Below are 230,502 nucleotides of genomic sequence, written 5' to 3' on the forward strand. Positions count from 1 at the left end.
AAAATAAATTGAATTTCTTGTAAATAAAAGTGATCAACAGTCAAACATTTTTGCCTATTTTCTATTGAACTGCCGACCAAATCAGCTAAATTTTGTTTGCATTTTTTTTATTGTCAAATTTTTTGATAAAGAAATGGAAACTAGAACTAAAATATCTGATAAAATACATTACTCAATTATTAAAACAATCATCAGTTACAGCCCTAAACTCATTGTACATTTTACTACACCTGAGCAGTCACAACACCTCAACAGTCTGTATAGTAAGGTGTTTTTTTTTCCAGAAATAATGACCATGATATTAAATAACAATATTTTCTTATATTAAAAAAACGACCATGTATTATTTTTTTAACAAAAAAAACAACCTTGCATCGTGCATTTTTTAAAGTCTGTATAGTAAAGTGGAGTTTTATTGTTTTTTTTTTTCTTTCAGAAATAATGACCATATATGCATTTTCTGTCAAAATGAATTGTCAATTGTAACCACACACAGTTAACATCCACCGCAAATTTTGAAATCCGTGACGATTAGACACTTCCTCTCTCCATGTGATGTATCATTAAATCGCTAATTAGCACTGATGTCAATTTACACATAAGCATTGGTTGAATAATATTTGCCAAAGGTTATCAACGATGTCGGCGGCGCAGGCCAAATAGACGCCTCGGGAGGCGCCCCAAAGGGAGCAAATAAGCTCAATGGGCCGTTTGTCGGCATGGGCTCTAGGTTGGGGGCGGGGGGGTCCGAGGGGTGCATCTGTCTCTTTGTTGCCTGGCGAGTTCAAAACTAACCGTTGGCGGTATCCCGGCACATTGATCTGTTGATCATGAGTCTGGTGTGTCTTTGACCTTTGATTTTACTTGCAGTCTTCCAAATGCATCATTTTGTACACTTTTTTTTTTTTTTTAACCAAAACTGAAGTAATGTAGGACAGATGTTATACCTCTTATAGTTTTACTACTACTTTCAATCTTTATACAGTTGAGTGTACTGTATGTCTTATTGCTTATTAATGAGCCGCAGACGAGAATAACATGCATTAAGCATTCATCAATACATTCTTTTTGAAGCTTTCTGCTTCACTATCCAAGAAGGTCATCTCTCATAATGCAGCTTTATGAATATGAAGGCCTACTTTGAATGAATTACTCTTATTTACCCCTCCTTTAAAAAAAAAAAAAAAATCATTAGCGTAAACTCCCCCGTAGCCAAGAACCTTCTGGCTGCAGATTAAAGGCATTATCGGATGAATATTGATATGTTTGACGAACCCCTGCGAGCTGTGGTTTACATGTGTTTTGGTCTTAAAGATGAAAATAGGATTTGCAGTCATGAGCCTGCTGATTAACAAATTATTCAGTGGATTCCATGACAGCATTATTTTCTAGGAATAAAAGATAACACTGTCAAAAATGACTGCTACTTTACAGCAAATTAACATCAATTACTAGGAATTTTTTTTGTTCAATTCCAATTAATGTGACCTTAATTTTTTTGTATTACCTTAAATTACTAACGAATAAGCAAATGATACCTGTGTATCATAGCAAGATTCAGTTTAATGGCCATCGCTCTCTAAACAGCTTTTTAAAAATTTTGCAAAGAAGTGTTGAACTTCCAGAATGTTGCATTGTCATGGTGCTGTTAAGAATTAGAGTGCCCCTTGAATGACTGCAAGCTTGTCTGAACCCTAAACGCTCGTCCACTTCCTGTGAGCACGGCTCAGCAGTGGCAGCGCCACGAACCTTTGATGGTAATTGCATCTCCTCCCGCGGCTTTGTTGCACGCTGAAACGCTTCCTCGTCCGAAGGCGCTTCCTTCCCCAGCCACAAAAACTTGCTTGCATTGTTTTTTGTGTGTGTGGCATGAATGCCCTGCAGTCAAAAACGCTCTTCAGTATCAGCTTCTTGTACTGCAAGGGGTACTTGGTATAAATCCTCCACAGCGACCATTATTTATCAGTGACAGCTATGGCCATTTGAGTTCAGTGTTTCCACTGCAATTGATCCAAAGAGGAAAATCCATTTTTATGTGATAGCCGTAGCTTTTAACCAAACTGACTGCCGTCTCCGTAAGGTCAAGGATTGAGTGAGGGAAGTTATTTTTGTTCTGGGCATTTCTTGATTGTCTATCTATCTTTTTAGCATCATGTGATTGATACTGACTCGTCCTCAGTGGAAGATGAAGCAAGGGCAACAGTAAAATAGTGCCCGATTTCTATGGTACAAGATCTCAGAAAATGAGATTTTGCGAGATTAGAAATGTTTTTTTTTGGAGGGGGGCATGATTGGAAAACTGAGGAGAATGCTCCGTGTTTTGCACTCTGCATGACAGTAAAAGACTTCGCCAAATAAAGAGAGAACCAGCGCTTTGAAATCAACCTTACTTACCAAATACTGTATGTTCACGCTTTCGAGAACTTTTATTTTGAAGTTCCTCCAGGAAGCCTGTCGCATTAACGCCCTTGTTCTTTCGGCTCTTAAGTGCACTTAGAATATGCTGATATTTTATTCTAGGGTGCCTGTCACCAGCTAGCAGCAATTAAGTGCCACCAAATGTGGTCAGATTACATTTTGGAGACAGGTTAATAGCCAAAAATTACTGCACAATTTGATGCTGATATCCTGAAATGTTTGCAGTTGCTACTGATCACTTTTGAACGTACCTGGCAGTGTCAAATCATTCTTATGTAGGTCTGATGTCACTTAGTCTCCATAAAAAAAAAGATTTTTGTCTCATCCCATCACTCCTAACTAACATGACTGCAAGTATTTTCTATTCTTTTATTTGTATCTTTGTCACCATCAGCATATTGTTACTCTTAATTCAGAGTAATGTGCTGACCACTTTAGTAGCGTTCATTCCCTAACTCCTATTTATTAGCATCCAACATGTCAAAATATCCTAATTCACCAGAAATTAACTATTGATGTTTGCAGCACGTGGCAGGATTGGTTTACACTTCCTGTTTTTCAACTGTAGGCATCTCCTAGGGCGTCTAATTGCACACGTGTTGCTCCTTCCACACACGGAGTTACTGCAGATAACACCATCTGTTCAGTGTCCGCGCAAGACCCATCGCGATTTCAAAAAAGAGAAAAATATATGCTGCTCCTTGGCAATCGGTTCAAAGTTTTCCTCTCGCTGTGTCAGACACGCAGACTTTAAATATTTTAGGAGTAGTAGTGATAGTAGCAATGAATGCAAACGTTGATCTTGGCGTTATGTTTGACACACCGTGCTCAAGCAGATGTCTGGGGGAAGCCAAGAGGCAGATGTTTGCTGCTCATTTCAAAGGCCACATTTACAACCTTTTGGCGCTGATCAGGACGTGATTAGCGCTGACACGTGGCAACGGTCGTTAGCTAAGGTAAAAACCTCATCTTGATTCCTACGTCGAAAAATCACACCTTTTGTATTCTATTGAATAATTCACTACCAATAATGTATCTTTGTTTATATATGCCTGCGATGTATTGTGATAGGCAGAACATCAAATGAGGAAAGGCGCTAATTAACTCGTTAACTTGTCTCAATGAAAGTTGAAAAACACTGCTAAAATTGTAACCATCATAAAGCCTTTGTTTATTGTACAGGGAAACATTCATGGTACTTTGTAATAAAGTAAAAATTGTCACTCTTTAAAAAAAAAAGACACCTGCCATGTAATTGAAAGGGATCATAACGATTTCATCAGAATCTCTTCACGCATCTCAGTTTTACAAGAACAGTCACTGAACTTTCGTAGAAGAAAGTAAAATGTTAAATCAGTACAATTAACCGGCTTTAAAAAGAAAACATAGAAACCGAATAGCAGCTGGCATATAGGGTAGCTGAGTAGCAAGTAGTAACTTGGCAATCAAGTTAGCGGCTAGCATTGCTTGCTAATACATGAAAAAAAAAAAAGGCAACTAGTTACGGTACTTAAAATAGTTACATTTTTCACTTGTGCAACCTTTGGGATTTTTGGAAATGTACCATTGTACCTGGCTTGTGCAATCATTAGTCTACATTGTAGATTAGTCTACAAAAGAATGTCTTGCTTTTTAAACTTTGCTTCGTAGTAGAATAATACTAAAAAGCAGGAGCAGGAAGAGGCCCGTCAGTATGCGAGTCTCCATATAGCAAAGAGCTGTCTAAATGTCTCATGAGTGCTTTTTTTGATAAGAAAATCTGGCAGGGTAGACCTCCAGGCTCCACCTTGCATCGAGGTTGTTATAGAGCTGTCACGGTTAGGGTGACAGCACACAATGTAACCTCCCCTCCATTCACCCCCACACTTCCTAGCATGTTAGATGGGATGTATTTGGAGCCCATAAAGACAAAAGGGCACAAGTAAATGAGTTGCTCTCAGGCCTTGCCATCCGCCACCTGACAGGTTTTCACAGCTAAAAGGACCCATTTGATTGTCGTACTCAGAAAACCTGCTTTAAAATCAGCACCGAGGGTGGACATCCTGGGTAGGAAAGGCCCCTTTATGGACTCAGTTGGAGATCAAGCTTTTTTTCATAATTTACCGTAAAACAAGCTTGTTTTAGTCAGAATAGTTCAAATGGTAAATCTCACATTTAACCTGAAGTTGCTCATCAGGAGAGAATTCGCCTGTTTGGTGGGGACAGCTCTCTCTCGTGTAAATGAGCCATTGCCAACCACGCATAACTTCATTTTTATTACAATAACGTCAAGAGCTTCGCAACAAGTCAAGAGGCTAATCGTTCTCAAGAAGACCAGAGTCAGAGTGGAATGAGACTAAGTTAAAGTGTCATTTTGATACATTTACCGGTGGAATCAAAGCCTATTAGCACAAGCTCCCGTTGATATTGTCTGTCGCGCTACCTGCCTTACAACTGTGCTGTACAGTGCTTTCAGGCCATTGCTTGAAAATTCTGGATCTTTACCTATAGAGTAGTTGCCAATTAGCCATTGCTGACCATGCCTACTTAAAAAAAAAAAAAAGGAATTAATCTAAGTCTAAGTATCATTTTGATATTTTCACTAGTGTAGGATAAACGACTAAAAATGATAGAGGGATGGATGAGGAGCCCTCTAGGAGAATCTCCTAATGATGTTGTGTGTCACTCTACTTGCCTTACGATCGTTCTAGATAGTGCTTGCAGGCCATTACTTCATAATTGCAGATCTCCACCTAGCATAGTTGCCAAGTCACAGACAATGAAACTGTACACGCTCAGTGTTATAGTAATTAGAAAAATTGTGATGTCAGCTTCCTTAGAGAACTACTTTTGGAACTACAAACCTAACAAAAGACTTAGTCGGTTGTTTACTTCACACTTTATGGGTTGCCAGACTACTTTAAAAATTAACATTTCTAATCTAAATGTACCGTACAGTCAATGAACTCATGTACACAGTTGCAAAGTTAAACCAAAGTTCAAGGAGGAATCAACGTAAACCCCTTAGAGAAAACTCACTGAAGGATCGGTCCCCGTAAGAAAACAATGTCCGGTCTATTCCGCGACAGCGTGGGATATTTGTCACTTTGCGATATGCTGTTTTGTCTTTCTCTGCGTGGATACTAGAGCTGTCGGGCGAGCCGGTTTTCTGAAAAGTGGACTTAGAGGGGCCATAAAACCTGTCCGCGGTTATATATGAAGCCGAGTCTAATCAGACAGGCTTATTTACAGCGGGACACATGTTTCCTTGAAAACGCCATCTTTCCCGAGCCAAGTGCCGCTGGTCCGCACACAGATCTTTGTGACAAACTAAGAGAGAAAGCCAAGCGGGAGGGGTTAAAGGGAATTCACCCATCATTTCATTAGGATACGCTTTCTTTACGGATAAGTGGATTAGACACTCCAGCTGTTCAATTACCCAAGCGCTCGTAAAAAGCTGAAGTTGCGTCTCCCGAGTGAGATATTGTCACGCCGCCTGTAGCCATAATGATAAGATTTAGGATCCACCGCTCCTCTGTGACAAGAGTCTCAGCTGAGGGAGCCTCTCCGTCACCAGATATTGCGCTCCCCTGCCGCTCATTAAAGATGGGAACCATTACTTTGGGCACGGCTCGCTTCTCGCCGCTGCCGCTTCATCTACCTTCACAGCCCCCTGGAAGTAAATAAACATAAATGAGCTCAAGAATGGGCAGACGACACCTGGGCCGAAACCTGGGAAGGATTTTACTTCCGCCGTTTGCTTCATTACTTTCTTAATCTGTCTCATCAAAACCAGAGTTATGCTACTAAGTAGTAGGGTTAAATTTATTGAAATCTTAATGATGAGTTGAGACTTCGTTTCATTTTCACTTATTGGGCCTCGTCGGGAGAGATTTTAGCTAGAATTCTCAAATGATCTTCACATTTTCTTGGAATAGGACTCGGGGATCCATTTGAATACTAGCTGACAAGTTAACTAAGGTCACTTGTGTCCGATATCTCCGCTGAACTCAAATGAATGAATGATTCATTTGAATGAAGTCTACACGTTGAGGTACTTAATCGTGAAATCTTTTAACTAATGTTCTTCATATTTTCTTGGATTCCGTCTTTGAGTGGTTTATAAATGTTACCTGGCAAAGTGATTGTAGGGTTGTAGTTCTCAAGTTGGGCTTCAAACCGGCCTCAAGACCACTTTTTGAGGGTCGTGGTTTCCTCTCAGAATCAAAGACATTTCACTTGATCTTATCTCTGGCTTTAAGATCAGTTGAGGCCACTACAAGTGCTGCTGTGATCAGTGAGAAATAGCTAAATTTGTATAGGAAACAACAAATTTGATTTGACTTAAGATTTGTTTAATTGTACATTTTCTAAAACGTTTCAGTTAATAAAAAAATTGCCATTTTGTTCTGATTATATTTGACGACGGGTGATTTCTCATTGATATATATACACTTTTGGTCTGGACCTCCATAAGTCTTGCTATTGTCTCGAACTCAAAAAGTGTTAGTTTTGACCCATTCGACCTCCAGTCCAGTCCAAAAGTCTGTGTTGTCCGGGTCTCGATCTTCAAAAGTTTTGGTGTTGTCTTGGGCTTGACCTCCAAAATTCTTGGTCTTGTTTCTGTCTCAAACTCCAAAAGTCTTGGTCTCGACTTCCATAAGTCTTTATCTCTCAATCTCAACCTTAAAAATCTTGGTCTTGTCTCCGTCATGGCCTCCAAAATTCGAGGTTTCATCTGGGTGTCAACCTCCAAAATTCTTCGCCCTTTCTGGGTATGCACTCACCAAAAGTCTTGGTCTCGTCTCTGGCCTGACCTCCAAAGGTCTTGGTCTCGTCTCAGTCTTGATCTCCAAAAGTATTGGTTTTGCCCTTGTCTCAACCCCCAAAAGTTATGGTCTTGTCCTGCTCGACCTCCAACACTCTTGGTCTCGTTTTGGTCTTGACCTCCAGGTTTTCTGTTCCAGCTTGTCGCTTGCTGGGCTTAATGACTCATTGTGCAGATGTGAGATACCAACTTCTATTCAATTGGTCCATTTCCAACTTTGTAACTTATTTCTGAATGTTCATAGCTTTGGACAAAGTCCAAACTGTGATCTTTAAGTCCTTGAGCGATCCCTATGAGGTGGTTTGTAGTTATGGAAAAAAAAGAGTCAAAGTGTGCGTTTCTGGCAATGAAACTCCAAACAATTTTCTTTGCCAGACAAAAGACAGTGGACACCTCTGCTCTTCCATCTGCTGGGCCATCAGCTTTTTAATATAATTGACACAGTCAAGGAACAGACTCTGCTCCGAAATTCACCTGAGTTTCCAGACACCCAAGAGTAGTCGCCGGCAGCTGTTAGCTCACGGGGACCCTCTCTTTTTGTCCCTTGCACGTTTTAAAAACGCCGCCCCGCAGGGACGACAATATGAGGACAAATGTCCTCTCGGGAGCTTGAGCTCTCCTCAGTCAACCCCCCATTCCGAACGCCAACGCTCACTCCCATCCCGCATCAGGAAACGCAGCTCGAACCGAGTCGTATGCACGCCCGCGAACTCGTGCCTTTTTATTTAGCCCGTGACAAGCGTCGCCATTAGCTGCCTGGTGGCGCTTTTCACTTGTCAACCCTGATAAGACGTCCCTTCACAAGCCATGGCCAGCCCATGAATTTTTCGCCGTTATCCGAGACGGTTTCTGTGAGAGGAGCGCAGCACTCCTAATGAGTTCCATCTAACTTTTTCCTCCTCGCTTGTCGTCTCGCATCCACTCATTCCGGCTCCATCGGTTAACGCTTGTTGCTCTGATGCTAAGAGAACGTTTGCGCTACTTTCTTCCGTTGTGCTTTTGTGGATGATTGACTCTAATGTCATAGATGAGCGGCTAGCATAACCGTTTACTTTGTCAGAGCTTTGCTTTGCGACCGACCGACCGATTAAAGTGATACTCACTCCGTCAATAAAAGTGATTACGATGGGAGTGGACTCAACACCGTGGCCGCACTTTTCTTTCAGTTACCGCTTTCCCCGGGGCCTGCTAAATTAGCCCGGGGCTATTTGATAAGACCGCGGGCAAGCCATGACGTGTCGCAGGACCAAGGGGTCATAAATCATTCCCAAGAGCGGAACGTCGCATTCACCGGCCGCAGATTTACGCCGCGCAGCAAAATATGGCCTCTGCAATCTGGATCCTCTTCCAGCGGGTCATCTTAAAATTGGTTATTGATCCACCAATCACAGAATGAATCATTGGGGTGCCAACTAGTTGCTACGTTTACAGTAGCAGGGCTCATCTTAGATCAAAGATGGATTGTTGTTTGGGTGCGAAAAAAGTATACTTTGAGATGAATGGGTGTCATATTGTCATGCGGATGCTCATTAGAAGAAATCAGAACAGCTGCAAATACTGACAGCCAGCTGAAGAGTTTGAAGTTGTCTTCCGTTGCAGGTGTTCTCGACATATTGTGATTGAGTCATTTTAATAGTTTTATTTGCGGATATGGAAAATGTCAACATGATGATGGCGAAATGTATGTTTTTCATTACGCGACATTTCTGCTTCTTCTCACAAAGCACACAATTCTTTCACTACATACATATCATTTAATGGGGTTTCACTTCTTGCCCAATTAGGCTTGAAGATGGTTCGTAAATGCAGCTTGTGCCCTGGGAGGGCTTCCCAGTCCCATAAATGCCAGTGTGGCTATTATCAGAATTCCTTTGTGAGTGAAAAGCGACATCCTAATAATATAAACTCGGCCCTAATTGAATGATTGCAACAATGGCAGCGGCACTTTCTTTGAATTCCCTCTTAAATGTCAATATTGGAGAAACAAGACAAAAAGGACATTTTGAGATGCAAAATGTCAGGTTTTCAAAGGGGGCCGTATCATTGCTCAGTAGCCTCTGGCTTAGCTGCAAATCGTTCTTGTTATTGGCAAATTTCTTTGTTCAGTTTATCGCTTTCCTGTTGTTTTAATTGTTTTCCCCTGTTATAGTATTGTTGAGTTTTTAAAGCACTTTTTTCGTCAAGAGGTTGTTGAGTCCAACAGGTTTCAAATGGGGTATGGAAAGCCCTTCGATTGTGTGAAGGCACCTCAGGGGGTATACAGGGTTTCTGCAGCTTACAATAAATCAAATTTAATGCTTTTTAATGTAATGACAGGAACGATACATCACTTTTCAAATCAAGAACAAATTAATTGAAAAAGAAGGCAACTTATTGCTAAATAGTGTGGTTTTGTTTTTGGCTATTTTTAAAGTAATATATTTATAGTTACCTCTGCAATTTGTGGGGAATGAGTACAAGGCCAGCCTGCAAATTGCGAAAATCCGCATGATAAATTGGGTGTCCATTGAAATGCATTGGGAGGAAACAAATGTTATCTTATTCATTATAATTAGTTTTAATTGTCTGATTAATCAGTAATGAGAAGATATGTCTTGCAAATATCAGCATTAGCCTAAAAAAATTGATATCGGTCGGGGCCTAATGCCGATACCAGGAATCAGTATGGGGGCCATTACAAGCCTTACGACAATGTCTCGTTTTCCAATCAGGGACTAGAAATTAGAAGAATAGAAAACTGACATTCATTTCTTTTTGTTTTAAAATAAAAATGTTATATTGTTATATAAGACTATTTAAAATGATCTCTCAGGTTTTTTTTTTCGCTAAATGTTATGTATCAAAAGTATGGTCGATATGACTGACTACTCAAAAATTGATACTATTTGTGCTGTTATTGGCCAAAAAAAAGACCCTGCTATTATCCTTGACTTGTATTTTCTGATCTAGCCATGAATTTTGGTGTGAATATGTAATGACACAATAAGAATTATTTGTGTTCTCCGTCATAATGGCCCATTGAGTTAAGCCTTAACTCCACTAACTTTAATTATATACCAGTTATGAATTGATGTGCAATGTTTTTATCAATCGGCTGAATAATTGGTATTCAAACCCACATTAGTCACTGAAATTTTAGCTGTCCTCGCTCCAAAAACAGCATAGACCAGCATGTTTTTCTTGTGTTGTGTTCATTTGATATTTCATTGACCCCCCGTCGATGCACTGACTATAAATAAGATTATTATTGATGAAAATTGTTTAAGTATACCTACACATGTATACTTTTTAACATTAACAACAGAAACACGCAATATAAATCAACTTTCAACAACTGTTAATTATTTTTAGCGCTTATATACGGGTTATAGCTTAGTCTAAAACGTAAAAAAAGAAGCAAGTGCATCAAAGTGCCTGAAACTAAAAGAAAAGGATGAAAATGATGACATTATTGTAATTACATTCCACATGACAAAAAGAAAGCCTTTTTCCTGGGATCATCCGCGCCCCCCCCGGCATCACCTTGCGCTCCCCAGGGGGGCCCGCCCCACTATTTGAGAAGCACTGCCGTAGAAGAACCTTTTTAAACGGTTGAAGCTTTTTTTTTTTTCCCCAAGCTGCAAACAAGTCTGAGGGGTGTCTTTCGAGTCAATAGCGGTCAGCATGAAAGACTCCACCTGTGTTTTTTGGCTTTGAGGGTCTCCAGGTGGTCATCCGCCATTGATCCAGATGTCAACCACCACTCGCATGTTGTCGCCGTTAAGATTGGCTATGGATGTCCTGGGTTGACGCTCTTGTCGATAAACTCCAAGGTGCACAGCTGGTGTTTGAACAGTGAGCTTTCTTCAATAATGCCATCCAGAATGGACAAGGCTTTCAATATGCGATTTGTCCATGACTAAATGTGAAAGTAGACCCCAACCAGATATCGACTGCAGAGGTCAGTTGAGCTAAGTATCTGTTTTGATGCTTTCTTTGGAGGTTTTCTGCAAGAACGGACGAGAACATTTGCCATCAAAAAGCTTTCTTTTGTGTCCCCGAGGAAATGAAAGACATTGTAATTACAAAGACGACTCTGGGAACTTCAACCCCAAAGACATATTTTTATGTCTTTAAGAGTCAGATATTCAATTCCAGGTCCTTTTTTTTCCTCCGAAAAGGTCTAAAAATGGCTGGTATTAAATTAATCAAGCTAAATGAATCATATCTCTGGTTACTTAGAAATCAATTACTCTATCTTTTTAATAAATAAAGTAATCCATATAATAACTAAAGTAAGCTATAGTATTGGATTTCTGTAGTATTTACAACTTGAGTAATCAATTATTTTAATACATTAGTGCTGAAAGTAATTGTTTGCACTTTAGCATCAAAATTAATTGATCGGTTTAATATCTTAAGTAATCTATTACTTAGACTTTAGTAATCAAAGTAATTAAGTGCTATGGTAATCACTTTAGTTGTTAAGTTACTGAAGTAATTTACTAAATAAATGGATTATTTTTCAACTTTACTATCTAAAGTAATCGATTAATTTCGTACTTTACCAAAATTAATCAATTCATCTCGTATCTCAAGTAATCAGTTGCTTTACTACCTACTCAAAGTTATTATTTACTTTAGTACAAAAGTAAAACTGCTTTTGTGCTGAAAGCATTCTATTACTAATATAATTTAAATATAAATTACTTTTGTATCATAAGTAAGCAATTACTTTAGGAATTTAATAGTCAATCAATTACTTCAGTGACAAATGTAATCAATTACTTTAGTTACTAAAGCAATCTATTACACTATTAATTTGTTACCAAAATGAATGGATTACTTTACTATCTTCAGTATTCTCTTATTTTTGGGCTTTAGTACTCAAAGTAATTCCTTACTGTGGTAGCATAAGTAATCAATTACTTAAGTGCTTAATGAATCAAAACGTTATTAATTACTTTAACTACTCAAACACTTGAATTTTCTTGAAACATAAATACGTCCACGCAGTCATTTGTCATTTTAAAGTCATTTGTCCTCTGCGAAGTGGATTGCGGTCCAGATCCATCGTCTGAGAATTGGACTGTACCTTGTGTAATGTCTCTCATATGAGCATGCAAATCAGTTTGCTGGATGATGACAGTGCACTGATTAATTGTGTACTTTTATGCAAATCCTGTAGCAAGCAGCTTGGTTTTGTGTGGTTGTTTTATTGGTTGAGCGATGATGCCGTGATAAAACACAACATGAGCTGTGATAACAATTAACATGCTGAGTTGTTTAATTGATTGGATGCGATTATGGATACGATGAATATGAATGATTGGATACGACTCCAAAGATCTCTTATGGACGCTGGCGTCAAGATATTTTGGGAGTCCAACACGCAATTAAATTTGGGATTTTGTCATTTATTTATTTTTTTAATAGGGCTGACAAATTTAACTTTTATAAAGCAGACTAGGATGGATGTTTACGTAGTTTTACTTTATCAAGTAAGAGTATAATTTATTTTTACTTTTACTTTATTTAACTTTTACTATTTTAAAGCATTTTTTAATTTGATTATTTTATGTTTTACATAATTTCCCGAAATAAATGTCTGCTTCGCATAGTTGTGATTAATCATTATTGTTTAACAGTTTGCCTTTAATTAGTTTTAGAAAAATGTAATCACTTGATTGCACTATGTTTTTTGTCTGCCATGTTTTAGCAACGTTGTGAAACATGGCGTCTAACCTTGCAGCATTTGGTGTTGGCTCCCGAATTCGAAGATATAGTACTGTAGAGTGTAGAATAGAACCTTTTTTTTTCTTCTTAATGTCATATGTTTTGCAAAGGACTCATAACACAAGTTCTCAATAAGTTGAATCATGTTCCAATTGATTTGCTCTTTATTTGAAAACAATGCTACTTTTCCTGTCACATGACATTGGATTTGCTGATACCTGCAGAAATCTTAATAAATTTCACGTACCCCTCATTTAAGAACCACTGCAAAACAGTAAGCCTTTATTTTTCTCACAATGGGTAAATTCCATGGATAAAATAACGCACACATCAGACAAGCACACAGATTCAAAACACCTCACTTTAGAGATAATTTTTTTCTATGACTAAAATATTTATCACATTTTAATTCTATAATATTTAAGAAAATAATCTAATTCCTGCTCTAATGCTGCACATTCATCACTTGACTAAGCATAGTGCTTTGTTCTTATGTTGCAATATAATACTTATGGATTATTGTTCCCTCTATATACACAATCCATTATATATCAACACAAACAGTACATTCTTTAGTTTTTATCACTCCCAATAAAGCAACACATGTAAAACTCCAATAGACATATATTAACTGATTGCAACGAGATGATATTGTAAAATAGGTTTTGCATCTCTTAAGGCATAATTACAATAATATATTTGTAGCATAATTTAAGTTTTGGACATATAAAACTACAAGTCCTCTATAGGAATAAAACATGCCTTTGTTTTTCTCATTATTTCTTAATTGGAACAATTGATTGGTATATAAACATTATATATTATACACATATACATATAACATTTCAAGTTATATTCCGTTATATTTGTCAAATAAGTTAACATTTAAATCACATTACATGAAACTCAAGCGGAATTATTTGTCACAATTGTATTGCTCTACTTTAAAAAAAAAAGTGCTCCTGATCTGTGACTGAATAAATTGCACGTTTACCCTCACTGCACATTTAGATTATTACACATTGACCCAACTTGACAACAACTACCTCTACAAAAATATTTTGCTGTACACATGAACACAGTGTTTTGCCTCATTCGCCACATACAGTGTGTCTTACTTTAAAGTATTATTGCTATCGTCGAGAACAATCTAGCTCATCTCTCTACGCTAACACTCATTTATATCTGATTAGCTACATTTATACGAGAGCATTTGTGGTGGCATCGTCTGCACGCAGCATCTTTGGCAACTTTAGTAACAGCAGCATCACATTTACACAGAACTGAATTCTGTCATGGAACAAAACTGCGCTTTCAACACACTCGCTCATTCCGCTATTCCAACTACTGTATTCAATCTACAATATATTAGTGGCTGACCATGTTTGTGCATCAAACATTAAAAATGGCCACCACTGATATATATATATATATATATATATATATATATATATATATATATATATATATATATATATATATATATATATATATATATATATATATATATATATATATAATGTGTATATATATATATATATATATATATATATATATATATATATATATATATATATATTAGAGCTGTCACTATTGTATATTTTTAGAATCGATCATTCATCGATTAATCGAAGAAATTGTATTGTGGAAAATAAACAGCTAAGCAGGCATTGTCACACAAGAGGGGTACAGATGCTAAACTCACCAAACCTTTTGAACTAAGGGAGTTAGTAGTTCGGTCATCGTTTACCAAAGTAAGAGAAGATGCTTTAAAATGTTTTATTTGGATTAAACACAAAAGATAATCAATCTATTTTTAAAAAGGACTACAGATATCGGAATCATTATTGCTGGGAGGTAAAAATCATAATATTTGGACAGTTTTAAGTTAAATATAAGCTCTAAATGATTACTAGATTATTGAAATAGTTCTTCATTCGATTAATCGATGAATTTTGACAGCTCTAATATGTATTTTTTTTTAATTATGACTATGCTAATGCCGTTTATGTACAATACGTCGGAATAACTCAAGTCAGTTAACCTGACAAATGAGAACATGGCTTTGGTTTCCTAAAGGCTGCCACCTGGTTTATCTGCTAAGTCACACACATACACAAAATTAGTACCCTATGAAGTTAAATGAAAGGTCGTCCGAGCTCAAATGTTTTTTTGTTTTGTTTTGTTTTGTTTTTTTGCATTACAGCGCTTTGAAGTTTGGTGCCATGCATACTTTTGGAATTCATGAATTGCACACTAAATTTTGGATCATATTTGGAGGTCCTCGTCTTTTGTTTTCAGGTAGGTCAAATTTCTACATTTATATCCTGGCCATGTCTATCAGAATTTACACTCAGAACTATCATTGGCGTACAAGTTTGAGAAACATTAACCCTTCAAAAGTGGGTTTTTGAACGACAATGCATTTTTTTGGACCAGCCTGAGTTTTAGCTACCCCCCCCCCCAACACTCTGGATTTTTCCTTCATCATAATATTAGTTGAATGGGAGCAGAACTACGTCTCTGATCTGTGAGGCTTGCTACCCCCCTGGCAGTCGTCCGCCATCTTGATGGCAGCGCAAGCGCGGCACAAGTCTCTGATTTCCAGCAGGCCTTCGTTCAGCGCTTTGACAAAAACAGCCGAACTGGTCTGCGTGTCCTCCCAGAAACTGGACACGCAAAAGACAATGTGGTCGGGCTGCGGGTTGTAGCAGGCGCCATAGCCGTTGGGCACCACTGGACCATAGCAACAGAACATTTCCACCGTGGTTGGGACCTGAAGATCACACGAGATGTGATGCACAACCAAAGCAATTTTTTTCATGTGTACTGGATCTTCAAATTCCAGCTAAATTCTTGGATGAGAACAGCTGACTATACCTGACTGGTGGAGAGGATGAATTGATTACTCGCCATATAAGTTTCATCGCAAAAGATCTCTGGACGCTCCATGTTGAGTTCCTTGGCGCTCTTCAGTAGTCCCAGGAGATGGTTGTCGATTGCCATGCCTGTAATAGCCTTAACAGGTTTTGAAGTTTCAAATCATCTAAGAACAATCCGGAAACCAGTACTACCACTGGGGACCACAGTTTTTGAGTCAGGTCTGGCGGATGTTTTTAACTATGGTTGCATACTCGCAGCGGTTCTTCCATGGGGGTACCCCAAGGGGTGCATGAAAAAAATTCAGCGGTATGTAAGATTTGAACAGGTCAATCAAATCAAATGTAATGTTTTTCAATGCTGTTTTTAATGCAACTTAAAAAAATTAATGCCCACATTGGACTTTGATAACAGGAAATATGCATTTTTCTTTTCAAGTTAAGAGCAAATTATTTGGAACATGAATGTGCACTATGCTCAAATTATTTATGCTGTATATTTTTCATATTTATTATTACTAAATTGTCATTTGCTTTGAGAACCACTGAAATTGCAGAAACTGAAATAGAATTTACAATATTAAGCCCATGGTTACTTGACTCAAAGCTAATGCAGTGTTGACCCATCGGGAGCTGCGCAGACCTCTCATTACACCGTTTCAATTATGACTGCACAAACAAGTTGCCACATAGCTGGAGATTAGTGGTTCTCAAGCTTCTTTCACTGATGTACCTAATGTGAAATGTTTTTTCAAGTACCACTTAACCAGAACAAAGCATTTTTTAAAAAAGTGCTGATAAATCCGTATTAAGCAAAATAAAGGCATGCCACTTTTAGTAATGGTGTCACGATAATACCATTCAGCATCGTTGTTTTCATGTTACAATTAATTTGCTCTTAATTTGAAAAGAAAAAATACTGCTTCTCTCATGGCATTACAAAGCACTAAATCAGATTTGATTATGCCTTCAGAAACCCTGTTAAAACTTCACCTCATGCACTTAAGTGCCTTTACAAACACCCCAGGTGTACCCGTGTCCCAATTCAGAACCGCTCGATGAGTGCAGTTCTAATCAGCTGTGCAGAAACACTGCAATTTTTGAACTATCATGCCAATTTTAGTTGTGACCATTATAAAAATCGAACTCAAAAAATGATTTTTATTTCAGACTGTAACCCCAGTGTTATTTTTCGTTCGAATGCTGTCTTCGGCATTGAAACTTAAAATTGTTAGGTGAAGCATAGTCCCACTTACTGCAATTGTATAATTCGTCTGGGCATTTATTGCATCCCTCAGTCGTTTCATTTTTTCAGTGTCCTGAAAAAAAATTGAAAAAGGTCCGTCACAGGTAGGCTATCGTCATTTTTTTCAATGGATGTCTAGAAGGATCATCTGTCTGATGCGTTGCACCTGTTAGGCTCGACCAAACATCTGAAAAGTAACCAGAGGAAAAATGGCTCACTGTGTAAGTGCTCCTTTCATCCGTCATAGACTTGACAAAAGCCAAAGCTTCAACAGTAGCAGAGCGAATGTTATCCACTCTGCCGTCCCGGAATCGCCTGATGGAGGCGCTCTCATACGTGGAAACCAGCTTCCCGCTGCATCTAAGCACATAAATGGGAAGATTCATGGAAACATCGCTGATAAGAGGTCGACACTTCCAAAGTGAATTCATTCTTTACTTGAAAAACGCAAGCTGGAGGGCCACTTGAACAAATGCGTCCGGACTCATTTTTTGCTTCTTGATGAATTCTTTTCCGTAACCTTTGAAAGTGAAAACGTCCATGTCCAGATTATTCACAATTCTGGAGGAAAACGACAAGAAAACTGTATCAAACTCAACTCCCCTTGTAAAAACAAACTCTTAATGGTTTACCTCTGGAGTCGTTCTTTGGATGCCAAGAGGAGTCCCTGGATTTGGGCGTTATATTTCCATATGAGTCTTTTTGGCGCCGGAAGCTTTCGACTACTGGCTGGTTTCACAGCCTCTAATGCGGTCCTGGCTCTGTTCACAACAACAGAACCTTTATATCCATTCAGGATTTGATCTTGCCCTTTCTTTTGCAACTTACATATATTTCGTCAAATATTCGGAGCATTGGACCAGAACCACGCCCTCAAATGCAGAATGCTCGCACACCACTCCGCATATTCCGTCCATTCCTAAAAGAAACTAAGACGAAGAAGTAGTGATGGGGAAAATGAAGCTTCGTGAAGCACCAGTGATTTTTTTTTTTGTTACTCCTCTAGATCAGTTTTTTTTCCATTTTTTGGGGGTCAGGTATGCCTTTATGAAAGCAAATTTTCCAAGGACCCCCATTGCAAATGTTTGCGGAAACAAAACAAAAAAAATAATTTAAGACAAACATTAGTGCCCTTTTTATTTGCCAACATTAAATTTGACAACAAGTACAATATACTGAGGTTTTGAAAGTAAAAAAAAGCATTATAAAACAAAACGCGGCTTTAGCTTTGCCGGCTTCATCACCTCTAGCAAACAATTGTAAATGCATTGGCAAATTTCAAAATTATTACATTCTTAAAAATATATTAAACTGGTTGAATTAATTGCTTTATTGAGTCATGAATATTTTAACAATTTAATTTAAAATGATATTAACAAAAATATACATTTTCATTAATAACCCAAATTATTTCACGGACCCCCTGCAGTCAGGCCATGGACCCCTGGGGGCCCACGGACCCCACTTTGAGAACCACTGCTCTAGAAGGTGCTCTTCATTTAAAAGCATAAACTTTTTCACAGACTCTCTAAACCAAGCATGCCATCTAAAGAAGTAAAAAAAATAACACAAATGCTTCATGAGGCTTCATGACACATTTGAAGCGGGCTTCATGAAGCATAGGTGCTTCATGATTTTTTTTTTTACTCTAGAAGGTGGTCTTGGTTTAAAAATAAATACTAGTGCAGTGGAAATGTATTTAATATCCCCTGCCATTTAGAACCAACAGCTCCATCTAGAGGAGTAAAAAAATATCACAAGTGCTTCATGAAGCTTCATTTATTACAACAAAGGAGAGTCTAGAATTGATTTTCTGAACTGATAGCAGATGTGACAGTGGGCTTACCTGCATCGACTTGTCATACCAGCGATTTGCACCGTTCTTCTCCCAGCCGCCACCGTGGAGCATCAGCAGGGCCCGGTTGGTATCCGTGGGCTTGGTCCCACTGGCCTCATCCAGGCATAATACACACAGGCAGCTCTCGATCAGGGCCAGTGAGTCTATGTTGGTTTGTTCTAGAAAACCGACATCTTTGTTAACCGCTGTTTGAATTTCCGTTCAAAACCTAGGAAATTTGCACCTTTTGTGAGAACGTCTCGGGCTTGCGCCCATTCTGTTCGGCCATCGGATGTCAGGATACCAAACGGAGGAAATCTTTCTTCGGCGTTTCCTGCCATCGACACGACTTTCTCCAGTTGGGATAAGATCTCGGATTCATTGAGCGGCTTACTCTTGGTGACTACATCCAATGCGAAAAACTGGAACGACAATTATAGACACCAGAAAGAAGTCACGCAACCTCAAAGACATGTTTTTACACTTTTTAATAGTCCAGTCATTTTTTTAATTTAGTATTTGGCAAAAAGAGGGCCCGCATATCTGTCTCTTGTGCTATATTTAGGTACTGATCTGACTCAAGGAAGCTCTCAGACAAAGTGGCTGATTTAATCGGTTGTTATTCAATTAACTAATAGGACCTCTTGTGCTGTCAGATGAAAACTCTGACTGTGCTGTACTTCACTTTGTTGATTTAAAAGTCCAAACCTAAACTTAAAGCACCCCAGCTGTAAAAAAAAAAAATATTCAGCTGTAAAAATATAATTTTTTTGTCTATAACGCAATACTCAACATACCGTTAAGAATTAATATTAGCTTACGAACGTCACATGCTCAAACCCAGAATACAACTGAGTTGTGATTAGTAGTTAGTTACCTGAGCCTTAGAGCATATTTTCAGGTGACAGTACCTGGCAAAATGTGTTTTAAAGGTATTGCATGAATTTAGAAATTAATTATAGGCAAAATATTTTACTTTTTACAGCTGAAAATGGCTAAAACTTCAAGTATTGACATATATATATATATATATATATATATATATATATATATATATATATATATATATATATATATATATATATATATATGCTGTCACTTTATAATCGCTTTTTACTGCTGAAAATGGAGGAATAATCTCAACTCTTAATTTTAATACTAAAAGACTCAAGTGTGGAATAATTCCAGTTTAATATATTTATGTTTGAAACCTGAAATGTGGCAACAACAAAAAAAACAGGTCAAAAAGTTCACATGCTGAGCTTTGATTGGTTGTTTCCTGAGCTCATGTCTTTTTTAGCACAACTATTGTGATTAATTCATAGCAATTGGGAAAACGTGCTTTTAAAGGTATTAAATGAAGCAAAATGAAGCTTCATGAAGCACCTGTGATTTTTAAAATTGTATTCACTACTCTGGATGGCACTGGTTTAAATCTGAATACTAGTGCAGTGGAAATGCCTTAAATTGTTTCTCTGAACCAAGTGCGCCATCTAGAGGAGTCAAAAAATACCATCAATGCTTCATGAAGTTTCATTTACCCACTAGTATGAACTCATTCAGTGCCATTGACGGCCATAGGCGCCAAAGATCTATTCTTGGCTACACTGACAGCTATACAAGTCACAGGACAATTTTAACTGGACTGGCAATGAATGAGTTGTACGTGAAAACATTTATGTAGTTATCAAATTAAGTACCGATATACGCAATTTTACTGCTGAAAATGGCGAAATAAGTTTCGCATCCCATTCAGTGTGTGAAAACTGTTCGACTGTACATTTCCTTGTGAATGAAACAAAGATGGCCCTCTTCAATCACCCTCCGGACTCACAAGTGGGAATCGAAACCTGCTTAATAGCTCGCATTTAAAAACAAGGAGCAAGGTCGAGGGTGTCATTAATTCATTAGCGTTTACGCCAACATGCTGTTAGTTTTGAAAGATGATCCTCAATCATTCACGCTCCCAAGGGAGGGGGCGCCGTTGGTCTGATTTCATGTGCGCATGCACATTGATGCATCGGGTAGCCACACGCGAACGTTAGCGCCCTGACCTGGTTCTTGCACGCCACGATGATGTGCTCCGACGCCGCGTTCATGCGGACCTTGAGCGTGTCTGTCTTCAGGCCCGGGTAGCGGTACGAGGTAAACAGGCGCGAGTATTGCTCCATGCACAGAGGGGTCCCGGCCAGCTGGCCTCGGGCAAACTCCACAGGGAGCGCTCGCCTGCGAGAGGAAGAGGAGCAAGCGCTCCTGTTGAGGCTTACTCCAACATTTCGTTTCGCAGGTCGGGTTGAGGAGCTTTGGGCTGACTTACGCATCGATGAGGGCCTTGTACTCCAACACACCTGTGATGAGACGTGCGGCGTATCTGAAAAGCACGGAAGAAGATTAGGGTCGGTGAAGACGATGAAAAATTTGCAAAAATGCATGCAAATTACATTAAGACAATCAGAAAACTGAATTATAAAAGCTATTCATTTCAAGGGAAATACATGTGATGCGAGCTAATGCGAACGAGCTAAATGCATATATGGCAGTACTACATAACATGATGAGAGATAATATTAGTCAACTAACAAACTAATTTTGTATTATCATACATCAACATTCTTACAAAGAAAGAACAATTTATAAACAGCCGTGGGCCAGATTTCACAGAGACACAACAACTGTGCGTCACCGACTGACTGCTTCCAAAACCACACCATCCTTCTCACTACTAATTGTCATATCAACAGCGGCCAGAGGCGGCGCCAAAAAAACAAAGATAAACCCAAACAAAGCACAAATGAATGAACTGTTAAGCTAAATTAGTTCCAAAACATGATTTTGGGTGCCAGTTCATCCACGGACCTGTGGTTGGGAACCACTGGTCAATGGGATATACACTCCCAGTGCTATTTCTTGGTGGAAATGGAAGTGGGAATTTTTGGACAAATTTTTCAAGTATCCTAGATTTATAAACAAGTAATATATGCCATAAGTTTGTTTTTTGGAGGAAAAAAAAAAGAATCGATAGTGAAAGTGTTAATGAATCCTCTGGATTCTGACTTTATTCCCACAATTCTCACTTTAAAGTCAGAAATCTTTTGACTTTGTTCTCAGAATTCTGACCTTATTCTCACCCAGAATTCTCACTTTATGTTCTTAGTTGTGAATTGTTGGTTTAATAATTCTCACTTTAAAGTCAGAATTGTTTTGACTTTACTTTCAGAATTCTGACTTTATTCTGAAAATTCTGACTGGCTTTATCATCAGAACTCAAAATTCAGACCTCAAAATCACAGGAATTCTTTCTTTAAAGTGGGAATCATACTTTTATTCTCAGAATTTTCACCTTATTCAGAGAATTCTTACTTAGTTTGAACCCTGACTTCATCCTCTGAATTCTCACTTTTCATTCAGAATTCTGACTTCTCATAGTTTTATCTTTAAAGCCAATTTCTTTGGTTTGATGATTTCTTGGTCAAAATTCTCAGATAAATAAGAATTCAGACTAAATTGAGATTGAATTTCTCACTTTAAAGTCATTTTTACTCTTTATTTTCAGATTTCCCAGTTCTGGGCTCAGATTTCTAAATGGCATCATTCTCAGAATTCTGACTTTATTCAGAATTCTGTTTTGAAAGTCACAATTGTCAATCCATTCATTTAAAGAATTCTGAGGTAAATTTTGACTTTGAAGTCAGAATTCTTTAAAATGAATATTCTAACTATTTTCAGAGTTCCACATTAATTCAGAGAATTCACGTTCAAATCAGAAATGTTTGGAATTTATTCTCAGAATTCCAACTATTCTCAGAATTTTTCATTCAGTTTAATGAATTATGTCTAAAGTCTGTGAATAATGAGGATTCTGACTGGAAAATGAGAATTATGAGGATAAAGTCAGAATTCTGGCAATAAAGTGATCATTCTTCCTTAATGGTGAAAATTTTAATTCTTTTCTTGCCAGCGGCAAGGACTCTCATGCGAAATACTATTTTGCCAGTGACTACATTTTTTAATATATAAATAGAGTGATGACACTCATGGCCGGCGCTCCTCTTAAAATTAAGCTAATTAAGCATTATAGTAATTAAGTGTGACTATTTGATGGGAGTGTTGCTCTCGATCGCTACAAAAGATGTGATCGGCGGTTTGCCGAAAGAGTCAATGGAGAGAAAAAAAGTAAAAATTCAGACTTAAAATGTGAATTCTGAGAAAAAATGAGAATCCTGCCAAGCTTTTTTTTCTCTTCACCGGCCCGAATCCTCTTCCATCAAAACGCATCCAAATTAGAAAGTTAAGCGTTCTCGCTGAGAGCACGGAACGTCTTCTGGCCGGCAATCATGATGAGGTGCACTCCCGCCTCTTTAAGGACCGGCGCTAATCACATTAGCGGAAATTACCGGGCTACAGAGGGAAAGCTCACATGTGCTCATCTGTGTTTACGTGAGTGGGCGACGTAGGCAACGAGGGGAAACACTGAGGCTTGTCAGCCGTTAGCCCGCTAGTCATTTGTCTTTGGCGTTATTACGTTCCGAAGACAGATCAATGCAAAGGGGGGCGTCCGCCGAGCACCGCGCCCCTAAATGAGGTCTGACCAGCGGCCTCGGTGGGGAGTTTAGCCTTGTCGCCGCCAATTAAATAAGGCTCTGTGGCCGTACCAGCTGCTTGTGCTGCTCTGGAAATATTCAGTCAGTGCATCAAAGCTGTCAAACGCTAATGGCGAGCTGCACACCCGAATAGTTTGTCCATAAAACGCTGCTCTCCATTTGTTTAAATTCTGCGCAATTTGGAACTCATCCTTCAGGTTTTTGTAGCCCGTGTGCTGAATTTTCTTTAGCCTACATTTACGTTGCCCTAGCATTTGATATGCGGCGATATTTATTTTTCTATTTCGTTTTTCCTAGATTTCCCATTGTGCTTTGTTTCTTGATTTACGTTGCCGCTCAGTTGCTAGGCTTCTTTAGTTTGCTAATATGTCATGCAGGATCGATATTCGATGGTATTTAAGCTCTAAATTCTCAGTGAACTTCATGCTAAACAGACAGACAATGTCATGATTTATTATATTGTTTTTACTACGATTTTTGCAACATTTCGTCGAGCGGCGATCAAACTATGTCAGCCAGTAGAAAATTCTTCTTGATTTGAGTTTCTCCTCAATAACAGTAGGGTAGAGACCAATTCATGGTTTGTCTTAATCTTAATCTTAATCTTAATCTGCGAGTCGCAGCAAAATGACCTAAGATGGTCAGGAGTCATGTGTGAATACAAATTTTTCCCCCCAAAAAATCTAGCTATTTTGACAACATAACACGAAAATAACGAGGCTTTACCTGAGAGCGTCCTTCTGATCTTTAAACGTCTGTTTTGGAAACACCATGGCTGGACTGGAGTTGACCGGCAGGGCCAATCTGTTGCTCAGGTACATGTCCTCCAGCCAGTAGTCATACACCTGGTGGATTTCAAAAAATAAAAATGTGATTTTTGACTCATGAGATTACGTCAAGGGTGAAAGTATGAGCGCGGTGGAGTAAAAACGCCGTTTGGGCGAAGGCGAAAGGGGCGTGGGCGCGGCCCAGCCAGAGTGGGCGAAATGATGGATATCGCTGAGCGGTCTGAGTGCATACCACCTACATTGTCACCCTCAATCTCTGAAGAGATATCGAGGCAGCGACAACAAATAGAGCCTCCAATAAATCTTACTTGCTTGTCCTTTTTCAGGCTCATTACGTGGATCTATCATTTTAGGAAATAAATAGAAAATGTTTTCAGGTAATTGATGCAAATTGGCCCCTGGCTAATTTGCTAAATCGATTAGATTCAAAACAGATGACTGCTGCTAACGATTTAAGCAAAGTTGAATGCAACTTAAGGAGATATTAAAATACAAATGGAACAATTAGATAATTCTGTCATAATGCATTTTCAATACCAGAAAGTCTAAAATCAAGGCTACAAATATACCTATATTAACCCCTTGGGGAAATTAACACCCAACTCGGGCTTTTTCGTGTTTTTGATGCGTGATATCAAAGAAAAGCATACATAAAAAAACACATTGAAGCTAAGATAGATTTTCAAAACATGATGACTTTCAATATGGCACGCTGCCGTCCCTTCTAAATGCTTGCAAACGGGAGGTCGAGAGGTACACCCTATAGGGGTCAAATTGAGCCCATGTCGGGCTCATTTACTGCCATTTAAAATTGGAAATATTGTCAATTTTGGATATATTGAAAAGATGATGTTTTATCATGGATTTTCCACGATTTTTGCATTAATCCTTTCAATGGCAACTGGAGAATGGGACACAATAGAAATTTTTGTGTTGACACCGTTTCAATGGCTTCAATGATCGGCTTAGCCTGGACTCCCATAATGCTAAAGTATTCAAAAGTCATAGTATTATAATTATGACAAAATAAATATTCCTATTTTATAAATATATAAATATACAGCATAGTTACTTTTGCTATCATCACATTTTTTTGTACATAATTTTTTTGCTGATAGGGCTGATGCCACAACATTTTGAGGGGTTGCCAAGTAAATATATATTTATGATTGACGAAGTTTTCAAAGTCAGACCAAGTTGGGTGATAACAAGGCCAGGCTATTCAAAAATCCCCGGACACCCAGGGGTTAAGCGTAACATGTCACTGACAAGCCATTGTCGTCCCAAAGGTAAAGTGTTTTCATTTTACTTTTACTGTTACCTGACATCATTCACCTCTTAATATCACTGCTGTCTTGTCGTAATTATAGAAACCGTCACTGTAATACAAAAATAAAATCTCAAGTCAATCAACTGTGCTAGTGCAGCGCCCGTCAAAAGTTTGGGAACAACTTCAGATTCAATGTTTTTATTTTTGTCTCTTACAAACCATGCAACGACACATAAGCGTGGTTATTGTTTCCAACCCAGTAAAATTATTATTTTAGCCAAGTAGACTCTAACAAGCATTTTCATCTAACATCATCTGTTTTAGTTTTGGGTCTGGGAAATGTGTCACTAATGACTATGCGCTTCTATAAAAAAAAATGAACAAAATAAAAGCAAACGAGTGATGCCAACAAAACTTCTGTTTCCTTTTCAAATTAATTTGCTCTTAATTTGGGAAGAAAACTGCTGGTTCTATCACAGCAATAAATTAGATTTGCTAATACCTGCAGAAAACCCTTTTAAAATCTCAGATACCCCCAAACGTTACCCCCACTTGAAAACCACTGATGCTGCAATTCACTAAAGTTAATATTTTATTAAATGAAAACATGTTTTTGATTTAGAGTTTTCAAAGCTTTTTGCACATCTTGGTATTTTCTCAGTCAGCGTTATGAATATGGACCTTCAGTACACAGCTGTGCATTTTCAAGAGTTGGTTGTTTTGTTTTCATTGGCCTCGGAATGTGTTTTGTGAGATGTTTCCAAACTTTTGACAGGTACTGAACATTTTCTATCACAGTTCAGAATAAATATATACTATCATGAAAAAAAAACTAAAAAAAAAATATGAATTCAATGAATGAATGATTAATGTGATTTAGAAAAAAATCTGCACAATATTTATGTCATTTTCTTTAGGGTGTAATGTTTTTGATATTGCTGCTCCTGTGTTAATGTTCCAGATCAATTTACACTTATTATTTATTGTTTCATTTTTTTTTTCAGAACCAAACGTTTCAGTTGGTCGAAAATGTTTCTAATTTGAATAAGACTTGACATGTATTTATTTTTTATAGTTTCACACTAAGCTATAACCTGTACGAAGCCTGTAAAAAGGACAGTTAACATTAGTTGAAAGTTGACTTATTGCTTTTTTTATTATGGTTAAAATGAATACAGTTTGAGGTAAATGACATTTATAGATAATAATATTTTCAAAAGATCAATGTAGCGAGTGGGGTAAGCCCTCAGCAGACTGAATTGACATAGCAACACATTAAAGTTGAACTCTGAGTGGATGAAAAATCCTAACAGCAACAAAGATGTAACAGAAGTACTCATTAGGAGTTTTAACATATAAAAAAAATATTTTTTTTATTGAATAATATCCCTAATAAGTGAACACCCAATGGCATTCATAATATTCTACCACATTGCGAGACCCCAATTCGTCCCGTCCTTCATTTCTACCCAATTATCCGTCTTGTCCCTCCTCTCCAGGAGCTTCTTCTGCAGAACCTCGCCGACGCCGCCGGGCGCTCCGAACTTCTCCACGATGGCCTGGGTTTTGCGGAACTGCTCGTCCTTCACCAGGTGGCGTACGCACTTCAGGTAGGTGTCCAGCGTTTGCTTCAGCGGGGGCACGGGAACCTTGGGCAACCTCTGTTCCAACCGTACGAGAAAGCGCCATCACTTTGATTGCCGAGGAACAGCTGCGAAATGTCATCAGCATTTCGTAACCTTCTTGCGCTTACTGTTCATTAGTGAGATGGATGAAAGAGAGGTGCTTTTTACGCCTTGATTATTAGACGGTTAATAATTCATCGTTAATGCTTCAAGGCCGATTAGGCGATAAATTCTGACACCTCATGGGAATAATGTATAAACTCCTATTAAAAAAAAAAGCAGCTAAATGCAAATGAATGATCTTTCCTTTCTGATGTTTGAGCATTTGCATGCGGTTGCCGTGGGCAACCAGCTGTTAGGCTGACCCGTGCAATGGAATGCTCAAGTTATCATTAGTGATTGCTTTTTTTCCCTTCTTTACTTTCAAACAAAATAATCAGGACAATGTGGGGGAATACAACCACTGGTCAAATTATTAGGTACACCTGCCCCCTTCCAAAATGATCCAACACGAGAATTGTGACTTTTCCAAACATAATAACTAATGCTGTCAAGCCATTAATTGCAGTTAATTGCATTTTTTCAACACTTATTTTGTAAGATTTTTTTTTTTCTAATGGGCTGTCAAAACTTTTTACTGGTGACTCTCAGTTTGCTTCCCACAGGAAGTAAAGAGAACTGAATTCATATTTTTTAACACTATGAAATTTACATGGCTCCAGAGTTAACCCTTTAACTTCCACCCATACTAATAACTTTTAGCAGTGTTTTTTATGTAACATTTATTTTTCTCTGCAAATGTTTGCTTGCTGTATTTAGCTATAAATATATATTTTTTAGACATTTAATACATTCATTGCTCTCATTTTTTTACCCAACTTTATCCTAACAAATCAACAAATAAATAAATAAATACCCCGGTGTTGAAAACACATACGTAGTTATGTAAAAATACATCTTTGGGACTGAATGACTTCTGAATACACAGTAAGGGTCAAAAGTTTGGAAACACCTTCAAATTCTGACGGTCTCATAGTTCTACACAATGCACAGGTGTAAACTGAATGCATTGCAGGTCCATCACACTTTTTTGTTTCCAAATAATATCGATATTTATTCATAATGTTGATTACTTTAAGTTTAATAACTTGGCACAAGACTGACACAGGGTCATATTACTTTTTTTCTTCTTTTTTGAGCCATGGTCCTAATTTTTACAGGAAAAACCTTATGACACACTACTAAAATAAAAACGTCTCAAAAAGTGGATACACTGGGCAATTATGTACCTTATGAATCTGATAAAAAGCACATTTTTGGTTTGGCCATAAAATTTTATGTGATAGGCAGGATCTGTTTGCTGACATTACAGCAGCACTCCACATACGAAACACAAAAGTGTATTCAAAACAAAATGCAAAGAATACAAACGTAAATTATTATTAATAATAATTATACCTCCGGGGCTGCTGTGGCCACGCCTGTCTCCAAACGAGACATCTTCCCGGCGGCCGGGACAAATGATGGAGGCTGCACGGAGCATACAAAAGCAAAAGCAAATAACATTGGATAAAATGCTTGTGATTTATTTTCACAATATAATTCACTAAATACACCATAATAACAAGCTGTAATTTGACTTTTTATTAGCAGTGTGATCTCTTTAAATGCAGCTATCTTCTGTTTTCAATAACAAAGATATACTTAACATTTGCATTACTTTTATAAGCCATCCATTTATTCATTGAGAGCAATGGTGGGAAACATATGGCTCGTGTGCCGTGCGCGGCCCGCGAGAGCATTTGCTCCGGCCAGCCATGCAATCTATAAAGTTATCAAAATAATTGCTGCTTTAAAAAAAACAACAACATTGAAAGGATATGAAAATAAAAAATAAAGTTTCCCTACCTGTTCAAGGGAGACAGATCAGTGAGCACCCCGCGTCCACACCGCCGTAGCCCATATTAAGATAGGTCCCCTGCTTGGAAGAGGAAAAAAATGAGGAGGGGCTAGGGGTGCGGGTGGGGGGCCCGGGCTGCTCCGCTAGCCTCGTCCACATGCACACTGGCCAACCGTGCGACACTCCACGTGGAAAGGCGGCCGTGCAAAAAGATGCCAACGGAAGGTGTTCCCAAGGACTCTACCTATACCCTCCCTCCACCCTCCATCCCGGAGGCATGAAACTCCTCCCATCGAAATCTATTCGTGAGGCAGATTATCTAACCCCCCCGCCATCCCAACTCATCCCCCTCCCCAACATCCAATAGTTAAATTATTATATAAATGATAGCTGCACACTTTTGCTTGCTCCCCGTGATACCATATCCTCCCGAGACCCAGCCTTTGCATTTGCGTCCACTGTTGCGTCCATTTTGTCTCAGCAAGGCAGCAAAGTGAATTGCATCCCACGCAAACGCACGAGGCGTCATTGGAAAAGCAAGGACGTCCTCTAGAGAGGACGCTAGGCTTTAGTAGAGTAGATTAAATGATAGGGACCGAAAACTGATATCCATCACAGTGGACACAAATTATAGGATGACTCTCAATAGGACATTTGAAGCGAAACACGTTTTAAAGAGTGTATCGTTCATTTAGATGAGATGGTGAAAATCTAGGCGCCAAAAAAATGGTCAAAAATAATTCCAACAGGGATCAAAAAGACGGTTTTGTTACGTTTTTATATTACACCCAAAAAAATAGTTGTTTTGCACACAAAAAAAATTCTAACTGGCTCAAGTAGTGGTTGTTCCTTTTTTTATTCTTCACTGATTTATTTTTATTTAACTATATTAAGACTGATGCGCTTGCCATTCTAAAAACCAAAGAACTTGGATTTTTTATTCCAACTAATGAACACTTTGGAACAATCATAGTGCGCAAGATGTCAATTGATGTCAACGTTTTTTTTTCTTTTTTGTTTGTTTACATTTGGACAACTCAGATTTTATCGTGCTGCTGAGACTTTTTTTTTCAATTCTGTTGTCAGTCAAAATGCTTGACATTGGCTGGCATTAAAAGAGTTCGTTTTTAATGTATGGATATGAAATGAAGCCACTTGTCTCACAGATCCAAACAGAGATTTATTAAACTCACAGCCAATAATTGAACACACATTTATTTGTCATAAGGAGATTTGACTTGTCATGACAAAACGCCTCATACTGACACACGCGCTCACCCACGAACCCACACACACACTTCAGCTTATTTTTTTGTACTTTTTTACATTGTGCATCGCGTGTTATCCACATATGTACAAATCCAGTTGTGCTGATACATTGAATTCCCAACGACAAGAATTAAGATTGTGGCAGGCCCTCTTGTTTTATAAAATTAAATATCACCGATGTATTAAAACGTGACGTTTTCAAGTAAAAAGAAAAAGACTACAAAATATAGGTTTATTTTTTTGTGCTAGTGGAGTTGTGCTGTTTGTATTTGGTCCCGCATATATCTATGCTTTTTTTTTTTTTTTAGCTCACAATGAAATGACAACCAAGAAAAGAAAAAAAAGTTTCACTCACACGAGCGTAATTTTGGGGTGTTTTATATTGCACATGACGTGAGATCCACACGGGAGGGTAGGGGGTGCGGCTGGGGGTCGGGGGGCGTCCGATGCAGCCCGGCCGCCTCAAGTGAACTCCGCGCCGGACGACTCCTCGGACTGCGAGCGCTGCGCCTTGAAGGCGTCGAAGCCGTTCTCGTCCACCGGCAGGCAGTTGCCCGCCGAGCTGTAGCCCTTCTTCTTCTTCTTGGCTCGCCTCTCCTCCATGCGGATGGTGTCGTAGAGCCCCTGCGGAGCCTCCTCCAGCAGGGTGTCCCTCTCCGAGTAGGACGGCCTCATCTGGCACACGTTGCGCAGCAGCAGCAGCGCCGGCGCGTACAGGACGTTGACCAGCCCCATGCCCAGGTTGAGCTGCACGAAGCCCAGGTTGTGCACGATCTGACCCGCCACCACCGGGCCCATGGCGTAGGCCACCGAGTAGGAGATGTCCGCGATGGCGTACACGCTGCCGTAGACGGACACGTGGCGCACGTCCACCAGGAAGGCGAGCGTGGGCAGCAGCGCCGTGTCCACCAGCGCGATGCCGAAGCAGATGCCGCACAGCGGGGCGATGAGCTCGCCGAAGCTCTTGCACGCCGGCACCGTGCACGAGCTGGCGCCGATGATGACCATGCCCAGCGCGCCGTAGAACCACTGCAGGTTGGGGTGCCGCGCCGCCAGCTTGACGGTAATGAAGACGCCCAGGACGTGCGGGAAGAAGGCGGGCAGCCAGGTCAGGCCCATCTGCCACTGCGTGGAGTGCATGGTGCTCTCCATCCAGTTGGCGATAGTGGGCTCCAGGAAGGCCAGCGGGATGTTGCATACCGTCAGCGCGCCGGCCACCACCGCGATGTACGGGTCGATCATGAGCCGGTAGATGGGGGTGCCCACCGGCATGTTGTCTCGAGTCCTGCTGGAGAAGGGCCGGATGACGGTGAGGAAGAGGAAGCCGTCCGCCAGGCACACGAAGGCGAGCACCAGGAAGGGCACGCGCTTGCCGGCGAATTCGTAGAGGACCCCGCCGAAGGGAGGCGCCACCAGGCTGCCGAAGGAGATGAAGGCCAGCGCGATGCCGAGCGCCCGGCTGCGCTCGGCCTCCTCCGTGTACTTGTCGGCGATCATGGCCAGGCCCGACGTGTCCGCGAACGCCGAACCCAGACCTTGCAAACTCCTGGCGGCGAACAGCGTGGCGTAGTTCTCCCCGAAGGCGAAGATGCACGTGGAGAGGAACATGACCGTCAGCCCGATGAGCAGCGGGATGTCATAGCCCACCCGGTCGATGAATGTGCCGCTCAGCGGGTTGACCAGCAGCTGCAGGATGGCTTTGGACGCGAACAGAACTCCGATCTGCACGTCCAAGTTGTTGCTGTTGTCCCGGCCGGCGCTCGTGGCGTTGCCGCGCGCGCCCGCGCTGGAGTTGGGGTGCAGCACGACGTGGACGTGCTCCGACTGCTCGCTCTCCAGGTCGGCCAGGTAGTCCGGGATGATGGGCACGATGACCATGTAAAGCATGTTGTCCAGCAGCAGCGCCACGCACACGATGACCAGGATGATGCGCCGCTGCTGGTGCGGGTCCTGCATGGCGGTGCCCAGCTGCTTGGTGCGCGCGCCCATCTCGGACAGCTTGACCGCGGCCGACCTGGCCAGCCCGGACGAGCCCGCGTCGGCGTTCATGATAATGTGCTTCTTCTTCTTCTCCTCGAGTCAAATTGTGCGGGCTTCTCTCATCTGTGCGTAAAAGGAGAGGAGATTTTACGCACAGCCCTCGGCGAGCTCCATGCTTCCCGGTGCTGCTTTTGCCCACTTTTCACGCGGCCGACTTGGCTTGCTGGCGCCGCCGCGGACGCGCGCACTCTTCCATCCTCACCTGTGGCACTTTTGCGTTCGGCTCGCCACTGACAGCATCAGTGCTGCCTCCGTGGCCATTGGTGCACATTAACCCGCTATTTTCGCTGCCTTTTTGCCCCACACCTCCCCTCCCTCCCTCCCTCCCTCCCTCCCTCCCTCCCTCCCTCCCTCCCCTCCTCCTCCTCTCATAGAAATGTGACATCAGCAACAGAAACTTGCGCCTAGTGGATCCCTCCAACACTTTGCCCCCTTTATGCTAATTTGCCTTCCTCGTGGTGATCATTTCAGCCAATGAGCACCATCAACACCAGTGATGGACAAATGAAGCTTCATGAAGCATTTGTGATACATGTGCTACTCCTCTAGATGGCACTCTTGATTTCGGGATGACATTTACATTTCCACTGCACTAGTGCTTATCCTTAAAAGAGCGCCATCTAGAAGTGTAAAAAGTATCACAGCATGCTTCATGAAGCTTCATTTTCAGCTTCAGGCTTACTTCTACTCTGGTGCATTTTTTAGTCCTCTAGATGGTTCTCTTGGTTTAGAAATAAGCATTTGTGCAGTGAAAATTTATTATATATTGTGCATGAGCGCCAGCTAAAGGATTAAACAATATTTCCCAATATTTTGCACTAATATTTTGCACTATATTATTAGCACCTTTGTTTCTGTTTTATTGTTTTATTGCGATTTTTTATTGGTATTTATTTATTTGCTCGATTAGAGAATGTAGTCTGCAGAATAAGAATTTCATTGTGTTGTATAATAATACGATGCACATGGCAATAACACTCTTGAATGTTTAAAGTGGATCATGAAGATTTGTTTTGTCAATCAAAAGCACTGAGAAAAAACGGCAATTAGTTGACTTTATTGTTAGTAGCCACAAGTTGGGTTCCTTTCAAAATTCAGGTCTGTACAAACGTATGAATCCAGCACTGCCGTTAATTTAATGTTTATGCAACTAGCCTATTTTGACAAAATGGTGTATAGCCTGTATATTTCTACCAATCTCGAAATATTACTTATAACATTTATTAATTTTAATATCTCCTAACCAAAAACAAAGTGCAAATTGTACGTATATAAAGGCATGACGTCTCAAATCCTATCATGACGGTCACACTTTGGTGAACGTGACACTGGCAGCATCTTGTGGTGTAAAATGGAAGATGCACACTGGGTTGAAAAAAATCAGATATGCGTTGATTGTCCACGAAAACGTGTTTTTTTTTAAAGATATGTATTTTGTTAAACTTTCATTGCATAAAACATACTTTTAATGTTAAATTGTTGCTTAATTGCTTCATACAGGAGTACATAAATATAAACATTGATTTGAAAAATCAATATGTCAAATTTGATCAATGGCGTTTCTATGGGTAGGATTTTTTTTTAATACAGCGTTTGCAGTCGTAATCAATATTGCAATTGAAGTGTCCATTAAGCAAGAAAAAAAATATTTTTCCCATGTCTATCGATCATCATCGCATTTATACGTAATGTATCATGTAGTTGCTAATTATTTTGAGCCAGTAGAGGGCAGCAAAGACCTGTCATCTATGAACGCTAACGCTCAACGAGTAATGCGCGATTATAATGTTAATATTTAAAGTTTGACAAGTACGTACTTTCCAAAACAAGTCTTAATATAACCAACTTTGATGAGAAAACACAAATCATTAGCTCATTCATTCCCAATGACATATATTTGCGTTTTTACAGGACTCCAAACATTCCTTTTCAGGTACAGTACTTTTTTCCAGTTATTTTTTTCCAATGTTTGGGTAAAGGAGTGAATAAACATGACTGGTAATATACAAATCAAATACTAGATTAGTTAATTTCTTTAGGTAATGAAGTACATACGTAATCAATTAATTTAGGTTACTTTAGTAACTTCGTACCAAAAGTAATCAGTTACTTTGTACTTTATCTTTGAGATACTGTAATACTAAAATAATTGATTACTGGTTGATTACTAAATTATTAAAACGTTTAATTAAATTAATTAATTAATTAAAACGTAAATGATGGATTAATAAAGTGGTTTATTACTTAAGTACTTAATCACCAAAAGTAAGAATGACTTTATTACCTTATTACCTAAACGGATTGATTACTTAAATCATTTAGTACCTTGGTACCAAGAGTTATCATTTTCGTACTTTGGTATTGAGGTATTTTAATATTAAAATAATCGATTACTAAAGTAATTGATTGCTCACTGAAGTAACGGAATACTTAAGTACTTAACTACTTTAAGTCATGAATCGGTTGAAAACTTAAATCTAAACTAATCCATCACTTTATTCATTTAGTACCAGCTAATTTTAGACACTTGTTTAGTAGTACCTATAAAATGTCTGGTCTTTATTTAAAAAAAAACAAAAAATGTAAACATTCGCTTTAGGGGACTGAATGAAAATATGTTTAACAATCAGGATCTCAAAGAAGTCGTATCCTAATTTTTTATTTGTCATGTTATGAATGCCATTTGATTGATTTGATGCATTAGCAAAACAACGGGAGGGATTAGGACAGTCCTAGCGAGGAGGCAAAATATGATCAAACGTGAATAAAAAGCCCTGCACGTGTTATATGAGGCGTGCCGAGGGGACACTAAACGGATCTGCGCAATGTGAGCGCCCCGGGGGAAGGTTTTAATGAATATTCCAGACGACACGCTCCCATCACAAAGCAGTGACGCATGTCAAAGTCTAATCCCGTTGTCGGCGCAATCATTTTCCAAATGCTTTCAAGAAAAGTCCCTCCGGTGACTCCAGCAGTAGCGGTGTTGCGTAATCGCTTTGGTCAGCTCATCCAATCTGTAGACGTTGATGTCATCTGACCTTTGACATCCTCACCTTTGCACTGTAGGATCAAGAAACAAACAGGTTGCTCATTTGGGCTCATTTTGACCCTTTTATTTTATGTTTTTGGTACATTTAAGCTACGTGCTTAAATGAAGTGTGAAGAATGTTTAGTTGTTGCAGTGTTTCGTGTTATATGTTAGCAATAAACTAGCTGACGTTCATTTGATGTCATTTATAGTTGGTTGAATATTTGTTGGTTTATATGTGCAGTTTCGTTCTCCTTTTTCTCTTTTTTTATTAATATATTTTGGTTTCTACTTTATCTGCTTAAGTAGTCATTCTTTGAAGGATTACAATGACCACAACATTTATGCTAATTCATGCTAGCCCAAGTATGGTGTTTTGAATTATATGTTACCAATAAGATAACTTATGTCCATTTGATGAACAGTTTATAATTTGAACATTTTGGGGTTTATGTATGTCATTTAATTCTCTTTCTCAGTTTTTTAAACTAAAATTGGGTTTCTATGACATCTGCTAAAGCAGTTGAGCTTGAAGGATTACAATTACTACATTTATTATATGTCAGCATTAAGCTAGCGGATTTTCAGTTGATGTAATTAAAACGCACTGATACATATTTTTTATTTATATAATAGTAGTTTGGCAGTTTACAATTATAATATTTATGCTAATTACAGCATTTAGTAAGGGGAGTTTTGTTCAAATGTATTTACTTTGGTTTGTTGGTACATTTTTATACTCACATTTACAATTTTTTAATGCATCCGTTTAACAGTGAACTTCAACGGAGACTAACAAACAGCTTGAAACAAGCACACTTAGCATCTTCATGTCTTGTACGGCGTCCATGTTCTGTCTGTGATTGCAGCCTGGCTATATCCATCCATGACAAGGTGTCCTCCTTTGATTCCTATTTTAACTCCGTTTCTAACTCAGGCTCGGAACCGAATGGGATCACTAGTCCAGCCGCTGGATTAGTGAAAGTTTTCTGAGAAGCCCGCATGATAATCTCACCACGCGCTCGGTTAACTCATTATAAGGATTATATTAGTGCTAATTTAACATTCAAAATCAGTTTTGCAACCTTTTCTGAGCATTGCTAATTGAAAGTTTCGACATGAGTATCCTTTAAGCTGCTTTTTATCCGTATCTGTAGGCAACACAGTTGGCCTATTAGGTCGCACGTTTTTAAAAAATGGAGGGATGAGCCATGTCATTTTACATGAGAAAAATCTTATGGAATTGATTACTGAGTTCCACTATCTAGTATTAGCATCTTCGAACTAGCAATCTTCGAACTAGCATCTTCTCCACTCCCGCCACGTTGTGATGTCATTGACGCCGCTACTTTTCGTCTCACGGGTTAGTGTGACGACTGGCTTGCGTTTCTAGACGGCTTATTTCTGTAGTGACTTTTGTTAAGTAGATCAGCGTAGTGCATTCAGGGACCTCTTGCTTGTGAATGAAAAAAAAAAAAAAAAAGAGACTACGCCACCGTGTTAAGTAGTCATGTTTTAATTATTACACTGGCACTTCATTTTATGTATTTAAGGTTTAAAGTGACTGACCATACAGTTTACTGATTCAACCCCAATGTTTTTTGTTTGTTTGTTTTTTGGAGAGTCCAGTCATTCAATTCCACATACTGCATCCTGGGCGATATTAACATTTTAAAAGCTGGCTAACGTACAGGTCAATTCAAGCACTTTGTCATCTTACCACCAGGGGGCATAGTTTCCCACATGTTTGCATGACAAAAGCTTCTGCTTTTCACACCATAATATATTATTGACCAGTGTGGAATGGTGTTGAGTTTCTCACCTAATTCCTAATATATACAAAAAAATGGTTGGTACTAATTAAGTCAATCACGTCAATCGCGTTAGTCAATCACGTTAGCGCATAATTTATTTTGCACCAGTTATTTTTAGAAGTTTCTTAAAAGTTAACATTTTGGAGGGAGAAAAAATAAATTCCTAACTAGGGTTGATTGTCTGGACTCTTCAAAAAATAAAAACGTAAAAATATGTCTTTAGGATTGAATGAGTTAATGAAGCACTGTCAACAACACAGACAAAAGTTTTGGGACACCTAAAGGAATGCCTAGAATTTTTGCGACGGAAAGAACTTACGACTGCTGAAAACCCATCACGTGATTGGTGTCCAAATACTTTTGTCAATAAACCTTGAGGTCTTCTGAGAACCCTTGAGGGAGTTTCACATTTAAAACAGAACTTGCAGCTAAACATAATGAACACTGTTTGAAATAAATGTCATTTCCTCCATCTATTTGGACTTGGGCTTTTTCAGATCCGGCTCGGCTATCTTCTGCCCGGTGAGGAAGTACCACACGCCTCCGCGGTAGAACTCGTTGCCGAAGGAGTAGAGCATAGCATTAAAGATGGGATTGGTTTTGGCCACCACTGGAAGCACCTGGAACGCAAAACGGCACAACTCTGAGGGCGCTCGAAATGTTCACGTGATGTTTTGGCGTTTTCCGCTCACCATTCGTAGCTTGGGAGATATGACCTTGACGTTTTGGAAGCAGGCGTAGATGCACATGAGAACATAAGGGCCCCAACACATGAGCATCACCCTCAATGGCAAATTAGTGTTGAACTGAAAACAAAGCAGTTCAAATTTGAATTTGCTGTCAAAAAAACAACAACCACAAAGTCACTTTAACCCTTGTGTGGTATTTAGACTATTTTGGGCTCATTTTCTTCCACGTTATTCTCAAGACAAGAGACAGCACGCACACTGTGGTGTGGTAACTAAGCACTCGTGCCATGTTGTCACCATCTGAGAGAAATTTCAGCTCCCTAGTGTCATTTTTCAATGTTTTCCCTTTGATGTCAAATGCCTTTGATGTAAAGATCAAAGGATTGGACTGAATACCGCACAAAGGGTTAAATGGGTTTCTAGCTGCACTTACTCGGTGGTGATGGACCTTCTTGAAGTGTTTGTTGATGGCGCTGTAGCATGAGAGCATGGTGAGCGCCGGGAAGGTCAAGTAGAGAAGAACCAGAGTGAGCATGAAGGTGACAAAGTCCCTAAAAAGAAAAGATCAGGATACTCTTATTATTATTGTTTTGTTTTAGCTCCATTTGTGTCTCATGGCCTAGTGATGTGAAAATGAAGCTTCACGAAGTGCCTATGATAGGGCTGCACGATTATGGCCAAAATATTAATCACGATTATTTTAGTCAATATTGAAATCGATTATTCATCATGTTTGCTCAAACATGTCTATTTAATGCCTTTTTTTCATCAAGCAGTATATAAACAAGGCTCCAAGGCTTGATACTTACAAATAATAATAACAAAACTAAAATAAATAAATAAAGAAAAGAATTTTAAAAATTCACTCAGGACATGGCAAAAACTTGGCACAAAGGGCAACACAGCTCATTTACTTGCTGAGTTCAAACCAATGAGAAAAATTCAGCCTAATTAGTACCAAGCGCATTATTTACTTTTAAGCAAATTTTCAAACCAAATGTATTCCCTTTTTTTGCCAAGCGGATTTTTCAAAATGGGTCCCAATTGACAGCTAGCGCTGAGTATATTGGAAATCAGGCGAGAAACACAACGCCATTTCATACTGGTAAATAATATGTTCAGGTGAGAAAAGCAGAGGCTTTTGTCATGCAAACGTGGCAAACATTGCTCCCTGGTGGTAGGATGATAAAGTGTTTGATTTGCCATATAGTGTAGCCCGCTTCTTAAATGTTAATATCAGAGGAATAGCTTATTTAATCTTGGCAGCCAATATCGTTACTGCAATTAAAATTCAATTCATTGTGCAGCCCTAAGCGATCATTTTTTTTCTCCACTAGATGGTGAACTTGTTTTAAAACTAAACACTAGTGCAGTTGAAACTTATTAAATCACTTCTGCCTCTGTGAAACAAGAGTGCCATCTAGAGGAGTAAAAAAATATCACAAGTGCTTCACGAAGCTTCATTTGTCCATCACTGCCCTTACCTGTCTCCTCTGGTGTAGTCCAGCGTGCAGCAGGTCCTCATTGGCTCAAAGTCGTACACGCCCCAGCCCATGAGCGGTACTGCAGCCCAAAAGATGGACAGGACCCAGATGATGGCGCTCATCACCATGGCCGTGCTCCAGAAGAGCTTTTGTCCTGCGTGGAGACAAAGCGGTGCAAAAATGTCCTTCTTTAAACCTAAACACCAAGTAGCGGCACGATTCTTCTATTTGGATATTGATTTTGGACTCACTGGTGCAGTACTGATGATATCTGTCCCAAGCGATCGTCGCCATGAAGCTGATGGACGCCAGGACGGCAATCATACCCTGAAAGCCGTGATAGGCGCAGCCGTTCTGGCCAAAAGGCCAATGTCTACAAGGGGGGAGGAGGACAAACACACATGCAGCCAAAAATATGAGAATGGTATGAAAAAGTTGGGAAATGGACATGACTTTTTGTTCGTTCTAATCTTCTTACAGACTTTTAGATTGATTTTGCTAAGTGCACACTTGAAGTAGTAGAACACTTCATTAGGTCATCGCGTTGTGTGTCTTTCTAATAGGAGGGTTAAAAAAAAAACAATCATAGGAAATAAAATGAAACATGTGACATGATCAAACGTTAACCCTCCTGTCTTGTTACGTTGTGGGCCAAAGTGACCCATTTGAAAGTTAAAAAAAAAGTTGAATGTGTTTGTATGTGTTTTTAGTACAACACTTCTGCTTCTCTTATGTATAATCAACACACCCATTAAAATAACATTTGTATGCCTTTTTTTGTGTTACAGTGCGTATTGCTGATTCTGAGAATAAAAAAAATACAAGATTTGTTCGTGAGCAATATGTTCCTTGCAAACAAACATAACAGGAGGAGAGTTATTTTCAAAAACTCTTCAGTTATGCTTAACGTGCTTTACATTAAAAAACATATTTTGTTTGAAATGTTTATTTTAAAGACCCTCTAAAGGGAATTAAAAGGAACTATGCAGAATAGAATTGAGGAGATATACTGGAGAATGAAATTGTTTTCAACTATTCCATTGTGGTCGGATTTTATTTGTTTACTTATTTTCGATTAAAACGTAATAGAAATGTTGTTTTATTTTACCATTTTGAGTCCTCTTTCTAAACCTTTAAACATTTATTTATATATATATATTTTAACCAAATTTGGCAGAATTCTTTTGACTGTGGATTTTCAAATTTTGGAGCCATTTATTTTTACTTTAGTTTTAAGTAAATATTTTTAGGTATCGTTTCATGACAAAACATTTCGACTGAATGATTATTTAGTACACTTTTTTTTTTCTTTTTACTACTACCAATCACAGCTCACCTGTTTACTGGGCAATGTGACGTTGGCAAGCCGAGCTCTGATTGGTGGTTACCTGAGCTTTGACAACATGTGATGTCATTTTCATGCGACAGCCAGTGGAAATAGTTTTGAAAAAAAACAATACAATAGTCAATTAATTAATATATTAACTTTGTATTTCTGAAAACGGAGTTTCGTATCCCTTCAAAGTGACTCAAGGTACGAAAGAATGGTGGTCGGCCTCTGTTTTTTAATCGTTGTTAGTCAAAGTTTATGTTTTGATGTAGTGCTTTTAGAAGATTAGCACATGCCAAAAAAAAAAAGGTAAGGAAGTCCCCGCGGGTGTTACCGGACCGAAGATAGCTGGCGTAGGCGGCCGTGAGTCCGTTGACGTTCAGGCAAATGTCGGCCAAGGCCAAGTTGAAGACCAGGTAGTTGCTGGGGGTCCTCAGCTCGCGGACGCCCAGGAATGAGGCGACGGTGACGGCGTTGAGGAGGAACCCGAGGACTCCTGTGGGCGGACGAAAGACAGCGCGGGAGCGACAATAACAAGCGGGCTTCTTGTTTCTACTCACCGCCGACGAAGAGCGCTGAACCGAACAAGAACATGTCGAAGTCGGTGAATCCATCAGGTAACGCGTACGCCGCCATGTTGTTGTCTGAAGACAACAACAACAACTTGTGGACTTTCCCCCACTCAAAGTAAATTGAACCTTTCTGGCTACGTCCTCCCCCTCACAAAGTGAAGCTTTGTCTTGCCCCCCTGTCACATGAAGGGGAGGGCTAACAAAAAACTGAACAATGAGCTTAAGATTTGTTACTCAGTGCTGCTGCAATCCCCCCAAGAATGTCCTAACAAGAACCCTTTGCTCCCACTCAGTAGAAAACGTGGGGGTCTTCGTCTCTCGAGTTCAAATGCACCCTCATTAACACCCCTAAAGCTAAAGCACCCCTAAAATAAATCCAAGCTCCACTAAACTTTTGAAAAACAAAACAAACATGTTTTAAAGTCTTGTTTTAAAACAACCCAGAAATAGGGATGTCTCTATCATATTTTTTGCACTCGAGTCTGAGTCACCCAATTCCATACAGCAGCAAGATATTAAATATAGTCAAATAGTGTATAACAATTGTCTTTCTTTGATTCATCCATTTTCTTAGACACGTATGCTCACAAGGGTCATGCTGGAGCCTATCCGAGCTGTCTTCGGGCAGTAGGCGGGGGACAAGCCTGCCAGCCAATTAAAGGGCACGCAGATACAAACAACCATTGACACTCACAAACATACCTAAGGGCAACCTGAAGTGTCTAACATACCTAGCCTGCTTGTTTTCTTTGGGGAATGTTGACGGAAACCGGAGTACCTGGAGAAAAAACATGCAGGCACAGGGTGAACGTGCAAACTCCACACATAAAGGCCGGAGCCAGACTTGATGTGCTAAACAGTCTTCCACCGTGCCACACGTTTTTTTTTTTTTCGATTTTCAACAAATTTACACCCCCAATGGCTGCGTTTACTTGCGCTGCTTACTCCTGGAATGGCAACGTCGAAAAATAAGAAATTGATTTAAAAGGAAATATTACTGTTATTCCACTATGCGACAAATGTTGGCGAGTACCAGAGGAGGTAGCGGCTCTTTTGATATTGTCAAGGTTCAAGGTCACCACCGTTTGCCAAAATGTCATCAAAGGTTGCAAAAGTTTGCCAAACACTTGCCACCAGTTGTAATGTTTTTTTTGTCCTGCTGTTGCATTTTTTTTTCAAAATTATATGAAAATGCATGCAATGGAAAGCGGGGGCCTTTACGCTCTCTGAAGCTGATTTTGAAATTATGTTGCGAGAGTCTGATTGCAGATTGCATTAATCTGTTCACAGATTAGCACCAACTCATCAACAAATGAATTACTGACATTCCCGGTGGATGTCTTGTTGTGTGTTGTGTGGGTGTTAGCGGTGTCACAAGCTGTTGACCTCTAACCTGAAATTTTACCCCAAAAATGGGGCCATTGTAACGGCTGCGTCTCATCATCACTTTAAGCATTAATTTGTGGACTTTAATAATTATAAACATGTTAATTATGCCAGTAGCCTTCTTTTTTTTTTGCACATGTGCTTCCCTTGTGTTTGCAGTGACAAAAATGAAATCAAGAGGTAAACAAAAAATATGAAACAAAATAGGTGACTGGATTAAAGGATTTGTCTTCTTTGTGATTATCAAAATGCTGCACCTGTTTTCCGAAAAGAAAAAATGCACATATTCAAAGTAGGTAGGTGAAACGTTGAGATTGTGTCAAGAATTTTAACATTTATAACTTTATATAAAATAAAGTTTCACAAGAAATACACAGATCATTTACAATATATGATCTAATTATGATAAATGACTGGTAAGGCTTTTAGCGAGTGTTTGGTCTGCACTAAGCAAACAGACTGCTTATTTGAACATCTGAACTTGAAAAAAAAAGCTGCGTAAAATGCCAGTATTCAAAATAAAATGAAAGTGACAATTGTGCAGCCAATCAGCTTCCAGGATGGCCCTGGTGTAATCGTGTGAATGGAAATAACCCCAAAGTAAACTCCTCCTCCTGCAGCTCCTCTAATCCCAGCGCATCCTTTTTATCTGTGGATCGACAGCAGGCGAAGCAGAATGAAGCTGATGGACCACCATGCATCTCACGTCCCCTTAAACAACAACTTTTTTTCTGGTGCTTTTTTATTAGGGAGGTAGTTTGTAGCATTTAGGAGTCAGGTGCGAACCAAAATGCGGCGCCATTTTTCCTATGTTTTTTACGTGGCTTTAGTTGTTCTTCCTCTCATGAGCGCTTCGTGTCCTGCACAGTGTAGCTGCTTCTTCCACAAACTGAGCGATGGATCCAAAGCCAGGTAAAGATGAGTTTTGACATTTTTCATTTTATGGATTCACTTTTTTTTTAATATCTTGCGTGCAAAATTGACCGTCCATTTGTGTTTTCGGCAATTCACTAGCGAAGGATTAACTTGGAGTTGCTCTTTAATCTGCTTTTCTTGTTACAGGACAATAGGCCACTACTTTTGCACAAATGTCTATTTCAAGTAAATGCTATTTTTAATCTGCATCTTTTTATAACGTCGTCATCGTTTACTATCTGAATACAGCGTAATTCATTGAACGTGACAGTTTTTGTAAGGTTAAAATTCGATTAATTTATACCGCTCTACAAAAGTTGCGTAAAGATGTTTTAATGTTATCCTGCTAACGTACAAATTGTAATGAAGACGTGACGGATTTATACGACTTTACAGAGTCCAGGCACTCAATTCCAGTTCCTTTTTCTCAATGTTTTTTTTGACATAATAAGGTACAGTAGGCAATCAGTGAGTTAATCGGGATAAAATAAAACATTTCTAATCTATTCATAAAGATTCCAACGGATGTCCTTTTTTTTCTCACAGGAGCGTCCTCTGCAATGATCCCAAGATCAGTGTCATTCCTACAAATTTCCCCCCGGATACCTCCAAGATCCGCATTGAAAAGACGGCCATCACGAGGATTTCAAGTGGCAACTTTCGCTACCTCAGCAGCATGGAGTTTCTGTGGATGTCTTTCAACTCGCTGAACTCTCTCAGCGCGGACAGTTTCCGGGGTCTCGCGAACCTGGACGAGCTGAGGCTGGACGGGAACGCCCTCACCTCGTTCCCCTGGGAGTCTCTGAGTGACATGCCCAACCTGAAGCTGCTCGATCTGCACAACAACAAAATCTCCAGCATGCCCGCTGAGGCCCTAGCATACATAAAGAACATCACCTATCTGGATTTATCCAGCAACACTCTGACCACCATCCCTGCGGATGTCCTGTCGCTTTGGCTGAGTGTGAAACCGCTTCAGGAGGCCGACTCCTCCAAATTTATTCTTGGTAAGTTCTGTTAATCAGGAGGCTCCTTGTCCCGGTCGCCATATTTGTCTTTCGCCACCACACAGGCGGATTAGTCTTAAGTTTAGTAGTACAAGTGTGTGTGTGCGTGGTTAGAATAGCTCACATGCAACAAGGTCTCAATAACACACTTGGTTTTCAGGTCTCCATGACAACCCTTGGTTGTGCGACTGCCGACTTTATGATCTGGTCCAGTTCCAGAAATCCCCAAGGTCATCAGTGGCCCTCATAGACCCCAGGCTGCGCTGTGCCGATCCAGAGAGTCTGTCTGGGGTTTTTTTCACCGAGGCGGAGCTGCAGAGGTGTCAGGGCCCTCGAGTGCATACGGCTGTTGCGCGTGTCAGGAGCTCGCTGGGCAACAACGTCCTGCTCCGTTGCGGCACCGTCGGCGTTCCCATCCCCGAGCTGTCTTGGAACCGCGCCGATGGCAAGAAAATCAACGGCACAAGTGAGTTCTCCTGAACCAAATTCGGAGGTGCTAAGATTAGAGCGGCATCTATTTCCGCATGAGCGTCAATGGGATTACAGGAATTCTTTTTGTACCGGTCTACTTAACCCTACCAACCTTTTCTTTATTTTCAGTTCAGCAAGAGATCTCAAAGGAGGGCATCATTTGGTCCATTTTGAGCGTGCCCGCAGTCTCTTACAGGGATTCTGGGAAGTACGTGTGCAAAGCCACCAACTTTGTGGGGACAGCCGACGCCATCATATCCTTGGTAATTACGGACACCTTTCGGTCTGAAGAGACGGCAGGTGCGCTCGCCAAGAGACCTAGAGCGAAGAAGCCCGGTGGTATCGGGAGGGCCGCGTATCAGGAAAAGCTTATCGCTCGATACGTCCCTCCTCCGACCACCGCCCCGGGCAAGCCCGTCATCGAACCCCTCAACGGCAAAGGCGTCACCGGAAAGTACGAGGTCGAGAGCTACAGCGTCTCCTCCGGCGCCCGAGGGCGAGGCCGGGGGCCGAACCAGCGAAAGCCGGTACAGGTCGCTTTGGGGAACATGGTGGCCAATGCCTCATCGTTACAGCAAGCCCCCGAGAAAAGGGTCGTGCGTTCGGTGAAGGTGATCGGCGATACCGACCACACCGTCTCCTTGAACTGGCGAGCCCCGACCGCCACAAACGTCACCGAGTTCAGCGTCCTGTACGCCGTGTTCGGCGAGCGCGACATGCGACGGGTCAACGTGGGTGCGGGCAAGAACCGTATCACCATCGATGGCCTGGTGCCAAAAACAAAGTACATCGCTTGCGTTTGCGTCAAAGGCCTGATCCCGAAAAAGGAGCAGTGCGTAATCTTCTCAACGGATGAAGCGGCTAGCGCGAGCGGCACCCAGAAACTCATCAACGTGGTGGTCATCACGGTAGCCTGCGTCATTGCCGTGCCCCTCACTCTGATCGTGTGCTGCGGTGCCATTAAGAAGCGTTGCCAAAAACTCCTGGGCAGGCCGTCCAAGGAAATACAAGACTCCTACGTCACATTTGAGACTCTGGGCCCCGGGGCCAAAACTAAAGGGATGGAAGGCGAGTATCTTACACGGCTAAATCCCGATGAGTCCAACAGGCTGCTATCTGCGAGGTCCAGTGTTGATTCCGAGGCCATAGCGAGGACTGAGGGGCCACCTAACGAGTACTTCTGTTAGAACCCGACATTTGCCTCATCTTCTGGGAGATGCACTTTGAGAATGGAGTAGTGAAGCCTGATCCCTCATGAGGGTTCTTCACAGGACATCGACAGCTCTTTTGCCACTGAATGATACAACTTTACAGCCTTGTGGAAGGAAACTGAATATTCTATATACCAAGAAAGGGAAATTATACACAGTGGAATGGTTATTGACGTGTGTCGTTGATGTATATATGTGTTTCGGGACCTCGCGCTAAAAGGTGACAGATCATCTTTTCAACCTAAGCACCATAGTCTATCCAATGTAACCTCTGCACTGTGTACAAACCTTTGTATATTATCTTAAGAAACACAAACAACAGTTCATGTGCCAGGTTTTCCCCACAAAAACTCAACACAACTTGCACAGTTTCTAATATGTGAATGTGTTCAAGCATCTGTATATGAGTTGTATGTAAATAAATGTTATTTTATATACTGATAAATGCTTGTTTATTATGTTTAAATGAATTAGCATGAGTAATATTTAAAAAAAAACAGCCACATGTTTGGTATCGTAAGCAAAAAAAAAAAAAAAAGACTTTTCATTAGATTTCTGCTGCCTAAGGTACGGTCTGCACTAATGTACCTTCTGGGGCTAATTACTGGATTTATTCAAGGGTACAAACGCTTTCGAGCCCCAGAGTCAATCAGTTCTTCCACCGAAGAACACAAGGATGGATAGCGGCAGAAACAATACTAAGGAGACTTCCAGTGATTGCTGGTAGAACCACCTGGCGAGACGAGAGCTATCGCAGTTTATCGAGGTCAGATTACAAGTCCTCTCCGGACATCTGTCGCCCTCTCTCTTGGCGCCGCTAACCGGTCCATTTATGCAGATGGGCCTCCCGTTGTGGCCTTGTTACACTGGGTGTGGCTGACCAAGTCACATCTGAAAGATCCTGAGATGAGAACGGCCCATTCAGTGTGTGTTGAAGGAGCAGTCCACGAGATAAAAATACACCTGAATGCATCTCATGTCTCCGGTTGCCTTAAGAGTTACGTCAAGGAAGCTTAAGCTAATAGGCTTTGGTCTCATGGACTGTCCATGTCGCGTCCTGCCCTTAACAGGCTTGTTTCCCATGCTCCTCTAGGAACATGGATGGCTTTTGTGTCGCGCTATGCATTGCTTTATTGTTTTATCTCACCACTCCCGGATCGTCAACTTGTCTGAACGGTTGCTCGTGCACCAGTGAGACCTTGGGAAGGTGAGTGGGCTCTTGTTTTTTTGAAAGCCGGGGTTGTGCTTCAAGACTCCTCATTTCCCTTCCTGGTGATAACATCTAGGTCTTTGCTATGCATGGAAATCCCAATGAGACGAATTCCGGAGGACATCCCGCACGATTTTACAAAGATCCGAGTGGAAAACTGCCACCTGACGGAGCTACCTCAAAGGTCTTTCTCCAAAGTGGTTGCTTTGGAGTTTCTGTGGCTGAATTTCAACAATATCACTCTGATGAACATCCAAAGCCTACGAGGTCTAGCCAACCTGACCGAGTTACGTCTGCAAGGCAACAAACTGACTTCGCTTCCGTGGACTGCGTTTCAGGACACGCCGAAACTCAAAATTCTGGATCTAAAACACAACCGTCTCGATGTCCTACCGGAACATTCGTTGAAATACTTAGCTGTGCTGACCTACTTAGATTTATCCTTCAACCAACTTAGAGTTATATCAAAAGATGTCTTCATAAGTTGGCCCCTTTACCAGAAAGCAGAGAAAATGTGGACAAAGGAAGGCCTGGTCTCCAATGTGGTCTTAGCGCTTCACAACAACCCCTGGCTCTGCGACTGCCGCCTCAAAGGCTTCGTGGAGTTCATCCGTGGGGTCGGCCCTCCCATCATTCTCATGAACTCTTATTTGATGTGTTCAGGCCCCGCCTCTAAAGTGGACAAATTTTTCCACAAGATCCAGTTGAAAACATGCACAAAGCCAGTGGCCTCTGCCCCGGAGACCAACATCAACGTGTTTTCCGGAGCAAGCGCAACGCTGTCATGCTTAGTCAAGGCGAGGCCAGGCCCTGCTGTTGATTGGATGTACAGTCAGAAGATGATAAGAGGATTTACTGGTAAGATTTTTTATTTTATGCCGTTGTCCATTAAACAGTTGCGTTTCAACCCTGGGCCTTCAGTGACATCATGTTTATCCCTACCTAAATTCATATCCCTCATAATAACATCAGTATGACAACAGGGCTTGAGAATCCACACATTAAATCGCCCTTAATATAGGGTAACTATTAGTGACATATAAATTCCAGAGCAATTCAATTGTTTGGGAGTATTATTGACATTTAGTTTTATTATAATTGATTTAATAACTAATAAACATGACAAAACTCATTAAAAGTGCAACAAAATGTTTGTGTTCACCAATGTGGATCTGCTCAGTGCCGCGTTATTTGAAAATAAAATCCATCCTTCTTTCTTTCCTTGGGAAGACTTCAATGGCTCTGTTGAGCAATCTGTCTGTGTATTTATGATTCTTTTTCTATTGGAATGGAGGTTAATACCGAAAGCCGGATCAGTCCGGTCTTTGTTGTTGGAATGAGTTTTACGGCGCTTCAATGCTGAAAATGAGCTTTCAGGTGTCCCCAAACGTTTTTAAAAGTACCGAAGCTTTTTAGGGCCCAGCTGATATTTGGCGCCTCGTTGCAAAACAATTTGAAGTTGGGAAACTCAAGTATGGCTCCAAACAGCAAAAACAACAGGCCTTCCCAGCATTATAATTTGTGATATTTATCAGTAGCCATGGGTATAATTCATAATTTCCTTTATGAAAATTACGGACAAAAACCTTTCCCTGCTGGGACAGACTAGCTCGCACATGGATCGGCCAACCTCTGCTCACAATTTCCAGATTTTCTGCTCTGTCATCAAAATGGTGTGCCTTCTGTGTCCACCTTCTCTCGTGGGTTAAAAAAAATCAAGTCGGTAACAAACAAATCCTTTGCTTCAAACTCGATATCTCGCAAAGATTTTGATGAAAAAATGATGCTGTCAGGCTCCCGGAAAAGCTTATCCAATCACGGCTGTGTTGATTTCGATGTAGTCCCACCTAGCTCGGGTCACAGTCTCGCGAAATAATTGGTTCAAGCACCTTAAACTAACAGGTAGGCCCTTTTCATGTACCCTCTGGCAGGAACCTAAGAACACTAACTAGCTGCAAAATGACTTGAGAAAATGTTTTTGTCCAACTTTCTAAATGGAAAAACTCTAGTATAATAAACAGCACTGCAAACGTTGCAAAAAAAGTGGATATAATACGTCATACAGAGAACAGAACAGGAAGAATAATTTTATTTAAAAATATTTTTGAATAAATGTGCTTTTTTATCTATGTTTAGCCCAGCAAAAAACCTTGCTAGCCTTCAGTTCACTCATTTCCCATTACGAGCTTGGTTTATTGCTCAGTTCAGTATTTCCAGTGTGTGACAGATGGGAAGACGATAGCTTTGTTAGCTACAAAACTGTGACGGAATATCAAAAAGTGCAACGTTAATGAGGACATTGATAACAGGAAGTGACCATACTCCGTTTTACTTGTTAATGGACAGCAACTCCTTCTATTAGGAACAATATTTCTGCAGTTGCAGGACCAAAGATTTTATAAATAAACACAATCTTACTGTAAATCGAGAAGCGAAGACACACAATCTACCCCATTTCTCCGTACAGTGACCCCCATCGACGAAGAGACGGTCAACTCTACTCTGGTGATCCCCTCGCTCCATGTAGCCAACGGAGGACTCTATACCTGCCTGGCCAACAATTTCATGGGCAACTCCTCCGTTGGGATCACGGTCAACGTCACTCCCGTGAGGAACCCCGCTCCTCTTCCGCCGCCTTCGCCCATCCTTTCCCCGGACGAAAACACCCGCATTGACATCCGCATCGCCAAGCAGACGGTTTACGGCATCACCCTAGAGTGGCACGCCGCCACCGACAACCCGGCAGAAACGTGGTTCACCGTCCATTTTGGCAAGTATGACTCACCCAAAAGGGAAAGCGTCTACATCGGGCCGGGCATCAACAGCTACTCTGTCAGCGATCTACTTCCTGTAACCAAATACGAGGTGTGTGTGACCCTGAAGAACCATCCGCCGCGGGACGGCCAGTGCGTTGTCTTTGTGACGGGAAGCGACGTCAGCGAAATGGAGCAAAGGGAGCGCCTGATCCACATCGTGGTGGTGGTTTGCGTCATGGTTCTGGCCGTGCCCGTCGGCATGTACGCCTGTACCGCCGAGGCTCCATTCAGCTGTGCGGAGCGCTGCGGGAACTTGTGTAGGAAGCCGCATCTACAGGCTCCGAATAGGAATCGGCGGGAAGCTGATTTTCAAGGAGTGGAGAGTCAAGATCCCGAGAGTCATGGCCCGGAGAGTCTGGGCACCTTCGACAGCCTACAGGTAGCCAGCGATGAAGTCCTGTGCAGGGATTTACAGGAAAAAGACAAAAAGAAACACAAGTCGGGCGACAAATGCAGAGGAGGAAGTGTGGCCTATCTGTACTAAATCTTACAATTCCATCCATCGATTTTCTATGCCGCTTTACCTTTTTGAGGGTCACATGGAACCGGAGCCGATTCCAATTGACTTTGGATAAAACATGGACTAGATATTTAGATGGTCCACGGGTCACACACACATACTGTAAATCCATAACTCTGCCTTCATCTTTTACTGTCTGTGTTTTTGTTGACTTTTTCATGTTTTTATTCCTCTTTTTGTTTTTGATACCAAGTGTATGTAAATGATCATTTGTCCTATGTCCAATATGTATCATTCCTGGATTAAAATGAGAAAGCCAGACAAATGCTGAAGCATTATATTTCTTTTTCTCCACTCAAAGGATTTGTTACATAAGTGCTATATTCCCGTGCATTTATCCATACACTGCTAAGAAGATTAGAGTGATTTTTCTCTCGGAAACCTAGTCAGCAGGACATGATATTTCCATTTAATGACAGGTCCCGTAGCTCATGTTCTGCACATTGATTGGTAAGGCAAAACCATGTAAACGCACGCATGCCTAATTTTTTTCTTTTGTAATTTTTGCAACGCTGAATTTCACAAAAAAAGCACAAATGATGCTCAGTCCCCGCAACAGAAGTTCCGGATTTACGCTTGATTTTTTTTTGTTATTTATATATTATATTAAAAACCGTGATCAAGGTGTTATCAACAATTTTTTTTTTCAACATCCTCCTTATGCAACGTGCTAATTAGTACAGCATGCTAACAGTCCTCTTGCACATTGTTGACGACATCATTGCTGTTCTTAGGTTTGCAATAATGGAAAGAAAATCAATATTTCTCCACCTCACTCCATTTTAATGAGTCCTTTGTAATCCTGTTGTGTCACAGATGACATTTCAGGCTTTTCATTAATCTAATAATCCGATCGACTGTAGCCTCTTGCACACCCGCCCACCAAAATAGAGCAGAGGCCCCATTATGTCGAAATATTTATTCAAAATCAATGAAATACAAAGACAGTACAAATATGTCACATGCAGACCAGGCAGAGTCTTTTATATTTCATGCCAAACATCGCTAAGTACTTTACAATACATTTACTAATACATTATAATACAATAGATCACATGACTTAAGATGCCTACGTTTGAAGGCATTGATGAGAAACACGGCAATGTGTATTGAAGTTGTATATTAAAGTTGATTTTTGTGTTTTAGAGAACCTTAAAAGTAAACACGCATGCGGTTGAAATAAGTGTAGATCAAACGTGTCATTTTGTCCACGTATTTATGAGATTTATATTTGATACATTCAGACACTCGAAACACTTGTACACAATTTGAAAAAAAAAATACAACCATATAAAAGCATGTGTTTTAATATAACTACACTTGCGAGTGAGTTTGTGTTACCGCACGATGCAACCGTGGCACATTAGAATCGTACAAAAAAAGGGGCAAGCTTACGGCGTGTTATCGTGCAAATTTAGCTAAATAACATCTCAGGCATGCTAAATGAACTTTAAATTTCAATTAAAAAACATGGTAAACAAGGACAGAACGTAAATATTGTGAGAAGCAGCACAAGCTTTTAAGCGGTTTTCAATTTTAGCACTTTATCACAAGCATTTTTTTAATGACTATTTCTTTAAAAAGAGAGACCACGAATGTACAGTAATATTAGTTACGGGGTAAGTCCTAATTAAAATATCTGAGTTGAGGTCTGTTTCGTTCCAGTCAACCAGACATACTGTACAGTATCTGTACACGTCTCAGTGGTTAAGATGATGACGTTTTTTTCCTCAAGATGGCAGTGTGGTGATTATCTTCAGCTCTAGTTTTCAATCATCTGTCCTAGTATTTTCCAGAGGACATTTTGCTTTTATTTAGAACATTTAAAAGCACCTAACTGCTCGCTCTAAGCCCCGTGGTAGTCAAAATGGGCTTTTTATTATTTAGAAGATCGATAATGAGCCCACCTTAAAATGTCAATTGCGATAGATGTGGTCAATACGTACATATTAATGCTTCAATGCTTCATTCTTCAGTTGCCACTTGTGGTTAATAGTAACCTTGGTTATTTTCGATAATTTTCTGCTCCAGCCTCATTTTTAACTCCGAAACCAGCGCAGAGCTCATGTTGCCCTCCTTGCGTCGAATCGATTTGCCTTTCTTTGAGCCTTTGGAGACCAAGGCTCCTGATATGGTGGGGACCGCGCGGGACCACTCGGGGGGTCTGTAGATGGCCGGGGCCGGCGGGGGCAGACACGGCGCGCAGGGCGGTGGCGGTGGCCTCGTTCTCGGGCTGCCATTCTCCTGCATGGGTTTACCCTCCTGATCCTCCATGAGGAACTTCTCGGAGGGGTTGCCAAATTTGAACCCGGGCATGTTGAAGGTCCAGGGCTGCTGGTTCCTGGCTCGCCTCTTGATGATGCGGCGTGCGGGCGTTACCCTGTTTTGGGACTTGACGTTGCGCATGTACATGGCCGTGGAGATGAGAACGGTCGCTCCTACCAACAAGCTAATAATCAATGTAAGCATGCCTAGTGCTTTCATGGGGTTGTCCCTACTTTTCATTAAAAAGGCCGCCATAGGCCCCTTGAGGGGAGTCTGCAAAAGAGCACAAATAAAATTGGAATCATCCAAGCGCCATACAATGAGTGCAATAGATAAACAAAGCGCCGGCAGAGGTAACCCAAACAACGCTACCCTACACCCCATTGTATCTTCTACCGGGGCTGTTAAACACACAGCCGAAAGGGCACAAAACCAGCTGCCATCTGCATGCTCTGACACGAGAAGCGATATGTTTGGGAGTGCATCTGGGAGTGCGTTGAGCTCCATGGGTTTGACTTTAGAGCTGCTGAGGGATGAGCCAATCAGAGTACAGGAGCATGTTTGTTTCGGAAAAACTTGATTAAGGCCCAAGGGAAAAGGTTGAAATGACACAGTTTGGCATCAGATTTCACAGATGGAAAAAGCTCTGTCATTTGTGGCAGTTATAGAAACTTTATAAACGTCTGTGAGGAATTTGTCCATCCAACGATGGCGCCCCAAAACCTCTGCCTAGCAGCTGCCACGGGACTTGCTCAGTAAAACGGTGTTATTGTACAAACTAGCGATTATGTTTTGGTTCCCGATTAGAAAAAGTCCTATAGAAACATGGACAAAATATCTAATAACTCTTTCAAACATGCTCTAGTACTCTTTCATTAGGCAAACCGGGAGACAAACACGACATGACATGGCGGTATCCCTTCCCTCACTTGGGTCTGCGAATCACTTTGATATAGTTACTCTCCGGGTCGATTCTGGACTTTTTCACCGCGTTACAGTACAAGATTGTGGATATGCAGACTGTTAACGAAATGAGGGTGATGACAAGGCTGAAACAAATTCCAAAAACGGTCAGCGGACGCTTGCTGAGGCCCAGGAAGTATGAAACAACGCGTCCCTTGACCTGGAAAGCACGATGCACAACACACAAGACCAGAAACAATCGTCAGCATGCCGAGCGACGCGACGAAAAGACAGGTGAACACATGGTTGCGTATAAATGAATGGAAACGTGAGCTCTCGTACAGTGAACCCCCGCCGCGGCGTCGCAACGCAACAATTTCTAAATCGGCAAGCTACAGCAAAGGACAGCGTGAGCCGCCATCGACCATTACAGTCTACGAGGGTCTTACCGCCTCTGTGATGTCGATGTTGACCACGGCGGTGGTGCTGAAGGACGGAGATCCTTGGTCTCGCGCCCGCACCACCAGTGACCACTTGCAGTCCTTCTGCATGGTGATGTTATGCACGATCTCCATGGATGTGATGTACGGCTTCAGCTGAATCTCCCCTGTTTTGGGGTCGATATCGAACGCGTTGTCGGGATCCGCCGTCATGATGGAGTACTCCACCACATTGTTGGGAGACTCGGCGTCCTCATCCACTGCCTGCGAGCGTAGAGCACTTAGATGTCATTCCTCACATTCGGCAACTTTTCCATCTTTTCGCAAGCAGATGTCTGCAGCTGGAAAATTATTTGATTACATATCGACTTCTGCTTTAGTCTACTAAATATCGTAGATTTCTACGCTCGAAAGCCCTGTCGAGCAAAAGTAGGAAACGTGTACAGAGAAGAGGCTTGCCTTGTCTTAGCTTGTGTTCTTTTTTATAGTCTCTCTCATTTATGTATCTCACACACACCTTTCTCCAGCCTTTTGTGATCGGAAGCTTTAATAGCCGTTAACTTTCGGTCGTTTGCACAAACTACTAAATATATCTACGAACCACTAGTATGTACATCACGCACCTCTACTTTGACGGGTGTTCCGATGATCATGGTCTTCTCTAGCAACGGGTCGTCAAATTCAGGAGGGTGGTCGTTCATGTCGAGCACGGTGATAAAGACTTCGGCAAGACTGTACTTTCCCTCCGAGTCCTGCGCCTTCACGTAGAAGTTAAACTTGGAGCGAACTTCGGCGTCCAGCGCCGTCCACGGCTGCGTGGAGATTAAACCCGTCGATGGGTGGATGGAAAACCTGCGCGATATCCCACAGATTTCCATTTCTTGTCATTGGGATTTTATCCGTAATTGCAGTGATTGACAAGTTTTCATAAAATAAGAACATTGATGAGCATTAATATATACGTTCTGCTACCAGCATTGAGATGAATAACAAATATTAGTGGTGAAAATGAAGCACCTGTGATCATTTTTTTCGTCTTATAGTTTAAAAATAAACAGTAGTGCTGTGGGAATGTTTTAAAATAAGTACATTGATGAGCATTAACATGTACAATCTGCTACCAGCATTGAGATGAATAACAAATACTAGTGATGTGAAAATGAAGCTTCATGAAGCACCCGTGATCATTTTTTATTCGTCTTGTAGTTTAAAAATAAACACTAGTGCTGCGGGAATGTATTAAAATAAGAACATTGATGAGCATTATTATGTATGTTCTGTTACCAGCATTGAGATGAATCACAAATACTAGTGATGTGAAAATGAAGCTTCATGAAGCACCTGTGATCATTTTTTTTTTGTCTTGTAGTTTAAAAATAAACAGTAGTGCTGCGGGAATGTATTAAAATAAGAACATTGATGAGCTTTAATATGTACGTTCTGCTACCAGCATTGAGATGAATAACAAATACTAGTGATGTGAGAATGAAGCTTCATGAAGCACCTGTGATCATTTTTTATTTCTCTTGTAGTTTAAAAATAAACACTAGTGCTGTGGGAATGTATGAAATTTACCCTGCTTCTTTGAACCAAAAGCACCATCTAAAGGAGTGCTTCATGAAACTTTGTTTGTACATCACTGTCAAATACATTTGACATTTCTGCATTGCGTAGACTAGACTTGGTTTGTTTTTCACCTTGCAGTACTTTTCCGTCGCTGATGATTTCAAGCTTAAGAGTTTTTAATTTAATGCATGAGTGAGAAAAACTTCAAGCATTCGCTGTACACTGTTCGTCAAACAACAACGATACGGTTGCTTTTGTTGTGTCTGTTTTAGCGCAAGGCTTTTTGCCATTTCTCACTGTGATAACTCACAAGTTACTTGAAAACTGCTAACTTTCACACAATTAACTCAGGTGGCTTCCTGCAGCCGAGCATAAATTTGCACTTTCCCTTCTCTACACACGCGTTCTCACTTCGCTTCACCGCTATGTCTCGGGTTCCAGCTGTCACCCTGTATGTTAATTGGCTCTTCCGACGTGAGATTGTACCCCCGTGGACTATTTTTAACCCTCCGATCCAATTAAGAGATGAGCCTGAATCTGGCAGCCATCTTAAGGGCGAGGCTGTTTGTGTAGTGCGGTATCCAAATAAATCAGTTTTCGGTTCTCTTTATTCTGAATTGTAATTGTGGACAAGGACCTCCTTTTTCCAGATCTCCTCATGAAATAAACAAACCTCGTGTTTACTTACAAATCTGATCCCGATCCATAAATGCTATATTCGACTTCACCCCAGGGTCCTGAATCGGGATCGTTTGCCTTGCGGAAGAAGGAGGAGAAAAATAGTGTTGCCAGTTTCAACATAGTCCCGCCTTTGAAACAAAACAGTCAACATACGTATACGGATTGATTGATGAATCAAAATGACTGTTCGGAGTGGATTAATACTGTTTTAAGAAACAAATATTAGAATTTCAGTTGTGAACCTAAGAGAGAGGATGACTTACTGTAACAGTGGAAACACTGGTGCCCCCGGGTGAGTTCTCTGCGACCCTGGCGATGTAATACTGCGACGTGAATTCGGGAGTGTTGTCATTAGTGTCCAGGAGGTTGATCACAATATCCGCCGTGGCACTGAAGCGCTCAGGGGTGTCGAGCTCCACCGCCAGCAGCTGTAAAAACAATCATTCCAACAACTGTTTGTGAATAATAAGTTTGTGAACTGTTTGTGTATAAGTTTTTTTAGAAAAGATGAAGACTTTGCCTGGTCAGATCAAGACATTCTGACCGGTCTATTTATTTTCCTTCCAATAGCAGAAGGTAGCTGACAACTTTTGTGACTCTTGAATTTGCCTTTTCCCCAACTGGTCAGTAAGTTCCTTCACTGACCTTTGGGACGACAAAGTGTTGCCCGCAGCTGTTCCATACGATCAAGCATTTACCAACCCGTCAGCAAATTGCGATAATTGATCATATATGTTTAATAGCGATAACTTGTATACTTTCCATCCATGACTTTACTGACAAAAGCATGGAGATGAAAACAATTATGCTAATTCTGGATTGATATCATTTCAGTCCTGACCTTAAATGAGAGGGTCGGTCCTTTTTCGTAGTCGATGCCAGATGTGTCCTCAACAATGATGGTCACCTGAGCTTCGTTCAAAACAGTCTGTGGCACCACCCGGAGAACTCGGCTTGGCCCCACCAGCCTCAGTTTGAACTTGGCGTTTGCTCCCTTGGAAATAAAAATGACTAGATGCATATGGACTATATGCAGACCGAATTTTGTTGCGTTAATCCTAATTTAAAGCAATAACAGAGCATAAAGTTTGCCGCAGGGCCAATGTACTTGATCAGAATCGTTGACGGTGATCTTGAATCCACGCAGGATCTCGCCTGAGGGAGGGTGCTCATACATGGTGACCTCGAACTTGCTCTGCGGCCCGTTCTCGCCGTAAAATGTGGGTGGGTGGTTGTTGAGATCCACTACTCGTACCATCACTACGGCGACGTCGTAGTCCTGCAGCAGATCCTCGGCTCCCACCTCAGATGCCTGGTTGGGAATGTTTGACAGTCAGGTTGCATAAACATTTGTTTTGAATTCAATGTAGAGGTACACGTGAAAAACCAAGCCTTCATATTCAAGCATGGGAATATTATGCAAATTGCACAAACGAAGACCAACGCTCACATTCAAACCTCAGGATTGTAAGGCAGAATTGCGAACCGCAAAAGATAAAAGTGCTACCTTGACTTTAATCTCGTAGAGTTCGTTTTTGAGCAGGGAGGGGTGCACGGTCAAGGTGATGCATCCGCTGGTGCTGTTGATGTCGAATACGCCGTCACTTCCTGTAAGAGAAGGTTCGTTATCATGGCCAGATACACTTTGCCCCCGCATGGGTTTAGAACGTTCCAATTGCATGATGGTTTTAAACTGCTCTTACCATCGATGATGGAATAATAAATGGGGTTGGGATTGCCTTGATCACCATCTTTGGCATACACGGTGAAGATCTCTGAGCCCTAAATGATCAAAGTTGGGTCAAACTAGTGCATTTCCTCATATGGGATGGTGCGGAGAATCGGTGGTCAAATTACAGGAACGGAGACTTCGTAGATGTAGCCAAAGTAAGGCGTTCCTACGAAAGATGGAGGCATGTCTTGAGCGTCGAGGACGTTGACCGTTATGGTGGCGGTGGAAGACAAAACCTGATGTTTGCCTTTGTATTTCCCTCCTCCGTCCTGAGCAAAACAGATAAAAGTGTGATAAAGATGAATCATTTCATTCTGAATGAACCCATCATGCAGTTTTGGTTGGGAATGCTGGCGGGAAGCAGAATTGAGAAAAAAACGCTACACAGAGGAAGGCCGTAGCCCAGATTCGAACCCTGACCCTAAAAACTGTAACCCCTTTTATAACTTTTAAAAACATCAACTATGTTTTGTATACAAACAATCAACAAATATGCAAAACTGAGCCTGGATTACTAAAACTGGATCAGGCCTGTTGCTATCTCCGCAATCCTCCTTAAGACCAATTAGAATAAGCTAGAGGTGGTTAACAAAGACAATTCATTAGCTGTCACACAAATAAGATTGAAAGTTGATCCCTGACCGAACTTGCCGATTCAGTTTTCCAGACTGCTTTGACGTGAATCCATTTTATCTCTATGATTTCAGACAGTGTAAGCATAGTTTTCATCTACTTATTAATCTGTGATCGATAACTGATGAATTGCTCCACACAAAGGAGCTGTTTTTTCAAACAACTCCCTAAAAAGGAGACAAACACCAAAGAAGAAGTTAGGCCAACGCCCGGCAGATAAATTTGGGATTGGATAATATGTGAAAAAAGGCGGGGATTGCGGTTTATGCGAGAACCTTCAGGGTGCTAACAACTCGACAACAGAGCATACTTTTTTCATCATAACTAAGTAAACATTCGGTTCGCTCACCTTGGCAACCACTGTCACAAAATGTGTGGGCGTGGTCTCAAAGTCCAGCCACTCGCCCAGTTTTACCCTCAGGATTCCGCTATGGGCGTCGATGGTGAATTTAGAGAATGGCGTGGGCTGATAACAGACAACAGCACAACAGGTTCAAATTCTGGTTCCTCTAATCACTGACAGCATGGACAGACATTTGTCACTCACGTCGTTGGTTTACTGGAACGGAGCAAACATAAGCCCTTATTAAGCTCTCAATACGTTGCTCAAAATGTAATTAAAATTTAATCCCTCCAAGTCACACATTTCCAGACTGCTTGTTCGGCACGGGATTAATCCTTTCCTTCCACACGCTATTCCATTACTTAAATTACCGTTTTTATCAAGGGGTGGGGTGAGGGGTGATTCCCATTCCATCCCGATGTCAGATGCTCATTTTGCGAACTCTTACAGATCATGCTTTGAAAATCAGGAATGTCTTTGGAAATGCGGGGACCACGTTTCACTCCTGGTAGAACACTAGGAGTTGAAGGTCTAAGAAGCTCATTGTGATTATCTATACCCACAGATGTGTTCCTAATTATTCAAAGTATGCAGTGAGAATCACTGATCCCTACATTTTCAACAATGTACTGCATCTAAAGCCATACGGGTCCAGGATGACTTCCTGTCCAGTAATACCACCCCAAGTCCCCCAGGTCTACCCAGTAATATTCCGAGAAGGTTCATTCGTATTTTGGAGCCAAGTCAGGACTCCATACCAACTCGTCAAGAGTCAGGACTGCTCTCCGACCAAATTGCAGTCGTATGATTTGTTTTACATTTCATTTAACAGCAGAGGGTTCTGGAAGAAAGTTCTTGAGCCCATTGCGACTCACTCTGGACCTTCATTCAAGATCCGTTCCTGACCTTTCATTCCTCATCACAACATACAATTGAACAATTCTCCTTGAATAGTCTCATTCTTACCTAACCTAAACAAGAATTTAACAGCAGATGACTTCTGATGGACGGATGCTGCGGAACATCTTGATCCTTGCTTCGAACAACCGCTACCTCCACAAAGGAAGCTCTTAATTTCTGTTGACCCTTTTACGGTCTCACTTATTTTGCTGGGGTCACAGGTCAAAAAATAAAAGAGAACCACTGGTGTTAAAGTTCATCCGTCCATTCAGCTGGGACTGTGCAGGATTATAGTTTATTCATTTAACCTGGTCGGGACAGAAAATCTCTCCCAGTCCCTCCCAGTGGAACTGGAGACTGGCTGTTCTAACTAACTCCGTGCTGCCCCCGCAAAGAAAATCCAAATCCAAAAAGAAGGAAGGAATCCGCAGAAGACAAAATCCTTTCAAAATGGAATTCTACCATTTGGTTCTCGCCTTCTCTTCAAAATAGAGCAGCTTTGGATTTCTTAAAAATCGAATGCAAAATAAATCCCACGTCGCGCCCAATATCATCAAGCGGGGGGGGGGCTTAAATGTAGCAGCTTCGCAAGGGAGCATCATCTGCATAACAGTGAAAGCTGGAGGTTCACCTGCAGGGAATAGGAGACGCTGCCTCCTGAGCCCATATCTTTATCCCGCGCCTGAACTCTGTAGAGGCTGCTGCCTGCCACAACATCCTGCAGAAAAGCAAAGCAAGAACATCAAAGGGCTTCACTATTTCACATTGGTTGTCACAAGATCTTTTTACCATGATGTCACATGTTCCTCTGATTGGTGGAAGACCATTTTGGGTAAATGACCTCAGTGCTGATGCTATCCTTCAAGTTTGCTTTATTCTTTTACAGGGGGCTACTACAACAACGTGGTAGTTGTTTAATCTCTTCTTTACAACATTCTATCTTTTCATTTTGTTTTATTTCAGAAAAAAATATATAAACCTACCCTAACCCCCAAAAAGTGATTTTGCAGTATTTTGTCCAACCCTTTGATCTTTATATCAAAGAATTTCACCTCAAAGGTAACACGTTAGACATTAGGGAGCTGAAATTTCACCCAGATGGTGACAGCATGTCAAAGTTCAACATGGGACCACCACTTAGTGATCACACTACCAGGAGTGTGACATTCAAATACAGTGTGGAAGAAAATGACCCAAAAATGGTCAAAATACTCCAGCGGGGTCAACCTTACCTCGGGGATATCCACGCTATAAGGCAAGTTTTGAAACTCGGGAGGTTCGTCGTTAGCGTCTGTGACAAACACTCTCACGTTTTCAACCACCTGAAAACCAAACACAAGACTACTAGAAACCGACAGCGTGGAAACACTCGTAAACTGCCATCGCTTGCTTACTTTATTACGCCCATCTGTTATGCTGACAAGCGCGGAAATCTCATCTTGTTTCTGAAAAAAGATGAACAAAAATTTGTCAGCTGCGGCAAACTTTCTGAGAACGGAAAACGTCCCCTTACGGGCGCACCTCTCGATCCAGCTCCAGGACGAGGGTCACGTTTCCCGATTTGGGATCGACCCTGAAATACTCCTTGGAGCCCATTTGGAACGTTAGACCGTATCGTATGGGATCGCCCTCGGGATCTGTGCCATTGAGGACATATATCTGCGTTCCTGGATGGGAGTCATTGAAAATAAAAAGCATGTTGAGATAAACGTCTGGAGCCTATTCGATTTGACTTTAGGTGAGAGGCGGGATTCGCTCTGGACTGCTCAGCAGCCAATTGCAGGGCACATATGAATACGGGCCAATAGGAGTGGACCACTTGGTGAGAACGCCGATTTACAGGTGAGTGAGAAAAGAATGAAAAAAACACAAATTGATGTAATAGATAAAGAGGTGGTATCGGTTCATTTTTCACGTCTTGTCTGAAATTCACAGTTTTGAAGCATGAAATGCAAAATAAAACCGAATATCATGCTGCGAAAGTTTTGTTTTGCCTTTTTTTCAATATGAGGGTTCCGGTTATGCTCAAAAATTCATTGGGAATAAAAAAACTTTGAGCTCGAGTTTTCCACACATTGTTTTTCGACCTACAACAAAACAAAAGGGACAATCAAAAATGTCACCAAGTGCTCCCATTCTATTGTTCCGTACCGATAAATTAACCGTACTTTTCTGCGTTGACATTCCTAGCTGGACGTTTACTCGTCTTCTATCACAGATTGTTAGAATCTTGTCTTCCCGTCTTTGTCGCATTATAAAGAATTTTTGAGCATCCTAAAGTCCAGCCAAAAGGGCCTCACAGTTATACATCTTTAGTGAGTGTGAGCGATGCCGTTTATCAATTTGGTTCTTGTTTTGGTTTACGTCTTTGTGGTCTTGTGAAAATTCCTCTTCCAATTGAAAATACGCAGAAACAAATCCCGTGTGCTGCTCGTCTGCTAACTTAAATCAAGGATGCATGACTTCTGCTGCAATTCCTTTTCCTTTTTTATCATTTTGCAGAAATACATCAGTGGAGGGCGGGTTGAACAAGTAAACAGCTTCAAAGAGACAAAGGTTCTTAGGAACTACTTTCTCCTCTATATTAGCAAGAAGATTGCACTTGCCGAGGTCATGAGTTGGTTATTTTTCAATATATGGTGAGTTGTATTTGCTTCTGTGAAGGTCGGACAAAAAAAACGGATTTTACCATGTGGAAAAAATGTCAGTGTCATCACCGATTGAACTTTTGTGCCAACTATTGTGTCGCCAAGTGGCAATCCCTTCGCTATGGTTTTATTGTCGAAAAATATGATAGAAGGAGACATGAGGAAGCAAAAAAATTCAACTCGTACCGACTGGTGTGTCCTCAGAGATGCTGAACAAAGCCATATTCCCATTTGTGCTGCTGGGTCCATTGTCGTAGAAATACGGCGCATAATCCGACTGTCCTTCGCGGGAAAACCAAACGGGTGAAAAATTAGCAACGGATACAAGTTTTCTTTTTGGGTTTCGATGTGATCTTTTATCTAAGAGCAACTTACTCGCTAGAAAAGTGTCAGGAGGCGAAAGCAGCGGTGAGAAGAAACAACGGGGACCATCGGTGAATGTGAAATGATGCTTTTAATTGAATTAGAATGCAACAACAACCCCGTTTAAATATAGTAGAGTAGCGCCACTAAAGATGGAGCATCCCTCCAGGGATTAAGCGCCTAAGAAGTCTTAACAAAGACGGGAAACAAAATCTTACCCCAGCTGAAGTGTAGAAGGAGGACAAACGTCAAAAGCGACCTTTTCTTCTCTTTCATCATCCTGGTGGGGCGACGAGGCCCGGGTGGTTCATGTGGAAGGCTCCTCGGGGGCGCTCGGGGCGGACGGCGAGCCGTGTGACCTTCTTCGGGCGGCTCAAGAAGGGAAGAGGAGGCTGGGACTCAAGGAGCTAATCCGGTGACGCGTCCCTTCCCTCGCCGTATATCTTCTCGCTACGCAGCCGGCGCCTCGCACAACGCCTCGCACCTTTGCATGGGAGCCAAAATGCAATGACACTTCGTTTACGCCGACAGAAATTTGGATACCATGCAGACCATTTATCACCGGTAATGCCGAGGGATCACATTGTTAAAAAAAACAGTTTTACCCCCTCCGTGCATTTTCAAATAGGACTGGAATTTAATTTTGCAATAAAATATATGTATTGTAAAACAGAACAACATTAATGCTTACTTTAAACATTTATTGTTATTTGTTGGTTTTTAAACTAGGCTTGAGGTTTCAAGGAAGGACTTCAAATTAGTGTTAAGATTTCACACTATAGTTTGAAAATGCTCTTCTCCCCAAAATCCAACAATGTATAGCTCAGTATTTTATTTGTAACAAGAAGAATGACTGTGTATAGTGAGAAGTTTTTTCGCAAAAAATATGTATAGTAGTATAAAAAAAGACAAAAACAAACATGTATAGTAAGGCTTTTTTTCCTCACAAAAAGGCATTTAAGGCAAGTAAGGCATTTTTTCACAGATTTTTTATTTTTTTTTTACCAAAACAAAACAACCATGTACTTAAAGTATGTATAGTAAGGCATCATTGTGTCAAAATCAATAATAGATAGCAAGGTCATTTTTTTTCATGGAAAAAAAAACTATCATGTATTTTATAAAAAAAAAAAAATAAAAAAAAAATCCAGATAAATGACTGTTTTTTTTTTTGACCATAGAACTAAGGTGTTTTTTCCACAAAAAGACAACCCTTTTTTCTTCTTTTCTCTTTTTCATTTGTTCCAAAAACAACCATGAGGTGCCCCCCCCCCCAAAAAAAATGGCCATATGTATAGTTTTTTTTTTTTTTTTTTTTTTAGTAACCGTGTACTCTATTGGAAATGGATTACTTTCTCCAAAGTTAAGACTATGTAAGGCGTGCTGTTTTTCACACACACACACACACAAAACTTTATATAAAGTAAGGCCTTTTTATATAGTAAGGCAAAACAACCATTTTTTTCATAAAAACGACCATGTATAGTGATGCATTTTTTTCACAAAAACAACCATGTGTACTAAGGTGTTTTTACACAAAATAAGAGACCAAGGCTTTTTTTTTAATTAATTCTAACAAAAGGCCCAAGGCATTTCTTTACAAAAATGAGCTATGTATGTAGTAATATTTACTAAAAAAAAAAAAAAAAAAAAAACACTTAGTAAGGCAGTGTTTTTTTCCCACAAAAAAATGACCATGTATAGCTTTCAACCAGTCTGATTTGATTGCACTTTAGGAAGTGATCTGATTTTTCCCACTCCTTTTTCTGGGATTTGACCCCGTCTCCTTAAATTCATTGTGCTTAACCACTGGACTGTGTAGTTGCCAATCAGGTATTTTCCCTTTGGGAATAAAAAAGCAAAACTTGTGAGGGTTTTTCAAGAAACGACCATTTTAAGACATTTAAAGAAATGTATATAGCATGGTATAAGGCAGTTTTTTTGCAAATAAGACTATAAAAACTCCCACTTATAGGAAGCTTGCGTGTTTTTCACACCCCATCACAATGTTAACATGTTAAATTGGTGTCATAGGCTTGACAATTCGCGAACACCGAATAAAAATAGCATTTGACACCCAGTGACGTCAGCCAATCACATCGCAGGATCATTCACTATTGTAACCAAGACACTTAGCATTATTCAGGGGCCACAAAATCCATTCGACATCAAACAAAAACCACCAACCAAACTTTGTGCATTACATATCATGTTGTTATACTCTTTGGAAACACGTGGAGAAGTATACGTCCAGATGTGACATCATCACGATGCCCATCCAGATGCAGGCACTTGTTTGCATCTGCTGGGAGTGTCCTGGCTTGCTCGGTAGGCTTTAATTTGAGCGGAGCAACCAGATGGTGGACAAGAAGATTAGAGCCTGCTTTAAGCCTTTGTCATCTGCTCCCGCCCTACACACACACACACATTGCAAAAAAACAAAAAAGACCTCTTCTGGCTCCCATAGGCTGTATCCAAAATTTAAATCCTAAAACAGAAGGTTGAAAAGTGAGTATTTGTTTGTACAGCAATAACTTAGATTTACTCCTAATACAGTAATCTATGAGTATGCATTATTACAAAAAGATTACTAGTCCTAATGTACCACTAGATGGCAGTATTTTACTGCGCTATTTACGGAAGCGTCGAACTGCTAATATGGAGTAAACGTTTGACTGCTGTCAAATTCCTTCAAACCTAATTGCAAATATAATCGAATGTATTGTGTGACCATATTCTAGTCTTATTATACTGTGGCTGAACTCGCTTTGTAATGTTAACAATGTTAAATGTTTACTCCGGGCTAAAGAAAAAAAAATCCGCCCATGTTAAGGAACCTCTCGTCACTAATGTTCAAAAATTACATGGAATTAAAAAAAAATAGCATTTTGTCCAGGATATATGAGTTCCTTTTTGTTTTTAAATGTAGTGCCAACACCCAAAAGCCCTATCTAGACGCAACGTTGTCGCCCTCTTGTGGACAAAAGAAGAAATGGTATCAGTTACGACTTCCGGGAATCGATTCGGTGTCGTTCTAGTGTTTTCTAAATAGTGTTTACACTTCTCCTGACTCGCTCCTGACAACACGAGTATCAATCTGTATTTCAATTCTTGCTTATATTCAAACAAAAATCAAAGGAGACTTTTTTCCCCAAAGTCAGGACCGACCTACATACCTTTGAAGGCTTGACAGATTGATTTTTTTAAAGCGAAATTATATCAAATATTGTGGAATATTTTTATATTTTTAGTATGTTTTTTTTTCCGAAGACTGGAACCTACTCCTTCAGTTGGAAATGAATGTTTATGTAGAGTCATTACACAATGCTCAAGTCTGTTTTTTATTGAAATAAATTAAATATACAAACATTGACACAAGACAGGTGATATTGCACATAAAAAAATGACCTGAAAAGTGCTTGTTTTTCTGTCATTTAAAGACCAAAACTGTCAAAATATGAAAAAAAAATCCCCTCTTGTATCATTGACGTGGTAATTAATACTGTACATAAACGTGTGAATTCCTTAATCAAGAATTGTTAAAGCGTCAGTTTTGATTCTTAGTCTGGTAAATTTCTGAAAGTAAATTATTTTGCTATTAGCTTTTTTTTTAATGAAATTTGTATGCAGTTAATTATGATTCATGTTTCTTAAAATGAATTATACTGATATTTAATGACGCTGTTTGTGATCATTGCGATTTTTGATAAGTTTGGGGGTAAACCGTATGGATATATCATTCGAGTCAACAATTCCTGTTAGCCATTGAAATAAGTGACAAATGGATTTCTCGCCGCCTGTAACTGGAATGTAAACGATCAATATGACCAAAAGTGCGACATATTTGAACGCTGCCCTATTCGTGGCTCACAAATGCAACACAAAGCAAACAGAATACAAAAAAAAAAACGTTCCCTTACACGTTTTTCAACATTTATAAACATCAATAAATAATTAAGATACGATAACATGGGTAACACTTTGGCGTGCATGTGGATGCCCGCTTTTTTTTTTTTAACTTATTGCTAAGTGATTAAAAAAGTGTTTGCATATCACTTCACTGTCCTGTTGTATGTGCTGTGAGGTCTATGTTTGGGGGGGGGGGCAGCATTCAAACTGTGAGGGGCACTGAGGCGGAGGCGGGAGGGACTGTGATGGCTGTGAGAGTCCCTGGATCTAGGCTGCTGGGACTTCTGCTGCACAAACAAAATGAAGAAAATTAGACAAGAAATAAAGCTGCACTGGAAATTTATTAGAAAAAAATCATTGAAAAAGTACAATTTATTAAACAAAGGATTTTTTAAATATAATTTAAGTCTTAAAAAAAAGACAAAGTCATTATTTTTTATTTCCATTCCTTACTTCGAATTACAAGTATGTAATATTTGTGTTGTATGTATGGCAACACTGCCATCCAATGGTCACAGTTATCACTACAGTGCTCAATTGGCTTAACGCATTTGTGCTTAGACAAAACTTTAACCTGTATAAATGCTGTAAAAAATAGTTAACAGTTGTTGAAAGTTGGTTTATATTGCCTTTTTCCTTTGTCAATGTTAAAAAATGATAGTTCATTAACGGTCAGCGTGGCAAGTGGGTGGGGCTGTGCAAATTTTTTCTTGGGCTTTGCACAATATAATTGAGAAGCACTGGCATAATATTAGATAAGCACCAATCAATGGTGTCAGCTACTCTCCATAAGAAAACATATTTGATGTATTTTTATTACTACTTTAAAAGATGAGAATTCTTGTCCATGGCACTGAAAGAGTTAAGCAATGAGTCAATGACAAAAAAAAAAAAAGAAAATACTCACGCTTTGTCCAAATAGGTAATATGCAGTGACTTTGAGTATGCGCTAGTGTTGGCGTTGAGGATGTTGCCGTTGTCCAGAGCGTAGGTCTTCTTGGCCTGCTGCTCCTTGGCCAGGTTCCTGCAAGCGGCCAGCTTGGCCTCCAGAACCTGCCGGGACACGCGGATCAGGAATAGAATTTTTTTCTCAAAACAGAAACTGATTTGAAGGTTTACAGAAGTGCAAAATGGACTCACCCCAACTTTCCTAAGCAGGTCGCTGACGATGTTGAGAGCTGATATCCGCGCTGAGGGAGTCAGCGGTGAGTTGCCGGCGTAGCTTTGGGAAAGACCTGCAGGAAGACCCGCCCTAATACTTTTGTTCATACGGAGCAAAACACGAGGCCGCACCGACCTGCGGCGTTAGCCGAGAGGGCCTTGTCCAAATCTTTGCCGAGAGACGCGGCCGGCGTGGAGACGGACGGCGAGTCCATCTTCACGTCGCCGTGCGTGGGCGAGCCGGGGCCCGACGTCCGGCTCACGTCCGCCTGACGCTCGCGCACGGCCAGCTCCTGACGCAAGTCTGACCGAGAGGAACGACGTCACTTTTTTTTGTAGGAGATGGACGAAGCCATTTTTGTTTGGGTTGTCACCTCTGGCTTCGTCTTTGAGCCTCTGAACGGACTCGAGGAGCGACTCCTTCTCGTCCAGCTCGCTCTCCAGGAAGGCGTTCCTCTCGATGGCCTGGTTCAGACGCTGCTCGAAGTTCTCCAGAGACACGATGGTCGCTCTGAGGGGCGGCCCAAAAAAAACTTAGTCAGAAAAAAGAGGAGCTGCACAAAGAGCATCTTCATACCTCTTGGCCCGTTCCAGGTCGTCGTTGGACTGTTCCAGTTCTCGCACGTATTTGTGGAGCTGCTCCTTGATGCTGCGAGTCTGCACCAGGTCGTCCTCCAGAACCGAGATCTGCTTGTAGCTCTGGGAGTACTGCTGCTCCAGTCTCTCCTGCCGCAGCAGGCAAAAACATTTCAAGTCCTCATGCATTTTTCATCATGCCTTCATTGTGGGTGGGGGTAGTCATTTAAAAAAAATAAATAAATATATATATATATATATATATATATATATATATATATATATATATATATATATATATATATATGTATTTTTTTTTTTTTTTTTTTAATATGGAGCAAGGCAATAAATCTAACTCATTCACTGTCAAAAATGTTTTTATGCGTTGGTTTTTTTTTGTGCCTCTACCTTGAGTGTCTCCACATCGTTCTTCAACCTGACATTGTCCGACTGGAGGTCCTTCAGGCGATGCTCGGCCTGGCCCAACTGAGCTTCCAGCTCGGCCTCCAGCTCCCTGCTGCCTTCCTGGAACTCCAGTAGCTCCTCGTGAGCCTCTTGGTAGCTGCCGGCCATCAATGGAGAAGACACACACGGTGAGAAATGGAAAAAATGTAATGGACGAATGTGCATCTGAAAATGCTTCCAGTGTGTATAATTATGGAGAACCAATAAAAGGAAGGCCTGCTGTCTTCTCCAGCCTGCAAGAACTAACTCACCCTTGAACTCCCTATTTGACAGCTAAAATCTTAGAAATTCAAGAGTCACATACTCTGTCTTGTACTTGACGTAGAGGGCTTTCCAAAAGTTGATTTCCTCATCCTTGGAGGAGAATTTAGGTATCTTGTCCGTTTCCATGGCAATCACATCTAAGTAAGAAGGAAGTTGATTTTGATTACGATGCGCAGACAACTCTTGAAGAGGGCATTACATACACTGCTCTGCATATTTTTCTCAGTTGGTGAGACGACAAAGGTCTCATTAATCTTGGGAAAGGCTTTGAGATGATGCAAGACCTGAAATTTGATCAGCGACGTGAAGATGTTTTGCATTAAACCGACATATCCCCTAGTGGGCTACATACAATCTCTATTACTATTGTTCTGCCATTTCAAATCAAATATGCCTTTAAAAGGTAGTAGCTCCTGTAGCAAATTCGTCAATATAGTCTTTTAGCAGGTCAACGTCAGATTTAAGCTTTAGACTTATTTGTATGGTGGATGCCTCTTGCTGTATATTTAACTCGGACAGACATTTTAAACATAACAAGCAAATATAAAGAGGGGCGAGACGATGATTGTCAACAGGAACTGAGATGAAGACAAAATGTCAAACATGGCTGAGCTCGCTTAAAACCGCGTATTGTTTAGTCAAACACTCGCACATTTACTTCGATGTAAAACAAGAAGAGGAAATTAGAAGGAAAGTTTACCTGCTAAACATCACCTCATAAAAAGAGATATTTGTCATCTAAATGAGATGGTTATCGGCGCATTTAGCTCGAAGGTTGTAGAAATTGGAGACTTGCTCGTCGCGTGACAGCGGCTGACGAGGTGACAGAGCGGTGCACTAGCGCCCTCGGCTGGTCATCCTCTGAAAGTACGCTCCTCACGGAGGCGTGTCAGGAGAAAAAACAACACAGTAATATAAACACCGGATGTATAAAGTGCATCGGCTTGTGTGCTTCATTACAAAATACAGCTAAAAATAATTTTCATGTGAGCTTTGATATATTGCTGTCTGTCAGTCAAATCTACGCGATACGTTGCCGTTACGTAAAAGAACGTCATCACGTCAGAGGACGTTGAAGCGTCATCTGTTGCCAAGCGAAGGGGAAGCAGATTAGCAAAAGAAAGATTTAAGTCATAATTCATGTCGCTTTACGAAATAAATAATCAAGAATATTTAAAAGATCATCAAATGAATTCAGTGCTAGATGATTAAAAATATCGAGCTAGCCAGGAGTCGAACCTAGAATCTTCTGATCCGTAGTCAGACGCGTTATCCATTGCGCCACTAGCCCGCTGGTCAAGCGGCGGCATAGTTGACATATTTGTAAAATTATTTTCTGATGTTCAGGCTCTGGACATTCCTACAATTCCTGATGCGCTAATCATGGTTAGCTAATAAGCTAAAATTGTTTAAAGTCGAATTTAACAAGTACAACACACAACGAGTCATATAAAAATGTTTTAATTGTAGTCACAATTCTGATGATTTCCCCCCCTCCAAACTTTGAGACAAGATGTTCGCTTTTTTTGTTGAAACAAACTTTAACAGCATCAAAACACTTTGTCACACTTTTAACTTGATGGGCTCTCTTCTGTTGCAAAAACGAGCAACAAAGATTTCATTTTAGCCTTCACGCACTGTGTCAAGAAGATACTTTAAGGGGTTAAAAAATGTTTTAAGTAACAATCGCTTGTTTTTTTCTTCATTTGAAACCGCACACAGCACAGATGAGACATTGAAGTGGTTAAAAGCATGCTGGCACTCACGCAGAACACAAACACTTGTCTTTCTCCTCCTTCAACACACACACACACACACACACAAAAGAACACGCAACCTGCCAGGTTTACATTCTAATGAATCGTGTAGAAAATGACGTCACCAGAGTGACGACCAAAAATCAGGACGCTTTTAAAAAAGCACAAGCAAACACAACGAAGATGATTAATTGTTCTACATAAGATTTATTCTAATATTAAGATTGTAAACAGTGGTGATTGAAGTATTTTAAATCGGGCCCTTTAGTGTCTTCTTTTGGACAAGTCCAGTCCCACGTACATCGTCTCTAATAACATGTGTGTCCAGATCTTGTTCAGTCTTTTAAGTACGCCGAGTGGTTTCCTTCATCAAATAAATATTCAAATCACTCCAAGGAATTAATTGTGTAATGTGTAAAATAAGCCTGTTAAGTGTTCTATTAAAAATGGAGACTAACCATGGACGCTATCTTCATGTGTCCACTTTCTCAATCCAGCGAGTATTCCCATACGTCTACATTTATATATTTATATTTAAGTCTGTATATACAGAGCATGTATGTACACGAATGTATTTACACTGTCATTATTTTTGCACGTGACAAGAAAGAGTAATGTCTGGTCCCACGTTTGAAAGCTTGTCTTCGCCAACTTGGGTGTCAAGTAAAAAGCCTTGCAAGAAATAGATCTGTATCATAAATACTCTGCTGAAAAATAAACAGGGTGCTACGCACGTCTATGCCCTCCCCCTCAACACACACACGTGATCATCCTCCATATGGAAAAAAAGTGCAGCCATTTTCTCGGACAAAAATAGTGGGCCGTTTCTTTGTGAAGAGAGCATCTTTGCAATGTTCTTTTCATTTCTCATTTGACCGAAAGGAGTCTCGAGCAGTGATTCTCAAATTATGGTATCCATGCGCCATCTCGTGGTGAAAAAAAAAACACTCAACGCATAGTCAAAGCATGTTAGTACAGTTCAGTTGCTATTATACATTTACAACACATTTTTGTTTAATCTTGCAGAACCACTTTTAAATGCTTATTAAACTAAAATGGCGAGCAAAAGAATTTTTTCAAGCAGTACTTGATGTAAAATATTTGAGAACCACTGTTCTGAACAACGTCCTTGAGTTACCAGCCTCAACTATCAAGTAGTAATGGGAAAATGAAGCTCCATGAAACCTCAGTGATTTATTTAACTCATCTAAATAGTGCTCTTGATCTAAAAATAAACACTAGTGAAGTGGAAATTTATTACATTTCCCATGCATCTTTGAACCAAGTCAAAAACTATCGAGTGCTTCATGAAGCTTCGCCTGTCCACGACTATCAAGCGAGCTATGAAACAGGGATGGGCAAAGAAAGTCTTCAAATAGTCCTTTACACATCCAGAATCTGGTCCTATGAGCAATTACATTACCAAGAGTCTAAAAATAATCTTTTATTGATACCGGGGAATTCAAAAGCCTTATAATATTTGTTGCAGTAATTTAGGTGTTGAATTGAATTGAGGTAAATATAATATACTCAATAATTTTGTATGTTAAAATACATTTATCTAATGAAATGGTTGATAGAATTTGAAATAAGATAAAATATTGCTGTATTAATAGTGAACAAAAATGGATGTATGAAACTATTTTACACAAAGTTTTTTTTAATTAAAATGTTATTCAAAAATGTATTGGCCCATGTGTCAGTTCAAAACCAAGTTTGCCCACCCCTGCTTTATTTTCTATGTATTGTGTTCACCTGTCAATATAAAATATGATGTTTGATTTGAACCATAAACTCTGCAAATGTACAGTAGACACATAAAATATTTTTCAGTAAATGAATGTTAACCATCAGGATGTTTTTTTTTTTTTGTTAGTTAACTGGCTAAGTATCTACAACGTGCATGTTGGTTGATGATACGCACACACTTACACACACATGCACACAGTGCACACTCAGGCTGATGTCCATGCCGAGAAGATGAGGTCGCCCGGAAGAATAGTCGGTATTTCTCGCTTGGCGTGTGGCGTTCAAGGCATCAAATAAGGCAAACGTAAACAAAAAAAGGAACAATCCCAATGCGTGATGACATCAGGGGAGGAGGAGGAAGGAGGGACAGGGTGGGGCGTCAAAGCACCGTGCTCTCCGAGTCCTCCCCCTCCTCCGATTCGGCGGTTCGGAGGCGGCTGGAGTCCAGAAGCGCCAGCGAGTGCCTGAGGTGGGAGATGTGCGCCAAGTCCAGAAGGCCGTCCAGTTCCATGTTGATGACGGGAATGTCCAGGTTGCAGAAGGAGTCTGGAGGAGGAGGACATTGTCATCACTCAGAGATTCTTTAAATTGGTACGTGGACAAGAATCCAGGTGTGGGATGGGGGCCATGCGGGTCCAAATCAGGAATGAGGAAGGAAGGCAATACCACAATATGACCGAAGGATGTTTTACAATGTACTGTAACTCGTGATTGTGAGTACAACCCTAACAATTTTTATGACATTATTTCCATAGTTCCATGAGTGAAATAATTGCACTTGGCTATGATGTCAAGTTGTTTGTGTACAGCTTGCACAATAGTGTAAATTTCCTCTCCCCACAAATTACTCGCAAAGTCTTTCATATAAGAAATACTGGAAACAAATATGTTCAAATTTGGGCCAAAGTATCAATATTTTATTACAATTTAATATTCATCTTCGCTTTAGCTATCAAGCTAGCTTCCTGTCTAGCTATAAAGCTAGCTTCCAATCCATGCATCCATCCATGCATCCATCCATGCATCCATCCATCCATCCATCCAATCAAGCTAGCTTTTGATTTAGCGATCAAGCTAGCTTTCAATCCATCCATCCATCCATCCATCCATCCATCCATCCATCCATCCATCTATCCAATCAAGCTAGCTTTTGATTGAACTATCAAGCTAGCTTTATCTATTCTTTCTATATCCATTCTTTGAACGGGGTGTAAACCTTTTCTATTATTCTATTATCTATTCTCCAATAATTGCATTTTTCAAACCAACAATTTTCTGTATATTCACACATGGAGAAGCGGATAAGGAGGGGAAATTGGCAAAAGGTGGCAGTAGCAGCAAGGCATTATGGGTTTCCAGCTGAAGTGAATTCAACTCATTCACAGGCAGCCCAGCAAAAGTGGATCTTTGACATCCATAACTGTGAAGGGTAGTGAATGAATTAATTTTGCGCATGCCCACAACGAGCCATGCGAAATGGGCGCAACGAGACGTCGGGGTTGGAATCATGGGGTCGGAGGGATGGCGGGGGTCAACGGAAGTCCTGCTTACCCTAAAAGTCCCTCAAATGCAACGAGGGCTCAAACGGCTGCAAGTGATCAATAACAATTACAGATCAGAGCAATTCAACCTGTTTAGTGGTCATATAACACACATTTATGTGTAAAAATCAGGTCCAAATAAAAAGTGAGCTGGACTGACTTTGGATATTCTGGTTCTTGACCTAACAGCTCTTACCTGTGGACATACTCTCTCCAGGAGACAAACCGTCCAGCAGGCCCGACGCGTGCTCCAGCGGCTGCGGGCTGGTGCCGGGGGTGGAGGGGGGCTGCGGGGGAGGCAAGCTGGGCCTCTGCCGGGGCGGCTTGGGCGTGGACCGGGCCTTGGTGAGCGTCCCGGCCAACGAAGGCGGCGAGGACAGGGACGGCGCGCCGGCCATCTGGACGTGTCCCAGGGCGCCGATGGTGGCGTAACCTTGCGGGTAGCCGAAGCCGTACGGAGAAGGGGTGCTGGGGGGCGTGGGCGAAAGGCTGACCGGGGACGGCTGGCCCGTGGACTGCTCCGACACGGCCCCCGTCTGGCTGTAGGGGACTTTAGGCGGGATTGGAGCCAGCTTCTTTGCTGTGGGGCGGTGAAAAGCAGGTTCATGGGCAAAACTGGGGACTGTAGACCCCCGGGTGTCTGCTGGTTATACATAATTTGGGGGGGCCCGCATGATTTGAAACAAATTATATATGTGTATCTTTTTTGCGGGGGTCACACTCACTGAGGATATTTAAAAAAGGAACAAACAGCAGTGCGAATGTCAGGTTTATTTGACATATAAAAATGAGACGGAAAAACTTTATTGACTCCTTTACCATGATTTTGATTTTATAGTTAAATTCTATGATACACATCCCTACTTCTGAGTTGTTCACACTTTTGCAACTGAATTTATCGTTAATTTGGAATTATGCTAAATCCCTAACTAGGATATCAATACTTTTGAGGGTGTGCACACTTATGCAACCTGATCGATTTGGTTTATTATTACTAAAATTTTGGGAGGGAGGAAAATGGTGCCTTTCACTTCAAAAATAACCCCTCATGATTTTTAATCTTTCGTTAATTAGGAAAGCCACATCCTTACTTATGAGGTTGTGCACACTTTTGCAACTCAATCATACACCTAAAAAAAAAAAAAAAATCATTTTCTGAATAAAAGGTGCAATAAGGTATTACATATTTTTGAAAATTGATGATTAAAAAATTCCTATGATTAAAATTTTTGTTTATAAAATTTCATTAAAATTTAATGAAGAATGTAACACCTTTTTCAGACTGAAAACTACCTCTACTTAAAACAATAGCAGATAATTTTAATGAATTACTTAATAGCAAAATCTTCCAATTTGTAATTTCCAAATCATGATCATAAAACTGAGAGCTGCCATCACAAGTACCAAAACTTTGTAACAAGGCTAATACTGACACTTGATTTCAGTATCACCCAGCTAGACTTAATATATTACATATTCATCTTCAACTTTCATGATTACTTTAATGCATAACTCTATGACTTTTCATCCCGCCAAAATAAATCTTTTTGTCAAGATTTGGAATTTTTTCCTTAAAAACAACAAAAAAACATGAATGTTACTTCGTACGACATTACCTTTTTTTTTAAATTGACCAATCTAAAAAAAAATACAAACACAAACGAAAACAAACAAACACAATTTGTTTACCAACAGGAACTGTCCACATTTCATTTGAAGGGCTTCTACTTTAACAAATTTTGTGGCCTCTGATGAAAAATTGTTGATGTGGCTCATGCATGCTTTATGTATGCGGTTAAATTCAACCATGATGAGGTTTTCTTACCTCTCCTGAGCGTGTGCGGGCTGTGCTCAGACTGGCTGCCAGGAGACAATGTCGCCTGGAATCCCTTCTGTCCAATCACTGGAGACAATTCCTTGTTCTTCAGAGTGCTGCGATGAGACAAAAATGCAATTAGCCGCCAAGCTCACTGCACCACACTTAGAACCTTCATTCTTGTAAAAAAAAAAAAAAAAAACAGTGCAGATAATCTTATTGATTTTATAAGGACAGCCACAATTAGGATTGAAGGGTAAAAAAAAAAAAAACGGCGATCTTACAATACAGAAGCTCCCAGCAAATGATGACTGAAGCGTTTCAAGTTGGAGGCGGAGCCATGCAAATGAGCCTTTGACATTCATATGAGATGACATCACCTGCATGTTATCAACCATAGTGTTGTCCTTTTTCCTCACATTCTTGCATGAAAACTGCAGGTGGCAGCATCTTGCGCATGCTGATGTGATTCATCACTACCCACGCCATGACCACAAGTCCAAGCTTTTATTTTGCTGAGATTATAGTTGGGTTCCTGTGACTTTTTTGTGACATTGCATTATTTCATCTTAAATTGCTCGTGACGTGCGTTCTTTGCATATTTATCACTTGCAAAGGTTTCATTTCAATAACAAAATAAATAAATGTATGTATGTATATATATATATATATATATATATATATATATATATATATATATATATATATATATATATATATATATATATATATATATATATATATATATATATATATTTTTTTTTTTTTTTATTATTTTATTTTTTTAAATAATAATAATAATAATAATAATAATCCACCCAAGCGGATTTTGCTTTTTAAGTCATATTTAAAAAACTAAACGTAATCACAGTTTAGACTCATGGTCCAATATTAAACATTAATGTAAAGACAATTTAATTTAGTTGACTTACCCTTTAAGTAAAAGGTCACATAAAAAATAAGAAAAAGTAATTGAGGGAATTTAAAAAACAAAACTTTATTTTTGTAATATTGCCAATTTTATTCTGGACAACTATTCTAAATGATGTTTAACTAAATTCTTAAAAGTAAGACTTTTAGGATTAGGCTAGGATTAAGTAATCCTATACTTAAAAAAAAAACAACACTTTTTTAATACAGGGATCTCAGATATCATTTATATCCCATATTTTAATTGACCCACAGCTGGGGCAGAAAGCAATCGCTTTAATATTTTCGGTTAGTTTGTCCTAGCTGGCCCTTTTCGAAAGAGACAAGACCCCCAAATTGCAGCTGGCGACTCCCCGCTTCCTGCCCACACGTCATCCCCCTTTCATCACCGAAGGCTTTGACTCTTCTTTGTTGCCTAGCAACTGCCTCCTGCATTTCTTGGCAACCAGCGTATCCCCGTTGCATTAAAGATGCATTGGGATAAGTGCAACAAAGATGGCTGCCACTCCCCCATCACCCACCTTTTACGCCGCCCGTGTAAAACAGAAAAACAAAAAAAGAAAAGACCCTTGCATTTACCTAGCGGCTTTGCGTCCTCGCTCTCGGCTACAGGTGGCCCAAGGAGGGAGCACGGATAGTGGGGTGCCGGGGGGTTTGGGGGAGCCCGGGAATAGATCGTGGCGAGTCAGAACGAGCGGGGGTTTGATGTAGAGGGAGGAGCCGTTGGTGTCGGCGGGGGGAGCATGCAAGGGCTCGGATAGGGAGGCCTGCTTGTGCAAAGGCGGGGAGCTTTGGGCTCGGGGGTTGGAGTTGATGTCGAGGGGCTGCGGGGACGGGCACAGGGAGTGAAGGAACGGGGGCGGGCTGAAGCCCGAGCGACGGGGGACCAGCGACGGGCCCGTGGAAACGCATTCGGGACTGCGGGAAAGGGGACGCATACCGGGGGGTGCTCGGGCGTAAAAGTGTTGGGGCGGGAGCGAGAAGGGTGAGGAAGACGGGTAAGGGGGGGGCGGCCTCTCCTCCTCTGGGGAGGGATGGGCGTTACAGGAGTCTGAAGCGTCATCCGAGCTGGAATGATAAAAGAAATGTTTTACGGCGAGCGGGGAAGCTGTCCAAGAGGAGGAAGGGGTGCCAAACGTCTGCTGATGATGGAGAAGTGAAAAAAAGAAGAAGCGTCACCTCATCCACTGCAGAGCCTTGCGACAATTGAAGGTGAAGCTGTGAAACATGCGGGGGCTGACGGCCAAAAGACAACATGAGAGAGCGCCGCACGTGCAGCCGCGGCCCCTTTCACGCCGCTGCCATTGACACATCGCAGGAGTACCTTTCCATCGCCTAGTCGTGGTTCGGCTTCGCTGGAAAACTCACTGATTTTGCGCACTTTAAAAAAGATGCCGAAAGTAGAGATCGATACTGTACTTCGGGGTTGTCAAACATACGGCCCGCGGGCTTGTCCCGGCCCGCAAACCAGTTTAATCCGGCCCGCGAGATGATTAAAGTATAAAAATGAGCTGATTTTTTTTTAAATAGATGAAAAATTTGAATTAGAAAAAAAAAATCATAGTTAACTCTTTCGGTGTTAGGCGTTATTGGAAAAGGAAACCTCTTGCGGGCCAGTATTTTTAGCATTAATCACCTTTCAAAGCCAACAGAATATTGTGTGCTATGTCTATGTAAATATGGGTGCTATCATATGAAAGATTGACTTCCATTCCTTACTTTGAATCACATATAGATAATAGCTGTGTTATAAGTGTGGAAACACTGCCATCCAACGGTCACAATTATCACTACAATGATCAATTGGCTTGTATTAGGTAAGCATTAGTCAAGAGTGACGCCTCCTCTCCATAAAAAAACGTATTTGACCTGAATTTTTTTATTTATTATTGTTCGTACTATTTTAGAGATTTCTCGTCCATGGCATGAATGAGTTAATGTTTCATGATTAATAATAATGTTGTGCTTGTAGTATTTTGGACGGTATTAAAAAAGAAAAATACATTTGAAGTTGTTTTAAAGTTATATAAATATATACCATGATTTTGTTGGTCCGGTCCACTTGGGAATAGATTTTCCTCCATGCGGCCCGCAAGCCAAATTTGGAACCCCTGTCGTAGTTTTTTTCAAGTCCGATACAGAATACAGTCGGCCCCCGGCTTACGAGCACCCTGATTTACGAACAATTCGCCTTACGAGCGTGGATCAGGGAGATTTTTGTCCTCCGCTTACGAACAAACCTCTCGCCTTACGAGCTATTCGACATGCCGGCCATTGAGTATGTAGAAATGTTCTCGTTTAATTGCGTCAATAAAATCAACAGTAGCGACATCATTAATCATCAGTAGAGACTTGTGGCAGTAACGTGAACGCTATTGGTCTTACAACGTCACACTGACTGTCTCACTCACGGTGTCTAAATATATTACCATTTAAGTGTAGTGTTTGTACAGCTAAAGGGAAAAACAGCTGACATGAAATTAAATGTGCCGATTGCAGGACAAAGAATTGTCATTGGTTTAAATGTGTGTTTTTTGTTAAATTAATTGTCAATACATTCCAACCGTTTAAAAAAAAAAGTGCGAATAATTATCAGTCAGTCACGGAGATGCGAATATGCTATTGGTCGATTAAGGTCACCCGGTCTCACTCACGGAGATGCTTTTGGCCGGCGTCACACGTCAATCACAGAAATGCCGATATGCTATTGGCCGAACGCCTTTATCTAGCTTGATGGGACAGGATGGAAGGAAGGAGAGAAAATTAGTGAAAAACGGAATGTTGTGAAGACTTTGCAAACTTTATCTGTTAGACATAGCTTCTAAAATTACTAGCAGCGGTAAAGAAAGAAATAAGAGGATGATGTTTTAGTATCTGCGTGATTTGCACCCTGACTGAAAGAGTTACTGTAACACTGTAAGACCAATAGCATATGTATCGCCGTGTTAACTTTGAGCGTTGGACTCTGCCCCCCTCTGCTTACACCCAGCTCAAGTCTCGTCGTTTCAAAGGTAAAAGCTATTAAACCATTGTATTTAATATATAATGCAAGTGTACAGCAGATTATGTCACTCAATTTTAATATATGTATACAGTGTGTCGTTTTTACCTAAGGCTTCGGCGCGCGTTGCACGCATTCACGAATTAACATGGGTTTGGATTGCCCGCTATACGAGCAATTCGAGATACGAGCGTAGCCACTGAACGGATTAAGTTCGTAACCCGGGGGCCCACTGTACTCAAGAGACCCGATAATCTACTGCTACATTGCAGTTCGGTTATTGCAACTTCACTCTGAATAATAATAATAAGTAAAAAATTATGACTATAACTTTATTGGAGGCTTACCTCGCTATTTTTCTTTAGATTTTTTTTCTAGTTAAACGTCATACAGACAAAAAACAACTGTATTTATTATTATTATTAACAAAAAACGAAAAGGCACACATAGTTGCAATAATTCGTTTTCTAGCAGCTTTGGAAATAATTCTCCGTTATTTGCTTAAAAATGACTAACGGTACCGTTCACGGAAGGCGATAGCTACTTTTTCATAACTTGCTGTCTTCTTTGGAAGATAACAATCAAGCTTCATTCGACAATGTATTTGCATAGCTTCAGAGTCGACAACACACATAATGGAGTTCTGCGTCAAATATCCGGGCGAAGAAATCTTGATATAACTGTTACACCTCCGATGCGCATTTGCCAGGACAGCGTGAAAGGGGCTCAAAAATCAACATATTCAAGCATGTCAGGGATCAAAGGTTAAAAAGTTGAAGGAAGGTCTTTAGAGGGGGGCCATTTGGCGGCACTGGTTTGGGGTCGGCTGTGGGGCAGAAACAGGCGGATGAGCATTTGGGGTACGTAACAGCCTTACCTGGCTCGCTCATTGCTAGTGGGAGGAGGGGTAGGGGAGGGGGACCCCGAAGGGTCCCCGGGTGGCTCATGGACGAGCGCCTCTGTGGGCGGGGTGGACGCCCGCACGTTGGGGGGCGTGGACGAAGTTTTACGGGATGATGATGAGCCCCTGCGGGACACCCAAGAAGTGTCCATCACCCTGACTCCCATGCTGCAGCGGGACACAGACGCATCAGCCAATCACCGCAAAGGAGGGCGGAGCTAGGGGGATTCGGGGAGCGGGGTTCGTTCAAGGGATCGGCTTTCTCCGTCGAGCCATGAAAAGTCTTGCGTCTTGTTCCATGCCAACCATTGAAGGCAACTTTTGCTGCCGTAAAATTTACCTTTAGTTGACTTTTTAACATAGGTGGCAAAGGTACTTTGTCATATTTGTCAAGTAAACTACATTTGGAGATGAGGTCAGAAATGCTAATTATTTTTACAAATTTTGAGAATAACCCTGACCTTATTTCTCAGTTTTCTTACTAACCCATTCACTGCCATTGATGACTTTATACATTGACGATTCATTAGAACTGGACAGGCAGTGAATAAGTTAATAATTTATTTCACTAAATTCATTATCATTTCCTTTCATTCATTATTATTCATTCAACAATATAGTGATGATGGACAAACAAAGCTTCATGAAGCACTTGTGGTAGGTTTTGACTCTTCTAGATGGCACTCTTGGTTCATAGGGACAGGAAAAATGTAATATTTTTTGTACTAGTGTTTAGCTTTAAAACAAGAGCGCCATCTAAAGTAGTAAAATATATATCACAGGTGCTTCATATACACACACACACACACACACACACACACACACACGGCGGTGAGTTACAAATTTTAGTTTTCCATTTTTATTGTATTACTTACTGTAAATCAACTAATTAAGGCCCAGTGACATAAGGTGTCAATGCAATTATCTTCTCCATCAGTGGGCGCAACCAAGAAAGAATTTTCTAAAGTCCCTAAATTGAATAAACTGAAGTTTAGGATATTCTGTTAATTGAATGTTATTCAGGACTCGATCTCATTTAAATGTTTGTTGGCTATATTGAAGAAGCCAGTGGGTCAAATGTAGCTCGGGCTGAAAGGAGATGAAAAGCACCTGCGTTACTTGTGTAAGAGTTTGTTCTGTCAAACGAGTCCATCGGGTGGCAAACATCACAATGATGCAACTTTACACACAAACACACACGCACAAAACAAGGCCGCTTTGTTCAAATCCACCGAACATGAACACAACACACTGTGAGACGTAATGAAAAAGGGGTGAAAGGGTTATGCGGTACCTCTGTATCTTCCTGATGCTGCGTGATTAAAACCGACAGAAAGAAGCACAGTGAGGACAGGGTGAAAGGTCAACTCAATGACACATGTCCATTTAGTCCAAGTTAGGTTTTTTTTTTTTCTTTCTTTTCAGACATACTGGGAATTCTCAAACATTAGTGCCATGCTTCATCTACCAGTGTTGTTATTTATTTATTTTTTTCAAACTTTGCAGGGACCCTGGCCAATTTCCTGTTCAGTTTCCACATTTTCATATCCCGTTATGGTGACCAATTTGGTGTCGAACTGGGTACAGGGGTTATTTTTTTCCAACTTTCTAACTAGGGGCCCTGCTGAATTCATTTCGATATCGCTGTGCATCCACGGCCAGAAAAAAAAAAAAAAAAGGGAGAATTGTCGTTTACTTTAATACATTTTACTCAATTACCTTATTTTAAATTAATTTTGCACTTGATAAATACTCGCTTTGCTTTAAAAATTAAATTGATACCAAAACAAAACTAAATTGGAAAAAAAAAAAATTTAATATGTAAAATTTAAAACTCGGTGAATTTAAAAACAAAAAAACAAAACAAAAGAAAAATTAACGATAATAAAAAATTCCAAATGATAAAAATCCTTGTTGAGACCCCTTAAAAAGCTTAATTATTCTTTAAGTGAATATTAATGAACTCCCCCTTCTCACTCTGGCCAAAATTTGGACATATGCATGTGATTTTTACATGCATGCAGTATTCCTGGACCATTGACACTCTGCTACAAATCATTTAAATTAACTGCAAATTCAAATGTATATAATGATTTTTTTCATAAAACCCTGACTGTACTTGGTATGATAAAGGATGATGCCTGCACACATGCACGACAAATGATCACTGAGTTAGCGAGCATGGCCGCCCCACTGAAACATTTCTTGCTACGCCCCTGTCAAAAACTTCATTTTTGTAAATAGTTTCCTAGCGGTCGAACCATGAAGTATATTAGTGGAACTAAAATATATTCTTCCTATCGAGTTCAGAAGTTTCATGTCAAATCCTCTCTCCTTTACAGCTAAGACGGAAGGCTGCGCTCTACGGATCTGGGTTTAATTAGCCGAGCTGCGCTAAGACGTCCCGCTGGGCCCGATAAGGCAAACGAAGAGTTTTAAGAAAATAGCCGGAGGATCACAAAAAGTAAGAGAGAATGTCTTGACATAATCCTTTGTCACTCTGGACTTGAAGACTTCTTGGCCCAGCCGGTGTTTCCCGACAATGAACATGAGAAAAAACAAAAATACAGTATTGCAAAAACACTTCGTGACGAATCGGTTTAGCCATTATTCTCTGGAATGGATTGGAGAAAAAAATCATTTGTCTGTCACCATCCATCCTAATACCAATTCTTTTTCTGCTATTCGCCAGTGTGGCGTCACCTGTAAGCTATTTTTAGAACAGACCACTTCTCCCACCTTGTCCTTTTACGTATGTGCCAAGGAGAGAAATAAAAGTGATTGTCATCTACCTTCAAAGAGGCAGCTTGTTTACTCAACTCTGTTAGCAGAACATTAGTGCGAAGTAGAATCAAAAGTAGGGCTTAGGACTGGTGACAGACAGTATTAGCATTAATTTATTAAAAAAAAATGTATTAAAAAGCTCAATGATTAAACTTTATACTGTCAATACTTTTTGAATCACATATTTAGGTGTATTTTATACAGGAACTCCAAAAGACATTTCGTGTAACATTATACACCATTTTGTAAAAGGACTCACTATAACAGAATTCGTCAATATGTTGTCATGCTTCAATTAATTTGCTCTTCATTTGAAAAGAAAACAGTCCTGTTCTTCTCACGCCATTGAAAGCATTGAATTGAATTTGCTAATACCTGCAGAAACCCTGTTAAAATCTCATGAATCCCCAGGGGTACTTGTAACATCATTTGAGAATCACTCTTTTCGAACCATGATAAACAGCTAAAGATCTAAAGCACGTTTCCATTTTTGACTGCTGTGTGTTGAAAATTAATTAAAAAAAACAAACAAACAGTGGCTCGATCCGTTTTGATCCAGCGCCGGGTAAGCTGCTTAACCCAATCGGGTTACTTTTAGCCCAGTGGTTTTAGGAGTCAAGATGTTTCTTACCCGTCTTTTTTGTAAAACTCCAGCATCATGTTGTCGGTAGCGACGCTCAGGGGTCTGCGGCTTTGCTCGTTCTGCCGCCGATCCATCTGCTCCATGTCGGGAGACGGCATGGAGCTGTAGTTGGCATTATGGTTGGTGTGCACCGGACTTCCGTAGTTACCCGTCACATTGAACTCGATTTCTAGGGAAAAGCGCAGAAGAAATTTTGACGGAAAACGATTTAAGGGCTCATCTCATTCGGATTTCTAAGACATCTGTTCAGAAACGCTGAGATGATTTGCTTTGGAGGACAGCTGGCCAGGCGTAGGCACCTCACCTCCAGGGAAGAACCAGTCGGCGTGCTGGATGATAGGCTCGATGATGCCGACGATCTGCAGGGACACTGTGGTCATCATTTCCGTGATGTTGCTGCAGAGGGCAGAAGATGCACGACTTGCATTTCAGTAACGGAGTTGACTCAGGGCTTCTACTTTAACAAGTTGTTTATTTCACAAAGTTTTTTGCACTTCTACTTAAGTCCAGACCGCAAATACTTTTGCCAATTTAACATAGGGGACATTAGCGAGGCGATGGCTGCTAAAGGCTAATTAAGCGTTTGATAAATTGATGGCCGACATTCAGAAGGACACCAGGGAGGACGACTTCTTCCCAAATTGCTGCGTCACCATCGTAAACACGCCCCGTCTTGAAAAGGGACGTCTGGAGTTTTTTTATCAGCACATCCGAAAGGACATTGAGAACTCTGAAGGTGGAAGAACTGTCACGTGATGTCACAAGGGAAGTTAACGTTATGTTCTATATTTGAATTTCATAACAGATGGTCTTTCATTGGTGAGGTAAAACATTGTAAAAATATACTTAAAAACTGTTAACAAATTGATCGTTTTTTCAACATGTTAAGTGAAATGTGTGTTATTATAAGTATTAATTGACCAGTTATTTAAAGATAAACAATAGTGATGAGGAAATTAAGCTCTGTGATGCACCTGTGTTTTTTTTTAACTCTTTGAGAAGGTGCTCTCGGTTTAAAAATAAAGACTAGCGCAGAAGAAACATCTAAACTTTCCCCTGCTCTTTGAGCCAAGAGACTTGCTTGTCCATCACCAAGAAAAAAATTGCAAATACTGTATATAAAATCACCAACAATTTTGTTTGTACTCTATATAATAAAAACAAATGCTGCTCAAGGGCCCCATTTGGACCAAGATTGTGTGATTAAGCAGCAAACTCCACCTGTTCCCCCTATCTCAGGGGCGGCCATTTTGTCATTGGCTCTCACCTGAAAATGACATCACAGTTGCTCAGGTGACACCCAAAAAGGGCTCACCCGTTTAGTTGGTTTAGTCATGTGACTTTCACAAGCTGAGTTACGATTGGTCACGGCCTGAGCCTTGACCACCCCCTTGTTTTTTATTCCACAAACACAATATTAATCAAAATAGAGCATTTACATTAGTGGGCCAGATTGAAGAGCAGAGTGAGCCATATGTGGCCCTTAATTCACCCCCCTGGTCTTACCCGTCACTGTGCGTCCACAGCAGGTTGGGCCCCAGCACGATGGCAATGTTCCCGGGAGTCATCTTGTTCACATCCTGGTACTCCGTCAGTTTGGATAGGAATTTAATCAGATATCTGCAAAACGTGTCGCAGAGAAGTGAGCACAAGGTCGTACCACACATTTGCATAACCTACTTCTCCTCGTTTCTTCTTATTCTTTATTTCCCAGTTGACTCATGAGAGGAAAAACAAGAGATTGAGACAAGTTTCCCGACAAGCAAATGAAGCCACGTGTGATAAACTTCCATAAAAGCCTCCCTAAGCGAAACACAACTCCCGCTTGAGAAGACCCTTGAGGACACATAAGTGGGCCAGTGGGCCGACCGTGTGTGTAGGTGTGTGTGTGTTTGGTTATGGTGAGCGACGCTTGCTCGGTCATGTCTGACATCTCCTCTGAGGAGACGCGCTAAAAATAAACTGGATTTGTAAGATGCGACAGATACACTGATGCGTGCAGTTTGCTCTCCATCTCATCACTTTCATCACCGGCTTTCAGCAAAGATCCAACGGAAGTTACTAAGGAACCTTTTGGTAGCATAAACTCAGCCTTCGGGAGATTTATCCAATTTATCCATCTTCATAACAATGCCATTAGATTATCTTTTAGACAAAAACAAAATATCCCAGCATTAAGTGTATTCATTGATGGGATTAATACAAATACAATTACCAAATTTTGCCACCAATGACAATGTTTATTTGGAATAAATGTAACAAAATAAAGGGATACTAGATATTACAAAGGATTCACGCCTTAACCGAATTTAGTAATAAGTGGCTTCAGGTTCCAATTGATTTGTTCTTTATTTGAAAATAAATCTGTAGCGCTCCTGTCACAACTAGGAAATCTATTAACGTCTCTCATAGCTCCAAAAATGCCTTCACATACCCTCTTTTTTGACCTACTTGACTAGATTGCTAAAGACATTTTTTGTGAGGCACATAGCAAGAAGGGACAAACGTTTTACCTGAAGTTGTTGTTGTTGGCCTGCGGAAGTTTGTCACAAGCGCTGCGAAGGGCCTGCAGCCTCTTGTCTTGGTCTGGTATGCTGTGGGAATCAGGATCAGGATGAAAAAAAATATTACACAACTATAGTTGAGTAATATATGGAGGCTACTTACTTTGAGGCTTGGATCCAATCGTTGTAAAGCTCATATGTCATCAGGGGCTCGGGCAGCTCACGAAGGTATGATTTCAAAGCTCCTAAAGGAAATGTAATTAATGTGTGTCAGGGACCATGTAGAGAAAACATTCAACTAGCTACAGTAGCTGAACTGTTTGTGCATAAAGTATAAAAAGTACATACATAAATGATATTATTTTGACTTAGACAGTGACGTGACCTTCACATTAAAGGTCAAGTCACATGAATTTGGGATTTCTGGAGATAACCATTCATACTTAAGCGTCATCTTTTAGTAGCTTTAAATGACCACAGTGTGTACTTTTTAGTTGTACACCTTGGATCTACATCTTGGATCAAGCGTTGGTCCATCATGTCGGGTCAAAATCTCAAACCAAAATCTGGGTATAAATGACCTAGCACATTCTGAAAACAGCTGGCTCAGATATAACCTAATTTGGGTCAGACTTGGGTGAAAATTGGGGGGTCCACTCCTGGCAATTTGACCCTACTTCCTGGGTTGTTTTGTACAAAATAACAGTTCTTTTTTTTTTTACAGAGCTCCCATTTTATTGTTAAAATAATTATAATCCAATTTGGGGGTTTCGTCAATGCAAAACACAGAATGTTGGATTAAACTGACCAGTGTTGTGGATTGGTCAATTTCTAACCCAAACTGTATTAGGTTTGACCTAAATATTTGTAGATTTTTGGGTCTAGTTGATCCAAAAATTATTCTGTCCCTTTTGAACCCAAATTGGGTTGTTTCCTATCCAATTGTTTATGGATTGCTGGGTCTAATTGACCCAGGAAGGTTTTTTTCTTTTTTACACAATTGTTCTTAGATTGTTAGGCCTACTTGACCCAAGAAAGATTATGTTCTTTTTGGACCCATATTATCTTATTTTTGACTCAATTTTTTAAGATTATTGGGGCTGATTGAACCTTGAAGGAGTCTGTTCCTTCTGCAGCCAAATTGTTTTTTTTTTTTTTTTTTTTTTGACAACTGTTTTCAGGGTGTTGGTTCTTCGTTTGACCCATCCTTTCATATAGTATTTGTACCCCAAAGCTTGGGTCACTTCTAATTTTTGCGGGGTTATCTATTTTATCAAATTTGGGTTCGTTTTGACCGAGTTGTGTTGAGAGTGCAAGGCAACAAGTGAGCTTACCCGCGATGGCGTGCGGGTCGGCAGAGTACTCCTGAACGTCCAGCACGCCGCAGTCCAAAGATGCTTTGAGCTTCTTCAGTTTGGATGCAGAGGGAGCCACTCGAAACAAACCCTGAAAACACATCATTGGGTTTAAATTCCTTATTCAAATACATGATAAAATACACAAAATAGAATGAGCATCAACTACCGTAATTCCCCAAATATTGGACGCACCTGTGTATAGGACGCACCCTGAATTTTGGGGTCAAATTCTGGTATTTAATATGTTACTGTGTATAAGACGCGCCAACATTTTGGCAACAATGTAAAATCTATCGCAAAAAAAGAATACATTTCATCTTCCTCATTTTCTAAAAATAGTTTCTTGCATTCATATCCATAAATTATATATTTGTTGCAGGTGAAGTGTATTTCATATTTCCCACATTGTGCCATAAATACCCAAGGTTGCGCAGCATCTGTGTTCTATTAAGTTTATGATAGTGTGCATATGCCAAAAGATCACAATTAATAAACGAGTCAAATGGAATACATTTCAGTGTTTGGAGGACTCAGCTGCATACCTTTCCACTCTTAACTGAATCAGCTGGAGACATCGTAACCTTGATACGATCGTCTCCGTTTTAGAAATATTCCTGTGCATGAACAAGGATGAACTCAAACATTGGTTCAGTCTGCTCGCTTCTTTTATTGAAAGTTACTGTTATAGGACGCACCCATGCTGTTGGCCTTCATTTTTTCAGGAAAAAAAAATTGTCTAATATTTGGAGAATTAGGGTAATCCAAAAGGCCGTTTGTGTATCAAATGAATTGTTTGTGTAGAGACGTGACATCATCTCAGTGAGCGTGCGCACATGTTCAGTATGCGTTTCTGTGAGTCTGACCTCCTCCTGCATGCCGCACTCCAACAGCATGGTGACACAGGCCTCGATGGGGAAAGCAATATCTCTCCCGCTGAGCTCTAAGTGCTCTTCCAGCGGCTTCCCGTAGCAAGGCTTCTCCGCCCACGACTCTGACAAAACAACCACACATAAGATGACCACTCAGTCGTACAAAGTTCCCCGCTATACTCGCATGTCCATACACAACTCTTTCATTTCAGATGCAAAAGCACCTGAAGAAGTGGACTATACTTTTGAGTATACAGTAGTTGTTTTTTTTATCCTGGGTTTAAGAGCAATGTGTTTGTGTTTGTGTGTGTGGTTGCTTGTTTACCCAGATGAGCTTTAATCTGAGGCAGAATGCTCTGTAGCAGCTCCAGTGACTTCCTGTGGTACTCGGCCTGGACTTCAATCAGCTGCAGGACATACCATATATCAGCATGTGCATCTGTGTGTGTTTGTGTGTGAGTGTGTGTGCAGGTTTTACGTACAGTCTGGAAGTAGCTTGCATAGTCGAGTTCTTTGGCCATGGAGCTGTACATGTCTGCAGACAGCTGATCCTGAGGACAACAAACCAAAAATGGAACCGTGTCATCACGACTCCGTTATGATTACACAAATAAAAGGGATTCATTGCACTGGAATCGTTCATGATTTGCAAGCACCTGTTTGCATGGCCAGAGGTCAACATTTAAGATCGATTTAAAAGCTTTGTAAATACTTTGTAACTATGAAACACCATTCCATTCATTTTCTGTATCATAACAATGATAAAATATAATATACAAACAGTAAAATTTTATTTATTCATTTATTGCTCAATTTTGGAATGTAGTCTGCTGCTCAGGGAAGTGAACAGAATAAGTATTTCATTGTGTGGTATAATAATACTACAGTATACATATGACAATAAAATTCTTGAATCTTGAATATATAATGCCGTTGTAAAATATATTATTTGTACAAGAAATATATATATATATATATATATATATATATATATATATATATATATATATATATATATATATATATATATATATATATATATATATATATATATATATATATATATTTCTATTGCTGATTATGAATCTGCCTTTATTTTTTTGCCCCTCTTGCACATCATAATAGTGATGAAATATTAAAATATAAAAACAGAACATTTTAAAATAAACGTATAATTGGAAGAATTCATATATTATTTGTACAACAAATATAAATAAATGTTGATTCATTGTAAATAATAAGCAAATAAACATGTTTTTTATTTTATTAAAGAACACTGGCCAATAATTTTTTCCTGACCTCATATATTTTATATTAATAATAAATTCTCAAAAACCTGATAAGCTCGAGAAAGATTTTTTGAAATAAATAACAAAAATACCTTAGCGACACTTTCTGATTAGACACAATACAATTTAATTTGGAATTTTATTATTTCTTGAATCAGAAATATTAAAATCAAAATTATCAAAGCAGTATGTAAGCTGTAATGTAGGAAACTGTAACGCTCTTAAAAAAAAAGTTGGGTTAAAAATAATTCAATTGTGGGTCAAAAAAGGACTGAATGTTTGTTTGTTCAAAATAACCAATTTATGGTGTTGTTTGGCTTTTGTGACCTATGATTAGGTTATTTTTAGCCAAACTGTTTTTTAAGTACTCTTTTACATAGACTTAATACTTTTTTTTTTTTTTAAAAACATCTCTCCATTTTGAAACACAAGCACTGTGTGCTTGCAAATAAAAATACGTGTTGTAAGTCCTTGAAAAAGTTAGACGACTGACCCGACAGATCTCCATGCGATTGGCGGCCTCCTCCATCTCCTCCCTTAGGTGGTCGGCCTTGGCGCCGCTGGGCTGCAGATTGCTGGACAGACCCGACGACTTGCTGGACTGATAGTACCTGACACCATTTCAATAAGAGGGGTGGACAAAATTAATTTTTTTTGATAATTCATCTTGGGGTGCATGCATACACGTTTTGCTCTAACTAGTAAAACGAGTCAGCACACTAGTACAGTGGATCTCAACCCTTTTTCAGTTATGTGAAATATTTGATATTTTCTAATTTTCATGTTCCATTTAATTTGTTCTCAATTCGAAAATATATCGTACCTGCAGGAATCCTGTTCAATTCCTACATATCCCCTTTTGAGAACCACTATAGCAGTGATCTCAGGTCTGTTTGGATACTGACCGTGTGCGTGCAGAGTCCATGTCCAGGACCAGTTTGGCTAAATGCTTCCTTTGTTTCTGGATGTTCGGGATTTCCACCTGAAGAAAGTAAGCGGAGTTGACTTTTGTTGTCAGCTGTGAACCACTGAGAGCATGCTCTGCTCCCATGCAGATTAATTTACAAGCAAGCAGGTGTCACAGTGAGGTGGAGCAGCAACTACAAGGTCAAAAGCAGCTTTTTTTTACCTGCACCTCGGAAATGACATCATAGATGTATAGTAATTTTTTTTTCATTCATCAAACTTATTTTTGGGGGGCTTTGTTGTTGCTATCCAGCTAGCACGTGCCGATTAGTGATTGGTTTGTACCTCGGAGAGGTCGTACAGCGGGTCCATGACATCTCTCTCGATGGTGACCTCGAACAGGATGAGCTCCTGGGACAGCTTGTCCTGCGTTTCTCCGCACAGCTTCAGCATCTTCCTGCGACACCGCAACAAAGCAAAGCCATATAGGACCGACCGCACGCTAACCGCTATTACCTCCGGGTGCGTGTACTCACCCGAGCATCGACTCGTCCCCGAGCAACGCCGCCCCCTCCACCATACATTGTGCCAGCGTCGCGAGAGGAAGCTTCTTCTACACAAAAACACAAAAGAATCAATATGATGACAAGTCTGCGGCCATGCTTCACATCCTGAGATCTGTATTTTGGACTGTTTTATTGCTGCTTCTCCGCTTTTTTACCCCATTCAATTTGTATTGCTTTCACCAGGAAAAAAAAAGGAAACTTGCTGTCTCTGGCAGCTAGTATCCATTTGTAATGTATGCCATTACCACGCAAAGGACTGGAGTAGAGCTCAGATTGGATTAGGGCGGCGGTCCTCAAATGGGGATATACAGTAGGTATCCCCAGGGGTAAGTGAAGACACTTCAAGGGTGATTTTAACAGGGTTTCTGCAGGTAATGTATCAGCTAATCTAATTTAGCCTTTTTCATGCCGTGATAGGAATGGTAGAGCTTTCTTATCAAATTAAGAGAAAATTAATTGTAACAAGATACAACCTATTGTCTTACAATGACTCTTTTTTTAAAAATATACAAAAAATAATAATCATGTAAATTACATTACATCTTTGAGAACCACTGTGGTAGACAATAATGCTATTAAGTTTGAGATTTTTCTCTTTAATCATTTTCCTTTGCTTCAAACGTATTTATTTCTCTATTCCGTTTTTGTCATCCATTTATTTTGTTTTGTATGTATGTTTATAGGCAGGTGTAACCAAACAGCAACAAATAAGCAGAGGGGCGGCGCTTGTCAGGTAGTCAAAATAGCCTTGTTTTTGTTTTGTTTGTTTTTTTTTTTTAAATAAAGAGTTTTGCCGCCATTTTGCCATGACATGAATTACTCATTAGTGGGAAAGATGACCTTGGCAAAAATATTTCAAGGCACAAACCAAGGATCAAAAGTTTCCAACACGAGGAAAAAGGACTGTTTCAGCAAACGCGACAAAGTAGAAATTAATGGTAAATTACAAGGTCAAAAAACCCACCGACGGTGACCTGACAGACTTCTTGTCCACCTCCACGTTCTGCTGACCCTGAAGACACACCGCCAACTTCTTGTGGGTGCTGTGCGACACCTGCTTGACCAGCTCCAGACGCTTCTCCGCCTAATGCGATAACAAAAATAAGAACAAACCTACGCTTAACAAAAGCACTAACATTCATGAGCTATGAGCGCATGTGTACTTACCTGCAGGAGATCTTCGCTTAACACTTCAGTCTTCTCAGCCCTGTGAGGAAAGAGAGAAAAGAAGCCAGATTGTGAGTCAGAATCAACTTGGAGGGTTATGGTTGCCATAGCAACTGGGAAACACACACACACACACACACACACATTACACGGACGTCACAATGCCGTTTAATGCATTTTCTATGAATATTGCAGGACAAAAGAGGAGCAAATGATTTGTAGTTGATTGCGAAGATGACGGAAAAGATTGTGGGAGGCCTCTCACTGCTCTTCAATCAACAATGTGAGATTTTGAAATAAAAATAAAAGAGGTAAAAGCGCTCAACTTTATGATATCAAAAGGTATTCAGTGCATTCTGGGAGTTGTAGGAAAAGGACACACCATTCATAATGCAATACTGTCAACAACAAAAATATTAATATTTCACCACCGCGCATTTTATGACAATAGACTGCTACTCATTGCAAGTTTGAACTATTTTTGACCATTTGACAACAGCGTCATTCATAATTCACTCATTCAAAATAAAGTACAGTGCCAGTCAAAATTTTGAAAAATAAAACTGCTTTCATACATACAAAAAAAACCTTGCATTTAACTCTTGTACAGCTGTGAAGTGAAGTCAGTTTTGAGCCTTGAAGCTTGATGCACATCATTGAGCAGAAAGAATGTATCAATCTAAAACATATTCTGGTTAGAATAACATATTTACCCTAATAATTGCTTATGTGAAGCTGCATGGACTGAATGACTTTGATATCAGTTTAAAATCTACGCAAAAAATGAAAAATAAACTGTCAAACTTTATGTTATTATTAGTCAACAACAAAAATAAAACAAGTATCGGTATAATTATGTGATACTAGAAACAAAAACTAGCAAGAAAGGAAGCAAGCTAAAAAGAAAGATTAAACAAAAAAAAAAACAACCACAAAGAATGAAAGACAAAGAAAGAAACGCAAAAGAAAAGAGAAAATATAACGGAAGAAAAATGAAGGAAAAAAAGAAAGAAAAAGGAAACAAAAGAAACCAAGAAAAAAGAAAGTAAAAAATGAAAACGAAACAAAGGATTGAAAGAAAAAAAAATGATAAACAGAACAAAACTAGAGCAGGAAAACAAAAGAGCAAAAATGAAAGCAAGGACAGACAAAATAAAAAGAAACATCAAATTATAAAGGAGAGAAAAAGAGCAAAAGAAAGAAAGAAAGAAGTGAAAGAAAAGGGAAAGGCATATTAAATAGACAGAAAGAAAAAAAGAAAAATGAAAAGAAAATAGAATAAAAACTAAATAAAGCAACAATTGAATGAATTGCTTGTCCTGTAAACTTTATCATGGTAACTTTGCCTCAAAAAAAAAAAAAAATCGTTAGATTAGCCATCCAGTTTCCTCCGGATGTGTGTTTTTCCCCATTTGATTGCTAATAAGGTCAAAAACCCAACAGCCCAGAGCGACGAGTGATCAATAAAGTCATCAGCCCGATTCCGTCTCTTACCTCCCTCACTTCCTGTTTGACATATTTCAAGAAAAAAAAAAACACACACATACAAACTCACAGAAGCGCAGCTCGAGCCCTGCTGATCCACAGCTTTCTCTTCCACATCCCCTCGCTAGCAGGCGGGACGGCGCCTGCTTTCGGGCCCGCCGAGGGAGCGAGTGAGGAAGACGACGATGAAGGGGAGGAGGAGGAGGAGAGAATGGGGGGGGGGGTTAGGGATGGAAGAATGAGACCTGACAGTCTGGTCCTTTCACTTCTTTACCTCATCAGCCATCAATCTGCCTGATAATTGTCACCGTGACAACAAGTCCCAACACACACCTGTGTGCGTGTGTTTGTGCTTTTTTTTCACACACTACTGAAAGATCTCACACACTACAGAAATGTAGTCTTGCATGTCCACATGCCGCTATTTGTGCTGTTTAGCGAGCGTAAATCTTTGCGTCCTAATGTCCACTGTAGTGTGTTTGTGTGTCCATGTTATTGTGTGCACCTATGCTAGCGCGCGCTTCCTCTGCCTCGTCGCAGACGCAAAGTGTCAGCCTCAATGTCAGGATTAGCAGCGATGTGACTAATAGGTCTTTCAGTCTGTGCCCATTGTGAAGTGGCCAGTGGTCTCCGTGGCAACCACAGAGCAGGAGGAAATACTTTCTGCGATGATGTCATCCAATGGTGGCATTTTTGATGCTGAATGAGAGCACGATTGCGTAAACAAGCTGTGATGGCGCACGAGGTGCTGATTGACAGCTGCTCTGCAAGGTAGGAATTCCACTTGAGACACACATGCATGCACGCACACACACACACACACACACACACACACACACACATATCATGCAAGCCTGCTTTTTGGTGGGTACTAATTAGTGACTTTATGGCCTGACAATTAAGACGATGTTCTTCGAACATCAGAATGATGACATTTGTAACAGTCATTTTGGAACACGCATGCACAGATGAGGACACACAAATGTCTGTCTTACTGGCTTTGTGAGGACATCCCATTGACATGATGCATTTGTTGGCCCTCGACGCTAATCTTAACCATCGCAATTTATTGCCCAAAGCTAACAAATCTAAGTCAAATGTAAACTCTACAGCCAAGTCTTGACCTTCAAAAAGGGGTCTGGCCAAGTGGGGCCCACTAAAATGGATCCACAAGGACAGAAGGTCAACACAAAGACAGCAAAACCCCAAATATAAGCCACACCATGTTATAAAAACACAGTCACACACAAAGACTCATGCAAATTTGCACATTCAAAGCTACACAAATTATTCACATGCACAGTCACAAATGTACGAAAACATACCTAGAAAAACAAATATTCACACACAAACACACCACGAAACACAAACACACCTACACACATGAGACACACAAACACAAGCATACTGTATATTCAAATACAAACAACAACAAAAACACAGCGACAAACTCGTTCAAACACATAGTCAGCCCCACAAACACGCGGATACATATTCAAACACACACATAATGGCACACACAAACACAAATTCACACTCCAACAAAAACATACACTCACACACAAAGATACATGCATGCACAGGCAACTGTACAGACACACAAACATTGCACTCAGCTACACATGTGTAAGCTACACACATGCATACAATGAAAACACATACTTTTACACAGACAAACACACACATGGATACATATTCACACAGGCAGACAAATATACAGACACAAACAAAACCAAGACACATACACACAAGAAACAGCCCCACAGACACACACAGATGAAAACACGTACACATCAATGTGCTACCGAGCTGTCTTGCATCTTTTCAGAAATTTTTCTTCTGTGCGCTTCAAGAATTTTTTAGCCTTTTTTATTTTTCTACTGTGACTCATGTTCCAGATATTTTGTCCCTGTGTGTAAATGTGTATGTGTTTGTATGGATACAAGTATTTGTACATGTGTGAGTGTGTGTCTATGCGTTTTGTTTGTGTAAGTCTGCGCTTTTGAGAGTAATTTTGTGAATGTATTTGTGTTGTTTGTGTGTGTGTGTGTTTGTGTTTGTGTGTATTCATGTATGTGTGTGGTGTACGCATGTCTTTAGGGCTTCTATTGTGTTTCAAAGTGTCCGTATATTTGGGTGGACCAGGATCCGATTAGCTGGACACCATCGCATCCCCTTCCCAGCCTCGTCGGGACCAATCACACTACACTGGTGCTGCTGGTGTTCTACTGGTGTTGCATGACAAACACGGCGGTCACATGACAGACAAAGCGGGCCCGGAGCTGGAGCTGGCCCAGAAAGAAGAGCTCATCAAAATGCCGCTCACGGCCCAAACTTGCTAAAGTGTCTGGCGGCTTCCCGGGGGGGGGGGACTTGGCCCTCCCAGGCCCCCCCCCCAGCCACCCCTGGCCCCGCTCCTCCGACCTCTCTGCACAAAGACAAAGCGGGCCGCGTTCCAAATTCCACGGCGGTACCTCGACCCACTTCTCCCAACAACGCGGCAAATGTGCCCAGACATTGACGGGCGACCATTTTCTTGTTTGTCCAACTCACCTGCAACTCATGAGGACAAACACTTTAGATAATGGAAAAATGGTAAATCAAGTTTGAATTTCCTGTCATGGATCTAGTGAGTAAGTGCTGGGAGATCTGATGCCAACACCGAACATGCTGCGGCAGCTCCAACTTAAAACTTTAATGTTTCTCTCACCGACAGCATGAATAATTCAGCCCGGCTAAAAATAACAACAACACTTTTATGCCTCTATTGGAATACAGGAAGTCGGAGGCGTTTAAAATGTGCAATACATATTTTTTTATTTTTCGTTTAAGTCCCTTAAGGACCGATTGCTATTCCCGACAGTCAAAGCATTGCGTCCAATCTGTAAAGTAAGAATGAAAGGTTCATTTGTGACAGTTAATGGCACTGTGACATGTGATTGCTTTACAAGCGCAAAGTAAACAAAATGTGGTGGCGGGTGTGTGCGGAATGCGCTATCGCATCAAGGCGGCCATTCATGCGTCAGATGACAAAAAACACAATGTTCCAAGGTGATGCTGGTGACACAAAAGTCAAGTTTTGTTTATTTAAGTGCTCGGGGTTCAGGTCAGCGCAAAGTATGCCTTTAATTCAGGGATGCTCAAACTATGGTCTGTGGGCCACATTAGGCCCGCTTCAATTCGTAATCCGGCCCGACCAGAATTTACATGATCAACAGTCTTGGTATGTAATATTTGTTGCATTCAAATGTCTGATATTAGTCAATTGAAATGTGCTTGTCTTTTTGAAATAAAAATACATAAACATCCATTTTTGTGTGTCTTGTTTTTCACAAATAAATAACACAACTGACTTAACAGTTGAGTTAATTTTTTCTTATAGGGAGTATGTGTAGTTTTTTGCATGTGCCCGTGGGAGCTTTAGAGACATTAAGGCAAATGCAGCAATTCACACTACACCCCTCCCCACATAATATAATTTAATGATAACTAGTCCTATGATTATAGTTAAAACATCGTTAAGACCACATTTATTTGCAAGTTATTTACACTTATAATAATTTAATTTATTCATTTTTAATGAAAAACTGTCTAAATCTTACATTTTGATCCTTTAACACTATAAAGTTTGAATTCATATCCAAATCTCCAACGTTGAAGCTAGAACTTGTTACTGGGCTCCACTGAGAGCCTTAAAGCCAAAAATCCATTTTATCTACGCTAGCAATGAATGAGTTAACGTTGACATCGTTTGTGTGTGTGTGTGTGTGTGTGTGTGTGTGTGTGTATATATATATATATATATATATATATATATTCATATATATATATATATATATACCTACATATATAACACACAGTGCTTATAATATGTTAACATGTATTCATTTTGCTAAATAGCTAGATTTTTTTCATAATTGCAATAAATATGAAAAAATTACCATTTTTAATTAGGTACATAAAAATTATGTTTGTTTTAAGCAAGGCTTGATTGTAATAACATGGATTATAAGTGATGAAAATGTAAAAAAACTGTTATTGTGTTATTGTGTGTGTGTGTTAAAAATGAAATATTTCAAAATCAACATGTCAATGTTTTATTTATTTGAGAAAATAATGTGTTGATAGAGATCCATTACCCTCCATTTCTTTACCTCAATAAATAATTTGTTAATTACGTACACAAAAAACGTATTTGGATGGTTAAACCATGGACGTAACACTTCTTATTAAATAATGTCTTCAATAATTATAATTAAATTAAAAGTACAAAAATGAGTTGCAATTGTTATTTGTGTTTTTAAACTCAACGGAGGGTGAAAGTTAGCTTCTTTAAATGCTTCAACAATGACGGCGCATCGTGATGTTCACCTGCTTTCACCCCGTCACGCATGTGTTGCAGCACCACCGAACATTTCGAAGGATGCCCTTGTCTTTTTTTCGCTCGTTTTCTTCGTCTAAAAGCAGCTCAGCATGTTTGATGAAATAAAGAGAGGCGGAGGATCCTGTGCGTTTTTCAAAGCGTCGACTGGCCCGGGGCTCCTCTCAGTTCCTCTGGGTCCACGTGGACTCGTTACGGCGAGCTCCCAATAAAGCAGCCAGCGCCATTTAAAGCAGCGAGATATTTATGGCGCGCCCCGCAAGGGCTCTCCTCCTCGTTGCGACCCACATTCCTTGTTCTTCGACGTTAGCATGGACGTGACGAGGAATTCGATTCACGTTATTTGACTGGAATTGGAATGAAGCCGCCAATTTTGGGACTTTGGACTCGCTTGGCAAAATCTTAAGGACTAAAAGTTTACGAATGAATAGAATCGAACTCAGTATGCAGTAGCTGAGTACAAATAATTTTGACATTTATGCTAATGAGTGCTATTGTGCGGCCGTGCATTTCAACTGAGCTTAAATTGACCTAGAACTTGATTAACACAAGGAATGACTTTGAAATTCATCGCAGACTCAACTTGACTTTGATTTTTCTCACAGGGTTAGCGTTAGCTTGCTAGGCTAGAGTTAGCTAGAGTTGCTTTCTCGAAACTTGTTTTTTTTTGTTTTATGCTATATAATAAGGTATTTTATTTGTATAAATTTAAAAAAAGTAAAAAAAAAAAAAAAAAAAAAAGGTCTGCTAGGGTAAAATGTGTTGTGACGGAACAGAACAACACAATTATTTTAGTTTAATTTGTTGGAAACAGCCATGTTTGTTTACATTTTCCTGGAATGCTTTGAGGTTAGAACCGGGACAATCTGAGTGGTATCAATCTGATTTCTCGTTTAAATATTGGAAACAAACATTTTTAAATGTAGCGAAGGGAACTTGTCAAATAAATGAATTCTCAAGCAAATTGAAGACCTCTAAAATGTCCTTTTAAATGAGTCTTTGTACTTCGATGCATAGCATTAACGTGGCAAATTGTGATATCATGTTAGCATGCTAGCTCTTTCAAGGGAGAGAGGGGGAGAAGATAATGATTAAGCAGGAGGCATTTTGTGTAAAGCGGGGCGTGCGCTTTCATCAGGCTTGATGTCCAGAGGGACGCCCGAGGTCTTCTGAGGAGAAACATATTCCCGACCACATCCACAAGATGAGCAAGTGCGAATGCGACAAAGCAGAGATGTCTTTGAAATGAATGGAAGATGAAAACGGCCATATTTTGCGCACCTCTGGTTTTGTCCAACCCTTGATTGATTTCCTAAGAGCCATGTCCCACTACTTTGGTCCAATCGGGCGATGAAAGTGCAGCGGCGTGAATCAATGGCAGTAAATATTGTCCCTCTTGAATGTTTAGTGAGTGGATGTTTGGCAAGGGACATAAATAACATCCAGGATCACTGCTGTTCCCAGACAGAACATCCTGAGATGCACTCATTGGTCCCGGGAAGGAAGGAGATGGCCGGTGGGAAAAATTTTTCCACTCAGTGCCGATTTGTCAAGTGACTCACGCAGAGGGTGCTAAGGCGGCATTCCAGGACTTGCGTTTTACTTCATACCGTAATTTACATAATGTAAATCAGTGATTCAAAAGTATGGGTTACCATAACAAAAAATATTATAATAATTTAGCATTTATGTCAGATTTTTTTATGATTGATTTTAATTGTTATTTAACATTTTTTTTATTGCGAAATGAATCCATAACCTGTCCATAATCCAATAATATATTGATTTATCAATACTTTACAAGAGAATAATATTGGTCTTGTGAAATTATTTTTTTAAATAAAAAATGTGCATAGTAAATAACATATTAATTCCACAAAATCCCTTTTTTTATTGTCATATTATGACTTATATATAAAAAAAATCTCTTTACACACACACACACACATATATATATATATATATATATATATATATATATATATATATATATATATATATATATATGAATATATAGCTATAAATAATATACATTATTTATATAGCATAAATAAATGTAAATAAAAATAAGTAAATTTGACCCGAAATGAATATTCATGCAATTTTCTTAGAATGAAGTTCTTAGATAAAAATAAATCATGATATGGAGGGATTAATAATACAGACATTTGGAGCTGAATGGATTAAAGATTTGATAACTGCCCTCGGGGTCAGCCTTGGGCATAAGGTCATAGTGACACATGACATGGGAAATCACTGCAAAAGCCGTTGCCATGATTACAGGAGGCCACAACTGTTGCCGAGGAAACGCCTGAATGAGGTCGCGCGGTGGAGCGTTGCGCGGCGCCCGCTCGTCACTGGCTAAACGCTGCGCCGATTGTTCCAAATTAAAGATGCAGATGTTTCTCAACATTCCCGAATGAAACAAAACGTTCCAGAAGAAATCCTGGCTCTCATCATGCATCTCCGTAGCATTGGTGAAGCTTCTCGCCCTGTTTGTGATCTCACTTCTTGTCCTGTCGGTGCTTTGAGTTCTCGTGGCCCGCAAAAGCGCGCCTACAGCTGGGTGGCTAACGTCACTTAGAGACAGCCGGGCCCCGGTTGCCACGGCAACCTAGGCGTGTTCCACCACAGCTGCATCGGACACAGTCAACAATTTCCAGCTTTTCAGCGGAGACATAAACAAGACACACATGACTCATGATGGTTGTGTGCTTCATGTGGACGTCCGTAATGGGATTAGGACAAAGAGCGGGAGCGTCCCACATTTCTTTGTGATGCGTCCATCTCATCAGAGCAAAAGCTCCTCATCCTCCTCGACAATAACCAAAGTCCGCTAAGCGAGCTTCCGAGGTTCACAGGTCGCCACGGAGCGCAGCTGTTTCTCACCAGCGCTTCACTAGACAAGGACGTTACAGATGTTACAATCAAGTCAATAAATAAGAGTCACGGAAAAATTAAATAAAAAATTTAACATGCACATTAGACGCATCGCACACACTGGAGGGTTTATTTTAAACATTGTCTTAAATTTATTTTTACTTTGAATTTTTCTTATAATTTAAAATTATACAGTATTAACTATATTGTTCATGTACAGTGAATATTTTTAAAACACATGTTAAGTTTGCATTAAAACTGATATAAAATTAGTATACATTATTTTTTGCCTCGAGATTGTCCATAGGATTTTTTAAAAAAAATCAGACCTTCAAATGAATGTTTGTTGGGTTCATTTCTTTGATTTAAAAAATAAATAAATAAATAAATAAATAAATAACTTCATCTTCCAGTTAATTTGTTCTTAACTTGAAAATGTCCTTATCGCTGCATTAAAAAAAAACATTAAATTAGATTTGCTGATACCTGCAAAAACCCTTTTAAAATCTCATTGACCCCTGAAGTGCCTTTACGTACCCCAAAATTTGAAAATCAATGCTAAACAGTTCGAAGAGATGCACCCGGCACATTGACAAATTAACTTTTTATTGTAAGAAAAAAAAATCCATCTAAAATAACGCCGAAAAGCAAGTGGAAAAAAAAAGTAATTTTGTTGATGTCATGATTCCAACCACTGAGTAGATTAAAGTTTGTTGCTGAAGGCTGGGACGCCGTCCGAGAAATGCTGCTGCAAGAGGAGCATCCCATAATACCCAATCCTTTTGGTAGCGTCGCCAAGCCAAATAAAGCCAAAGTAGTCACGACTTGAAGCGAGCACGTAATGTTTGTCATGAAGCTAACATGCTAACATCCATGTTTGAAGGGAGAGTCATAATCTGTCAAAGTCATATGTTGCTTTGATACTTAATATCCTAAAGTAATTTATGATTACTATTTTACTTTAGTACCCAAAGTAATCAAGTTAAGTATTTTAGATTTCTGTAGTACATTGAAACCTAATGTAATTGGTTTCTTTGTTCTTAATGACCTAAAGAAATTGATAACTTTAGTACTTCAGTATCCAAAATAATCCATTTTAATATTTTAGATTACTTTAATACTTTAGAACCTAAGAAATTCAGCATTCATTTTTTTAGTATTATAAATTACTTTAGAGTCTAAAGTAATTCAATACTCTGTAGTTAATCATCTAATTGATTACTTAAATGTTTAAAGTATTGATTAACTTAGTACTTAATTACCTAAAGTAATCGGTTACTTTAGAAATTACCTAATCAGTTACTTTAGAACTTCATTCATATTTTGACCAGACATTTTTAGCCAAACATTGTAAAAAGCTGAAAAAAATACATATACCGTATGCATATACCGTAAAAAAAAAACATGACTCTGGACCCTTAAAAAGCGTAAAAATATGAATTTGCTATCATTGAATATGTATCGGGAAAGAGTATTATCTTTATTTTTACATTTTCTGATTAGCGCCCATCATAGCTAGCTACAACAATTACACAAATTGCTCATTTGCAGCCACAAATTCCGCTTCCTGCACGCACAAAATACAAATGAATAATATGGATATCGTTCATACACAGCCATGTGAGCAAATGGAATGACCCTAATCCGGAAACATAATCATCTTCTCGTAAAGGTGTGCTTCAATTGTTTATCAGTACATGTTCTACCTACTTCATAAGGTGTGCTTAATTTGTTTACCAGGACATGTTCTACCTATTTCATGGACACAAATTCCTCATGTCATGACTGGGCGTCCATATTTTGTCTTCCGCTCAGTGTGGATAAGCACCTCGTCTCCACATGCTCTGCCTTAAAGCTCCTTCTTACTCGTTGAGGCGTCATCGCCATGGAAACGGTGAATGAAGTGGAGGAGGACGCGTCATCCCCCCACTCACCCTCCGCGCTTTGGCTTTACACTTTGTCGCTCAGTCACACAGTTCAGGCGGGATTAACGCTGCACGCTTTCTGTTTTGGAGATGAGCTTGAACTGCGTCTGAACCTCTGGCGACCCACATCTGGACGGGAGCGCCGCCATTGGGGGGGGGGCAAGTTTAGGTGGTCTTATTATAAAATAATGTGGCTTTAAGCTCACAATTGCAGAAAACTGGTAGCTAGCTAGTAAAGCGGGCTCCCAAGGACACAAAGGAGATTGGGCAGCACTTTATAGAATCATTTTTTTTTCCATCAAACCAAAGCTGAGCACTTACGTTGAATAGTTTGACTTTTAACACAAGAATAACAGATGCATTTTTAATGAAATAAATAAAACAATGTTCACTTCATGCATGTAATTTTTCTATCAGTTTTTAAATTTAAAGTGAGTGTGTCAAATGTAAATAAAATTAAGGTTTATGTTATATAACTATGTAATTATTGATATTTAGATTGTCATGTTCACTTTAAATGCATAAATATTTAACTAAATAAATTATTTGGTGATTAAAATCATCAGTTCTCGTTACTTTGAGTTTTTATAATTAATGCCATTATGGATCAATACCAACAATTTGTTTGTTTTTTTTTTTTTTTAATTCTAAGCCACAATAATTTAAAAACGTTTCTATTATTTACAATTAGGGATGGGTGAGTACGAGCTCATACCTGTCCTGATTTTAAGGTTTCACTATTGATGGCAGCCTTAACTCATCAGTCACTCTTTTGGAATAGTTTTAAGATTAGGAACTCGAAATGACAAATGACAAATTACAGTAGAGGAATAGGAAATTGCCAACGATTTCCTCCAATGTTATTGAAAATGCAATGATAGAATATACAAGTCTTTTATAAGATGATCGGTCAATGTTTTAGGGGAAATTTTGTTTACCAAAATAGTACTCGTGGTATCGATACTTGTTATCGGTATCGGAGACCACTCAAGAGTGAGTACTCATACTGGTATAAGTTTGAAAAAAGTTAATTAAATAATTAATGAGACGAAAATACAAAATGAATAGGTTTTCCTATTTTAATATATTTATAATTAAAAATCCTCATTTTTGAAAAAAATCATTTTAAAATGTTCAACATTTACCAATACATTAATAAATTACAAATTAAATCTACACTTAAAGTGTTTATTTACTTTTCTTATTTACAATAAATCAGTTAGCCAACTAATTCATGAACTAAATTAACACAAAAATCAATCTGCACAAACATTATACCAAACCATTTGTCCATTCAATCAAACTGAGCGGAAACAAGGTCTAAATGACTGAAACTACGATAACAGAACCCTTGACAAAGTAAATGCTTGACAGGCTTTATTATTCATGATCATATAGCATTGTGCCATTTATACAGTACACAGCACTTTGTCTGATCGCATTCTAAACGCCGCTAATTGTGTTGCCTATGAGGCAGGTCACAAGCCATTGGTGGCATGTTCCACCTCACTGGGCTCCATCTTCCTCACACTCATAAGCACAAAAACATGACAACATTGCAGCAATGTTGTTAGTCAAGACTAAACATGACAATGATAAGCTTCTGTTGTCTATCTAATATCTTTTTTTTTTTTTCTCAACGGCTAGGAATCAACGCCTCTGTCTGCAGGCCGGCAGTTCCAGCTTCCGTCTGAACAAACACGGAGCTCGTTGGTCGATGAGAGGCGACAAGTCGACCCACTTTCTTGCTATGTGGTTGACGCGCGCGCGAACAAGCAGGCCTCCGCCAAGGCCAAACAGCCACATTTGATAGTGCGACAATATTCCATGAAAGAAAGAAAATACAATTAGTAAGTCATTGTGAATATGGGGCGGTTCGCTGGAGCAGTGGTTAGCACGTCCACCTCACAGTTCAGAGACCCAAGTTCAAATCCACCTCGCTCCGGCCTTCCTGTGTGGAGTTTGCATGTTCTCCCCAAGCCCGCGTGGGTTCTCTCCAGGCACTTTGGCTCCTCCCACACAACATGCATGGCAGGTGTATTGATCATTCTAAATTGTCCTTAGGTGTGATTGGATGTCTGAATGATTGTTCGTCTCTGTGTGCCCTGCAATTGGCTAGCAACAAGTTCAGGGTGCCCCCCCCCCCCCCCCCCCCCGCCTACTGTTTGAAAACAGCTGGGATAAGCACAAGCAAGCCTGCGACCCTTATGAGGAGAAGCAGCGCTAGAAAAGTGATGGATTTTGAATATGATCCAAGGCAACGGTTGATAATGTACCCCTCCAGTCCAGTAGGTGGCAGTGATGCGGATGTCAAAGTGCTACACCGACAAAGATATAGTTAGAGATATAGATCGAGATGGATGGATTATAGTTAGAGATATAGATAGAGATGGATGGATGGATGGATGGATGGATGGATGGATGGATGGATGGATGGATGGATGGATGGATGGATGGATGGATGGATGGATGGATGGATGGATGGATGGATGGATGGATGGATGGATGGATGGATGGCTAGCCAATGCCAGGTATGTGCTGAATTTCAGGTAATAGACCGGTGACTAAATAATGTTGGGTAGCATATATATGGACTAGCAGCCAGTATGTCCTATAGACAAAAAAAAAAAGGATTGTTAATGTTAGGATATTGTAAGTGAAGAATTATACCACCAAATGCCCAATCAAAATGTTTTCAAAGCTCAAACAACTCCAATCGTCCTTTTCCACATCTCTCCACAAAGTGGAACTTGAAAATGTATAACCTCACAATCGGTAAATGTGATCCCAATTTAATACGAGGCAAGACTTCTGAGACAACAACACAAGTCTGTTCCTGATCTTTTTCTTACCACGCACCTGAAGGTTTAACCTTACCAAGAGATGAAAAAAGAAGAGCAGCAGCGCTAACCCAAAAAATGCAAAGTGTTTACATACTTTGTGGATTTAAGCAGGATTAATCACATCTCCCCTCATCAAGCATGACGTGTTACCATGTTTAACCAGTACGGCTGCTAAATACTTGGACGCCCGGTTCCAGTCCTGGATTAAAAAAAAAAAAAAGCTTTTCTGGAATCCAATACCAAACGAAAATATGCATTTAACCTACGGGAACCAAATCTTCAATTAAAACAAACCTACACCGAGAAGACACTTTGATAGCTGGACAGATAGAGTACCTAATAAAGTGGTGAATGTCAAATCAATACGTGACAGCCATGCTAGTGAGATCACCACCCCCACCTCCCGTTTCATCACTGCAGGGTGCCCAAAGGGTGGGGGGCGGCGCCCAGCGCTCCACGAGCATCATGTCCGCGCCTGTGCGTGCGCATCCACGCCATGAATCACACGCCGTGCACGCGAGCGCGACCTCCACTCCCATCCATTCATTCATTCCTTCCTTACCTGCCCACTGTTTGGTTGGCGAGCTGTCTCATTCGGTTGAACTGCTTCTTCATCTTGTCGTCTTCTTCTGCGCCACACGAGCTCCACTGGGTCTCATGGATGACGTCCGCCGCCGTAACATCCACGCCGAGCGACCGCTCCTGACTTCATGGCGGCGGCGGCGGCGACGACGAGGGCGGGCCGCCGGGCGGCGTGTGTCCGTGGGCCACCTCGCTCGCGCACTCGCTGCTCCCGAGGTGACCGCGGTGGTGCTTGTCGACCGAAATTGCTCGTCGGTGCTCAGCCACTGACAGCTCCCTCTCTCCCCCTCCCTCATTCACTCCCGCGCTTGACGCCGGCGCCCCCGCGCATCATGGGAAGTGTAGTTTACAAAACACAGTTACATTGCGTTGATAACAGGAGCACCCGTCTCACAAGAAATATCGAACAGTATTTTCATTTGAACTTGCAGAAATGCGTTTTAAATGTAATTAACTAAATTAAAAGATGTGTTTAACAGGAAGGACTCTTAACTATTTCACCGGTGTAAAAAAAAAAAGTTGTTTTGATAGCTTTCATGTACGATTAATCATATTTTTCCCTTGCTGTCGACTGAAAATGACATCACCTGTGCTCGTGTTTTGGGTAACTTCCAATCACAGCCCAATTGTTGGTCACATGACAATCACAATTTGAGCCGATATTAATAATTACCTGAGCCTTCAGCACTGTAATTTCCAGCGGCATCAAGTGGCGAAATGTGTTTTTAAAAGTAATAATACAAGAAAAATAATTTAGTTATAAAATACAAATATCCATAAGTTTTTACTTTTGAAAATGGCTAAAGAAATGGGCTTCCCTTAAATAGCATGTCAATTAACAATATTTGTGGTTTGCAATTGTATTGCCACTTACTTGCTTTCTTGACTTAACAATTTCTTAATTCCCAAAAGGCCCAGTTATTTTAAAAATAGCGCTGAAGGGAAAGAGTACGACTGTTAAAAATAAGTAATGCAAATATCCAGCAACGTCACTTGAAGCGCTAACGAGTCCAAGGCCCATCTGTGACTAACAGTAGGGGGAGGAGGAAGAAGAATCGAAACCCAACAAGTAAACTTGTTGAATGACAACCAAAGTAAAAACTTTTTTACCTTTTAATCGCGGACGTTTTTCCAGCCTGCAGACAAGTCGACACACTGCGGTGTCTACGGCATTACTCTGCGTGGTTAGGAGCCAACGACAATGCGGGACCGAACGAAAGAATTGGGGAACGTAAGTATGAGCAGTGTTACTGCCCAGCAGTCACGCATAGCTTTAGCACGCTAGCTTGCATTTTAGCACTCAGTCGAGTAACGGTTGCGAATGTCACCTTTCACTAGGTGACAATTTTCAAATCTGGGTAGAACGCAAATGCGTTAAAAATGCACTGAAGGGTGTTTGACCTTTTGTTTTGCTTTCACGCTCGCTTTGGGCGTTGTTTTATTGGCGACTTCCGCTGGAGGATGTAAAACGGTGTCGGCCAACCACACTATACAAATGTCACTAAAAGTGAACAGAAATTTTACTTTTGCTTAAATTTACGTTCGCGTGTTGATACGCCTTTCTACCGGCGTCTTTAAATGACTTTGCTGCACTTCGCTGTCTCGTTGTCTCACTCTTTGTTTTTCTTCTATAATTTGTGCAGAAGGGCGACGCATCGGATGATGAAGATGAGGGCAAATCCCTGATGATCAAACCTGGTAGCTCCTCAGCCAAGGAGGAAAAGGACAACGAGAGCTTCCTTAAAAAGGTGAACACAACTTTTCATGAGTTCACTTAAAACAGTGGCTCGCAAAATAAAACTGTTTGACAATTTGGTACAATTGTGTCTCATTTGGCGTGTGCAGGTGCAAGAAATCCACGAGGGTCTTTACACCCTGAAGAGAATGGTGTGTGACCTTGAGAACAAGCAAAAAACGGTTTTGGGTGTGGCGCTGCCTGAGGAAGGTTAGATGTGCTTCTGTTTTTGTGTGTGCGTGCATGCATTGTTTCTAATGTAAACTCCACGAGGCAGATTTTGTAAACCTAAAACTGTCATCTTTGCAGGCATGAAGAAAGAGCTGCAGACGCTACGAGACGAGATCAAGACTCTAGCTGGTCAAATCCACAAGAAGTTGAAGAGTAACTGTCATAGATCATTTGGATTTTTTTTCTCCCAAAGCAAATCCCTGCTGACACGCATAGATTGCACCAAGATGGCTGCTGGAGCACTTAAAACTTCTTGAGTCATTTTTATTATTCGTTTCTCTATATGCAAAGTGAAGTCATGGTTAAATTCTGGTGATGGACAAACGACGCTTCATGTTTCATTTAATTCATTCTCTTGGTTCAAAGAGACAGAGCAAATTTAATAGGGCAATTTTATAATGATCATAATTCTGAAATCTTTTTTCGTACCCAACACAGGCATCGAGCCCAAGAAGGGAGATGACGACAGCAAATATGTGTCAGTCAACACTCGCATGCAGCGAACTCAGGTACTGCTGCATTTACTTTTGAGATTTTTTTAGTTGAGCTTTTTGACCTGACTGCTGCTGCTCCTCCATATTTTTCTGCATCCACAGCATGCTGTCCTGTCCAGAGAGTTTGTGGAGCTGATGGGCCACTGCAACACCATCCAGGCGCAGTACCGAGATCGTAACGTGGAGAGAATACAGAGGCAACTCAAAATCAGTGAGTCACACATATTGTGCCACATCTTTAGTGCTAGTCAAGGGGAAATGAAGCTTCATGAAGCACCTGTTTTTTTTGGGGTTTTTTTTTTACTCCTCGAGACAGTGCTCTTTGTTTGAATATAAACAAAGAGTGCCAACTAGAGACACCCCCCCAAAATATCACAAGTGCTTCATGAAGCTTCATGAGTTAGTACTCGTGAATGTCACTAAAGAGTTGGATTACGCAAAACAAAAAAACGAGTTTACATGTGGCTGGCATTGAATGAGTTGATAAATGACGTTATTTTGTTTTGTTAGCTGGCACTAAAGTGACAGATGAGGAGCTGGATTCAATGCTGGAAAGCGGACAAACAGACGTTTTCACGCAAAATGTAAGTTTAAGAAGACAAGTGTGGGGGAACTTGTGTTTTATGAAGCACCAGTCTTTGTTTTAACTCCTCTAGATGGTGCTCTTAGTTTAAAAATCAACACTGGTGCTGGGCCAATATAAGACAATTTTGAACCAAGAGTGCTGTCTTGAGGAGTAAAAAGTGTTTTGTTTTCACCAACGTTTTGCTTAATGGGGAGGGATATCTTGTGTTTAGGCAGGCCAGTGGACACAAATGATTTTGTTGGGTCTCAGGAGGGAAAAAAAAAAGAAACATTTATATGGACGTTTTTGAATTTGCGGGGCAGATCTTGAGCGATGCCAAAGCCACCAAACAAGCGCTGAACGAGATTGAGTCACGGCACGACGAGATCCTCAAGCTGGAACGAAGCATCAGAGATCTTCACGACATGTTTCAGTTCTTGGCCATGGAGGTGGAGGCTCAGGTGTGATATTCACTAACACCACAGATTTTTCGTTTGTTTACGCTTGAACCAAGAGTACCATCTTGAGTAAAACCATTGCATACAAGTGACAAAACAATTCAATCGTGTGAGCCTTTCAGTACATCTTGTGTCCCACAGGGGGAGATGGTGAACCAGATTGAGCACAACATCAAGCAGTCGTCCAACTACGTGGAAAGGGCTAAAGAAAACACAGAAAAAGCGGTCACGTATCAACAGAAAGCTCGCAAGGTAAAATTAACAGTTTCCTAGATACAGTACTCTGACGGCAAGCGACTGATTCTTTTCTCCCCTTTCTCGTTCCGGTGCAGAAAAAGATTTGGATCGCAATCTGCTTGGCTGTGGTCATCATCATCCTCGCCATCTCGTTAGCCGCTACTTTCTCCTGACGCAGACCTGTATATCTGACTCCTTTAGGAGCGTTAGCGCCTTACATTTGCATCTCTAACACTTCACCGGGCTTCCCGGTGCTGCTTGTACCTGTAAAAATGTCCCACAGCTATCAAGAAGAGGACTGTTACAGCAGCCCCTGACCTCCCCCCCTTCCATGTCGGACTGGAGCCTTACCGGCACTGATCCATCAGTACTCAGGGCACTTTTGGTTTTATAGGATAAATGGGGCTCTTTTTTTAAATAACTAATTGTACATAATATAAGGTGCTCTTCACGTAAACTTTTCGAAGCAAAATGCCTTGGTGTAAATACAGATATTTGTACCTCCACGCTCTTTCTTTGGATTTTAATAGCATCACGGACCGGTTTTTGTATTTATCACTTGAACTTGGGACATGACATGCTTAAAGCACATTAAATTCTTCTTAAACGAATTTGCACACTGAAATGGTCAAAACTTTTTTTTTTTCCTTCTTCCTCTGCTGAGTCAAACCTAAACTGAAGTTATTCTGTGAATTAGCAACGAAACAAGTTAGTAATTTCACTGGGGGGTATTGACTTGTATTATTATGGCCTTGATCTTAAAATAAAATGCTGCCATTTATACATTTGTGTAATTTCACAAGAACATGAGAAAATTAATACAGTGCAGGTGTCAAACTCAATAACAAACAGGTGCTGTTCATTTTTCTCTTAACACAAAAAAATACTAGTTGCACACTGCTCAAGGACAAAACCAGTTTTATAAAAACCCCATGTGGAAGTTCATGTGTTGCTTGTTTGAATAAGAATAGGAAGAAAGTCTTACGCGGCTAAGTCTTATTTTTGGTCTTTTTATTCAATAGTAATTGTCTTAATCGTTCAAGTAAAACAATGTGGAATTATTACAAGGGATTGAAGGAATGCAACAAAACTGACAACCCCCCCCCCCCCCCCCCCCCCCACCCCAAAAGAAAAAAAAGTCGCCGGAACCAAACCTCCCAACCCCTACCCTCAATCCCATACCCGAAAGGAAATTGGCTGGTCGCCTTCAGTGGACCGCTCCATTCACACTCTGTGTCCACGTTTATATTATATAGAACAATGACATGACAAGCAAAACAATTTGGTAGCACAAATTCAGATGTTGTTCCTTCCACAAGTTTCTCTTACTTAATTTTTTTTTTTTCTTGGGGGAGGGGGTGGGCTTTTCTTCACAAGAGAGAGAAAAACTCAACACTCAAGTGCTCACAAGGCAAACTCAGGTCCGAACCCTTTTCACAAGGCCCAAGAGGCACTGACGCACTAGAAACACTAACAGTAACTTCACCTTGGAGCCGCTGGGACCAACATCACATTTTTACTGTGATGATAAACCAATGATGGAAGAAAGAAAAAGAAGTGAGATGTGCAAATAAGAAGAACCAAGAGAAAGCAAAGAAGCTCCAGCTAATAGCGATCCCTTCGGTCTTCTCTTCAGTCCTGAAATGATGACAGTACACCACATACCTCCACTCGGCCGCCCAGCGTGCTCGCGCGTGGATCCCTTCTACCCAGTCCGGGCTCACCTGAGCCGCCCCCCGGCCAGCTTCCGTGTGTGAAGGAGGGGGAGGGGGCCCAAGACGCCGGGAGGTCCCTGGGCTTGTGCGGTAACCTCGAAGGTCCGGACGCGCTCTGTGACGACACCTCACGCTTCAGGGCTCTGACGCTCATGTCTTGTTGTGGCGTTGCTGGTTGGCCGAGGACCGCGTGCTGGCCGCCGGGGACCGGGCCTGGACAGCCGCCGCCGCCGCCACACTCCTCAGGATGCGGTCGGGGGTGCCTTCCGCGCCCGAAGCGGCCGCCGCCTCTTGCGTCAGCTTCTGAGACTTACGGCCGCCCTTTCGGGAGGCCTGCTGGTCTTTGCCGCCCCGCTCGGAGCTGCGGTCTCGGTCGCTGCACGAGGAGGCGGCGCGAGAGCCGGCCCCTTTGCGGTCCGTGTTCTGGGAGCTTACGCTGTGGGCCCGCCGGCTGCTGTCACTGCTGCTTCGACTCCGGCTACTTTGTAACCGCCCGCCGTCTGCCCTGCCGCTGTTGTTGTTGTCTGACCGCCCCCCATCGGGCCGCTCGCTGTCCACCTCGCCGTCGCTGCTGCAGACGCTTCGGACCTCCTTCGCCTTTGCCACCTTTTGACTTCCGGCATCCTTTTCTTCAACTTTAGACCTCCTGTATTCGGGCCCCTCCAAGGGGGGCACGAGGGATCCTGGGCACTGCCTGGTGGAGCGAGGCACAGGGCGACTCGCCTGATTGGGCGTTGATGGTTTGCTGTCATTTTTATTTTTGCTGACTGAATTGTTCTGAAGAGAAGCTGGGACAGTTTTACTTTTGGATTTTTGGTTCTGTTGGTCAGGAGACACCGAAGCAGAAGCTGCGCTACCGCCGGCTTTAGCAGCAGGGTCCTTGCGGGGAGTGTGACCAGGGGTGTCTACCCTTCCTTTCATAGCAAGAAGCTTGGCGGCTGCGTTGAGTGCCGAGCACCGCTTCCCCAGGACTTCGGGTTCGGGAGGCTGTGGGGGCGCACGGTTGGCTAGGGCTTTCTGGTCTCGAGAAGATTTTGCTATTTTCCTTGTGATCCTCACAGACGACGAGTCGCTGCCGGAGTCGCCGCCAGTGGATGTGTTGGCATTGCTGTCAGAGCTGAGAGGAGCTTTCCTTCCTCTATGTTTGCTGCTCAGTCCTTGGACTTTATCTTGGGTCGGGTCCCTGTCCTGGAACTTGCGAGTCAAGCGGCGTTCCTTCCCCTTCTCATCACTGTCAGAGTCACAGGAGGACAAGGAACCAGCATTCCTTTGGGACGAAGTTCCCGCAAGGTCCTTCTCGCTTTCATCATCTTCCGCTTTGTCTGCTGTCTCCGCGTCCGAAGTAACTTCAACTCGCTGCCTCTTGGTAGGATGTCGGTTTTCGTACGTCCGCTTGTGGTGAGCGTGACGAGTGAGAGTGGATGTAGAGCAGCCGGACGAGGGCGAGGATGAGCGAGCAGACTCCTGGCTGCTCTGACGACTGAATGATTTTTTCTGGCTGAGAGTTTTGAGATCTTCACTGGGTTGCTTGACTTCCTTCTCCTGGTTGGATGCACTTTTGTCCTCCTCCGCCACCTGGTTATCTTTCTCGACGGATTCAACCTCAGCAGATATCTCCAACTTTCTTCGTTTGATGTCCAACTGCGTGTCCTCCTCAGCCTGAACACAATCCACTTCTGTCTGGGTTGTCTGGTCGGAATCCTTTTCGGACGATGGCCGGTTTGACTTTGTACTAAGAGGTTCCTTTGTGGACTTGTTGGAGGAATCAGCAGCATCCAAGGTTTCTGGTTGCGAAGACATGACTGCAGACTTTTGAGTAGTCATCATTGATGTGGTTGGTACTTTTGTGTGGGCCGTGCTTGTTAGTACTTGGGTGGTTGTGCTGCTACTTGGGGTAGACAATGGAGTGACTAGTTTGGAGTTAGGTGAAGTAGCATACGTTTGCTCCTCTCTGAAGACATTAGATGTTGACGGGACTATGTCATTGGGTGTTGCATCTATGGTGGTTGATGTTAATGGAGGATTGAGGGTTGGAGAAGGTGGAGCAAAAGTTGGCGAGACTGTGTTCGGTTCCATGGGCAGCTGTGTGTCAAGTGTGCAGGCTTTGACGGTAATTGCTGACGTCAATTCACTGGTGTTTGACTTCTCCGAAACATGCTCAGTCAGGTCTGGTTCTGTGTCTTTAAAACAAGCTTGGACTTGGCTTGAGTTTGCTGAATCACAGTTGAGGATTTCTGTTATGTTGGTTGGCGGGTCAATAACAGCAGGAAGTTCAGTGGCCACCTCTGGGATCTCCATAGCTGATGGGATGGCGGCATCCGGTTCTGATGTGGGTGCTGCCTCCACCGTCGTCGTTTGAGATTGTGAAGGAGGTGATGCAGCTGCTGTCGTTTCAGTGGTGGTTTTGGCAGATTCCAGTTCTGTGGACGGCTCAGATGGAGCATCAGAAGGTCTAGAACACTCGGTTGCAGGATGAGGTGATAAGACGAGGCTATGAGGTGGTGATAAACTTGTACTTTCAGGGATCGGGACAGTGGAAACCTGGTTTGGTGTTGTCGACTTAGCGTATTGGTCAGAGTATGGGATGGAGATGGAATCAGGAGAAGCTACCTGAGGTTCTAGTGAAGCATCAGCTTGGAATCCTGAAGCTGAGACTGAGGAGGGCACTTCATTTGAGCGTGTTGTCAGCAATGCAGACTCTACTATCTTAGAGTCTGTTTCCTCGGTTTTGGCAGACAAGAAGTCCTGATCCATGTTTTCTGACTTCAATGGATCGGGATTGGATTCAGTGGATACATCCGCACTGGTGCTCACCTTTTTAGACATGTGTCCATCAAAAACAAAGTCCGGACCATCCACAGAGTCTTTGCGGGGTCGACCCCGCCTGCGTTTAGGGGAAAGGCTTCCATCTTCTGACGGTGAGAGGGGCTGAGTGGGAGAAGACGCCATGTTGGGGGAACTCTTTGGGGGCCGGCCCCTCTTTCTTCTAACGGGTGTCTCAAGGGAATTGACACTAGCGTCAGGGGAAGCAGGAGAGGTCTCTTTGCCTAGTGGAGAGTCTGTTTTCTTGTGCTGGTTCCTTCCTCGACCCGCATGCAGCTGCTCTCCAAGCTGAGCCGCCATGCGAGATTCCGTTTCCAACCTGCGGCGGACAGGAAGATTCCTCAGCACGGGCATGTCCGGAGACAAATGGGGAGGAGAATAAGGAGGATAAGCTCTAACGGGCTGAAGGTGGACAGGTGGACTTGGTGTAAAGTCTTGGTCTTGACTTGATTTGGTCAAAGTGTCTTTCGCGCTGCTGTCAGGGACTAAAGATGGAGCGTCTTTATTTGGTTCCTCGCTTGCATTACCCTCCAGCGATACCTCCTCTGAAGACACTCCAGCACCACTTCCTCGACACCTCCTCTTCCTCGGCTCTTTATCCTCCACCACGGTGACGAGCCGACCCGGAAGCTTCCGCAGGACTTTGGCTGAAGGCGAATCGTCCACAAGGCCCTTCAGGACTTCCCCGTCTGCTGACTGGCGCTTGCGGGGTGAACGACAGCTGGTGGAGGGCGGAGACATGGCACCTTGGTCTTTAGCCTCATCATCATTTATTTCATGGTCTGTTGGACCGACGGATTCTAGTGACGGCTCAGAAATCCTGCCTTCCTCTTTGCCTCTCTTGAGGGTCTTGCTCTCAGTCTCAGTCCCACTCTGCTGCTTCCCTCCAGGGGAAAATGTTGATAGTGAGGAAGGCACTGGACCGGCCGAAGGCTTGCTTATGACGGGCTGATGGTCTCTGGCTGGAGACGATGCGGATTTAGAACACTTGGAAGTATCCTGCAAGCGAGTTGTTGGGATTTTTGGAGGGTCTGTGCGAGAGAGGGTACTAGAGTCTTTGGCGGCAGGGCGTCCTCTAAGACCAGGGCGTGCAGGCACTTCCCTATGCATTGTGGGCTCTGGCTCAGTTTCAGGCGATGCCCCACGCAAACGACCACTGGTCCTTGTTGAGGTGACAACCTTGACCTTGTCTTTGTCCTTGGGCTTGCGTCCACGTCGTGCGGGGGCAGGCTGAGTGGGCTCCACGGGCGCTTGAGCCGACAGAACCTCATCTTCATCAGAGGATGCGTGCAGTCTGAGGCCGCCCTCCTTGGCCTGGTCCAGACCCTTTCTGGCAGCTTCCACTTGCTCCTACACATACAAAAGATCACATGTACTCTCACCATCAAGGGTGTCAAATGTCAGTCCTGAGAGCTAAAGACAGCCAGGTTAGTGAAGACCTACCTCAGCTTGTTTCAGTTCCTCTTTGCAGACGTCTTCTAAGGAGGCTTCCAGGAAATTCATAGCATAGCGCTCAATAGGAGTGAGCTGTCAACATGCGGGGAGAATTTTTTTCAGAACTTGTGCTAATTAAACCTAACTAACTCGTAGTCTTTTTTTTTTTTTTCGGGAGACAAAAATTATGTAACCGAAACAAATTCATCAAAATGTGTTTATGCAGAATTTTAAGTGAACAAATGTAAAATGAAAACTCACCTGTTCCACAAGAGCAGCTATTTCCTGTTCTGCCTTTGAGAGCTCCTCCACTTCTTCTTGTTCGCCTGCATCATCCAATGGAATGTTTTCGTTGAACTCTGCCAACTCTGCCACCTGCTCGGCTTTGGCTTGAGAGGCAGCCACGATGTCTTCCTCATCTTCCGCCCGACAGAGCGCCTACAAGAGTGTTGTGCTAATTCAGTGAATGCACTCAACTCAACATTGTGCGATCATCTAAACATGTGGTTCTTAAACTTTAGACCTGCAAAATTAAATTTCTTGTTTACATTGATTCAGATCAATGTATTTACACAGTATCAGTTAAAATGATAGTGAACGCTTGTTTGACTATTATTCCATAATCAAATTGAGCCCACATACAGCTTGGTGTTAAACTGGTGTTTAAACTTCTAGGTGCTCGAATTGTTTTTCTTCCATAGTTTTCAATGGATTGCTGCACAGAATCACTGATCTAACCTGCTCCAAAATGGTGGTGCTTTGCTTGTTGCCAGCTTCCTCGTCCTCAGCGTGAGACATTGACACTTCCACTGTCTGCTCCCGTCTCTCACCATCATTGACATCAAACAGCTCACGAATAGTTTGCTGAGGAACAACAGAGGCAATCGTTAGGAGCGTTTCAGAATGGATTCCATCTGTAACTCAGAAGGAACATATACCTCTTTGAAGAAAGCAGTGGTGAAGTTTCCTCCTTCGATGGCCATGTCTCCCAGCATCCTCTTCTGGTTGGCTTTTTTCAGAATGTTCTCCTCCACAGTGCGTTCACTAATTAGCCTTAAGATGAGCACAAAATCGTCAACTGATGTAGAAAAGCAAGATGGACAACATGAAAACTCCACACAGGACTGGTCATACAGTGAGGGCAGCAGCTCGCCTACCTGTAGATGTGGACGTCTCTGGTCTGACCAATGCGGTGGCACCGGTCTTGGGCCTGAGCATCCATGGTGGGATTCCAATCGCTGTCATAAAACACGACCGTGTCGGCACCCGTTAAATTTACTCCCACGCCTCCGCTGCGAGTTGACAAAATGAAGCAGAAGATTCGGCGATCTGCGTTGAAGCGCTCCATCAAGGCCTGGAAGATAATGAGAACATTGGAAGCATATATCATAGGTGGAAATAAGTCATGAATGTGCAAGTCATAAACAGAAAGTCTCAAATAAGAGTCTGATCAAATCAAGGTCACGTTTCACCTAAGCAAGTAGCCAAGTCCTGAAATTGTCAACTAAAGCCTGACTCAAGACAAGTCAGGTGACTGATGTCCCAACTCTGATGGACATCTGCACTAACCTGTCTTTGCTCCACCCGGGTGCTACCATCAAGCCGCAGGTAAATGTGTCCGTGATAATTGAGGAACTGCTCCAAGACGTCCAACATACGCGTCATTTGCGTAAATATCAGCACTCGGTGGCCATCTGTCTTGAGATTTCTTAACAACAGATGGAGGGTCTGCAGCTTCCCTGTGGAGAGATGAAACAAAGAACAAAGTCAGGACAATGACTGTAGAACAGAAATATTATTAATAATAACTGTCCTGACTCAAACTGAATGTAATTGATTTATCGTAAAGCAAGACCTTGTTAATAGAAATGCCACTTGTCACTAATTATGACTGACACACTACTTTAAAAGTTAAAAGACATTTTGCTTATGGTTTAAATTTCACAATGCACCTAAAATGTACTCTCAACTTTATAGGTGTTTAAATGTGATCTTGTAAATTTGCTGTTAAAGTACCTCAGAGGTATATTAAGGTCATTTATTCTTGTACATTGGAAATATAATTGAATCTGTCATTGTAAAAAATGATTTGTAGGTGTAGAAAATATATTTTGTATTTGTGGCCAAAAACTATATAAATTTGTATAAATCGAAAAAGTAACTTGTACTTTTTAATTCAATAGTTTTGTGCTTGTAGACATTGACGCTGTACTTGTAAATAAGATGGGACTAGGATGCAATACAGGGCCATTTTGACCAATACACTGAGCACATGGGGGGCTGAAGGTCAACCTCATCGGTTCATTTCGACCACCATGAACATGAATGCGCACAAAGGAAGATAACAGAGGAAGTCAACAAATTGATTACATTTCCATCGTACAAAAACAACTTTGCAGTGTACAGGTACAAGTTATTTTTGCTCCAAATTTATCTCCATACAAAACTTGCATTAACCTGACTTAAATCTTTCAGTATTTTTTTTAGATTCACCTCAAAAAGCCAATACTCCCAAACTATGCAAAAAAAAAAAAAAAGGTTTCTTACCACAATCATACTGGATAAGCCTCAGATCTGGGAACTGGGTCCTCATGTTGCACTGGATGCGATGGAGGCTGCGAGTGAGCGGCGCCACTTGGGCTGAGAGTGTCGAGGTGAAAATGGCCTCCTTATTTCTCAAAGATGGAGGAGGATGGCAGCAGTGCATTGTGATGCGAGCAGCCTCCACTGGCGGGATGGCAAATGTGAACCTGACGATGAAGACCACAATGTTACTATTCTGCTGAAGATATGATGGAACAGGTTTTAAAAGTTATGAGTTGTTGATTGGCCAGTTCTAAATGAGCATCAGATAAACCGTTGCGTGTGAAAATGTTCTATCATCTGAGTTGAAACCTACCGGTCCACAATGTCTGACAGCAGAAATAACCTCTCCTTGATGCTGTGGATGGCATTTCCCACCAAGTGACTGTGACTCCACAAGTCGCCCGTGTGTCGCCACTGTGACACCAAACAACTACTATGGCCCGAACGCATCCACTCAGCCTCGGCAGGTCGTAGGGCAGACGGCGAGGGCCTGGACCCCGGCAAAAATGTCAGGAAATCCAGAACCTCCTTGCCGAACACAGGGTTTGCAGCAGTACGCCGCTCGTTGACTCTGAAGATGAAGTCCAATTTGGCGTCACGTTGCTTCTTGAGGGCCTCGGCTAGTGACGGCTGATAAGCGAAGGAGAGAGGTGCAAAAATGTTTTTAAAAAATGTGAATAATTTTTAAAAATACACTGATCCCTCACTACGTCGCACCTCGCTTATCGCCCTCGGTGCATCGCTGATTTTTTGGGAGGGGAGGGGGTGGGAGTCTCAATTAACCGCAAAAAAACGAGGGATCGCTGTACAACTTTTCTTACGACATAATGCTATTTTTCTGCAGAATAGGACTTTAACTAGTAATAGGAATTAAAGCTTCATGAAGCACCTGTGTTACTTTTTAGTCTTCGAGATAAAGCTCCGTTTAAAAATAAACGCTAGTGCAATGGAACTGTAAAATTTACCCTGCCTTTTAGAACCAAAAGTGTCGTTTAGACGAACCAAAAAATATCCCAAGTGCTCCGTGAACCTTTATTGGTCTATCACCACCTTTTAACTATTTTCTTGAAAAAACAAATACAAAAATTGTAAGGCCTTTATGTGTAAACATTTCTAAAGTGGACATATGCCATATCACTACAAACGTGCAATGTTGGTGCTGACCATTTTAAATGAATCTCAACTTACAACGTAAAAAGGAGAGCGAGGAAGTGGCAGAGGCCTTCTCCTGGGTGGAGGGTTGGCTTTCAGAGGCGCACTGGGTTTTGGTTTTATTGCATCTGGAGTTTGACTGGTGCTGGAAACCGCTACAGTGCTAGCAGTGGCAGTGGATGTTATTGTAATGGTGTCAGTGCTGGTGCCATCATGTGCTGCAGGCTTGGGTACAGAACTTGATGTAGATGCCTCTGCTGGAGCTGAAGAAAAAGAAAAACACATCAACAGGATTGGAGACACTCCTAAGTAATCAAATTAAATGGAAGTGGGACAGTTTAGCAGGAAAAAGGACTGAAGATGAGCTACCAAATGGGACTGTGTGCTAGTTAAAGGTCTAAACATTCATGTTCCAAGGAAAACCAAAGTCACCCCCCCCACCCAAAAACACCCAAAAGTAGAACAAAAGAAAAAAGGCCAAATTTCAAAAATTGTTGGCTGACATTTATCAGGTCCTACACTTCCCGTGCTAATCCACTTCTGCTCATGACCACTAAATCGAAAGACAAAAACTCTCACCTGGCTGCTCTGTGCATGTTGGAGGAGGCTGAACTATTTTGAGAATGGGGATTGGGGACTGGGCTTGGTTGAGGGTGGTGCTGGGAGTTCTAGGGGGAGCTAGAGTGTAGTGGGCAGTGGCAGGACCAGGGGTGCGCTGGGCGACCTGCTGTGTGGCCACATTTCGGACAGGGGTTGTGTTGGGTTGGGGGTGCGAAGAAGTCACGCGAGGGGATGGGGCCACGGCTAGGGTAGGCACGGGGCCCCCCTCCTTGCCTGCTGCCTGCCGCACAACGATCTTCACCACACCGGGGCTGCTCGACACAGGAGGAGGAGCTGAGGAAAAATTATATAAATATTTACAATTTGCAGTTGTCAACATATGAACAAATGTGGAAAGGCAGAACTTGTTTTCCTGGAAAAAAAATGAATTGACTTTTGTAATATTACTATTTTCATTTTACTTCGCCTAAATATGAAGATGTTAGAAAACAAGATGAGATGTGATACCTTGAGATGTAGCACCAGGAGTAAGGCGCTGCACAGGGGGGACAGCCGCTGGGCTCTGTACCGTCACCTGGGCAGGCTGGCTGATGAGATGATGCTGACCTCCGCTGGACAACAGGTGCATCACATTTCCTGTAGGGCAACAATTTGGGGGTTATTTCAAATTAGATCCGTAACGTTCTATTCACAGCAAAGCAACCAAAACCACTTGCATAAAGACCAATGGATTCTCATTTACTGCCTTGTACATGTAAGCATGTGCGGTCATGATTATCAGAAATTATTCATTAAGATATTCAAAAACAAACAAACAAACAAACAAAACATTTACCTTGCACAGGACGTGTGGTCGGTGCCTGGTGTATGGGTGCACCTGAGAGGGTCAGCTTGTTACCCTGGAGCTGGAAGGTGACTGGTTTACTGCCCTGACACGAAGACACTGGGCGCCCCGCCAAAGAGGCCAGCTGTGCTATGCTCACTACCTCACCAGCTTGGGACGAACAAAGAAAATGTTCATTTAAACCACACCTGTCACATTTTTCTCAGTATTTTAGTGTATTGTATATTCTTTAAGGAAAAACACTGAAAAAAAACCACTGATGTTGTGGTCTGATTCTTTGTTGTGTAAATATACATTCCTAATTCTCTTGCTATATGCCTCAGATTTACACTATCTTAACACAGGCACATTTAACATGTTATATTTTATACGGCAGAATGAGCATGAGTGAAAATAAAGGACTTACAGGGCAGCCTGGCTTGCATGTCTGGACTGAGCAGAACCCTTTGTGGCATGATGTTGCCAGAGTTGGGAGTCGGGTGAGCGGGAACGCCAGCGGCGAGGGGAGCAGGGGGAGGGCGCACCGTCAGTACCTGCTTGGGAGCACTGGACCTCACGGCCGTTTGAGCACCAGGGGGCAGAGGGGCGCGGGGAGGGGGTGTGGTCGTCACTGAACACATCACTGTAATTGGGTGGAAAAAAAAAAAAAAGTCTCACTGGAAAATGCATTTTTTATAACAGTTTTGTGAGAAGGCTGAATGTATATAGATTAAATTATAATTGTATTGGAAAACATAGAAAAATAAAAATGCAGGAATTTATAGAATGTAACATTTGTAATGTGTTATCGTATGAGGTCATCATAAGCTTGACACGTACCTTGTTGAACAGCAGGCGAAGGTGCCGGCACGGGCAGAGCCGCAGATGCAGTTGGGGCAGAAGTAGGCATGGGTGTGGGTTGAGATGCAGGCATAGACGCTGTGGGTTTTGGGCTCGGAGGTTTGGACGTCTGAGCTGCAGGTGCCACAGAGCATGTAGGTTTGTTCACCGGCGCCGCAGAGCGATTGTCACCTTTGGGAGGAGGCTGATTCACCCTAAAACATTACATGGTCATTTTCAGTCAATCAATCAATCAAATTTTATACGTATAGCCCTGAATCACCGAAGTCTCTAAAGGTTTCACAGGTGAAAAGAGGTCATGTCGAGACTTCTTTTGAAAAAAGAAGTTGTATAGAGACATCTTTGTTATAAGTACACAACAGCTTCCTCTGCTCAAAGCTCCCAGAAGGGGAAGGAAAACCTCAAAAAACCCAATTTGGGGAAAATCAGAAACCTTCAGAAGGGACCACAGGTGGGGGGAGCCCCCTTCCAGGCTCAACAGGTTGAAGTCAATCAACACTAAGTGGCAAAATGTGTTTTGAAATGTATTAATTTACATTAACAATACTTTAGTCATCAAATTATTTACAGACAATCCTTATGTTGAAAATGGCAAAAATAAGCAGACTACCCCTTTAAGATCTGTAAAGCAAGTTCCAATTGTTTTTTTTTTTCAACAAATACAGGAAAATGACCACTCAAGTTGAGCAACATAAAATCTAATTTTCATAGTCAGTCTTTCATTATAAGGTCCCTAAATTTTAAAATGCAGGAAAACTATAGCTCTGTTATTAAAATGATTATGTACCTGTTGACTTTCATGCGGATCGCTCGGGGTCTTGGCAAGGGTTCGTGAGATTCCATGACCTCCTGGATGAGTTGGCGACTGACTTGGTTGCTTGGAACGAAGACTTCTGCCTGGTAGCGAGTTACGCGGCCCTCCAAACCAATGAGATCGAACATAGACATGTCACAGCGCTACATGAGAATAGAGAGGAGGAGGAGGAGAGAAAAAGTCTTCAACACATCGGTAAAAATTGCACATGGACGCAATTCTAAATTATGAATGTTGGGAAACTTTTTATTTTTTTTTTTAGGCATGCCAACCTTCAAAGGAGGCACGTCCAGGGCATCCAGCACCAGGGAGGCGGTGTGGAAAACAATAGGTTTAGTGATGAAGGGGGACTGAATGGGTCTAGGGTCAAACAGGTTGGGATGATTGCACACTTTCCGAAGTTGCATCAGGATGTTGATTACAGACATGAAGTGCCCGCTGGCAAGGGTCTCCTTGGTGCTGAAAACAGAGATATTTGGAGGTGAGACTACAGAGAGGAAAAAAAAATCCGTAAAATGTCCGTTACTCACGAGGCCTGCGCCATGAAGTCGTCATAGAGGAAGCGCTGCCTCTTGGAGAGTCGACAGCGCACCACATGCTCATACTTCTTCGGCATCTGCTTCTCCACGTCGGCCTTGATCCTCCTGAGCAGGAAGGGCCTGAGAACCTTATGGAGCCTCTTGACCAGGCCCTCGTTGTACTCTTGGCTGCCCTCAATCATGCCAGTCAGCGGGTTGGAGAACCACTCCTTGAACTCGCGATGCGATTGAAAAACGTGCGGCATTAGGAAATGCATCAAAGACCACAGTTCCATAAGGCTGTTCTGCAGAGGTGTTCCAGTGAGCAGCAGGCGTCTGTGGCTGAAATTCAAAAGACATGGACAACATTTTGTTCATTTCTTGAAGAGATACTTAGTTAGAAAATATAAGTTGTAAAAAGCTAACATTTTGTCTATCAGTTTGATAACCATTACTTTTTCATGTGTAATTAATCTCTTTAAAAACACTTTTTGCCACACATCACCTGAAAATGACATCACAGTTGCTCAGGGCTCAGGTACAGACCAAACATATTTCTGGGTGTGGTAACATGATGTTTGCGAGCTGAGTGATGGGCTATTTATTTGAGACCAAACCACGTGATGTCATTTTCAGTCCAAAGCAAGTGGCACAATGTATTTTTAAAGGTATCAATTTATCATGAAAGATAATGTAGTTGTCAAATTAATTAAAGGTAAAATATCGCCATTGCATTGCTGAAAAATGGCAAAACACTGCTGAGAACAGATGAATAAGTATCACTGTAACATCAAACGCGAGGTTCTCAAACAGCACAGTCAAAACATAAAAGAAAAACAGTGTAAAGTACATCCTAAATTACTAAACAACAATGTGAGAATGTCCTAAAAATAAGGATGCAAAACATCATAATGTCAAATATAGTCAAAAAAAAACATAAATATGGAATAATACAGACTATAAGCAAAAAGCCTTCATTAATTCAACCGTCACGGATTAAGAGCAACATCTCTCAGTTGTCTCCATATCATCTTCCTGTCCATCAGGATCAATAATTCAATGCGCATTTAACTTTAGTTCTAAAATCTCAGTTGCACAGCTGTAGAGACCTGTTGAAGTTTAGCAGGCTCTGCCATCGTTGCGATTTGAAGTTTTTGATGTTCTGCGCCTCGTCGAGGATCAGGTAGCGCCACAACTTGCGTCGGAAAGCCTGGTGATCCTGCAGCACCAGCTTATAGGAAGTGATGCAAACATGGAACGCGTTTGGCTTAGTCCAACCCTGTCAAGAAAAATATTGTCAGAACAGTTGTTCTTCAACTGCGAGTCCCAGAAGCTCCACGGGGACTAATATCTTTACTCAGACAACTGTTAAAGTCATTACTTGTCTCTTCAGCTTCCTCTCCTTTTGGCTGCCAAAGTAGGTGAGGATTTTAAAGCCAGGACACCAGCGCTTCAGTTCCATCTCCCAGTTCAACATGACACTGGTGGGGACGATGATGAGGTGAGGGCCCCAGTTACCTGCGCCAAGACATGAAGAAAACCTTCAGAATCATTCGGGAAAAAAAAAATAATAAAACAAATGTGAGAAGACATCAGCAATACTTTTTTCACAAGCGAGGTGAGCCAGGAGCGCGATGGTCTGGATGGTCTTGCCCAGACCCATCTCGTCAGCCAGGATTCCATTCAGCTTCTTCTCAAACATGGTGACTAACCAGTCTAGTCCGATATGCTGGTACTCTCTTAGTGTGCCATGAAGCAAGAAAGGGATTGGTGTCTTGACCTTGATAACACAAGAAAGGGATTCTAATGATCATTTTTCACTTTCTCTGTATAGCAGTATCATTTTTGTCGGAAGGTTGGTTCCCACTAGAGTTAAAGTCCACAAACTGGACTACTAGTAGTACAATTTTTAATAATATTTTACTTGTCTGTGTAAATAAGCCCCGGGTGCTATTGCAAATGTAAAACTGCAAATGAATTGGAGCACACGTTCACCTTGGTGGTGGCCAACGTGTAGCCTTTGGGCTGCAAGCTCTCTGCAGTGGCTGCAATATGGCTGATCTCTTTCTTGGGCCTTGAGCCTGATGAAGACGGGCTGTGGTCTCCCTCCTTGAGCAAGACTTCCGTCCCTTCATCTCCGCCATCGTCCTCTTCCTCACTCTCATCTTTCTCACTGTTCTCCTCATCTTCACTTTCCCTGGGAGAGTCTGACAAGACACACTCGTTTAACATCAGAGGCACAATTCTTTTGAAGAATCTTATCAATACCTGAGGGGGAAGTGTTGCTTTCCATATCACTCTCCTCCTCACTCTCCTCCTCGTCATCGCCGGACGCCTCCCATTCCGAGCTGACCTTGGAGCCAGGGGCAGAGGGCTCGTCTACATCAGAGGCATACGCTCCTTTATACTTCTCCAGGAGCTCCTCCATGCTCATGTCTCCTGCAGGGCACCGAAGAAGAGTCAATCATGTAAAAGCAGACATTAAATGATGAATTCCGTGGCTCTAAAAATGGCACTTCAGTGGGGTACACGAGCTTTTTAAAAAGAGAAAGTCAACGCCCCCCAAAGATGTTTTTCCAATAAAACTATCCTACATTAAGATTGTGTTTGTGGAATCAATGTTTGTGGAATGTAAAATCAACCCATTTTTAGTCATCCCGGTGGGCAGCCATGTTTCCATTTGCTGTCAACTGATAACAACTTCACAGTTGCTCAGGTAATGTCCAGTCATGGCTCAGCTTGCAAAAGCCAAACAACCAAACTCAGAAAACAGGTGAGCCGTGATTGGAAGTACCTTAGCTCTGAGCAACTGTTGTGTCATTTTCAGGCAATAGCAACTAATAAAATGCCTGTTCACTAAGATGGATAAAAACAGTTGGACTTTGCTGCTTTATGTATATTTCACACCCACAATATTAATCAGAATACCCTGCTTAGACTGGTGAGGGCACACAGAACATATGATTGTAAAACTAATATTTTGGGTTAACTTCTCATTTAACTGGGATTCAGGAGTGCTCAGCACACCTAACGTAATAATATGTTTTAATGCCATGACAGGAACATTACTTTTTTTTTTTCCAATTAAGAGCAAATGAAGTGGAACATGTATCAATTTATTGCTAAACTACATTCCAGTGACTCGTTTGCAATGTTGTGTGCCTTTATTGTGATACATTTTAAAATTGTTGTCCCTTTTGGCAAGTAGGAAAAAAACTCAACACACCCTCTTTGGCCAAGTCATCCAGTTCTTCTGCATGATCCACATCGCCCTCCACTTTCTCCTGGGCAGCTATGGTGTCTTCTTCATCTTCAGCTATAACGCACACGAAAAACAACAGCCACATTTACCATCAATGAATCAAATGCTGATATTTACATAGTAATAGTAGATATTTGTGACTGCAAAACCCTTTTGAGCAACATATAAAGGTTCAAAAAGCAATCAACAAGACTGATTTACTTTTTAACTTGAGAAGCTTTCATCAGTGTAAAACGAATAAGTAATCGTAAAAAATAATAATTATGAAAACATTGAAAATGAACTTACAATCCTCTTCATTTGCAGCGAACTCTCCATCTTCCTCTTCTTGCTCTGCTGATGAGGACGATTCATGGGAGCATTCTTCATCTGACACAGATTCCTGCACAACCCCATCAGTCAGTGTTTAAGGCTCACAATGTGTCATTTATTCTTCTAAAACCAGTGGTGGGCAAAGCACAAGAAAACATTTTTGCACATTCCTGATCTAAAATGGGCTTGAAAATTTGGACTTGATTTTATTTCATTTTCATAAAATTACAAAAAACAGATTAACAGTTTTTGGGAACTGGGTGTAATACCTGCGTCTTTTGTAGTGTGCTGAGCAGTTGGTCCAGGGGCAGTGTACTCTCCTCCTTCAGAAGTTCGATCTCTCTGCGGTGGCTCTCGGCATCATTACCTTCCTGCTGCTCCTCCACCTCAATGGTCTCCTCGTCGTCTTCCTCCTCACATGGTGGCTCAAAGTCTCGGTCTGCATGAGGGAGGACACACAAGCGATCGTTCGTGGGTTTTAGTGGACAGGCAAGCTTGGATTTACAAGTAGTTGTAAGCCTTTGGCTGACCTGTTTAGCATTTCTTTTCCGTGTCATGAAACAGCAGTTGTTCGGACATCTTTAGTAATTTACTTTAGCCTGTCTATTAAATTCTACACTGTATAATAGCATTAAGTTAGAGGACACTTGAGAGACAAAATACCAGGGTTTGGCTCAGCATTTTGGCATTAAAATCTAAAATACTTACAGGTAATTCTATTTTTTGTGTGTCAATTTTACAACGGCCATTAACTGCAGATACAGACAGCTTGAAGCAAGCACACTTGATATCTCTGCAACACTGTGCAAGGAAGAGCATGAGAACATAACTTTAAATGGACTTTAAGTTTAAAACGTGTTTAAAGACTGTGAAAAATGCATACCAAAAATTTTCTGAGATTTTCATCAGGGCCTGATACACATTTCCTGCGATAAACGGGGGTCAACTATATTCAGAAATACTTTGAGGCCGCATTGAATGAAACCACTGAACTGAGGAAGGTTAGACTTTCAAGGTCAGCCTGAGCTCATGTAGTCATCATCAATCAAGTGTGAGTCACGTGTGGCTGCCTTGGTGGAGCAGGAATGATGCGTGAGTAATAGCGCAGCGGCAGAGCCACCGTCAAACAGGTTGGACCAGTCTTGATGGCCAATACCTCATTCAGAGCCTGTTGTGCTACTTTTGGCTGTCAGCTTAGAACGCATTGAAAGACCTCAGAGCATAAACATAACATAAAAACACTCCTGTAGCTGATGACCCTCACAATGAGGTCATAAACATTGCAAGGCTTTTGTGTACAGCTGAGTGATAAAAATCTTATATTAAAATCGCAGAAATTGTTAACAAAAACGCATTTACTGATTTCAATCTATTTTGACCCCTCCACTTATAGATAGCAAAAGATAATTGTATTAAATTGGAATAACTTCCACACAAATATATGTTTTCTTTTTGTGTTTATGTGAGAAGCAGAGCCCACCGTCTTCATCAGTGTTGGCAGGCACAGACGTCTTGGAAGGTGATGGCACCGGTTCGGGTCGACTGGCAGGCGCGAGAGATTTGCTGAGGAGGTCTGAGTATTTCTCCGTCTGTCCGACAATGAAGTCTAGCTGGAGGTCCAAAGCCTTCTTCCTCTTTTCTTCCAGCCGAGACTGTTGCTTATACTGCACCACCTTCTCCACATTGCTCCAAAAAGCTCGCACTTCCTTTGCAATAGAGGACGCAACTCTCCTGATTTTTGCCTGCTCGTCCCTCTTGGCCTTCTCCTCTTTCTGTCGAACTTCTTCATGGTGTCGCATCACCATTCGGACCACCTTCCGGGCCACGCCCCTCTTCCAGCGCCTCTCCTGGGCAAAGTCTGCAGACAACCACTGCATCTCCTCGCAAAGGTAGTCCCAGTGCACTTTAGGCCGCGGCGGCTCAGTCAGGCGGTTGAGGCGCTTGGTGGACCAGAATCCCTCTCGCTTCAGCGCCTGGCTTCGATGCTCTATGTCGGCCTCCTGCGAGACAACCACAATCATTCAGTCACAAAAAGAGTCAATCTAATAAAAAGTCTACTGCATAGTGATTTGGTCCACTCACGTGTTTGGCCAATTCGGCCATGTCGGAGCGTCGCTCTCCACGAGGCCGCTGCGGGGTAGAATGATCGGGCGAAGACAGCAAGGAAGTGTGGCCACCGAATGAGGTGGGGGACATAAACTTGCCGTGAGGTCCACGCAGTATTGCAGACTTGTCGCGGCGAGAGCCAGTCCAGGAGGAAGAGGTGGAGGGTGAGGTCCCATCTTCTAGCCACTGCCAACACAAAAAGAAGACAAATTAATGTCAATATTCAAAAACATCCATTCTCACTACTCCTTTTTATAATAATTTTGTACTATATGACCGACCAGACCCAAAATTTCAGGAACCCAGAGACTCCTTCCAATGGACACATTTTTCCATGTACCGCTCAATCCCACATGAATTCAAAAAATGCTCATATGAATGAACAGATATTATCTCAGTCAATTTTAAACTGCTTTACTCTAATAGATAACATTTTTTTTCTGTAAAAAAGTACCTTTAGTCTTTAAAAAAAAAAAAAAAAAAAAAAAAAAAAAAAAAAACACCCTTTGCCCAAAAAAAGACTTAAGTCCGATCTTAGGGTTAGGCTGTTGCATTTAAATGACCCTGAAAACATGAAGTTGATGTTAAAATGTCACATGACATGAGGCACACTTTTAAAATAAAACGCTAATGATTAATATTGTATTTTGTAACAAGTTTAATATTGCACTTCAATGTGTTCTCAATGAGATGCTGCCAAGGTAAAACAATTAGTAACATATTTTACAGAGGGTAGCACGATGTACAAACGTTTAGTACATTTGCCTCACAGTTTTGAGTTTTGGGGTTCAAATCTGGGCTCGGTCAGATTTGTATAGTATTGAGCAACCTGAGTGTGCCTGCCCTTGCTATGTTTGCATGTATTTTTCTTTGAAATTTGGTTTCCTCTAAAAAAAGAACATTTTGTTAGGTTCGAGGTTAGATTTTCCATTAATGGCAAACATCCAATTATTAAAAAATAAAATAAAATCATGCATTAGAAGTGGAAGTAAAACCAGGTGGGAAGAAAAAATAAGTGGCTAGATAAAGGCTGTGTTTGGAATCATTCACTCTTTAAAGCTTGTTGATACTGTGACAGGAACAGTATATTTTTTTCCAATTAAGAGCAAACAAAATGAAACATGAAGCAACATATTGGATATCGTGACTCATTTGCAAAACATTGTATGCCTTGATTTAATGAAGTCCTATAGATGGGCTTTGTCATTAGTGACAAATTTTGGGCAAATGCGCCAGAAATAAAAGTGATGATGTTACAAGATCTATATTCTGGAGTTCTTTAACAAAATATACTTAGAGAAACTACGACAAATGAAATTCCAAAGTTCAATAAATTACCCATAGATGGCACAGCACTGTTTCTTATGATCTAAAAATGCTTTGCGCTGATTAGGGTGTACTTGACTGACAAAATATTTCAAAGTGGTCAATGAATTAAATCAATGAAACCATTTTGAGAAACACTGGCATAAAGTATGATTCCCACCACAGTTAAGTTGTTAAATAAATTGTGTTTACCTTGCGCGAGCTTGGAGTGGTCATTTCCCTTTCTGATCCCTCCACATCCTCGTCACTGCCATCTTCTTCGCTGCTGACTTGTCCCAAACCAGCGTCCAAGGCCTCTGCTTCCCCAGTTGGTTCATCATCATCGTCGTCGTCGTCCTCCTCCTCTTCCTCTTCTTCTTCCTCCTCCTCTTCCTCATCATCATCATCATCATCCTCAAAGGGAGAGTCATGCTGTGTCGCAAGATCCTTGGCGCTGGATGAAGATGGAGTAACGGAACTTTGCTCACCAAAAGCGCGAGCCGTCAGTCTTGAAGTCCTTACGACATTTAAGGCCTCTGATTGGCTACAACGCGAAGCAGCTGCGGTCCGCCTGCCGCTTGACTTTGCCCCGCTCTCAGCCGCAGGTGAAGAAGCAACAGCAAGGGACTCATCGGATGCCAAGGTGCTATGATTGTCTTCCGGTTTCGAGTGGAATGATGTTGCCTGCTTCAGGAGTGATGCAGCTCCGGGTTGGATGAGCAGCAATTTAGGATTACTGCATCCTGCTGGCTGAGCGATAAAAGTCTCTGGTTGGATTCCGGAGGACACCGCGTGCAACGGACCCTCAGAGGGATGTTCTTTGGTTCCTGCAGAAGGCGTGGCATTGGAAACCTCTGCCTGCTCGCTCCTAGCAACTTTTACTTCCACTTTCTCTTTGTCCTTGCTCACCTGCAGACAAGGTGTCAAGACTTGTGATGGTGTCTGCTCCATGGGAAAAGAGTCCACTTCCAGCAAACACACGTGGTTGGAGCTGGTGTCCAGAAGTAGGTGTTTTCCTACAGCAGCTACCGAGAGACTGTGGACTGTGTTGTCGGTGCAAGCCTGTGCTTGGTCTGCATCGTGTTCCTGGTGGGATATAATGACCGTGTCACTGTCTGTAATAGTGTGGATAGAAGGTTCTAGATGGGATTCCAGGTCCTCAGAGGGGTCCAACAAAGCATTGAACAGGTTGACCTCATATCCCGGAGAGTGAGGTATCTGCACACTGGTGCTGACGCACACGGTCTCCTCAGCCACTTCTTCCACCAGCCCGCAGAACTGGTAGACTTCCACATTTTGCGCATCTAAGCCCATATCGGCCTGAACGCTCTCTTCGTACAGCTTGGCCTCGGCCGGTGTGTGCTCGGTGACGATGGCGGCCTCGCAAACGCTGCCGTCGGCGCGCTGCAGGAGGTAACTTTGCTTCAGGTGCACGTTGGACCAGCTGCCCCCGAGGTGTGCCGACTCACTGACCACCACAATTTCCTGCGAGTCAGCGGAATGGACCAGTTCGGTAATCAGAGGCGTTTCCGGTAATGGTTGAGAGGGTTCTGCTTCGGCCTGCACGGATACGAGGAGGCCCGAGTCCAACACCGAGCCGACAGAAGAGGGCATGGGGGATCGCCCGTTGGGTTCTTCAGTCACACAGCCTGTCTGGGCGTGTGTGGTACTGTTGAACAACGGCGACGTTCGCGGAGAACCCGATCTTGGAATCTCAACTGTTTCAGCCGAGGATGAATTTGCTTTGTTTGAAGCATGACCCATCTCATTAGCGTGGACAACATCCTGCTGGACCTCTTTGAGGACTCGTGGCAGGTCAACTCGTTCATCACAGTTCGAAGCAGCAGATGAAGGCGACGTGGAATCCAGATGAGCGCCCTCTTGATCTGACCGTTCAGGAGCTCTATGCTCACTGGCGTTTGAAAGGGTTGAGGTGGTGACGCAGATCTGAGCTTGTGGTGCAACAGTTCCACTAGTGTGTTTTCTGTCAAATTCCAAGTGTGTTTTAGTCTCAGAGTTACACTCCAAACGTTCCTGTGAACCAACCATAAGTCCATCACCGGTTTGGTGGGATTCACAATGAGGTGTCTTGCTATTGGAGATGTTTGTTTCTCTAGTAACAATATGTAAGTCACGTTGCAACCCTCGAAGCTCACTGGTGTTTGGTGGATGTGAGGCGAGGGGGGCATAAGGTTTAAAGTCCTCAGCGTTGGATGAGTTGGCGCAGTCGACTTGAGCAACGCGGATGTTAGCAGCACCGGCAATTGGGAGCGAAGAAGGGGTCTCCATAACCGGGAATGTCGAGTGGGCGCTCTCCGGCAAAGGAGGAAGCGGGTGGGGGGCAGCGGCGGCCGGCTGCAGGACATGCCCAGGTGACTCCCCAGACACATTGTGTGCGGCCTGGGGCTTGCCACCCAGCACATCCACAGCCGGAGAGGCTCGCTGCCGCACTGCCGCCTCCCCGCAGCCTTCCTCGCTGCTGCTGCTGCGGACACACGTTGAACCTGGCGGTCCAAAAACAAAATGATTAAGACAGTAAAACATCATTTTTTACATTCTAGATCCTCTAAAACAAAAAAAAGGAATTAAAAAAAGAGAGAAAGAGAGAGGCATTTTGTGCAGTGCTAACGCAAAGTGAGATATTAGAGTTCCTGCAGCTATCAACAAACTTAATGTAAACATTTCTATGCAATGACAAAAACAGTACATTTTTAACCCCTAAAAACTCCCAAAATGACCAAGTTGCTGTGTCGTAAAATCACTTAGCGACACTTCAAAGTTACATGTATCTATTCCAGTCGACCTCAGTGCTGCCTGGTATGTTGCCGAATATCTTTGTACAATATATGCAACACGCGACTTAAAATTCTTGCGTGTTTACCAAAAAACAAATTAAAAACAACCTCTTAAAAATCCGTGACTCGTTGAGGATGCCTACAATGAACTGATGAGAAACCAAGAAGCACTATATGTTCAATCACATATGTGTAAAATATTTGACCACATGCATCTCCTCACCTGTCTGTGGAACAAGTCGCGGATCCTCAGTGCTTTCTACTTCCAGGATGCTGAACTTAGGGTCCCCTCCACATGTTCTTTGAGAAAAAAAAACACAAGAGACAAAAAAACTTTATTCCTGCGAGGTAATAGCTCTGACCCTGTTGTACAGCGATATGAACATAATGTGAGAAGTTACTGAGAGGACAGCGTTGGAAAGTGTCATCTCATCTCAGATGTCACGAGGTGCGAGGTGAGTGACTGGCAGGCTAGCTCGCCGCTGCTGTTGCTCCAGTGTGCTGAGCTGTGTGTGTGGAGTGTGCATCCTGCAGCGGCAGTTTAAAAAAAAAAAAGTGAACTTGTGTTTGCTGCATTCGCCCACAGGAAGACGTCTGCAGCACGCGCTCTCACGCCACAATCCGGCGATTGAGTGTCTTTGCATGCACTCATTCATTTGCGTCTCCTTTTAAAGGATCACTGACCACTAGCCCGACCTTAATTATAACGACATCGTCAATAGAATTTGCATATAGCCAATTCACAACTATGCTCGGTGGCTACACGAGCACTGGTGCTTTATAGGAAAAGCGCAGACATGGAGAGACAGTGGCGAAAACCAATACAGTCAAAGAAAGGCCCCTTTCCCCGTCATAAAAGAAGACTTGAATATGGTGTTTTCGCAATGCCGGTTTGGCTAACGCTGATAGCTAGTTAGCTAGCTAGCGCCGTACAACAACAGTGCTAGGGTGGCACTAGGCAGCTAACTAGCAAGCTACCAGTAGTTGGTCGGGTGCGTCCGTGAGACGAGCGCGCGCCGCATTCCCACCCGGGGTTATGTAATGCTTTCATTTTTGCTTTAAACGTGACAAGTTGCTTTGAAATGGAACACGGCGGCTGAAAATGTGCCATTAAAAGCCGCTTGAGCATGTACTACAGATGGGGGGGGGGGACTACATTCACTCGTGACGTCAGTACGCGGGGGGTCAATTATGTTTTCGCGAAAACAAAACCCGCTCATTTTTTCTTTTGTCACACATGCCAGATACTTGCCCTTAAAGTATAAGTGAAAATAAAAATTATGGCATTAAATTTCATGAGCATTTCACAATTTTGTGCGGGGCGGTTAAGGGGGTTCGCTCGAGCCGACTCTCGGCTCTTTTAAAGCGACCACAAGTATAAAACACTTTAAACGGTGTTTAGTTAAATAACCACCCTTCAAGTAGATCCCCGAGTCAAATCACGACTTAGCAATTTAGTGTCTGGTCGTAGATGCTTTTGAAGTCTGACAACCGTTTAGGGGTACAAAGCGAAACAATGTGCAGTGTGCTACTGTTTGTGTCGTAAGTCCGAGCTTCCCTCAAGTTTCTCATGACTTCCTCTTTGGCCCCCTCCCTTTCAAAAGCCGCCATCTTAAGTTCCCACCTACCTGAATTTTCCGACCGATTTTCTTTTACTAAATTCTCGTTGAAGGAGTCGTCATCCGTGTAAAATCGTACTCAATCCGTGATGCCGGCGATCCAAACTATCTCCCGGTACCCAACGAGGTAGCAGTCGGCCTCGATAAAGAAGGTAAAATACGGACGGGGAGAGAGTGTCTTTCGGCTCAGAATGTAGCGGTCGCGGGGAGGAGACTTAGCGCAGCGAAATGGTGGAGCGGCGCTGCTCCTCGCAAAGTACACAACACACGCAACTCTCGCGATAACTTAAATGGCGCGACGCTTGAAATGTCGAGGTCGCTGTTGAATAAGCGCTTACCAAAACAAAGCTACGAATTGCATGTATCTAATATTTACTGCCATGACGTATTAAAAACATTCTATGTTTAGAATAAATACAATTGAGAGAAAACACCTACGATCCGATCAGCTTACCACTTCGTGGCTGTCATCCATTTAATTTTTTCTTTCAATGTCACAAAATTACTTATACGTTCAACTATGAGCACTTTTTTAAACGGATCCCTTGAGACAACATGTATAAGTAAATATTTGCATGCAAGATTTTACAAAATATTTTAAATTTCTTGCTGATATTTATAATACAGGAGCAAGTGTGCTACATATACTATTTACAGTACAGCTGTAATGGCCTTTTTCATAATGGCTTGCCTTCCTTTAGTTCACAGGTTTCTATGGCCTAAATGTACATGCATTTTAGTCGGCATGGTTTCGACATTTATGCCTCTCATCACCTCTTTGCCCGGATAAACGATTAATATAGCCTGTGATTTACAATACCAGAACAAAAGACCCACACAGGAGAGTAAACAACAGTTCATTTAATAATTAATCTTTGTGGTCTCTAGGGGACGAATTGGAAAGGTATAAAATGGTCATATTAAAATAATCGACCCAGTCTTTCCCCTCTCGGTACGTCCACTGTGGATTTCCTTTGTATGCCTTTTCAGTTCTTCAGCAGATGTCCCACTCATCCATGTATATAACTTATTTGTCAACGACACAAATTGTGTTTCCGAATCTTACTGTACAAGGCTCTACAACATAGTCCCAAATGGATAGAACACACAAAGCAAGGGCGCACAGTCAAATCTCCCTGTGAGCGTAATAAAGGCATAGATGAGATCCTTGAAGAGTCCATTGCTCTTCACCAGCTTTTCAATCTTTAGAGTGAAGCAAGCCTTTTGCATGATGTGCAGTATTACTACCTGGGGGAGAGAGTGAGTACTGGTGCATACCTGAAACAATGACAACAGAACAATGATATATTTATTATTATAGAAGATAATGTTAAGAATAATAATTACAAAGGCATTTTATCTAGACTACTATAATCTGGTCCTGCTCATATAGTCCAGAGAGTGGGAAATGGAGGAAGCTCTAAAACGCTGAGTGAACGCAGCTTTGCACAGTTCATTTCGCCATCCATCCTCGGGGAACAAAACACGCCCAAAAACAAACCGAAAAAGGATGAATCTCATGTTCCACAACGCTGAGGCTTTGGGGTTTTTTGATTTTTGGGTAAAGCGAGAAACTGAGGTACAATACTGACTCATGGATTGGTCTTATCAGTATTCTGTCTTTTCACATCGACAAAATGTACACAAAAACACAACGTGCCACTTGGAACCTTTTCATGTCTACACACCCTCCTCCCCAGCACCATGTTCTACAGATTACAGAATCTGAATTCTGGACACATGTTCAGGTGTTCATGCCTCTGGGTGTTGCTGATCCACACGGAAAAAGGCTTGTTTTAAAGTCAACAAAAAGTGTGTTGCCAGTCCGTCCATGCAGTAACCAACTGCCCACAGAAAATAATAAAACTAGTCAGATGCACACAGTGGAGTATGGAAAGCCATTGGAACATTTGCAATCCCTTATATCAAGCTCCAAGTCCAAGGTACTCTGCTTGTGGTTATTTTATGACCAGGAACTAGAAATGAGAATAGAAAATTAACCTACAGCGATTTTAGGGAAATTTTCTATATTGGGTTGTATAGCGCTGTCTTCAAAATTGTTGGAATCAAACCCCTTCTCGAAATGGCTTTATGTTGAGCATTCATTCCAAATGCTTTTAAAGTCTATGAACTTGTATGCTTTTTGTCCTCTCAACAGCAGGACAACATTGGCACACTAAGACGACAACTATGTTAGTAGTTAGGCAAACTTGTCTACTACTAATAGTAAAAGTGACACTTGATAGTGCGCTTTTTGGACCTTAAAGGGATAGTTCTTTTATTGGTCATTTCTTTTAATTGTACATGTACAATAATTTGTCATTAATTACAAAACCTTATACTGCAAAAAAGGCTAAACACGTGGACTCTCCTTTTAAAGCATCAAATAAATGCTCTAAAAGCTTTAAAGCCTTTTTACTATTTTAATAGAGTGCAATATAATCTTACTAGTGTGGAGAAAAAGTGTAGTACAATATAAACGTGAAGCTGGATATCCAGGAAAATGCTCAAACGGCTGTCCATACTGTAGTCTGCATTGCACTGGTAACACCTCGGCAAGTCTTGCATCTCTACCAGCAGCTCGGCTCCGCAAGCTGGGACCATTTTGTGCGTGCGAGTCTGCGTCAGCAAGCAGCACAGTGATCCTGACATTTCCCTTTATTTCCTTCGACCGATACTATCTGGACTCTCCGTCTTTGTGGGCGCCGAACAGCGTCAGCTCACCGGGGCCCATCAGTCTGGAACCGCGGGGCGGCGTGGACGCCCGGCTGGTAATGGACGGAATGAGAGGCGGCGGCGCCCCCATTGACAGAGCCCCCACCAAACCGGCGGGCGTTTTGGCCAGGATGCCGTTGGGCACGTGGTGTGTGCTCAGTGGGCCCAGACGGGAGTACAGAGATGCGTGGTGCTGGGAGGCAGCGGCCCCTGGAGGCAGGTGGTGGGACAAAAGGCCAGAGTGCAGCTGCTCCAGGTGAGCAGCGGTAGCAGCATGAGAGGGACTGGAGAGGTGGGAGCTGGGCGGGAGGTGAGGGTGCATGCCGAAAAAGCGCGCCCGCTCAAAGTCTTCCCGGAGGATTTGTGCACGCTGCTCCTCGTCCATGAGGCCCCCTCCCGGCGGTCCCAGCTGGTGAGGCCGGTCAAAGTGATGAGCCATAAGGGCGATCTCCTGGCGGACCGCCTGGTTGGAGGCGGATGATGTGGAAGGGTGGTGGGGAGCATTCGCCGCTGCCGCAACGGCCGCCACTCTCTCGGCGTCCAGGAGGCGCTGTTGTTGGAGGAGCCGCGCCAGATGGGGATCAGACCGCAAGGTGAGGTGCGGGTCAGAACGAAGTGCCATAGCCTCCCTTCGATGTTGTTGATGCTGTTGGGCCGCAAGCTCTCTCCAGGGATCCCAGGTAAAACTGTGTGGACCTTGCGGTGGTCCCTGGGGTGTCCCGTGGGTGAAACGCTCCCCACCCGGCCCCACTACCAAAGCGGAACCTGCCGCGTTACCCAAATAGGCTTCGATAGCCCGAGAGCGATCCAGCAGGGAAAGATGGGGGGGAGGGTTGGGGGTGGGCGGAGGGAGCGGGACACCTGGAGTGGGAGTGAGTGAGAGAGAGGACGAGGGTGTACCAGAACTGTGATTGTGTGGGTGGCTGTTGGGGCGGTCAAAAGTGTTGTTGGGTAGCGGGGCAGGCAGCGAGATAGGGATGTGCTCCGGCTCCTCTTTGCGCTCCTCCTTCACTTTAACTGGCGCCAGGATGAGGGGGGGCTTGGACACGGGCGTGGTGGTCCGATCAGACTTCTTGGCCTGAGATAAGGAAGAGACGGAGGCAGAAGCCGCCGAAGATGTGGGTAGGATGCTGTCCCTCAGAGAGTGTTCGCTGTGATGGATGTGAGCTGCTGGGCCGAGCGGGCGTGGGTAAAGGTCCAGTGGCGATTGGGCCGAGCGGCTGGTGGGTGGGGGGGTGTTGAGCACGGAGGATGAGGAAGACCGCGGTCTGTCCCTGTCTGCTACTAAAGTGGAAGAGCTGATCGGAAGCCCCCGCGAAGACACCGCTGGCAGCGGCCTCTTGTCCAAGTCCCGGTCCCGCTCGCGTTCTCGTTCTCTGTTCAGACTTCGAGTAATGTCTTCAACGGGGCCCCCTCCGCCACCCAGCGAGCTGCTGTGGCCATTAATGTGAGAAATGGGGGTGCTACTGCGGGGCTTGAAGGAGGGCGCTACAGGAGACATCCTCACTGGTGGACGGCCATACAGCGTATTGTCCCTGCAAAACACAGTTTAAAGGTTAGGGTGCGAAGACTGAACAGCTTTTCGTGAGACCTCGAGAAATACATACAGCAGTTTGATGACTAAATACAATTCTGAATCTGTCCCCTAGATTTTGAATCACCCGCCTTGCTTTAGCACACTCCTTTGGTGAAGGTTCGAGGCTTCTGTATGCTCCTCTGTGTCAAAAACTCCTCACATTCAAAAACGTTGCTCGCCATTCAGTCATTCGTGTATCACAGGGGGAATTATGCAGTATCTATTTACAAAGTCAATTCTGTAACCCTAGCGGTGGATATATCAACTACATCTGGAATCCTTCCCTAGGTTTGGAAAAATTTGGAATGCATAATTAAATCTTAGTGTTTAACAAAAAACTGACATGACACGGGTGTATTACATTACAATAAACGTAAAAATATTTTTTTTAACAGATCCTGTGAAATATTTGCCCCCTGAACTTAAGTCCAGCTAATATGGAAAATCAGCTAAGAAGTTCAAAAACTCTTTAGGTCAGGAGAATTCTTTTTTATCAATCACCGCACTTATAAGATGTTAAAACGGAGACAGCCAACCTGTCCTTTTCATCTTTAATGTGGGGAATGTCCCTCCGCTCAGCATCCTTGGCGCGATCCCTTTCGTCTCGCTTGTCGCCTCCTTTGGCCCAGCTAGGGCCCGGCGGGAAGCCCGCTGGTGGACCGTGAAGGCGGTTCCATGGGTCATGATGGTTGGAAGCATTGGACAAGCTTCCCACCACACTAACAGGTGAGTCCTTAGGACCGAACATAGAGCCAGCTAAAAGAAAAAAAACCAAAACGTCCATGAGTTTTGAATTTATAATACTTCACACAAGTGATTCTCAAATGGAAGCATGCAAAATTATAATAGTTTTTCTTCAGGTAATCTAATTTAAAGCTTTTTAATGCAGTACAAGCAACTGAATAGTTTTCAAATTAAAAGCTTTTTTTTTTTTCCATTGGAGCAACAATAGAAAAAATTCCAAAACACATGTACAGTTGATTGTCAATAGGACTACGTTGAAGTTCAAAGAACGTATAACTATTCTCCCCCTCATTCTCCAAATAAATGACAAAGCCGTGTTAAGATATACAATTTATCAGCACTGACTTAGAATACTAACAAAAGAATTGTTTACATCACTCATGTTGAATTTACATCTTATATATCATGGTGTGTTCTCGCATCTGGGCCCACTAAGCACACACACTATGTGACCAACGACATCCTGGCCAAAACGCCCGCCGGTTTAGTGGGTGCTCTGTCAATGAATTGGCTAATGAAGCAACCCATTGCTAAACTGTGTTCTAGTGACTCCTTTGCAAAATGTTTGCATTTTTTTTTTTTGTTAAGTTTTACAGGGATGCACGATGTCATTAGTGATGCAATTTGGTTAGGGGATATGTGATTGAAAAAAATATTTCACACTAGGTGCGTAGTTAAATAAAGGTTGACAAACATTTGCTTTAAACTAACACTTTACTTTCATTATTGGTTTTTACGTAATTATGGCAAGTCCAAGTTAATAGTTGGTGCTCCTCCCTGAATGGAAAAGTTTCAGTTGTTTGAAGGTTTATAGGTACCATAAAACCTGTGCTAATTTATGATAGCATATTATGGCAGTTTGATTTTAAAATGTTAGCATGATTACAGTCGACATAGTTTAGTAACATGAAGTTTGATTGGACATTTTGGTGTTTAAATAAGTTCAATACACTTTTGTGATAGGCCATTCGCTTCAATTAGGAGTGACAAATAAACAACTAGTGGAGTAAAGCACAAGCCAACAATTTGTATGAATGCAACTGACCAAGTGTTGGGCTTCCGAGTCCTCCAAAGGCACCAGAACCGAGGGCTCCCAGCGGAGTAAAGGGTGGAGATCGGCCATATGGATCTAAAATATGAACGCATAAGATTTTTGTTTCAAATTACATTCCTCTGGTTTCCAATGCTAAGTTAAGCAGATTGTATTCATTTAGACCACAATGCAAACCCAATGGTTAGTCCGTAAATCTTTCAGATGAGAAAATCAAAGCAGCACTGTAGAGTTACAACACAGCTCTTACCCAAATGTGCAGCTGGCGCGAGGAAAGACGAGTGCGGTGCTGATGGGGCGATGAAAGGCGCCGAGGACGGATTGACTGCACCTGCAGGTAGGTTAGGTACAGCAAAGAGAGCAACGACCAAATCAAACAATGAAAGACTTAGCTCCAAAGTGCACCTGACAGTGAAGAAGCATGTTACATATGAAAATGTGTTCATAAGTTGGGAAATGTCTGTAAATAAATAGTAAAACCGCAGGTCAGCTGGTTTTACCTGTGGCTGAGAAAAGACTTGGAGGTCTAGTCAGATCATGACTTGGAGGCAGGGGTCCCCCGATTGGCCCCATGGGGCCGAGTCCACCGGCTCCTGGAAGACGGGCCAGCAGATCACTGCGGAAATCCAACTTGTGAGGATCAGCCTGCATCAGCTATGGGGAGGAAAAAAAAAATCGTTACGGCGTAAATCAAACATTTGTTATGGGGTGTATGAAGAAATCTTCCTATTAGTAGAACGTACCTTGACTTTCTTTTGATGGCTCAGGATCATCCAGGCCACATATACATGCATAGCACACCACTTTCCAGGTTTCTGCACACCACAAAAACATGTTTGCGTTGTTAATTCCATGATTTCACGCATGATTTCTTGCCTACTACTGCAGGGATGGGCAAACTTGAGTGCTCAAGGGCTACGTTTGATTTTGAAACCAGTGGGCCAGGTCAATCATAGTTGAGGACTATTCATTATTTAATGTGCATGTTATTATTGTGAATTTTACTCAAATTTGTAATACACTCAAAAACTAGAACTGGGCAATAAATTCAATTAATGTGATTAAGTTGTCATTTTAAAAACCAACAAGATAAATGAGGCAAATCCTGAAACAGGTTTTGTTAGTAGTTACTAATTTACTTGCTACTTTATTCTGGCATTAAAGCAAGTTATGCCTAAGTTATTAATGTTGAGTTCACGTTAAAAATTAAAATCAAAATATTTCATTGTCTGAAGATTTTACACAGAATTTATTACTGAATACGTTAAACTTTCTTTAAATGTTTCTTGTGTTTAAAACTCTGATAAAATTGGATTAAAACTGTAATGATCTGGAATGATTTAAAAAATGTAACGATATTTAAAAAAATAAATACAAAATGATAGATCTGTGAGTAAATACTTATTTCTAATGTTTTTTTTAAAATTAGTGCTGACGAAGTTAGAGCTTTAACTTTGGAGATGAATCTAAATTTTGTAAAGTATCTATAAAAAAAAGAAAAAAAGTTAATTCCTATTTCTGTGGCATCTGAACTCTACTAACTTTAATGAGTGTTTATGTAGTTTTTCTTGAAAAACAGTTTGCGGCTCATTGAAAAAATGAAAATATTGTGCCGTTACTTTTGTTTCCAAATTTTAACCAAGTAAACATTTGCATAGTGGAAAATGGTGCTGAAAAAGGTGATTAGTCAAGATTAATTTAGGAGAATTTTGCATTTAAATAGATAAAAGATTTTAAAAGCTTGACATCACCAAAAAATAATTGTTTAGAATGTTAAACTATGACATGTTTTATTTAAAAAAAAAAAAACAATTATAATACAGGATATATACAGTAAATGTATGATGGAATGCATTACATAATAGTGTGGACCATACGTAGCCCCCGCACTCTATTTTGCTCATCCCTGACTCATCATTGGTGATGCACGTTTAGAAGACATCTCAATATTTTATTTTTTTTTACAATTACAAGTGAGAGCGACCATAGTGGAGATAGGAGAGGTCAAAGCATTATGAAATATGAAATACCCAAGTGGTGTGCAAGGCCACTGAACGAGCATTAGCGAGCCAGCATGTTGTGAGGTTAGTGCGGTGTGGATGAAGCAGTGAGAAAGATCAGCTGAACCAGTGCATTCAAAACATCTGTTTGTGCTTACATTACTGATTTTCAACGATGTCCCGAATGGATCAGTTAGCTACGAGAGAGCACAGTTGCAAAACCACTTTTAATCCAAATCTCTCACACTGCAATTCGATTTCCATCGGTTGGAGTACAACCTGACAGGCTACATATCGTAGCGAATAGTGATGTCGCTCTAAAAATGACATGAATGACTTGACAACGAGGCGGTCCTTACCCGGTGATCTTTGGGCTGCAGGTGATGTGGCACAACCCCGAGGCGAGCGCTCAGATCCGGACCTGTTCCCTGAGGGACAAGAGGCTGTGGCAAAAAAAAAAAAGACATCAAGCACAGGCAAAAACACTCATCAACAACTTCTAACAACTACACTTAAAAATACATGTGAGAGACCAGGTAAAACAAATGTCGTCAACGTTATTTAACTCCAACTTAGGTTATTTTACATGTCGAAAATTCTCGTCCATCGTACTGAAAGAGTTACTAGATGTTTTTGGAAAGATAAAATGAATCGAAAATATGTGACAACAATGAAATGAAGAATTATTAGAAGTTACAGATGCAAAAGCAGTAATAGGATCGCTGTATTAATTCAAATTTATGAGTCAATGCTCTTCAAGGTTACCATAGTTCAAAACTAATTTAAAGGGATACTGAACTTATTCAGCCATTTTCAGCAGTAAAAAAAGTTAATTTGTCGAGAACTTACACATTCAAAGTCAGCCATTTAAAATTTATTTTAGTTAAATAGCAGTTATTGACGATGATTAGATTATTCAGGGACAACTCAGTAAAAACAGATTTTCGACAACTACAGCCATCACTGACTGTTAGCAATTTCATTTGAATTTAAAAAGCCAATTTCTAAAAGGCAAATTTTTCCACTTACTGTCGACTGAAAATTACAACAATTGTGCTCAAATCTTGGTTGATAACCAACCACGGTTGACCTCTTTTCTGGCTTTGGTCATTTGACTTTCACGAGCTGAACCTAGATTGGCTGTTACGTGAAGATGGCATTTTCAGTTCACAACATGTAGAAATCCTTGTTTTTAAAATACATTAATTCTGGATGAAAACTAATATAGTTATCATATATTTATAATAAAAACAACTTCAGCCAGCACAGAGTAAAGACAATATTACTGTTGAGACTAAGACATGCCAATATGATTAGCTTGGATCTTTACATTCATACTCCTTCCAAAAATCTGGATGATTCAAAGGGGACACCTGCTTCCCTCTAGCTGGACCTAACTGACAAAAATGTTCAATAGGGTGTCGGTCATGGGTGTTCTCAACATGAGATCGTGACTAAATCCCGCAGGTCCTCACTTGAGCAAGAGGTGAGGCATCAGCCCAATTCCTCGTATGCTTTGTAACCACAAAGAGCCACCGCCCACTTCTGATCTCATCACTCTGGACAGGTTCACAGTAGGTATGAAAGAAAAGTTCTCACCTTTGGCTGGAATGCTCCTTGCAGAGAGCTGAAAGGCCCGGTGGGAGGAATCACAGGTGGGATATTGGGCACAGAGGGCGGTGGCGGGTATTGTGGGAAGAACTGCCATGACAGACACATTAATGATCACTGCAAGATTCACCACACGCATGTTGCATATTTGATTACACTTGATTGTTTCGGATGAGTAAACCAACAGTATTATCTAAGAAAGACAATCTAAGTACATATAATATTGAATAAAAATCTAAACCTATGAATAAAATTCAAAACCTATCATGTCTTCTGGAAATTAAAAAAAAAAAAGCATTTGGCCCCTGTACATAATAGGTTGTTGTGCCACCCTTGGCAGCAATAACTGGAAATCAAACATTTGCAATAATTGTTAAGTCAGCGTCGTTGTGGAGAAATTTTGGCCGACACTCTTCGCCCCATTCTTGTAACTCAGTCGTATTGCGAATTTTAAGATGAAACGTTTCAGACAACACACATCTTAGTTGGAAAAGTCTTAGTTGTAACATCTTAGTTGTACGTAGTACGTCTCTCAAGTTAATAAAGTGTTAGATTTATGGTCAGCAATCAGATTTTTTTTAAAAGGACGATATTAATCAAATGCTTAATCTCAGTGCCGATAATTGGTCCATCCCTATTTTACTTGCGCAATCCGTTTGGAATTTATCTTGATGATTGAAGTGAAACAATTGTGTGATGAATAAAAAGAAAAAAACATTGGCAAAGGGCAAATACTCTCACAAGCAGTCTACAATCAAAAATTTGGAAATCTCTCCCAATTCACCGTTTTTTTCCATCATAAAATCAAAATCTTGACTGCAGATTAATTCTCACTAACCGATCAACTCAAACTGATTTTTTTTAAATAGCAGTTATTGACATTTACTGAGTTAACATATTTACTCCCATACCAGTAAACATGGAACTTTGACATCTTTAGCCATCAATGGAAGTGGACCGAGTTACTGATAATATGTAGAAATATCGATGGATTTATTTTGTAAACAAAAAACAGCTTTTCACATCTTGTTTTTTCAATGATGCGAATGATGCTTTATGACCTGAAATGACATTCAATTCACAGCTGTGCATTTTCAAGAGTTAATAGCTTGGATTTCTTGACCTCTTAATGCAGTTGAGACTATAGGAATTGGACACCCTTTCCAAACTTTTGACTGATACGGTAAGTGATTTTGATACTTACAGGATGCCGGTACAGCCCCTCCATTTTGCCGGGATATTTATCAAACTGAAAAGACAGAAGTGGCAGGAGGGTTAAAAGACACAAATGTGGAATTTGGTCCACATTCCAGACCGACTGGAATGTGACGTCTGACAAGACTACTCCTCACCAGGGGTGGTGCGGTGGCAGTGGGGTGCAGGAAGGGCGTGAAGTGTTGGTGCGTGTGCGTATGTTGGTGCTGGTGGTTGTGCTGATGGAACTGGTAGGCCAGCGGTTGGACGCTCGGCTGGTTCTGGGAAGTCCGACCCGTCGATCCTGGCGTGGAACTGGATGCCGAGGCCCCGCCGGGAGTGGTGCGACCCACTGCGGCGTTACTCCCTTCTGTCCCAGGAGCGCTACGCCTGCCTTCACGCTCTTGTGCGTTCAGGAAATGAGAGTTCAAATTCTGCCGCAGCATTTCCTGGTCTGTGGTGTATGGCGTAGGAAAAGGTTACAATCACCTCGAGAAGTTGAACAATTATGCCATGATGATGTTTCTTTACTGTATGTACCTGCTGCTGATGAATGGGAAGGGCCCTGTAATAGAGGCGGAGGGGGAGGCAGGCCTGGTGAGGAAGTAAACAAGGCCCCGGAGTTGGCCCGAGATGGAGGTCGGAGGGGCCCCGAGGACCCTGCGCCCCGGATGTAGGACATAGAGACACTGGTGGAGGGAGTTGGAGGGCGCATGGAAGATGATGACGATGCGACAGACGTCGGTTTGACTGGAGTGCTGCTCCTAGGAACCAATACCACAGAGTCACTTGCCAATTTTAGGACTTGGCTTACTTTATAGAAGACTAAGTTTGACTGTGACTTAGTACAGCATGACTTCCCAAGTATTAACTGTGTATGTCTGAATATCTGCGCACTGGTATTTTCAGCATGACATTTTGGATAGTGAACATTTTACTCTAATGTAAAAGGCAAGAACAGGAAGTGTACGTCATGTAACAGAAAAATATTTTGTCCAGACCAGCTGTAACTTTATCTATGAATAATATGCCTAAAAACTAAGTGAAGTATGTTTTTAACCATCGTCAAGTCAAAAGAACTTATTTTTATGTATAAGTAGAGAATAACTGAATTGGGTCAACATGATGTCTAGAGGTTATGGTTTACAGTCCAATACATTTTAAAGGCATAATTCACTTATTTAGCCATTTCAGCAGTGAGAAATACACTATTTTGTTTATGATTACTCATTCACTGCCAGCCCAGATAATAGATATTTTTACTTCTATAGATGTTAGTTACAGCAAGAGAGTCAAAATGAATCGTTGATGTTTATGAACAAAATTGTATTTTTACAGCTGAAAATGGCGAAATAAGTTTAGTATCACTTAAAAAAATAAAATGAAGTACATGTCAAAGCAAAAAAATCTGAATCTTTTGACACAATTAACTTAATTTTGTTTCAAATTGTTTCTTTCTATTTTTATGTGGAATAACAAATCACTTTTTAACAATTATCTCTCAATGTAAAAGACACAGCAACTTGAACATCTCACTTTTATCACTATGAATCACACAAGTTTTCGTAAGCTACATCGACGACAAAATTTAACTCATCAATAGATGGTCAAACATTAACTCATTAGTGCCAGCTCAATTAAAATATGTTTCTGAGTTACAAAGATGACAATGGCAGTGCTTTCTCAGTAAAGATACAATTTGCTGTCTTTTGCGGTCTTGGTAGTAAATGAGTTATCTAAATTTTGTCAGTTATGGGTTTGAGACAACAATAAAGTGATCATAAATTATGTATACTTGTTTGGGATTATTTAAAATTAAATTATTCTATTTGCATTAGGAACACAAATACAGATATTGTGTGCAAAGTCATTTAAGTGTGAAAATAATCTGGAACTGCGGCATGAACACTTATGACCTGCTTGAGCACAGGGACTTGCTTGAAACTTAGTTTAGAACTCAAAACTTGCACATGTGACCCACTCAAACATCTACTTTCAGCAAAAAAAGCGAACAAGCCAAACAAACCTGCTGTAAAGGGGGTGAGACCTTCCTGGCATGCTTTGAAAGGGCTTGGGCTTGGACAGCGGAGGGCTTTCGTTGTGGTGGCGGCCGCCATTCCCGTTGATGGTACCGGGCCGGGGGACCGGCCCTGCGGCTGAGGCCGGGGAGCGGGAAGGCAGGCGCGAGAAGGAGGCTGAAGAGGTAGTAGACGAAACGGCCTCTGGGAAATGCGACTCCAGGCTTTTCTCCTGACTCCGCTCCAGGCCAGAAACTCTGGGCGTCACCATCAAGCGCGGGACGTTGCTCCGCGCCGGCATGCCCGGGCAGCTTTTGCCCACGGTTGAAGGCGGAGGCTCAACAACTTCAGGGGAAAAGGAAAACATCAGACAGAAGGTTATTTTGTGATGTTTACTTTATTAATAAACCACATTTAAAATTAGATGAAGCAATTTCTGGAGAAACTGCTAGTGAATGCTAAAAGAAAAATCACGGAGATATGAGGAAATGATGAGGAATGCTTTAAAGTCATGGAATATCATAGAATACTTATATGGAACAATATTGAACGTGAAATCACATGGAGAGATATTGAACTATATTCAATGAAATATCTTCTTTTTTTTTCTTTAGAAATTTGGGTTGAATAATTGTGGTAGGAATAAGATGAAAAGTTTAAAACTGAAAGGGTTGGAATCAGTCAAAAAATGTTGAAATGAGAAGGAAAAAAAAAATCAATAATATTTCAAGTTTGGTGTTTCTTTTGATTTTTTTTAATGTAGTCGTAAATATGAGCTAAACAGTTTAAATTTGGAACATGAGATTTGGTCAAAAATTGGTGAAACCATGAAAATATGATTTTTTTTCTTCTTTTAGAAATTATAGGAAAACAGTGAGAATGAGAATGTACAGAGCAGTAAAAGGTTTGAACAGTTTAGATTGGTCAACAACTGTGGAAATTGGAAGAGACAAAAAAAAGATAAAAATGTTGACTTTTTTAATTTATACAAAAAAAAATCTTGATAAGATTTGAGCGTAGGCATTCCACATTGTAACAGTTTGAATGGGTCAAAAAGTAAAAACGAATTTGATCTGAAATGTTTTGTTACAAGCAATTTTCATATGTGTCACAGAGATTTTCTGTGTATAAAATGTAAAATATTTTGGAAAAGTCAGAATTTTTAGAATAAGAAAAAAAATCCAGAAGATGTGAATTGTTGGAATGTGTTCAAGTTTCTAATTAAATTATTATTCAAACAAATGTTTTGATTTATGGAAAAACATTGGAATGAGGAAAAATAACTACCTTGGCATTTCCAGATATCTGTAACCATATTAATTTTCCCAATTGACTTTTTAACTCATTCACTGCCATTGACAGCTAAAGATGTCAACGATCCATTTGAACCGAGCTGGAAGTGAATGAGTTAATTTTACTTCCCTTGATTTGAAAACAGATGTCTTTACTTTCTATAATTGTGCTGGTAAAAGATCACTTAGGTAGGACACACACGTCACACGTCAACATGAAATATACAAATAAAGGTTATATCGTCTATCGAGTAAATTACATAGTGAACCAGTTTGTCTTATGGTGAGAACCTTTCCATGGAAATAGGCCAGGTTCCTGTTTAAAAACAATAAATGTCCTTCGCTGTGTGACAATCATCTACGCAATCTAAATTTAACCTCATGCATCGCATCAGGTAAAGGTTTCACTGGTGTGGATTCCAGTCAGGTGGGTGCAGCACTTAATGAGACACTAACCTTTTCTGGTGCTGACTGTGAACACTGGATCCATGTCATGGTCCGAGGCCTTAAAAGAATTAAAGAAGCTTATTACAGGAAATATCAAAAATACCAGGATTATACAGTAAAAATAACGCTAAGGTCCAAGCAGAAAACAGAGATTTGTGCCACACAATTATTGAATACAAAAAAATACTAATGAGTGAGCATGAGCAAGGTTAACAAATAACTAGCAAACCAGGACGGCTAACATCAGTTGATTTCTGATCGTTTTTTCATAAAGCAGAGGAATATCGAGAAGTAGCAGCTCATTTTCTGAGAAATAAGTCCTTTTTTGTTGTATCATTATTTTGATTATAGCTCATTCACTGCCAGTCCAGCTGAAACGGAACTGACGTCTATAGTCATAAATGGCACAGAATGAGAGATTTTAAAAGATTTTTTTTTTTTTTTTTGCTTTTTATTTCAAGAATGTTCAACGGACGAAAAACGTGATTTACCCAGACATTTTTGGAGCTTCAATTGCAATACAGGATAATGTGAAAAATCAATATTTTTGCTAAGTTATGTAAAGACAGAAATGACACTGGTCTACTGTTTAAGCTAAAACAAGTGAGTCATTGCAACACATACCTTGTCCCCAGCATCGCTCTCAGTATCACACTAAAAGAAAATGAAGCATTAAAAAAAAAGTCATTGCAATACACAGCTCACATTGTATAACCGGTCTGCAATAATTGATTCTACATGTATATTGCTTGATACTTACAATGTAACCAGTCTCCAAAGGATGTCCCTAGGGCAGAGAAAACATTTTAGAAGTTACAATGGTATAAAAGCACAGTTCTCAAATGGGGTTATGTATACTCCCGGGGGTAAATGAAAGGACTTTACAGGGTATGGTAGATTTTTAAAGACATTTTATAAGTATTAGCAAAATTAATGTCATGCTTTTTAATGCCATGACAGGAACCATTTCCGGATTCTTTTTTTAATTAAAATTGAATTAAATGTAACAATACATTGTATTGTAGTGATTCCTCTGCGGCAGCTCAGTGACAGAGGTTAGCACGTCCGTCTCACAGTACAGGGACCCGAGTTCAAATCCACCTCGCTCCAGCCTTCCTGTGAGGATTTTCCATGTTCTACCCATTTTTGTTCCTATCTTAGGGAACGATACTTTTGTCATTGGCGGTCCCCTTGCCCAAAAATAACTTCACAGTTGCTGAGGGTTCAGGTAACAACCAATCATGGCTCACCTATGAGCTGTGATTGGTTGTTACCTGAGCTCTGAGTAACTGTGATGTCATTTTCAGTCCACATCAAGAGGGGAAATGGCTGCGAATTTAGATGGGTTAAAAGGGGGGAAAAAGAAAAAGAAAGAGTGGATTTTGCAGCCTACTTCATGTTCCACCAACACAGAATTAATCCGAGTGTCATGTAAGACTAGCGGGGCTGCAAAGGACATACAGCTAACAAAAAAACTTCAAAAATCATCAGGACTGGTTAAGCTATACTTGGCTGAAAATATATTTCACAGAGGGGGTACATGGTTGAGAACTACTGATTTCTACTGATTTTAAAGAACACGTTAAAGGTGAACTTACGCCAAGATTTTCCTAAAAACAGTATATTCTGTGTTCCGCCACTTGTATAAATCCTCTAATTTGATTAATATTAAATTGTGGAATAGGTAGAATATTCTACTAATTGTTATCAATGTCAGGCAGCAGCCTGTACTGCCGAAGAGTTTCTGAACATGCACATCATGACCACAGCTGCCAGGACACTAGAGCCCAAAAGATTTGTCTCACCTCGATCTTCCTCCTCTTGTTCCGACTCTTGTTCCAACAGCTGCTGGAGTAGCTGTGCGGAACGCCTTCCTCCGGCTCGGACAGTGGCCCCCCGCCATTCTCCTCCGGACCCCTCTTGCCCTTGTTCCTCCTACCCAGCATGTCATTGTGCTGGCTGGGCTTCATGGAGCAGTCCATCTGATGGGAAAAAAAATTTAATCGGGTGAGCTCAAAGAAGATGCAAAAAGATGTCAAGTAGAAGATGAATTATCGTCAATGTGTGTAACGTTTCTGTCCTGAAAAATCCCCTCAAAAAATAATTGGACACAATCTCTTACTCAACAAACATGAATGATGAAAAACACCTTTAGCTAATAAACATAGGCTTGCTTGTCAGTCATTTTTTCCGTCAACACCAGATTGTCCTATTGAAAGGCGTACTCTTTGTCATATAAATAAAACCGGAATTGAATGACTTGAAACAAGCATGAATCAGAAGTAGTTTTCTTTATTTAAACTCATCTATTAGATATGGATTTAGGTCTGTTAAAAATCATCCCACTGACCAGTTGAACAGCAGCTGATGAAGGCTCAGCAAAGCCCGTTTGTGCCTGTCACCATGGTAATGCTCTGATTGGCTGTAATTAGCATCGAGACTGACAGTAACCCTTTACCGCCTACCAATCTGTTCAAATCAATCAACTTTTTACAGCTGCTCCTCTTATGTGTTAGTCAATATTGCACTCATGATATCAGACTAGTGATGGTGGTCATTAGTTCAATGTATTCAAACATTTTTTTTTTAATCGAAAATCATTTGACATATGAAATTTAAACCCTGTGGCTGGTGTGTCTTGTCAATGACACTCCTATGAGACACACGAATACACAAACTGGTGTGGATCATTTCACAAGCATTTTTTTCTTGCAAAGCCATTTGGCAGCTTATCAACACCTCCCGGAATGAGCACATGAATAATTGAGGCCTCTCCACGAGCCATCAGCTGCCTGACTGAGCGAATTGCACTTTAGAAGCAAGGAATGGTGTCAGGGTTGAGGAGTTCAAAAATAAAGGGTGTGATGGGAAATGATAAATTCAGCACCTCGTTGTGACACGCAAGAATATACTACTTTAAAAACGTTTTGTAAATGGCAACATTCACAACAGGTGTTTGATTTGTGAACATTTCTTTTACTGCTATGCCTTTCGGTGACTCTTCCAGTCTTTTGTATCTCTGTTGCAACCTGATGAATGCAACAGCCTAAGTTCAATAACCACTTCAAAGCATCCTGTTTGAAGCCTTGCTGTTTCAAAGTATTTTTGATCAATTGTTAGGTGTCATTCTGGCTGTATGTCAAAATGTCAACAGCACAACCAAAAAAAGTATAGACACCTTTGTAACGGAACCAGAAAATGTATGTGTACCTTAACTCATTCCCCACCATTGACATACAGATGTCAAAGACCCATTTTAATGGATTAAACTTCTTATCAATTTTCCTATTGAGTTCCTTGTTAGAAACAGCAAATTTTAAAAAATAAATATTCACTTTTTAAAAAAATCTATTAAAAAACAGTCAAGCCAAGCCCAATATTCGTAACTTTTACTGAGTAGCCTAGTGCAGGAATTTCCAATTAGTTAGTGTACCGTGGAAGTCAATTATGCCTAAGAAAAAATGTAAATCTGATGATGGGAAATGGACGGTATTCTTGGTTTAAAGATAAAGCCATCTAGACGGGGGAAAATATCTAAAGTGTTTCATGAAGCTTCATGAACCTTTTGATGTTTTTCTCTCTCCCGGTGGTGTTCTTGGTTTGAAGATAAAAGCTAGGGAAATAGAAATGTATTAAAAATTCCACAGCATTTTAAAACTAAAAGAGGCATTTAAAAGAGTAAAAATGAATGTCTCGTAACTTTTGATGAGGCATTGTTTTCCCATGACAACTTTCAATTATTAGCAATGCGACAAGTGGCTAGCAAATAGACGAGCAGCTATTTGAATAATAAATACTTTTTCACTCACTGTAAAGGCATTTCCAAGCAGATTTTCTACAGGTCCTAGTTTTCCAACACTTAAATATATGTATGTTCATTACATGGTGCATTGAGGTTGAAGTGGTCACTCCAACTAGACTTCTGTATTTTGACAGACTGACAGTTTTGCAAAATCTTGCCATGTTGTTAAAAACGTGTATTTTCATTTAAATTCACTCATTTACCTCCAAAGCCTCCAAGCTGACAAAGCTGGCAATAGCGAAGCCATCGATGATGTCTTCCTCACACGACACGGACTCCCTCTTCCTCCGGCGCGGGGGTCTGTGTCGGCCAAAACCGGGCCGGCCCTCTTTCTCCCCCGGACCGAGGACGTTGTTGTTCCCGCGATCCTCTCGATCGGAACCCGAGGAAAGAGACGTGGCCCGCTCCTCGGCCAGGTTGACTCTTCTCCGCCGCCGCTCCCTGTCGCGCTGGGATCGGGAGCGGCGGCTCTGCCTGGATGCAGTGCTTCGGCTCGGACCCTCCATGTCCTCCAAGCCTTTTGTCCAACTCCAATCACGCCAAAGGCACTTAGTTCAAGTCCCGGTCCGGTGGAAGGTGGCACCTAACCGCAAAGAGATGACACCAGCCCCCCGGGCCCTCTCTTGGAGCCCCAGTTAAAATGGCGTTAATTGAACCAATGGACAGTCCTATTTCCCTTTCTTTGACAACAGTCTATTGGCATCGGGGTCTTTCTTTCGGCGGAATTTGAGTTTCATTTCAATTATTTCCAACGAGCCACAGTAGGAATTAAAGCACAATCACTACGATCGGGACATCTTCTAAGTGGCTATCATAGTTAGCTCGCTAGCGAGAAAAACAAGCGAATAAGCATGTAAACAAAAACGACAACCCAAGCTGGTTCGATGACGCAGCTAGCTAAACGATCTCACATGGGTTTCTTGTTGAAAATCAGGCCATCGCCAACTAACATTTCCATCAACAATTTACTGACAATTTGAGTGCTAACACAAAAAAATACAAGGTTAGCTAGTTAGGAAGGCCCAGAAGCCAAATTCTGGAAACGCCAACACACTAACTGTCGTGACATTGTATTTAACGGGTCAAAACGACACTAACACCGCACAAATCTCGAATTTCAAACAGCAAAATGTGCTTCAACTACCGCTAAAAACGCGACCACTTGCCAAGCACTTAGACTTCAGTCCAGCAAATTAGCATTTGCTAATTCACATAGCACAAACGGGGCTAACTTCAATACATCAAAATATATTCCGACAGCAACCTAAAAATAAATAAGTATTTCCGAAGTAGCAACGAACGTCTAACACCCAGACAGTTAAACGCTGGGTCTAATAACATCCCCCGATCGATGTTTCTCTATTTCAATCGTCGTTGTGTTTGACGGCCGATGGTGATCCTTTGAGTTTGTATCCCATCAAAAGAAAGACGTAACGTTAGCACTACGGCTAGGTTAGCATTAGCCGATCCAGCTGTTAGCTAGCAGGGGTTTATCTTTTTTTTTTCCTCCAAAAGAAACTGAAGGAATGTGAAGCCACTATTGACAATCACTCGCGTAATAACGTTAAAATGCTACTTCCCGCACAAACATGCTTACTGTCCTCTTTCATCATTTGGAACAAAAATTCAAGGCCCGTTCTTGAAAGCCTCGGTGTCGATTTCCATAAACGAGGGTGTCGGCCAACCCCCGTCGGGCTGGGCAGCTCCTCCGTGCAGCCTTCACTGTTGAGATCCAACGTTTAGCACAAGTTCAACCGGCCCCTGGCGTCCTCAGCTCACGATTCCGTTTCCTGACCAAATCCAGTGCGCAAAAACAACATGCAGAGGGACACGCCGCGTCCCCCGTCGCTTCCTTTTCACGCGTTTCTTCGGAATTGTAAATGTATCGTGGACATCGGGGAGACGCAACCCTTGTCAGCCGCTGCTCGCATTGTGTGCGCAAGTCTTCTTCCTCCATACGACTGGTGCCTGATGTCACTTGTGTTTGTTTACACTGCCATCTTGTGGTAGAATAGAGGAGCTATGAGTTCTACTAAGCTATTACGTGCAAATACATAATACTAACAGCTACACTCTTCCGACTTTGAAGTACTCATCAAAGATACTAAATCAGGCACAGGTACCCCATAGAAATGCATGGTGAATTATAACCTAAAAGGGAAGTCAAGCGTAACATTTTCTTAACAATGATGTTATTTAACACCCCTACTGATCTTAAAATTGAATTTTGATCAATATTGTGTAATTATTAATGGTAAACCCACTCGTTGTTTTTTGACTGAAAATGATACCACTGTTGCTCAGAGCTCAGGTAACGGCCAATCACAGCTCACCTGTTTTCTAGTTTAGTCACGTGACATTCACAAGTTGAGCAGTGATTGGGTATTACCTGAGCCCTGAGCAACTGTGATGCAATTTCAATAACATAAAAAGACGGTGAAGTGACCTGCCTTTAGATGGATATAAACAAATGTGTTTTGCTTCACTCCTTACATTGTGTTTAAGCGAAAAGAGTTGCACAGAATACATTACTGTATTGTATTTTTTTTTTAAATGGGTTGATGTTTCATACATTGAATATTGGATACCAATAAAAGTTCTGCTTAAACGTCCGATTCTATTAGCCATATATGCAAAAAATTTACAATAATTTTGTCTCTGGCACGCCATTAACTTTCGGTGGTGGACAATCACATCATCTTCTGTGATATACAAACCTTAAACAGGACAGTGACAAATGAGTTCATGTCTTCCGTCACTTTTTGTCCTCATTTTGATCTTGCTTTATTAGAATAGCTTTGCGCGTGTTAATCGTCTTGAAGGTAGTCTTTATCTTTAAATTAGCATTCGACAGGATCATGTGACTGGACAGTCCATCCACGGCTTTGATTACCATTACTGCTTGTGTGCATCAAGAGGTTTTACCGCGCAGTTGTGTTGGATCCTTTCCTTCAGTTTCCGCAGATATGGCTGGCAATCTATCAGATGATCCGGTAAGCGCTGTCCGGCGGATGAAACGGTCCCGTAACGCGCGAGATAGTTTAGTCTCCGTAGATTCGGTCTTTTATAAAACCTATCCAACCAAACAAACAGGTTCGAATCCATCTCGCTCCGGCCTTCCTGCGCGGAGTTTGCATGTTGTCCCCGAGCGCATGGGTTCTCTCCAAGCACTCCGGCTTCTTCACTCACTTCACAAACATGCATGGCAGGTGAATTGGACATACTAAATTGTCCTTATGTGTGATTGGGTGCGTGAATGGTCCACCCCTCGCGAACCTTGTGAGGATAAGTGCCCCCCCCCCCCCCCCCCCAAATGAATGGATGGGTGGAAGTTTTTGCTCGTTGCCAAGTTTTAGGACCTCTGTAAGATTTAAAAAGATGACAGACATCAGTTATGTTGATAGTAGTTGTCTCCGATCACCTGTCTACGATGTGGAACAAAGAAAATAGAATTGAAAAGAGAATAACGTTTTTTTTTGGTAACATATTCTGTAAATCCTTATTTTGTGTGACACCAATTAGTTTTAAAACAGTTTATTGATCAGTTTACATATATTTACTGTATGTTGATAACCGTTGTTGAATAATTCGTTAGTTTTTCAAATTAGATATAGTGTGTACATTTTCAATTTTAATATTGGGAAAGTTAAACAGTGATATTATAGGGATGTCTGGATCACTAATTTTGTGCATTCAAGTTTGAGTCCAAGTAACATGATTTTGACAATGCGACCTTTGTCGAGAAATGTTTTGTGGAAGGAAAAATACTGCATCTAAACTTTTTTAAACTAAACTATCCCAATAACATGTCTAATGGAAAACTTAATTTTCTTTCCGCAAAATCTGTGTATCTCTTGATTTTATTGCTTTGAAGCCCCCCAAAGAAAGAGTAAAACTTATTTAAACCTGAGCTAAATAAAATTATGTGATCAGATCGAGAATCCTTAGTTATTTAGTAAAGTGAAAAAAGGACAGCCACGATTTGATCTTTGACTACAAAATATTTTTAGAATAGTTTATTATAATAATGAATCAAATAATGTGATTAAATATAACTGCATTAAAGGCCATACAGCTTTATTTGTACAGCACATTTCATGCACAAGACAACTCAATGTGCTTCTTACAGCAGACACAACACCCAAAGGTTTTTAAGGTTTATTGCAAAACTTTCCAAATCTGTTTTTTGGCATTGTTTACCAATTAAAAAAACAACTGAACAACAATAGGGTACTATCACACAACAAGCAGCCAAAAAAACAGACACAAAGAGCATGGAGCAGAACTTCAATACACTGAAATGACAACACCTGCAAGGAGCATGTTCCAGACATTTAAAATGGCCCACTGGAACTGGACAGCAAGTCACTCAGCAGGGCACAAAAGTTTGCCATTCCTTTTGTGCATGAAATTTGCATTGACAAAAACATGAGCATCATGAGGACCTGACAGAGGTCAGCAGGGAGTGCAGCAGGATGCCGGTGGCGACGGACACATTGAGCGATTCCACGCCAGGAAGAAGCTGTCTACCAGCTGGAATGGTGACAAGTGTCTGACACAAATCCAAAAGCTTCTGGGACAACCCCTCACCCTCGCCACCAATCAGCAGCAGCGTAGGTGTCGTCATTCGGAGGTCCGAGCACGGCGTGATGGGAATAACGGATTTTGGCGCCTCGGCTGCCACCGTGCCAACGATCCGCCAGCCTTGAGCCGCCTTGACTCTGACCATGTCCTCAAGGTCATCATACCCATACACACCCATCACCTCCATGATGCCGGCGCTGGCCTTGCTGACCACCGGGGTCAAAGGGCAGCTGTGGCGGATGCTGCTAGCTACTCTGTCCACCCCGAGGAAATACGCAGAGCGCAAGATGGCGCCGAGATTCATCGGGTCCTGAATCCCTTCTAGGATGAGCCAGAGAGGTGTAGATTTTAAACACTGGGCAGAGTCTTCAGTCAGGTAGCCCAGTGGAGTGGCTCGCAGGCAAACCCCTTGATGAACCCGACCCAAAGCCATTCTGTCTAAGTCTTTCTTACTGACTCGCTGGATCGGAACTCTACGCTCGTGAGCCTCCTCACAAATCTTGAGGAGTGAGGCCCTATGAGGGGCCTCACCATCTTTGACAAACAGCTTTAGGGCCTTCCGACGAGACTGCGTGAGAGCTAGGAGACAAGGAGCGATCCCAAAGACAATCTCATGCTGGTCTGAAGAATCCAACGATGGCTTAAGTCGGGAGGTCCTCTCCCACTCTGTCGACAAGTCATCCTGGGCCAGCCTCTGAAGCTCTGATGATATTCGTCTTGGATTTTCAAATTTATTTGGTGATGCTTTCTCATCTGGGTGCCTTCCTCCTGATAATTTGGATTTGCTGGACTTCTTGGTGTTGATCACTCTATTGTTGTCCACATGGTAGGCAATATGGGAGTCCAGAGCCTTGGGAAATCTCCACGCATTGATAAATAGCAACCTGTGCTTACATGCATATATCAATAACCTCATACTGAGGCTTTCAATAAACTCCTTAGAGCCCCAACGAGTCAGTCAATTATCGAAACATTTTAAATGGTCTTTTGTACGAATATAATAAGCTCGCAAACGCTTTCTTGCCTTCTATGACCACATTACCGACAAAACCAGAGAGACGCTAAAAGCACGTTGGTCTCAAGTCCGGGTAGAAATGAGAGTAGGACAGGAAAATAGAGAGGTTTATATTACAAAAATAAAAATTTCAAATATCAGAATAGTGCTCAACAGTACAATGTTTTGTAAATAACATAATGACAACATTTGTTAATAATGTATATACATTAACGTCCTGAACAAAGCATAAATCGTGCTACTCTGATCACTTCCAATATTCAATTCGATATTATTTTGAAATTAAAAAATGTTTGTCAAATATAACTTCCGGTATTTATTCGTTCGTAAACATGACTGATGTATGCTACGTCATTTGTGACGTAAGGATGAAATCACTAACCGGAAGTAAAAGTAGCAACGCGGAAGTAGCTGAAGGAAAACAAAAAAATCGTCGTTTGAGTTGCTCGTTTGTGTAGAAATCGCTTATCAACGTCGTCTGTCGTTTGGATTTTAGTACTGGTTCGACGAGAGCGGATCAAGGTGAGCTGAGAGACTTTGTGACAGCTAACGCTGTTAAATGCAGGTGGAGGGGATGTGTCAACGAGTTAAATGACGGCTTCTGAAAGACGTCACCACAGTAGCCAAGAAATGGACAGGCCTTAAACCAACTTAACTTAGTTAAGGACAGCGCTATACTGGGCTATCATTAAAGTAAGTCTGGTCCAGCTCCAATTTAGCCCAGACTTTCTGTTGAGGCGTAAGTTTTTCTTTTTTTTTATAATTATGGCAATCTCCTCTGCTGTTTGTTGTCAAATGTAAACATAATAATTTATATTCACAGAATATACTTAATTGGGTGTTTTTCACAGCCTTTGTTGAGCTATGGTACACATTTTACATATGAATAAATGTCACAGAAATGTGGATACACAGGTTGGTTGTGTTCATCCTTCTCAGATTTATTTATAGAACACAATAGATGAGATGTATATGTGGCTGACAGCTCATACAGGTAGTGATCGGAAGATGAAGCTTCATGAAGCGCCTGTGTTATTTCTTTATGCCTCTAAATAGTACTCTTGGTTTAAAAATAAACACTAGTGCAATGGAATTATATATATTGGAATAGGCAGTATAGAACATGTTTAGACTTAAATGTCATCCATTTTCCTCCTTGTGTTTCCATACAGATGGACTTCCTGTTCGGGAGGAGAAAGACTCCGGAGGAGATGCTGAAGCAGAACCAGAGGGCTCTCAACCGGGCCATGAGGGAGCTGGACAGAGAGCGGAACAAACTGGAACAGCAGGAGAAGAAGATTATCGCCGACATCAAGAAAATGGCCAAACAGGGTCAAATGGTGTGTAAAATCATTTTTGGAAAGAAAAAAAAAAAAGAAAATAAGAAGAAATCCTGAGCATGTGATTGAAATGTATGCAGGATGCCGTCAAGATCATGGCCAAAGATTTAGTCCGCTCAAGACGCTACATCAAGAAGTTCATCATGATGAGGGCCAACATTCAGGCCGTCAGTCTGAAGATCCAGACACTCAAGTCCAACCACAGCATGGCGCAGGCCATGAAGGGCGTCACCAAAGCAATGGCCACAATGAACAGACAGGTCTGCCTTAGTCACATCAAATGCATTAAAATGTTCCGGGGATGTTGGAATATTCCATTACAATTAAGTTGAAATGACCTAATTTTGCAAAAAAATTTTCCCAGCTCAAACTGCCTCAGATTCAGAAGATCATGATGGACTTTGAACGTCAGAGTGAGATGATGGACATGAAGGAGGAAATGATGAGCGATGCCATCGACGACGCAATGGGGGATGAAGATGACGAGGAGGAGAGGTGAACCGTGTTCCAAGAATGTGTGCGTTCCAAGCCTGTGAGCGGTATAACTTTTTGTCTGGTCTTTTGTCACAGCGACAGCATCGTGTCCCAAGTCCTGGATGAACTGGGTCTTAGTCTCAATGATGAACTCTCAAGTAAGACCAAAAAAAGTGCTATTAAGTATTAACGAGAGCAGTGGTTCTCAACCTTTTTAAAGTGATGTACCCTCTCTTAAATATGTTTTCAGCCAAGTACCCCTTAACCAGTGCAAAGCATTTTTAGTTTAAAAAGAAAAGAAAAAAAATGCCATTAGTGTATGATTTATTAATCAGTAGAACCGTTCAAACTTCATTTGTGTTGGTCCATAAAAAAATAGTCAACATAAAGTGTCCTTTTTGGATCATATAAAAGATCTGTTAGCAAAAAGAAATAACTCAATTAGTATTATATATTTGTCCACAAAAAATAATCAACAAGATGTCTGATCTGTTCTCAAAAATATATAATTATAAATAAATATTTGTCCACAGAAAAAAATTAAACAAAAAGTGTCCTCTTTTGGATCATAGATCTGTTCACAAAAATAAATCAGCAACTTAAATATTAATAAATATTTGTCCACAAAAAATAATCAACCTAAAGTGTCTGACCTGTTCTCAAAAAGAAAAAATAAATATATATTTGTCCACAGAGAAATATTAATATAATGTGTCCTTTTTGGGTATTTCTGTTCCGAAAAATAAATCATTAACTTATTTAAAAATAATCAACATAAAGTGTCAAACCTGTTCTCAGAAAGAAATAATTTTAAATATTTTTTCCACTGAAAAACATTAAAGTGTCCTTTTGGGATCATTGTAAAGATCTGTTCACAAAAATAAATCATTAACTTGGCAGGTAACGAGAGGTGGCAAATTGGGTTGAACCATTCTAGTATGGGGGAGAATCTGGGTTTTTTAAAATAATGAAATTGAATAACCTATTCAGCATAAAAATTGTTTTTTGAACTTACATTTCCCTGAAACATTTAATTAATTCAATAGTTTTTAAATGATTTTTGAATGTTTGCTTTATTTAAAATCTTGAGTACCCCCATTTGAGAATCACTGGTCCAAACAGGCACAAACGGCCTTTATTAGGCGCACGTTTTTGTATTTTGAAGTCCTAAACAGACAATAATTTTCAAGATTTTAGAGAAACGTTTGAATTTAAAGTGATCAATTGATCCTGAGGGTCCAATGTTCCTTCTAGATCTCCCGTCTACCGGTGGAAGCTTGTCGGTGGCGAGCGGCAAGAAAGCTGAGCCCCAAGCCGCCCTGGCTGACGCGGACGCCGACCTGGAGGCCCGGCTTAACAACCTCCGCAAAGACTGAACTCACGCTGACGTTACTCTTTTGTTAAATGTCTTTAAAGCAACGTCAGCCACGATGGTGAATGGCTTTCTTTTTCTGCGGTGTTTCATTTGATGTGGGTATGTTATATCAAAATTATTTTACTTGATAGGACCTGAAAAGTCCTGTCTCATTTGTGACTGCGCCAAAAGATACAAATCCCTGGACTGTATGTCTCATACTCTTTTGTTACCTTTTCAAATTAACACTAATACGCCAAGTTCGAAGATTTTATAAACTGACAGCGCACATCAGACCCATCAGTTGGTAGCTGTATGCATGGTACATGAAAAAGATGGCCCATTTTACTAAAAACTCCTTGGCGCTTTAAGAAATTTGTAGTTTTAACACCAAGAGTTGGATTGGTGTTCATGCTTTTGTTGAATAAATTTTTTTTCCACATTTATCAAAGGTGCTTATTGGTTAATGAATGCAAGATGAAAGGAATTTTTGGGGAAGAATGGCTATTTAAAAAAAAAAAGCTTCATTATGGGCCAAACCACTGCCCTTTAGTAAACACAAAATACATCCTTTCGTGAAAAAATATTGCCAGTCCATAAAGCATAGAGATGGTTGTTTTATTCCAAAAGAAAATGCAACTTTCAAAACTTTCAATTTGTCAACATACAATCATTGATTTTGAATGTACTCAACACGTTCATTAAATAATAAAAAAATAACAGCCATGTTTTATGTACATTTGTTTGTGAAAGCTATGTACAGCCGAAGTTTCCAGACCTAGCCAACATCTATGCACATGTACAGTACTGTATAGCTGTTGAAGCCGTTGCATTGTGTAGACAAAATAAAAAAAAAAAATTACTGCGAGGGAAAAGCATGGGAGCATGTTGTTAGAACGACAAGCTAGCAACTTTTTGCTTCTAAGATGGACCCCTGATGTCCGCTAATTGCTCCAGGAGGAGATCGATGTCTACACATTCACTATTTTGTGTGTGCCATTTCCTTCCTTCAGTCGACACGTGCGGCCAAATGTCCTTTTTGTTTTGCTTCAGAGCAGATGAATTCCACCATCGAGGGGTTAAGCCATGCTTACCGTTGTTTCACAGCTAAATAGAACCCATGCAATTCACATGTAAACTGGCAAAAAGGGATTTGGGGTGAAATTTTTAGGATAAACCACAACCTTTACAGAACTTCATTTTCCAAGTCTTAATGTTTAAACGTATCAAACTGTTTTAATGTTTCAGTACTTTTTTTTCTGCACAGACTGGAAGAATCACAGAACGGCATAGAAGTGGATGAAAATTGCAACCAAACGCCCGCTTTCTCAAACGTTCCCAGTGAGTAGTGTAAAAGAAAAAAACTGAACAGAAAAAAGAAAACACTAACATTGGGTCCCGTTAAGTTTTTTCTTTCCACCTTACAAACGATTAATCCTGTCACCTCCACCCCCCAATCTGCTTTCACTCAGAAGAAGCACATTTTTCACTAGATGTTCAATTGAGCAACAGATGGACAGCACCACAATTAGGTGGGGACATTTCTTAACCAGTCGCAATATTTAAACTTTCCAAAGAGCTCTGATGAGATTTTTTTCCTTTTTTTTTTTAATGTGAATGTGAGGAGCTACCGCTTCACACCACATGACAACAAGTGATATGTGTGAGGTCTTTTTTTCCTCCGCGCAGCGAGCGACAGTAGTTAACAACACGCGTCAAATTTAATGGCCACCTCTCGTGCGACAGTAGTTAACACACGCATCAAACTTAAATGGCCACCTCTCGCGCTCCAAAGCATTCACTTGCGGCAGGTCCGGTGAGGTGTATGTTTCTTGGGAACCTCGATGCGACAGCGGCTGCGCTCGTCCAGCCAGGGCAGCTCAAAATTCCTGAAAGAAAAACCCAAAACCATTTTGTGTTCAAAATTGCGATATTAAATATGCTTAGTTTAAAAATAAACACAAATGCATTCGATTTGTTTTGCTCTTAGAAGCAAGAGTGCCATCTAGAGGAGATTTCACGCTTGTTCGTTAGAAAAACACAGATAAAATATTCACAAACTTACTCTTGTGTGAGTTTGGGCAACGGCCGACCAAACGCAACCACTGGCAAGAAGGGCGTGATCATGATCGCTTCAACTACAAGGAACAACAACAACAAAAGATTTTGAAAAACTTTCTTCTTCCAAGGGTTTGAGAAACATGAGCAATTTAGTACCATCTTCAGTTTCTGGATAGAAAGATGAAAGCTCGGGTTCCGTCTCAGGTATGGTCTTCTTCCTGTTCATGCGCTGCTGCAGGCGCTGAAACATGCGCTGCTCTCGGATCCGCTGAATGTCCCACCTGTGCGCCGGAATCAAAGGAAGCGTGTGAGACTAGCGTTTGATGCTCCTAATGTAAACTTGTTTTCTTCTGGGGGCCACAGAGTAACTTCCAATTTACCTTTAATTTAGTAAAAAGGATTTCTCATCACTTTGGGGAGGCTCTGAGAGCTTGTAGATTCCAGTGCATCCACATTAAGTATCACGACAAAAAAAAACATCTACGGTAACTATCTGACTATACTTTAAAAAAAAAAAAAAAAAAAAACTTCCTTAGGATTATTAATATGATGATTCAGATTGGACTGACACGAGCTATACATTCAGGATCTAGTATTAACTATTTTTTAAAAGGCTTTGTGAACAAGCATTGCTAAACTTTTAATAGTTTATTTGCATCTAGAAAAGCTCTACTGCCATATTAACAGTTCACCATTCACAAATTCACCCAATTTGTTTGTAAATTTCTTTTATATCCTATATTGTGCTTTTAGCAATTTACATTGGCCACAAGATGGCACTAAAGCCCAGCTCATAAGCATATGTATATAGTGCATGTGTTTAAAAAAAAAAAAAAACATTCATTTTTAAAAGGGCAGTTTGTGATTAACTCATTCACTCCTGTCCCAATTAAAATGGACTTTCGACTTTGTATATCAGTCCAGTTAATATTGATCATTGACATCTATAGTCGTCAATGGAAGTGATTGACTTAAACTTCCCTCAATGTTAAAAGCTGAAATATTCATTTTTCAAAATGTGTAAGTCAATCCGACATGAAAATAGTACATCTGAGAAAATTGCTGAAATTGCTTGCTTTGTTTTTTTACCGGACAGAGAAAAATATATCAAACCAACCAGGACACGCTAGATGTAATATCCCCCCAAAAAGCCAAATTGTTCACCTCTTCCTCCTTTTCTCATCCAGTTCCAGCTTGGCGTGACGCTTGAGGAACACACCGTCATCCAGCGGCTAATCGCACAAGACACACAAATTTGAGTAGGCTACTTTTGTGACGGGCACAGGAATCTTTGAGACGTTCTCACCTCTTGCGCGTCGGCGCTTAAATCCTCACCCAGCGGCTCGATGACATTTTCCCGCCACGAGGGAACCGAGAGGCGGCACGAAGACGGGAAAAGGAAGTTCATCGTGGAGTGTGTGCTGGGTGCATCTGAAGCACAGAGGTGGAAGGTTAGGCTTGCAAATAATCAGATCATCAACTACGTGAGGAGTCCACTCACTGGCCGCCGCCTCCTCCTCCTCCTCCTTCTTAGGAGAAGTCTCTCGCAGAGGCGACACGGGAGGTTGATTCCAGCAGCACAGGTACATCTCGGTGGTGGACAGGAAGGGGAGGTCACCCATCTGGCAGCTCAGCTCTGCCTCCTCTTTGAAGGGCAGCCTGACGGGGGCGCTCTTCTCCGGCGTCTCCTTGCTGCGCAGCTCTCGTTGCGACGGAGACGCCGGCTGGCTCTCCAGCTTGTGAGGGCTCAGCTTGGCGCTTTTGCCGCGAGACTTTTGGAGTTTGGACTCCCCGAAACAGGACTTTCTATAGGGGAGAGACAGACATGTGATATTATAAGTGAGTAGTTTTTTTTTTTTTTTTTAATCCTCCTGTGAATACTGGATTTCGTGAAAAAAATTGGGAATTATAGGTTAGTATCCATTCATGAATGAACTATTGTGATGGAAAATGTGAAATGCTAAAGCTGTGGCCATCCCTGATTACAGCAATTCCAGATATAGTACTATTGTAACAGTTTCATTTTCCAATTCTCATCCGGAATTTCAGCTCAATTCTTTACCTCTTTTGACCTTTGCTGCCTCGACTTAAGGGCAGCAAGGAAGATGGATTGGGCTGCGGGCTCTCTTCCACATCTAGGTCCCACATGTCCTCCTTGTCGGGGGTCCAAGGCTCCAGAGGCTGGAAGAGGCGCTTGTCACGCGGCGGGTCCTTTTTGGTGAGCTGCAGGCGGCGCTCCATGCGCTCAATACGCGCCAGAAGCTAAGCAAACGGGGAAAACTGTCAGTACAGGTATGTTACTGCCTAGCTGTGATATAAAACCTCAGGTAAACATTGACATCTTAATGCTCGCAGTCACTGGAAACACTACTGGCAGGCTATTAAGACATAATATTATATATATTAAGATAAAGGGTCATTTTTTTCTCAACTTTTAGTGTGTGCACCTCCATGTGTAGCCTGCACTACACTGCCCCCAAGAGGCCAAAGTGTGCACTGCATGTATTTATGCTAACAATTTGTTTTCTGGGCAATTTAATAAACTTAAATATTTTCTGGTTGAAAAATTCAATACCAGTCACTTATTTGCTGAAATTCTTTCACTAAATATGGGAGTATAGGAATGCCTGAAAAAAAAAGTTTTTCCCATAGCTCAGTCTGATACAAGTCATTTATTGAAAAAAGAAAAATGACAGAAATACAAAAAAAATAATAAAAAATCATGTTCCATACCGTCTCCTTGTCAGCTTTGAGATCATCAATCTCCTTGTCCTTGGACTGCAGCTGCTGCTGCTGTTGCTCGATGAGGTCCAGCTGCAGCAGCAGTATTTGCCGCAAACAGTTTGCCTGCGTGTGAGGGTTTGCCGGGCTCTTCCGGATGTTCTTCCACTTGCCCTCGGAGGAAACCTCTATGGACGCAGCGCCAAGGACGCCGTCCGCATCCTTGGGCGTGTTGTTGTTTGGCACCATCTGAGGGTTTTCCATGTTGTCCACGGAGAGGGGTTTGCCTTTCACCGGGGTTCCCTCACCCCCCATTGGTCCGACAGGGGACAGAACCCCTACGGCTGCAGCGGCGGCCCGGTCTGCTTCGACGACTTCCGAGACGTCGCCGCTCATGTAAGTCTGCTCCAAGCGCTTGGACGGGCTCGGGATCTTTTCGGCCCACCGGAAGTCGCCTGGAGCATCCGAGGGCGAGTCGCGTGTCTCCCTCCTGAGACTCACGGGAAGTAAAGAGAAGGTCCCACCTATGGCGCTAGCGTTTGGCTTGGATCCCAGATGCGGACCCAGGGAGGCTCTCATGCTCATGGCGACTGTTCATTGTGCGACCGTGGCTTGCTGCCCCCTGTTGAGTGCACACAGTTTTAAAATAGGCACAAAAAAAAGTTTTTTGTTACATCACATATTCGCCATTTGCTGAGTGTTTATGAGAGAACCTATCATCCATTCCACTGGAGAACTATTTTACTTGTGCTCATGCGGAAGCAATAAAAATATAGCTTCAAAGGGTGTGCTACTAGTCCAGGGTGGTTGTCACCACTCGTCCAAAGTCAACGATAACACTCCAGCTGAACCGCAGCCCTGGCAAGAATAAGTGGTGTAGAAAATTGATGCATGAATGCCATCTTGGGGCCAATAAACTACGTTGAAGTGAATGGATGAGCTCAAGTTTTACTTGAATAGAAAACCTGTTTTGTTCACTATTTTAGCATCAATAGGAAAGTGCGAACTTTTTCAAAATCTTTTGAAGAAAGGGTAACTACTAGTCCAGCATTGTAAATATATACACCTTGTGGGGTGCGTTTTGAGAAGTATTGTAAAATAAGCAGCATTTTTTTTTACACTAAGTACGCGTCACAGAACTTTTAATTTTGCATACGCACCTGTGCGAATGATCAGATTTATACCACTTCTGCCTCAATCTGAGCCAGGAATAACCCTGCATACACAAACAAAACGTGAAAGACACGGTTTTGATTGTGACACTCGCTCACGGCCCTGTCGTATCTTGTCCGAACAAATACGCTCTCCTTCATATTGTTACTTTACGTCAAGTATGCGTTCTCATCCCTTTTCACACGAATGACACGCCGGGGTTTGAAATTCCAAGCTAAGCTACACAAGAGCGCACACGCCATACGAACACGCAATTAATACAATACTTCGGCGACAAACTCCTCGCGTTAGCAACGATTAAGCCAAAGAATGTTGAGACGTTCAGCGATTCGGGAGTGGCAATGAAGCAACCTCCATTTTAGCGCCTCCATTTTAGCTCGCCGTGAAAAACAATAACAGCTAGCTAGCTTGAGTGGCTAGTCTGCTATGTTAGCCACATACACAAAAACCCGCGACCGAAGCGACTTCGCCGCATTGGTTGCGTCTAAACACTGAAATTACTCAATGACATTGACATTTTTTCGGTATCGTGTGCTTACCAGGGGCTATAAATGTAATCCACCAACAATGCTCGCCATGTTCCCTCCTCAAGTGTAGTTTTAAAACGTTCTCTACAGCGCATGCGCGATATGTTGGCTGGCCATGTCTCGCTTTGAGGTTTTCATGAGGACAAACCACATCAAACCATCAGTCAGCCTGGAGATTGTGGCGCATTAATCAGGAAATTGCTTTCAAATAGGGTTAAATATGTAATAGTTAAAGTCCTAAAGTTCTAAAAAAAATGAATCGTTTGAAGTCTTCATAATTTCTTCTTAAAAATAATTGAAAACAGTTATTCAACTATTCATTTTTCAACAAACGATTTTAAATAGACATTCCGTGTGCTACCCCTTAAAAACGCATTTTTATTGAAATTCTCCTACAATGACGCATGAAGATGAAGTTGCAATATTCGCCGAACCTTTAGGAGGCAGTATTCAGAAAACGACAATTTCCTCCTCCAAAACAGTCAAAATGGAAACGGTCGCACGGAAGTAGCTCAAACCTCTGCCATTCGGGGGATTTTTCGCCTGGAAATATACATATATATTGCACTTTACTTAAAATACACAACTAAGCAGAATCCACGCGAGATTACTGTTTTAAATGGTTACGTACCTCGGTGAAAAGTGCGAAAACTGCTCGGTTACACTGGCGTAAACGTAACTTGTGTAGTTTAGCTTCCTTCCAAAGCATTGAAAGCTTTCATCATTTTGGATACTAGCACACTGTATTATCACCATTTGTTGTTTTTATTATTCCCTATCAAAATGCACCGAAGAGGCGTCGGTGCGGGAGCCATCGCTAAAAAGAAACTAGCAGAGGTAAGAAACCTAACTATTCAGCGAAAACGTGACAGAGCTTTTATTTTTGAAAACCAAACGTCTTATTGTAAGCCACTGTTGCACTGCGCTCAAAAATAGGGAATAAAGAACAACGCAGATAAAAAAAATGTATTGCACATAAAAGTTAAGATAGACCAGAGTTAATGATTCTCTCACATACCACATGAGGGAGCCAATCTGCCACTATTCGTAAACTCAAACCAAACGTTCGAATGAAATAACACAATATTTACATTTTTGTTTCAGGCCAAATATAAAGAGAGAGGAACTGTTCTTGCAGAGGATCAAATAGTTCAGGCAAGTTCATACCTTTTATTCCTAATGATGTGTGTATAGTTGCATTTTTACTTTAAGAGCCACATTTTAACTATTTCCCCTGTCTCTACGTCAGATGTCCAAGCAGCTGGACACATTCAAGTCAAACTTGGAGGAATTTGCCAGCAAGCACAAACAGGAAATCCGCAAGAGTTCCCAGTTTCGTGTCCAATTTCAGGAGATGTGTGCCACAATTGGAGTTGACCCGCTTGCTTGTCAGAGCCACTAAGAAGAATGTACATTAGTCAAGTGTCATTTTCCTTCAAATAAAAGTTTATTTTGTTGACAGCTGGCAAAGGTTTCTGGTCAGAGATGCTGGGCGTAGGCGACTTCTACTACGAGCTCGGCGTGCAAATTATTGAGGTTTGCTTGGCCCTCAAGCACAGAAATGGAGGTTAGTGAAATAATGAATATTGTTTTACCAACGCTACTGCGGGCATAGGACTGATGGGCTTTGCTCTTCGGTTTCTCAGGACTTATCACTTTGGATGAACTCCATGACAGGGTGCTTAAGGGACGCGGTAAATATGCTCAGGATGTCAGCCAGTAAGTTTTTCCAAGACAATCTCATTATAGATGCATTTTTTTTTTTTATTTCATTTATAAACATATAATTCTGACTGTTCAATTCATTCTAGGCCGTTGCGTTCCTTAAACATTTGCTTATGGGAAATTTCACCAGAGAATCATACCTACACATTTAACGTGAGCTTTGCTCATCTACTGCAGCTGTGCAATGTGAAACTGTGCCTGCTAATGTACCTTTTTGCTCCACATACAGTTTATTGTACTGTTTCAATTGTATTGAATCACAAAACGTGGTGGATTGTCAAAGAAGATACTGCTTCTACACATTACATGATTAAAACAGTTAACATGCGACACATTTTCCCAGGGATGACTTGGTTCGAGCCATCAAGAAACTCAAAGTCATGGGCAACGGTTTCGGGATGATTCCTGTAGGTGGCTCCTATTTGGTGCAATCTGTCCCGGCGGAGCTCAACATGGACCACACGGTGGTCCTGCAGCTGGCTGAAGTAAGGCAAAAAAAAACAAAAAACAAAATTGTATCTTCACCTTCAAACCAATTCTCCTTGTCGCTGATTTGTAGAAAAAGGGCTACGTGACAGTGAGTGAAATAAAGGAGAGTCTCAAGTGGGAGAAGGAACGAGCCAATCATGTCTTGGTGAGTTCAAGTCAACAGCCTTAAAGCCACAAGAAGGAAAAGGGAGGAAAAAAAATGCTCAAGAGCACTTTTATCGTAGCAAATGCTCTCCTTGATATCAATCTGACCAATGTTGTCATTGCCAGGATCATCTGCTGAAGGAGGGCCTGGCCTGGCTGGACTCTCAGGCATCAGGTGAGCCACAGTACTGGCTGCCTGCCCTCTTCTCCGAGCTCACCTCCCGTGATGTCACGCCCGAGGAAGCCAATCAGATGAGCCCCTGACATGGATGTCGCTACTAAGCCCCTTCAGAAGTCTTTTTAGCCCCACTTCTGCCATCTTATGATATTCCAAAACAATGGTTCTCAAATGCGGGTAGGTGAAGGGACTTCAGGGGTTATATAGACAGTTTCTGCTGGTATCAGTAACTATTTTTCAAATGAGGAAAAGTGCTTTTTTTTTTCCAATTGAGAGCCAATTAATTGGAATGTGGAACAACGTATTGATAACTTGTATATAGTAAATACTTTGAATAAATACTGTGTGCCTTTTTGTGAAGTATTAACCTGGTACGCATCGTCATTAATGATGTAATTTTCTGGCAAATCAAGAAATAAAACAGAAATGTGACTACCCCCCCAATTGAAAAAAAATGGTTTGAGCTGGTTAGGTGGTACTATATTTCATAACGACAGATGTGACACACAATATAATACATAATAACAATATAAATACATAATATATTTTCCCAGCGCATCCATTTATCGTTCAGGCATTGCTTTAGCTCCAGAGGATAAAATTTTCCAAAATCAATAGGGACTTGTTTGCCCATGTTGTGCCATTGCAAGGGGTCATGTTTAAGGACACACGTGACTGTGCAAAATTTCAGCATGGCGAACCCCCACCCAGACACAACACTGATGAGATGACAATATGTGGCCATCAAAATTTTCAATGTGGAACAAAAGTGTGCTAGTTTTATGCTAACATGCAAAGCAAATCCTCTAAAGGACTTCTACTTGAATCCACATAGAGCGACACCTGTACAGAGCATACAACAATTCCCCTAAGTAAATATTCTCTGCCACTTCTTTTTGCTCTTTATTACACTGCTTGTCTTCAACTAGTCCTCACATTAAAAGAAATGCAAAACTCAATTTGCTATCGCTTGACTACTGTAAAAAAGGATTTAATTTATTCAATGCCAAAGATGTATATGTATTTCTTTACAGTTCAGACATTAAATCCCAGGTGCTAATTTACAGGATTTTTTTTTCCAAATAATATAGTAAAAGGGTCCCAAAGTAGTCTTGTGTATAAATAAAGTGCCTGAAATTGAATGTCTTAAGATTTTTGAAAGCTACAGAAAAATACGTCCTTGAGATTGAATGAGTTAAAAATATCACCTAAAGCAGGAACACTGTAATGTCTCCATATCAATGTGTTGTCAAGAATAGGTGAGTCTGTTTTATTTCAGTGGGAAGTTTATTGTCAAAAAATCAAAATTCATCAATAAAAATACATTCAGATTGTTGCTCCAACCATATTTAGGCTGTAATTATCGTGGCATTATTTTATTTGATAGCAGTAATTCTCAACTGAGGGGTTGACTCCAAAAAGTGAGTCATTGAGATGTAGTCAAAAATCACAAATTTTGAGGTTGCTAACTTGATTTCATATTAATGGCCAAGATGTTGTTTTTTTTTTTAAATTAAAAACGTTTAACTGTATTTATTACTTGTACTAATAGTAAATTCGAATTTGACTTGCTTTATATTTGAGCCACATCCAAACCATGCTTAGTTCTTATTTGAAAGATATCTGACAAAAGTATTTTTTTTTTGTAAAATAATTCTGTTTTCATGGGACGGCACTCAAGTATTGATACTTTGCTACAACGTAAAGTAGTCTATGTACAGCTTGTATAATAGTGTACTTTTTCTGTCCCTCCAAATACCAACAAGTAATGTCTAAACTATTGACAATAAAATTAAGTACACCCATGATTGAAAATGCACAAATAGGACAAATGTGTAGAATTTTGTCTTGGTGCTCTCCCTCTTTTCAAAACAGACGAGCTCATTGCCAAGCTTTAAGTGACATTTGATGGATGTATATATTGTGTTCATCTGTCATTTAATTTGGCTAACTTCATTTTTGTAAACGTAGTTGTCATTTTCATCCTCAGTTTCTTTGAAATGCTCTTGGATGTCTTAACCTGCATAGTTCAAATGAAAATGAAATTTCACACATTTGCTAAATTTTTGGAATATTTCCTACATAGGAGGGTCATGACTTGGCTGCAATCGGGAAATAAACAGTTGAGAAGCACTGCTTCAAAATATCCAAAGGCCACCTTCCTGCTTTTTAACAAACCACTGATTTCTTCATAAGGATCAGGCACTTTACTCGGTCACATCTCGTGACTGTAGACGTGGTCTTCGAACGCGTTCTGCTCCATTTCATCGCAGATGAGCGTGCAGAACGGACACACTTGGTGAGCGAGCTCATGACACTCCACTTCCGCCCGTGTACTTCCCGGGAAGCTCTCCAGACAGTGGCGGCATGTCAAGACCGGCTTTAGGGTGAAAGAGGACACAAGAGTGTTAGACCCTCTATAATGAATGAATAAGTCCCTGAAATTAGGCACTAGCAAGCCAGTGGCCCTAGTGAGGATAAGCTATAGGAAATGGATGGAAGTTAACACAGTTTTTAATTAATTCATCAATTAGATTTTTGAAAACAGCCAATGCCTCATATTTGTCAAAATGCTGACTATTATAGTAGTGACGATTGACTCGACCGATAATTGGTGTATCGCAATATAATTTGCAATCTTAGGCGTGGACTGATAACCGGGTAGACAGTTTTCTGTGCTAATAACCGCCGATACTGCAGGTAATGAGGCAATCTAATTTTGCTTCATCTAAAAAAGGGCATTTATACGGAGCAGAATATGATTGGCGGTTTGCTGAGATGACTCAACAACCAACCTCTAAAACTAATTACATGGCAAAAGCTTTTTTTAACCTTCTTGGCACACATGGGGATAAAATGTTCTTGATACAGTTTCTAATGGGGAAAAAATAACAGGCCACAATTTATGGTATGACAGGCAAGATCTGGTTCCCGGGCTTTGAATTTGACCCCATTCGTCTCGTGCAGGGGTCCCCAACTTTTTTATTATCACAGACTGGTCAACGCTTGTTTGTGGGTGTTTTTATGCTACGAAGTAGCGCTCAAAGTCCTTACCGCGAGAAATTATTATTTCAAGTAAGACCAGTGGTATTGACCTTTAAAGCTTTTGTTTTCTTCGAAGTTGTAGGCTCGTCACCTGTTTCTTGACTGGGCCTTTTCCTCTTCCCAAAGACACCCGTTTCTTACTCATTTATCATCTTTTGAAGTTGTGAGTGAAATTTTGGTGCTGAAGTGACCAAAACAAATCCAAGAGAATCCGGCCAATTTTCAAAATAAAAGGTTTTTCAAACTAAAATAGCTTTCAGACTCGGATAATACATAAAACTGATATAGTTCATTAGTTCGGATGTAGCCCCTACGGCCTGGTACCAGTTGATCCGCAGACTGGTACTGGGCCGCGAACTGGTGGTTGGGGACTTCTCAGCTTGTGAGTTTATGATCACATTCAAAGGATGAGGACATTCAAAATACAAAATATGAGGTTGTTGTTTCGCTACCTGGTCTTCCTCATCATCTTCAATTCTCACTGCAAAAAAACAGGTAAACACCATTGGAAGATGACCAATATCAAAGGACAAATTGCTAATGCTAAACGTTGGGGCAAACTGACCGATAGGTATATCGTCATTCGTCTCTGGTGCGTCCGTCTGTGTTGTACCACATTTGGGTGTTGGGGTGGTATCGGGTTGCACTGAGAGGACACTAGGAGAGGTTTGAAGGTCATCCAAAGTCCTGCGCAGCTCCTCAATGTCAGAGGTTAGCTTCTAGCAAGAAAATTGATGCCAATGTGAGGAATTTGCAGAAAAATGTGCCATCCTAAAAAAAAAAAAAATCGGTGTTTACTTGGTTCTCTTGAGCAAGCTCATGGTTGTGACGTTTCAGCACGGATGTCAAGTTTTTATTCTCCTCAATCACGGCGTCCTTCTCCGCAATCACCAGGTGAGCTTCTCGGACTTGCAGCTAGAAGACCATGACAGAACGTATGTATGTTATGAACTACCATGTACTGTTAAAAGAAATCCAGACTGGGGTGGGGGGGTGGCAAATCTGTGCAACTGGCTTTTTTTTTTTTTTTTTTTTACTTCTGTACCTGAGTTTGTAGCAGCAGACCATTGTTGTCACCTGAATTTGGATCGGATTGGGCATACTCAGCAAAGTTCTGTCCCTGAAGCTCCACTTGATTGGTCATGTGGTTCAACATCTCCTCCTGAGGAAAAAACAGAATCATGTTGACATGGTCACAACCTTCGACGAGTATAAAGGGAAATCAAACCTTCAAGCGCTGGATTTCTTTTTGTTGCTCCTGCAACTTGGATAGAAGATGCTCGTTCTGCTCTCTCTCCCGACGAAGCTCCGAAGCAAGTTCACTTTGTTTGTCCTGTGAGATGTACAGTCAATTCCCACATGACCATAGCCAATATACATGTTACGGTAAGAGACCTTCAAGATGGCAACTTCTCGTCTCTCCTCCTGCAGAGCTTTTTCCAACTCATCGTTTTGCTGTCGGGTGCGATGCGCTTCATCCTTCAGCTCTGCTTTTTCACGATCACTCTGCTCCACTTGTTCCTGGTTCCAGACGAAATCCACATGAGAACTTAAGAAATGAGCACTACCTTGTCACCTGGAGTTTGATGTGCTACCGTTGCAAAACTGGGTCATCTTACACCTTAAAGGAAATCTGAATCAGATGGAATTGGATTCAGGTTTCCTTCGATCCCAATAGTTCTTAAATAAATGTATGCTTGGAGTTTTGATGTCATCAAAAGCTTCATCAAAGAAACTCAGTGAGTGTAGTGGGATTTGACCATTTATCTTATCGTCTTTGGGCAGTAGGTGAGAGACACCCTGAACTGGTTGCCAGCCAATTGCAGGACACACAGAGACGAACACCCATTTACGCACCAAATCACACCTAAGGACAATTTAGAGTGTCCAATACAAATCATCAAGCAAGTTTTTGGAACTTGAGAGGAAGCCGCAGTGGCCAGAGACAACCCACGCAGGCACAGGGAGAACATGCAAACTCCACACAGGGAGGACAGAGCGAGCTGGATTTGAGCTTGGTACTCTGAACTGTGAAGCAGATGTGCTACCTTCTCTTTCATCATGTCACCCTTGAAAGTACATTTTCCACAGAATTCTTAAGCTTCCATCAAGAAAAGAACGACATGGAGGAAGAGTAAGAACATGCATTCTTTCCAACGCAAGATGAAATGTAATAACTCCAATTTGATTCCAATACACCAATGCCTGATTTGGAGTCAGATGCACTCCCATCGTGCCACAAATTCTTTCCAGATTTACGGGAGATCAAATATCTGGAATAAACAGCAGTGTCCCAAGAGGAAGCAAAAGTTCTTGTTGTGAGGAAGCAAAAGTTCTTATTGTTCGATATGGAAAATAGGAAGTAACAGGCAGCATTGAACTTTAGTGACCCTGACGTGATTTGAACACGCAACCTTCTGATCTGGAGTCAGACGCGCTACCGTTGCGCCACAAGGTCTTTACACTATAATCACACAGGATCCAAGTGATTGTTATTCTTCATCAAACGGCTGTCTGTCCGAGAGGAAGCAAAACACACTCAAAATTCTCATCTTGAGTCGGACTTGGTGCCGAATGCAGCACTAATTGTTGAAGGACAGATGTTCACAAAATCAAGACAGAATTAATTAATTGCCACCAGATGCTTGGAGGAATTATGTTTGGTAAACAGAAACTAGAGGTAGTTAAAAGCAAGGTACATGTCTGTAATGACCCTGACGTGATTTGAACACGCAACCTTCTGATCTGGAGTCAGACGCGCTACCATTGCGCCACAAGGTCTTTCAGGCTGCCAAATGCAACCTTCTCATATTTAGTCAGAAATGCTACCGAATGCACCGCTAGATGTCGAAGGACAGATATTCACAACATCAAGACAAAACTAATTAAATTCCATTAAAATTATGCTTGGAGGAATTCTGTGTGGAAAACAGAAACTAAAGGTCACATAGTTCAAAGATGAAGTAAGCTTCTTCAGTGACCCTGACATGATTCAAGAACACGCTACTTTCTGATCTGGTGTAAGACGCGCTACGGTTGGGCCAGAAGGTCTTTCAGAATACCGTCACAAAGGATCTAACTGATTATTATTCATCATCAAACTTCGACAGCAGTCTGTTAGTCTCAAGAGGAAACAAAACAAGCGCAACCTTCTAATCTTGAGTCAGACATCTCCAGCAAATCCACCACCAGTTGTTGAAGGACAGATTTTCACAGAACTGAGACTTAACCTTCTGATCTGGAGTCAGATGCGCTAACATTGTGCCACAAGGACAAGTTTTAGATGTCATTCAGTTCACAGACGAAGCAAGATTCTTTAGCGAACCTGACGTGATTCAAACACGAAACCTTGTGATCCAAAGTCAGACGTGATTGCGCCACAAGGTCTTCAGAACGTAACCACACGGAATCTGTGTCAAATTCGTCATCACATTTCTGGAAGAAACAGCAGTCCTTCTGTCCCGAGAGGAATACAAACTTCTCATCTTGAGTCAGAAAAGCTACCAAATGCACCATTAATGGTTGAAGGAAAGACTTTCACAAAATGAAGACAGAACTCAATAAATTCCATTCAAAGAAGAAGCAAGCTTCTTCAGTGACCCTGACGTGATTTGAACACGCAACCTTCTGATCTGGAGTCAGACGCGCTACCGTTGCGCCACAAGGTCTTGCACAACATCATCACACTGAATCTAACTGATTTTTTTTTCATCATCAAACTTCTTGAAGAAACACCAGTCTATCTGTACTGAGAGGAAGCTAAAGACATGCGACCTTCTCATGTTGAGTCAGACATGCTACCAAATGTACCAATAGGTTGTTGAAAGACAGATAAATGTTTGGTTGGAGGAGTTCTAAGTGGAAAAAAAGGAATAATCACTTAGACAGTCTCTGAGGAAACAGAGACAGTTTATGACCCTGACGTGATTTGAACACGCAACCTTCTGATCTGGAGTCAGACGCGCTACCATTGCGCCACAAGGTCCTTCTTCAACAAAAAGTGAGCTTGGAACTTTGGGAAAATCTGTTTCAGTGTCCAGGAATAATTGGAAGCGGCAGTCTTTCGGTTCCAGAACCAAGCAAACGGGGCTACCGACCACAAAGTGATATGAACACATAACCTTCTGATTTGCAGTCAGATGCACTAGCCTTGTGTCACAAGGTCTTTCAGAAACCAATTGTGCAGGATCTAACAGGAGATTCTTCAGATAAGCTGAGAAGAAAAAAAACTGCAGTCTGTTTGTGCTGGAGGAAGCAAAAGATGGCATTGTACATTATGATATTTATACATCATAGCGATTGCCCAAATTAGTTCTTAGAGGACAGATTTCATAGACTTCCATCAAAGGTATTCTTAGAGGAGTTTCATGTGGTATCGAAGTCTTGCTGTCTACTAGTTGTGTTTGAGCACACAACTTTCTCATCTGGAGTGAGATGCACTACCATTGCACCAAAAGGCTTTCTACAGAATCTAAAAAGTTGGAATTCATCATCAAACTCATGGAGTTTTGTGTGGAAGAGGAAACAGAAGTATATTTGTCCTGAGATGAAGCAAAACGGTCATTGATTTTTTTGAGTTGAACATGCAACTTTCTGATGTCGAGTCAGATACATTATGCTACAAATTACATTATAATTATGCTACGATTTATGCTACAAATGATCAGAGAACAAAGTTACAAAGTATCAGGAAATAATTCAGGTATGCTTTGAGAAGGTTTATGTGGAAGAACTGGAGCCTTAATGTCCCCAGAGGAAGTAAAGACTTTAGTGACCCTGATGTGATTTGAACACACAACCTTCTGATCTGGCATCAGATGTGCTTTCATTCCACCAAAAGGTGGAAGTTCATCTTATCAAGAACCTTTGTAATTGGAGTATCTGAGAGTGGAAGAATAGGGACCCTCACTGACATGTTTTGAACACAAAGCTTCTGATCTGTCAAATGCACAACCAGCTTTCAAGACTTGGGTCTGCATAGAAAAAAAATGGAACAGAACTCTAAGGGCTATGTTTTTCTGGGCATTTACATATTTTCTTTTAGACGTTAATTTTTTTTTCAACAATAGTATTGAGATGTTGTTGTTGTTGTTTTGTTTTTTGTTTTTTTTTTACACTTTTTAATATGGAACTTTTTTGACTGGATTTTGTTCTACTTTACAATGAATTTAAGGAGATACTGTTGTTTTTTTTACACAGATGTATTCAAATTATTATTTTTTTTTACACAGAATTTTTGGGATACAGATTTTTTTTTACGTTGAAATTTTGAAAGCCTGACTATCCAATCAACAATACAATTATTTTACTCTTAGAATGACAAATTCAGACAGTGCAGACACAACAAAATTTATACAACAGTACATTCAGAAGGGTGGAAGCTGATACACCATGTTTGTCCCAACACTTTTGAACCTTTTCCTGTGTGCACGCATGTGTGTGTACCTGTGTAGTAATGACCAGCAGGTCATTGTCCGAGTCATTTGCCGCACTTTGCACGTCGTTGCTATCCTTCTCTTTGAAGCAAAATGGCGTGCTGGCACCGCACACTTGACCCGAGCTGTCCACGTAGCAGAACTGGTAGAAGTCCAACTCGTCCTTGGGCAGGTAGTAATCTAATAAATATTGACATTTTGTTTTTAGGCCATAACCCGCTGTTGTACTTAAAACATTACCTCTAGAATTGTTAAAGGTTTAATGATGGTCACAGTTTTATATATCACTATTTTTTTGCTATGGAAAAAATGTGTTTTCAAATGACAACCACTTGTAATTGTTCGACTTTGGAGAACCTGAAGGACAGCAAATAAGGTGCTCAACAGCAACAAAAGTGGATGACTCAGCAATCATATCTTAAGCAGCGTGTCACACCTTTAAAATGAGCATGTCTCGTCAATGATTGTTCTTGGCTCAAGTCCCCACGTGACTCTACCCACACAAAGGTGTGATAGTCCTTAGTGGTGCTCCATCCCACCTGGAGAAATGTATGTCAATTATTTCTCTATATAAACAAACCATATAACTTTGTTAACATTCGGCGAAAAGACTAAGTCACACAATGCAAAATGCCATAGACAGGCTAAACAAAGAACAGAATAGATGCCTTTATTATATATACAACAAAATTGTGAGCGCTGCTTCAACTGGTGCATCTTAGATGGATGTAAAACACTAGTAGAATAACTATTCTAGAAAGAAAATTGGGATTTCAGAGAAAAATGGGGCAGTAACCCATGGAAATCAACAATATATCTATACTCAGACATTTTTTTATCCTCTGCTAAAAAACAATAACACCACAGCTCACTGAGCAATTGTGACCATCTACTTCGTGATCATCCATATTTCTGTTTCTCCCACCCCCTTGGTGCTAATAAGCAAACACCAGGAGCAGCATAATTAACCAATAATAATAAAACACAATAATTAACAATCATGCTCACCCGGTTTTATTGTAATTCTTTACATTGTTATTACTGTATGTTTTTATACAGCACAATATAGGCTGAACGAGATTTTGTTGGAAAGCATTTCCATTCATATTATTGGATAAGATTATTTAAGATGATTTTTTTTTAATAAATTTTGTAACTACGCTTACAGGCATACGTTCTTTATCTTCGGGGTGGACAAAGGCATCTTGATGAGTCTGTTGTGAAACTGTTGTGGTCAAGACGCGCACACCACAAAGAGCCCAATGTTTGGCTGGAGCGGATTAATGGTTTTTCCATTCATCACAATGGAGAAAAATGATTTGAGATTCGATTGTTTTGAGTCACTATTCAGACCATAATTAACAACATACATTTGCCACTTTTCAAGCAAATAATGTAATTTCCACCTTAAAGATGCCCACCCAGTCGCGCGGACTAGGTTGGAAGTGTGCAGCAAAGGTGTAGCAGCAGCTAACAGAGGTTCCGGGCGAGTAAGTGTGAGGGATGTCCTTGAACGCCACCTGGGAGAAGGCGCTTGTCGATTTGTCCATGCTGGAATAAAAGAATGCACGCTGATATCAGGCGGGGTGAGTGAAAACAGCAGGTGTCACTGAGACGTGACATGACACGTCTTTTAAAACGCTCTTCCCTCTCGTCTTTTTTTTCTTTGCTGTCTACGCAATTATTTACAAAATAAACCTCTTAAAAAGTCCGCACTGAATACGCCACAGTGGTTTAAACAACTTTCACTATCTAGTCAACTGTAAGTGAATGATCTCGTTTGTCATAAAGCGTCACGATGACAAATAAATAATCAATAGAACAACAAGAGCTGAGATGACGACGTAAAGCTTGGGGGAGAGGAAAAAACTTACATGTTTTTGTTGTTGTCACTACGCTCGACGAGTGGAGTCGACTTGAATCTGAAACTAACTTGATGTGTTCATGGACCCTCGGATTAATACATTTTCTGAGGACATTGCGCAAGACGGATAAATCAGACGGTAAACGGTGATAAATTACATCATTACTATTGTACTAAATTTACGGTAATTACCCAGCATCCTAACCCAAAATATTGCAAACAATTACTATTCATTTAATATTTAGATTAGTCTGTTTATGTCACGTTTTTATTTACAAAAGTAAACACAACACAAGAACCTTAAATTTGGTTTTTAGTATTTTTTGTCTTATACAGTTGTAAATTCCTTGGTTTATGTAATTGGTTCCACTACTAATGAGAAATGTCACAACGAAACAGCACCAATACATATCAGTTTACGATCTTGGTGCCTTCACAAAACCTCGGAGGGATATAAACTAAGAGAAAACACGATCATCTTTCATTTACTGCAGTGTGAGAAAAGCAAATTGAAAAGAAACAAAAAACAAACAAAAAACAACCTAAATCCAAACTTTGTCTTGTAGCTGTGCCCAGCTACATTTTTTCATGTTTATTAAAGTGTGATGGGGAAGACGAGTTGTGGCGTAAACCTCAGCAAGAAGTGAACTTCAACAATTACGTTGCGATATCACCTCGCCCGAGGTCCAATTGTGTATTGAATTTACAGCACGAAATAAAAGTCGAGCTAGCCAGGAGTCGAACCTAGAATCTTCTGATCCGTAGTCAGACGCGTTATCCATTGCGCCACTAGCCCGTTGACATCTGCGGAAATCCGGGTTTTACTTATACTGCATGTACAACAGCGTTCCGCCACAAGAGGGTGACAAAGTTATTTAACATTTATCACAACTGCCCTCCGCTCGGTATAGTATTTTTTTGTTTCGTGTTCACGGTAAAAAAATAAATAAAAATAACAGTAAGTAAAATATACTTTGGTTTACTTTTTTTGCCTTGTTATTATAAAAGTAGGTACAACAGTACGTATTTAACTGGATAACAGTTTAATGTAATTAGTGTTTTACCTATCGCATTTTTAGTTTGGCTTTATTATACAATGTGTATTTTTAATTGTTTTTTTACAGGTTTAAAGTGCTCTTTAAAGTCTATAGCAGTCACTAGCAGTGAATTAGATGATCTAATTTAAATGTAAAATGGATCTTTGACGTCTTTAGCTGCCATTAGTAATGACTGAGTTAATCTAAATGCATTTTTTATATGAAGGTCTTCTTGAAAGTAACACGGAGAATACAATTAGTATTTTCATGTCAGTTGCATCTGAAGGTACGTGAAGAAAGGTCCAAATATTTTTTAATCCTGTAGTTCAAGTATTATTGATGCTTTTGATGGTTTTACTTCAGAAATATTATAAAATATCTTAAAAAATACCTATAAATAAAAGTCATAATTTGAGTTTTTATTCCAGCAACCTTGAGGATTTGTATTGACCAGCAACCAATCAACGAGGGACTAGCCAACATCCAATCTGTGTCGAGAGGATCCGCCTCTCAGTGCTTCTGATTGGCTAACCGCAAAAGGGGCTGCTTGAGCGTGAAACTCGAGTTGACTTGTAGGATTTTTGTGCGTTTGACTTCGTGTGAGTGTCAAGAACAGCGACGTCGAAGCCGAATAACTCAGCAAAGCGACAGCTCGTCGTGGAGACACACACCACCCAAGCAGGTCTGTAACGTTTAGTGCCTTTTTCAAGTTAGCGAGCTAAGTGCTTAGCAACAGTGGGTTCCCTAAAGTCAAATCGGGAGGTCTCCACTGGGACATGGCAGCATTTGGTTGCCGTGGCAACATGACAGCATGACCTAATCTCGAAGTTTAGCCCTGTTTTTACTCGTCAAGTGTACAACCCAAATAACCAGGTATAGTGTATGTGAAATTGTAAACCTTGCGGTGTTTCAGGTAACAATTTTTGAGAATAATAATTCGTCAAGTGCAGTTTGCAAGGTATATTCGGTTCGATGGTTTTCACCAGTGTTGATTTTAGAATATCTACAATACAATTTTTAAAAATGCTTTTATGAAAAATTTTCACCGTAATATCAAACTGTTTTTTATGTTTAGTTATGTCATGCTTGCAAATTGAGACGTGATTGATTGTCACCCGAACCCTAAGTAACTGTGATGTCATTTTTAGTCGACAACCAGACAAAAAGACCACCTGAGACTGATAACAGGTATATTTTGCATATTTGCACATTGCACTGTATATTATACGGTAGATGAAGTTAGGATGACTTATTTTTGTTATCATGTTAGCTAAATCAATATTGTTTGTGTTGTTTTCAAGATGTTGGTTGCCATGGCTCATTGCGCTATTTAGTTATTGAAAATTTTATTTGGTGGATCCTCCATCATCTTTCCATCAAGTGTGCAGATATCTGATTTTATTCTGACACTAATTGGCACACCAGATCCCAGTGATGCCCGTCTGGCCCGAACTCACCATGACAACATGACACCTCCTTCCATCTCTCCTGGAGACCGCGGCTCGGGGCTTCATCTTGACGCATTTTGCCATTCCCTCATGCGTCAGATCGGCTATGCAGCCACTTGGATGCTGAAATAAATGAATCAAGTGTGAGTATTGAAGGTGAAGCGACACTAGAATACTTTTTCAAAATCTCTTTGTGTTTGTGTCTTTTTTTTTCTACATAAGTTTAAGACTTTGTTTCATTTAATCGTTTTCATTCTTTTTTTACTTACTTACTTCAACATAACATGTATTTTTCTAGGTGTAAGCATTGAAGGCGAACCAGTAACACAAATCCCACCATGTAACTAAAACCAGCAAATGTCATCACGCAGGCTGACTGGGCCCAGAGTGTCACTAAGGATTATCTACATCATTGGATCCCAACACTGACACCTGGCACCCTGACCTGGCCCAACTGTGTACCTGCAATGCCCCCTAAAGCCTTGTCTAGTCTCCATAAATGATTCACAGTAAGAACACACGTCTGTACGCTCATCCTTAGCATTGATGTGGGATCGTATTGAAGGACAAAATTAGACTTAATTGGTCAAACCACACTCTAAATTACAGTAAATCTAGCCTCCATTATACCGCTGATGATTTTTTTGCAGTTTTAATTTACACAACTATTGTACCCCTAACAAGAACACTGTCAGAGCGCTATTATATTTCCATAACCCAACTGTACTACATAATTGAGAGATTGTTTCACACTGTTAGCTTACTTAGCTAAATGGTGATTCATTAATAGATATTGTTAAATTAATAAGCAATATACCAACATGAATACCTCTCTGGAAGTGTCACATTCAAAACAAGACAAACTGTTGTTCTCCAACTGGCTACTTTAGCGGTTCTCAAATGAAGGTACATGAAGGCGGTTCTGGGGTTATTTGAGATTTTAACAGGGTATTTGCTGGTATCAGCAAACCTAATTTAATGATTTTTAATGCTGTCAAAGGACTGTACATTTTTCCTTTCAAATTAAGAGCAAATTAATTGGAACATGAAACAACTTACTGCTAAATTTTATTATAGTGACTCCTGTACAAAACATGCATTAATTTTTGGTAAGTTTTATACAGAAGGGCATTGTCATTAGTGATACAATTTTCCAATTACATTGGAAATTATTTATTTATTTATTTATTTTGCCGGTTGACTGAACTATTTCTTAGGGGTGCATCATAGGACAAAGGTTAAGAACCACTTGTCTAATTTTCCACATTTGTGTGTTCAGGATGACTCTGCCACATGGCAAGGAACAACAGAAAAAAGGACAAGCAACAAAAATCACCCAAAGAACATCAGATTGCATTTCTGAAAACATCCACAAAAAACGGAGGAGGTCCAAGAGGAGGTACAAGTCCTCCTTGACGCCCTTGCCGATCATTCAGAAACTGTCATTAATATTTTCCACGTTCATCTTGCAATTTGAATACACCCCATCATAAAAAAATTGACATTTTAAGTCGCGAAATTAATTAAATATAAACTAAAAAATTACATGAATTAATCAATTTTGGAAAAAAACTAGAACATACCAAAATGTGGAAAAAGTGGAGCAATTATGTACATAACTTTAACAATACTTTCTTCATATATACAGTACCTTTATACCTTCTGTATTCATGTCATTGTTGCCATGACAATTGAATAGTGGCTATTTTGTTTCCTCTCTTGCAGATGTGTGTGGATTAACTTGACCAACTGCAAGTATGAAAGTGGTAAGCTTTATGATATATATATTTATTATATACACTGAAACAGTGCTTCTCAAATATGGAGGTACGTGTACCCCTTGGGTTAGTGTGAAGCCAATCTCATTTAGTGCTCTTTGAACCCGCGGATGTCCAGCCTTATCACCAAACATGGGCTGACTTTGAAAGGGTCATAACCTTGTCAAATATATACAATAAATATATATTTACTTCCAACCCCTCAAAATGTTCAATGGCATGGGAGTCCAGGCTGAGCCAATCGTTAAAGTCATTGAAAGGCTTCCAAATGTCATAAATTGGCCGCTAGCACCACCCTGTGGTTTTGGGGTGTCAACACAAAAACATTTATTGCACCCAATTCGCAAGTTGCCATTGAAAAGATAAACGCAAAAATTGGGAGAAATGCATGATAAAACCTTTTTAATATGACCAAAATTGACAATATTTCCAATTTTGAATGGCAGTAAATGAGCCTGAAATGGGCTAAATTTGACACCTATATGGTGTACCTCTCGACCTCCCGTTTGACCTCCTGAGAAGGAATGGCAGTGTGGCATATTGAAAGTTGTCATGTTTTGACAATCCATGCAATATTTGAACCTCCTAGTGTTTTTTTGTATGTTTTTCCTTTGATATGACACAAATATATCACGTCAAAAACATCAAATACCTTTGAGTTGATAAAAATTTCCACTAGGGGTTAATGTCGTAACATGAACAGCAGATCCTTTCAAATTTAAGAGCATAATAATTTTAACATAATTTATTGCATAATTATGTTGGTGACTCCTTTGTAAAACATTCTCAAGTTTTATATGGCTTGAGAATATGATATTACGCAGTTTGTCTTCTGGAATTCCTGAATAAAATATCCGAAGAGATATCATTACAAATGTCATTCTAAAAGGTTATTCAAACAGACAGACACTGAAAGTTTTATAACAATATTTCATATTGAAAAGAGGTTGAGAACCACTGTTTTGTATTCCGAATACCAGTACGGCGCGCCGCTCGTCGCTTTGGCCTCAAAGTGGCGGCGGAGGGAGAAGACTGGACGCTGATGTGGTCCGACTGCTCCGTGTCGGTGGAAAGGGTGAAGACCATGAAGCAGTATCAGGTTAGCTCGTCGGCAAAGTTCTTAAGGACAGAAGTCCGCAGTAGGTGTCCTCCATGTTTGTAGTCCAAAGAAAAACTTTAATGACCTGCTTGTCCACGGTTTTGCCGCATTCCAGAAAATCAATCATTTCCCCGGGATGATCGAGATCTGCCGCAAAGACACTCTGGCCAGGAACTTGAACCGCATGTTGAAACTCTTCCCTAAAGACTACAACATCTTTCCCAGGACGTGGTGTCTTCCCGCCGAGTGCGTTTGCCTTCTACTTCTCAAAACAACCATTATTATTTATCCCGCCCTCTCTTTTGTCTTTTCTAGCTATGGCGACTTCCAATCATACGCGCGTGTCAAAAGACACGCCACCTTCATCTGCAAGCCAGACTCAGGCTGTCAGGGACGGGGTATCTTCATCACGAGGTCCGGTAGAGACATTCAGCCTGGAGAACACATGATCTGTCAGCTCTATATCACCAGGGTGGGTGCTCCACACATCAGAGGTGACAGTAAGTTGCATACACTACTCACGTGGAACTTAAAATAATCATTACAAGCGATCCTCATTTTGAAACTTTTGATTGCTGGGGCTACCGTTCAGTATTTCAGCAAATATGTTGTGCGACATGTGCGTTCACGTCACCTAAATGGAAAGAGTGCATTTTTTGTTCATTTTACATTTCACTTCAACCCTTTCACTCCCGTCGGGATCTACAGATCTACAGATTCTAGTGGCATTTAGCATTTTTTCCATAAGCAACAAGGCAGTGCTTGGCCAGTTGTCAACAAGGAATGTTGCGTTGTACAATTTCTCGTGATAACAATCCAGTACTGTGGAAATATATTGATAGTAAGTGCTACATATGTGCGGTACTATAGATTACACTATGTATAATACCATGTATTATTAACCTTTATTATTATTATTATTATTATTATTATTATTATTATTAAAAAATATTGCTGGGACAAAAATCCTAATCTGTGGAATCTATGGAATTTTCCAAGTAACCTAGACTTATAAACAGACTTATATACATACAGTAAATTGTTTTTTTTTTTCAACAACAAAAAAGAAAGGCGGTAGTGAAAGGGTTAAATCCAGATGCCCCTAACTTCTAAGTTCTTTATGGGTACGTCATAAATCTCAAGGATTAACTTGAGCCACACAAGGTAATTAAATTAAAGTGTGTTTTTTTTTTAATATACTCGAGCCACACGAGGTAATCAGATTAAAGTGTTTTTTTTTTAATATAAACTAATTGTTAAAAAAAATAGTATAAGTGACAAGTTTTTATACATGTATTTATTTTACTTTGAAACTTTGGGGGGAATACATATTTCCTTTTAGTTCCATGAAAAAAAGCAGCATAAAACCAAAAAAAAACAAAACTATCTATTGTTAGATCTGATATTAAGAGTATTTGATGTTTTGAGGGCCAAAAAATGTTATTCCATGAATTATTTAAATACTTTAATAATAGGGCACCATTTATGGTCTTTTGTGTTTATAGTGTGCGTTTTTTGAAAAAACTGTCACTGCCCCCCCCCCCTCCAGAAATGCATCAAAAACAGTTATGAATTTTTGTCCTACCAAAGGTCCTATTATAATAATTTAAATTATTCCACTTAGAATTATTTTTTTTTTTTTTTACAAGTTTTAGGTAAGCAAGTCCCGATTCCTAGATTGGGTACCTTAAGTCTGACTTGGGCCAAGTAATCCGATTCAAATCTCTTTCATCACCAACACACACATCTACTTGTACACGTACACATACTCAAACTGTACATGTCTTGAATTCAGCCTCTAATCATGGACGGCTACAAGTTCGACTTGCGTATCTACGTGCTGGTGACGTCATGTGACCCTCTCAGGATCTTCCTGTTCAAGGAGGGGCTGGCCCGCTTCTGCACCACCAAGTACATGGAACCAACAATCAACAACATGGTGAGGACAGAAATTCTCACCTCGAGCCGTAATTCCATCATTATTGTGACAAAGTCATGGTTGACTCCATACATGCCAAAGCTCGAAATCGAACCTCAAACCTTAAAACCATGAGTCAAATGTGTAAACCTAAATATGCTATAGTAACCTTCAATCCCTCCCATTAGGATGAAGTGTGCATGCACCTGACCAATTACTCCATCAACAAGCACAAGGAGAACTTCATCCGTGACGACCACAACGGCAGCAAGCGGTGCGTTGCCCCGGTAACATGGCTGTAACCCCAGCAGGAAACTGTCCTGTTCTGGTTCCTCCAGGAAGCTGACGACACTCATACAGCAGCTGGAGGAGACGTGCGCCGACGCCGAGAAACTGTGGGTCGACATCGAGGACGTGATCATCAAGACGTTGATCGCCGTGCAGCCCGTCCTCAAGCACAATTACCACACGTGCTTCCCCCACCAAACCGCCGCCAGCGCCTGCTTCGAAATCCTCGGCTTTGACGTCCTCCTGGATCAGTGCATGCGACCCTGGGTGCTCGAGGTAATTTTTGAACCAGAGGTACTCTCGCATGAACAAAATACCGTGGGCCCCGTGTTACGACATTAATCCGTTTCGCACTAGGGGTCGTAAGGCGAATGGGTCATATGACGGGCAATCCAAACCTATGTTAGCTAATGCGTGTAGAACCCCAGGTAAAAACATCAGAATTGTACATACATATTAAAAATCCGTACCAAAATAGTATAGTAAGTGCTTACCTTTGAGTGCCGCTTGTTGTGCCCATATTCCCTAATAAGGGTTATCTCCAGTATTGTTTCCATACAAATCATCTTCTTACTTCTCTCTTTTACATCACTAGCAAGCTTGGGACCCATGGCTTACCCTTTCAACTTTGAATTAAGCAAAATGCACTATAAATAAATCTATAAATAAATAAGTTTTGTAACCACTCACAATCGAACAAAGCTTTACCGTTCCGCCATTTTGAAACGAGTGAGGCCGACGAATAGCAGACCACCATCTCCGTGAGGAGACGCCGACCAATAGCAGAATTGTAGTGACGCGTTGCAGGGACGACAACTGAAAATAAGTGTAATTACCTAAAAACGCCCGGAGATGGAGACGAAACAACACAAATACAGCCAAGCCCCTAGGGTCATGACAGTTCAAAAACGGGAAAATGTCATAAAGAGTGAATGAGAAAACTGTATTCCACGTCGCATCATGAACATAACATAAATCAGGGACGTTGTAACACGGGGGTCCACTTTAGTTGCTTGCTACAAGTAGTCACTGTGCCATATGGTCACATGGTGTGGCCTCCTTGACCAAAAAAAATCAGTATCGAAACTATCGGTCCTTCTTTAATTATTACTTTTGTCAAATTCAAGTTATTTCTGTGATCATTGAGTGTTTCCTTCCATAAGCACTCATGTTCTTCTACCACTCGGGTGGATGAGAAGAAATATAAACGAGCCACCGCCAATTAGCAAGAGCTGATTCTGACAGGTGAACCACTCGCCGAGTTTCAACACCGACTCTCCGCTGGACCGTGAGGTGAAAGACGCTCTGCTGCTGGACACGCTTCTTCTCGTCAACCTCAACGCCTGCAACAAGAGCAGGATCACAAAGGAGGAGCGCAGGCGCTCCCAGGAACGTCTGCAGGAAAACCGGTCCACAGCGGCAATGTTAGTCTCACCTCACTTACCCCGATATATACACATACGCCCAAGTAAAATATCAACACGATTGTTACCCTTGGCGTTTGATCTCAAAGGTCCGAGGAGCTGCACCAGTGCCAGGCGGCCTCGGTCCAGCAGACGGAGTCGTACGAGAGCAAACATCTAGGAGGCTTCAGGAGGATCTTCCCCAGGGAGGGAGGAGACAAGTACGACAAGTTCTTCATGCAGGGAAACTCGCTGGTGCAGACCACGGAAGCTTCCAGAGCCCGGCAGGAGTGCGCCAGGTACCTGCTACCTGACACATGGAAAGATGGGTCATATAGTCTCAGAAGAATCTCCAAGTTTTGGTAGAAAATCTGTTTTCTGACTTTAATTCATTTTCCCTCCTTCCGATACCCTCCTGAGATCCAGCCCATTCATTTGTGTCCACTGCTGTGTCCGTCTTCTCTCGGCAAGACAGCAAAGTGAATTGCATCCCGCCCAAACACGAGAATTCCTAGGAAAGGCTAGGATGTCCTCAACTGAGCACATTAGGACTTAAGTCAAAAATCAGTTGGAAAATAGAGCACAAACATATTATTAAAAATGAATGGGCTGCGTCTCAGGAGGATATAAGAAAATCAAATGATGACAGTTTTTACTGTCCTTCATGTTGGGTACTTTCCATCGTTATTGGAATTTTTCTACTTTTTTATTTTCATTTTGAGAATGGTTCTGGGGTACTTTCCATCGTATTGCCATACTTTATGTCATTATGGGAATTTTGCAATTTTTCTTCGACCTTCAGGGGGATTTTCCTTCATTTTTTTGCTGCTTTCCAACATTTTAGGATGCTTTCATTCATTATGGGACTTGTGTTACTTTTGATCCATTTTGGGACCTCCAAGGCGGTACTTTTTTTTTTTTTTAAGGGTGTTACATCATTATGAGATGCTTTCTGTCTTGATGCATTTTCTGCATTTTTTGCTATTTTGCGACCACCAGTTTCCACTTTCCATCATTATGAGGATTTTAGTACATATTTAAAAATTTGGAACCCCAGGAGCTGCTTTTCTTAATTTTGGGGAACTTTACATCAGTAGAGGGGTATTTTTTATAGTTTCACTTTCCGTCATTATAATTTTTGTACTCTGTCATTTTGGGACCTCCAGGGATAAGTTCCTTCATTTTGGGGTACTTTCCATCGTTTTGAAGTACTTTCTGTCATTTTAGTCGTTATAACCATTATAAAAGATTATTTTATTTATACTTCATCATGTATGAGAAAATTAATGACAATTACAATTACTGTATTAAATTATCTGACTCATTAATTAAAATAAATACAACATTTATACACATTATATTATTATAGGAATAGTCTACTCACCTTGTGATTTTCAGAATAAAAAGTTCATATTTTTTCTATAATTATTTTGATAACAAAATGATTTGTCATGTATAATCATCACCTTTAAAAGTCACATTTTCCACATTTGCCATCGACTAAAATGAATGTCGGTCATGTGACATTGGCTTGAGCTGTCACCTTAGCCTTTAGCGCATATGATGTCATTTTCAGTCAACAGCAAGAGGCAAAAGCTGTTAATATTAGCAGTATATGAAAAATAATTGTCAGCAATATAACATATTAATGTTTCGCTGCTGAAAATGGCCCAATAAATAGAGTACCCCTTTTAAAATAAATCACATTCCATTCTTAATTCAATTGTGCCCCTTGAGCAGAGGCCTCCAGCTTACAACATCATCTTATTATTATTGTGTATGTAAAATATGTATATTTAAAAAAATAGATGGGCTTCAAACAAACTGTTTAACTCATCTTTGGGTCATGAGCAACATTTTTCGTATTATTCATGCTACTGTATGACGGTGTAAATATTGTCGGGAATGAGGCAAAATTGTCACTTTGGCATCCATGCATAGGCAACTAATCCAGGAGCTTCGCGAGAGGCAGAGGACCGTGACCTTCACCCGGCCCCGGGAATCTCAAGGCGAAACGGCCGGGGAGCGTCCCAAACCTCGACCTGTGCCACGCAGACCCCCCGCCAGCTACCCGGTGAGGCACCGCAGCCGCCGCGAGATGGCGTCTGCACACTCTTTTGTCCCAGGATGAATTGGTGGCCTCCTCTTTGACCCCAGCGGCAGCATTCAAATGAGCCAGATGATGCTTGCGAGCTTTTAGTGCCGCCGCATGCAAATGTACCCCAGACATGACATGGGGAAGAAAAAAATGTACTTGTCCACACAATATAGAGTTAACATGGGCAAAAGAAATGGTAATGCGAGGCCGTGAAACTACCATTCCTGGAGCGCACCTTAAGAAATGCTAAACTGCAATTTCTAATAAAGGTGCGCTCCATTTGTTTATCTCCCAAGTTCACGGGAATGATATTACATTTTCAAATGAGTGTTTTGTGCTCGTTCTATTTCATGGGCACTTTTTGATATATTGTTTTACACTTTTGTATTTTGTGCGCACGTGACATGAAGTTTCTGGCAGCAAATCTATCCCCCCTGCAAATTAAGACTTTTTTTGTGGCCTCAAATTTGAATTTTCCTGGCTGCATTTTGTGTTTTGTGTACAAATGCTTAGTTAGTGGCCTCAATTTTCAAGCGCACTGCAGGCCTATTTTGCAGCAATAAATTACAATGGTTGCATTAATACATTACATCTGTGGTGTCCAAACTGTGGCCCGAGGGCCATTTCTGGCCCACAAACTATTCCGAAGCAGATCATGGCTTTTTACTATAAATTTTGCTCCTAACGGTTTTATATATCACAAAGCTTACTAAATTTGTTCCTATTTGCAACTATTTAACTGTCAAGTAACTGCTTTATTTATGGTTAGCTTGATCCTTTTTTTCCCCCTGAATGTAGAGCTCGGTTTCGGCTGCTATTCGATGAAAGGGCATGCATTTTCTAGTGCCTTATGGTAGTGATGGACAAATGAAGCTTCATGAAGCACTTGTGATATTTCAGTCATTTTTGATCACAAATAAGTGTTTCATGCAAATCATATACAGTATTACCAACAAAATATATGTATATATATTTAGTACTTGCCCACGTATTCATGATCAAAGTTATTTTATAGTGGCCACTATTTTCTCTACGCATTCCTGTATTTTTCAGGCTATAAACTACTTTTTCTCAAGCGTTGAACCCTGTGACTTATAGTCCAGTGTGTGTGTTGTGCGTGTGTGTGTTTTTTCTCAATAGCCAACAGGGACCAATCCCCTGGTAAACAAATGGAGAAAAAAGAAGACACTATCAAATTCTTTTGATTTTGAATTGCTATTTTACTCGTTACCAGGGGCCTGTCTCCACTAGTAAAAACATTCAGGCATGTTACTGTTATGTTGGTACAGTATTTTAAAAACAATCCATGTTATGTTGGTGCTCCTCTTATTTCTTAACATGCATTCATGTTCAGTCTTGTAGAATATAACCAAGCAGTTTGAAAAAAAAAGTTTTAAATAATGGCAAAAAAAAACTTCTTTGCATAAATATTTGATGTTACAACCTGTGGCTTATTGGTGGTACTGCTTCTACCTGACAAAATTGTTTTCCTTTTAAATGTTTGTTAGTGCAGCTTATAATATATGTATATATTGTCCAAGAATGTTATATCAATTGAAAATACTTAATTGAGGTCATAAAGTAATATTACCAGGATCTGTTTGTGTCCAAGTTGTCACTCGAACTCTATTAACCCTGCATATTTGTATCTGTTGGCAAAAAAATCAAATTTGTGGCCATAATTAAATTTTTTTCCATGTCATGCCCATAATAACAAATGTGTGTGTGTTTTTTTTCTTAATGAAGCCTCCTGCTGCAATTAAAACTTATGAGCTGGACGAGGACAATTATGACGAGGAGGAAGAGGAACGAGTCAAGATGCTGATCCAGAGAAAGAAGCTGCTGCTGGGCCTGGGCCTTGTCCAGCGAATCCGGCCACTGCTGCATCTGGAGGGTCGCCACACCGACGCCCACCGCAAGCCGGTCGCCAAGCAACTTTTAACGGTGTCGTACTTGATTGCGAATGCCTCGCCAAAAATGCAAACGTTGTCTTACCTCGACTTTTGCGTGCAGCTGGATGCTCTGACGCCACTTTGTGAAAAGACCAAGGTGTCGCCTTACACTCTGACATCCAGGCAGGTATGTAACTGAAAAAAAGAAACCAAACAATGACCATGGTTGCTTATTATTATTAAAATACAAGGAACACAAACGACTAAAAGCATGCTATTCTTTGCATGTTCACACTTACACAGACATTTTCAAGTTCCTGAAATATAAACATTATAATACAGCATTCCCTTGTTTAGTACAATGGTTTCATTCTCAAAAATATGCGCTGGGATTGAAATCCGTGGGATAGCAATTGAACTTTTTGAGTATTTTCTTTTAGTTCCTTACTTTTATTTTAGTTTGTAAAATCTTTTTTTCTGACTGGTCTGACTGAAGGAAGAAAAATATCAAGAAAAATAAACCTCAATAGATGAGGTCATTAATAAAATTCCATGTAGTAGAGGTTTAATTTTTTTGAATGATGAAAATTGCTTTTTTTTTTTTTTTACTGGTCTTATTTAAAAAGAAGAAAAATAGTAAAGTAAACCTGCAATAGAATAAGTCATGAATGAAAATTTGCAATAGTCCGGAACCGCAATAACTGAACCGTGATGTAACGGAACATTACACACATTTGTGTGCGCGCACGCGCATACACACACGCACACACACACACGCACACACACATAATCAAATGTTATACAATGATAGACTGTAAAAAAAACTATCACTTATCAGGTTTTATGTGTTTATGAATGTAAGTCAGAAACTGATATTGATACATTATAATTTTAATATTAATTCTCTTTAAAATGATAGAATACATCGGGATGGTTCAAACAGATCAGCAGTTTGAATGTTGCTACGGTGAAATCTCTAATTTTGAGGGAAACGAGTTTAAAGATTTGGCACATTCATCTTTCAGTTGTGCACGTATATAGTCTACCAATCCCTTATTTTCCTTATTTTATTTCGATTAAAATTTGAACCTTTTGGCTGCTGTGAAATAAAAGTCAAGAATTTATGAAGGTTCACTTTGCAGAAATCCCAAAATGGACATCGCTGAGTCTGGTTTTGTGAAAACACACACACACACACACACACACGCTTCAACTCTATATATACATATGTGTATATGCTAATTTAACAAGCATACTCGGTCACTGGCACAAAGACAGACAAAAGGGCGTTTACATAGTTTTAGTTTAAAAAAAAAGTTCAACAGCTCATTGGAAAAATAAAAAAATCTGCACACTTTCCAAAGCCAAGTTCAAACAGCCTTTGGCACAGCATCTCAGTGCTTGCTCAAGTTACCTCCACAGGGCCTCGCAAATGCTGCCAGAGTATGTTGTTGACAGGCAGAACCAAACCAATGAGTGACAAGTATGGAGGATTGTTTCAATGAAAAGATGATAAGAATAAAATGCCTGTACCAGAGTCAGATTTCGTTTTTTTTTTGGTTTTTGTTCTTTTTTTAACAATCGAGTTTTACAAGAAATAAATCGTATTAAAGGACCCGGAAAGATATTCTGGTTCGAAACGTTTTTTTTTTTAAATTGAGGATTTTACATTCATTCCAAGGTTTTACTTAAGTAAATGGTTGTTCCGGTGTTGTACAATGTAATTGTTTAAAAAGGCGATTAATTTCCATTAATTTTGGAAATTTTTGCGATTAGACCTTTAAAAAAATCGTATGACAGCACCAGTATATGCATATATGCCTTTATTAATACAATGAACAGTTATTGATAAAACATTAATGATTAAATATATAAAAGGCGTGTTTTTATCAAATAACTTATACAAGGTTTGTTTTTTTTAAAATTCGCCTGGCAAGGCCGTATGTGGCCCACAGGCCTTATGTTCCTCAACTCCTGCTTTCAAATATGTTCATAAATCTGGTTTATAGCGCCACCTGTGGTTATGGCGTCGCCTTCAGACCTTGCCAATATTTTCCTTTATTTGAACAGAGGCGTTTCTGATCCTGGAGGATATGGAACATTTAAATTTAGGAAAATATCTGTGCAAGATTTATGCGCTCGCTCAAGTGAAACTTGAAATTGATGTTTACTTTGAAATAATAATCTCACAGATGTCTTACCTTGGACAATGTGTGTTTTTATATAACTGATACCCCCACATAAAATGTTCCATTATTCCAGTATTATTTTTACTTTAGCGCTGTTACCAAAAAGAAACTGTTTCTAGAATATCAAATTGTCAACGTTAAATCATTTATTTTATGCTTTTGCTTGAATTTTCCACCCTACAAGACCTCGCTTAGGACTTCGAGCACCATCAGAAATGTTTACACCTCACTCGATACAGAATGCCGCCACAAAGGACAAGACAAAAGATGGCCCAATGCTGCGAGGGTTTCCGTGCCAGGTGAGGACCTGGCCTTGGTTTTTATTGCCCCAGTGACGTCACATATAACCGCATCGACTCATTCCGTGTTGGTAAAAAAAAAAATGCATGGGTGAACTCAAAATATCAAACTTAAAATAATAAAACGATAATTGATTTTAGAGTTCCAACAAAAACGCAACTATTTTTTACGATCATGTGTGTATATTTTTGTGTTCCATATAGGCACACGCTTGCCAAACGTCAGGTTCCACGACGCGCGGAGCTTGTTGAAGGGGATCCCCAAAACACGTTGCGACCCCGTGGACTTGCAGGGCCTCCTCGTCACCTCCACGCGCCCCCCTCTGCTCCCTCGCCTCTCCCGATGGCACCCCCAGCACGGTGAAGGATCCTGACGGGGGTCACCGGACACCCAAAACCCATGCCCATAATTTTACAGCAAAACTGTGACTGTACAAAAAATATTATATTTAAAGGAGATTTATTTATTTACCTAGGCTTATTTATTGTTAATTTATTTTGATTTTTTGTGTGCCATAAACACAAACACATTCTCAGGGCATAAAGGTCTCACGGGGACTATAAGGAAATAAATTTATATTTCATTCGAATGAATGCGGTCGTTATTGCAGGAATTGTGGCCTTTCGCTAATTTGATAAACAACAAACATATATGATACATTGTCGTCATCATGAGGAAGAAATTGAAAAAAATGTTTTATATTCAAAGCAATTTGCAACTCACGTATCGCATTGCATTTTTTTTACCGTGACCTTTTTTTATTGAACGAAAATGCACGTGGTTGCATTTTGTCAAAGGCCATAAAAGTTTACAACGTTTACAGCTGCTTTGGTTGCGCTCTGAAAACAAAAACACCACAAATTGTCCACACCAACAACATTCTTAGACGTATTGGTGGCTCAGATCTATATTTTAAAATGTTGAAAATGATTTGTAGTTTGAAACGAAATCGTTTTATTTTGTGCAAAGCATTAACATTGTATATTTTGACTCAACACTTTAAAAGAAAACAAATAAAAAATGTCTCTGAGAAAATGTGTATTTAATGAATACGGCACGTAAATTTATTAACATTGTTACAAATTTGACATCTTTATTTGCAAACATTTTGATCTTATTTTCTGTCAGTTTGTCGCAGAAGGGAGGGGGGGTGTTCTTAAAAGGTGGAATGTGTGTCAGGAATTTATGGTTTTATTGCGTGTGTAAATTCCGGAAATCCTCTTTCATGCGGACTCACGGCTGGAAAAGACATTTGACGCAAATGGGGAAGTCCAAAATATTAAGAATTATGAGCAGAATGTATTTAAAGGGTGGAATCTAATGCAAATACAAGCAAATTAAAACATTATTTTGACGAAGTGTGGTTTTGAATATATAGTCATTATGAAAAAATATTTAACTATATCATATATTTTTTTTCTTCAACTAAAACCTTCAAGTTAATTTTCTCATCTCCTGTAAAAATGCTAAAATAGAAGCAAAAATAACTTCCATACCTTCATTGCACGTTTGCATATTATTTCCAAGCTTGGAGGAGCCTCAAAATGGCGCACATAAAAGGGCTGCACTTTATGAAAATTTACAACTTTGCCGTTGCAAGTTTTACGACTTGGGCGGCCCCGGGATTGGCTGCTTGGGATCATGTGCGCGGCCAGAATGGCAACTTCTTCCCCAACAGCTCGTCGTGCAGCTGCTGCTTATACAACCCCGCGCTATAGCAGACGCTTTTTGTTTTCATTTTGTTTTTTTGTTTTTTTTTTTGTGGGGGACTAAAATGGACCAAAGCTCGGAAGGATTTGGGCCCGGAAGTGGACCGCTTCGTTTAAACTGTGGATATGGTGTCATGGCGGCCTACACAAGGTGGGATTCTACTGGACCTTATACTGGACCCGAGTGGTGGGGGGTACACGATGGCACCGGCTGATGGATGTGGCACTAAGGTAAAACCGCTGTGCATGTGTGTATGAGGCATTTTGTTTTATTGCTGCAAGGAAGATGCTGCATTGCATGTCAAAAGGCTTGTGGTTAACATGACGTGCACGCGCGGCCCGAGGGGCTGCAGGTGAGACGAGCACGCGCAGGTCCATTATGTTGATGAGGTTCGAGAATTAGTGCTGTTTTTTCTGCTGGGTTAAATAAATTTGCTTTGTGATCTTAAAGAAATCGAGAAATATCTTGTTAAATACAGTATGTGTTGTGGAGACGCGGAGATTGTCCAAATAATTCTATAAGCTTTATTCGCAAAATGTGTTGAATAATTGTTTAAAATATTTGAATGGTTTTACGCTTATTGAATATAGTTGATGAAGGAATATATCAGAGGTCTCTAAGCTTTATTGTCGAGTATGTGTTGTAGAAAATATTTGAATGGTTCACTAAGATTTGCTGTTGAAATGTGCGCTGTAGAACTAGAAATATAGAAGCTGGGTCATTCTCCAAGCTTTACTGTTGAATATGTGTTGTAGAAACGCAGAAAATATGTAAGTTGTACTTTACGTTTTATTGTTGAATATGTACGGCAGGGAAGCGTAGAAAATATCTACATAATTCTCAGGATTTATTATCGAACATGTGTCCTAGAAACTTGTAAAATATCTTCATGGTTGTCTGAACTTTACTGTCGAAAATCTTTTGTAGAAGATGATATTTGTTCTAAGCTTTATTGTCGAATATGCGTTGTGGAAATGCAGCGAATATGTACAGAATGAAATACAAAGGGTAAAAGTGTATCGTTGTAAAGTTAGTCCAATTAAAAACAGACCGAAAATGTATATTACAGCTTCTTGAATCATCAAAGCAAAAAATTAAAATATGAACATGAATATTAAACGATTGTTGTCGTTTTGCAGTCGCCATCTTGGCTGCAGAGGCCTGCACAGTAAATCGACGTGAATTATTGCATTAAAAAATATGTTCTCGTTTTGTTATAGTCGTTTGTGCTGTGTTTTTAAATCTTCCGCATGACTATGGATTTATGGCGGATAAGATTTTCGCATTTGCTTGAAAAATGTCTGCTTGCACGATGGATTGAAATGTGAACATCAAAACGTTCATTGAAGTAAAAGATTGCTGTTCACGGAAGCAGACGTTGTCCAATCTGGACTCGTTGATCATGGTAAGAAAAAATAACATGAAAACAATCACGTTGTCGCTAACGATGTCATTGATCTGCTTGCCATTTTAAAACGCGATTTGGATGATTGTGTCACTGAGCGATGATTTGGACGGAATTTTGGGAGTTGACTGCGCGATGATGACGATGATCGCGCGTTTCGTTGCACGCACTTGATTTGGAGGCGCCCGGGACCCGTGATGCGCGCAACAAGAGCCCCCCCACGGGCGCAGGCGTGCACGCGCGGACGCCGGTGATTGGCCAGAGGTGGATCAGATGGTACGTTTCCCCTCTGTGTTCAGTGGCACCTCACAAGCAAGCCCCCCACCCTTCCTCCTCTCAGCAAAAGGCAAATCTCCGATAAAGTAATGGCAAAAGCACTTGGACTATAAAAGACAACAAATCATTTTCCTCCGGAGTGCGCCCCGTTGTCCATCCAATGAGTTCCTATTTTGTCAACTCAACTTTCCCCGTGTCTCTGCCGGGAGGACAGGACTCCCTCCTCGGCCAGATCCCCCTCTACACGTCGGGATACAGCGACCCGCTGAGGCACTACTCGGGCGCGGCCGCCTATGGAGGCGCCGCGGCCGCCGCCGCCGTGCAGGACAAAGTCTACCCGGCCTCCTACTACCAGCAGACGGCTATCTACGGGCGGGCGGCCGGCGGGGCTCCGTGCGACTTCAACCCGGCGGGGGGGTTCTATAAGGACGCCGAGGGCTCGTGCGCCTTCTCCGGTCGAGACGACGCGCCCCCGCCGCCGCCTCCGCCGCTCTTCGGCGCGCAGGAGCACGCGCCGCGCAAGGGCGAGTGCGTGGTGGGGGAGCAGGGCGCGGGCATGAGCGTGGACGACAAGTCCTCCGCGCTCATCTACCCGTGGATGCAGAGGATGAACGCCTGCTCGGTCGGTGAGTGCACGGCACCCGCGCACACACGCACGCACACGCACACGCGCGTCTTTTGCTTAGCTTTGCGCCTTTGGCTGCACGCGCACACGCACTCGGGCCTCCAAATACCAAACGGATTGTTGTCGTGACTACGGGACTAAAAGTTAAAAAATAAAGTATTAAAAGTAGCTGAAAAAGTGATCGCAAAACGCGCAAAAAGCACTTATTAAGTTTCGACTGCAATTACAGTGAATGTCATTTTCGTACGTGCGTGCAAAATCTTTTGATTTATTTTAGAAAATAGAGAGAAATACAAAGACAGTTGCATGCATCAAAGTGTTTATAAAATGGATGCTCCAGCAGCACCAGGCATGCGCACTAAAACATTCGCCTGATGCTGAAACGTGCACGTAGAAATGTTTACAATCATTTCGACTTAGCATCATGCTTAATGTGATCAACTATGATATGATTATATATTTATTTATTTATTAATCGTTTCGTTTCATTCGTTTTGTAATAATTCGGCATGTCCACGTTAGTGAATATACGTCACCCTTAAAACTGCTAGGCTAAAAAAGGCCCAATTTGGGTGTTTTGTAACCCAATAACTGTAATATTATTTTTTTTCATTCAATTGAATCTATCTATCTATCTATCTATCTATCTATCTATCTATCTATCTATCTATCTATCTATCTATCTATCTATCTATCTATCTATCTATCTATACATCTATACATCTATACATCTATACATCTATACATCTATACATCTATACATCTATCTATACATCTATACATCCTATCTACCTACCTATCTAGCTACCTATCTACCTATCTACCTATCTACCTACCTATACATTTATCTATAGATCTGTCTATCTATACATCCATACATACATCTCTCTATACATTTCTGCATTCTTATATGCATCTATCGAAAATTAGAAGGTCCAATCAACGAAATCGCATATCCGGAATGCAAGACTCTGTTTTGCCGCGTCCAACACCATGAAAAGAGTGACCCAAAGAGTGTGTGTGTGCGTGTGTGTGCGTGCATATGCGTGCGTGTGTCTGCAAGCAGGCCCGTTCGGCACCAGCGGCCGCAGGGGCCGCCAGACGTACACGCGCTACCAGACGCTGGAGCTGGAGAAGGAGTTCCACTTCAACCGCTACCTGACGCGCAGGCGCCGGATAGAAATCTCCCACGCGCTGTGCCTGACCGAGAGACAGATCAAAATCTGGTTCCAGAACCGCAGGATGAAGTGGAAGAAGGAGAACAAGCTCCTCAACCCGCCAAAGACGCCCGAGGAGGAGGAAGAGGAGCAGGCGGAGAAGAAGAGTTAAAAAAAATAACAAACAAAGAAACAAGGACACTGAAGGTGTACAAAATGATGCTGTAGATATTATTCAAGTGTCGCGTGCTATCTCCTAGAGCTGCTTTTAGACCTCCTCTGTGTGCTCGGTCTTGATTTAGGGACTATGCAAACATGTACAGAAATTTGTAGCGCTTTTTGGACCCTGTCGTTTCCCGTATGTACATCGTGTTGTAGGCCTCTGTACGTGCACGTGTTGTACTTGTTCTTCCAGTTTGTACATAAAATGTCAGCATTATTCTTATTATGATGTCATTATTTATTGCTGTAACGTGTCTGATGCAATATTTTGTTCAGGACAAATTGTACATAAATAAAAAGGCTTTTTGATGTACAATGGCAATCCCGCCGGTGTGTTTTTAATTCTAAATATTAAGTATGACAGGGTGGGAACGAGCGCGAGGCTCGAAACAATCGAAAGCGTCAAAGGCGCGCACAAGGATGACGGATGACTCCCGAGGCCCTCGCGACTTCGTGGCCGCTTCCGCATCCGGCCGCCAGATGGCGCCCTCGCCCCGCGCGGCCGCGCCGGCGCGCGCGGCGGGGAGGCACCATTGACTGGAGCCTAACGACCATTATTTCGTCATCATTTGTAAGCGGCGAGCATGAATTACCTCTCCAAGTCATCAGTGAGGATTTACGACTGGTCAACAAAGGCACGTGATTCCCGAGCGCGCTCCCATATTTGGGCGGCATACCTGGCAAAGTACAGTAGGGGCTTCATTGCTTATAATTCATGATTGCGTCCATAAATCGTGCAAGCACACAAGGATTATAGCGACAAAGATCTACAAATCGAGGCTTTAAAAAAGCAAGCAAATGAGCTCGTACTTTGTAAACTCGTTCTCAGGGCGCTACCCAAATGGCTCCGACTATCAGTTACTAAATTATGGGACTAACGGCGCAGTGAGCGGCTCCTTCAGAGACCCTGGCACCATGCATTCCGGGTCCTTCGGCTACAACTACAATGGCATGGACCTAACCGTGAACCGAACCAGCGGCGCCTCGGGAGGAGGAGGCGGCGGAGGCGGCGCGGGCGGCGGCGGCGGCGGCCACTTCGCGGACGCGCGGGGCTTCGGCTACCGCCAGAGCCCAAACTGCTCGCTGTCCTCCCCGGACTCGGTGCAGCAGCCCGCGCCGGCGTCGTGCGCCACCGCCGAGGTCAAGAGCGCCTCCCCGGCGTCCGCCAACAAAAGCGCCGGCTTCACGGACATCGACGACCCCGCCGCCGCCGCCGCCGCCAACGCCGACGCCGAGGAGCGCGGCTCGGCTTCGGGCGCCGCTCAGCGGTCGCAGGAGCCCAACCTGGCCACCTCCTCGTCCGCCGCCCCCGCCGCCAACGAGTGCGGCCACGCGCCGCAGATCTTCCCCTGGATGCGGAAGCTGCACATCAGCCACGGTAAATAAACCCTATAACCGAGCGATCGCACCCCCAAAATCCCCTCGCGCATCTTTATTCGTCCTCGCAGATATGACCGGACCGGACGGCAAGCGGGCCAGAACCGCCTACACCCGCTACCAGACGCTGGAACTGGAGAAGGAGTTCCATTTCAACCGCTACCTGACGCGGCGGAGGCGGATAGAGATCGCGCACGCGCTTTGTCTTTCCGAGAGACAGATCAAAATCTGGTTCCAGAACCGCAGGATGAAATGGAAGAAGGACAATAAGCTGAAGAGCATGAGCCTGGTGACGGGCGCCAGCGCCTTCCACAACTGAGCCGAGACCGCCGCCGACCCGCCACGGCCGACCTTGCTGTCGCTGCTTTGGAGGTGAACGCGTTCTCATAATTATAATAATAATAATAATAATAATTATAATGATAATAATAAGACGAAAACGGTGAAAAAATACTTGTAACGCTCTGAAGCGCAGCACCTTGCAGCATGCTATTGTGATAGAAAAAGTATCCTGTGGTTCTTTTTAGTGGTAGCGTGTAGATGTCATATTGGTGTAAATATTAATATTTGTCTCTTGGACGTGAGCTCTTTCTCGAAGTGGAGTGTTTTAAGAAGAAAAAAATCACGATAAATGAGAAAAAAAATCAAGCTGCTGCCATTTGAATGTAAACATGGGCCCTTGTGCATACTCGGATTGTTTAGTGTGTGTGCGCGTGCGTGCGTGCGTGTGTGTGCGATGTCAACTTTGTTTTCTTCTTGCCAACAAGCTTTTTGTATCGTGAACTCATAGCGCTTGGAAATAAAACTTTCTCTCTCACGCTTGACTTTTTGCGACACTTTTTTGGGGGGGGATATTAAATTCAAAGTTACTTACCTTGTGCTGAAGACGTCTGGTGATGCGAGCGCGCGTGTTTCCCACGTTTCGCGAGAATCTTCCCCAAAAGACAAGCGGAGATTGTCTTATAAGCCGGTACAAGTACGAAAAATCCCTCTTTGCAAAGATTGTAAAGGCCCTATATGACATACAACAGTCGGCGCAAAGTCACGTGAGCTCCATAAAGTTGCTTTTATGGTTTTGGGGAGTAGACAATGTTCAATATAATTCACACGAGCTTGAATGAGAGTGACGGCTTAACTGCGTGCAGGGGACCGAGCGAGCACGGACGCTCGTAGATGTGGACTCGCAATGTTGCAATAAAAGTATCGAGAGGGCCTGCGTTTTGATTGCCTTTTAATCGCGCCTAATTCCATTTCACCCTTTATCCCGCTTGCGTCCATCCTTTTGCGGTTTAATAGCAAACTGACTTTTATTAGACTGACAATGGTTCTTTTGCATTTTAAAAAAATATCACATTTTTTACTGTGATTTTTTTTTTTTTTTGGAGCAGAACTTGAGAAGGTTTTGCTGTGATTAATGCCCACCAGGCAAGTCACCGGGCGGCCAAAGGTGGTGCACGGGCCGCATCAAGGAGACACATGAAGCCTGTTTGGATATTCTTTCATTGAAAAAAAAAAAACGTTAAAAACAGAAGCAGTGGGCTCAACAAGGGACATTTTGCACATATTCATAACTATATTAAGTGGCAATTTTGCCATCCCGTAACGACTATTGCATATTGATAGGGCTAATGTAGAGCCGGATGTCATGCATTATTCATGACGGCGGGATCATCCGGGGGTCAAGAGACGAAGTGGGGGCTGATTTGCTTTGCACTGTCACAGGGCAAAGCAATGTTTGCAATCGTAGACAATCATATTTTGTCAATTGCGTGCATATATATATATATAAGCACTGTTTATCAGCCGACCCTTTAAAATAAAACCGATCTCATCTCCCTGTGCAGATACCTGCGCAGCACTAACTTGAAAAAAATCAGATACTTTATAAGCATGCTGTAAGAGGCTTTTTTCCGGGTGTATTGTTTCGCAGGCTTATAGTTACGTTGCAAGACATGAAAAAAAATGTTTTGCAATGTAACTATAAGATTACAATATTGAATGTGTATGCAGTTTGTTATGAAAACAAGAACTGGGATAGTCAAAAATCGGGATCGAGCATGCTTTTTAAAGATTGTGATTGCCCGGAAAAATGCAATCATACATACGTAGCTATATCTTTTAAAAACACCTCTTTTTTTCCAGGAAAAACAAAACAAAACAATTTCATTTCATTGTAGCGTATCCTTTATAATATCCAGGCGTATTGTCCTCTTCACAGTCTGTCTCGTGTGTGAACCATGTTTGGTATTTTTGGCTTTTGAAATGCAGACCAGAAATATTTACCTCCCCTTTGAAATTTTACTTTTGCCATATCTATCTATCTATCTTTGGCTTTTGAAATGCAGACAAGAAATATTTACCTCCTCTTGCAAATTTTACTTTTGCCATATCTATCTATCTATCTATCTATCTATCTATCTATCTATCTATCTATCTATCTATCTATCTATCTATCTATCTATCTATCTATCTATCTATCTATCTATCTATCTATCTATCTGTCTGTCTGTCTGTCTGTCTGTCTGTCTGTCTGTCTATCTATCTATCTATCTATCTATCTATCTATCTATCTATATATCTATCTATACATCTATACATCTATACATCTACATCTACACAGCTATCTCTTTAAAAATCTATTGTTATAAGTAGACATAGATATAAATGAAAAGAAGAAAAATGAGCTAAAAGCCGTTCAACCAAATATAAGACATTTAAAAAATAGCCTATGCTGACTGTTTAAATGCAATAATCAAACCTAATTTAATCATACCAAAGAGCCACGACTGATTAACTTTTTTCTTTTCATTACGTTGAAGCAAAGTGAAACGTGTGCTTGAGACGGGAACGATGGGGTGTAATAGGGCCATGCTGGCAGCAGAGGGCGCCTCAGACCGGTCTGGAGGATGATGGATGTTTTTTTTTTTCCTTTTTGTTGTTGCTCGGGTTCTTATCTTCGCCAGCAAAAGGGAGAGGAAAGACGCTGTGGGGGTCATGAAGGTTAGAGAAGTCGAGGTTTTCTTTTGTGTTATCAATTTGGATCCATTTGTTTGCCCATGGAGCAGAAATGGGTCAGAAATAACACAATTATGAGTCGAAAAGGGATTGGCTGATACTTGGGTCAATTTGATACTTTTTTATTTCTTTTCTCTCAAAAATGAATTGTTTTGTTCCCGTCCCCTACAAAAAAAGGGGTCAAGTAGCGGTCAGTCACTTTTTGACGGAGAATAGCGTTATTTGTGACGCAACTGTTCGGGTTTAAACTCGAAGCCTAGCCTAACTTTCTGTTTTGTTTTGTAAGTTAAAAAATGTTTTTTTAGTAACAAATTGACCCAAGTAGTGGGTTGGTACTGTTTTTTTTTTAACCTAACAGTTTTAAATTTATATCTTTTTAAATTCATGTGCTATTCATTTAAGCCCTGATAAACAAATCCTAACTTGAACTCGAAAAACAGATGGGTCGAATAATACACAAATTGAGTGAAAAAGTAACAGATCCACTACTTAAATCAAATTTGGTCATTTTATACAAAGTTAAGGATGTTGCAACCACATTGAACCAGATTTAACCGTATTGACTCGAAGAGTGTCAATTTGGTCTTTTTGCTCGAAACAGCCTTAGTACAAGGTCAATTTGACCCAAGTAGGGGGTTAATCTTTTTTTTTTCCAGCAATTAGGGGGGTACCTTCTCAAATTTTTGTCTAATTTTTGCTAACCATAAACTTTCACTCCAAAAACATGTGTGTAAACCCAATTCGGGTCATACAAAAACACATAAATTCATTCCATTCATTTGGACCCAAGTTAGCCCAAATTTTGACTTGGATTTTTTTTTTTTTTGCACAAACGTTGCACCAAATTTTCTCTTGCACCCAAAATAGGTCAATTTGGCCCAATCGTCCCTCAATTTGGTCATTTTTGTGCTCAACAACCCACAATTTTAGGTGAAATGAACCCAAGTAGTTCCCTTTTTGCCGCAAAGTAAATTACTTTTGAGCCACCTGTTTTTAGAGCGACTGAAATCAACTGGGAAGCACCATCAGCTCGCAATCTTTGGCATTGCTTGCTGTTCACTTGTGGCGAACATTTTCACAGCATGCTCCCTGAAGGAACAATTACACGTAATCAACTATTCAAAATTGAACAGTTGAATGCTTCTTAATAAAAAGGAAAAAAATAAATGTCAGTTTTAGTCAGCTGTGAGCCTCAATTTTTCCCCTTATAACTGAATTTGGTTATGTTCAATTCTATTTATAAACCAAAATCTGAATGCTATTTTCAAAGACGTTTTATTTAGTTTCAAATGATAACGAGTGAGGCTTTCGATTGATATGTTTACTAGACTCGTTTCGGATAAGAAAATTCAAACGCTAAAAACCGTTATCAGCGGTTCTCAAAGTGTGATACATGCACCCTCTAGTGGTACGTGAAAGAATTGCTGAATTCAACGTGAGCTCAGTTTATGTTTCAAATTGTTTTACAACAACATTCATTTTCAGACACTTAACTACTGTGCCTATAGGGTTGGTCGTTATGCTACTTGTCATAAAAAGTTGGAGGCGCAATATACTTCTAGCGATCTATTATATTTGAACTTTTGCGAGTTATTTGCGCTTGATTGGCTCTCAGCCTTGCCTTCTGTGTTGCATGAGCGCAAAAAGATGGCGTGCGTGAAAGTTGCCTTGAATGAGGCCATTGTTCTCCGCATCATTTGTCACCTCCTCCATTCACGTCTGCACTCCACACGAGCAGTTGGAGTGTGCAGGGGACACGAAAGAAAGAACTGCCTCTGCACCTTGTAGGGATTACGTACGTGCATGCTTTACGATGTTGTTGGTGGGGAATGATAGGACCTAGACGCACACACACACACACACACACACACACACACGCACACACGCGCACAAAAAAAAAAAAAAAAAAAAAAAAAAATATATATATATATATATATATATATATATATATATATATATATATATATATATATATTAGTGTTGTCAAATAATGTTATTTTAAAACTCCGTTTTCTATATATTTATATACATATATATTAGTGCTGTCAACATTAAAGCATTAAGCATGTCCGTATGTATATGACATAACTATCTTTGGTGCCATATTCTTGTGTATTTTTTGATGTTCCTAACGCCATCTATATTTATTTTTTTCCCATGCGTCACAAGTGTTTTATGGTTTGTTTGTTTACTCATGAGTGTGGTCTCAAATGAGATGACCCGACAGCAATAAATCTCATCACGTGACTCCCGGAGGTCCTTGGGGAGGGCGCATGTTCATTATGTGACGTCATAGCGAAGCGTCTCTTTTGTTCATCACTATTGGAATTAAATTGCTTTTTAAAAAAAAAACACTTGCGTTTTTCTTACATGACAATTGGGTTCTTAATAAATGTTCAGGTCACACTTCAAAGATGAAAGCGACCTGTCAATTAGTTAAAAATTACCTCGACCAGCCGATCGCATGCATTGACACGCACAGCGTGAAGACGAAAGATAAAAGTGTTCAACAATCGATGATTACGTCACCAAAGCGCGTTCAGGCCTCCTTTTTTCGTCCCATCTGTGGATGCAAAGCAGGACAATTATCATTGTGATTTCTAAAAATGTTCAAAAATACTGCAAATTTGGTCGAATTATGACGTCATGTGAAGAAACCTGTGCAGGTTGTGCTAATCTGAAGCCACCTAAATAGCAAACGGTCCATCTCGATGACTCTAGCTGCCGTTTAATTTCCACAACTAGGCCATTGGGCGTTCATAACAATAAGAAAAGGCTCCATCTTATCATCGTTATCACGGGCTACATTAGCGCGCTCGCTTTCATGATGACCACAAACGTTTTCTTTTTTTTTTCCCCCTTCTCCCTTCTCGTCATTCATGCACGCGCAGCACTCACGCGCAGAAAGACTGCGCAGGGTGGCGTGTGATGTGATAAGGCTGCACAAACACTTTGCACTCCGCGTCTGCATGCACAACAAATGCCGCGTGCAGACTCCAGCCGCGGGATATTTCGGTTTAACCTTAAAAATAGTAATAATAATAGTAATAAGGGTAAAGGGTGCAAGAGAGGCTTTCGTTGTTTGATGCGCGCGCACGCACGCGGGGATGAATGGAGCTTCCCGAGGTAAGGCGGCCGCATGCAGACGCGCTGATGTGTCTTTATGATTTACGAGCCTGACTCGAGGCTGCTCGGTTCAAGCAGAGTTCAGAAAGCTGCATGCCTCCACACTTCTTCTTCTTCGCCACTTTTGCTGCTGCTTCGCCTCATTTAGGAAGGCGGTGGCGATGCATGCAAACATGTTTATATTTGTTTTCCTCGTGCTTGGATTTGAACAAAAGAAGCCCCGCACAATGGGCCCTGTTGATGGTTATCATTAACGCGTTAAAGTTCGATTGCTCATATTTTATACAGGCCAATAAAGAACCCAAAGAACGTTCTTTTTTTTCATATTGTCAGCCGTTTTATTTCCTGAACAAAAACTAAAACGCTGTCAGGAACCACCCGATTTTTTAAAAAATAATATAACAATATTGACCATGATCAATCAAGGCATTAATTAAAATGGCTGAAAATGCGTCAAAGGGCGTTTTACCATATTTTTGTTTTCAAATGAAAACTCACCCTAAATCAAATGATCAGGAATACAGAAGGTATTCAACCTTTGTAAACACAACAATAACAAAAAGAAAAGCAAAAGGCGATATAAAAAATGTCAGTCCTTTTTCCAAAAAGCCTGAAATTCTACGTCATAATTGTTGGGTGAGTAATATAATTTGAATTCGTTTTCGAAGTGATATTTCAAAGTATTTAAAAAATAAACATACGTGCATTTTCGTATATTTTAAAAACAAGCATTAAAAAAACCTATGTGCACCCCAAAATATTGATTGAAAAATTAACCCATGTTGGGTAACAATTTTGTTTTTTAATTTCTATTGGGTGACTTGTGTTATATTAAAGCCAATTGGACTTTGAATAGGAAAACAGTACTCATAAAAGACATATGGGTTGGTTTTAATCCACATTTCATAACCCATAATCCATTTTTGTTTATTAACCCATTTGAGAAATTTGTAATGGGTTGTTTAAAATTGTTTGTTGGGGTTATTGTTTTTCTAATTATAGCACTGAATAAACATTTTTTAAAAACGTTTGGTAATTTTTAATCCATATTGCTCATTTTATTTATTTATATCTAATTAGTCCATTTTTACAAATTTATTTAACGAATGGGTTGCTTTTAATTCATATTGGGTAACTCATTTTGTTTCTTTTCTTTAAACTTCCATAACAATTGAGTTTAACTCATATTGGGTTAATTTAAAATGCAATAGAATTTGAGTAAAAAAATGGGGGCACCAGGTATCGTTTTGTTCGCAAATATAGTTATAATTAACTAACTGACATACAAATAAAGATGGAATTGATACATAAAAAAAACAAACTCATGTTGTTTTTAATCCCTATTGGGTTATTTTAACCCAATTGGACTAATTTTGAAATGACGTTGAGTTTTCCATATGAAATGTGCTATAACTGACATTGGGTTGTTATTATTTTATGAACCACAAATTAGGTTAATTTAAATCAGGAATTTCACGGAAGCTTTAGGTCCAGTCTGTATTAATATTGTGCAGCCAGCCTGAGCGCAGCCTATTCATGTCAGCACACTATTGAGTTGATAAGATGGATCATTTGGTCTCCTCCCTGATTCTGCCTTCTTTCAGCCCCTCTGCAAAAGCTGCCATGTGACATTTGGGCTGCCGGAGCCGCGTCACAAGGTCAAAAGGGCCACGCCGTGTGCATGCGTGTCATGGAGAGCAGCCTGCACAAGCACGAGCTGCAGCAGCAGGAGCAGCAGCAGCAGCAGCAGCAGCAGAGCTTCTCGCTACGTGGTGCGTTCACGTGCAGCAAGCAGGCCAAGCAGTCGGCGGAGCACAAGTTTGGCGCCAGTAAAAGCATTTTCCCCTGGATGAAAGAGTCCAGACAAGCCAAGCACAAACTCGACAGGAGACTATCAGGTGTGGAGCGCCAAATGACGTAGTTTTCTCGTCTTTTAACAGTGAACATGGTAATAGAATACAATACAATAAAACGTGTATTTCTTTTATCGTGCACATGCAATGATTTACAACAAATTAAGTCGTTCACAACACTCTTTTGTCACTTCACATTTAGAACTGCTGTCGGGATGTAAAGAAGCTGGAATGTTTTTTTTGTCTTATAGTTTTATCGGTAATGTTATAGCTAAATAATTCTTTAATATGTCGAACCAATGTTAAAAAAAACAACGTTTTGCCACTTGCTTTCGATTGCAAATGACATCCCCTGTGCTCAAAGCTCAGGTATCGACCAATCACAGCTCAGCTTGTGACTACCACGTGACCAACAGGTGAACCCTGATTGGTTATTTTGCCATATCAGGTGATGTATTCCATCGGGAGCAAGTGCAAATGTGTGTGGGACATGTTTTTACAGGTATTAATCGCATGCATGAAAATTTCGTTGTCAAATAAATTGCACTCTAAAAACTAACAATAATTGTTTTTAAATTTTTAGTAAATTACGTTTAAAATATTTTCAAAATATTTTGCTTTTGGTATTGGTCAAAAAAGGACGGATCAGTTTGACACAGCTCTCTGTCTTATTTTGCACAAAAAACAAAAACAAATTGGATCTTTTTTTTCTACAAGACAACTTAAATTATTGACTCATAGTTGGGTTATTTTTGAGCCAACTGTTTTTAGAGTGTAGACAAAATATTAACTTTCACTGCTGAAAACGGCAACATTAGTGGACTATCCCTTTCAGTGCATCATCAATCAACGTAAAAGTTTGTTTAATACAAGTAGTCGCTATTAAGCTCAATATTTACTTTACTAGACATCAAATCAGCAAGGATATCACAATAATACTAATATACATGATAAGTGTAACATCAATCAATGTCGACAATATTTATTACGATATCACAATTAAGGCATATATTTGACGCCTGAAGCCTGCATGAATGTGACGTTACTTATAGTTGTAAGTTAGGCTCATGTTTATTGTTTCACTGTATGAAGTCTAAAATAACATCAGAAAGAAAATAAAGGAAATATATGTCGGAAAGGCATGAAAAAAAATGCATAGAACACTCAGCCATATAATTGCATCCAAAATAAATAAATAAATAAATAGAACGTTAAGTATAAATCTGACATACAAAACTATTTTTAGCATTAAAATAAGGACAATAAATCATTAAAACAATGCCGAGTTTCACCTTAAGTCAAAAGCCAAAGAATAGAAATGTGTTTTCAGACAGAAAGAATTCAAGTCAAGCACATGTTTTCAGTCAGGGTTGAAACGAAAAAAAAAAGTGTGTGTGTGCCTATGGTCACGTTTGCATTGTTGGCCCGGCAGACCTCGGAAGCTCCACCAGCACCGGCGACTCTCCCAGCTCCAGCACGCCGACCTGCAAGCGCACTCGCACGGCCTACACCAGCGCGCAGCTGGTAGAGCTGGAGAAGGAGTTCCACTTCAGCCGCTACCTGTGCAGGCCCCGTCGGCTTGAGATGGCCGGCCTGCTCAACCTGCAGGAGCGCCAGATCAAGATCTGGTTCCAGAACCGCCGCATGAAGCAGAAGAAGGACGAGAGGCTCCAGCAGCAGCTGCAGCAACAATCCGCCTCGCCCTCCTCACCCGGTTCGTCCCCCTCCGTCCCGGGTAGCCCCACTCTGTCCAGCCTGGGCTATGTGGACTACCAGGCCACCTCGCTCGGGCCCCAGGCCCAGCAGCAGTGGTCCGCTTTCCCCTCTCAGAGCAGCGCCAACCACCACACGAGGTTTGACTCGCGCTACGACGCGCGTGCGCAGAATCCAAACCAGGATTTCCATTCGTCTTTTTTGGCATCGAACTCGTGCAGCCCTCAAGAGAGAATCATGCACGCTCCTAAACTCACGCATTTGTAATTTTATTTCAACATGCATGCGCTTTGATTATTACAGTGAGCTCATGCACAGGCAAAAAAAAAAACACATTTTGGACCACAACATTGTGCAATATCTGAAATTATTACAAATTTAAGAGAATTTGCAATTTTACATGAAAAAAACCCTGCAAGAAAAATTAAATAAATACGTGATTATCCGACCACAAATTTAACAATGCAGTGCAGTAATTCTCAATCACCTCTAATACTCGACAAAAATCACCAATTCAGATGTATTTACATTTTTAGTTAATTACGTTTATTTTTTTTTAAATATGTTGCTAATTAATTTAAAGGAACAGTGTATAAGATTTAGACTGTTTCTCATTGAAATCTAATACATTAAATGATTGTAAATTTGAAAAATTAGCAAAGGAATGTGTTCTTAATGACCAATAGTATGTTATCGTTAAATTATATTACATGGGGGGTGGCACTTCTCTGGAGGCGGCCATGTTTGTTATTGCTATGGACAAATGGTAAATGCAGCACCTCCTGCTGTCCGTAATGAAAAACGGTCTACATCCTACACACTGTCCCTTTAAATCACCCACAATACATTTTTATTGAATCATTGATTAGTATAATTTTTATGTTCCTATTTTAGCTAGTGTCATTGTTCAAACAGGCCTATTACTGATGGGAAAATGAAGCTTCGTGAAACACCTGTGATTTTATTTACTTCTGTAAATGGTGCGCTTGGTTTAAAAATAAATGCTTAGTGCAATGGAAATGTGTGACATTTTCCCTGCTGCTTTGAACCAAGAGTGCCATCTAGAGGAGTCAAAAAATATCACAAGTGCTTCATGAAGCTTCGTTTGTCTGTCACTACTTTAGGAGACTTAACACAAACAGCATTTTGGAGCCAAACGCTGATTCCCGAAACATTAAAAACAAACCCTAACCGAAGACCAATTCAATTAGAAAATCAATCAATATATTTGTTTTAACTTTTTATTTACTTTTGCAAAGGATCCAGATGGGCCTAGATAAAAATAATTATTGATGCTTATTGAAATTTATTGGGAAACTTAAGAATACATACATCCTGAAAAAAAAAAAAACTCCCAAAAGGCATAAAATCAAACAAGGAAATAATTGAAAAAAAGTCCGATCATATCAATGATGTCATCAGTCCGATCAGCAACGTTATCCATCACCATTTTTCCATTAGAAAAAAAAACATAAAAAAAAAACATGTTGGACAGATGGTAAACATCATGATTAATTAATAAAAAATAAAGGGCTTAAAAAATCTTTATTTTTTAACGCATTATATAGACGTTACTACAAGGCCCTAAAAAAGAAGTCAGCCTGTGATAAGAATTCGTTTGACATGTGAGAAGAGTGTCATTGTTCTTTCGAGGGTCACAGAAGCTGTCTTTCTTCTTCTTCTTTTTTTTTAAAGAGCACATGATGGATCACTGCGCTCTTCTTGCACAACCCCCCCCCCCCCCCCAAAAAAAAAAAAAAGGAAGGCTCAAAAACACATCCCTCAATGGTTCCGATGTAAAAGTACATTTTAAACATCAAACACGTTTAATGTTGCATTTCTTTGACAGCTTTATGGCAGCAAAGAGATAAACGTTTTGCAAAACATTTATAGAGGCGATTTTTATCATACGCGTTGTTTAAAATTTTTTTTGTCCCGATGGAGAGCTCATTAAGAGTTTTGTAGGGGGGAATTATTTGTCATTTGTGCTGCTCGACGTTTGTTTTATCAGATGGATGAGCACGTTTGATGGAAATGTTTGTCATGCAAATGAAAGCCGCTTGATGGACGGACGTGACAGGAAAAGCCGGCGGGCCTCGCCATTGGTCGCCCGCAGGTCACGTGGCGTGTCAGGAAGGTGATATCAGGGGTGGAGGGCATTTTTTACAGCTTTGACAAACTACCTCTGGGTTTGGGTCGATTAATGACTCCTCTGCTGTGAAGATGAATTCCTACCTCGACTACCCGCTCTGTAACCGCGGGCCCAACATTTTCAAGGCCGGGTACCACGAGCATAACCACGGATACGTGACGCCCAACGCGGATGGCTACAGCCAAGAGGGCCGCTTGGTCCAGAACCAGCAGAATCTTCCCTTGCACCACCACCACCACGTCAATCTGGACCTGCAGTACGCTCCACCGGGAAACTCGCTGTACGGGACCACAGTGGAGTACGGACAACACCAGTACGGTCTGGCCCCCGAGCAGGACCGGGGCTACATGCACTCGCAGGTTTCGCCTCTCGGAACCAACATGCCGCCTTATACTGGGGACAGCTGCAGCGGCACCGGTGCACAATACGCGCATTACGGCCGCGCTGATCAAAGGCAACCGGAGTATCACCCGGAAAGTTTTTACACGACCCAGAACAAGGATAGGGACGCGGAAAACGCGGAGGAAGCGTCCCGAACGTTCGACTGGATGAAAGTAAAGAGGAATCCTCCTAAAACAGGTGAGCTGCTCTCGTTGATCCGTAAAAAAAAGGTTGACTTGCAAAACTAATGTTTCGTCCGCTTTTCATTCATGAAAAAAAGCTCCACAAGTTTCACGTCTTCCATTCCATCCATCTCTTCTTTCTCCACAGCGGTTCTGTCCGAGTTCGGCGTCCCGGGCCAGCAAAACGTGATCCGCACCAACTTCAGCACCAAACAGTTGACGGAACTGGAGAAGGAGTTCCACTTCAACAAGTACCTGACGCGGGCCAGGCGGGTGGAGGTGGCCGCTAGTCTGGACCTCAACGAGACCCAGGTCAAGATCTGGTTCCAGAACCGCCGCATGAAGCAGAAGAAGCGAGACAAGCAAGGCTGCGTGGCGGCCAGCGGCGGGCCCGCGGAGACTCTCTCGGGGCCGGACACCCCCCCAGCAACGCGGCCCCCCAATAAGGCCGGGACGACGGAATGAACTCAAAAAATCGGATTCCAAAATGGAGCGAAAAAAATCGAATGCACGTGGACACAAGGAACTTCAGGGTATACAGCTAATTGTTAAATGTACTATTTTTTTGTTTCTGCTTTTAAAACTGAAAAACAAAAAAATCTTGTGTGTGTTTGGTCCAAGTACTGAGTTGCTCAGTGTCATAGTTTGCACTATTTATTTGACAGGGTATTTTACAACAATTGTCCAGAGCTTTTAGGAAAAATAAACTTTATCAATTTAAAAGAAAACAAGTCAAGCTGGCAAAAGTGTGGTGGTCTATATTTATTCTTCTCTTGCATAATGTGACAAGCGGAATCTTTCACAACACACAGGGTGGTTCCTGGTGACCTATTCACCTCCAAATACCTCCAGGGGATCTAAACATGACAACAAACTGCAGGGTTCGTGCAGGTCCCAATTTTTGTTACCCAAATCCTGCTGGATGCAGGGCCGCATGCATTGCCGTTTTTACAAATTTTCAGGACAAATTCATAAGATTTATGCATTTCAATTAAAAAATAAAATCATAAACAGTATGATTTTAACAGTATGATATATATATATATATATATATATATATATATATATATATATATATATATATATATATATATATACAGTATATTAGAGCTGTTGAAGTTAATGTTACCTTTGGAGATTCATGTAAATTTTATAAAGCATTAAAATAACAAAAACAATGTAATATTGATGACTTTTTGCAATACTCTGATTATTCGTGGACAGTTTTGTGATAAATTGGTTTAAAATTTTAATTGCTTCATAGTACTCATAATATCAATTACAATATGATATAATATATTAACAATAATGATATAATATCAATTACAATTTCAAAAGAGCTTCATGCACTTTACCCTATTTAAATAAGGGGTAAAGCACAAGTGTCAAACTCAAGTCGTGGGGGCACACCATTTTATGTGGCCCCCAAAATCCAAGAAAGTTAACTATATTTTATCCCTGCTATTGTCTGTGCCAAATTTTAAATATAGTTTTCAATAATAATGTTTTGCTACCCATTTTACAGTAACTTGGAAAAAGTTTCAACAAGCTCTTATGGTAGTAAGCCATCACTGAATATAGCTGATACTGCTGGTCAAGCCGGTCTTTTGTGTCATCCAATCAACACCCTCAGCCCCTTGTGCCTTGTCCAGGTGTTCCATGTTGTCTCATCAGTTAGTTTGTTTTTAAACCTTTGCTTCCTTTCAGCCTTTGTCATTGGCTTTGGTTAGTGTCTGAGTCACATTTTTTAAAAGTTCTTAGTGTTGGTATACCTACTCAGAATCTCTTGATATTTTTGATAATTCGAAGTACTTTGTCTTTTTGATATTTCGATATATGTCTATATATATATATATATATATATATATATATATATATATATATATATATATATATATATATATATATATATATATATACTCCCTGCTTCTCTGCATAAACACAACACGATTATGTTAAGGTGCCCCAAATTTCTGCACATGAAGTAAATAAAACAATAGCTAGACCCAAAACTGTTAGTTATATTTGCAAATGCAGCTAAGGGTTCTGGGAAAGTCATTCTTCCTTATCTTTTCTTCAATTTCTTGGCTTTCCTGTTGTCCTGTTGTCATAAATTGGTTATTTTCAACACAACTGTTCTTTGCTCTTTCAGTGTCAAGCGTTATCGAAAAAGGCAACCTCTAGAGGGCCAGTATAATGTATTTAGCATTTTCACTCATGGGTGCTGCCATATAAAAGATTGACTTTCATTCTTCAGTTAGAATTGATGTAGGTAATAGGTGTGTAGTAAGTGTGGAAACACTGCCATCCAACGGTCACAGTTATCACTGCAGAGCTCATTTGGCTTATATTAGGTAAGCATTTGTCAAGGGTGTCAGCTACCCTCCATAAAAAAACATATATTTTTTAAATTAATTATTGTTATTACTGTTTTAAAAGACAAGAGTTCTCGTTCATGGCATCTAAAGCGTTAGTGTGAACAGCAAATGGCCAAATGGTCGGCCATTGAGATGAAAAAAAGGGGTGCATTAATTCATATTCCACAAATCTAAATCCTGTTTTTAGACCAGTGAGGAACACAACAGAACACATTAGTTTTGTTTTTTAGGTTAGTTTAACTGCAAGTTACGCTTGGTTAATTTTCAGTCCATGCGATGAAACCAGTTGGGTTAATTTACTTGATGAGGGATTAATCCACAAAACAGCACAAGCTTTGCAAAACTTTATGGGTTACTAATTTTGAGCCATCTTTTTGGGCTACATGAGGAATTGGGCTAAACCCAAATTGTGTTATTTGACAGAAAAACGGAATTGGGTTTTTTTTTAATCAAATGACCCTTCATTTGCATTTTTTTTTAATTCAAATCGCATTGGGTTAAATATGTGACCCAAAAACCTCAACTGGTCCAATTTTGACGCAACTGTTTTTAGGGTTATTTACACTATATTCAATTGTCTCATTTGGAATTCCGAGTGAATCGGTATGCTGATTTTTAAATTTAAAAATGAGTAAAACTCGAACATTTGTGCCGGACCCGAGCGCTGGCGAATGAGGGGCAGGGAGTTTCAATGTTTGCGCTGGGTGTTGGGTTTTTGCACAAACAGCCACACGCTCATACAGGCCCAACAGCACCGGCCTGTCGGCGGCCTTCTCTCCTAACGCCCGAGGTTCACGCAGAGTTCAGCCGCAAATGAATGCAGAGTCAATCTGTCAGGACACCAGGGTGGCTGCGGGCCCTCTCTCGCGCTTCACAGCTTTTAGCATTTGAGGGATCTCTCATCAAAGTTTCGCATAAACACGGAAATTAGCGACCAGGTGAAATATAACAGCTGGACTTCATTAGATTTCAGGTGGAAATTAGGCAAATAGAGGTAAAAGGTCATCATGTGATGACAAATGTACAAGCAAGGTTCTTGTAATTTATTATTATTATTAAAGGAAGTTTCAATTTTTTTTAGTTCCCCTTTTTGGGATTTTTTTGTATTCCCAATAAGGCTGAACGATTTCACAATGTTTGATATATGATTGTTATTTCAAATTACTCTGTAACTAAGTAGTGAAAAATATCTATTATAATTTAAAATATTATTTTATACACACATTTTTACGAAATGTTTGATATACAATCATTATTTCAAAATACTCTGTAACTAAGTAGTGAAAAACATCTATTAAAATTTACAATATTATTTTTTATACACAAATTAGAATTATGCTAAAATGAATGTGAATGTTTATTTAGGTATTTTTTACATAAAAAAGTTGGTGATTACTAAACATTCCACAAGGGGAAGTCAACCTTGAATGTTTTATTTTATATTTGTACAATAAATTCTATATGCCCCCAACTACATTAATTTTGACGATTATAAACTATGCATCAAAATCCCCTTTATTTATTTCAATAGGCAGTCATTTTTTCACTTGTTTTTAACTTAAAATGAGATTACAATTGCTAGGTATTGACCAATCAATGTTTACCTGTTTGAGTGTGATCATGTGACGTTGACAAACTGAACAGTGATTGGCTTTCACTTGAGCCTGATCAACTATGACATCATCTTCACTTGTCTGGAAGTGGCAAAATGGCCGCCCCCGGAGTTGGATCCCGTGGAAGCGTTAAATAAAAAACAACTTTGCGAAATTAGTCAGAACGTGTCGGAAAGTTACAAATCAGATTACAAGAATAACGCGAACAAATTTGCGATTTTTACACGTCATCTTTCCATGTTTAAAAAAAATGATATGTATTTACTATACTATGTTAATGTCTGCTGTTCAAACTGCAGTAGCCACAAAACTGGCTCAGTTTTTAGATGAATCATGTGCAAGAATTTAAGTTCCGATAACACATTTTTTAGCTTAGAAGCCATTTTGGTCACAAGGCCAAGTTCCATGGTGGTAGGCGATAAGGGCTGAGGAGGGTGGGGTATCATCAATACGGGTCACGGTGGCACATTGGACAAGGAGGAAGTGGCCGGCGCTGAAGACAAGTGTGGGATTTCATTCCGGCGGCGTGATCCCTGCCATCTCGCTGGGTAATACCTCAACGCTCCCAGCGGGCTCTCCATCTGGAGGTGTCAGAGTCGGCGCTGTGGCTGACGCCTCTGAGACAGATGTTCAACCTCGAGAAAGGGGGAGGAAGAACTCGAAAGACTTCTGCTGGACAATGCGGGATGAGGGGAGGAGAACCTACCTGGAAATAAACATTAGCATTAGCATTTAACGAGATCTAGCTAGCAAACTGTCTGTCTTCCTACAGTATCTAGCTACGTATCTTACAGACGAGATAGCAAGCTAGAGCTAGCTAGATAGCACTAGCGATTGTTATGGTCCTTTCTGGCTAGCTAGCTGGAGTTAACTTCAACTTTTGATTTATGAAATATTCAAAGACAACACAATATAACAAAGTTATAACGTGAAGATGACCTTTCAAAAAAAATCCCATGTAAAATCAAAATCATTTTATTTAGTGTTATTTTATTTTGGAAAATAATTTATATGGTGAGCCCCAGTTTGCCAATAGAGATGAAAAAAAAGTAATTTTATCATCTCGTTTCAACTTTTTTAAGTTCATCAAGGCATACTTGAACTTTTTAAAACACATTTTGAACATATCCCTCACAAAGTGTACTTCAAGAAAAGTTTTCTGTAAAACTGTTATGAAACAGAATTAAAAACCTAAACGTCTTCAATCGTATCATTTCTTCAAATGTAAGTTTGCTAGCATATACTGTAATGCAAAATGCTGTGGATCAGCAAACGGAAATTAGCGTACATTACTTAAAATGCTGGTTTTAGGCTGATCAGTATGAGTATTCACTGTTTGAGCACTCCAATCAATACCTCTAGAATTTTGATACACAACATTTAATTTAGCAAAAAGACACTTCTTTTTGACACATACGTCAAGCGGCCGTAGCAAAGTACCATTTACTACAGTGGAGAATTTACTTGGTGTCCTTTATTTTTGGGGCCATAGATATCAGAGGTATAGTATCAGCAGCCTTCGCGAGTACCTGTTACCTCAAAATGTCTCTATCTGTACTCGCCCATTCCTACTTCAAACAGCCGTGATTTTAACGTACAAACAGAACATATAAACCTTAGAATTTCGTCTTAATTGCATATTTTGACAAGAAATGATTGCAGAAATATCTGTGATTTAGTGGGGGTGCAACTGGTGAACCCCCGGCATAGCAGGGGGTCACTGTACAGTAGTCGATATCTGACACATCTCCAGATGACCGTCCCCCTCCCGAGCTGACTTTGAGGTCAAGCCAGTGCTGTTTGTACCCCATGCTGCTCGCAGTTGTCGCCTGCTCTTTTACAAGTCTATTGCCAGGCTCACTTCCTTGGGTTTCGACCAGTTCCTCTGTCGCACGTCACCCGGCAGGGACCCCCAGCATCAAAGGGTCAGCCAGGTCCAGTATTCATGGGAGAACCGGTTGGGTTTCTCATCTGACAGATGCCTCAGAGGGCCTTGTGTTTTTAGGCAAATATGGCCACAGGTATGCTGCATTGTTTACATGTGCTCAATCTACAGTATAGTAAGTACAGTATGTGATCATACATTATAGCGGTTATTTTCAAATGGGGGTGCAAGTTGCCCTGGAGATGCATGAAGCTAATTTAGGGGTATGTGAGATTTTAAAAGTATTTCAGCAGGCATCAACAAATCCAATTTATTACATTAGGAATAGTGTAGGATTTCTTTTCAAAATAATAGCAAACTAATTGGAACATGAAGAAACCTATGGCTATACTGTGTTATAATGACTCCTTTGCAAAACTATGGTTATACTAAGTTTTATATGTTCTTTGTCAGTAGTGAGACATTTTTCCAGCAGGTGAGCCAGAAATAAGATAAATGAAGTTGCTGAGAAAATGTGCTTCAAGATACTACAGCAAATGTCGATCCAAAGTATGTCAGACATAATAGAAAATTGATGGAAAAATAGTGCAGCATGCTGTTTCAATTTTTTCTTTTTACTTTGCACTGCTTAAAGGAAGATCATTTGTTTCATTTCTGGCTCATCTGCTCCACTAATGACAATGGGCTTAGCAAAATAAAGACATAGAGCATTTGTCAAAGGGGGAGCTGAAACACACTTTAGCAAGGAAGTTGATTCATCTTCCAATCAGTTTGCTCTTAATTTGAAAAGAAAAATATACTGTTCCGGTCAAAGCATACAACAAATATAAAATCAGATTTGCTTATACTTGCAGAAGTCCTGTTAAAAATGTACAAATGTCGAAATATATATATATATATATATATATATATATATATATATATATATATATATATATATATATATATATATATATATATATATATATATATATATATATATATATATATATATATATATATATATATATATATATATATATATATATGTGTGTGTGTGTGTGTGTGTGTATGCATGTTTGTTTATATTTTGCATGCTGTTTTTCCACTCCCGATCCCACTTATACATCCGATCTTTCTTATTGAGACAGTCTCACAGCAATTATTTATTCAGCTCGGCCAATTCAGCCCAAAGTGCAGCCGCGCCACGAAGGCAAGGCGCCTCGTTATGATCAGCACGCTCCCTTCTTCCTTTGTTGTGGAACCAAAGCTCCATTTAACTGGATACCCTCCCCCCATCCGTGTCAGGCTCTAATGGATGTGCAAGCCCCAAGGCCCGGCCTCTCGGATCCCCCCAGCGGCCGCATCCTTTCTCCGCCCCGTCAACGCGGTAACTGCGAGAGACAGGTGACTTGGCCATGGTTAACGTCTTAATACTCGATGGGATTGCCTCCAGGATCCGAGCGGCGAGCCCTAATAGTTTTCCTCCTGTCGAGACGGCAAGAAAAACAAGGCTAGAGAGGAGGCGGCGCAGCCAAGTGGCAACACAGAGTACACAGAACTTCTGTTTCCCAGTCTGTTGGAATGCTTGGTTTAGAGTGCCTCGTTGTCCACCGTGAGTGCAACAAATAGATTGATGTATAAAAAGTCATCTTTATCAAATTTTCTACATGACGGCTTATGTTTGTATCTAACCTGGCTAAATTAGAGTAGAAAGCAGGGTGTCAAACGTACAGCCTGTGGGCTGGATCGGACCGCAAGGAAGTTTAATCTGGTTTAATGTGTCAACTGTCCACAAAAAAGACAAAAATATGTATTGTTACAAAAAAGCCAACATGAGCACTGCAACGTACGAGCGGAAGTGACCAGTCGCCATGTTTCATCGACAGAAATTGGCACAATGAACAAGCATTCACGCTAGCAATAACATCTAGCTTAGTCATGCCTCTGCTCAATATTTATTTTTAGTTCATCTCGGTGCTATATAAAATATGTGTTTTATGAATGATTTGAAAAAAAAAAATGGAAATTTTCCATCCATTTCATGCAATTGAAGGAAAATGTTGTATTGGATTATATAAATGAAGTTAGTTTACCTTATTTTTATATATATATATATATATATATATATATATATATATATATATATATATATATATATATATATATATATTGTCTTCTGTTTGAATACGAAAAGGAGAAGTTCGCTGTTTTGTTTTAAACTCAAGCTGACAAGCTGTCTGATGGAAGACCAATGACTAAAAAGAGTGAAGCTTCCCTTTCAAAAATGTAAAAATTAAATTATGTTAAAATGTAGAAAATGGTTACGGTTATCTGCTTGTCTGGGAAATCAGCAACCCCAACTCTAGAATTGCCCCTTAAATGAACCTTGAATTGTAATAAAAAACAGTTCATTGAGTTTACTAACCTGGCTAACTAAAAGAAACCAATTTTCCCTCAAAATTGCAACCGTTGTGATTTGAAACTGGGATTCAAATTCGATTCATTGTTGAGTCCCATATAATTCCCTAAAAACTGACGGGAGACGTGCCACGTGCGGCAGGAGGATGCTTCTTGCGTGGACACGGGTGAAAATTGGAGCGGCTCCTTCCAGAACTCAATCAGTGTCACGTCACATGGTTCAAAGCGGCCAATTCGCCGGCGCCAGCAGGTTGAGAAATGCAAGGTGACAGTTCATTTTACCACTGACAGTGTGTCGGTCTCGCTCGCTGGTTCCCCAGTCAATTCCCGGCGAGGAGTGAAGGTTGCTGGAGACAGACAGTTACCCCCGCCCCCCTAATACTCCCCCATTCTCTCTCCTCCTTCCCCAACGCCGTTCCCTCATCGACCTCGCTCTGCTTTGTATTCCAATTAAGTCGCCGGAGAGGGAGGCGAGCCGGTTGGCAGACACGTTCTGCTGGCGTCCTTCCAGTATCTCAATCCCACTTGTATCAATAGCGTTGGCTCACTTGTTTCAGCCGGGGATAATTCATGGATTCTTCTGGAGCGGACGCCTCCAGGGACAAAGTCTTGGCCGTGAAAAATAGGTCCTTCTCATGCATGCATACATCACGTATAACGGAGGTGTGTCATCACTCAGTGAGCGAGCTGGAACTGCTCTGCTTAACGGACACTTCAAATAACGTTGGATTAATATTTGCGCATGGCTCATATATTCTGCAATCGCACGATCTCCACATCCTTGCTTCCTTTACGGCAAGGCGGCCGCAAGGAACACTGCGCACGTGGCGTTAGTTCTTATTGTTTTTTTTTCTGTCCTCAATCTATCATCGCTTCTTACCTTGCCCCCCCCCCGCCCCGCACTGACGTGTGTGAGCAATGGGTGGGCTGGGAATACAAGTATTGTGAGGAAATCCGAAAAGCAAACTGACTCTTTTTATCTCCTCCGGCAACGCAAACATTTGCCGGTGACCCTCGGCAGTGTCGGACGAATCGCCTCGCCGCTGGGGGTTTGGACTTACAGGGCGATGGTGGGTCAGGGTCAGCGAGGCCTTCTCTGCTCACCTCCAGTTCTTTTTAATCTTGTCATCGTTACAGGAAGTAAGCGCCGTGGCGTCTTGACTTGTAAGCCCACTTGCAAAATCGCTGGGTTGAAAGGAACCCAAATTGGGCGACGCAGTTAACCTAGCGTTGGCTTCGAAGTGACTGTGACGTGTGCGGGCGATTTATATCAATTTTAATGGGTTGAAGAGCGAATTAACAACATTGGATACAGAATTTGATCCAACAAGTTATAAAAACTTCACTTTAAAAACAGTTGGATCAAAAACAATCTAATTATACAAAGTTCAATTCGACACAACTTTTTAGGTTGTTCTTACAGAAAAATACCTGGGTTGTTTCAAACTAAACTTTTGATCTCACAAAGTAATTCAGTCCTGTTTTGACACACATTGGGTGATTTCTTTAACACAACTGTTTTTATAAGAAAGGTTTGCAAAGGTTTGGTTAAAAATGACATATTTATCACCAACAAGTTTTATAATCTTGAAACAGCTTCACAACAACCATATTTTGGTCACAATTTGAAAGACCTGCTACTTGGATCAATTTAACCTAAGTTTCTGAGTTTGACAACACACACAAAAAAACATTTTTTGTCCGGGGTGTCGTGCCAAAAAACAACCCCAATTTAGTTCAAGTGACCCAAGTAATAGTTTGGTCCATTTTGTGACAAATTATTTTAATAATCTAACAGTTTACCATAAGAAGAGGAAGAATTCTCAGTCCCAAATCCAAGTTTAATCCCAATACAACCCAAAACAACCCAATATTTGCTGATATGACAACCGCAAATAATGGGCTGTTTTGATGCAGTATAACCCAAATAGTGGATTGGATCGTTGCTTTTTTTTTTTTTTTAAATTCAGATCCACCTAAAATCAATTCTGAATCCAAACTTCAAGATCAAAATATTATATTAAACCTTGATTTTAAGTAACCTAATCTGCTCAAAATACAAAGCTAGTCACCAAGTAACGTTATTTTTTGTGTGTGTGATTTTCTGCTTTGTACATGTTTTTCTGATAGGGACATATATATATATATATATATATATATATATATATATATATATATATATATTAGTGTACATGAAGTGTACATTAGTGTACATGAAGAAGTTTGGAGTCAACAATGTTGGGAACCCACCTACTTAGAGAATGCACTGTGATGCAGGAGTGTGTGCGCGTAGCTCAGATAGGACACAGACACACACCTCAACACCCAGCGTGCCCCGAGGAACCTCCTGACTGTCTTTCCTGGCGCTATCAGATCAGAGAGACCCGCTGTCCCTCCCCACACCGCAATGCAAATGAAAAGGAATGCGCTGATAAAAGGCCAGATCCCAAAGATGAGAGGGCAGGAGGAGGACAGAGTTGGTCAATCCAAAATGGGGGGTGCGGGCTGCGGGGGAGCCTCTCGGTGAGATGAGAGCTGGCTAAGGAGTCAGCGTTGGTAGTAGTGGGAGATCATAGCCCGGCTCCCCCTCAGCGGCGTTTGATACAGGGCTTTTGTCGCTCTTTCAGCGGCGCATTGTTGCCTGGTGTAATCCCCGTCGGATTACAAAGGGCTTCCCTTTTCATATGGGGCCGACCCAGCAGGCAGGTGGCTGCGGCTCTGTGGAGCTGTCAAGGGGAGGGAACCTTTTTTCCAAGGGAGGGGACCCTAGTTCCTCTCACCTTCACAGGGGCTTTTTGCTGGGAGGCCAAGTCAGGCGCAGGTCAGCGCGGGGACAATCTCCACGCGGGACTCAACTCGGCCTGACCCCGCGGCTTCCTGTGGGGAACGAGGCCGTCATCCTAATGCGCTTAGCATGAAAACCAAAAAGAAATAGATGAATGAATATAATGTACGGTTCTTCATAAACTGCAGGTTACAAGGAATTGTTTATCATCGGGTTTTGAAAATCGGAAAGACTGGACGCAAAATTGCTATTTGTGTGAACAGTTACTTTCGCACAAACATTTTTGCTTCAGCTAGCTCAAAAGACCGGTATCAAATACAACCAATGAAAAAAAAAGATATCGAACAGCATAACTCGTCCTTGGCAGTGAATGCTTTATTCTAATGGACGACATAAGTCCTACTTGGCATTTCATGAGTTAAGAGCAAGGGCAACAAGAAGAATGTATGTCATTCTTCTTTGTGGTAAAGTAACAACTAAGTTTATTATTGCTGAAATGTCAATGCATACTTTTCTGAGCCTGTCTATAACATTCCATATGTTAATATTAAGTTCGTGCAATATTTTTGCAATGTAATAATTGGTTTAGGCCTGCAAATAATTTTTGAATTACTTGAGTCGATTATTTTGTCGGTCAGTCAAGCTGATTTCTTTTTAAAAACTCACTTTAAATTTCTTTATAATTCTTTTTGACAATGCATTTTTTTATGATTTGTTTGCTATGCTTTGCATTTCCACCAGGCGGTATTTCATATTATATTTACATTTTTAAATAAAATGATTTAAGCGTGCAACTAACGATTATTTTAATGGTGAATTATTTAGTCAATCAAATAATCAATCAGACAGCTTGAAGCAAGCACTCTTTGCTTCCAAGTTTTTGAACTGTGCACATGAGTGACAACAGGCATAAGATATCACTTTAAAAAGCATTAATTAATGTTCAAATGGCTTTTTAAAATGTATTATTAAGTTCCAATTCGTTTTAAGGGGAAGTCAAGTCAAAAATATTCTCATTTTTGTCCTACTTAGGGGGCGGCCTTTCAGAAAATTGTTATCGACTTGAAAACACGGCTCAGCTGAAAGCACGAAACAAAATGGCTTCCCATAGATACTAGCTAGCTAGTCGGACAAAAAAACATATTAGCAATGATGCACATCGTCAACTAATCCCACATTTTCATACATTTTGATGACATTTTTAATCTTTTAGCTCCTGCGACATATTGAAGACATATAAAAAATCTTTATCATTTACGTAAACATTTATCTATTCTGACTAATCATTCAAGAGTAGGTCGCGTTTATGAAAAATGTTTTTTATGGTCTCTCTATATTGTGAATTGTTTTTACCTACAGTATTTGTAAATGGCCTGAAAAATACACCCCAGTTCACTGTTTACATTTAATAAAACACTGAGGTGAAGCAAGAAAATCCACTACACGGCATCAACAAAGGCCCGAGGACACACCTTCTCATTAAATAGTCAATAAAGGGGTTGAACTAAAACCCTAATGACCCTCAATCTTCATTGTTCATCTTATTAAGACAATTATATGCTTCCATTGTTGTGGAAATTTCTGGATGATTCTTCACTGCTCCCAGTATCCAAGCAAGGACGTGCAAAGCCAGACGATTAAGTTCCATATTAAAAAAGAAAATGAAAAGCTTAGCCGGGGTTGGCGCAGTGATTGAGCTGCGGTCATTTGACGGCTTCCCTTGCTGTGCGTCACTTGTGTTGCGATCAATAAAAACGATAGGCGAGGCCCACTGTGTGTTCTATTCATTTTACACTCTCCCAACTCGTTCAAACTGTTTGTGTTCTGTCACACATGTACCGCTAGTATAAATCATGGTTCAGATACTGTGAGGGACCAATTTAGAGAAGCTTGTGTTGTCACAAATATCCTAATTAGTTTCTCAGCCCACATTGGAGAGCCATCAAGATGGTCAATACGATGATTTAAACCCAGGGAGAGGGAATTAAATCTATTAAAGCATTTGCTAATATGTGCTCTTCTCGGTGAAGGCAATGTATGGATCCTCTCAAAACCTAATCGGCTAAGACGGAGACCAAACAATAGTCGCTGTAGTGTAATTTCTAAACACACAGTAGTAGCCATTATTTGAAAAAGAGTAGGTTTTGCGTTTTCCACTTGCAGACAAATCAGCTCGCAAATCTGCATGGTAGCTGGTTTTGAACGCCGTTATACCCACTATAAGTGAATAAATGTGCC

At 40.9% G+C, this 230,502-nt stretch overlaps 21 protein-coding genes, 2 long non-coding RNA genes and 6 other non-coding genes across 51 annotated transcripts; 10 read left to right on the forward strand and 19 right to left on the reverse strand.

The window, feature by feature from the left end:
• Nucleotides 1-14,470: 14,470 nt before the first annotated feature.
• On the reverse strand, nucleotides 14,471-29,297 carry chatb (choline O-acetyltransferase b). 2 transcript variants are annotated; one of them, XM_088439692.1, is made up of 15 exons: nucleotides 29,095-29,297; nucleotides 28,645-28,716; nucleotides 27,031-27,222; nucleotides 24,230-24,348; nucleotides 21,220-21,273; nucleotides 20,957-21,128; nucleotides 19,147-19,324; nucleotides 18,912-19,081; nucleotides 17,894-17,994; nucleotides 17,698-17,826; nucleotides 17,504-17,626; nucleotides 17,284-17,425; nucleotides 17,076-17,138; nucleotides 15,821-15,958; nucleotides 14,471-15,716 (listed from the first exon to the last, which is right to left on the reverse strand). In XM_088439692.1, the coding sequence occupies exons 2-15, from the start codon at nucleotides 28,684-28,686 to the stop codon at nucleotides 15,456-15,458; spliced, it is 1,884 nt and encodes a 627-aa protein (XP_088295818.1). In that variant the 5' UTR covers nucleotides 28,687-28,716; nucleotides 29,095-29,297; the 3' UTR covers nucleotides 14,471-15,455. The 2 variants fall into 2 exon arrangements, with proteins under 2 accessions (XP_088295818.1, XP_088295819.1); XM_088439693.1 differs by lacking the exon at nucleotides 27,031-27,222.
• A 950-nt stretch (nucleotides 29,298-30,247) lies between these two features.
• slc18a3b (solute carrier family 18 member 3b) lies at nucleotides 30,248-32,687 on the reverse strand. Its single transcript, XM_088438163.1, has 2 exons — nucleotides 32,598-32,687; nucleotides 30,248-32,458 (listed from the first exon to the last, which is right to left on the reverse strand). The coding sequence occupies exon 2, from the start codon at nucleotides 32,402-32,404 to the stop codon at nucleotides 30,818-30,820; it is 1,587 nt and encodes a 528-aa protein (XP_088294289.1). The 5' UTR covers nucleotides 32,405-32,458; nucleotides 32,598-32,687; the 3' UTR covers nucleotides 30,248-30,817.
• Nucleotides 32,688-36,923: 4,236 nt separating this feature from the next.
• Nucleotides 36,924-41,558, reverse strand: rgrb (retinal G protein coupled receptor b). Its single transcript, XM_088438745.1, has 7 exons — nucleotides 41,301-41,558; nucleotides 41,080-41,236; nucleotides 39,662-39,783; nucleotides 39,411-39,564; nucleotides 38,360-38,477; nucleotides 37,930-38,043; nucleotides 36,924-37,857 (listed from the first exon to the last, which is right to left on the reverse strand). The coding sequence occupies exons 1-7, from the start codon at nucleotides 41,374-41,376 to the stop codon at nucleotides 37,711-37,713; spliced, it is 888 nt and encodes a 295-aa protein (XP_088294871.1). The 5' UTR covers nucleotides 41,377-41,558; the 3' UTR covers nucleotides 36,924-37,710.
• LOC148409435 (leucine-rich repeat, immunoglobulin-like domain and transmembrane domain-containing protein 2) lies at nucleotides 40,844-51,113 on the forward strand. The gene is made up of 4 exons (XM_088438744.1): nucleotides 40,844-41,357; nucleotides 47,396-47,509; nucleotides 47,589-48,370; nucleotides 49,980-51,113. Exons 2-4 carry the CDS (start codon nucleotides 47,400-47,402, stop codon nucleotides 50,810-50,812), a joined length of 1,725 nt encoding a protein of 574 aa, XP_088294870.1. The 5' UTR covers nucleotides 40,844-41,357; nucleotides 47,396-47,399; the 3' UTR covers nucleotides 50,813-51,113.
• On the forward strand, nucleotides 41,514-46,741 carry lrit1b (leucine-rich repeat, immunoglobulin-like and transmembrane domains 1b). The gene is made up of 4 exons (XM_088438743.1): nucleotides 41,514-43,610; nucleotides 44,160-44,620; nucleotides 44,781-45,086; nucleotides 45,221-46,741. Exons 1-4 carry the CDS (start codon nucleotides 43,489-43,491, stop codon nucleotides 46,276-46,278), a joined length of 1,947 nt encoding a protein of 648 aa, XP_088294869.1. The 5' UTR covers nucleotides 41,514-43,488; the 3' UTR covers nucleotides 46,279-46,741.
• Nucleotides 51,114-51,752: 639 nt separating the features above from the next.
• LOC148409437 (cadherin-related family member 1a) lies at nucleotides 51,753-63,780 on the reverse strand. Of its 2 annotated transcripts, none has more exons than XM_088439543.1 (17): nucleotides 63,541-63,766; nucleotides 63,146-63,241; nucleotides 61,833-61,978; nucleotides 61,706-61,756; nucleotides 61,544-61,633; nucleotides 60,943-61,029; nucleotides 59,418-59,534; nucleotides 58,561-58,704; nucleotides 58,407-58,485; nucleotides 58,211-58,311; nucleotides 57,812-58,015; nucleotides 57,545-57,697; nucleotides 56,967-57,131; nucleotides 56,711-56,778; nucleotides 55,080-55,308; nucleotides 54,466-54,720; nucleotides 51,753-53,386 (listed from the first exon to the last, which is right to left on the reverse strand). In XM_088439543.1, exons 1-17 carry the CDS (start codon nucleotides 63,599-63,601, stop codon nucleotides 52,838-52,840), a joined length of 2,595 nt encoding a protein of 864 aa, XP_088295669.1. In that variant the 5' UTR covers nucleotides 63,602-63,766; the 3' UTR covers nucleotides 51,753-52,837. The 2 variants fall into 2 exon arrangements, with proteins under 2 accessions (XP_088295669.1, XP_088295670.1); XM_088439544.1 differs by having other exon boundaries at nucleotides 53,240-54,236; nucleotides 63,541-63,780.
• Nucleotides 63,781-66,644: 2,864 nt separating this feature from the next.
• On the reverse strand, nucleotides 66,645-70,612 carry LOC148409438 (nuclear distribution protein nudE-like 1-B). Of its 3 annotated transcripts, none has more exons than XM_088439869.1 (9): nucleotides 70,412-70,612; nucleotides 69,738-69,834; nucleotides 69,377-69,530; nucleotides 68,970-69,118; nucleotides 68,767-68,903; nucleotides 68,529-68,696; nucleotides 68,372-68,466; nucleotides 68,139-68,284; nucleotides 66,645-67,518 (listed from the first exon to the last, which is right to left on the reverse strand). In XM_088439869.1, exons 2-9 carry the CDS (start codon nucleotides 69,821-69,823, stop codon nucleotides 67,434-67,436), a joined length of 1,020 nt encoding a protein of 339 aa, XP_088295995.1. In that variant the 5' UTR covers nucleotides 69,824-69,834; nucleotides 70,412-70,612; the 3' UTR covers nucleotides 66,645-67,433. The 3 variants fall into 3 exon arrangements, with proteins under 3 accessions (XP_088295995.1, XP_088295996.1, XP_088295994.1); XM_088439870.1 differs by having other exon boundaries at nucleotides 66,645-67,515; nucleotides 70,398-70,612; XM_088439868.1 differs by having other exon boundaries at nucleotides 70,398-70,611.
• Nucleotides 70,613-70,915: 303 nt separating this feature from the next.
• Nucleotides 70,916-70,988, reverse strand: trnar-acg (transfer RNA arginine (anticodon ACG)). The gene has a single exon. It is a non-coding gene; the product is annotated as a tRNA-Arg (tRNA).
• A 154-nt stretch (nucleotides 70,989-71,142) lies between these two features.
• Nucleotides 71,143-107,846, reverse strand: LOC148409440 (rho GTPase-activating protein 44-like). Of its 6 annotated transcripts, XM_088438888.1 has the most exons (24): nucleotides 107,555-107,846; nucleotides 93,479-93,518; nucleotides 93,276-93,395; nucleotides 92,282-92,358; nucleotides 92,091-92,202; nucleotides 91,745-91,821; nucleotides 91,333-91,450; nucleotides 90,033-90,101; nucleotides 89,876-89,957; nucleotides 89,545-89,672; nucleotides 88,658-88,769; nucleotides 87,487-87,568; nucleotides 87,333-87,413; nucleotides 86,326-86,439; nucleotides 85,124-85,215; nucleotides 84,808-84,988; nucleotides 82,687-82,704; nucleotides 81,369-81,560; nucleotides 78,670-78,726; nucleotides 78,070-78,558; nucleotides 76,570-76,676; nucleotides 74,941-75,324; nucleotides 74,755-74,791; nucleotides 73,601-73,749 (listed from the first exon to the last, which is right to left on the reverse strand). In XM_088438888.1, exons 1-23 carry the CDS (start codon nucleotides 107,605-107,607, stop codon nucleotides 74,784-74,786), a joined length of 2,793 nt encoding a protein of 930 aa, XP_088295014.1. In that variant the 5' UTR covers nucleotides 107,608-107,846; the 3' UTR covers nucleotides 73,601-73,749; nucleotides 74,755-74,783. The 6 variants fall into 6 exon arrangements, with proteins under 6 accessions (XP_088295011.1, XP_088295012.1, XP_088295013.1 ...); XM_088438885.1 differs by lacking the exon at nucleotides 74,755-74,791 and having other exon boundaries at nucleotides 71,143-73,749; XM_088438886.1 differs by lacking the exons at nucleotides 74,755-74,791; nucleotides 107,555-107,846 and adding an exon at nucleotides 95,034-95,116 and having other exon boundaries at nucleotides 71,143-73,749.
• A 715-nt stretch (nucleotides 107,847-108,561) lies between these two features.
• On the forward strand, nucleotides 108,562-111,905 carry stx4 (syntaxin 4). Its single transcript, XM_088438505.1, has 10 exons — nucleotides 108,562-108,805; nucleotides 109,218-109,322; nucleotides 109,420-109,519; nucleotides 109,619-109,693; nucleotides 109,979-110,049; nucleotides 110,137-110,245; nucleotides 110,545-110,618; nucleotides 110,923-111,060; nucleotides 111,199-111,309; nucleotides 111,390-111,905. The coding sequence occupies exons 1-10, from the start codon at nucleotides 108,776-108,778 to the stop codon at nucleotides 111,465-111,467; spliced, it is 891 nt and encodes a 296-aa protein (XP_088294631.1). The 5' UTR covers nucleotides 108,562-108,775; the 3' UTR covers nucleotides 111,468-111,905.
• A 517-nt stretch (nucleotides 111,906-112,422) lies between these two features.
• On the reverse strand, nucleotides 112,423-133,889 carry srcap (Snf2-related CREBBP activator protein). Its single transcript, XM_088438504.1, has 29 exons — nucleotides 131,780-133,889; nucleotides 130,238-130,447; nucleotides 129,636-130,155; nucleotides 128,425-128,594; nucleotides 128,132-128,225; nucleotides 127,808-127,897; nucleotides 126,850-127,020; nucleotides 126,577-126,788; nucleotides 126,184-126,361; nucleotides 125,963-126,099; nucleotides 125,691-125,860; nucleotides 124,594-124,923; nucleotides 124,336-124,522; nucleotides 124,037-124,206; nucleotides 123,229-123,443; nucleotides 122,816-123,031; nucleotides 122,401-122,559; nucleotides 122,073-122,201; nucleotides 121,584-121,898; nucleotides 121,041-121,267; nucleotides 120,166-120,482; nucleotides 119,814-120,016; nucleotides 118,836-119,005; nucleotides 118,424-118,620; nucleotides 118,205-118,319; nucleotides 118,005-118,130; nucleotides 117,528-117,704; nucleotides 117,276-117,359; nucleotides 112,423-117,182 (listed from the first exon to the last, which is right to left on the reverse strand). Exons 1-29 carry the CDS (start codon nucleotides 133,853-133,855, stop codon nucleotides 113,160-113,162), a joined length of 11,388 nt encoding a protein of 3,795 aa, XP_088294630.1. The 5' UTR covers nucleotides 133,856-133,889; the 3' UTR covers nucleotides 112,423-113,159.
• A 66-nt stretch (nucleotides 133,890-133,955) lies between these two features.
• On the reverse strand, nucleotides 133,956-136,189 carry LOC148409443 (uncharacterized). Its single transcript, XR_015868430.1, has 3 exons — nucleotides 135,990-136,189; nucleotides 134,585-134,661; nucleotides 133,956-134,070 (listed from the first exon to the last, which is right to left on the reverse strand). It is a non-coding gene; the product is annotated as an uncharacterized LOC148409443 (long non-coding RNA).
• A 637-nt stretch (nucleotides 136,190-136,826) lies between these two features.
• On the reverse strand, nucleotides 136,827-156,349 carry fbrs (fibrosin). 2 transcript variants are annotated; one of them, XM_088439381.1, is made up of 18 exons: nucleotides 154,634-156,349; nucleotides 152,434-152,610; nucleotides 151,389-151,415; nucleotides 151,253-151,282; nucleotides 150,638-150,686; nucleotides 148,898-149,234; nucleotides 147,412-147,635; nucleotides 147,030-147,325; nucleotides 146,882-146,926; nucleotides 145,666-145,767; nucleotides 144,426-144,509; nucleotides 144,225-144,263; nucleotides 142,810-142,881; nucleotides 142,567-142,720; nucleotides 142,317-142,397; nucleotides 142,061-142,144; nucleotides 140,808-141,027; nucleotides 136,827-140,230 (listed from the first exon to the last, which is right to left on the reverse strand). In XM_088439381.1, exons 1-18 carry the CDS (start codon nucleotides 154,934-154,936, stop codon nucleotides 138,658-138,660), a joined length of 3,897 nt encoding a protein of 1,298 aa, XP_088295507.1. In that variant the 5' UTR covers nucleotides 154,937-156,349; the 3' UTR covers nucleotides 136,827-138,657. The 2 variants fall into 2 exon arrangements, with proteins under 2 accessions (XP_088295507.1, XP_088295508.1); XM_088439382.1 differs by lacking the exon at nucleotides 144,225-144,263.
• A 913-nt stretch (nucleotides 156,350-157,262) lies between these two features.
• Nucleotides 157,263-163,639, forward strand: chmp2a (charged multivesicular body protein 2A). Of its 4 annotated transcripts, none has more exons than XM_088439031.1 (6): nucleotides 157,263-157,423; nucleotides 161,202-161,369; nucleotides 161,450-161,629; nucleotides 161,734-161,864; nucleotides 161,940-162,001; nucleotides 163,098-163,639. In XM_088439031.1, the coding sequence occupies exons 1-6, from the start codon at nucleotides 157,397-157,399 to the stop codon at nucleotides 163,217-163,219; spliced, it is 690 nt and encodes a 229-aa protein (XP_088295157.1). In that variant the 5' UTR covers nucleotides 157,263-157,396; the 3' UTR covers nucleotides 163,220-163,639. The 4 variants fall into 4 exon arrangements, with proteins under 4 accessions (XP_088295157.1, XP_088295158.1, XP_088295160.1 ...); XM_088439032.1 differs by lacking the exon at nucleotides 157,263-157,423 and adding an exon at nucleotides 160,406-160,551; XM_088439034.1 differs by lacking the exon at nucleotides 157,263-157,423 and adding an exon at nucleotides 160,608-160,722.
• Nucleotides 158,575-160,096, reverse strand: mrm1 (mitochondrial rRNA methyltransferase 1 homolog (S. cerevisiae)). The gene has a single exon (XM_088439294.1). It carries the CDS (start codon nucleotides 159,928-159,930, stop codon nucleotides 158,866-158,868), a length of 1,065 nt encoding a protein of 354 aa, XP_088295420.1. The 5' UTR covers nucleotides 159,931-160,096; the 3' UTR covers nucleotides 158,575-158,865.
• Nucleotides 163,640-163,794: 155 nt separating the features above from the next.
• Nucleotides 163,795-169,838, reverse strand: msl1b (MSL complex subunit 1b). Of its 2 annotated transcripts, XM_088439019.1 has the most exons (10): nucleotides 169,692-169,838; nucleotides 169,140-169,195; nucleotides 167,992-168,601; nucleotides 167,321-167,520; nucleotides 166,760-167,064; nucleotides 166,565-166,689; nucleotides 166,423-166,490; nucleotides 165,415-165,539; nucleotides 165,263-165,335; nucleotides 163,795-165,086 (listed from the first exon to the last, which is right to left on the reverse strand). In XM_088439019.1, exons 3-10 carry the CDS (start codon nucleotides 168,562-168,564, stop codon nucleotides 164,996-164,998), a joined length of 1,560 nt encoding a protein of 519 aa, XP_088295145.1. In that variant the 5' UTR covers nucleotides 168,565-168,601; nucleotides 169,140-169,195; nucleotides 169,692-169,838; the 3' UTR covers nucleotides 163,795-164,995. The 2 variants fall into 2 exon arrangements, with proteins under 2 accessions (XP_088295145.1, XP_088295144.1); XM_088439018.1 differs by lacking the exon at nucleotides 169,140-169,195 and having other exon boundaries at nucleotides 169,692-169,795.
• Nucleotides 169,839-170,125: 287 nt separating this feature from the next.
• Nucleotides 170,126-172,578, forward strand: snf8 (SNF8 subunit of ESCRT-II). Its single transcript, XM_088439030.1, has 8 exons — nucleotides 170,126-170,516; nucleotides 170,784-170,834; nucleotides 170,929-171,067; nucleotides 171,142-171,246; nucleotides 171,326-171,398; nucleotides 171,748-171,889; nucleotides 171,964-172,038; nucleotides 172,164-172,578. The coding sequence occupies exons 1-8, from the start codon at nucleotides 170,463-170,465 to the stop codon at nucleotides 172,299-172,301; spliced, it is 777 nt and encodes a 258-aa protein (XP_088295156.1). The 5' UTR covers nucleotides 170,126-170,462; the 3' UTR covers nucleotides 172,302-172,578.
• Nucleotides 172,579-173,483: 905 nt separating this feature from the next.
• On the reverse strand, nucleotides 173,484-185,741 carry calcoco2 (calcium binding and coiled-coil domain 2). Of its 4 annotated transcripts, none has more exons than XM_088439022.1 (11): nucleotides 185,054-185,741; nucleotides 182,117-182,246; nucleotides 181,132-181,234; nucleotides 180,706-180,875; nucleotides 176,656-176,781; nucleotides 176,489-176,593; nucleotides 176,306-176,422; nucleotides 176,059-176,175; nucleotides 175,826-175,979; nucleotides 175,713-175,741; nucleotides 173,484-174,595 (listed from the first exon to the last, which is right to left on the reverse strand). In XM_088439022.1, the coding sequence occupies exons 1-11, from the start codon at nucleotides 185,077-185,079 to the stop codon at nucleotides 174,431-174,433; spliced, it is 1,242 nt and encodes a 413-aa protein (XP_088295148.1). In that variant the 5' UTR covers nucleotides 185,080-185,741; the 3' UTR covers nucleotides 173,484-174,430. The 4 variants fall into 4 exon arrangements, with proteins under 4 accessions (XP_088295148.1, XP_088295146.1, XP_088295150.1 ...); XM_088439020.1 differs by having other exon boundaries at nucleotides 182,102-182,246; nucleotides 185,054-185,716; XM_088439024.1 differs by lacking the exon at nucleotides 185,054-185,741 and adding an exon at nucleotides 182,570-182,645.
• trnaw-cca (transfer RNA tryptophan (anticodon CCA)) lies at nucleotides 177,647-177,718 on the reverse strand. The gene has a single exon. It is a non-coding gene; the product is annotated as a tRNA-Trp (tRNA).
• Nucleotides 177,970-178,041, reverse strand: trnaw-cca (transfer RNA tryptophan (anticodon CCA)). Its single transcript has one exon. It is a non-coding gene; the product is annotated as a tRNA-Trp (tRNA).
• Nucleotides 178,857-178,928, reverse strand: trnaw-cca (transfer RNA tryptophan (anticodon CCA)). Its single transcript has one exon. It is a non-coding gene; the product is annotated as a tRNA-Trp (tRNA).
• On the reverse strand, nucleotides 179,174-179,245 carry trnaw-cca (transfer RNA tryptophan (anticodon CCA)). The gene has a single exon. It is a non-coding gene; the product is annotated as a tRNA-Trp (tRNA).
• On the reverse strand, nucleotides 183,283-183,355 carry trnar-acg (transfer RNA arginine (anticodon ACG)). Its single transcript has one exon. It is a non-coding gene; the product is annotated as a tRNA-Arg (tRNA).
• ttll6 (tubulin tyrosine ligase-like family, member 6) lies at nucleotides 184,156-198,902 on the forward strand. Of its 3 annotated transcripts, none has more exons than XM_088439014.1 (19): nucleotides 184,156-184,278; nucleotides 184,745-184,784; nucleotides 185,022-185,187; nucleotides 185,343-185,553; nucleotides 186,324-186,443; nucleotides 186,770-186,810; nucleotides 187,803-187,921; nucleotides 188,037-188,167; nucleotides 188,237-188,393; nucleotides 189,717-189,860; nucleotides 190,028-190,113; nucleotides 190,178-190,403; nucleotides 191,373-191,551; nucleotides 191,641-191,829; nucleotides 193,472-193,604; nucleotides 195,375-195,572; nucleotides 195,642-195,707; nucleotides 197,894-198,008; nucleotides 198,213-198,902. In XM_088439014.1, exons 5-19 carry the CDS (start codon nucleotides 186,325-186,327, stop codon nucleotides 198,380-198,382), a joined length of 2,073 nt encoding a protein of 690 aa, XP_088295140.1. In that variant the 5' UTR covers nucleotides 184,156-184,278; nucleotides 184,745-184,784; nucleotides 185,022-185,187; nucleotides 185,343-185,553; nucleotide 186,324; the 3' UTR covers nucleotides 198,383-198,902. The 3 variants fall into 3 exon arrangements, with proteins under 3 accessions (XP_088295140.1, XP_088295143.1, XP_088295141.1); XM_088439017.1 differs by having other exon boundaries at nucleotides 195,375-195,551; XM_088439015.1 differs by having other exon boundaries at nucleotides 185,416-185,553.
• On the reverse strand, nucleotides 194,870-205,781 carry LOC148409456 (uncharacterized). 2 transcript variants are annotated; one of them, XR_015868390.1, is made up of 4 exons: nucleotides 205,656-205,746; nucleotides 203,998-204,081; nucleotides 195,624-195,715; nucleotides 194,870-195,515 (listed from the first exon to the last, which is right to left on the reverse strand). It is a non-coding gene; the product is annotated as an uncharacterized LOC148409456 (long non-coding RNA). The 2 variants fall into 2 exon arrangements; XR_015868389.1 differs by lacking the exon at nucleotides 203,998-204,081 and having other exon boundaries at nucleotides 205,656-205,781.
• On the forward strand, nucleotides 199,376-203,726 carry hoxb6b (homeobox B6b). 2 transcript variants are annotated; one of them, XM_088439028.1, is made up of 3 exons: nucleotides 199,378-199,949; nucleotides 201,615-202,026; nucleotides 203,092-203,726. In XM_088439028.1, the coding sequence occupies exons 1-3, from the start codon at nucleotides 199,845-199,847 to the stop codon at nucleotides 203,352-203,354; spliced, it is 780 nt and encodes a 259-aa protein (XP_088295154.1). In that variant the 5' UTR covers nucleotides 199,378-199,844; the 3' UTR covers nucleotides 203,355-203,726. The 2 variants fall into 2 exon arrangements, with proteins under 2 accessions (XP_088295155.1, XP_088295154.1); XM_088439029.1 differs by having other exon boundaries at nucleotides 199,376-202,026.
• On the forward strand, nucleotides 203,969-205,102 carry hoxb5b (homeobox B5b). Of its 2 annotated transcripts, XM_088439027.1 has the most exons (3): nucleotides 203,969-204,505; nucleotides 204,545-204,782; nucleotides 204,853-205,102. In XM_088439027.1, the coding sequence occupies exons 1-3, from the start codon at nucleotides 204,203-204,205 to the stop codon at nucleotides 205,098-205,100; spliced, it is 789 nt and encodes a 262-aa protein (XP_088295153.1). In that variant the 5' UTR covers nucleotides 203,969-204,202; the 3' UTR covers nucleotides 205,101-205,102. The 2 variants fall into 2 exon arrangements, with proteins under 2 accessions (XP_088295153.1, XP_088295151.1); XM_088439025.1 differs by having other exon boundaries at nucleotides 203,969-204,782.
• A 5,122-nt stretch (nucleotides 205,782-210,903) lies between the features above and the next one.
• On the forward strand, nucleotides 210,904-214,755 carry LOC148409459 (uncharacterized). Its single transcript, XM_088439628.1, has 3 exons — nucleotides 210,904-210,922; nucleotides 212,527-212,820; nucleotides 214,208-214,755. The coding sequence occupies exons 1-3, from the start codon at nucleotides 210,904-210,906 to the stop codon at nucleotides 214,753-214,755; spliced, it is 861 nt and encodes a 286-aa protein (XP_088295754.1).
• Nucleotides 214,756-216,631: 1,876 nt separating this feature from the next.
• LOC148409460 (homeobox protein Hox-B1b-like) lies at nucleotides 216,632-217,858 on the forward strand. The gene is made up of 2 exons (XM_088439269.1): nucleotides 216,632-217,219; nucleotides 217,352-217,858. Exons 1-2 carry the CDS (start codon nucleotides 216,712-216,714, stop codon nucleotides 217,666-217,668), a joined length of 825 nt encoding a protein of 274 aa, XP_088295395.1. The 5' UTR covers nucleotides 216,632-216,711; the 3' UTR covers nucleotides 217,669-217,858.
• Nucleotides 217,859-230,502: the final 12,644 nt, after the last annotated feature.

This window comes from Hippichthys cyanospilos, chromosome 17 (assembly GCF_059441005.1).
Source record: "Hippichthys cyanospilos isolate Australia breed blue-spotted pipefish chromosome 17, RoL_Hcya_1.0, whole genome shotgun sequence".
Taxonomy (NCBI): domain Eukaryota; kingdom Metazoa; phylum Chordata; class Actinopteri; order Syngnathiformes; family Syngnathidae; genus Hippichthys; species Hippichthys cyanospilos.

What these genes read in the sequence shown, in the direction of transcription:
- chatb (XM_088439692.1), bottom strand. Translation starts at nt 28,686, where the DNA reads ATGTCTCGTTTGGAGACAGGCGTGGCCACAGCAGCCCCGGAG. An exon ending in GGGACAAGACGGATAATTGG is followed by an intron (nt 24,349 to 27,030) that starts GTAGAAATGAAG and finishes GAAATCCACCAG; the next exon opens with GTGTATGACTACTGGCTGGA. An exon ending in GGTATGACAAGTCGATGCAG is followed by an intron (nt 17,995 to 18,911) that starts GTAAGCCCACTG and finishes TCTTCGTCTTAG; the next exon opens with TTTCTTTTAGGAATGGACGG.
- slc18a3b (XM_088438163.1), bottom strand. Translation starts at nt 32,404, where the DNA reads ATGAACGCCGACGCGGGCTCGTCCGGGCTGGCCAGGTCGGCCGCGGTC.
- rgrb (XM_088438745.1), bottom strand. Translation starts at nt 41,376, where the DNA reads ATGGCGGCGTACGCGTTACCTGATGGATTCACCGACTTCGACATGTTC. An exon ending in GCCTACGCCAGCTATCTTCG is followed by an intron (nt 39,784 to 41,079) that starts GTCCGGTAACAC and finishes CCCCCCTTGTAG; the next exon opens with ACATTGGCCTTTTGGCCAGA. An exon ending in AGAAGGTCCATCACCACCGA is followed by an intron (nt 38,044 to 38,359) that starts GTAAGTGCAGCT and finishes CTTTGTTTTCAG; the next exon opens with TTCAACACTAATTTGCCATT.
- lrit1b (XM_088438743.1), top strand. Translation starts at nt 43,489, where the DNA reads ATGCGGCGCCATTTTTCCTATGTTTTTTACGTGGCTTTAGTTGTTCTT. An exon ending in CTCCTCCAAATTTATTCTTG is followed by an intron (nt 44,621 to 44,780) that starts GTAAGTTCTGTT and finishes CTTGGTTTTCAG; the next exon opens with GTCTCCATGACAACCCTTGG. An exon ending in CAAGAAAATCAACGGCACAA is followed by an intron (nt 45,087 to 45,220) that starts GTGAGTTCTCCT and finishes CTTTATTTTCAG; the next exon opens with TTCAGCAAGAGATCTCAAAG.
- LOC148409435 (XM_088438744.1), top strand. Translation starts at nt 47,400, where the DNA reads ATGGATGGCTTTTGTGTCGCGCTATGCATTGCTTTATTGTTTTATCTC. An exon ending in ACCAGTGAGACCTTGGGAAG is followed by an intron (nt 47,510 to 47,588) that starts GTGAGTGGGCTC and finishes GATAACATCTAG; the next exon opens with GTCTTTGCTATGCATGGAAA. An exon ending in GATGATAAGAGGATTTACTG is followed by an intron (nt 48,371 to 49,979) that starts GTAAGATTTTTT and finishes TTCTCCGTACAG; the next exon opens with TGACCCCCATCGACGAAGAG.
- LOC148409437 (XM_088439543.1), bottom strand. Translation starts at nt 63,601, where the DNA reads ATGATGAAAGAGAAGAAAAGGTCGCTTTTGACGTTTGTCCTCCTTCTA. An exon ending in ATAGCGTGGATATCCCCGAG is followed by an intron (nt 61,030 to 61,543) that starts GTAAGGTTGACC and finishes GCTTTTCTGCAG; the next exon opens with GATGTTGTGGCAGGCAGCAG. An exon ending in TATGGATCGGGATCAGATTT is followed by an intron (nt 55,309 to 56,710) that starts GTAAGTAAACAC and finishes GATATCGCGCAG; the next exon opens with GTTTTCCATCCACCCATCGA.
- LOC148409438 (XM_088439869.1), bottom strand. Translation starts at nt 69,823, where the DNA reads ATGGAAACGGACAAGATACCTAAATTCTCCTCCAAGGATGAGGAAATC. An exon ending in TACGTCAAGTACAAGACAGA is followed by an intron (nt 69,531 to 69,737) that starts GTATGTGACTCT and finishes GATGGCCGGCAG; the next exon opens with CTACCAAGAGGCTCACGAGG. An exon ending in ACCTGCTTAGGAAAGTTGGG is followed by an intron (nt 68,285 to 68,371) that starts GTGAGTCCATTT and finishes GTGTCCCGGCAG; the next exon opens with GTTCTGGAGGCCAAGCTGGC.
- LOC148409440 (XM_088438885.1), bottom strand. Translation starts at nt 107,607, where the DNA reads ATGAAGAAGCAGTTCAACCGAATGAGACAGCTCGCCAACCAAACAGTG. An exon ending in AGTCTGTCAGGTCACCGTCG is followed by an intron (nt 92,359 to 93,275) that starts GTGGGTTTTTTG and finishes GTTTTTGTGTAG; the next exon opens with AAGAAGCTTCCTCTCGCGAC. An exon ending in GGGGACGAGTCGATGCTCGG is followed by an intron (nt 92,203 to 92,281) that starts GTGAGTACACGC and finishes GCGGTGTCGCAG; the next exon opens with GAAGATGCTGAAGCTGTGCG.
- stx4 (XM_088438505.1), top strand. Translation starts at nt 108,776, where the DNA reads ATGCGGGACCGAACGAAAGAATTGGGGAAC. An exon ending in ACGAGAGCTTCCTTAAAAAG is followed by an intron (nt 109,323 to 109,419) that starts GTGAACACAACT and finishes TGGCGTGTGCAG; the next exon opens with GTGCAAGAAATCCACGAGGG. An exon ending in CAGACGTTTTCACGCAAAAT is followed by an intron (nt 110,619 to 110,922) that starts GTAAGTTTAAGA and finishes TTTGCGGGGCAG; the next exon opens with ATCTTGAGCGATGCCAAAGC.
- srcap (XM_088438504.1), bottom strand. Translation starts at nt 133,855, where the DNA reads ATGGAGACCCCTTCTTCGCTCCCAATTGCCGGTGCTGCTAACATCCGC. An exon ending in GCTTATCCAGTATGATTGTG is followed by an intron (nt 119,006 to 119,813) that starts GTAAGAAACCTT and finishes ATCTCTCCACAG; the next exon opens with GGAAGCTGCAGACCCTCCAT. An exon ending in CCACTGCTTTCTTCAAAGAG is followed by an intron (nt 118,131 to 118,204) that starts GTATATGTTCCT and finishes GTTGTTCCTCAG; the next exon opens with CAAACTATTCGTGAGCTGTT.
- fbrs (XM_088439381.1), bottom strand. Translation starts at nt 154,936, where the DNA reads ATGGAGGGTCCGAGCCGAAGCACTGCATCCAGGCAGAGCCGCCGCTCC. An exon ending in TCAGCTTGGAGGCTTTGGAG is followed by an intron (nt 152,611 to 154,633) that starts GTAAATGAGTGA and finishes TTTTCCCATCAG; the next exon opens with ATGGACTGCTCCATGAAGCC. An exon ending in TTCCCATTCATCAGCAGCAG is followed by an intron (nt 147,326 to 147,411) that starts GTACATACAGTA and finishes CATACACCACAG; the next exon opens with ACCAGGAAATGCTGCGGCAG.
- chmp2a (XM_088439031.1), top strand. Translation starts at nt 157,397, where the DNA reads ATGGCTGGCAATCTATCAGATGATCCG. An exon ending in TGGCCAAACAGGGTCAAATG is followed by an intron (nt 161,370 to 161,449) that starts GTGTGTAAAATC and finishes AAATGTATGCAG; the next exon opens with GATGCCGTCAAGATCATGGC. An exon ending in TCTCAATGATGAACTCTCAA is followed by an intron (nt 162,002 to 163,097) that starts GTAAGACCAAAA and finishes TGTTCCTTCTAG; the next exon opens with ATCTCCCGTCTACCGGTGGA.
- mrm1 (XM_088439294.1), bottom strand. Translation starts at nt 159,930, where the DNA reads ATGAGGTTATTGATATATGCATGTAAGCACAGGTTGCTATTTATCAAT.
- msl1b (XM_088439019.1), bottom strand. Translation starts at nt 168,564, where the DNA reads ATGAGCATGAGAGCCTCCCTGGGTCCGCATCTGGGATCCAAGCCAAAC. An exon ending in CTATCCAGAAACTGAAGATG is followed by an intron (nt 165,336 to 165,414) that starts GTACTAAATTGC and finishes TGTTCCTTGTAG; the next exon opens with TTGAAGCGATCATGATCACG. An exon ending in TTGCCCAAACTCACACAAGA is followed by an intron (nt 165,087 to 165,262) that starts GTAAGTTTGTGA and finishes TTTTTCTTTCAG; the next exon opens with GAATTTTGAGCTGCCCTGGC.
- snf8 (XM_088439030.1), top strand. Translation starts at nt 170,463, where the DNA reads ATGCACCGAAGAGGCGTCGGTGCGGGAGCCATCGCTAAAAAGAAACTA. An exon ending in TGGAGTTGACCCGCTTGCTT is followed by an intron (nt 171,068 to 171,141) that starts GTCAGAGCCACT and finishes TTTTGTTGACAG; the next exon opens with CTGGCAAAGGTTTCTGGTCA. An exon ending in TGGTCCTGCAGCTGGCTGAA is followed by an intron (nt 171,890 to 171,963) that starts GTAAGGCAAAAA and finishes GCTGATTTGTAG; the next exon opens with AAAAAGGGCTACGTGACAGT.
- calcoco2 (XM_088439020.1), bottom strand. Translation starts at nt 185,079, where the DNA reads ATGGAAGGAGGTGTCATGTTGTCATG. An exon ending in GAGACATGCTCATTTTAAAG is followed by an intron (nt 180,876 to 181,131) that starts GTGTGACACGCT and finishes AATATTTATTAG; the next exon opens with ATTACTACCTGCCCAAGGAC. An exon ending in AAGATGATGAGGAAGACCAG is followed by an intron (nt 174,596 to 175,712) that starts GTAGCGAAACAA and finishes TTCACCCTAAAG; the next exon opens with CCGGTCTTGACATGCCGCCA.
- ttll6 (XM_088439014.1), top strand. Translation starts at nt 186,325, where the DNA reads ATGACTCTGCCACATGGCAAGGAACAACAGAAAAAAGGACAAGCAACA. An exon ending in GTCAGCTCTATATCACCAGG is followed by an intron (nt 188,394 to 189,716) that starts GTGGGTGCTCCA and finishes TCTTGAATTCAG; the next exon opens with CCTCTAATCATGGACGGCTA. An exon ending in GCCCGGCAGGAGTGCGCCAG is followed by an intron (nt 191,830 to 193,471) that starts GTACCTGCTACC and finishes ATCCATGCATAG; the next exon opens with GCAACTAATCCAGGAGCTTC.
- hoxb6b (XM_088439028.1), top strand. Translation starts at nt 199,845, where the DNA reads ATGGTGTCATGGCGGCCTACACAAGGTGGGATTCTACTGGACCTTATA. An exon ending in CTGATGGATGTGGCACTAAG is followed by an intron (nt 199,950 to 201,614) that starts GTAAAACCGCTG and finishes CCGGGAGGACAG; the next exon opens with GACTCCCTCCTCGGCCAGAT. An exon ending in GATGAACGCCTGCTCGGTCG is followed by an intron (nt 202,027 to 203,091) that starts GTGAGTGCACGG and finishes GTCTGCAAGCAG; the next exon opens with GCCCGTTCGGCACCAGCGGC.
- hoxb5b (XM_088439025.1), top strand. Translation starts at nt 204,203, where the DNA reads ATGAGCTCGTACTTTGTAAACTCGTTCTCAGGGCGCTACCCAAATGGC. An exon ending in GAAGCTGCACATCAGCCACG is followed by an intron (nt 204,783 to 204,852) that starts GTAAATAAACCC and finishes TCGTCCTCGCAG; the next exon opens with ATATGACCGGACCGGACGGC.
- LOC148409459 (XM_088439628.1), top strand. An exon ending in ACTCGACAGGAGACTATCAG is followed by an intron (nt 212,821 to 214,207) that starts GTGTGGAGCGCC and finishes TTGGCCCGGCAG; the next exon opens with ACCTCGGAAGCTCCACCAGC.
- LOC148409460 (XM_088439269.1), top strand. Translation starts at nt 216,712, where the DNA reads ATGAATTCCTACCTCGACTACCCGCTCTGTAACCGCGGGCCCAACATT. An exon ending in GAGGAATCCTCCTAAAACAG is followed by an intron (nt 217,220 to 217,351) that starts GTGAGCTGCTCT and finishes CTTTCTCCACAG; the next exon opens with CGGTTCTGTCCGAGTTCGGC.